Raw genomic sequence first — 257,958 nt, forward strand, 5'->3', positions numbered from 1 at the left:
AAACCTTTAATCCGTCTCTGATCCACATTGCTATGCTGCTACACCCTGGGATGTAACACCATTTGATCTCGCACACTGATTGGCTGATGTTGTCGTCTTCTGCTTAAAGTTCAAGTTCCCATTCATTATCTTGTAAAATTCCATTATGCTGTCCTTATATAGTGCACTGTTAGTTACTTTGGTCTATGACACAATTTGCAAATTTCGTACGCCACTGTTCCACATTTGTATAAATTTGTTTTTCAGTAACAAACCAAATATATGTCCCTCACACGGCTTCACCATGTGTGATGACTTGGTGCCCCCTATTTTCATTCCACACACAATTTTGTTTCACTTGTGCTACCCAGTATGTTCTTTGCCTGTTTATTAACACTGCCACTGGTCACGTTTGATCTTAAGTTTATATTATCCACCTGTGCCCTTATGGAACAAGTCTTCAAACTGGGGCACCACGTGCGACATTCTGCTTACCTATTATTTTGTTGCACTAAAGAAGAAGTAATCTCATGTTATCACACTGATGACAGTTATGAGAGATTCAAATCATGTAAACTGGACACGAAGTGAGTTTTACACATGGTTAATCCCAATATATTTGCATTGTGTTGCAGATGGTGGCCAATTCCGGTTGCAAACATCACAGTATATACCGAGGCGACAAAAAGTCGAGAGATAGTGATATGCACATATACAGATCCCCCCCCCTGCTGGTCCAGGGTAAGAATAGGCCCGAGGTATTCCTGCCTGTCGTAAGAGGCGACTAAAAGGAGTTTCAACCGTTTCGGCCTTGCATGTGATGGTCCACCTTGTGGTTTGACCTCCATTTTTCAAAATTCTACAGAAGTACGTGCCTTACGTGGTGTATCACTGGTCCTCAGTGCACTAAGACCTTGGCACTCAGCATTGTAACGGCGTTATAACCTCACCCACTATTCCTCAAAATGGGCCTAAACGCCTGATGGGTTGCACAAGTTACGCCCATAGTGCGTCCCCATCTGCACCTACGATCAGGATGGACTTTCCATGGCACCCGAAATCCAGCACAGTAGCCAGCCCGTTGTGGTGGGGTCGTTATGTACCCTCTAAGTTGTAGCCCCCTGAGAACACAGGGACCGTACTGCCGATACCTGAGCTGCACCCTCCCCACATCGGTCAAGAAGTAGATGTCCGTCTCCTTAGGGCATCAGGACTCCCGGCAACAGTCATCCTGCCAGGTGGCCACTTGCTGAGGCTGGGTGGCGCCCGTGGGGAGAGCCCCTGGTCGAAGTGGGTGGTATCGTGGCGGACGTTTCGCAGATGAAACGTCAACATGTATCAGGTCGATCTGTGGCCGAGTCCTTTAAAAAGAAAGGTACTGTCTCTGGTTCTGGTTCTCCTGCCCTTTCCCCCTTGGCCACTCCCTGGGGGAAGGACAGGCCCGCCAGCTTGGGGCGAAGTACTTCCCCCGCTATTTAGTCTGTTCTCGGACCGATGGGGGGGGGGGGGGGGGGGGGCGTCCGCCACCTCCAAGCCCATGTTCTTTGTCGAGGACATCGGGGAAATTGAGGCTCTCAGTAAAATGCGTTCGGGATCCGTTCTTATAAACACCACCTCCGCCACACAGTCAGCGGTGCTCCAGGCGTGCGACCGACTAGGGGACATCCCAGTGTCCATTGTCCCACATCTGGCACTGAATAGGACGCAGGGGGTTATTTTTCATTGGGACCTCCTGCTGCAATCTGATGAGGAGCTCAGGGCCAACCTGGAGTGCCGAGGCGTGCATTTCGTCCGGCAAGTCCAGCGCGGCCCCAAAGACCGTCGCATCGACACCGGGGCCTTTATCCTCACCTTCGAGGGGGACGTTCTCCCGGAGAAGGTAAAGGTGATGTGCTACCGGTGCGACCTTACGTCCCGCCTCCTATGCGCTGCTTTCGGTGTTTGCGCTTCGGGCACGTCATCACTGTGTGAGGCTGAGCCCCTTTGTGGCGATTGTGGACGTCCTCTTCGTGAGGAACATACATGCACCCCACCACCTCGGTGCGTCAATTGTCCTGGCCTCCACTCGCCTAGATCTTTAGACTGCCCCGCGTATCAGAAGGAGAATAAGATTCAAGAATTAAAAACTTTGGACCGTCTCTCTTATTCTGAGGCCAGGAAGAAGTATGACCGTCGCCATCCCCTGACGTTGACAACTTCGTTTGCCTCAGTCGTATCCTCCTCCTCCTCCTCAGGCGTCCATCGGGGAAACGTTCCAGACCCCGGCGTTCCAAAACGGACCCCGCGCGTGAGGACCTTCTTCGGGTCCATCCCACCATACCCGTGCCTCATCGGACTTCCAAGAAGAAGTCTTTATCCCCCTCTCCACCCCGGCGCGTTTCGTCTGACGCTCCATCCATGAGTCGCTGCTCCCGGATGTCTTCGGTTTCGCCGGGACGCTCTGCTGTCAGGCGCTCAGCTGGCCTGTTGTCGGCGAATGATGCTGCCCCTCCTATGCAACCCAAGAATGCGGCCGCAGCTGGCGATGACTCGATGGAACAGGATCCGCCTCCCGCCGGTTGTAGCATTGTTCCCCCGAAACCTGGCCCTCCGCGGCCGTCGAGGTGACCAGCTCTTCACCCGTTTCGTTCCCCCTTTTTTCTGACTAGCGATGGCTTTGTTACATTGGAACATAAGAGGTATTCGATCTAATCGGGAGGAATTACAACAGCTCCTCCACTTGCACTGTCCGCTTGTCCTTGGTCTCCAGGAAACCAAGTTGCGCCCAACTGACCATATTGCTTTTACCCACTATACCTCGGAGCGGTCTGACCTCACCCCTGTGGACGGTATTCCAGCACATGGTGGGGTCATGTTGCTCGTTCGGGACGATGTCTATTACCATACCATCCCATTGACAACCCCCTCCAAGCAATAGCTGTCCGTATTACTCTCTCTGCCTTTACTTTTTCTGTTTGTACTGTCTACACTCCATCGTCATCCACAGTTAGTCGGGCTGACATGATACACCTTATTGTTCAGCTTCCTCCGCCGTTTTTATTGTCTGGCGACTTCAATGCCCATCATCCCCTTTGGAGCTCTCCTGTATCCTGTCAGAGAGGCTCCCTCTTGGCGGATGTCTTGAACCATCTCAATCTTGTCTGCCTCAATACCCCGACTTTCCTCTCGGACTCTACTCATACCTACTCCCACTTGGACCTCTCGATCTGTTCTACCACTCTTGCCCGTCGGTTCGAGTGGTATGTCCTTTCTGACACCTATTCGAGCGACCATTTCGCCTGTGTCGTTCGTCTCCTGCACCACACCCCATCCCCTTCGAGCTGGAACATACCGAAAGCTGACTGTGGACTTTACTCTTCCCTGGCGACCTTTCCCGACCACGATTTTCTCAGTTGTGAGAGTCAGGTCGAATACCTCACGGCTGTTATCATCAATGCTGCCGAACGTTCCATTCCTCGTACTACCTCTTCTTCACGTCGCATTTCTGTCCCCTGGTGGAATGATGCTTGTAGAGACGCTATCCGTGCTCGACGACATGCTTTACGCACCTTTTGCCGCCATCCTATGTTGGGGAATTGTATTGGATACAAACAAGTCCGAGCACAATGCTGTAGAGTCATCAAAGACAGCAAAAAAGCTTGTTGGGCCTCTTTCACCAGCCCCTTCAACAGTTTTACTCCCTCTTCTGTCATCTGGGGTGGCCTGCACCGGCTGTCGGGCATTAAGGCCCACTCCTCGGTACCTGGCCTGACTTCAGGTAATGAGGTACTTGTCGATCCTGTGGATGTCTCCAACGCCTTCGGCCGCTTTTTCGCGGAGGTTTCAAGCTCGCCCATTACCACCCTGCCTTCGTTCCCAGGAAAGAGGCTCGGCGACCTTCCTTCCACTCGCTGAATCTGGAAAATTATAATGCCCCCTTTACTATGCGGGAATTCGAATGTGCACTTGCACTGTCCCGGTCCTCTGCTCCAGGGCCAGATGCCATTCACGTTCACATGCTGACACACTTTTCTCTGGCAGGCAAAAGGTTTCTTCTTCGTACCTACAATCGCGTCTGGACCGAAGATCAAGTCCCCATGCGTTGGCATGACGCCGTCGTTGTTCCTATACCAAAATCTGGAAAGGATAGACACATTCCTTCTAGTTACCGCCCCATTTGTCTTACAAGCTGTGTCTGTAAGGTGATGGAGTGCATGGTTAACGCTCATTTAGTTTGGATTCTTGAATCTTGCCGGCTACTTACCAATGTTCAATGCGGCTTTCGTCGCCGCCGCTCCGCTATTGACCACCTTGTGACCTTGTCGACGTTCATCATGAACAACTTTTTGCGAAAGCGCCAAACGGTAGCCGTGTTCTTCAATTTGGAGAAGGCTTATGATACCTGTTGGAGAGGAGGTATCCTCCGCACTATGCACAGGTGGGGTCTACGCGGTTGCCTGCCCCTTTTTATTGATTCTTTTTTAACAGATCGAAAGTTTAGGGTACGTGTGGGTTCCTTATTGTCCGACGTCTTCCTCCAGGAGAACGGAGTGCCTCAGGGCTCCGTCTTGAGCGTAGCCCTTTTTGCCATAGCGATCAATCCAATTATGGATTGCATTCCACCTAATGTCTCAGGCTCTCTTTTTGTCGATGACTTCGCAATCTACTGCAGTGCCCAGAGAACATGTCTCCTGAAGCGCTGCCTTCAGCGTTGTCTTGACAGCCTATACTCATGGAGTGTGGCTAATGGCTTCCGGTTCTCTGAAGAGAAGACGGTTTGCATCAACTTTTGGCGATATAAAGCGTTCCTTCCGCCATCGTTACATCTCGGTCCCGTTGTTCTCCCATTCGTGGAAAGAATTAAGTTTCTAGGGCTCACACTGGACAGGAAACTTTGTTGGTCTCCGCACGTCTCTTATTTGGCTGCCCGTTGTACACGTTCCCTTAATGTCCTCCGAGTTCTTAGTGGTTCATCTTGGGGAGTGGATCATACTGTCCTGCTTTGCTTGTATCGGTCCATAGTCTGATCAAAGCTGGATTATGGGAGCCTCGTCTGCACGGCCATCCCTCTTACGCCGTCTCAACTCCATCCACCATCGGGGGTTACGTCGTGCGACCGGAGCATTCTACACTAGTCCCGTCGAGAGTCTTTATGCTGAAGCTGCTGAATTACCATTGACCTACCGGCGCAGCGTACTGCTTTGTCGGTATGCCTGCCAGCTGTTGTCAATGCCCGACCACCCATCTTATCAGTCCTTCTTCGCCGATTCTCTCGACCGTCAGTATGGGTTGTACGTGTCTGCCCTGCTGCCCCCTGGAGTCCGCTTTCGTCACCTGCTTCGACAATTGGATTTTGCCCTCCCTACCACCTTCAGAGAGGGTGAGAGCCCGACACCACCTTGGCTTCAGGCTCCGGTTCATATTCATCTCGACCTCAGCTCGCTCCCGAAGGAGGGTACTAGGGCTGCAGTGTATTGCTCATGGTTTGTCGAACTTCGTGCACAACTTGGCAGTCACACCTTTATTTACACTGATGGCTCCAAAACTGACGATGGTGTCGGCTGTGCCTTTGTCGTCGGGGGCCGTCGCCTTTAAATACCGGCTCCTCGACCAGTGTTCCAGCTTTACAGCCGAGCTTTTTGCTCTCCAACAGGCCGTTCAGTATGCCCGCTACCACTGCCATTCATTGTATGTACTCTGCCCTGATTCACTCAGTGCTCTTCAGAGCCTTGGAGCTCCATATCCGGTCCATCCCTTGGTGCAACGGATCCAGCAGTCCCTCCATTCTTTTGCTGATGATGGCTCTCCTGTCAGCTTTCTGTGGGTTCCTGGCCATGTAGGAGTGCCTGGGAATGAGGCTGCTGATGCTGCAGCCAAGGCTGCAGTCCTCCTGCCTCGGCCAGCCACCCATTGTGTCCCGTCATCTGGCATTAGTGGGGTTGTTTGTAAGAGGCTAGTGTCATTGTGGTGGGATACTTGGTCATCACTTCAGGGAAACAAGCTCCGGGCCGTAAAACTGTTCCCAACTGCTTGGACAACCTCCTCCCGACCATCTCGGTGAGAAGAGGTCCTTCTGACCAGGTTGCGGATTAGGCATTGCCGGTTTAGCCACCGCTACCTGCTCTCTGGTGACCCAGCCCAGCAGTGCCCTTGTGGTCATGTATTGACAGTGCACCATGTTTTATTGTCGTGTCCCCGTTTTAGTCAATCTCGTGTTGCCCTGTCTCTGCTATCTACTTTACAGGATATTTTAGCTGATGACGCTCTAGCAGCTGCTCGTGTTCTTCGTTTTATTACTTTGACTGACTTGTCCAAAGACATCTAACTCTTTCACTTATTTTATCTGCATCTTTGTAAGAACTTTCTGATGTTTCCCCCTCCCCACCCCTCCTTGAGTTTTACTAGATTCTATGTGCTCTACAATTGTGACTGGGCGTTAATGACCTCAGTAGTTGAGCGCCCTTAAATTCCCCCCCCCCCCCCCAAAAAAAAAAAGAAATAAAGAAGAAACAGATGGGGGTAGTATCATCACACACAAGCTATAAAAGGACATTGCAATGGTCAAACTGTCATTTGTACTTAGGTGATTCACTTGAAAAGGCATCCAATGTGATTAGGGCTGCACAACAGAAATTAACAGACTTTGAACACAGAATGGTTGTTGGAGCTATAGAAATGGAACATTCATGATGCCACTGTCTGCATGAAATATTATTCATGTGAAGCTGAGCAAAAGTTTTCTAAATGCCTGTGAATCATGGAACTGAAGTGGGACCTGGGTACCAGGCAGGTATTCACCTAGCGGGATAAAGGAAACCACCTAAAAATCACATCCAGGCTGGCTGGCACACCGACCCTCATCATTATCCTTTGGACAGATTTGATCCAGTGCTTATCCTCATCCAGGAAGCAGCGCATGCTATCCTGGATGTGGAAAGGGGGGAGGAGGTCCATCCAGGAATTTCCATCAATGAACCTGCAATTTGATGGAAATTCCCGGATGTAAGTATATCCCTAATGTTATTTAATTTGCACATTTGGAAATGGATTTGAAGTTCAGCAGGGGGGGGGGGGGGAGGGGGGGGGGAGACACTTTGAGGTTTGCTGATGACATAATTATGTCAGCCTTGGCAAAGGACTTGGAAGATCAATTGAATGGAATGATGGTGTCTTGAGAAGATGTTAGAAAATGAACATTATAAAAAAAAAAATGGAGGATTAAATCAGACAATGCAGATGGAATTAGACTAGAAAATGAAACAATACAAACAGTAGAGTAGAGTAGACTTGCTATATGAGGAGCACAATAAGTGATGGCCAAAGTAGAGAGAATGTAAAATGCAGACTGACAACAACAAGTAAAATGAAAAGATAAATTTGCTAACATCAAACAGAAATTTAAGTGTTATGAAGTCTTTCTGAAGATACTTGTGTGGTGTATAGCCTTGTACAAAAGGTAAAAATATAACAGAGGCTTTTTAGTTGTGATGCTACAGAAGAAAGCAAAAGATTAGATGGATAGACTAGATCACTAATCAGGAGAAGACACAGTATATCGAAGGAAAAAAAATCTGAAGTCAACAGTCAACATTTATCTCTAGATTCAGAATTATCTTCTACCTGTACACTATTTAGTTGACATCATTAAACTGGTATGGCAAATTGGGGAGCTAACAAAGAAACAGCAGACCTGTAAGGAATATACAAACTAAATCTGAACAGATATAATAAAAACCGTGTCTCGCCTTGTGGGGTGTGTAAGGTTGGCAGCACATTCATGTCGCTAGACCAGGGTCCAGGATTCACTGCTAGTGGCTGCAGTTATGTTGTAAGATGGGATTCTACATTAATACAATTAAAACATCAAAATTAGTTAATTATATTGATTACAATTAAACAAACGGTACTCACCAATATTACAATATGTGCTGGAAATGTTTTCCCCTTTCTTGAGGGCATGGTTCAACATGTTTACATTTATTTGCAAACACCTTTACCAATTTTTCGCATGTAATTAAATGCGGAAAATCAATTATCACTGTCTCCAGTTCATCTATTGTCTTTGGGTTATTATGATACACAAATGTTTTAGTTGCACCCCAATGGAAATAGTCCGGTGGACACAGATCTGGTGAGCATGGGGGCAGAGACCTTTCATCATTACTCACTGTCCAAAGATTTCATCTAAAAGTCGTAGGGACTGATGTTTCATATGAGCAGTAGCATTAACTTGTTGGAAAAATGAATGATTAATCTTGTTTTCATTCAGCAGGACAATACAATGATAAATTATATGGGAACGATAGGTATCAGAAGTGACAATAGTATCAAAAAAGATCAGCCCTATAATTCACACTTGCACTACGGTACCCCACACACTGATTTTCTCTGTATCCAGCAGCATTTCTCTTAAGGCATGTGGATTTTACAATGACCAAATTCGTGAATTTTGGGAATTAATGTAGCCAGATAGGTGAAACCGAGCCTCATTAATGAAAATGGTTTGAGCTAAAACACCAGCTCAGTGGCAGTTAATAAATCGCTGAAACCATTCACAATTTGCTACTTGTTTTACATGGTCCATACAATACAATTCTTGCACAGCAGCAATTTTACATAGATACATCCCCAGTTCTCGGTTATGGTCTTACGTATTGTCGTACAAGAGACTTTAGCTTCTTGTGATAATTTCCTCACTAATTTTGTTGGACTCTGCAATATGATGTCCAAAATGTCTTCAAGCTTATACGCTGTTAAAAAAAATAAAGTAACATAAAATAAAAAAATTTAAAAATCGAAAAACAAGAAAGAAGAATTCAGGGCCAAAATATGAAAATGTCATTTGGATAAAGGAGAAATCAATAAAACCTACCAATTTACAGGAAAAATACAACAGATTGAATAAAGAAACTGCAATCACAGTTTTTTGGCCACTTATGTTGAATGAATAGCAACAGACTCTCCAACAAAATCCTGATGTTAACTTTATTAATGAAGAATTGAACCAGTTAGCTAAGAGGAAGACCTACAGGAAAATGGGACAGATTGAGAAATCATTTAAGATAGCAGAGTTGAGCCATTATTATTAACAGTCACAGAGTTGCTGAAAAGCCCTACAATGGCCTATAGAAGGATGAAAGAACCAAGGAGGGGGGGGGGGGGGGCACCAATGAAGAGATAATAGGGAGGAAAAGAAGTTCAATGCCCACTACACAGTTTCTGTGTGTGTGTGTGTGTGTGTGTGTGTGTGTGTGTGTGTGTGTGAGAGAGAGAGAGAGAGAGAGAGAGAGAGAGAGAGAGAGAGAGAGATTTTTTGGGGGAAGGGGACTGGAAGGAGTGTTGAATGCTAAGGCAGTTTTTTTGAGAAGGACAAGGCTGTTTCCTTCCTTATCCTTGCCTAGTCTGAGAAAAGCTTCACCTCTGAAAGTCTTGCTGTCAGTGGAAGGGGTTAAACTTACTTCTTTCTGAGTCATATTCCTTTTTTCAAAAGAAAATTGGAAAATAAATATTAACTAGAAATAAACTTCATACTATATTTTTGGAATGGGGTCATGCTCTATTACAGGATAGGTAACTGACGGATAACTGGTGGAAACTATTTACCTGGAAAAGTGCTTTATGAACATATAACAGATCTATTATTATTTGTATGAGAAAATGTTAGTGTTTACATATGTGCTGAAAATATCTCGTCACATTTGGGCAATGAAGAAACTCTATTTCATGTTTAGGCAATAAGGAAAAGTGCTTATTTATCATGCATCTCTTTTATGCAAAAATTTGCATAGAGTATCGTGTTTGGTGGATCCATAGCTTCTGTGTCAGAGTACTTGATATATTATTTCATATTAGATAAATATAGTTCCACTTATGGTCCACTGTAATTGGCTGAATGCATCAGTTGTTACACTTTTACCTAAAAACTGCAAAACCACTTCAGATGGGTTCTACTGTTGTAATCCTTATAAACCACTGACTCTGAAAACACATTAAGTAACAATCAGTTCTTAATTTCAGTACATACAGCATCACATGCTGACACACAAATTTTATTTATTAATAATAATTTATAGTTAATTTTTTTTGGAAAGAAAGGAAGATTGAGTTTAGTAATCTGTCGGCATCGAGGTCATTAGAGATGGAGCATAAACTTGGATTGTGTCAAGGATGGGGAAGGAAATCTGCCATGCCCTTTCAAAGGAACCACCCCAGAATGATTTTGGGAAATCACAGAAAGCCTAAATCTGGATGGTTGGATGCGTGATTTTCACAGTTGTCCTCCCAAATGCGAGTCAGTGTACTAAACATAGCACCACCTCAATCAGTAATTTTTTATTTTATTTATTTATTTTTAAGACTGTACAGTTAATAAAATATGTATGTTTTGTGTTTAGAAATGTGAGAATCTATTAACAAATAAATTTTTCAACGTATTCTAACAATAACTGGTCTTATTAGTATACAGCTATTGGCAAAAATGACATTGTTATCGCATTGGTCAATATTTTCTGCATGAAATACATTAGTCTTCAAAACTATGGCACTTTGTTTTCTGAGGTAGCACATAATCAAGGAAGTACAACTAAATGGAGAGGAGGATACTTTGGAGTTTATGTTTCATACATCATTGCTTGAGATTCTTTTGCTCTTAACTAATTGTACAGTCCATATCTCCTTCACGTGGCAGACAATCCAGTAGGCTTGCAATAGCTCTTGTCACATATGTCATGGTTCCATAACTGCCACTAGGGGCACTGTCATAAAAATGTTGACAGATATATGCTGCTCCACCACACAGCAACCCACCCGTAGACATCATTTCACGTTGCTCTCGAGGCTTCGCACAACACAACGTAGCATCACCATCCACTCTCATCTATAAAAAAAAGAGATTTTTTTTATCATACAGTAAACAATTTAAAAGTTTCTCCAACTGCACTGTCATTGTTCTTCAAATCAAGTAAAAATCACATACGTTTTTATAAAATGAAAACTATTATTCTTACAGTCAAACTTCAAACAACCATTTTATAATGGATGAAAGAAAACTTGAGAGAATGGGAAGGATACAACAGGATCTTTCTTATGTATATGAAAGGAGGATATACATTTAATTTGAATGGTTTTTTTTACTTCTACACTTCTCTCATGGCTCATTCTAAATGTAATCTTTTGCTGTCACTCCTGTCTAATTTATCATTGCATCTTCCACTTATCTCTAGATTTCAACCTCAACCACACTGTATTATTCATCCGAATACCGAAATCCCTTCCTTAAGCTATAACTACCTTTAGTTATATCCATATTTTGCACACCACTGCCAGATATGTATTATGGTTTCTTCTCATTCCATTTGTGTACTAAGTTCAGGTGTAATGACTGCTTAAATGCCTTTGTGTGAAGTGAAATTAGCTTACTCTTGTCTTTGCTGTCTATGCAGGAGTAATATGTAGGGGGAGAGTATACTCCTAGATTCTTCACTTAAAAATAGTTTTAAAAGTTGAAACCAAATGGTAACAGGTTTGTTCAACTCATGGGACGGACACACACACACACACACACACACACACACACACACACACACACACACACACACAGAGAGAGAGAGAGAGAGAGAGAGAGAGGTGAGTAAAGAACTGTGTGGTAGTACCACCCTATCTTGTGAAACTGTGGAGCAGGAGGAACTAGTGCCATCTACCAAACCACCAATCTCACCACATGTTTGTAACTGCCAAGTATTGTTTTTGTTCCTGCTCAGTCTCTACAGCTCTCCCACATATCCAATATTCATACCAACTGTGTAACCCTGATCTCTGGTGAAATTATTCTGTCCTAATTAAATAAATGTTTATCACAGGGGTCAGAAGCAAAGATTTGTGTGAAGTTATTCTAGGAGTGCTCTCAATATACTACTTCGAGCAATTAGTTCGAAATCCAACTCGATATGGGAGCATATTAGATATCTTGGTGACAAACTGACCTGATCTTTTTGAGGAAGTTAATCCAGAAGAAGGTATTAGCGACCATAATGTCGTTGTGGCTTCTATGTCAGTGGAAGTTTTTTTTTTTTTTTTGGGGGGGGGGGGGGGGGGGAGAAGAAACTGCGTAGTTTTCTTGTTTGGGAAAGCAAATAAAAGTGTCATTAATGAGCATTTTTGGTCAGAATTTAAAGGTATTGTCCACCATGTGCTAGAGAAGTATGTGCCTAGCAAAAGTACCGGGGCAGGGTATGGATCCACATTGGCACAACAAACATGTTAGGAAGTTACTGAGAAAGCAGAGAATTTTGCACAGTCCTTTTAAATGTAGTCACTGCCCCGCTGACAAACAGAGATTCTTTTAATGAATTTGAAAGCAATATTTTATCTGCAGATTCTAAAAATAACCCCAAAAAATTTTGGTTGTACGTAAAATCTATGAACGCTACAAATAATTCAATACCTTCTCTTGCTGAAAGTATGTGTAATGTAACATATGATGGTAAACAGAAGGCCGAAATTCTAAATCTAGCTTTCAAAACCTCGTTTATGGCAGAGGACTGCAGCACCATTCCCCCTTTCAATTATCGAATAAACGATGCAAGGATGGCTGACATAGTGTTTAGTGTATCTGGGATTGTAAAACAGTTAAGATCCTTAGATGCCTGGAAAGCACCTGGCCCAGACGGTATCCTGTAAGATTTTATGTTGACTACGATACAGATATAGCACTATTCTTATTCATCATCTACCAGAGATCACTGGAACAACAGACAGTTCCACAGGACTGGAAGAGGGCCCAGGTCTTAGCAATCTACAAAAAGGGTTGAAAATTGGATGCACTTAATTACCGGCCAATTTCACTGAGATTGATTTGTTGTAAAATCATAGAACATATTTTGTGTTCAGACATAATGAACTTTCTAGACTCTGAGAAGCTCATCTGCAGAAACCAGCACGGTTTTAGGAAACAGCAGTCATTGAGACACAGCTGGCCCTCTTTGTGCACAATATACAACAGGCTCTAGATACTGGCTCCAAGGTTGATGCTATATTTCTCGACTATCAGAAGGTTTTCGACTCTGTTCCGCACTGTTGCTTGCTACAAAAAGTGCACGCTTATGGTCTATCCGATGACATATGTGGTTGGATAGAAAGTTTTCTAACAGACAGTGAGCAGTGTGTCGTCCTGAATGGGGTGACTTCAACAGAAACAAGTGTAACTTCAGGTGTGCCCCAGGGCAGCGTAATAGGTCCTCTGCTTTTTACAATTTACATAAACGATCTGGTTGATGGTATTGACAGCGGCCTTAGACTGTTTGACAATGATGCTGTAGTCTACAGGAAAGTAGTGTCACACAAAAGTTGTGAACAAATCAATGAGGATTTGCAGAAAATAAATCTGTGGTGTAAAATCCCCATTAATGTACGAGTACAAAATAAATGCCCAGTCTATGGGAGCTGTAAAGTCCATCAAGTATCTGGATGTGACTATTAGAAATGATCTCAAATGCAATGATCAGATTACACAAGTAACGGGTAAGGTGAACTCTAGATTGTGGTTTATTGGTAGAATCCTGAAGCGATGCAGTCCTTCAACAAAGGAAATAGCTTACAATACATTAGTTTGTCCAGTCTTGGAGTATTGTTTGTCCGTATGGGACCCTTACCAGTTGGGTCTGATTCAAGAGATTGAGAAGGTCCGAAGAAGAGCAGCAAGATTCGTGACTGGTACATTTAGCCATTGAGAGAGCTTTACAAGTCTCATAGAAAGTTTGAAGTGGGACACACTTGCAGATAGACGGCGCGCTAAACAGAAGGGGCTGCTCACTATATTCCGAAATCCGATCTTCACCAAGGATGTAGAGTATATATTATTACCACCAACTTTCAAATCATGCAATGATCACGATTCAAAGGTAAGGGAAATAAGACCTCGTACTAAGGCATTCAGACTGACGTTTTTCCATCGCGCGATCCGCAAGTGGAACAGAGAGGGGGGGGATATGACTTTGGTGCAAATTGTACCCTCTGCCACACTCAGCTTGGTGGCTAGCAGAGTATATATGTAGATGTAGATATAAGTGCTATCACTTTTAAAATCAAACTGCAATAAGTAAGTTTTTGCAAGCTTCTAGACTTTTTGTTTCAGTAGATTTTTATAAAGTATGTGTGTCTCTCCAAACAGCACAGTGTGAATGGCATGTCTTACATAAATACCACCACATTTGCAGGAAATACTATACAAACCTGGCATTTCTCGATGTAGATGTTGTCATACTTATGTTTTAAATACTTGTGTTAAAACTGGTGATGACTGTCAATGGACATTGTTTTAGTTCTACATATTGAGGTGTTTAAGACAACTTTGTTGTGGACAAGATAATGAACTTTTTATATTCAACTTCGGAGTGTAACCCTACTGCAAGATGATTTCATTCACTCATGCAGCTGTGAAAGACTCTGAGGATACACTAGTCTTCTTTGGTAGAAAAGAACAAAAACTGTGACATGTTGTTATACAATTTATAACATTTAACCTGTAAAAGTGTCAACAAATAGAGTTATCTTACCTGGTCTTCCAGAAATATTTGATTCGCTTTGTGTACAAGACTCTCCACTGTTATTATGTTTCCTAAAGAGGCAGCCACATTATATTCAGCAACCAAGGTCAGTACCATCAAAGCTTCAACAATCAGCTGGCGATATTCAGGTTGTGGAATAGTATTAAGAACAGTTTCCACTGCCAATGCAAACTTAAGTTCTCCTGAAGTCATCTGTGAAAAGCCATCATTTTAGTGATGAATTTTATTTATGAACTAGAATGTGCAGAAATTTGCAAAAACACTTACCTCCTGAGTCAGATGCTGAGGTAAGACTTGTCCTTCAATAGCTAATCCCTGGCACTAAAATTAAGAAATTAATACCATTTTAGTGTCACAACTATGCCTTACTTTGTAAAGGCACTATGATCTACACAATAATAATGAAGAGCATATTCAGGATCTGAGCAAAGATGATGATTGGGGTAAAGGGAGGGTGCAACTTGTATTTGTGAATGGCGAAATAGTCTTGATTCCATGACAACTTCTTTTTAGGTACAGTTGTGACTAATCAGTATTCATTACATGTTGCACTTTCCTCCAATAGAAAATGAATTGGTACGTCTACCTATGAGGTTAGCGGGAGAGGGAGGGGTGAGAGAGTTAGTTTTATGATGATCTTTTTTGGGGGGAGGCAGCAGACATACCCATGTTAATTATCATTAAATCACAGCAAAGAAGCCTCCTACCAGGGGAAGGTATAAAGGATGTTACAAAGATTATTTTACTGATACAAATTAAATCCCATTTGTTAGCTGGTTGGTTAGTTAATATGTTAGTTTCAACTTGCAGAGATCATTTGCACAATTAATTGTAATTATATGGGACTAGTGATTTTATATTCACATCACAAATTATTTTGTGAATATGGCTACATGCTGATCATTTGCAAGTGCTTTTAAAAAAACATACAGATGTGCATTAGCAATTCTCACCAAGCACTTTTTTTTTTACACGTTACAATAATACAAATTCTACTACAAAATAAAATAAGTTGTCAAAGAGAAACTTTTACTGTTTGTTTTCATATTTTACTTTGCTATCTGTCAGACATTTTGTATCACTGGGATTCAGCACTACAATTAACTTTTTTGTGCCTAGACATTTTCCTACTCTCATTTTACATTTGCATCTCAAAGATATTGTTAATATTGTTGTGAAGAGGTAATTATCATTCTTAGAGTTCTGAGAAATCAATGAAAATCCAGCTTTTCTAAAACTTTGCCTTTCCATCACAACAAATTATATCTCCTAAGTTGCTTGATTCCAGGGAGCTTTCACTTTTGGAGTGAGAGGAATGATAGAATTTGCTGGGTCTGGTCTCTAAGATGGGTTCACAATTCCTCACGAATTGGTTTTGGTTTGTTCTGTCTGTGGGCATAGAAGTTGTTATTGGTGAAAGAAGGTCTCTCAATGGCATGCTTTTGGTCATTTCTCCTGGTTTCATCAAAGAGACTTAGCAAGGCATATCCCATCATGATACTCTGTGGTTATTCTACTGCTATTTTCAAGTCAGACTGTGATGGATCAGTCACATCAAAGAAAGTGCACAACATTCTTATCTCCACATTCTTTGCTGGCTTCAGTTTCACTGGATATGTATAACTGTGTAACATCCATGCAAATAACTTCCATTTCAGCTCACACATAAATTGCTCTAGTCACAGTTCATCACCAGTTACAATGTTTAACACTGATTTGCATGTACCAACATTAAACCTAGTATACACCTACTAACAGAGCTCTGATTTCTTAGTCTTGTATCCATAAGTAGGATAGTGCATTATCCAAAACAGCAAACATTTTTTAACGTTATAACTGTCACATAATATCTGAGAGACAGCTGCTGAAGCAATCCTAAGAACTCACTAAATAAGTCACATCATGAAAGGCACCTGCATCTATGTGCAAATAGTTCAACTGAGTGATTAGTCCACATCTGACGTATACAAGGAAACTGACTGACAAATACTATTTTATATAAAAATAATCTACACAGAGAATACACCATCAATGAATCTTTAACATTTATCAAGTAACTACTTTACTATTTAATCTATCGAAGTCACACACTTTTCTGCCTCATCACTAAATAAACACAAAATTTAATACCTCTGCCAAAATAAGCTGATGTTAACACGAGCTAACATGAGATAGCCAACCAATAGTTTCGTTATGGATGCTATTTATCATCAAAAGTGGATGCAGAAATGTATTTCAGTATGATCACATAAATAATACAAAATATATTTGCAATCTATAGAGTAGAAAGATATCTGGAGTGAGCACTGCATTCTGTGGGTGTTGTCAGAATTAGACTGGGTTTGTCTCCTGACAGCTTGAAAGATATCAATTTTTTAAACAGATGTCAACCAAAGAGAGGCTATCTAGGAGTTAATTTTTTTTCTTTTTGATACAATTCTGATAGGTCACACCTGTGTTATTTCTAGTCAGGTTTGTCTTTTTAAGGGAGGGAAGGGGTTGAGAGGGGGGTGGAAGCAATTAGCAGCAATTTACAGTACAGAAAATTAAAAGTAAATCATAAGTTAATATATTCCTATAATAACATGAAATGAAGAAATGTGAAGTAAATGGAAGCTGGAAATTATTAAATGATGTACTGGGTGAAATTACAGAATGCATCACAAATACATTATCTACACAATCCTGGTACAGAGCTGTTGCACTGTATAAAGGTTTTCTGAATGAATATAAAAATTTTCAAGTCTCTCTCTGGCTAGTGACAAGCCAAGGCAGGCTCTTGTGCAGTGTCTGTATTGGAATGTCAAATAGCCAAGAGATCTGATATTGCAATAGGATGGCATACATCTCGGGCCACTGCTACATGTCATTTGAGCAAGGTGTCTGAATCACACATTCAGCAGTAATATCTCCCTGAAAAGGGAGCATAACATCATTCTGCCAACCACTGCAGAAAGTAATGAACTGAAAGCCTGAAAAGAAAAGCTGGGACAACATGATGCGATGAAGATGCCGAGATGCCCAGAAAACCAGGCCACATTTGGTCATATTCGTCAATGCAAAATGTCATTGCCTCCAGCAGACAGCTACGTATATCCGGGCACATTGTCATTGTTTCAGGGAGGTGCAGTAACTGCTTCTGTGAGTGGACAACAGCGGCCATGGCTTCCTCTGGTGGAAAGGCCATGAAAACTATTTACAAGCACCACCATACTGTGCAGAGCTGCAGTGAACTTACTGCAGTGCTATCTTTGATGTCCATGAGTGCACCCTAGTAAACCACATCACTGAACTGTTGGGCATCACTACTGAATGGGCAACACCTGCCACCAGCTGTGTTTAACATATGCACGAAGAAAGAATTATCTGAATGGGATGGAAGTTGGTAGATGTAATGTACATGTACAGACAAACAAATGATTACAATTTCTGAAAAGTTGGATGATTTATTCAAGAGAAAGAGCTTCAGAAACTTAGCAAGTCAGTAATTTGTTGGTCTACCCCCGGCCCATATGCAAGCGGTGGTTTGGCTTCACATAGACTGATAGAGTTGTCATGTTTCCTCCTGAGGGATATCGTGCCAAATTCTGTCCAACTGGCATGTTAAATTGTCAAAATCCTGAGATGGTTGGATGGCTCTGCCTATAATGCTCCAAACATTCTTAATTAGGGAGAGATTAGAGAATTTGCTGGCAGAGGTAGGGTTTAGCAAGCATGAAGACAGGCAGTAGGAACTCATGCTGTGTGCAGTCAGTCATTACCTTACTGAAATGTAAGCCCAGGATGGCTTGCCATGAATGGCAACAAAAAGGGGCACATAATTGTTCATCCTTCATTGTAGATGATTCACTCAGATTTATCATTATCTGTGTTCAATTTTCCTTGTAAAATGGCTAGTAATAAGAGGAAACTGAGTGATGTAGAACTTGACCAGCCAGCCAACATAAACAAATCAGAATGGGACAAGTTCATGCACAAATTCTCGGATGGTGAAAGTTCCTACGACCATCTTCATGCGAGCATTCAAGTGAGGACTCGAATGAAGATAACAGTGAATGCAATGAAGAAGAAGATGAGGTTTGATGGCCAAATAGCACGCGCTACAAATAACAGTGACAAGAGGAGTGCAGTGGCAACTTCTGACATTGAATATAATAGAAACACCAAATGTAGCAGGAAGAGGTGGAAGGCATCGTATTAAGACTCATCTGAGCTTTCCAAGGGATTTAATGTTTCCAACTACAGTGCCCCTGTTCCTCTCGGTCTGCATCACTGGGTCCTGCAATGCTGGGGACACCACGTCACTGTCTGCGAAATGGCTCCATCAGCGACCCGTGCACGCACTGCTGTGTTCGGACTTTTACAGCAGTGGAGTTGCGGCATCGTTAGGATGCGCTGGCAGCCGACTCAGAGGCCATCGCCTCTGCCACCTCAGCGCCGCCCGCTGCAAGGCAACCCGTGGCGCGCTCCCTCGCCAGCGTGGCTAAGAATGTGGTGACAACGAGCGCCTGTGATCCGGCATCTGAATCTGCGACCCTCACCTTGGATGTCTCCGGTGTGTGTTGGGAGCCAAGACGACTGCCCGCAGTAGTGAGGCATGGAGTGGCCAGTTACTGGCTGGCTACGGACCCCGCATCGGTCTCAGAGGGTCGAACAAGTGACCTGCTGGTATGTGTGTGTGTGTGTGTGTGTGTGTGTGTGTGTGTGTGTGTGTGTGCGCGCGCGCGCGCGCGCGCGCGAGTGTACACCTGTCCTTTTTTCCCCCTAAGGGAAGTCTTTCTGCTCCCAGGATTGGAATGACTACTTACCCTCTCCCTTAAAATCCTTATCCTTTCGTCTTTCCCTCTCCTTCCCTCTTTCCTGAAGAAGCAACTGCCGGTTGCGAAAGCTAGAAATTCTGTGTGTGTATATACACTCCTGGAAATGGAAAAAAGAACACATTGACAGCGGTGTGTCAGACCCACCATACTTGCTCCGGACACTGCGAGAGGGCTGTACAAGCAATGATCACACGCACGACACAGCGGACACACCAGGAACCGAGGTGTTGGCCGTCGAATGGCGCTAGCTGCGCAGCATTTGTGCACCGCCGTCGTCAGTGTCAGCCAGTTTGTCGGGGCATACGGAGCTCCATCGCAGTCTTTAACACTGGTAGCATGCCGCGACAGCGTGGACGTGAACTGTATGTGCAGTTGACGGACTTTGAGCGAGGGCGTATAGTGGGCATGCGGGAAGCCGGGTGGACGTACCGCCGAATTGCTCAACACGTGGGGCGTGAGGTCTCCACAGTACATCGATGTTGTTGCCAGTGGTCGGCGGAAGGTGCACGTGGCCATCGACCTGGGACCGGACCGCAGCGACGCACGGATGCATGCCAAGACCGTAGGATCCTACGCAGTGCCGTAGGGAACCGCACCGCCACTTCCCAGCAAATTAGGGACACTGTTGCTCCTGGGGTATCGGCGAGGACCATTCGCAACCGTCTCCATGAAGCTGGGCTACGGTCCCGCACACCGTTAGGCCGTCTTCCGCTCAGGCCCCAACATCGTGCAGCCCGCCTCCAGTGGTGTCGCGACAGGCGTGAATGGAGGGACGAATGGAGACGTGTCGTCTTCAGCGATGAGAGTCGCTTCTGCCTTGGTGCCAATGATGGTCGTATGCGTGTTTGGCGCCGTGCAGGTGAGCACCACAATCAGGACTGCATACGACCGAGGCACACAGGGCCAACACCCGGCATCATGGTGTGGGGAGCGATCTCCTACACTGGCCGTACACCTCTGGTGATCGTCGAGGGGACACTGAATAGTGCACGGTAAATCCAAACCGTCATCGAACCCATCGTTCTACCATTCCTAGACCGGCAAGGGAACTTGCTGTTCCAACAGGACAATGCACGTCCGCATGTATCCCGTGCCACCCAACGTGCTCTAGAAGGTGTAAGTCAACTACCCTGGCCAGCAAGATCTCCGGATCTGTCCCCCATTGAGCATGTTTGGGACTGGATGAAGCGTCGTCTCACGCGGTCTGCACGTCCAGCACGAACGCTGGTCCAACTGAGGTGCCAGGTGGAAATGGCATGACAAGCCGTTCCAAAGGACTACATCCAGCATCTCTACGATCGTCTCTATGGGAGAATAGCAGCCTGCATTGCTGCGAAAGGTGGATATACACTGTACTAGTGCCGACATTGTGCATGCTCTGTTGCCTGTGTCTATGTGCCTGTGGTTCTGTCAGTGTGTCATGTGATGTATCTCACCCCAGGAATGTGTCAATAAAGTTTCCCCTTCCTGGGACAATGAATTCACGGTGTTCTTATTTCAATTTCCAGGAGGCCTCAACCTCCGCTAATATCAAGTTGCCGCCGCTCATACCTCACCTGTCTTTCAACAACTTCTTTGCCTCTGTACTTCCGCCTCGACTGACATCTCTGCCCTTACTCTTTGCCTTTAAATATGTCTGCTTGTGTCTGTGTATGTGCGGATGGATATGTGTGTGTGTGCGCGAGTGTACACCTGTCCTTTTTTTCCCCTAAGGGAAGTCTTTCCGCTCCCGGGATTGGAATGACTCCTTACCCTCTCCCTTAAAACCCACATCCTTTCGGCTTTCCCTCTCCTTCCTGAAGAAGCAACCATCGGTTGCGAAAGCTAGTAATTCTATGTGTGTGTTTGTGTGTTTTGTTCATGTGCCTGTCTGCCGGCGCTTTCCCGCTTGGTAAGTCTTGGAATCTTGCGCAAAACATCCAAAATGGCCTGTCAGGAGCCATACTCAAAACACAAACAAAAAAGAAAGAAAATGTGTCCAACACTCAAAAGGAAAAATTGGTCAACACTCACTCACTCGTACTGTACAGATGATGTCCACTATTCTGACACCAAATGTAGTGGCAACTTCTGACACTGAACTTAACAGGAACACCAAATGTAGTGGGCAGATGTGGAAGGCACCATATTAAGACTTGTCCAAGCTTTCCAAGTGATTTATTGTTTCCAACTACAGTGCCCCCATTCCTCTTGGTCTGCGGCACCAGGTCCTGTAATGCTGAGGACACCACTTCGCTGTCTGCAAAATGGCTTGGCACGGAATAGCTGCCTGAGCGCACCGTGCTTGTACTGCAGTGTGTCAGCCTTGTATGGCAGCGGAGTTGTGGCATCGGCAGGATGCGCCGGCAGCGGACTCAGCGGCCTTTGCCTCTGCCGCTCAGTGCTGCCCGCTGCAGGGTGACCCATGGCGCGCTCCCTCCACTGGCATGGCTAAGAACCCAGTGATCAGCGACCGTGATCTGGCGTTCGAATCTGCGGCCCTCACCCTGGATGTCTCCGGTGCGTGTTGGGAGCCAAGACGACGGACCGCAGTAGTGAGCAGTGGAGTGGCCTGTCGCTGGCTGGCTACGGACCCAACATCGGCCTCAGAGGGTCGACACAGTGGCCCGCCAGGGATTGGAATGCTGGTGCCCCATCTGCTGCTGTGTGTAGCTGGTGGTGTGACACGCCACGCCGTCCAGGAGAGTTGCCACACTTGAATGCCTATTTATATGTGGCTATGCATCTCTGTTTTGCTAATGCACTGCTCCGAGTCACATACTCGTAACACCTCGGTAGGCCAGTGGGCCCCTTCTGCCTGTAACTTGAGCCATGCAAACTACTGCATTTTCTCTTTTCAGCGGGTCTACAGCCTTGTGGCCTCCATTCTACTTCGCAACCACTGGTAGTGTGACTTACTGTCAACAGGCCCACACCTGGCTGTAACTTGTGTGCTCTGAAATTTTGCACCAAAACTGACTTTTCCTATCCCAAATGGTAGTGCCACTACAGGAGTAACATTCCTCAAGATCCACCAGTATTTGCATTCAACAAGGATGTGGGACTGAAATTAGACATAAAATTTGGTGTTAACACACTTGTTGATTTGTTAGTTTTTTTTCCTTTTTTCCTTGAAGAATTCTTAATGTCATTATGTGAACAAACAAATCTATATGTGAGCCAGGACGGAAAAGAACGTGGGAAGACATTAACGAGGCTCCTGAGATGGACGCATACAGACGTTGTGGAAATGAAAGTATTACTGAGGCTGTTGTTGCACTGGAGGACAAGTCCTTCTTACAATGTCATGTTCTGGAGATCTGTTATGAGTAGAAACTGATTTCGGCTTTTACTGAGATATCCACATTTCTCAGACCACTCATGGCAATCCAGTGAACAACTACACAAAATTAGACCAATTTTGTACCATTTCAATAGCATCATATTCCAAACAGGAATCTCTGCATTGATGAATCAATGGTTTTGTGGCACAACTGTCTGTTTTTCAGGCAGTATATCAAAAACAAGAAACAAGTATGGTGTAAAACTTCACGAACCATGTGAATCTAATGGTGAGGTTCTCAAAATAAAAATTTGCTGTGGCAAATCATAGGAGAAGGCCACGATGGGTCATGCATCTGAAGTTGTTTTACAGCTGATGGAAGCTTTCTTGAAAAAAGGAATTTTGCTTCATATGGACAATTTTTATAATTCTATATCACCTACAATTCTGTTTTCGACTTACAAAACCTATCTGTGTGGAACATTATGTAACACCAGAAAAGAAAATCCAAATTTGTTAATTACTATGAAACTGAAGAAAGGTCAGATGGTGTGGAAAAGAAATGACAGTGTTGTTGTTTGCAAATGGAAGGACAAAAGGGAAGTCCTGACCATTTTTAATATGCACCATGCTGAAATGATGGAAATTCATAATCGAAACAGCGAAGCTGCCTTGAAACCAACATAGTCCCAAACTACAACAATGGCATAGCAGGTGCTGATCAGTCAGACCAAATGCTGTCATATTATTCAGCATTGTGAAAAACTATTGGATGCACTGCTTAGTAAGCAGATCCCGGGTTCTTAGTTTAGTCTGGTACTCATTTTTGGTTGTCACCACTGATTCCGCTTAATGTCCTGCTCCAGCTGATAGCAGTCATCCCCCTTCAATTTACATCCAGTATTAAGTCTCTAGCTTTCACAGAAAAAATTAATCAGCCACTGACTGAAGATAACATGCCAGACACTTAAAAGACAATCAGGACAAATGGCAGCTTTCATTATTTAGAGGCAACACTCACCATTAAGAAAAAGGTGCACCCAACAAAGACATGCAAAGTGTGCACAAACAAAAGAAACACCTTGAATCACAGTACTTTTGTACCATTTGTGAAGAAAAGCTGGCTCTTGGCGTGGAAGAATACTTCACGACATATCATCAATAAAAGAACTTTTATTTTCATTACCATTAGTGACACAAAGTGTACATTTTATGTCTAAAGCTAACATATTTGTATGAACTTTTGTACGCACTTTTCTATTAGTTTATTCCAAATGTGAAAATAAAAATTTTGTTAAACCATGCCCAAACAATTTACTATACCTGTCCCTGACGACTTGTAAATCGCATATCTTTACTACGAATGTTTACATACCTGACCTCATTCAGAAACTCGTTTCCTACAAGTTAACTTAGTTGGCACCAGTGGTCAGGTCATCAGGTATGACATAATTCATAGCTGGCAGTCGATGTGTTAAGAACCACATCCTGCCTCTTGTAGTATCCAAGGGAATATCATAAATCATGGTGACTTCAGTGTAATTATCTTTGAATAAAAGTGTCATTTCTGTTCATCTCATTGTGTATTTCTTTCAGTTACCTTCTGTACTATACTGTAGCAGTTCTTTCTATGTACAGTCCATGCTACGCTACTTAGTAGTGACACATCACGCAAAACTTGCTTCCATTCTTAAGTTTTGCTCAGTAGCGTGTAACTGCATAAATAGCAGAGAATTTACTAAACAGCAATTGTTATATAGCTTGCTGTGCCATGAATTTTTCTATTGTGTGTGTGTGTGTGTGTGTGTGTGTGTGTGTGTGTGTGTGTGTGTGTGTGTGTGTGTGCGCGCGCGTGACATCCCCCCTTAAACCACTACTGGAACGATTTCAGCCCCTTAACGTCAGGGTAATAACCACCTACCTACCATAATTTAGGAGACGAGATGTCATAAACAATGAGATGTGTAAAAAAACTGCCACATTATGCAAGACATTTAAATGTATTACTTCTTTGCTACTAATGCTCTTCACAATATATTTCATTGAAAGTATCCACTTATGACTCTGGACATACCTACACAAATATAGCATTGTATAACACACAGTTCAAGACATATGATGTAAGAAACACTGATATACGTAAAAAAAAAAGTTACAACATGCATGTTACTACTAAAACACTCCTACAGTCGAGTGAACTTAAGGGAATCCCTGATGTCTGGCTCTGCTTCTGACAGCTTTCAACTACTAAGCACAAACGGATTTAGGCAAAAATGATAAGAGCTATGAAGAGGCATTGCCATAGAGATAAAACAAACTGCAGACATGTGAAGCAATTGTGCCCAGCATACAGAAACTGTCAAGGATCATTTTTCTTAATTTGGATGCTGTAGTCATACAGTTGTACATTTTGCATACTTCTTTGTCCAACTGTTTCAGAATTTCAAAGGTGTTTTCACAAATACATGCAAATAATTTTTTTCGATACTTCACTACAAACACAGTTCATATTTTGTTTTCCTTTCGAGTTGAAAATTGCCAATATGAATAGCTGGGCAAAGAAAGGTTCTGTCTGCTCGCATGTAATATTTGTTGTATATCTGGCTCTGTGGTACTTTTTCCAACTGTGTGATTACTAAATAAATACATGAAAGCATTACCAGCAAATAAAATTATGAGCTAGCCTCCAAAAAAAGAGAAATATAAATACACAAAAATTGAGAACATAATGAAGTGACAGGAGATACAGCTGCTAATGTGCAGCAAATTCTGTGTTTTTCAGGACACTTTCAAAAGAACTGTCTTATTATGAAGTGGTTTTGTCTACATCATCACATTAAAAGTTACTATAATCGACTCAGATATATGATAAAATGCAACATAAAACTGATAAACAGCAGTGGCTGAAAAAAAGAGGCACATCTGAGTTGTGACACTTGCTGTAAAGAAACAAAATGCCCTTTCATTTTGATCTTCAAAGCTAGGAGCCCAGTTTATGGGCATCAGTTGCAAATTGTAACCAAGACAACAAAATGCTTGTATTAAACCCATGTCACCTATACAGGGAATCTATCTGTACAAGTGATGAAATGATGTTCAAAATCTACAGGACACCATTCTGAGGTCACATGAGCAAGTTGGCAGTGTATGTGGATAAGACAAAAATCTGTTCTGCGCATCTAAATGTTCGCTCTAGACATATTTATACTCTATGTGAGAAACTGAAGTTTCTGTAGTACTGCACTACTGATGATAAAATTCTCTGTATAATGATCCTAACAGTAGTGTATGCAATAAGATTAATATGCCTATTTCAGTCACAACTACATTTGACGGGTAAAAACTAAAAATAATGATCATGAGAAATGTACGTACGCGTTCTAGGACTCCCCATACTCGAGGATAAAAGTCTCGTGGAACTCTGTTCAATGCCCCATCTAGTCTTCGCCGGCGAAGCCACTGGCCTTGCCGATCTGGCTCCACATCATCTTTCCCTTCTAGGTCTGAGCCCAGCAAGATACCAATCTGACTCTTCTGCAATCATTAGCACGTAATAAATTCAGACAAACTGCATAAAATATTACAATTTATGTAGTCCTGTACACTGCTTAATCTGAAAGGCAGGCAAGTGCAGTATTATCAAATACGAATAAAATATATGTGACAGGAATGCTCTGTGGAAATGAGAAATGCACAATGTTTCTAAGGTGTACACAGCAATTAACAAAGGCCATCATAGACAAAGACAAAACTAAATTTCAGAGTACTAGATAATACAACTAATACCACCGTGAGCAAGGCAGAGAATACTGATGCTTATATTATTTGCCCCCTGCCCCCTCACTCCATATGTGTTTCATGTTTGCTGTTTGGACAACAGCAAAAAAATTCAAGTAAAAATTTAATACGGCATTTGCCTTCCTTTTCAGCTCAGATTCAAACCATTATTCAAGATTATTTCTCTATGAATGGCACATGAAAATATCTGGCCAGGTCACTGACTATAGCGGCTTAGCAACTTATGGTGATACTATACTCAAAGGATGTGAGCGACTTTCACCTATTTGTGCTCATAACAGTGGTTTTCCTTAAGTTTAGAGTTGCTTGCCGATTGTAGCATAATACATCCTCCTTTTCCCTCCAAACCTTCCTCAATTTCATCATAATTGTCATGATAAGCTACATCCCTGATAACTGATACCACTGCCTGCAAAGAAATAGGAAGAGGGGGACAGAATTCATGGACCTAAACTTGTGTATAAATAATTCAACATGTAGTTATAAATACTTGTGTATGAATTTATTTTATGTAAATGAGAGCCAAATGCATGTTTACATGCAAGTCATTGAAATAAGAACAACTGGCCCAAAGCCAGTGGATGGAAGTATAACATGCCCTAAATTTTTTTTTGGGAGACACATAAGGAGTACGGAAAAGAGTTGTTTTTAGTAGCAGAGAACTAGTTGATGAAATTAAAACCTCAGAATGATTATGGAGTGCAGCACTCCTGCTCTAATGGATTTGACATTATAAGCTTTCTTCTTCTGTAAAACGATGTATTTTCATTAAATTAATTGGTCCTGTTAATCAGGAATACAAATGATCAACACAGGGTGAGTATTCCAGTGTCTTTATGACCCCATAGACTGGATCTAACAAACAATAGTCATTAGAATATCACGCAAACCAAAGGGCTTGCTTGGTCTTTGATAAGAAAAGTACCTGCAGTAGACAAGAATATACCGAAGGAAATGTATGATTCAGTCATATTTTCACATTACTGACAGAAGCAAACTGAACAAACTTTTGTGGGATGTGGTTTGTCTAATGCAACTAAATGAGCAGCTGTTTTTATTGTGCCATAGATGTTTCACTTCTTTTTACTGCTGAACCATTTTTAGTGGCATGTAATACAGTCTAGTTTTGTATGTAATAAGTACAGACTTGTTATTATATTACAGATTTTTGCATCATATATTCCTATACAACAAATTTCCTTTGTCTCTCTCTTATTATTTATTATGCTTCTTTATTGCCCCTAATCCCTGATATTATTCTAACATAAATTCTTCTGATTTAAGCAATGTACTCTGCTATGCCAAATTTGCATTTTCTACAATACTTTTCTTTTTGTTTCCTCCTATTCTTCCATATCCAATTTCATTCATATTTTTCAAAATACTAGGAGGAAGCTACTTGCAAGCAATCAGAGTTAATGCACATAATTTCCTGCTTTTGTTCAACCCACCTGCATCATTGTCTTTCAAGTGCAAACCCCAAAATAAAACGAACTTAATGGCATTAATTCTGAGTAAGGATCTAGTCACTGTCTTCACAACTATATGTCTTTGTTTCCTCTTCATAAGAAACTATATCATATTAGACCCACTTACTTCTATCTGTGTAGATGTTTTAGCCTGATGAACCCCCTCCCCTCCCCCCTGTCATGTCATAGACCTTAGTTGTCGGTGCCATCACAATGCTAACAATGACAAAAACAATCATTTACCGTTTATTTAAGAGATTTTAGAATGTGTGATAAAAATAATGATCTCATCAAGTGTGAGATTCATAGTGTAATACAGTTGCTGAATGAAAAAAAGGCACTCTGTCAAAATATACTGACTGATAAACAAAATATATTGAAATATGATGAACGAAGCTTTAGTTCGAAAATGACGCATCATTTTTCATGGCATGCAAACAAATATTCAGTACCAACAACAATCACCTCAACCTCCCGTTGTGACTGATGAATTGAAATCAAGGATTAAGGGGAAAAAAAAAGGGTAGACAGACATTTCACTACTGATGGACTGAGCTTTTGCTTTCCTAAAAATGTGCAGTCAGTTACTTATCAAATCATTGGACGTGATTTGGGCCATAGAAAAGTGTATTCCAGAAGAGAGAGAGAGAGAGAGAGAGAGAGAGAGAGAGAGAAAGAGAGAGAGAGAGAGAGAGAGAGAGAGAGAGAGATAATTAAGAACAATTTCTCCCCCCTCCATCAATAAGACAAAGATGGGTGAAGAAATTCTGAACTACTATGTTACTACTGGTGATGAGATCTGGGTCTCGCATTACGGTCCAGAAACAAAATGACAGTAAATGGAATGAAATACTAACAAAGAGATAGCGGAGCTGGTCAGTACTTACCTAAGCTCAGTACAGCCGATAGATACACAAAAAAAAACAACCGAAAACGGAATGGTATCATTAATACCCCCCTCCCCCCAATCACAAAAAATAAGTTCTGAGCATCAAAAAGATTATGGCCACAGAGTTTTAGGATCAAAAGGGTAGCCTACACATCGACTTCACGCCTTGAGGAGAGAACGGAACAGCCTATTGTCAGATCATAGACCAATTACACTGTGCTGCTCAAAATAAATGGTATGGACTCTTGTCCAACAACATTGTGCTTCCTTATGATATGCTTAGTCACATTTTGCTATGTTGATGAAGGATTTGCTTCAACAGTTTAGCTGAGAAGTTTTTTAGCATCCTCCTCGTAGCCCAGACTTGATTACCAAATTTTCCCAGCCTGTGTGGAAAGCATTATGGAAATGACAACTACCTAACTGACAGAGCATGTTTGTGATTGGAGCAACAGAGTATACAGAAAGCATAGAAAAAATAGTTTTACATATTTTCCACTCCCCATGAACCATGGACCTTGCCGTTTGTCGGGAGGCTTGCGTGCATCAGCGATACAGATAGCCGTACCGTAGGTGCAACCACAACGGAGGAGTATATGTAGAGAGGCCTGACAAATATGTGATTCCTGAAGAGGGGCTGCAGCCTTTTCAGTAGTTTCGGGGGCAACAGTCTGGATGATTGACTGATCTGGCCTTGTAACATTAACCAAAATGGCCTTGCTGTGCTGGTACTGCGAACGGTTAAAAGCAAGGGGAAACTACTGCAGTAATTTTTCCTGAGGGCATGCAGCTCTACTGTATGGTTAATGAGGATGGCGTTCTCTTGGGTAAAATGTTCCGGAGGTAAAATAGTCCCCCATTCGGATCTCTGGGCGGGGACTACTCAAGAGGATGTCGTTATCAGGAGAAAGAAAACTGGCGTTCCTCATATTGGAGTGTGGAATGTCAGATCCCTCAATCGGGCAGGCAGGTTAGAAAATTTAAAAAGAGAAATAGATAGGTTAAAGTTAGATATAGTGGGAATTAGTGAAGTTCGGTGGCAGGAAGAACAAAACTTTTGGTCAGGCGAAGACAGGGTTGTTGTTGTTGTTGTTGTTGTTGTTGTTGTTGTTGTGGTCTTCAGTCCTGAGACTCGTTTGATGCAGCTCTCTGTGCTACTCTATCCTGTGCAAGATTTTTCATCTCCCAGTACTTGCTGCAACCTACATCCTTCTGAATCTGCTTAGTGTATTCATCTCTTGGTCTCCCTCTACAATTTTTACCCTCCACACTGCTCTCCAATGCTAAATTTGTGATCCCTTGATGCCTCAAAACATGTCCTACCAACTGATCCCTTCTTCTAATCAAGTTGTGCCACAAACTTCTCTTCTCCCCAATCCTATTCAATACCTCTTCATTAATTACGTGATCTATCCACCTTATCTTCAGCATTCTTCTGTAGCACCACATTTCGAAAGCTTCTATTCTCTTCTTGTCCAAACTATTTATCGTCCATGTTTCACTTTCATACATGGCTACACTCCATACAAATACTTTCAGGAATGACTTCCTGACACTTAAATCTATACTCGATGTTAACAAATTTCTCTTCTTCAGAAACGCTTTCCTTGCCATTGCCAGTCTACATTTTATATCCTCTCTACTTAGACCATCATCAGTTATTTTACTTCCTAAATAGCAAAACTCCTTTACTACTTTAAGTGTCTCATTTCCTAATCTAATTCCCTCAGCATCACTCGATTTAATTTGACTGCATTCCATTATCCTCGTTTTGCTTTTGTTTCTGTTCATCTTATATCCTCCTTTCAAGACACTGTCCATTCCATTCAACTGCTCTTCCAAGTCCTTTGCCGTCTCTGACAGAATTACAATGTCATCGGCGAACCTCAAAGTTTTTACTTCTTCTCCATGAATTTTAATACCTACTCCAAATTTTTCTTTTGTTTCCTTTACTGCTTGCTCAATATACAGATTGAACATCGGGGAGAGGCTACAACCCTGTCTCACTCCTTTCCCAACCACTACTTCCCTTTCATACCCCTCGACTCTTATGACTGCAATCTGGTTTCTGTACTAATTGTAAATAGCCTTTCGCTCCGTGTATTTTACCCTTGCCACCTTCAGAATTTGAAAGAGAGTATTCCAGTCAACATTGTCGAAAGCTTTCACTACGTCTACAAATGCTAGAAACATAGGTTTGCCTTTTCTTAACCTTTCTTCTAAGATAAGTCGTAAGGTTAGTATTGCCTCACGTGTTCCAACATTTCTGCGGAATCCAAACTGATCTTCCGCAAGGTCCGCTTCTACCAGTTTTTCCATTCGTCTGTAAAGAATTTGTGTTAGTATTTTGCAGCTGTGACTTATTAAACTGATAGTTCGGTAATTTTCACATCTGTTAACACCTGCTTTCTTTGGGATTGGAATTATTATATTCTTCTTGAAGTCTGAGGGTATTTCGCCTGTCTCATATATCTTGCTCACCAGATGGTAGAGTTTTGTCATGACTGGCTCTCCCAAGGCCGTCAGTAGTTCTAATGGAATGTTGTCTACTCCCGGGGCCTTGTTTCGACTCAGGTCTTTCAGTGCTCTGTCAAACTCTTCCCGCAGTATTGTATCTCCCATTTCATCTTCATCTACATCCTCTTCCATTTCCAGTACATCGCCCTTGTATAAACCTTCTATATACTCCTTCCACCTTTCCGCCTTCCCTTCTTTGCTTAGAACTGGGTTTCCATCTGAGCTCTTGATATTCATACAAGTGGCTGTCTTTTCTCCAAAGGTCTCTTTAATTTTCCTGTAGGCAGTATCTATCTTACCCCTAGTGAGATAAGCCTCTACATCCTTACATTTGTCCTCTAGCCATCCCAGCTTAGCCATTTTGCACTTTCTGTCAATCTCATTTTTGAGACGTTTGTATTCCTTTTTGTCTGCTTCATTTACTGCATTTTTATATTTTCTCCTTTCATCAATTAAATTCAATATTTCTTCTGTTACCCACGGATTTCTATTATCCCTCGTCTTTTTACCTACTTTATCTTCTGTTGCCTTCACTACTTCATCCCTCAGAGCTACCCATTCTTCTTCTACTGTATTTCTTTCCTCCATTCCTGTCAATTGTTTCCTTATGCTCTCCCTGAAACTCTCTACAACCTCTGGTTCTTTCAGTTTATCCAGGTCCCATCTCCTTAAATTAGCACCTTTTTGTAGTTTCTTCAGTTTTCATCTACAGTTCATAACCAAGAGATTGTGGTCAGTGTCCACATCTGCCCCTGGAAACGTCCTACAATTTAAAACCTGATTCCTAAATCTCTGTCTTACCATTATATAATCTATCTGATACCTTTTAGTATCTCCAGGATTCTTCCATGTATACAACCTTCTTTTATGATTCTTGAACCAAGTATTAGCTATGATTAAGTTATGCTCTGTGCAAAATTTTACCAGACGGCTTCCTCTTCCATTTCTTCCCCCCAATCCATATTCACCTGCTATGTTTCCTTCTCTCCCTTTTCCTACTGACGGATTCCAGTCACCCATGACTATTAAATTTTCGTCTCCCAGCCAGGCGCGCTGCCAAGATTACGTAAGTTGGTCGACGGGTTGCGTCAGCTGCCTTCACTACCTGAATAATTTCTTTCATCTCATCATAGATTTCCTCAATTTCTTCATCATCTGCAGAGCTAGTTGGCATATAAACTTGTTCTACTGTAGTAGGCGTGGGCTTTGTGTCTATCTTGGCCACAATAATGCGTTCACTATGCTGTTTGTAGTAGCTTACCCACACTCCTATTTTTTTATTCATTATTAAACCTACTCCTACATTACCCCTATTTGATTTTGTATTTATAACCCTGTATTCACCTGACCAAAAGTCTTGTTCCTCCTGCTACCGAACTTCACTAATTCCCACTATATCTAACTTTAACCTGTCCATTTTCCTTTTTAAATTTTCTAACCTACATGCCCGGTTAAGAGATCTGACATTCCATCCTCCGATCTGTAGAACGCCAGTTTTCTTTCTCCTGATAACGACGTCCTCTTGGGTAGTCCCCGCCCGGAGTTCCAAATGGAGGACTATTTTACCGTTCGCAGTACCAGCACAGCAAGGCCGTTTTGGTTAATGTTACAAGGCCAGATCAGTCAATCATCCAGACTGTTGCCCCTGCAACTACTGAAAAGGCGGCTGCCCCTCTTCAGGAACCACACGTTTGTCTGGCCTCTCAACAGATACCCCTCCATTGTGGTTGCACCTACGGTACGGCCATCTGTATCGCTGAGGCACGCAAGCCTCCCCACCAGCGGCAAGGTCCATGGTTCATGAGGGGAGGAATACAGGGTTATAAGTACAAAATCAAATAGGGGTAATGCAGGAGTAGGTTTAATAATGAATACAAAAATAGAAGTGTAAGTAAGCTACTACAAACAGCATAGTGAACACATTATTTTTGGCCAAGATAGACAATGCCCACGCCTACTACAGTAGTACAAGTATATATGCCAACTAGCTCTGCAGATGACAAAGAAATTGAAGAAATGTATGATGAAATAAAAGAAATTATTCAGATCGTGAAGGGAGACGAAAATTTAATAGTCATGAGTGACTGGGATTTGGCAGTAGGAAAAGGGAGAGAAGGAAACATAGTAGGTGAATATGGATTGGGGGTAAGAAATGAAAGAGGAAGCTGCCTGATAGAATTTTGCACAGAGCATAACTTAATCATAGCTAACACTTCATTCAAGACTCATGAAAGAAGGTTGTATATACGGAAGAGCCCTGGAGATACTGACAGGTTTCAGACAGATTATATAATGGTAAGACAGAGATTTAGGAACCAGGTTTTAAATTGTAAGACATTTCCAGGGGCAGATGTGGATTCTGACCACAATCTATTGGTTATGAACTGTAGATTAAAATGGAAGAAACTGCAAAAAGGTGGGAATTTAAGGAGATGGGACCTGGATAAACTGAAAGAACCAGAAGTTGTACAGAGTTTCAAGGAGAGCATAAGGGAACAATTGACAGGAATGGGGGAAAGAAATACAGTAGAAGAATGGGTAGCTTTGAGGTATGAAATAGTGAAGGCAGCAGAGGATCAAGTAGGTAAAAAGACGAGGGCTAGTAGAAATCCTTTGGTGACAGATGAAATATTGAATGTAATTGATGAAAGGAAAAAAATATAAAAATGCAGTAAATGAAGCAGGCAAAAAGGAATACAAACGTCTCAAAAATGAGATTGACAGGAAGTGCAAAATAGCTAAGCAGGGATGGCTAGAGGACAAATGTAAGGATGTAGAGGCTTATCTCACTAGGGCTAAGAAATATACTGCCTACAGGAAAATTAAAGAGACCTTTGGAGAAAAGAGAACCACTTGTATGAATATCAAGAGCTCAGATGGAAACCCAGTTCTAAGCAAAGAAGGGAAAGCAGAAAGGTGGAAGGAGTATATAGAGTGTCTATACAAGGGCGATGCACTTGAGGACAATATTACGGATATGGAAGAGGATGTAGATGAAGACGAAATGGGAGATACGATACTGCATGAAGAGTTTGACAGAGCAATAAAAGACCTGAGTCAAAACAAGGCCCCGGGAGTAGACAACATTCCATTAGAAGGAATGGTAGGACATGTTTTGAGGCATCAAGGGATCACAAATTTAGCATTGGAGAGCAGCGTGGAGGGTAAAAATCGTAGAGGGAGACCAATAGATGAATACACTAAGCAGATTCAGAAGGATGTAGGTTGCAGTAGGTACTGGGAGATGAAAAATCTTGCACAGGATAGAGTAGCATGGAGAGCTGCACCAAACCAGTCTCAGGACAAGACCACAACAAAAACAACAACACCACCAACAACAACAACATCAGAAAATACCAAACAATTAGGCAAAATCAAACATCACCACCCATCTCCTAAAGTCTCATAGTCCAGCCAAAGAGCAGCATTCCTCTAGTGACCCATTATTACCCAGGGCTGGAGCAACTGAATCACATTCTCCACCAGGATTCCGACTGCCTCTCATTATACCCTGAAATGAGGAATGTCCTACCCATTATCTTTCTTATCCCCCCCCCCCCCCCACACTGATATTCCACTACCCATGGAAGCCATACAATATCCTTGTCCAACCCTATGCAACCCCTGCTCCCAACTCCTTACCACATGGCTCATATCCCTGTAATACACTACTGGCCATTGAAATTGCTACAGCACAACCATGACATGCTACGGATGAGAAATTTAACCAACAGGAAGAAGATGCTGTGATACACAAATGATCAGCTTTTCAGAGCATTTACACAAGGTTGGCATTGGTGACGACACCTACAACATGCTAACATGAGGAAAGCTTCCAACCGATTTCTCATACACAAAAAGCAGTTGACCGGCCTATCGCAATTGCGGTTTATCGTATTGGGACGTTATTGCTCGCGTTGGTTGAGATCTGATGACTGTTAGCAGAATATGGAGTCGGTGGGTTCAGGAAAGTAATACGGAATGCCGTGCTGGATCCCAACAGTGTCGTATCACTAGCAGGCATCTTGCATGGCTGTAACGGATCGTGCAGCCTTGTCTCGATCCCCGAGTCAACAGATGGGGACGTTTGCAAGACGACAACCATCTGCCCGAAAAGTTCGGCGACGTTTGCAGCAGCATGGACTATCAGCTCAGAGACCATGGCTGTGGTTACCGTTGACACAGCATCACAGGCAGGAGCACCTGCGATGGTGTACTCAACGACGTACCTCGGTGCACGAATGGCAAAACATCATTTTTTCGGATGAATCCAGGTTCTGTTTACAGCATCATGGTGGTCGCATCCGTGTTCGGTGACATTGTGGCGAACGCACATTGGAAGCGTGTATTCATCATCGCCATACTGGCATATCACCCGGCGTAATGGTATGGGGTGCCATTGGTAACACGTCTTGGTCACCTCTTGTTCGCATTGACAGCACTTTGAACAGTGGACGTTACATTTCATTTCAGATGTGTTACGACCCGTGGCTCTACCCTTCATTTGATCCCTGTGAAACCATATATTTCAGCAGGATAATGCATGACCGCATGTTGCAGGTCCTGTATGGGCCTTTCTGGACAGAGAAGATGTTCGACTGCTGCCCTGGTCAGCACATTCTCCAGATCTCTCACCAATTGAAAACATCTGGTCAATGGTGGCCAAGCAACTGGCTCGTCACAATACGCCAGTCACTACTCTTGACGAACTGTGGTATCGTGTTGAGGCTGCATAGGCAGCTGTACCCGTACACGCCATCCAAGCTCTTTGTGACTCAATGCCCAGTCATATCAAGGCTGTTATTATGGCCAGAGGTGGTTGTTCTGGGTACTGATTTCTCAGGATCTATGCACCCAAATTTCGTGAAAATGTAATCACGCGTCAGTTTTAGCATAATATATTTGTCCGATGAATATCCATTTATCATCTGCATTTCTTCTTGGTGCAGCAATTTTAATGGCCAGTAGTGTAGACCTAGGTGCAAGATATGTTCCATACATCCTCTCACTACTACCTACTCCAGTCCAGTCACAAGTATCACCTACCTCACAAAAGACACAGCTACTTGTGAAAGCAGTCACGTGATCAACAAGCTAAGCTGCAACCCCACCGTGCTGCATTCTACGTGGGCATGACAACCAGAATGGCCACTGGCAAACTGTGGCAGCCAGACCATGCAATTGCTGAGCACACTGGTGACTAAGATGTTGTTCACTTCAATGACTGCTTCACGGCATGTGCCATCTGGATTCTTCCTAAACACACCGGCTCTTCTGAAATGTTCAGGTGGGTTCTCTCCCTGAAATATATCCTAGGTTCCTTTAACCCTCCTGGCCTCAACCTTCGTTAGTCACTGTCCTTCACCCACCTATCCTCTTCCTTGTTCCCACTCCCGCACTACACAGCCTTCTATTCCACCAACACACCCACAGTCTTTTTACTTCTCTGTCTCCCCCTTCAAAGTTATCAGCAGATTAAGAAAGAGGCATTCGACAAAGGAAACACGAGAGTATGTAAATTATGCAACAGTTTCAATGGATTGGTAAAAATATTTCATTTAATACAAGCTCTGTGGAAAAAAGGAGGCCTAAAACATGTATTATTTCATATCTAGTAGACTGAAATATTATATGGTAATTGAAAGTTCTTGGTGTAATATAAATAAAGCAAGGAGTAAAGGTTACAATTCATCATATAGTTCAGGAATTGAGTCACTGATAGGCACATACACAAGACTGAGAAATTGCTTAGGTTTCAGAGGAGTATCAAATGCATAATCAACAGCACCTTTATTTTGACAGCTGTAAGTAGTTCCATGTAAAAAAAATCTCTCTCATACAGCCATGGCACCTACAGTGTACAGGGAAACATGAGCTATCCAAATACGCTATTAATGTTGTCAGAGGTGTTATAAACAGACAATATCCTGCTCAGTTTGTATAAAAACAGATTTGTTCAATCATTTCTTTACAAGAGACCAATGGTCACCCAAAGCAAAATCTCATCACCCATCCAACCTACTAAATATGCTAGCCCATTTTTATTCCACACCTGGACCCTAAGTTTCACTACTTTCTTCATTCCCCTATGGATGGTCCAGATGCAAGATCTGCTCCATTACACCCAATCATTAACACCTACTGCAGTCCTATCACAGCCATATGTAAAAGCAGTCCTGTCATATACTGCTACTGCAGTAACTGTATATTGTTCTATTTGGGTACAGCTGTCTGCCAACATGATTGATCACCCTCAATCTCCTGCAAACTGAAAACAGTAGCTGCAGTTGCTAAGTATGCTGCACACTACAACTTCAACAACTACTTCATTGTCAATGCCACTTGAATGAAAGTCATGAAACAAATGAAAAACCTCATAGGGACAAAAATGCTATAAATTTCGAAAATTATATCGTAATCTTGAAATTTAATACCAGAGCTACCTAAACAGGTAAAGTGCGATATTATTAAAAGGCATGGGAGGCCAAAACCTCTGTACTCATGCAGATCTCTCTCACCTAACTGCATACTTACCCCACTACCACGCTACACTGAATAAAATAAATTATCAGTAGTATTTAATTATTTTTGGCTCATTGGACACTTAATAAAATTTATAATTGGATGAAATTGTAAGCAAATGGACAAGAGCAGACAGTTTCACTGGTTTTCACCTCTCAGGCTGATATGTAATCGTGACATATATAGTTTCATAATTGAGAACAGCCTTTCACACCCATATGTTGATCAAAACATTGATATCACATTTGTAACCTCATTGTAGAGGTGTGGAAACTCTCCTTGAAAACATCTTTGTTGATATCCAGGACAGATTTAATTTAATTTGTCTTTCAAATGGAAATTACATTGCAGCACAATCAGTTCCACATGCACCTGTACAGGGGTGCTTTTGAATAAAATGGCAAACGATCTCAAAAGCATCTCAAAACAGATGAAAAATTGGTGGTGTCCTGAAAACAATCCGAAAACTCTTCCTGTAATTCTTTTAAAGCCACAGAGAATTCTTCAAAATACCTGTTTTCCTTGACTTAGTGAGCTTAGGGAAATGCTTGTGTTCTTTGTCAGAAGCTGTCCCTTCCACAATGTGATTTCCTTTCTAAATGCATCCACTTTACCTGTCAAATCAGAAAAAAAAAATTCGCCTTGTGACACCTTACTGAGAGCAGTGTCCAGGCATGTTCACTTAAAATATAAGGTCTGCAGTCCATTCTGGATCTTCTAATTTTTGTTCCTGCTTTTCTTTTTCAATCAAATATGCAACAATAGTGTTTCTTAAATTGAAATATTGTTATGGGCATGCCCCTTGACTTAACCAATGCCCTTCACAGTAATATACAGGGTGTCTCAAAAAGTATGTTACAACTTCAGTGTGTTATAACACCCAAATTAAGATATTCACACCACTTTTGGCTTATGTGACACACAAACTCACACAGTTTTGTTGGTGTGTGTTCCAGATTGTTGTAAGGGAGCATAATTAAAACAGTTCAAGAAAAGGCTTAGTGTATGTAATGGTTTATTCAGACCAAATCAAACATGCAGGATCAAAGGAACTTCCAAACATAGCATATGAAGTGAAGCATCCATCCTCACCAATGCTGAGATGCTGTTGGTACGAAATTTTATGCAGACAGCATTGATGTTAAGTTTCATACTGGATGACCCAGAAAAAGTGAAGCCAAGAAAAAACAAATACCATTGGCTTTTCAATATTCACCACAGAAGTCTGTTTCGAGGGTGTCACAGGTGTTGCAAATCCCTAGAGCAACCATGTACCGGGTTTTTCAGGAATGCCTACAGACGCATCCGTACAGACTGCAACTGTTACAGGCACTAAAACCAGACAAGAAGCCATAAGATATGAAATTCACTGTGATCACTCTTCGCCATTCAGAGGACAATGGAAATTTTCTAAACGATCTACCATACTAAACCCACGGCCTCCTTTCCATGGGCGTAAGTCAAGGACAGAGTCTACCAAATGCCTGTCAACACATCAGTAATTAAAGTACCAAATTACTGTTACCATTGCCACAGTTGATGTTGATATGTTGCACTGGGTGTGGATACAGCTTGAATACAGCCTGGATGTTGTGCCTGCCGTGAAAGATGCACATATCAAAATCAGCTCAATGGTGTGAAAAGTTTGTGAGATATGTGTCATGTAAGCAAAACATGGTGTGAATTTCTTAATTAGTTTGGATGCTATAATACATTACAATTACACCGTATGCTCTGAGACAGCCCATCAGTCTCTCAGTCTTTGTTCAATTCAATCAAAAATTGTTGACTCTGACTGTGTACTGAAGCATGTGACTACAGAAAATTTACTATCTGTACCACCAATTCCATCACATGTACCTGCCTCCAAACTTACCAAAAGCATTTCTTGATGTACAAAACAACAAATCTCATAAAAATCATCCTAAGTCCTTAAATTCTTTGTGCACAGTGTTTCAATGCCATTGTACATAAAATTTGTGTTACCTGTTGATTATGTGGTGGCATAATAAGCACTGCGAATTCTCGTGCTTCCCTAAAAAAAATAACTGTGACTCCCATTCATTTTTGAAGGTTTGTTGTGATGGATCACCAAACTTCTGATTTTTGTGTAAATAGCTGCTTGAATGGTAAATGTCCTTTATATCACGAGCAAATAGTGAAGAATAAACAGCACTGACACTAGAATTCTGTGAATAGAAAAACATCCTGCTGACCAAGAAATGCTACACCAAATGCCAGAAGAAACAGTGTTGAATAAAATGTCACACTGCACCCAGCAGTGCTGAGATGGACCTAGCAAAGCCAAGAAATCCCAAGTAGTGCCAACACAGACTGAGCCCTGAACTAGACACATGCAGCACATTGTGCATGTGTAAAGTTTTGCATGCCATGGCCTACCCCGTTATAAGTAAAACAAACATTGAGTGAGACACTGAATGAAGGACAACACAAATAAACACAATTATCAAAGCTACATATTATGAATTACAGATGATAAAGTGTTGACTATCCTTACAACTATTATGCTGCCTCTTGAAGCTGTACTGATGCATGAACCAGCTCACTTACATTGATAGTGTGTAACTAGTTTCCCAGCTTACTACACATTCTTGCTCAAATATAAAGACTTGTTCTTTTACATCAAATAGTTGTTTTCCTATGTGTGTAAATATAGTTTTACCATGCATTTCTTAATCACTTTCCCAATTATTTCTCCTCATTTACATAAAAGCAATGTTCACATTATTAAGATAAGATACCAACCTTACTAACACGGCTCGATTTGCTGCTGATTACAGAGAAGTTGCCATGTCCAACTATATAAAAATTGAAAAAAGAAAGCTGCATTATATATTCTGGGAATACATTTCTTTCAAGGATTATCATGTGCACTGCTATCAGCATATAGAACACTACTTACCACTGCTTAGAGCAAACTCTTTTCCACTTAAGATGTGATGAAGCAGATTTTTCATTTCAAATGGTGACAAATTAAGCAGATGTTCTGAGGCTTCCTCTCCAGTGCAAATGAGTGTGCGGGAGAGTTCTGTAGCCATTACCTGGAGAGAAGGAGAAGAAAACTTAGGTGAAACAAGACACTGTTGAAACAATTATACACTCATAACTGATGCATCACTTCAGCAATTAACAGTACAAATAAGGAACTATATGATCTGTGAAGTTTTCACAAGAAACACTATGCCAACTAAGCAATTAAGAGTGTGCCTAATGACACAATTCAGCAGATTAAATAAAACAGTCTACTAGTGAGTACGGATTTCCACCTAGAAAGTAACCACAGACTTGGTATAAACGTATCAACCACATATCCTTAAACAAACCATAACTTCAATTTCTTACTTTTTCTTTACACACCAATATATCAATTCTATGGTAGCTAGTTCTAAATGGGATCCCTAAATATCAATGGGTGGTCTTCTGCATGGGAGATGACATGATTTTTGAACACACAGACCCATGTTTCACTTTCTACTACATAATATATCGTGTGGTGTGACTTACTACAATATTACTTGCCCCAATCACCACCACATTCAGTACTATGAAATTAAAAGAAATAATTTCTATTCATCACCATTCATGCCTTCTCTCTCTATCTACATGTCACTCATAAGAAATGGTTTTCAAGACCCCGACATTTTGGTTGCCCTGACTAGCAGGCATGTTGGGTTGGAGTAGTATTGGCTCACTGTATTGATCTGCTTCCGATGGCAGCCTGTATGTCAGGGGCAAATAAATTAATTTAAAGTCCCTACTGTGTAGACTGCCATGCATGACAGACATGTTGTGAGAGCTTTATTGAACGGTATTACAGGGGTTAAACTGTTGTGGGAGCTTTACTGAACTGTATTACAGGGGTTAAACATGCCGATGGCATGGCTGGGGGCAGGTGGGAGGGATAGTAGAGGGAATGGACAGAGTCATAGCGAAAAGGAAAAGGACAGAGAGGGGGGAGATGTATGAGGCAGGTGCAAGGTGTGGAGGCATGATGTGCAGATCGAAAGGAAGAGGGGGTGGGGGTGGAGATGGAAATAGAGAGGGGGAGGAACATATTGTAAGAAGGAGGGGAGAGGAAGATGTGGTCAGAGGGATGGGGGGGAAGATATGGTCAGAGAGAGGGAGTGGGGCAATGGACAAAGAGGGAGGGGGGAGGAGATGAAGAGACAAAGATAGTGGGGAGAAGGAGATAGACAGATAGAGTTGGGAGGATGAGGTGGATAGCGAGAGGGAGAGGTGTACACACAGGGGTGTGTTCAATATACACTTAGAATGTGTACGTGGGTGAAGCTGTGGGAGAAAAGGCTAGTATCTCAAAATATACCACTATATACTCTGTGTGTGATTTTAGAATCTCCGTTATGCCGAAAATACATCTGGTGTGGCTTCACATTAAATGAACATGCTGAATAATTTTCGGCAAAATGTTAGTTCAGTAAAATGCTATATTTAACACAAAGCAGAAAAGGATGGCTGATGAAACTGAAATATATGCTCGGCTGACAAGCATTTTGTAGCCATTATTCTGAACTGATTAACATTCATTTAAAACTACTAGTACACTGAGCCCATATTAATACGATAGAAGAATTAGGATGATGAACTGTAATATGCACAAGTAGTTTTCTGATATTATGGATGAATGGATGGACAAAAGGTGCTCATCTAATCAAATGCAAAGTTAGAGAGAACTTAGGGGGTGGGAAAAAAAAAGAAAGCCCTCCGATTGACAGTATATGATTAAGCAAGTCTCGCGATACTAACAGAAGAAGGGTCAGTCTCAAATATGCAAGTAGACAAGTATTATTTGCAAGTTAGCAACAGCAACTTAATTAAATATGCATTTATTATGCACTGGATGAAGGAATGAACAGACTGTGAAATTGTGATGTTAAAAGCAAGCAAAACTGAGTGCCATATGGGGAGCAATATTCGAAGAGTGTGAAACCCAACAGAGGTCACTTATGTAATGGCTTTGCGTATACATCTCTGCGCCAAATTTTTATATAAAGTTAGTTATGTGAACTAGCATCTCCAGTGCTAAACACACACCTAAAGATGCTGAATGGTTGTCAGCCAAAAATATCGTGGCAAGAAGTCGCAGAGTCATCTGGCTGCAAACCTGAACTACACAGGATACAAATGCAGAGTGTTTGAAAAAGAATATACATATTACAAAGTATTATGTTGTCAAAATTAACAATCACTGTAGCATGGTTAAGTTATTGTAGGAATCAGTACATTGTCTATTTCATATTAGTTATGTGAACTAGCATCTCCAGTGCTAAACACACACCTAAAGATGCTGAATGGTTGTCAGCCAAAAATATCGTGGCAAGAAGTCGCAGAGTCATCTGGCTGCAAACCTGAACTACACGGGATACAAATGCAGAGTGTTTGAAAAAGAATATACATATTACAAAGTATTATGTTGTCAAAATTAACAATCACTGCAGCATGGTTAAGTTATTGTAGGAATCAGTACATTGTCTATTTGATATTCAGTGCCGCTACAGGTTGGTTTTCTTCTGTTTGCTTGTTTACCATCATATCTTGCAAAATGGCCACTCTGTAGCAGAATTTGCTTTGTGTTCTCGAGTTTGTGAAGTGTAATTCCAGCATTATAGCGCAAAGATGATTCAGGTTGAAGTATCAAACTGATTCTCAGTGTGGATGGAACATTCACTGATGGTATCGACATTTTTTAGCAAGAGGATGTGCATGTAAAGGAAGGAGTCCTGGCTGCCCTCATGTTTCTGATGTAAATGTAGCACAAATCAAACAACTTTACGATGTAGTCCAACAAAATCAACCTGTCACACCAGATGCGAGGTACAACCACCTACAACAACAATTTGGTGTTTTTTGAGCATTAGTTGGTTATGCAGCTGTACAAGGTACAGCTGTTATAGGCTCTACATCATGACGACAAATGCAAATGTGTGGCATTTTTTGATGAGCTTCAGAATGATATTGACAATGATAATACTTCTGCACTATGCATTGTGTTTGGTGATAAAGTGACATTCCACCTTAGTGACAAAGTAAACAAACACAATGTCCAAATTTGGAGCCTACAGAACTCACATGCACACGTAGATCACGTACAAGATTAACCCAGAGTCAATGTGTTTTGCACGATTATGGCTAGCCCATTCTTCTTTGATGGAAATATGGTTGACAGTCAGCAGTATCTTACTATGTTACAAAACTGGTTATTTCCTAGGCTGAATAAGGACAACTTCATTTTTCAACAAGATGGGGCATCTCTTCACTGGAGTCACCATGTGCGTGAATATCTGAATGAAACTCTATTGGGCCATTGGATTGGCTGTCAAACAACCATGTGACCAATAATCACATCTCAGCTGGCATCCACTGCCACTGGATTAGATGCACTATGACTACTTCCTCTGTGGTTGCTTAAGGACAACATTTATGCACACACACTACCACAGAACTTCGAAGAGTTGAAGAACCAGATCTGTACTGCTATCAGTGATGATGGACATGCTTACCCAAACTAGTGAGGAACCTGAATATCAATGTGATATTGCTCATGTTGCTGGCGGAGGACATATTGAACAACTGTAATATAAATTTCAGAGATTTATAAATATGAGTCCCAAGTGTCATAGTTATCTGTTTTACAATTTAATAAATATATGAGTTTGAAGTATGTATATTCTTTTTGAAGCACCCTGTATTATGCTACAAGCTTATGTTGAATTTAAAGTTGGTGGTATGATAATGAAGGGTGGGTTCTTCGAGTAATAGTGGGCATCATATTTATGGGCATAGACTGTCTCACGTAGAAAAAGGAAATAAGACGGCACAATTACTAAACATCTGTGTTAACGCTTGGATTTAATGCCAACAAGGTGCCTGAAAATGTTTCTTAAGACTCTTTCCTTAATTTTTTTTAATGTAACTTTAGAGGTTTTGTATATTCTAGCACCATTTGTCTTGCTTCCAAAAGAAAAGGTCACTAGTAAATTAAATTCTGGTTGTAGGTGCTATCTTTCTTAAAAAAAAATTCTCAAATGTTATTTTAGAGGTCAGGTAAATTCTGCCACCAGTTGCCTTGCATCAAAAAAAGAAAATTCACTAGTAAATTAAACTCTGCTGGTAGTTGCTGAGCCTTTCACTCAAAATCAGCTCCCTACTGCATTTCACTTTCTTTGGCAAACTATGTCTTATAAGCTTTGGTGATGAGGATGAATGGACAGGTGGGATCCTGAAACTTTTAAAAAATGAAAAGGAAGACAGAGGTCTGAGTTCTGTTACCAGCTTGTGGCATTAATAGCATAGGTTCATTGGTAGCAGTAAAATTTCATAAATACCCTTCAGCATGTGACTCTTCTGAACCGAGAATAAGTTGATAACGAATATGATGATACATAGTTATGCACAGCAGAGCATATTCCATATCCCCAGTATCATCTGAGGACAAACCCACCTTCATAATGAAGAATTATCAAGTTTTATTTCATGCATTGTAGAAAATGCGTATGTTTGAGTTAGTAGACTAATTGTTATAAGGGGGTTAATTGGTTGTACAGTGGAGACATGATTAACTGGACTATTGTGGTTGTAAGTCATTGAGATAATTGAAAACCTAGATAACTGAATGTATGAAAAAAAGGAATTTTTGTATTGTTTACTGTAGAAAGACGGCATGCATCCACCGCATATGGTATATGGTCATCTTTCTAGATACTTAATTTCGCTCATCATATTAAATGATTCAGGAAAGCCTGCAACTGTGTCATTCATAATGTAAATAATGAAAACTGCACCAGTCACTCTTTTTTATGCTTAGCACAATGCATTTTGAGAATTTATTCTCATTTCCAAGTGCATTTGAATCGCTGATTGCAGAAACAACACTTGTCCACTTTTTGGTAAAATTGTGCTAAGAGCTGATTTCCATGTTATGGCAGTCCCTCTATTGAATGAATGCAGAAACAACATTTGCCCATCATTCTTAATGGGACAAACAAGATCCCGACGTTATGAGTGAGAGGAGAAAGAACACTTGCCCAGGACTAGTGCTATTTCTGCAGCCAACATTGGCTAGCCTGTTGTGTAATACCATCTCTGTGTTCACACGGTTTTTCTTTGTGAAGCACAGCAATGTTGAACAGGGAAGATATGGATGTACATGACGGTGGTGAAAGTAGGAGGAGGAAAAAAGGTGTAAAGAATGTTGAGTATCAGCGTGAAATCATAAAAAGGTAACAAATTAAAGGTTTAGAGTACAAAAACTACAGTGGAAAGTTAGTTTCAAAGAAAAGCATTGGTGTGGACTGCAAATAAGTCATGTTCTAATATGGGAGGTTACACGTCAGTAAAATAGTAAACTAATAATTTATTGCGTGACTGAAATATCTATGTAATTTTGTAGCTGTTGTAGAAGCTGCTTTGGAAGAATTCCTGAAGAGGTAAGAAATTAAGTATTTTCAGTTTTCTACAGCATGACATTAAAGGACGCACAAGATTCTTATCTCTAAGGGCTGATTACTGTAGGTAATATTTCCAGAAGACAAAGAAGAGTACCAGAAGGAGGCAACTGCAAACCAAGATGCAACAATTTGCAGTATTTTATTAATTCTAGCACTGGACGATCAGAGGTATGCAAGAAAGCTTTCTTAAGTATCCATGGTGTCACAAACCAAAAGGCACAGAGGATAAGCAATCTGCTTGCTTGTGGAAAGTCGCCTAGTGACCAGAGGGGTAAAAATGCACCGGGAAATCAAATCGGTGGTGCAGAAATAAGTTTGATAACTGATCACATAAATTACTATCCCCAAAAAATTACTCACTATGGCACAAGAGAACAGCGATATTTAAATAGCCAACTTAATGTCAAAATCATGCATGAGCAGCTCAGATTATGACATCCGCAAGCAAGTAATATTAAGTATAAATTTTATTTAAAAATATTCAAGGAACATTTTTCACTCACCACAAGGTGACACATGTGTTACTTATGAAGCACTTAAAAATAAATTATGAAACAAAACACTGAATGAAAAAGCTAAGAGGGTTGCCACTGCAGAAATGATGGTTCATAAACGCAGGGCTGCAAAGTTCTCTGCTCGTATTCATGAAGTACAATTACTGTGTCAAAAAGATGAGGATGTTTCAGGTATTGCCATAGATTTGATGCAAAATCTGTCCCTTCCTATCATTCCAGTTCAGGAAGTTTTCTACCTTCGGCAACTCAATGTTAATGTATTCAATATTTACAAAATTCTACATTTATCACGAAGGTGTAACAAAGAAGGGTCCTGATGAAGTCTGCACGTTTCTGCTGGATTACATTTGAAACGAGTTGCTACCAAACATAAAATACCTGCAAATATTTTCAGATGGCTGCCCAGGGCAGAATAAGAATAATACTACGGTCAGGTTCCCCATAGCAGTTGCAGCATCTCAGCATTTACTCAGAATTTATCATTATTTCCCGGTCAGAGGCCACTCACTCTTACCCTGTGACAGGCACTTTTCAGTGATTAAGAGGAAAATTCGAGCTGTCGATAGGATTTATAGCATAATGCAGTTTGTAGAACTTATTGTTGCTGCAAGTGCCTTTAACCAATACCAGGTTAAAGTTGTTTCAAGAGAGTTTGTACTGGTTTTCAAAAAACAATGAACAGCAAAGTGCTCACAAGGAATGAGATACAATCCTTCACCGTTTCAGAATCTTATGGAATTTGAATACAACAGTGAGTGCAATGGGAACGTCATTGCAAAACCATACATTGGAAGCCTGGTGACGCACACTTTTTGTTCACTTCTTGATTTAAAAACAACAGTAACTCCACCAACAGCTGTAGCATACGAAAAATGTGTACCACTAAATGAGAAGAAAATAGCTGACCTCAAGAAATTGGAGCCGTATATCCCTGAAGAGCACCTAATCTTTTACAGAGCTCTCTACAACTGGCCTTCAGTAGACAGCAGAGGGCCTGACAGTGAATAATAGGCATGGGTACAAGCAATATTTCACTGAGCTTGCCATTTACCTGATTGTAATTTGTAGTTAAAAGTAGTTGTTCAGAATCTGTTATGTACACATAAAATAAGAATTTTGGTAATGAGAAATAATATAGCTGATCTTCAGAAACTGTTATATAGTCTAATAATAACATTTTTTGTATTGAACATAATAAATTTACAAATAAACTGCTGAATGACACAGACTTACATTTCAGCCAGCCAAATGACTTCAGAAATAGAACATGTCCATGAACTATGCGTATTTAAATCATTATATAATCTAATCATTACATTATTGAAAATAGTGTCTGGACATCACCAGAAACCGTGCTGTTCAAAGTAAAATAGAGCTGTCAAATAGCTGTCAATAGAATACTCAGGCCCTCAAACTTATCTTTCCGTTTTTTCTCAAAATCAACAAGCATGGACTAATGCTGTTTCTGCAATCATCGATTCATTTGTAAATTTGTTTACGCGAATATGGTGATGTTCGCATGTGTGATTTTCTGCCTCTCTTGTGTCTTTTTGAAGTATTGTGCCTCCTCCACTACACAGAATGTCACACTCATTAAATCTTCACTTACAGTGTCTGTTTACAAATATATTTATGTGCACAAATGCACATGAAAATGAGAATAAAATCTCAAAATGCATTGCGCTAAGCATAAAAAATAATTAACTAGTGCAGTTTTCATTATTTGTATCTTTCTAGGGTTAATACACAATCAGTATGTTTACTCAAAACAACACAAGTGAATTAAATTTATAAATTCAACAAAAAACAATGTTTGTTGAGAGATTACAGACACATTTTCATACATACATACACATTTTGTTAAAATTACTAAAATACTGCAGCCTTAATAATGAAATATCTTACAAAAGTCACATAAGTCAGTCACTGTAGTTTAATTATTTTTAAATACTTGGTAATTTCCTTTTGATGTAAACAATTTTTTCTCTTTATTACTGCTACAACATGAATCTGTTTTAACTGTAGGAAACTCATGGTATCACACACCGTTTGTTTTTTGAACCATTTGAAAGCCATTTCCACAACTTGAAATGCTTAGCTTACACATGAGATGGTACTGCATCATTTTCTGTATCTATGTTTCCTTCAATTTCATCTTTTTGAATTTCCTGCTGTTTGCTTACCTGCAATACGTTTTCAATGGTCTGAAGATCTTGAGCATTACTGTTACAAGTGAGCCACTCTTTCATATCATCAGCATCAAATTCCTGGCATATTTGTGTTTGTCATTAGCTCATTTATATCCTCGAGAACATAATCATCTGTACTGGTTATTGAATTTCCATGCTCCTGTTCTATCATTCTGTTCCAAACTTCGTTCAAAGTATTCTTTTCGATCACATCCCACACCTCTACAACAATGTAACAACATTATCTGAATTCATTTGCTTGAAAAATGACAAAATGGCTGCTATGTTACCTTCATCTACAGATAAAAATCTGTGTAAAAGTTGTTTGCTATAAAATCATTTTAATGTTTCAAAAATGATTTGATCCATTGCTTGAAGAAAGGATGTTATATTAGGAGGTAAAAATTTTAATGTCAATACTCCACTTTTACTTAACAGTTCTGCTCGTGGAGAGATTGGCACATTATGCAGTAAAAGTAGGACTTTTCCTTGTCTACCAATTTCATTCTCAATTTCTTTTATGTCAGGGATAAAAAAAGTGTTGGCGTACCAATCAACAAATATTTTAGTGTTAATCCAGGCACTTTTTTGGTTTTTACAAATTAGGAAATCCTGATACTTTCATAGCATCTACAAAGATAGTGTTTGCACAAAGTAATACTTTTACTCAATCTTCACAAAGTATTATATCCTGGAGTTGAACTCTCTCACCAAAAGCTAAAGATTTTGACAGTAATGATTTCCAATTTCATCTGACTTCTTCTACCACAGCCATTTTCATCCAATTCTGTTTCAAAACCATCTATAAAAGAATTTGATGCATCTATAGTAGCTCAAATTTTTTTTTGTCTTGTGCTTCCAATTCGCAAATTACATAATGAGATTTAAATCTGTACAACAATCCTTTACTTGCCATAAACAATTCATTATCATCTTTTTTTATTTATTTAACTGTAACACCTTTTCACAGAGCAAAGGACCAGATGGCAGTTGCCCATTTGGTCATTTTTATAAAAACCAACAATATAAAACTTCTTCCAAGAGTTAATTTTTCAGTTTCTGCATTGCTTGGAAATTACCACTTGCTCCTATTTTTCCCATAGGTCAATAATATATATACATAACTGCCGCAACCAACAGGTGGCTCCATGCACAGGAATTTGGGTGCCCATTGCCTCTGCCTTGCAAATTTACTGCATCCACTTTCGCTCTCATAAGATGTACAAAAGAAACAGAAAAATTCCTGCACAGTATGCACCCCAAAAACAAATACTTATTAAAATAACAATATATAAAATCCCAGATTTTTCATGGATTTCCTGGTTAAAAATACACTTTTTTTTCCGGATGAAAATACACTTTTTCCTCAATGAACATACACATCCTTCTGGGTGAAATTATACTTTTCCGCATTAAGAAACACTATATTTTCCCTTGGAGCTATAAAACGTATCAATCCTTTGGATGGTAAAGATTTTATACACCAGCATAGAACTTATGGGCCCAACAGGAAACAAAACACAGTGAAAAAAGATATTTCGGAAAGAGCTTTGATGCGCAGCAACATGTACACAGTGTAATTTTCTTATTACAAAAGCATAAATACGAATTCCGCCAAATACAGCACGTTAGTCTATGAAACACCGAAATCAAGATCGTGATGAGCTTTTGTCAACCAATCACACCTCATGTTACGAGATCTCACCAGTCAATGAGAGCAGATGTGATGTACTCAGCCAACATCAGCATCACCGTTATGTAGCGTGAACACACAAATAGGAAAAGTTAATGGTTTAAATTGTTGTCTATACAGATAGGTATAAGCAAAGCCGAGCTTTCGCATGTAATATTGGTCATTTATTGCGTGTGTTCCCTTTAAGATTTATCGAACACAAATGTGCCAGTAAAATTTTAAATAATCATATACATGACTGGTCTTCTGGGACTGAAATTTTTCCACATAGTTGGTTCTCAAACTGATAAGTTTTGAATGAGAGTCATCCACTCCATGATTTAAGATATTCACTGCACATTCTCACATGCAACGTAATTCAACGAGCATAAAAGGAAATTTACTTTGAAAGTAACATTTCTCAAACCCCCATTCACAATATTTTCCCAAGAAAATGTAAATAACTGTTACAAAGTATGGCATAGTTTGCAGTCTAAAGCCGTTGACATGTTTTGCTGTTGGCAGGTGCTTGTTTGTGAGCTATGTTTTGTTATAAATGGCACATTTTCTCTCCAAGTTTCATTTCAGTGTTTTTTCTCTTGTTTATATTTTATTCCTGCAGTATTATTCTGCAGTAGCGGACTAAAACAAATTCTTTGTTACAGTATCAGTTCTTATTAGTCAGAATTTAAAAGAAAAATAACTGAAAACTAAAACAATGAAAAATTCCCAGAATTATAAAAAATTCTTGTGTTTTTCCTGACTTTCTCCCATGTGACAAAATTCCTGAGTTTTTCCTGGATTTCCAAATTGTTTCTGACTATATACAACCTGCATGAAAATGCAGTTCCACATCAGAGATTAGCTGTGGACCATGGAACATCGCTGGACATGAGAATGATCATTACATTACTGGTCAAGAGAAACCCAGAAAGGACGTACAAAGCAGAAATGACAAAGACAAATCTGTATTGTGAACATTGTTAAAGTCATATGCTGTAGCAAAATATGAAATGGAAAGTATATGACAGAGGCGAAATACATGTCCCATAAAAGACATAAATCTATTTTGTTGTAATTGATGTTTGAGCTATCCAGCATATTTTTGACAGGCGTCTGCAGTCTCAAGATACAGCAACATGTTCAGGCAGGTAATACAGGTAAGTAATGGTGACCACAGAATCTTTAGTACAGCTCCTTGTCATGCCTGAACAAAGGCAGGTGCAACACATCAGTCTGCAGGTACGACACTATGTTTATATTTACCATAAGTATTAGAACACACACGTGCGCACGCGTCTGCGCGCATGCGTCACGCCCCCCTCCACCCTCCCCACACATGCACACACAATAATTACTATTAGTGCTGGTCATATCACCGCTGCAAGTTACATAGCGTAACTTCACGATAAATACCAGATTGGCCCAAATATAAGTCATGACTTTAATTCTAAAGGGAAAAAAACGAGAGAAACTCAGCAGACAAAAATTTACTCATTTGCAAAAAACTGTTAACAATATGGAAACACTTAATTTTTTTAATGTATTTCAATCACAGAAATAGCCACATTATATTCACAATCTTCACTAATGTCACTGCTATCTTCACTACCATTATTTGGTTCATTAAGGTCTGTGTTTTCATTGTTTTTTCCCTAAAGTATGTCATCCTCACTACTATCCAACGAATTTGACATACAGCACTTCCTGAATATACTGATGACAGAATCTAGTGATACTGTTTGCTGTGAAAAGAAAATCCATTCACATGTAATCCTAACTGATGGTTTTTTAATCTTGTCAAATGGAGTGAGTGCATAATCCCCTTCTATAAGCCAATTGGAATAGTGTTTTCAGAGGCAGTGTCAAAATAATTTGTTTATGATTACATCAAGCACCTGGTGTTTTGGATGCAGATCTAATGTATAACATCTAAGCAACTGGTGCAGAGGGCACAAGGAGTGACATGCCTCTGGAGTCAATAAGTTTCTTGGCAAAATCTTTTGGCAATCTATTTGCTTGTGACATACTGCACTGGACAGAGAAACATTTCCACACAGGAACTAGCGATACTAAATAATACACCCACAGAATGGTGTCTGTGGCACATTTAAGGTATTTGTAATTCCCAAGGCCTTTCACTAGATACCTTATCAAGAGAGCCATCTTTCCTTTAATCTTGTACCACAGAAAGAATCCTAGCTTCAAATTCTGAATATTTCCCAGCTTTTGGCCCTCTGTAAGATTTCGTTATGAAATGGCAACTTGCAGGTTATTTTCCAAAGAAATCCAATTCCAGATTTTTGTCAGTTTATATAGTAAATGCATTTTTGACATAAAGAATAACTGTAGTTTGAAATTTGTATAAGAACTATGCTGAATCCCAAAGTTTGTTAAGATTTTTTTAGGCATTATCATTCATTGGTTAAGACTAAATTTTACTCTTTATTCAGAGAAAAGATATGCTTGTTTTATCGGGTAAAATTACAGTACTATGAACATTTCAATAACCACTATCTAAGTGAAAAATTAACAAATGACGGTGGCTACATTGTTACCTCGTATACAATGATTAATTTCCAAACACTACCAATATAGCTGCTCCATTTTGCACTAAGAAAATATACTGATGTCTTTATGGTCACACAGGTAAGATGCATTCATCTTTTTCGTGGTTGAATTTTGGGAAAAAATGTGGCTTATATTTTGGCCAATACAATAACATATTTATCTTTCTTTCATAGTGTATTCCACTCATTGGCTTTGACCAGTATTTGTGATTTATCAGATTCCAATTTCTCACACAATTGCTTTACATTATGAATGAGTCAGTTGGCTGCGCAGTGAAAATTTTCCTTGGCAGAATGACTGACCATAAACCTATTACAAGATTTTTCCAACCATTGGGCTTTATTGCAGAATTATGCAAGTGCAGCATTTGTGGTAATTATATAGTGTGGGTCAACAGAGGAACGAGATACAACCTGTCAGCTTTGACCAACAACGTCACAGTTTATTCATAGATATTAATGTCTTTATTTTCAAGCCATTGATAAGTCAGTCAGTTATGTTCTATGGCGAGGCATCATCATTGGAAATCGAAATAAATGAACATGATTTTAAAAGACAGCGCTAGACATTCTGTAAAATTTTTGTCACTTGTATTAATTTAAATCATTTGTTCATTCCAGTTCATTCGGTATTTATTTTCATTCTTAATGAGCCTGAGATACTTTGGAAGTAGTGTTTTTCATTCTGGACAATTTTTATTTTTTGATCTCATTTGTAGGGGTGGATTTATCTATTCCTATGAATATGGAAGACTTGAAGTAGGATTCACCAACAGTACAGAATACAAATTTTACAGTTGTCGCTTTTTTTGCCTTCACTAGCACCAGTATTACTACAACATTTTTCACTCTATATTACCATCATCGGAGGCGAAATGACCGACATATGAAAAATTTGTATCCCGTACTTCAGTTCACTTATATAAGATGAAAAAAGCAACAGACTGTATGTAACATTGGCACCCTGTACTTCAGTTGAAATACGGAGGTAGTATCCTGTTCTTCAGTTGACTTATACGAGTCAACTGAAGCACAGGATACAACTCTTATGAATGCATCTATTTTTCGCCTGTGCTTATACTAGTATCCTATACTTCAGTTGACCTATACAGTTCAACTTAAGTAGGGGATACAAATTTTATGCATGTTGACTTTTTTGCCTTTGTTAACACTAGTATCTTTTCTTCAGCTGACCTACACGGGTCAACTGAAGTATGGTATACAATTTTTCCTGTTGTAGGTTGCTTCGCTGTTGCTAGTACCACTGCAATAACATTCAGTCAATAATACTATTAGTATCAAAGGAGAAAAAAAATGCATCCCATCTTCACTAGCATTAGCATACTATTCTTCTGTTACCCTGTATAGGTCATCTATAGTATGGAACACAAATTTTACATACGCTGTTCTTTTCACCTTTGTTAGTACATTAACAATTGAAGAATAGGATACTAGCAGTAGAGGAAGCAAAAATTTTTTATCCCATACTTTAGTTGACCAACATAGGTCAACTGAAAAAGAGGATAATAGTTTTAGTGAAGGCAAAAAGGTTGACATACGCTAAATTTGCATCCCTTACCCAAATAACCTACACAGATCAACTGAAGTTTGAGATACAGTTCATACATGTCAACTGTGGTATTCCATGCTATTTTCTGCCCCCCCCCCCCTTTTTTTGCACTAGTATCCCATTCTTCAGTTGAGCTATACAGCATAACTGAAGCATACAACACTAGGACTCAAAGAAGCGTTACACTTAACATTATGTTCGAAATATGAATTTCTCTGTCCTGAATTCTTTTGTTTCTCAACATTCATCTTTGCTGTCTCTGGTAACTACTGATGTCTTTGGTCAAAGCTGATGGATTGTATTCCATTCCTCAATAATCCCTATGGTGTTGACAAAGGTTCCACTTTGAGAAGGTCCGATAAATACATATGGAGGTGCAGAAAAAATAATATATGGAAGTCTATACACAGAGGGACCTGGTTCGAAAGATAGTGGCTGAATTTATAATAATAGTCATGTTAACTTACTATTTTTGCTATGAATATTCTTCTAAATCTGTCATGCACGAGACAGGAGTTGTGTGTGGCACCGCAGTTGACTGGTTTTCATTTTGTACAGAAGTTTGCAGGGAATTTATACAGTACAGAGGATCATTGGTGAGGAGTGGGGGGTTAGAGTTGAAGTAGATGAGTCACATCATGGAAAGAGAAAGTATGAAAGGGGGCATGAGATGTTTGGGCTTTGGGTTATTGGAGTAGTAGTTTCTGGAAGGGATTGTGCTGATGTTGTATTTAAGGTCGTTCCAAATTGTACAAAAGAAGTGTTAACATCTTTAATAGAAGAATATGTAGAATAAGGTTCAATAGTAATGTTGGATGGGTGTGCTTCATACAAGGGGTTGGGTGACAGAGCTTATCATTATTTGGTTGTAAATCACAATATTCAGCTTAAAGATTACAAGACGCGGGCATGTACCAATACTATCGAGGGGTATTGGGAGACTGTAAAATCTGTTGCTGGAAGGCAAAACAGAAGGATTTCAGTTTTGAAAGGACATTTGGATGAATACTGTTGGAGGAAGAGTATTCCTTAGAGGTTATTGCGTATTTCCAGCATTTATGAAAATAGTCAGCAAAATGTACAAGCCTTGTTTTGTTTCTTGCTTTATGTTGAGTTTTTTTTCTGTTTCTTTGATCTGTACATTTGGTACTTTTTTGGATTCTCTGGGAGAGGTTTTCCTGTCTTTTTAATTTTTTTGTGTAGAATGGTAGGGTGAGGCATTGGTTGTTATGTCTTGTGCCGCTGGGTTTATTTGATTGACTTGTTATATTATTTTTATTATTTTAAAATGGTTGGTGGCAGGTGGTAGGGAAGAACTGATATGGGTGGTGCCTCTTTCATGCCTAGCAGTTTTAGTTTCTTACTCATTTTTTAAGTTAGTCCGGTTTTTGCATATTTCGTTATAATTTTATCTTCTAACATTATCATTTCTTGATATATCTTTATTTTATTCCTCTTGTCGGCCTCGCTCTTTCACTCCTTTGAAACTTCATATGTTGTAGGTTTCTTTTTATGTAGCCAATATTATGTTTTCCTTTTTGATGTTTTTGCTATACTTCTGTTACTTTTACTTTAATTCCTGAGGTATAAATTCTACCATTTGCTATTTTTGAGCTATTGTATAGCTCGTGTGACTTACGTGTAGTATAGTCATTGGTTCCAAGGTTTGTCATTTTTGCGTTTTGTTTTTCTGAGTGTGCAGTGATGTTTGTAAAGATTTTCATGTTTGGAAATGTTTTCTTTACCACTTTGGACAATAATGTTCTTTAACATGGGTTAATAAATTTGTCCTATATAGGTGAATTCTTTTGTCAGTTCCAAGGTATGCAAGTTCTGCATTTTTACAATGCGTGTTTGCAGTGGTTTCTTTCAGTATTTCCACTACTGCTTCCCTCTTCATCCTTCCGTGACAAATAAACAATTTATTAATTGCAGTAGTACAGAAAGTAACAGCAAAATAGAAATCCTACAACATACTATGGCACATAATTACTGCAAAGATGTTGAAAAATAATGATTTATGGAATTGATAACTACAACTGACCTCTACTGATATATTATTTATAATGGAAAGCATGGAACTGACAACTGGAATTTAGGTATACAGGTCAATTACAGCCATTTGATGGTTCTGCCTCAAATGTAATAAGATTTTTCCATTTGTGATTGCTCTCTGAATTACTGTGAAACAGCTACAAACATTGGAATCGGTAAATCGGTAACTAGAATTCACCTTCTATGTAGGAGATCAATTCCAGTTACCAATTCCACCTATTCGATAGTTCATTAATTAGATTGTTTTCGCAGGTCACAATTACCATTTCTGCACCACTCGTAGCTGCTTTCTGAACATCTGCAAAAAAGTTAGCAATATTTGAATTGGTAACTAGAATTGAACTCATTTATAGATCAGTTTTAGTTGTCAATTGCAATATTTGTTCCTTTATATGCATTTTCCTTACTTGTGTACCTGTTTTTTTAACCCCCGCTCCATATTTTATGTTAGCAATTCGTACTTGTTATCATTCACTTTATTTTTCCATTGTTCTGTTGTAATTTAGTTTCTCCCCACTCAAAACCCCTTCTATCCTGTGCCTCTCCTTTTTAGATGAATAATTAATATTAAAATTAATGCAATTTTATATTAGTACAACTTCATCTTGTGCTATATGGTAATGCTGTTTAATGGTCCTCTGTGCCACCCTACTCTCATAAATTATGATAATTATTCGAAACAGACATAAATTTTTCCCCTCTTGTTCTCATTTATTTTGTTTATCTTCAAGTCACTTAGATGTAGATCATAAGTAAATAATAAGCGCATTAAATCTGAGTGTAATTTTATCGCAGGCTACATTCGTTTGGTTATGAGATGATCCGTTCCTACTATCATAGAGGCGCAGTGACGGGAGGGGGGAGGATGGGGGGCTATTGCTCTCCCCCCCCCCCCCCCCCCCTCCCCAATGGAGACATATAACACTGCATAAAATGACTTCAGAAATTAGTGAACAGATTCAACCATGTTTTTTATAATTATGTAGCAACATGGGTTGCAATGTATTTCAAACACATTTTAACAAAAGAATAAGAGCGGCAAATAGCTTACCAGCTAAACCAATAAATATCATTTAACTTAAAATGGGTGTCTTATTATTTATTAATATACAATGAATGTTTATTAATGTACGAGTGAACTTACAATAATCAAGAAAGCTAAATACGCTGGATATGCCTACTAACATTCAAATTGCTGACCCCAGACAAAAACTTGGAAATCACTGGACATCTGGGTCAAATTGTGCTATTTTCCCAGGCACACACATTCTGTAGACCTGTATTTACTCTGAACTCCAAAACAGTTAACAAAAACTACTTCAAGCAACACAAAATTTTAACAAATTTGTCAGTGGAGGACCCCATCTCTCCTTTTGTTATGCAATATTCCATCCCCCCCCCCCCTCCCCTTCTGTTAGACCCCCCCCCCCCCCCCCCGCCCCACTTCTAGATTTGCACCTGCTTTCACAGACGTCCTCTATGTAGCATCTTTGCCTTAAGTATGATGTCATAAGTCAAAGCTGACAAGTGAAATCAGACACTAGATTTTATCCAAGTTTTTCTTAAGTAGTTTAATTACATATGTAGCTCAAGAATTGCAGCTAGCTTGACATCAAAAATTGCATATAATTTCAGGATTTTGCAATAATTTTTACATAAAAAAGATTAAAAAGGTTTCATCTTACCTGTATTATAAGCCCAACACGTAATCTCAACATTTCTAAAAACAGCTGAGGCTCTGTCCTTATGAACATGGCTAAGTAGACCAAAAGCTCCTAGGGTGAAGAGAAATGCTGTAATTAGTATTAAGTTATCAAAGAAACACAAACAAGGAAAGACATACTTGTTTAACTACATTACTCTGACGATTTCTTTTTTATAGGGTTCATGATATACACGAGGGTCACTCCAAAAGAAATGCGCACTCTTTTTGTAAAAATACGGTTTTCATTCTGCATGCATGAAAGTTTTACAACATGTAGATACATCCTTCCTGCTTATTTTCAAACTTAGTTCAGTCTGTTCAGATGAGTGGCACCGTCACAGCATGTCTTCAAGATGGCTGCTACATTTGATGTTCGTCAGAAGCAACGTGCTGTCATAGAATTCCTGCACTGTGAAAACGAGACAGTGGGAAACATCCACAAGAGGTTGAAAAAGGTGTATGGAGATGCTGCTGTCGATTGCAGTACAGTTAGTCAGTGGGCAAGCAGGTTACGTGTTGAAAGCGGGCACGGCAATATTGAGGATAGTCCTCGCAGCGACAGGCCTCTTACTGCACACACTCGACACAATGTGCAGAGAGTTAATGAATTGATGACTGCTGACAGACGCATCACAGTGAATGAATTGTCATGCTAAGCTGGTGTAGGGGAAGGAAGTGTTTGCAGAATACTCGAAGTGTTGGCATTAAAAAAGATTTGTGCCAGATGGATTCCCAGGATGCTGACAGTGGCTCACAAAGAAACAAGAAAAATGGTATGCAGCGAACTTTTGGAACAGTATGAGAATGGTGCAGACGAATTTCTTGCAAGGTGATGAAACATGGCTCCGTCATTTTTCACCAGAGATGAAGAGGCAATCAATGGAATGGCATCATGCAAATTCACCCAAGAAAAAAATTTCAAAACGACACCTTCTGCTGGAAAAGTTATGGCTATGGTGTTTTCAATTCCGAAAGACTCTTGCTTGTGGACATCATGCCTAGTGGAATTACCATAAATTCTGATGCATATGTGACGACACTGAATAAACTTCAAGCTCGACTGAGTTGTGTTCGACAACATCGGCAAAAGCAGGATGTTCTGCTGTTGCATGACAAAGCACGGTCACATGTCAGTCAAAAAACCATGGAAGTGATCACAAAACTTGGATGGACAACACTGAAACACCCGCCTTACACTCCTGACCTGACTCCATGTGACTATCATCTCTTTGAGAAACTGAAAAACTCTCTTCGTGGAACAAGGTTTGAAGATGGTGACTCCCCTGTGTACGCTGCCAAACAGTGGCTCCAACAGGTTGGACCAGAATTTTACAGTGCGGGTATACAGGTGCTGGTTCCAAGATGGCATAAGGCAGTTGAGAGGGATGGAAATATTGTTCCTAAAGGATGTATCTACACACTGCAAAACTTTCAAACATGTAGAATAAAAGATGGATTAAAAAAAATAGTGTGCATTTCTTTTGGAGTGACCCCTTGTACAAGACATCATAGTTATATTATTACAAACAGAAGTTTTAGATATTACAATTATTTTGTAACAGCAAATGAAATTACTTTACAAAGTAATACAAATAAAAAAGTGGTACTATATATGAGAGTGCAGGTTTGCTCAGTGGATCTCAATTATATATCTTCTTTGATTATTTGCCAAGTAACAACGTTATTCATCAGTTACAGAAGATTTCATATGTACTAATGCAGGTCATTGATTCGTGCAATAGTTTGAAGAAACTGGAGTGGTTGACCTCAACAATTGGAATACATAGGTCACACATTGAAATTTGTGTAATCAAGAAGAGAAGAGTTAACATTGTCATAAGATGATATCAACTAACACGTGTATTATTTAACAGCTCCAATAATTAGCCTAGAAATTTCTTTAACATGTACAGAAAAATGGCACTTACACATTGCTTTCACTGAATCAGAAAACACAAGTGTTCACAGGACATATTAAGAAGTTCAAAATGGATACACACACATCTATATCTCTAATTTCCTTTCCAGATCACTGTCTTCAGCAACAAAAAGTTGTACAACTTCCTACTGAAAAGTTACTTTATCTGATATCTTTTTAAAGTATTGTTTGCAGGGCAGTGAAGTCAATGAAGTATGGAGAACATATGATTCAAACAGAGGAATGTTTGAAAACATTACTTCACACAGGCATTTCAATACCGTGACACTATTTCTGAAACTATAGTAATACACAATTTGCAAGTGTTCTCTTACTAATGTATACTTAAAAGCAGCTTTTCCTCAGTGCAACTGGACTTCACAAATCATGTGCCAAGAGGGGACTCCATTAATAACTTTCTAAAGTAACAATGTAGGAAAGAAATGTATCAAATATTTCCGTTTTCTCATTTAGAATTGGCAACACAATTGATGAGGATTATGTTTTTGTTAGTGTCTATTGTACATAAACTAAGAGATAAGAATGTGTTCAGAGATGACTCAACTGACAAGAGCAACATGCTTTACTAAATGAAGAAGTTCGCACATGGGAAAGCCAGCATTAAATGCAAACAGCACAGATGAGGTCTTAATCAACCAGAGGGGATCTTAACACTGACCACTGATGAAAGACATCAGCTAAAGGATCAGATGATTCACATGAATAGATGATTAATGTGATCTAGCTGCCCAGTTTTACTGCAGCCACAATGTCACATACAATGAGAAAAAGCTTAGTGCACCCAGTGGATAGTACACACGAAGAACAGTCGTCAGTAACATCTGTATGATGGCAAACTCCCTTTGCTTTATAATTCTGGTTATTATGCAATATGTATATTGACAGAAGCAATAGTGTTTCTAGATTCAGGCTAGAACTTGGGCTCTTGCAATTTCCATGAATAAAGCCCTCCAAAGTACACAACATCTTTCTTGTAGTTGAGGAATAGTCAAATACACTGCCCATATAGAATCAGACAACTAGCTATAAATGTGATGAGTCATGGCTTCAATGTGACAGATGCCTTCTGCCTGCTTCTCTTGCCGAGCAATGTCACTGCCTTACAAGCGACAAAATATTAAATAGTTATACCTTAAATTCCACCTCTGCAATACAACAAATGGAACAGAACTTTGTAGAACAATTTGATATGTCAGAATCCAGCAACTGTGTTAATTTCAGCTTTGTATGTATTGAATTTTTAGAGATACACAAAATCATACAAACCTGAAATACAGAAGTTCCATGAATTGGTTATTTCACAATAACTTCCTATTCAGTAACAAGGGAAAACAGTTTCCTCTTAAACACTTCATTTTTTTATATTTTCATTGACATTATGTTTTATGTAATATTATACCAATTTTATTTGCTTCTTACTTGGGGGAATGAAGGAATAAGTAGTGTACAACATAATATTTGTAGCTGTAAGTAACAGTGTGTAAAAGCTTGGGAACATAGATTTATACCGCGTGAATGTGCCACATATGTTGGGGAAATCTGTGTATTGTAAGTTGGCACTTTATGCTGTTGGGAAAACAAGATATATATTTCAATAATTATGTATTTCCATAATTTACACATGTAAAGAGGGCATTAATACGACTTTGTTTACCTGAAACTCGACATCAGTTAATTGGTCTAAAGTGACTGGGTCAGAACATAAAATATGAGACTATATAAAATATGGGATATACAGATCAAATCTGAAACCTGGTTGGCTACATTTGAATGCACACAATCAGAAGATAGCAATTTGATGCAAGCACTAAAGCAACTGGCAGTCTGATGGACTCAGTCAGATGTGACTGCTCAGAGCTATGTAAAAACATTTTAATAATGAACAAACCTGAGAGTTAAAAGACTGTGGCATAATGGAAAGTGTTACATAATGAGCATAAATGATGAATGTGCAAACTGCAGATTTTCTGTGTGAACTGTGATTTCCATTTGAATAATTTTGCAATTTTAACCAAGAACTATCAAGTTGCAGACAGGCACAATGAAAAGATTGTTTCATATTGAGCTTTTGTCATCTTTATGGCGAGTAGCAATCTATCCTTTCATAATATTGTTGATATTCCAAACTGGGCTTTCCATTGTTTGATTCTAACCAAGAGTTCAAAACGAAAATCTGAAGAGTGCTAAGTGAGAATTCAATATGCAGACAATCCATGTATATTTTCGGTATCATTTCAGGGTGAAAAACCATGAACTGGTTGCTATGAGTAACTGTGGTGTACACTAAAAGTCGCTCTCCAAATTATGTTTAACACAGACTTGGTGACATAGTTTGTATTTGAAAGTGACAATATATTTGACTTTTCATTCAACTTCTTTCACTCATTTAGTAGTTAGCAAGACCTGGAATTTGAACTATTTTGTCTGTCAACATGTGCAGAGCCATGCGAAGGAACATTGCTTGTAGCTTCAGGGGAGGCATAGCTGCAGAAGAGGACTTCATCGAAAAGTGCATGAAAACTCTTGTGTAGGCAGTACACTATAGCACTGCATACTGTCTCCCATTACAGTTTGTCAAGAATTTCTGTGATACTATCACACTGACCAAACAAGCCTTTTCTTTTTAAGAATTATGCATTACTTCTTTAATTTGTCTGTAATTTTTTTATTAGTCTGAGTTTGTAATGGAACCTATTTACAAATAATACTAAATAATTATTTCAACGAGGGCTCCATAGGAGACCTTTGCAAATTTAACACTAAAAGAATTTTGTACCCAAACAAATGTAATGCATAATTACCCACTATGAAGAAAAGCTAATACAATGGCAATAGAGAGTTTTTCAAACTTTATTAAGGAACAAAAGTGGCTGGATGTTTATAGTGCCGATAACACAGATGACAAATATAATACTTTCCTTAATTCATTTCTCATGCTCTTTGAAAGTTTCTTTCCATTAGAATGCTCTAAATTGGGCACTAGCAGTAAAAGGCAGCCTCAGTGGCTGACTAGTTGTAGAACAAATTGGGAATTATATTAAAAATGTAAGAAGCAGTCACAATCAAACTACAGTAGCCCATTACAAACAGTTCTGTAAAGGTGCTTAAAAAGTTATTAGGAAGGCCAAGAGTCTGTGGTACGTAAATAGAACAGCTAGTACTGTGTTGTACATACTGTCTCTGAAGTCAGCCATATTTGTAATTTTTCCTTTATGAATGGTCAGTTTCCTGAATGACTGAAGTACCCAGTAGTAAAGCCGCTTTATAAAAGGGGATAAAGGAATATTGTATTTTAGATAATTTTACATCTATTTCTATGCCATCAGTGTTTGCTAAGGTTATTGAAAAGGCTGGTTTTGTAAGGATAATTGATCATTTTATTTCACATAATATGCTATAAAATGAAGTTTGGTTTTAGAAGTGGTTTAACAACTGAAAATGTTATATTCTCTTCATTCAGCAACCTTCAGCAATTGGTTAGAAAACTAACTCAAGATGGCAACATATTAATCTTGGTGACAAACAGACCTGATCTTTTTGAAGAAGTTAATCTAGAAGAAGGTATTAGCGACCATAATGTTGTTGTGTCTTAATGTCAGTGGAAGTTGCAAAATGAATATCTTCATTCCAAGGATTCACCGTGGGACACAAAGATATTGAGCATCTTTGGTTGGAATTTAAAGGTATTGTCCACCATGTGCTAGAAAAATATGTGCCTAGCAAAAAGATAGGGGAGGAATAGGATTTACTTTGGTTCAACAAACATATTAGGACGCTGCTGAGAAAGCAGAGAATTTTGCACAATTGTTTTAAACGTAGTCACTGCCCTGCTGACAAACAGAAATTATGCGAAATGAAAGCAGCTGTCAAAAGGTCAATGAGAGATTCTTTTTATGAATTTGAAAGCAAGATTTTATCTGCAGATTCTAAAAATAACCCCAAAAAATTTTGGTTGTACGTAAAATCTATGAATGCTACAAATAATTCAAAACCTTCTCTTGCTGGCAGTACAGGTAATGTAACGGATGATGATGATAAACAGAAGCCCGAAATTCTAAACCTAGCTTTCAAAACCTCGTTTATGGTCGAGGATTGCAGCACCATTCCCCCTTTCAATTATCGAATAAACGATGCAAGAATGGCTGACATAGTGTTTAGTGTATCTGGGATTGTAAAACAGTTAAGATCCTTAGATGCCAGGAAAGCACCTGGCCCAGACAGTATCCCATAAGATTTTATGTTGACTACGCTACAAATATAGCAACATTGTTATCCATCATCTACCATAGATCACTGAAACAGCAGAAAGTTCCACAGGACTGGAAGAATGCCCAGGTCTTAGCAATCTATAAAAAGGGTAGAAAATTGGATGCACTTAATTACCGGTCAATTTCACTGACATCAATTTGTTGTAGAATCATGGAACATATTTTGTGTTCAGACATCTGAGAAGCTCATCTACAAAAACCAGCACGGTTTTAGGAAACAGTGGTCATGTGAGACACAGCTGGCCCTCTTTGTGCATGATATACAACAGGCTCTAGATACTGGCTCCCAGCTTGATGCCATATTCCTCAACTTTTGAAAGGTATTCGACTCAGTTCCGCACTGTTGCTTGCTCCAATAAGTGTGCGCTTTCAGTCTATCCGATGATATACGCATTTGGATAGAAAGTTTTCCAACAGACAGAGAGCAGTATGTCATCCTGAATGGGGAGACTTCAACAAAAACAAGTGTAACATCAGGTGAGCCCCAGGGCAGTGTAAAAGGTCCGCTGCTTTTTACGATTTACATAAATGATCTGGTTGATGGTATTGACAGAAGCATTAGACTGTTTGCCAATGCTGCTGGAGTCTACAGGAAAGTAGTATCACACAAAAGTTGTGAACAAATCAATGAGGATTTGCAGAAAATAAATGTGTGGTGTAATGACTGGCAGTTATCTCCCAATATCAACAAGTGTAACCTACTGTGTATACCAAAGCAAAAATCCCCATTAATGTACAAAATAAATGCCCAGTCTTTGGAAGTGGTAACATCTGTCAACTATCTGGGTGTGACTAGTCCAAATGATCTCAAATGGAACGAGCAGATTACACACGTAACAGGTAAGGCAAACTCTAGATTGTGGTTTATTGGTAGAATCCTGAAGCGATGCAGTCCTTCAACAAAGGAAATTTCTTCCAATACTTTAGTTCGTCCAGTCTGAGTATTGTTCGTCTGTATGGGACTCTTACCAGCTGGGTCTGATTCAAGAGATTAAGAAGGTCCAAAGATGGGCGGCAAGGTTCGTGAGTGGTACTTTTAACTATTACGAGAATGTTATGAACCTCATAGAACTTTTGAAGTGGGACACACTTGCAGATAGGCAACGCACTAAACGGAAGGGGCTGCTCACTAAATTCCAAAATCTGATCATTGCCGAGGATGTAAAGCATATATTATTACCACCAACTTTCAAACCATGCAATGATCACCACTCAAAGATAAGGGAAATTAGAGCTCATACCAAGGCGTTGAGACAGCGGTTTTTTCCGTCACGCGATCCAAGAGTGGAACAGAGGAGGGGAAATATGACTTTGGCGTGAATAGTGCCCTCCGCCACACACTGCTTGGTGGCTAGTGGAGTATATATGTAGATGTAGATTGAGGATCTTGTTCAAAGACTTAATGCTGCCGTTTTTAATAATAAAACAGTAAATGAAGTAAGTGACGGTTTGACACAAAAAGTAGTCTACTTTGCTTACTTTCACTCACTTCGGATGTATGGTATTATATTTTGGGGTAACTCCTCTCATTCTCAAAGCATATTTTTGGCTCAGGACCGGGCGGTTCTGGCAATAAGTGGTGTAAGTTTGCAAACATCTTGTTGACCCCTGTTCATTAGCCTGGGTATTCTGACATTGGCCTCTCAATATATATATTCTTTACTGTTATTTATTGTTAACAATATCAGCTTATCCCCAAAAATTAGCAGATTTCACTCAGTTAATATCAGACAGAAATCCAGTCTGCATTCGGATCACAGTTCCTTGACTCTTGTAGACAAAAGTGTACAGTATTCTGCTGCATCCAGATTCAATAACCTACCACAAGAATCTAAAAATGTTAGCTGTAATCCACACACTTTCAAATCTAAACTGAAGAGTTTTCTCATGGGTCACTCCCCCTATTCTTTTGACCAGTTCCTTGAAAAATTATGCTGGTTTCTGTGTTAAATTATTTACTGTGTTTACATCCACTAATAGGTTGAAGTCTTTTTTTTTTAATTCAAACATTTTATCGGTTGGTAGGACACATTTTGAGGCATCAAGGGATCACCAATTTAGTGCTGGAGGAAAGTGTGGAGGGTAAAAATCATAGAGGGAGACCAAGAAATGAACACACTAAGCGGATTCAGAAGGATGTAGGGGTCACCTATGCAACATTTATGATTACCTGTGTAAGCATTGCTGTACTTTCATCATCACCATAAGCTTGATGAATAACTTGTCTCAGTTCCATCTCAGGAAGTGGTGCCGTTATAGTGTGTTCATTATTTGGTGGCATACCAACTGTGACCTAAAGTGCAAAAAATATTCTTCCATAAGGAATCTAAAAGTCATCATTATCAAAATAAACATGTTACAGCTAATGTCGAGTAGCATTTACCATGATCTGAAATACGTAGCACACAAAACAATAATGGAAATACATGAAAGTGATATTCACCCGAGAAATGAACAACAGCAAGAAGCCCATGTTTGTTACCTTTATCATTTTGTTGACCTTTGAGAACCATATACTGGAAAGAGATTTCTCAATATAATGTGACTGTTGTCAAACACATAAAAAACTATTTTAAATTGAAACAGCTGTTTAAGATTTTCACAAGCACTGTAGGAAACAATGTACATTGTCCATACCAGTATGCTTTCATTCATGTAACACATGATTGTCATGTTTTTCATAACAGGTTAACAGGAAATTAGTTATACATTTGGAAGAGCAGTGGCATCTCTCATTATTTGAAAGAGATTATTTCGCAATCTTTTTTTCAATGTAATGGAGTGCAAAGGTACACTTGATAAATAAGCTGCCCACCTTTACTGACAGTTCGTTCTTTATATTAGAATAATTCAAAGTTATGGGGCAGAAACAATGTACAAAAATGAAGATAGTCAACTACTCTCATTCATATATGTTGTTGCCACACAGGTGTATAACAGATAAGGTAATCACTACCATGGCAACAAATAGTTGATGAGTAGTAGTTGATGTGGATGGATGAAGAAGAAAGGAAACATGTATGTTAATAAGGATGAGACAGAAGGGCTAGGGATGATACAATGAGGGTGGCAGTAGGGAGGGGTGTGGGAGATGGTAGGGGGAAACGTATGGGACAAGAAGGGAGTAAGATAATGGTGGTAGTAGTAAAATGGTAAATGATTAGTGGTAACCAAACTGAGTGGGCCAAGATTGTGAGAGGCTTTCGGACAGGGGTGGAAACAAATGAGAGAATAGAATTTGAGGATAAAGATTGGAAACTAGCAGATATTTAGAGAAAGGTGATTGCAGGAACAGAGAGGAACTGGAGGGTAAGTTTCCACATGTGCAGTTCAGAAGTGTTGATGCTTTCTTTCTGTCTCCCAAATACTTTCCTACCAACTCTTTGTGCAACTATACTCTTCCCCCTCCCCCCAATTTTTACTGGACTACACTTTCTCTCTCCCATACTACTCATTGAACTGACAACCCACTCATCAACAGTTAGTTTGATACAACACACTGACGTTTAGGTGTACCTACATTTCAATTTTAGGGGTGCAGTTGCCCGTTTTCAATTAACTGTTAGTAAAATGTTTTACTGCAACAGGATTTCTGCAGTAATATGAATTTTAATTGATCCCTGAACCCTATGGGTTGTCTCTCATACGAAGATGTAAGTGCTTCAATGAATAAATGAATTAATATTACATTAATTGACTGTTCAGTTGGTTCCTGGAAGAATATTTTGAAAATATAAATGAAAAATCAAACAACACTGGTGTAATATTCTACAATATTTTGTGGGAGCAAAACTTTTAAAATAGTGTAACTGTAGAGTATCTGGGTTGGTTTCAAAAGATGATATCTGTTATTGCTTGACTGAAATGAGAGGGATTATTTCAGTAAAAATGCCATGTAAAATATTTAAGTTGGATAAAATGTGTTACAAATTAAGTACTGAACTACGTGACACGTTACAGCAATTGTTCTGGGAGGAAAAGTGAGTGAACAAAATATAGGAAAATTTGGTGACATCTTCAAAGGGGTGACTAACAAGATAATCTTATTCTTAAAAGGTCCAATATTACCAACTTGCATGATAAAAAAAGTGAGACTAAACAAGTAAATGACACACTTGTAATTATTCAAAGTAAAACTTATAACAGGACAAGTGGAACTACAGTACATGAAATAAAAGGAAGAAGTGGGACATGTGACTGGGAGGGGTAATTTACAATATGGTCTGGATGAGATTATTAGCAGTGTCTGCTATTAGAAGTGGTGAGTAAGGGGAGTATTAAACTTGGATGAGTGGACAAATGTTTATATTATGTTGTGTTATTTTATATTATACTGCACTTTATTATATTATACTGCATACTTCTTTATGTCAACCTGTTGCTGCCTTTTAAGTAAATGTATATACAAAATGTTGACAAATATGAGGCTGAGGTTATTTGAGACTGATTAGGGGCATTTATATGCCAGTTTTCAAAACACAACCAACAGGAGCAGCACTGAAAGTGCACACAGTATATTTTCTTACAATTTTTTTCACTTGAGCTTGAATACACATGAAATAAAGAAACAATTGACATACCTGCTTCTGGTGAACCAGCAAATCAGTGACAGCCTTGGCAAGATCTTCAACCCGTTTTCCAAGCATTCCAGCTGTATGGCGAACTAATCCCCACAACTTTTGCTGGCAAGCCTTTTCATACAACACCTTCAATAAATCCTTCACTGTAACAGGCTTCTTGTCTTCCTCCATTCCTGAGAGATCAAGGAAAAAACCTGAGAATATAATGCTCTGATGATTAAACTAAAATCTCCCTCCTTGAAGTTTAAAGAGGTACAAAGAAACCACAAAATATTTATGTGCCGAAGTTGTATCAGGAGTCAACTGCCTGCGTATATAGCGTATCATTGGCATGACTTCTTTGTAAAAAAAACCTTCAACTACACGGGCAATACATGCCATCACAGATATTTTATGATAAAAAACTGAAAATGGATTATGGTTGAAAGTGTATAACACCTAATAGTTGCTGCATCAAGGAGTCATTCAATAATTCATAGTTACTATGAAACCAAGGAAAAAAATGACATATATTATCAAATAGCAGGTTTCCATAATATTTGCTAGTGAGAGACAATGACAGATGAACTCGGGCCCAAAACAGCCAATGGAAACATCCGTCACATGGAAAAACCTTCACCTCCCACCCAACAGAGTCTTGCTGGTAAGCAGAATGCATGGCTTAGGAGTGATTTTCAGTACACTTGTACTCTATCATCAGCATGTACCAATGTGTACTGGTCCAAACAAATTCCTCGCATGCTTTGAGCACTGAAGGTCGTTGTTCCTGCATTTGTGCTAATCTGTGTGCCTCAAGATGTGCTACAAGCAGAGAAAATTTGTGCTGGACCAGGACTCCAGATATATTTCATACAACTACTCATTGTCAAATCACACATAAGTTTTCTGAATTGGAAGGTGGGAACTCTTCCTGCAATACATCCTCCATGTCTTCCCCACCTGCTTATCCCCTTACCTGCTCCCACTCCGGTACTACACACACCATCTATCCCCCTCCCCTCCCCCAAATGCACATTCATAGTCCTTTCCCACTCCCTATTTTCTGCTCTGCACCCCCCCCCCCCCCAACCCCCCACCAAAACCCACAGTAGCATCTAGCATCCCTATCCTGTTCTTCCCCCACCCCTACCCTGCTATCCCTCCGTCTGGCCACTGCATGCCTCTTCTTTACCCCCACTACTCACCCCAGCAAAGACATCTGTCTACCTTAGATGTTGTCATAGTCTGACCTTAGGGCCAAGTGTGTATGTTGGGCTTGAGTGAATATGTGTGTGTGTTTTCTAGGGCTGATGGAGGACTCAGTCTAATAACTGGATGTATCTAGCATTCTTTTTCATTGTGCCTGCCTGTAATGTAATGTCTCCTCTATGTGGTGAGTAGCAATCTGTCAGTTCCGACTGTTGTTATTCCATTCTGATGTTACAGTTTATTATCTCCTTGGTGAGATCAACTTAAATGGCATACAATTCCACTTCAGGAACAAAGATACGGCATATTTTCTTGGGGAGTTGAAAAAGGAAGCCTCCTCAGAGTGTTCAAGCTACAGAAAAAAATTATCAGAGTTATGCCTGGAACCAACTATACACAATCATGGAAACCTTTATTTGCAAGCCTTGATTTACTGGCAATTCCTTCCATGTTTGTATATGAAACACTTCTCTTTGAATTAAAAAACCCCCATCTTTTTGAGGGAAATTCATTCACACATGCTTATGAAACAAGGCACAAACAAGATTACATGTTACCTTGCCACAGACTAATTATTTGAAAATACTCTATATTACATGGCTTTGAAGCATATCAATAAAATGTGTTGAAAGTTGAAGGATTGCAAGCTAGAACCTACAGGTGCAAACAATGAAAAATATTTAAAAAGCAAATGCTACTAGAGTGTGGATACTTTTGTAAATGAGGAAGGCAAGTAGGAGACATAACTTTATAATTATTATTATTTATTATTTTTTAAGCGTATACATATGTTCCGTTTTAATGGACGTATATGGAAGAACCCTGGAGATACTAGAACGTTTCAGATAGATTATATAATAGTAAGACAGAGATTTAGGAACCAGATTTTAAATTGTTAGACATTACCAGGGACAGATGTGGACTCTGACCACAATCTATTGGTTATGAACTGTAGATTAAAACTGAAGAAATTGCACAAAGGTGGGAATTTAAGGAGATGGGACCTGGATAAACTTAAAGAACCAGAGGTTGTACAGAGTTTCAGGGAGAGCATAAGGGAACAATTGACAGGAATGGGGGAAAGAAATACAGTAGAAGACGAATGGGTAGCTTTGAGGAATTAAATAGGGAAGGGAGCAGAGGATAAAGTAGGTAAAAAGACGAGAGCTAGTAGGAATCCTTGGGTAACAGAAGAGATAGTGAATTTAATTGATGAAAGGAGAAAATATAAAAATGCAGTAAATGAGGCAGGCAAAAAGGAATACAGACGCCTCAAAAATGAGATCGACAGGAAGAGCAGAATGGCTAAGCAGGGATGGCTAGAGGATAAATGTAAGGATGTAGACACTTATTTCACCAGGGGTAAGATAGATACTGCCTACAGGAAAATTAGAGAGACCTTTGGAGAAAAGAGAACCACTTGGCAGATGGAAACCCAGTTCTAAGCAAAGAAGGGAAAGCAGAAAGGTGGAAAGAGTATATAAAGGGTCTATACAGGGGTGATGTTCTTGAGGACAATATTACAGAAATGGAAGAGGATGTAGATGAAGATGAAATGGGAGATATACTGCGTGAACAGTTTGACAGAGCACTGAAAGACCTAAGTAAAAACAAGGCCCCGGGAATACACAACATTCCATTAGAACTACTGACAGCCTGGGGTGAGCCACTCCTGACAAAACTCTACCATCTGGTGAGGAAGATGTAGGAAACAGGCGAAATTCCCTCAGACTTCAAGAAGAATATAATCATTCCAATCCCACCGAAAGCAGGTGTTGGCAGATGTGAAAATTACCGAACTATCAGTTTAATAAGTCACAGCTGCAAAATACTAACGCGATTTCTTTACAGACGAATGGAAAAACTGGTAGAAGCCGACCTCGGGGAAGACCAGTTTGGATTCCATAGAAATGTTGGAACATGTGAGGCAATACTGACCCTACGACTTACCTTAGAAGAATGATTAAGGAAAGGCAAACCTACATTTCTAGCATTTGTAGACTTAGAGAAAGCTTTTGACAATGTTGACTGGAATACTCTCTTTCAAATTCTGAAGGTGGCAGGGGTAAAATACAGGGACCAAAAGGCTATTTACAATTTGTACAGAAACCAGAGTCGAGGGATATGAAAGGGAAGCAGTGGTTGAGAAGGGAGTGAGACCGGGTTGTAGCCTCTCCCTGATGTTATTCAATCTGTATATTGAACAAGCAGTGACAGAAACTAAAGAAAAATTCAGAGTAGGTATTAAAATCCAGGGAGAAGAAATAAAAACTTTGAGGTTCGCCGATGATATTGTAATTCTGTCAGAGACAGCAAAGGACTTGGAAGAGCAGCTGAATGGAATGGACAGTGTCTTGAAAGGAGTATATAAGATGAACATCAACAAAAGCAAAATGAGGATAATGGAATGTAGTCGAATTAAGTCAGGTGATACTGAGGGAATTAGATTAGGAAATGAGACAGTTAAAGTAGTAAAGGAGTTTTTCTATTTGGGGAGGAAAATAACTGATGATGGTCGAAGTAGAGAGGATATAAAATGTAGACTGGCAATGGCAAGGAAAGTGTTTCTGAAGAAGAGAAATTTGTTAACATCGAGTATTGATTTAAGTGTCAGGAAGTCGTTTCTGAGAGTATTTGTATAGAGTGTAGCCATGTATGGAAGTGAAACATGGACGATAAATAGTTTGGACAAGAAGAGAATAGAATCTTTCAAAATCTGCTGCTACAGAAGAATGCTGAAGATTAGATGGGTATATCACGTAACTAATGAGGAGGTATTGAATAGAATTGGAGAGAAGAGAAGTTTTTGGCACAACTTGACTAGAAGAAGGGATCGGTTGGTGGGACATATTCTGAGGCATCAAGGGATCACCAATTTAGTACTGGAGGGCGGCGTGGAGGGTAAAAATCATCGAGGTAGACCAAGAGATGAATACACTAAGCAGATTCAGAAGGATGTAGGCTGAAGTAGGTACTGGGAAATGAAGGAGCTTGCACAGGATAGAGTAGCATGGAGAGCTGCATCAAACCAGTCTCAGCACTGAACACCACAACAACAACAACATATGTTCTTTCTTTCTGTGTCCATGCTTATAAACTATGTACCGTGTCAACTATGTATCTAAATATCTACATGTATACTACTTTTATGAAAGTATGTGCTCCTTGAAGTAAGTCCGTATTTATAAACTAGGAAACAAACATGAAAAATACTTTAAAATAATTATTTTTAGCCACTGCATCCTGTGTTTCCTGTAGCAATTACTAATCAGTGCATGGCAAATGGTCACCATACAAGGGCAGACTCCATAAAGTTAAATAAATAAATAACATTTTTACTAAGATAATTACAACAAACATAAGAGTGCTGAACAGCACAGGATTTCGTGTGGAAGAACATCAACAGAAAAACATGAATACATATAAGTTTCTTTCATTTCACTGGATTCAAGAATGGATTCATGTGATGATCTTTAGTTTTTGTACCATAACATTGATTATTGAGTACAGAATAAAAACAGTCAGAACATATCTAATGTCAATAATCTTAAGAATATTAGTGAAGAGACTAGGGTTTAATTGTGACATGAGAGAGCTGGCAAAAGTTACCACGATCCAGTCACTTTATTTCCAAAGTGGGCTGTGCATGGTCATTTCAATACACTTTGCAGTCACAACTTTATTATCTTAGATGTTAATGAGATTCATATTGTTATCCACATTAAGCTCCATCACATCTTTAATTTAGTCATGCACAGAAAATACTAAACTAAAAACTAAACCTCTCCTGAACGGGTTATTAAGGCCCATTGGTACCCATCAGCCACCATGTCATCCTCAGCTCACAGGCGTCACTGTAAGGAGGGGCATGTGGTCAGCACACCACTCTACAGGTCATATGTCAGTTACCGAGACTGGAGCCATGACCTCTCAATCAAGTAGCTCCTCAGTTTGCCTCACAAGGGCTGAGTGCATGCCACTTGCCAGCAGCGCTCAGCAGACCGGATGGTCACCCATCAAGTGCTAGCCCAGCCCTACAGCACTTAACTTCGGTGATCTGACGGGAACCAGTGTTACCACTGCGACAAGGCCATAGGCACAGAAAATACATGTATTAAAAATTCAGAAGAACCTAAGCAGACTCATCACTTTCTAATGAATCCAAAAGTGGTCATGATAGAAGCAAACATAAGCCATGCATACAGACAGACTGAAAGGCCTTATATTACTTGACTACAAAAACAATAGTAAGCCATGGAGAGCACTATCATATACCAAACAGCTGAGAAACATTTTTTAAATATCCGTCTATGATGAATGAACGTGGAAAGCAAATAATGAAACAGGTAAATGACAAATTACAATTCACCCACAGAATTATGAAAAAAGATTGTCCATGTGAGAATCTGGTTAATAAATTATCAGGAAGCTCATCCACCAGTACTTCTTCCCATTCCCTTACACCACAGCATGACAGCAAAAAACAGAAATGTTCAAAGGAGAGCTTTCAAATTTATGGAGAGGATTCAGGTAGCAATACTTATAGTGAACAATGCAAGCAGCAAATGCAGGTAATGTATTCTCTATCTGCCAATACTGTGGTGCACGGAAGACTGTGCACGCACACAGCTGTTGTTTAGAACTGCGAGTCAAAGATAGTGCTGATGTGGAGCTCTGGTCCACTGACTAAAGGATTTGCTAAGGCAAATGGTGGCTGAATGTACCTATAAATGGCTTCAAGTAACATATTCGTGCAGGCGTGGGTGACCATCTGTGGTGTGACAGGTTGTTTGCACAGCACACAGTTCGACCATTTCTTGGCCTGGTGGCGAAGGAAGCACAGCATAACTGTATGTGTCATATTAATGCAGTTATTACTGGAAATGGTGGGGGACAGCCATTAGTGTGATAGCTGATCTGCTTTGGAGATGGGCTGTGAGGGTGATGAGATCATAGTTGGAGTTGTATTGCAATACGAAGCAAAAATTGTTTTCTTGCAGCTATTACAGTAAGTTTTCTGTCATCAGATAACTGTGATATAATCGTTTCTGGGTCGATGTCATGTCGGGGTCACCCATGTGGAGAATGTCCAGGTAGGGATAGTCAGAGTGAATGTGCAGCAACTGCAGACAATGTATACCTTATGTGTTGATGCTGTGATACACGAGAAAGAGCATGTGCACTCAGCTGCTTCTAAGAGCAAACTGCCAGTCGAAGATAGTGCCATAGTGGAGCTCTGCCCCATTGGCCAAAGAGTTTTCTATGGCAATCGATGGTCGAGTTACCACAAATACATGCCAAATCTCACTTCAGAGCAAAAAATTTTATTTGTGGGATGATCCATGGTATTACAAGAAATATACAAACATATGGAACTACTCTATCCTCTTCACTGATTAACCAAAGGGTGCTCCAGCTTCTTCCACATTTAGATCTGCAGCAAATGCATTGATAAAACTACAGGGAACCAATGGAGCAAGGCTTCTACAAATCAGAACTGCTTAGTATAATGCATGTATATGCCATGGAGAAGCAAGAATGTGTGATACTACTTCTAATATATAACACACAACGGCCCACCTTGTAAAGAATAATACACAAATTTTCTGTCTTCTCATACCGTTTCGCTAAACTGTAGACTTTGTAACGTACCTGTATTGAAATTCAACCCTTGAGAATCCACCAAATACTGCAGTATATCACCTTGTTCCTCAAGGTTTTCAGTCTCTCTAAGCATTGTAAGCAGCTCCTCCACTTCTGTGTCTGCATACTGAGTTTCCGATGCACCTCTGAAACAATGGAATAGAAATTTAACACAAACAACATTGTTACAAAATGTCAATTCATTAGCAAATAACAATGAAAATTTGAATTTAGGTGCAAGAACTATAATGCTATTAATAGCTGCACAAAATCAAATGTGACAAGCACAATTTTAATTAGTTAATTACTGGCATGTTCCATAGATCATAATTGCAACTATGATTTGGAGTGAGCCAGTTTTACAAGTTTAGTTCATTGTGTTAAATATGCCAACATGCTGACCATTTACACAATGACACACACACACACACACACACACACACACACACACACACACACACAACCACAAACACACCAAAATCATACTACAACACACTGAGAAAGTCTTCTATGGAGTGGAAGGTGTTGGCCAGCAGTTGTGACTTCATGCTGTTTGAAGTCGATTTTATTATCCATTAAATTATTTATGGCACTCAATAGGTGGTCACAAATTTTTTATAGTTGAATACCTCACTCCTTTCTGTACCACTCTAAGGCAGAGTGATGTATAGTGTGCACCATTCCTCCTTCTACTACTGTATTTATGAATGTTGTTATTGCTTTTAAACTGTGACTGAACCAGCAAAACTGCTATTTTGTCCTGTATACATCATGACACTATCTATTATGCTACAGTTGCATCATAATAACATCCCATTTTTTATATGGTACAAAATTTTTTACAAACGTCTCAAGGCTGTAACCACAGATGTTATAATTTGATATTTAGCCATAACAAATTGTAACAAAGGAATGTGCTTCTGAGAAATCATCTAGGTAGCACAGAGTTGAAATGGGACACTTTTATAATGTGCATGATACAATATGAAATGCACCAACTACGAGAAGCTTTAACTATTGATATGTAGTTCCCTGTCATTTTATTATAACAAATTGCACCAAAAATGGTGCATTTTCAAGAGATCCTCAACGTGTTACTGCTTTGAAACAGCTTATTTTAATGGCACATTTGTTACAATAAAAAACAACCAAAAATGGAGTTCAGTTCTATAACAATGACTTCAACTCCGTATGACTCAATGCAATATGGCATCTCTTTAAGTTCTACATGTGACGTAAAACTAACACATTGGCCATGTTTGTTTTCAGGAGCCAAAAAATCTGACTTGGCTGTTCCTTCTTTTCGCACTTTGAAATGTAGTGGAATGTGAAATTCCTCACTGTGATGTCATTAATTTCAAACAGTTTCTTGTCCATGTCCCATGATAGGACACCTTTACTGCAATCAAGCCTTCATTCCATCTACAAATTTTATCTCCCACACTTCCTTCAATTCCCAAAATGACTATTCCCTGATGCTTTAAGGTGTGTCTTATCAATTGATACATTCTTTTAGTCAACTTGTGGTGTAATTGTCTCTTCTTCCCAATTCGGTTCAGAAGTCCTTGAGTAGTTATCTAACCCACCAATCTAAACTTTAGCATTCTTCTGTAACCTTACATTTATAGAGCTACTATTGTCATCTAGTCCGTATTGCTCACCATCCATGTTTAATTTCCATACAAGACTACACTTCAGACAAATATTTTAAGAAAGACTTCTTACCACTTAAATTTATATTAGATATTAAATTTTTTCTCTTTTTTAAATGTTTTTCTTGCTACTGTCAACCTGCAGTTCATATCCTCTCTACTTTGGCCATTCTCATTCATTTTTCTCCCCAAATAGCAAAACTAATCTACTACTTTCAGTGCCTCATTTCCTAATCCAATGCCATCTGAGTCACCTGGTGTAATCTGACTACACTGTACTGCCATTTTATTACTTTTGTTGATGTTTAACTTATATTCTCTTTTCAAGAAACTGCACGACTAAGTCTTTCCTTGTCTCTGATCAAATTACAATGTCATTGGCAAACCTTAATGTTTTCATTTCTTCTGACTGAACTTTAAATTCCTTTCTACATTTGTCTTTCATTTCATTTAGTGCTAGCTCAATGTTGAGACTGATTAACATTGGAGATGGGCGTTTTCTATACATTTTGGTACAGTGCATACACACATCTACCTCTGAGCAGTCCTTACTTTCACATTTTAATGTAAATTTCCTTGAACAAATCAAGCTGTTAAGCTGGACACATGATTCTACGTGTTAACCTAAGCATACCTAGAGGTTTTTATTAGAATGTGGTTTTACACTGACTTGAGAATACCACTTCCTATTAAAACCAGTTGTTAGTAACACATAATACACTAATAGCAGCTGACGGTAATATTATGAGTTCCTTTAAATATATTAGAGATGTGGAGCATGTTTTAGACAAAAATTTAAGTGAAGAAAGTGTAATTTAATGTCTGCCACAAATAGTTCAGAAAGAAAGGAACAAGAGAGTAGCAGCTTGAATATCCATTATAGTATAACAATTAAATATGAAGTTGGTAATATGAATTAAGACAATTTTGAAAAAGATTGCAATGAGACCAATTACTAGTTGAGAAATCACCTCAATTAAAGAATTCTAACAGCAAAATATTACAGTTTTATTGTTTTTTTATATAGGCACATGCATTATTTCCAGGCTCTAAGGAATTACATAAATAATTTTATGCGACACGGAAAGTGAAGGGTATGATCGTTGGTTTAACTTCTGAAGCAAAGGAGTAGCGGTCAGTAATACTGTTGCCAGACAGTTCAATATTCTCACAGCATTTGAGCAGTTAATATCCAGTTTGCAATTAATTTATACTACATTAACCACAAAGAATACCAATAAAACTACAAAGCAAAAATAAATATTAACCAGCTCTAAGATCACGTTAGTTTTTCCTTAGTAACTGTGAAGCCAATATTAGTGTGGTAGCAGAGTTCTGTATTAAGATTATATCCTTTCCAGTTCAGCTGACAGGTGTAATGTGTTGTAGGTTGAACTCAACAATATGCATAGGGATATTTCTTGAAATTGACTGTGCACAGGAAATATCAAAGTTAAAATAAACTCCTCTAGTTTTTAATGTGCAAAGTGTGACTTCCTACTCACTCTTCATTTTTTTCCACTGTTTTTACTCACACCCATCATGTTATCGGCTGCCAGTAAAGAAATATCCACATTTATAAACTTGATATTAATTACCTGCATATATTCTACATCGCTCTGAGTGCAAATGTAGTTGCTCCAGTTTTGGAAAAACATTATTTTCTTGTATTTATCCAAACATATATTACATTCTCCATTCCATTTCAAGTTAAAAGGGTGGAAAGTTTTATGAACCTAAGGAATTTTTGTTTTCTCTCTCCCTTAATAAAGGAGGAGGAACAGCCCCAAAGCTGGCATTTTTAAATCTTCCTCCATGTTTCCAACTATTGCTGCTTTTGCTGATCAGTGAGTAGATTTTTCTATATAGCTATAAATATTTTCTAGCCATTGCCTACTTGCATTGGCAAAGAAAGAGTTGCAATTTACGTATTATTGAATCTCGGGCTGTAGGATACCTAAGGATCCTTTTTCACTTAATACTGCAGAAAAAAATGGAAACAAAATATTACAGTGAATTGTTAGCAGCTGAAGTAGACACACCAAAGAAGTAGTTAAGAAGACAAAGACAGTGACTTTTAGTTATGCCTTTCTGAGTAATGGTCTCTTAAAACTTGTTCTGAAAAGCATGTATTACTCCCTTAAGTCTGTCCAGATATTTTTATCCCTCTGTTGTTATGTTTTGGTCCCTGTCAACAGAATGTGCTTCAGCATGATATATTTGATGTACTCTTATTCATAGCTTTCTTCTATGGGGCTGCTGTTTATCATTTATCTCAGAAAATAATGACACGAGTATTTTGTAAAGCTGTGTAAATCCAAAACACATATGAAAAGTCTATACGAAAATTATAAATTCACTGCTAATACCCACTTACACTCACAGCAGAATTAATTCGTTCACAACTGAAACTTCTTGGATTTACAGTGGTTCGTTTGATACAGAACAAAACATACGATCCATTAATAGTGAACAAATACCAATGAGCAAATACCAATGAACGAATAAAAGTATAGACACTAACCTATGCCTGTGGAATGAAGTGGTCTGTTGTTTCCATAAAGGCTCTTCTGGTGAAGGTGAACGAGCTTCTTTCTTTATTATTTCCAAGTCTGCTTGTGGTATGTGCATAACAGACTGGCGTCTCTCATCTGGCTGCAGGCTAAGAGATTCGGCTGCAAAGCAATTCTCAAATTGTTCACTAAATCATTGGAATACCTTTAACACCTTTAAGATGTTACCAGCAACAACTATGAGGTCCATTAAAATGTATTTTGTAAATATATGTTGTAATAAAAACTTACGTTCAACTGCTATGGATCTTGTTTTCTTGATAGCTCCTTTCACTGACATGCGTCTTCTGTAATTGCGGCCCTTTTTTGAGGGTGTACGGCTTAGAAGTGTTGAACGTGGTGTAATTGATTTAAGTAAGTGCTCTTCCAGATATTTATAAACTTGAGGGTTCAAACCTAAAACATTTTGAAGCATATGATAAAGATAACAGTTTTTTTTATTTCAATTGTTCATTTACGTTAATTTTATTTAGAGACTCTATTAATATCAAAACAATATTTAATTCAGTCACCAAATATTTTCAAGAAATAAAATCATCTATCAATGCAACAGAATGAAAACAAAAAATTATAGATTTATGTAAATGCACAAGACTGCTTATCAAACAGATCTGCAAAATACTTTGAATCAAAATATCTTATCCACTCAGTACATAAACTATAATCTCAGTAAATTAGGCAGATGTAAATTGGTGCAAAACAATATCTTTGCAGACACTTTCTATGAGGTCATTTTTTATGCCAGGGTTCAAAAGGTTCTCAACATTCCAAAGGAAAGAGCGAAGAGTAATGCAATTTTTACACTTAAATGAAAGGACTGTGACACTATTTTTTTGATTACAAACCCACATCAGCAGAAAGTATTAAACACAGGAGAGCAGTATTCATTTTTATAACAAAAATATTGGATATTTTCTACTGAAATAATGACCATAGTGTTCCAGATTTTAATTATATAAACTAATATTATACTAACAATTATCACTTCAGTGATATGGTCTTAAACTGTTAAGTTACTCTTGAATGAGATAATAATGGATATAAGATCATGTACTAAGTAAATCAGTGTCTCCATATTTCACCTTCCCATGGTATAATGAAGGAAAAGTTCTTGGGTGAATGGCCGCATAGTCATGTCAGGTATAAAAATAATTTCAAATACAGAATGAATTTTCATCATCAGGCACACTTAGGAACTGATGCCAGGAAGCTGCAGTGCCTTCTACTTATACCTGCAGACATTGTCATGACTCAGTCATTCCATACTTTGGCTGCAACTACATCTGCATGAGAGTGCTATACTTGGCTCACTGTCATTATTTCCACCCTTTCAAGCAAAGAGATTGGGCATGCTGGACATAATTTAAGTGAATCAAGCAAGGCAGTTTGGTGCATATAAAATATGGAATGCCTGAACCACAGATAATTCCTGCAGGTACAATACAGTTCCTGGAGCAGAAATAGCAATAACTGCTCACAACTCATCAAACCACAAAAATGTCACAGTCTTCACCATTTCAGGAGGCTATGACAACAGGACACTTAAAAAATAACTGTTTTTGATTTATAATGTAATATTTTCCGTCTTCCGTATTCAACGCTATGGGCTGCATGGTAAACTTAGTCCTGTGATAGATCATAGTAGAATAACCTAAAAAGCAATTTGTAGCTGCTGTTCAAATATTTTTGTACTCAGATGCATGTTGTGGCCACTTAGATCACACTTCTACAATGTTGTAAGGTTGTCTCACTGTCTTATGTTATTTGGGTAGCACATTCAATGGAACTTATCTCACACTGCAAGTTTAAATGTTAAAACCATGCATATGCAGATTCTTTTATCCATGGTGCAGGCACCAATATTCCTGATGCTTAGATTAGGGCTTGGACTCTGAAGCTACCTAACTCTACTACATTCATTAAACTCCCCCCACTCCCACAATAGTTAATATGCAAGCACCTCGCCTACACTTAGAAACTATTAATGGGGAATAAAAAATTGCAAAATTACTTATGCAACTACACGCCACATAAAGGATACACCAAGATCTGTTGATAGACCATGGACACAGGCATCATCAACATCTACCTCTTCACATTATAGTCACAGCACTCAGCACTGTGATCAACACACGTCCTTGGTAAAAGCACTGCCATAACACCTCCATGCCATGCCGTCATGTCCCATCATATCACATCACCCCAGGTGCAACTAGCTGCAGCATCAGTACTTTGCACTATCATCAGCATCACTGATCCTACTCAGCACTGATTGGTTAGCTGCTACTAGCCAGCACATGAGCTTCTGGGTGTGGGGTTACAAGTGACAGCCAGTTCCCTCTGCCAATTATCTACAATCGTCCAGGACTAAACTTCCTGGCTCTTAAAAGAGGAGAGGGGTTTAGATCCCTTTCTGAACACTGACATGAACAAAGACAAGGAAAGATCCAAGACTGTTGGGAGAGCACCACGTGTGAATAATGCAAATCCAAGCAGCACCACTGCTAGTGCTGTACTTGTGACAGTAAGCTATGGATAAAGGGCTTTCTAGGTTCTCCTCGACTCCAGTGATGTATTTATGTTCACAATTTGGATATACCTACTCACTTATATCAGTATCACAGTGGCTGTTAACTTGGTTACTGATCGGCTACATTCTTGGACAGTTTGGTGTTTGCTTTTCAACATACCTTTGAAATGGTCATGGATTTGACAATCTTGTGATTGATACAGACATTGATCTAGCTGTTGAAACACTATTTATTTGGAAATTTTTGCAGTGCCATTGTCCAACTGTCCACTGCAAGCATCAGTAGATTGACAAACTAAAGCTAGTGTGTGTTATAACACAAAGTTAGTGACAACTTTTCCTGTCTAAGTGGCATTGTCTCATGAAAACAAATTGATCTAAGGCCTACCTTTGAAGTTATTTTCAGACAAATTACCAACTGGATCTAGACTAAAGGAAACTCCTACAAATTAGTCACTGACAAACTACCAAGGAGAATATACTCTTAAAAAATTCACTGCAATCCATCAAATTGTTAGGCAACTACTTCTATTTATGAAAAATTACACCTAAGTTCCTGAAATTTCATCTACAAAATGAAGTTTCAGGGACTGGGGATGTACACTGAGGCACAAAAGAAACTGGTATGCATGCATATTCAAATGCAGAGATACGTAAACAAGCAGAATACAGAGCTGTGTTATAAGACAAGAAGAGGGTGGCACAGTTGTTAGATCAGTTACTGCTGCTACAATGACAGATTATCAAGATTTAAGTGGGTTTGAACATGGTATTATAGTTGGCACACGAGCAAGGAGACACTGCATATCTGAGGTAGTGATGAAGTGGGGATTTTCCTGTATGATCTTTTCACAAGTGTACCGTGAGAATCAGGAATCTGGTTAAAACATAAAATCTCTGACATCACTGCGGATGGAAAAAGATCCTGCAAGAACGGGAGCAATGACGACTGGAGAGAATCATTCAATGTGACAGAAGTGCAACCCTTCCGCAAATTGCTGCAGATTTCAATGCTGGGCCATCAACAAGTGTCAGTGTGCAAACAATTCAAAGAAACATCATCGATATGGGCTTACGGAGCCATAGGCCCACTGAAGTACCTTTGATGACTGCACGACACAAAACTTTACACGCTGTCTGGGCCCATGAGCAATGACATTGGACTGTTGATGACTGGAAACACATATTGCCTGGTCAGACACATCTCATTTCAAACTGTATTGAGTGGCCGGATGTGTACAGGTATAGAGACAACCTCATGAACCCATGGACCCTGCATGTCAGCAGGGGACTGTTCAAGATGGTGGAGGCTCTGTAATGGTGTGAGGCATGTGCAGTTGGAGTGATATGGAACCCCTGAATGTATATATATGACTGGCAGGTGAAATGTACATAAGCATCCGGTCTGATCGCCTGCATCCTTCCATGTCCATTGTGCGTTCCGATGGACTTCGGCAATTCCAGCAGGACAATGCAACACCCCACACGTCCAGAATTGCCTCAGAGTGGCTGCAGGAACACTCTTCTGAGTTTTAACACTTCCAATGGCCACCAAACTCCCCAGACTTGAACATTACTGAGCATATCTGGGATGCGTTGCAACGTGCTGTTCAGAAGAGATCACCAACACCTCATACTCTTCGGGATTTATGAACAGCCCTGCATGGTGTCAGCTCACTCCAGCACTACTTCAGGCATTAGTAGAGTCCATACTACTTTGTGTTGCGGCACTTCTGTGTGCTCGTGGGGAGCCTGCACGATATTAGGCAGGTATACCATTATCTTTCGCTCTTCAGTGTAGAACAAATCAATGTCGCTTGCGGTCTTTACCACTGGGGCAGTGCTGGAGTGTGGATGTGACCACTTAACTGGAATAAAGTGACATGTTTTAAACAGTGATTTTCTATTTAGCCCAACCAGCTGCATTAAGTGGTGGTGGTGGTGGTGGTGGTGGTGGTGGTGGTTAGTGTTTAACGTCCCGTCGACAACGAGGTCATTAGAGACGGAGCGCAAGCTCGGGTTAGGGAAGGATTGGGAAGGAAATCGGCCGTGCCCTTTCAAAGGAACCATCCCGGCATTTGCCTGAAACGATTTAGGGAAATCACGGAAAACCTAAATCGGGATGGCCGGAGACGGGATTGAACCATCGTCCTCCCGAATGCGAGTCCAGTGTGCTAACCACTGCGCCACCTAGCACGATAGCTGCATTAAGTGAACAAATATCATGTAACACTAGTAGTGGCAAACTATAATGTGCAATAGTCTTTTCATTATGTCTGTCTGCAACTCAACATGTCATTCTCAGGGTGAGCAGCAATCTATCCTCTTCCTAATATTGTTGGAAGTTAAAATAAATTAACTTACATACTGGTGATAAAAGAGAAAGCATAGGTTAACAAGAATACAGGAATATGACAGCATCAATACATTTGAACACACTGGTTCTTGGTGTAGCTTCTGTAATCACTCTCTGAATGTAATGTAAGCTTCTACCCAAGAAGGGATTTTGGTCTATTCGGAAGGTCTGAATGTTATTATGATTAAGTTCATATAAATTTTCGGGTGATTTTTTTAACTGTAGCATTATTAACTACACTGAAGTTTGTTTTGTCACGTTTGAGGAATTTAAAAGAACACTGATTAGGTGTGTGGTTAAGCAGTAAATCCAGCGATTATAAATTCAGAGTCGAATTAAAGCTATTAAGAGCACTGTCTCACTGTTCATAGGCATTCCAGAACCTATTTTCATCAGTTTGTCAGATTAATAACAATGTTCACATAGCTTACAACAGTATTGCGCTCATGTGAACTACATCTTAGAGCTTACACTCACTCACTAATCATTAGCCATGCATAACTAGTTAATTGCGATTATCCAAGTCAGAGAATACATCATTAACCAATGGGAGGGGAGGGGGGGGGGGGGCGGGGGGAGAAGTAAACCACATATATTTTTGCCAGTGTCATGATACGAGTTGATACTGCATGCCATTGTCAAAGCCAATTTTTTCATTTCTTGTGGCTTATCTCAAATATAATTAAGCTTAGTAATTCACCTTTAAGGGATAAGAAGCTTGTTTATATGGAGTGTAATATAGATATACAATTAATCATGACTTGTAAATGAACTAATGTTAAAAGTCTTTCTCTGTAGAAGGACTATATATATTTATATACATAAAAAATGTTGTAAATAAAATAGAAAGAATCTTCCACATGGGAAAAATATATTAAAAACAAAGATTCCAAGACTTACCAAGCGGGAAAGCGCCGGCAGACAGGCACATGAACAAAACACACAAACACACACACAGAATTACTAGCTTTCGCAACCAACAGTTGCTTCTTCAGGAAGGAGAGGGAAAGACGAAAGGATGTGGGTTTTAAGGGAGAGGGTAAGGAGTCAATCCAATCCCGGGAGCGGAAAGACTTCCCTTAGGGGAAAAAAAGAAGGACAGGTGTACACTCGCACACTCGCACACACACACACACACACACACACACACACACACACACACACACACACACACACATATCCATCTGCACATACACAGACACAAGCAGACATATTTAAAGGCGTTTTTTGCCTTTAAATATGTCTGCTTGTGTCTGTGTATGTGCGGATGGATGTGTGTGTGTGTGTGTGTGTGTGTGTGTGTGTGTGTGTGTGTGTGTGTGTGTGTGTGTGCGCGCGAGTGTACACCTGTCCTTCTTTTTTTCCCCTAAGGGAAGTCTTTCCGCTCCCGGGATTGGAATGACTCCTTACCCTCTCCCTTAAAACCCACATCCTTTCGTCTTTCCCTCTCCTTCCTGAAGAAGCAACTGTTGGTTGCGAAAGCTAGTAATTCTGTGTGTGTGTTTGTGTGTTTTGTTCATAAAAAATGTTGTATACGCAAGAATACACTGAACCAATATCAAAAAGGCTGAATTATAAAATGTTAGTTATTAGCTTTCTGTTCACTGTTACAAGAGCAAAATTTTTCATCTCACCATGTATTTCATCTCACCATGTATTTCATTTTATCCACAAAATTTGTTAATGTAAGTCAATTTCTTTTCATGCTGCAAGAGCAGCCGAGTTAGTTTATCCACATGTGTCAGTCTAAGTTAACAGTATAGTCATTACATTTGAGAAATTAATTGCAAATCATTAATTTGCCAACAGTATTTAAGCTGTGAAACAGTTCATAACGCACCACCTATTAGCCATTAGTTTATTTACTGTGAAGAAGAGAAAGACTATGGGATTGTATTAAGAATCACTGAAGTTACAACAAAAGAGTAGTTCTTAATACAAAGAAATATAGAAAAATAATATATGTTCATGATTTATGATAACCAAATTCAATTAATGTTAGATGTTCATAGCCTCAATGACATTTTTAAAACCATATATCATGAGGCTACAGAGGGGGTACTTAGTCAGGTACCGTCTGGCACTGAACCACTATGTAGTATGGCCACCTCCGTGATGCAGACTGAAATATGTTATATAATATATTTTTATGCATATTAATGAATTTTGTATTGTTCATTATTATTTAGAAGAAAATACAAAATATTTGTTGGTGCTTGGATTTGTGCATGCTAAATGTGGAGGCCTGGTGTAAGCAGGTGGATATTCTGTATGAACTTTTTTGGATCGCTGGACCGCATTGTGTGTACACAAACAGCTGTTCCCCAGGAAAACATCTTGAAGCTTTTTCAACATTCATGTTTTGATTTAGTCATGATCGCTATCACACATATGCTGATTAGTGTAAATCTTTATTACTGTGTGTGTGTGTGTGTGTGTGTGTGTGTGTGTGTGTGTGTGTGTGTGCACTACTTTTAATATATATTTTAAATTATTTCTATTCATTTTTAACTAACTATGAGATTATCAATACAATCCAAATACTTCCATCATGCTGTATCGTCTGACTCTGTACCTCTACGTAGTTCTGCCACCTCCATGATACATCGTGAAGTACATCACATGATTTACTTTTATGCATGTTAATGAATTAGAGAGCGGGTGGGGATAATTTATTATGTAAGTACCTGAAAAAGTCATTTTAAAAATTGTCTACTAGAAGGATACTTCAAATAATTGCTATACTGAATTACAACTAAAAAGAAAGTAGGACACACCTGAAATAATACATTTTATCTCTGGTCCTTAATCCTTTCCAATCCAATTTTTCTACTCACTGCATTCTTCCCAACCCTTATTTATTTCCCACCAATGAAAATGTGTTGGACATAGTCTGCCAATGAAGCCCCAGTGGAAAATAGTAACTTCAGATGTAGAGTTAAATATTATGGTGAAGTGAATTTTTGACAGATTATTTTAGATTTGCTGAAAGAAGGAAGCTTTAAGTTGCTTGTCAGTGAAAAGTACAATAGTAATTAATCATCCACAAAGTCATAGTGGTGAGAACAAATCCTAGATAACAATTTGAATTTATTTGGTGCTCACCCGTAATCATCTTGTAGACATCTGTTTATGGAGTTGGGCATTCGTATTACTGCTTCACAGTATATTTATTCCCTCATGAAGTTTCAACATTATAAGGGAAAAGATAAGATTTCTACACACCCTAAATATGACACAATGAGTTGCGAACACGGACAACAAACAAACTGTTACACTTTACGCTTTTGAGCAAAGCCTTCTTCAGAAAAGAAAACACACACACACACACACACACACACACACACAAACAATGCCTCAAACACACATGACAGCCATCTCCTGCAGCTCGGACCAGAATGAAACTGCCACATTAAGCAGCAATTTGTGATGGGACAGTGAAGGTGGAGGAATATCAGGGCGTGAGTTAATGGAGAGAAGAGCACTGACTGATGGAACGTGCAGGGCCTGGACTAGATGGAGGCATGAGACGACTGGGAGGCTGTGGGGCAGTGAGATGATGGAGAGGTGAGAGAGGAGAGGGAAGAGGAGGGAGGGCAGGGATGCACATGGCAGGAGGGGGATGGATGTAGGTAGGGGGAGTGGAAAAGGAATCGGGCAGGTAAGGGAAAGACGAAAGATGGGTGGGTGGATTAGCAGAGAACAGCACACAATGAGGGTGAGGGAATGTGAATAGAAAGGTGGCAATAGAACAGAGAGATTCAGAATGTGATGGGTGGACAGTGTGGGGATCTAACCTACTGTTATGAATCGTTCCATATCATTACAATTTACTGTGCAAAATGATCCATGGAACACGAAACTAGCTAAATAACTTTGAGAAACATTAAGCTTTGTCCAGAGGTTAATGCAAGTCGTAACAGAGCAACATTGTTTTATCTCTAGTTCCTATAGTAACAGATAATCTACTGTGCAGACATTATGATAAATTTTAACTTGAGTTTTTTTACTAACTGAAGATACAATCATTTGTTCCACTTTTCCATCTAATAAGCATCTTAGCTTAACCTGCAATAAAAATAATTCAGAAACAAAGTGCTAATATGATACCCGAATAGGTAGGCTAGTTAATTTTGAATGTCGAATGCTAAATCGATACAACAGACAACTATGATTGTGCTACTTACGTGGGTCATAGCAATATATTACCCAGAAATAGGCTAATACACAGAACAATAGTAAAGGTGTATGGCTATTCTATCAGAGTTATGGTACAGTGGATTGCACAGACAGATAGCTGCCTGTATCGAAATTAAAATTTTCAGTTTGCTTTGATTCAGTGAGCAGTTACCAAGTACTTACGATCAGGCATTCCATCTTCCTGACTACCAAGAAAACTCAAGTTTGTTATACAAGACGTGTTTAGAAAATCTCTCAAGAAGCCCAAAGTCACTCTGAAAGAGAAAGAAAACCGAAATTTGAGCTCAAATAATTAATAATTATTGTTTCTCTGCATAAATACTACACTCCAAAGCTTAATTAAAACAGTAATACAGGGTGTCTGTAATTAAAGTTCCATTTCAAAATGCTGTGGACAAAAACCGCAGCTCCGAATGACATCAAATTTGAACAGCATATTATTGATGCAAAGGGAAACATCAGGGGAAAAAATTGTAAGCTTCAGAAATGTATAACACCAGATGCACGGCATACGGCTGTTCCTCAGTTTGCATTTAATATACCCTACATGGCTGTCTCCTTGAAGGCTCACAGATAGCTGACCAGATGCATGGCATACGGCTGTTCCTCAGTTTGCATTTAATATACCCTACATGGCTGTCTCCTTGAAGGCTCACAGATAGCTGGTAAATCTATTTTACAAGAACAGTGACTGTGAGGCAATAGCCCTTCTCAAGTTCCAGACACTCAAGGGTATGAAAATGGCACAGGTCTGATGTCTGCTAAGAATTTAGTGATTCATAAAGACAGGTTCTCTTGGAGTGCAATGTAGCAGAGGGAGGAAAACAGTTGATCCAACATCTGTCAAAGATGTGACCACTGCACTGCAGGAGGGCTCGAGTGGTCGTGGGCAACCACGCAGTGCACGGGGAATTGTCCAAACGTTAGACATGTCTGCAAGCATGGTGTATAAAAACCTATGAAACATCCTGCATTGCTATCCATACAAAATCACCCATGTTCAAGAGTTGCTTCTTGCTGACCTGCCAGCAAAAATGTTCACTTCGGAATTGCTTGCTCACATGGAAGTGGACAAGGAATGGCCATGGAACATTCTTTGGACAGATGAAGGCCATGTCCATCCCCAAGTACATGTCAATATGCGGGACTGCAGAATACGAGCAATGGAAAATCCTCATGCCCATCAAATGGAACCACTTCAATCTGCAAAGGGGGCTGTGTGGTGTAGGTTTACAGTAGTAATGGGACAACCAATTATTTTTAACGACTGACTGGGCATTCAATTGTTTTTTTCTTCAGTATGTTTATCCAGCTGTATGAAACAACCAAATAAAACCAGGCTCCGCGGCCACATCATATACATGAATGTTTTCACTCACTCACCGATTTTGACTATTTCGCTGTTAAGAATGACTATTGCTAACTTCTATGTGAGCTTGATTCTCTCTAATTTTTACATTCATGGTCTTTTGTGAGATATACATAAGAGGAAGCAACATATTCCTTGACTCAGCTGAAGAGAAACTAAAATAAACCTGAAGCTTATAACCTGTGTCTGCTATAACATGTTTAAAAGCAATTGAAAACTTTGACACACACAAGACTAAGAAGCAAGAAATAACTGTTTAGATATAAAACTTTTTTAATATATCATGTTTTTAAAACAAACTAAAAAGTATTAAATAATCTCTCCTAGACCCATACAGATTCCTAATGCTGTACAGATAGTCCTGAAAATTTGTGCTTGTTAATTTTTAATAGCTATGACAATACTTGTAAAACTGATAGCAGAAAACATGGTGTGTATGCAATAGACAATAGTGAGAAATTTAGATTTAGTAACTGTCATTGAGAAAAATCACAGAGCAGTTCATATCATCTGAAGCGTAATAAAATTGTTAACGATGTAGGTGAACTATTCATGCATCAATTATCTATTGCATGCATCCCACATTTTTTGTTTTAATATCTACAAGGTTTGACATTAAAAATTGACAAGCTCAAATTTTCAGAATTATCTGTATGGCGTCAGGATTCTGTTTGGGGCTAGGGGAAATTATTTAATACTTTTTAGTCCATTTTAAAACATGTTATATAAAAAGTTTTTTACTTAAATAATTAATTCTAATTTAAATTTATTAAAGCGCTCTCTCTCTCTCTCTCTCTCTCTCTCTCTCTCTCTCTCTCTCTCTCTCTCTCTCTCTCTCCCCCTCCCCCCATCATTAGCACCCAACACTGATAATTCTTTTTTCGTAAATTCTGAAGTATTTGTTTGTGGAAAATTTTTGTCATTATTTGTCAATTTCCTCTGAATTTCTTTTCTTAATATAGCTTCATAATGTGAATCATCCTTGCAGATGTTTTTTATTGCACTGAATTTATCTTGAGGATTATATCTAACTCAGTCATATGAATAAGGCTTTGGCACATCAATCACTTGCAGTATTGTTTGTCTCAATTTAAACAGTACAGACAAAATACATTCCTGTATTTCAAACTTTGCAACTTCTTTCAACAATCAAAACACAATAACCTTGACGATGCAACACAAGGTTACCTCTAACCATAAACGAGTATTGAAATGTCTCTGTGTAATTGTGTTAATATGTACATATGTTTTTCATGTTGTACACGTCTGTGTATTGTGTAAGTGAGGCAGAAATCGTTAACTAGCTCAAAATTCGCTTAGACAACTGTGGAAAAACTGTGGAAAAAACTACACTCAGGCTTGCTGCCAAAAGTGATTTAAAATGACAGGGAATCAAGTTGAGATGGCTCATGTCTTCTCTAGTCAGACACACAGTGATCAGACACACTAAATATTATCTTAAAATTGCTCAGTTGAATTACATTATAACATCTTATACAAATGTTAAAGTAAGTTGTGAACGTACTTGCTCAGTGTTACTAGGTGCATAAATATATTTCCGTTAATTAGCTTTGGAGAAAGTTATAATTTTGCAACATTGGGTTTCCTCAGACTGGCCGTGATTTTGAGGGTGTCCACAGATGTACTGGAGGGATTTTTATACAATTGTCCATAGTAAACTCAAACCTTTCTTTGTGTCTGGGGAAATTCGAATGAATGGAAAAAAGTAGATTGTCATAAACATTAGTTACAATTTATTAAATGAAGACTGACCTGTAGAGAGTTTCTTTATTTTGGTCTATAAAAAAACTGAATGGCTAGCATGCATAAACATTCTCCTATACAAATACAGGAAGTTCCACAATGATCTTTACAAGCTTATTTCAGAAATGGAAATAAAATAGAAAGAAACATTCCACATGGGAAAAATATATTAAAAACAAAGATTCCATGACTTACCAAGCAGGAAAGCGTCGGTAGAGAGGCACAATAAAAAAACACACACACAAAATTTCGAGCTTTCGCAACCGGCGGTTACATTGTCAGGAAAGAGGAGAGGAGAGGGAAAGATGAAAGGATGTGGGTTTTAAGGGAGAGGGTAAGGAGTCATTCCAATCTCGGGAGAACAAACTGTCCATTCGCATGAATGGACACAGGCAGACAGTGTTTGTTGGTAATGAGGATCACCCTGTGGCTAAACATGCCTTGGTGCACGGCCAGCACATCTTGGCACAGTGTTACACCGTCTGGGTTATCTGGATACTTCCCACTAACACCAATCTATCCGAACTCCGGAGATGGGAACTTGCCCTTCAATATATCCTCTCTTCCTTTTATCCACCAGGCCTAAATCTCCGCTAATTTCAAGTTGCTGCCACTCATACCTCACCTGTCATTCAACATCATCTTTGCCTCTGCACTTCCGCCTTGGGATGTGTGTGTGTGTGTGTGTGTGCGTGTGTGTGTGTGTGTGTGTGCGCGCGCGCGCGCGCGCGCGCACGCGAGTGTATACCTATCCTTTTTTCCCCCTAAGGTAAGTCTTTCCGCTCCCGGGATTGGATTGACTCCTTACCCTCTCCCTTAAAACCCACATCCTTTCATCGTTCCCTCTCCTTCCCTCTTTCCTAAATCTGTTTCTTTCTTCTTATTTTCTCCGTGTTGGTTATTGACTGGCCACACGCAGCGGTTGGCACTGTGTGTGGAGCAGTTGGTACAGACCAGATCTGACATCCTGGTCCTACAGAAAAGCAACAGCACACCTTAACAATGACACAATAGGCCGGACATGATACTGAAATATTACTTAGATATCCTGTGTGCTAGAAATGGCACACACACTTTTGATGGCCATTTGCTCCCCTTTTTTTTTCATGACAGTCACAATTTTTCTAACTCTGTCCCAAACTTTTTAAAAAGTTATGTGGGGCACATATTTATTCCAGATTAACAACTTTGAAATGATTTATCCCAAATTAGGTGTTCATTTCACCTGTATCAGTATGCTGGTATTGAGGGGGCAATTTCCTAAATAAGTAATGTAGCAAATTGTGACAACAATTTGAGTTGAATGTTTACATATGCTGTTGAAGAATACAGACACGCTGCAGAAAATTTATGACACTGATAAAAAATATATGTCTGCTCACATATCTTCATCTTAGAAGGTACTAATAAAATATAAACCTGTGTACTTTTTGTAACAAATTAAAGTGACAGTTTACATTTATTACATTTAGTTATGACTTTTTCTGCAATATCAAAAAATTTTAATGTGTCCTGAATTTTGGTCAAGAAAATATGGCCACCTTAACACAATGAAGTCTGTTAAGCAGCTACTAGCACCTTGGGTTTATATGAACATCACACCACAAACTGCACATTTCTACTTCTCCCCATTTTTGAAATATATATGATCACAGCTATAAAGATAATTTTGGAATGCACTGTACTTTGCATACTTCTTTACTGAGAAAATGAGAGGTCACACTCTCCTGTACACCAGACAACTGAATATTTTAAACATCAACTGACTTCTACTCACTGAGCTGTATTAAAATAGACATAATTTACATTTATATTTCTTACTTCAAGTGAGTACAATGTGCAAACAAGGATGTCTCTAAAGTGGGCTTTCACAAATCCTTGCTTCTCTCATGTGTCATTTATATCTGCTGATTGGTGGGAGGAGCGCACCTACTGGCATTGTCAGCACCAAAATGCAGGCGAGAAAACATTCCCTCTCTCATGACACCACTCCCAGCGGTACATGAAGGCCATCGGCCAACTTACCGTCTAAAGACTGTTTGTGTAGGAAAATAATTCAGTTTGACCCAGATGTTCAGAGTTTTCATAGTTTTTGTCTGAAGTTGGCAATTTAAGTGAGGCAGGTCTATCCCAGTGATATGTGAGCTTAATTAGTTATGAGTTAATGGCACCTGAAACAACTTAATCCACAACAATAAAAGAATCAGTTTTAAATGGCAAAAAGAAAATCACTCCATTCAGTATATAATGAAATGAACATGTGTAATGCTCATTACACTTTGTCACCCCCCCCCCCCCCCTGACATATGTCTTTGCTTAACTCTCGGGGTAGGTCTACCCTCTGGTGGTGTAATGCACTGCTTTAGTTCTGGTTGGTTTCATTCTGAAGACTTAACGGACAGTCAACTAAAAAACTTACGTGTGGTTTCAGCTGAAAGAATGAATAAATGGTTGAAGTGACAGGAAAATTACTGACTGTTTCCACTTGAAAAGAAAGAATGAATAATTCAGTCAATACAAAATGCAAACTGAGGCGAATGCTTTCATTTTGTTGCTCCCACAGACTGATATTACTCAGGGAAAAACTATGCAACTGACGTGTAAAATGACAACTGACTGATTTGACTGTTGTAATTCAGTTGCCCACAAAGGCTGGTGTGATTCAAAAGAATGAATGAGTAGCCCGACCAGCTGAACAACTGTTTTCATTTGGTTGCTTCCAAAGGCTAGTTTCACTCGAGTATGAATGACTAATTCAAACAACAGGTAAACCTATAAGAAAATGAGTGAATTGTTTTCCAACAACCAACTGAATCAATTGTTTTCATTTGACTGTTCACATCACTAGTTTGTGGTATTGTTTACTGTAGGGTCATATTTTTTCGAGCAGATGAGTCCTGCAGGTCCTATTACCTGTACTGTCACTGATAAACACTTTGAGAATATCTTCTGCTCACCAACATTATTCCAACTCTTTAACAACATGGATGTGTGGATAGGATCATTCTTATGCACTCCTCCACACAGTACACAACCAGTGAATTGGCAGCTGCAGAGGCATTTCAGAAATGCTAGAACTATGCCATCATTTTCCTACAACCTGGCTGACCACATCACCTGATCTTAATTTGTGTGACTTCTGGCTGTGGGGTTATCCAAAAGATGATGTGGTTGGTGCTCCAATTAAAGATATAGCTGAAATGAAGGCACACATTGCACATCAATTTCAAAAAGTGACACCCGTGACCTCCCTACCTATTGTGGAACATTCTGCTTCTTGATTTCAACTTGGGGCAGGAAACTGTTGACAGTATATTGAACATGTCTTGTGCGAGTCTCATGACAATTGGAAACCAATGTCATTTTGGTTTTTATGTGGTTATTGGCCCCAGAACTATTAAAAACTGATGTTTATGTAGTTTTTTGGTCTCAGGAAAGATGAAAACCAATATCAGTTTACTTTTTATGTGGTTTTTGATCTCAGCACAATTAAAAACCATCCTCACCATGTAGGAAGGGAAAAATTGGTTTTTAATGGTCCTGAGATCAAAAACCAATTTTTCCCTTCCTATGTGGTAAGAATGGACTTACCTAACTAACAGTGCCACAACTATTGACTGACAAACTTGTGTAGTCATGCACATTGAACAGTACGGATGAAGTGATGTGCAAATCAAGCATAGCCATAGTACCACAGTTCAGCTAACATCTGTAGCTAATCATATTTACATTAAGATGCTTACTGTGCCATTTACTGATAAATGTTTTGTTAATTTTTATCTGTTTCACGACATGTCCGACTGCTGTTCAAATTTTATGTCATTCTCTTTCTATGGCATTTTGAAACTGGAATTTTAATTATGGACACCCTGCATGAGAAACAGAAGGAGTAGGTGCTGAACACCAGAGTGCTACACGGGAAAAAAAAGAAAAAAAAAACCAACTTGCACAATTAAAATAAGGTAGTATTGGTATGAAGGATCTAACGACATTAATTGTACAGTAATCACAGTTGATAAAACTGTGCTAAACAGCAATAGCTATGTGCAACAAGTTAAAATTTCATAGAACAGCTAGCACAAGTTACAGCACTACTTGCCGTAACCAAAGTTAACTTGGCCACTGTTTCCACAGTGATCAGAACATTAAGAGGAGCCTAAAGCATTGAAATCAAGCTCTTTGATTCCCACTTCTGATTAGGTCTAGAGACACTAACACACCCCAATAATTTCTATTTTTTAAGCAGTTACATTATTATTATAATAATCTTCTGGTGACATTTTAGTCTTTTGGTGCCTAGTTCACCTATTTATGCTGATCACAGTTATACTCTTCAATGTAAAATAATAATAATAATAATAATAATTATAATAGCAATTCATAATACGATAGAGTACAAGCTACTGAAGAAATATGTAAAGCAACTTAGGAAAAAAGGTAAAGTTAGAAATCTGAGTAGCTCATTTGAAAATTGTTGTTGTTGTTGTTGTTGTGGTCTTCAGTCCTGAGACTGATTTGATGCAGCTCTCCATGTTACTCTGTCCTGTGCAAGCTTCTTCATCTCCCAGTACCTACTGCAACCTACGTTCTTCTGAATCTGCTTAGTGTATTCATCTCTTGGTCTCCCTCTACGATTTTTACCCTCCACGCTGCCCTCCAATGCTAAATTTGTGATCCCTTGATGCCTCAAAACATGTCCTACCAACCGATGCCTTCATCTAGTCAAGTTGTGCCATAAGCTTCTCTTCTCCCCAATCCTATTCAATACCTCCTCATTAGTTACGTGATCTATCCACCTTTTCTTCAGCATTCTTCTGTAACGCCACATTTCGAAAGCTTCTATTCTCTTCTTGTCCAAACTATTTATCGTCCATGTTTCACTTCCATACATGGCTACACTCCATACAAATACTTTCAGGAATGACTTCCTGACACTTAAATCTATACTCGATGTTAACAAATTTCTCTTCTTCAGAAACGCTTTCCTTGCCATTGCCAGTCTACATTTTATATCCTCTCTACTTCGACCATCATCAGTTATTTTACTTCCTAAATAGCAAAACTCCTTTACTACTTTAAGTGTCTCATTTCATAGTCTAATTCCCTCAGCATCACCCGATTTAATTTGACTACATGCCATTATCCTCATTTTGCTTTTGTTGATGTTCATCTTATATCCTCCTTTCAAGACACTGTCCATGCCGTTCAACTGCTCATCAAGGTCCTTTGCTGTCTCTGACAGAATTACAATGTCATCGGTGAACCTCAAAGTTTTTACTTCTTCTCCATGAATTTTAATACCTACTCTGAATTTTTCTTTTGTTTCCTTTACTGCCTGCTCAATATACAGATTGAATAACATCGGGGAGAGCCTACAACCCTGTCTCACTCCTTTCCCAACCAGTGCTTCCCTTTCATGCCCCTCGACTCTTATGACTGCCATCTGGTTTCTGTACAAATTGTAAATAGCCTTTCTCTCCCTGTACTTTACCCCTGCCACCTTCAGAATTTGAAAGAGAGTATTCCAGTCAACATTGTCAAAAGCTTTCTCCAAGTCTACAAATGCTAGAAATGTAGGTTTCCCTTTTCATAAAGTTTCTTCTAAGATAAGTAGTAAGGTCATTATTGCCTCACGTGTTCCAACATTTCTACGGAATCCAAACAGATCCTCCCCGAGGTCTACATCTACCAGTTTTTCCATTCGTCTGTAAAGAATTCACGTTAGTATTTTGCAGCTGACTTATTAAACTGATAGTTCAGTAATTTTCACATCTGTCAGCACTTGCTTTCTTTGGAAATGGAATTATTATATTCTTCTTGAAGTCTGAGGGTATTTTGCCTGTTTCATTCATCTTGCTCACCAGCTGGTAGAGTTTTGTCATGACTGGCTCTCCCAAGGCCATCAGTAATTCAAACGGAATGTTGTCTACTCCCGGGGCCTTGTTTCGACTCAGGTCTTTCAGTGTTCTGTCAAACTCTTCACGCAGTATTGTATCTCTCATTTCATCTTCACCTACATCCTCTTCCATTTCCATAATATTGTCCTCCAATACATCGCCCTTGTATCGACCCTCTATATACTCCTTCCACCTTTCTGCTTTCCACTCTTTGCTTAGAACTGGGTTGCCATCTGAGTTCTTGATATTCATACAAGTGGTTCTCTTCTCTCTAAAGGTCTCTTTAATTTTCCTGTAGGCAGTATCTATCTTACCCCTAGCGAGATAAGCTTCTATATCATTACATCTGTCCTCTAGCCATCCCTGCTTAGCCATTTTGCATTTCCTGACAATCTCATTTTTGAGACGTTTACTGCATTTTTATATTTTCTCCTCTCATCAATTAAATTCAATATTTCTTCTGTTACCCAAGGATTTCTAGCAGCCTTCGTCTTTTTACCTACTTGTTCCTCTGCTGCCTTCACTACTTCATCCCTCAGAGCTACCCATTCTTCTTCTACTGTGTTTCTTTCCCCCATTACTGTCAATTGTTCTCTTATGCTCTCCTTGAAACTCTGTACAACCTCTGGTTCTTTCAGCTTGTCCAGATCCCATGTCCTTAAATTCCCACATTTTTGCAGTTTCTTCAGTTTTAATCTACAGGTCATAACCAATAGATTGTGGTCAGAGTCCACATCTGCCCCTGGAAATGTCCTACAATTTAAAACCTGATTCCTAAATCTCTGTCTTACCATTATATAATCTATCTGATACCTTTTAGTATCTCCAGGATTCTTCCATGTCTACAACCTTCTTTTACGATTCTTGAACCAAGTGTTAGCTATGATTAAGTTATGCTCTGTGCAAAATTCTACCAGGTGGCTTCCTCTTTCATTTCTTTCCCCAATCCATATTCACCCACTATGTTTCCTTCTCTCCCTTTTCCTACTGACGAATTCCAGTCACCAATGACTATTAAATTTTCGTCTCCCTTCACTACCTGAATAATTTCTTTTATCTCATCATAGATTTCCTCAATTTCTTCATCATCTGCAGAGCTAATTGGCATATAAACTTGTACTGCTGTAGTAGTCATGGGCTTTGTGTCTATCTTGGCCACAATAATGCGTTCACTATGCTGTTTGTAGTAGCTTACCCGCACTCCTATTTTTTTATTCATTATTAAATCTACTCCTGCATTACCCCTATTTGATTTTGTATTTATAGCCCTGTATTTACCTGACCAAAAGTCATGTTCCTCCTGCCACCGAACTTCACTAATTCCCACTATATCTAACTTTAACCTATCCATTTCCCTTTTTAAATTTTCTAACCTACCTGCCCGATTAAGGGATCTGACATTCCACGCTCCGATCCGTAGAATGCCAGTTTTCTTTCTCCTGATAACGACGTCCTCCTGAGTAGCCCCCGCGCGGAGATCCGAATGGGGGACTATTTTACCTCCGGAATATTTTACCCAAGAGGACGCCATCATCATTTAATCATACAGTAAAGCTGCATGTCCTCGGGAAAAATTATGGCTGTAGTTTCCCCTTGCTTTCAGCCGTTCACAGTACCAGCACAGCAAAGCCGTTTTGGTTAATGTTGCAAGGCCAGATCAATCAATCATCCAGACTGTTGCCCCTGCAACTACTGAAAAGGCTGCTGCCCCTCTTCATGAACCACATGTTTGTCTGGTCTCTCAACAGATACCCCTTCGTTGTGGTTGCACCTATGGTACAGCCATCTGTATCGCTAAGGCACCCAAGCCTCCCCACCAACAGCAAGGTCCATGGTTCATGGGGGGAGGATTTGAACATTAAGACTATGTATTTCAGATTCTGATATTTTAAATGGTGAAAAAATACATAAAAGTTTTGTTGAAGCAGCTTTTGGAACTTCAGGCCAATGGTAAAATATCATAGTATTCTCAGCAAATAAGGAAGTTGACTCTGACCCTACATTTTTAATCTGTTAAGACATATAGCTACTTAAGTTTGTCAAATTATATCACCAAAGAACACTCATTACAATTACGGAGAAGGTCTTTGTTTATTAACAGTGGCCACTTTTCTACAGCAACTGCGAGGCAATTAACATTAAGAGCTGTGACAGGCTGCAAAAGATACTCCAGTCACATGCACTAATGTACACACTTGGAAATATATTAGAACTATAAGCCATATAAATGTTTATCACACATAACAACAACTCTTATGTCTGACCAATACAACAAAAAACTAACTATAGTCAGTTCTGTTAAAACCTCAATACCCGTCAGGTGTTACTTTGAACAATATGGTGAAGATTGAAGATGAGGCAGAAATACAATTACAAACTAGAAATTAGTTTGTGCATAAGATAACAATGATTTTTGTAATTACACCACTCAAAATTAAGATGGTCTCACCTTGTTCCATTAATGTAACCACTTTTCAGTTTCTTCATAGTAGTCACCAATGCAAGTGGTATTTTTCCTTGATCTGGAAAGAACCAAAAAAATGTAATGTGTTGGCTGTCAGATAAGAAACATTTAACACTTTATACTGGTGATCATGGAATCAAAAGACTTCTTATTCACATAATTGGATGATATCATAAGCAAAGCATACTTATTCTTCAACAGTTATATTGTTAGTTACACATTTTTTTCAAAGCACAATTTGTTTAAAAAATACAACAATTTTATTGTTATGTTGAAGTTCACATAATGTCAAAACAACAATATTTGTAAATGAATGATTCTCCAAGTACTGTGTTGTTCAGGCTAGGATATGGACTGTGTTCTCAAATAAATTTAGTTGTAAATAACACAGAAAGTATGTACTGATACAGGAACCAACATATTTTAGCACAAAGAATAATACATCTGAATACCTAAGCTGTTCAACCCTACCAATGTAGTTGCAGAGAGACAGACAGTAGACAGGCAGGCACCAGGAGCATCCTTTTCTCTAATGTTAAATGCTTATCTTCAGCAGCTAAAGAACACTATCAGGAACGATCAAAAAGCTTCTACTCAATGGTGGTATAGTCCAGAATCGGTAAGCCAATCTGGCAAAGTCAACATAAGCACTATGGCAATCCATCCCACCGACACACAATGTTGAAGATACCTGTTTGGTAAAACATCATGTCCAACTGCTTGAAGAATTTCCTACTTGTCTGCCGAACATTTTTGTCGGATAGGAATCATTGGTCCTTCAAAGTCTTTTTAAAGGGAATGAAGGCGTGATAATTAAATGGGGAGAGATCAGGACTACATGGCAGATGCTCGAGTGCCTCCCTTTTCAGTGAGGCTGGCCTGCCAGAATCTGTAAAAATGTAACCATCACGGAACTTGGCACACTATTCCACAACGATGTTGATAGACATGCTACCCCATACAAATTCTTCATTCTGTGATGGATGTCTACTGGTGTTTGTCCTTTGGTGGCCAAGAAAAGAATGTCATGCTACACTACACATGTGCTGCAGCAGTGACCTAAAAGGAAACTTTTTGATTGCACCTCATATGTTCCTTGATATGAAGCGATTTTACTGAAGTATAAACAGGAAATATGTCCAGCTGAAAGGAACATATATTGCAAAGAATAACTTATCAAGGACACAAGACAACGCTTTGAATTTGTCCTTTTATCAGAATGTAGTTGTAATGTCATTCTTGAATGGGAATTCCTGCAGGTAGCAGAAAGAGACACTGACTGTAGTAGATCAAAACTCCATACCGCTATAGCTAATCAAAAAAGTACACACAAAAAAGATTGTCTGGATGATTGTTTGCTATCATTCCGTCATCATCAATGAGGTCCTCACGCTAGTTGCTCAATTAAACTATGAAGCTTTCATCAACTGCAAAAAAAAAATACTCAGGCTCATAAAACAAATCTATGTGCCAAGGAAATTCATAAGTATTGTACATGGTGAAGATGAGCTTCGGATCACTACCTGCCTTGAGCAGCAACAGCTTGTCCCTAAAGATACAGGTGTAGGGACAATTGATCCAGTCCAAATGAACAGCTTAATACCATAAATAAAGAACCGTGCTCCTCTATCCCTACAGATAAAGTACGGGAGGAAGCTACTATAGAACTGCCAAAGGGATTTGGCCTGACTAAGGAGCAACGTTGGCGAGTGTTAGCAGCCCTGCACCAATTTACTGACGCTCTGGTGGAGTGGAGAAAAGACAGACCAAATGGTCAATGGTAAAACAACATAGCAACATTGGGGATCATCCATGAATTATCCAGTGCTTGTGTAGGGTGCCACCAGCTGATAATCCACGAGGAAGTGGGGAAGATGCTGCACGATAACATCACTGAACTTTCAGAGCCCTTGGTCTTCTACCACAGTCCTTGTGAAGGAGGAGGATGGCACATGGCATTTCTACAGTGAATAGCGACAAATGAACAAAATAACGAAAATCAGTGTCTATCAACCACCATGCATTAATGACACCCTATATTACCAGAGAGGAACAAAGTATTTCTCAGCAATGGACTTGCAATTGGTAACTGGCAAATCGTGACTGATGAGACTGAGCAAGGAAAGACTGCCTTTTTAATTCCTGACAGTCTCTGACTGCAGGCCTCTGCCTGAGTCCAGGAAAGCGCCTCTTTACCACACAAGAAGTAAAAATTATGGGGCATCTAGTGAATGGCAACTAAGTCCATCCAAGAACTAAGAAACAATATGGTTGGCTTGCATATGGATCCTGGACACCCAGTTGCTATAACACCAAGTACTGGTCAGAGAGGTACAGTGCAGATGACTTCATATGGATTTTTACACCTGTGCGGAATGTGTAACTAAAGGAAAAGTTATTAAAACACCACTTTGGGCGTTACTGAAACGTTTGTCAGGCATCATATATGAAGTCGAGCATTATGACCCTTCATCAACAAGGCAAAAACACAGAGATACCATTCACATCCTCCATATGAAACTCCACAACAGTCCTGAGGTGCAGTTCAATGATGAGGGCTTCTCTTTCAAGAAAACTGAATATCCACATGAACCCATATGATGATTGCAAAGCTTTGATGGGAGTGTCACCTTTGATGCTCATCATAGTGAAGAGGATGTGACAGTTCTGATCTTCTAAGCTCCTAAGAGGTAGGGCAAGCAATGGAAATACAAAAATATTTAGGACATTGACTATGATGCAGTACAAAAACTACTGAATGAGATATCAGCTTGCTACATAGCTGAGTCAATAGAAATACGAAAAAATAATAATTCTGCGTACTTTTGATTTCAGTCTTGCTCTTGAAAAGTGAGCACTTAGTAGCAGGTGAAAAGTTGTTAACATTTGTCATGTCAGATCTCTTGAGCAAGGCTGCACTAAGTGCAAAAAGTAGTGTTGAATGTAATAATGTTCTGTCATTAACAGTTGCATACCAGTGGGAGGGGTCAGTAACTGACCCCAACAAAGTTTTTAGGCTAAAACTCCTGTCGTGTTCAGTAGTTTATTTAATAAATACATGGCATTTATCATAGTTATAATTGCTGCAATCGACAATAAGAATGGTTTACACTCATTGTTGAGTTATAGCGATTGTTATTATTGAAGTTTTAGCAGGTCAACAGTCACCACTCGCAGTCAACCGGTAAACAGGCCTACACTCAAAATACACTACAGCGTTATCAACTTTTCGGTATGAGTGTAATCAAAATCAAGGTGCTGTGAGCAGAGGAAACAACGTTACAGATCCGCGACGGAAAGTAACACGTGCAGCTGTGCATAATCTGCCAAAGAATGGACGCTGTTACTTATGCGCCAGAAGCAAAGACCGTAAGTACATGAAGGCTTGCACTTCTTGCAGGAAGTATATCTCCCCTGCACACACCAAGAAAGAAGAAATAGTTCGTATTGTAAAGTGTTCTGAATGTGAATCTGAGTACTCCTTGTAATTGGGAAACTAATACAAATAAATGTAAAAAAAAACCTATTTATTTTTTTACTAAAAATGTTCCAGAAGCCCTTTCCCAGTAATAATAATCAACATTTTAATCTTGTAATCTGCCAAAATTATGGAAATACATAAGTAATGTGATTTATCCTAGATAGAGGATGTGTGATGGCTGTGGGGTCAGTCGCTGACCCCTCCCATTGGCGCTGGCCACTGCAGTATACAGCATTGGAATGCAACTGTTAATGTAGATATCAACTACTGAGGCATACACAAAAGTTTCAGGTTTCTGATTCTGGTGCCCATTATAAAAAGAAAAGAAGAACCAATTAAGAGTCGTGGGTGCCATCTACAATCTATAATCTGATGATTCTTGCAAGGTACCTAATATCTCTGAATTATTTGACACTTTACACTAAGGCTGACATGTGTAATCAGCATTCTCCACCTTTCCACAGTGACTGAGGATATAATAGACTGCAAAAATTCAGCATTTAATAACAGTAAATACCCCTTGCTTGATATCTGCTTGTCTTGTAAAAGGACAAAATGGAACTCTGCCATATTTATTTCATAAATCTCAACATTTGTACAAACAAGTAAGCAAGCAGAAAGACAGTAGAAATCTTGTCCATCGGCAGATTTTTAATTTTTAGCATTTTTTTAAAGTGCCTATCTTTTTTCTTTTTCCCCCCATAATGATAAATGAAGTGTGACCATCCAATAACATCAATACAAAAATTTAGACACTGGTGTTCCAATTCTTAAACTGACATGAGACAGGGATTAGCTCACATTAAGAACTTCTTTTCTTCTTCTTAATTGTTGCTTTAGTCTTGGAGACCTCCACCAATTGTTTCTGTTCCTGGCTTTCATGGTACATTCTCCTATTCTTGGGTTCATTACGTCCGTACCCTTGGTGATACCGTCCTTTGTGTCCGTGGTCTTCCTGTGTCCCTTCTACCCTCCACAGATCCTCAGAATGCTAGTCTCGGCAATCTTTCCTCTTCCATCCTAATTAGGTGTCCTGCACACATCAATCTACTTTTCTACATCCTTCGAGCAATTTCAGCTTGTAAATAAAGCTCTGCATTTTCCTGTTCTTCTTCTTCTTCTTCTTTTTACCATTCATTTCTGAGATGTAGGATCCCTCTTGGTGCCAAACATTTGGCTTAATATCTTTCTCTTGAAGACCTGCAACTTCTGCTCATCTGCTTTCCTTAATGCACAGAGTGATTATAATTAAAGTTAAACTTTCAAAACGCTGTAGAAATAACACCACTGGTCAAAATGATGTTAAATTGCAACAGAATATTATCGGTGCGGGGGTAGGGGGGGGGGGGGGGGGAAGGGGTAAGAAAAGGTGTGTGAAAATTGATCGATAGATGGCGCTGTATTTGTCAGAATACGTAAATCAAAACACGTGTCATGCAAATGACCCATTGAAGTTGGTATAAACATACTGGGTACATGGTTTTTCTCCCTTTCACATCTGTGATGTTCGCCATGACTGTCTCAATGCAGAATTGTGCTCTGCTTGTAAAGAATGATGACTGTACACATCACTCTGCAGAAGTTCCAGACATTGAAGGGTTTGGAAAAAGGCGTGGTTCCGATGACTGCCATGGGTCTGGAAAAAATGATTCGGAAATTCGAAAAGAAGGGTTCTTTTGGTGTGCAACGTGGTGGAGCGAGGAAACAAAGTGATTTGAGGTCAGTGGAAAGTAGAGGCCACAGCAATGCAGGAGGAGACAAGTGGTGGTGTGCACACGTGTAGTGCACAGAGAATTGCTTGAACATCGGACATAGCCATGAGCACGCTGTGTAAAATCCTACGAAACATACTTCTTTGCTACCCATTCAAAATTACCCATGTGCACGAGCTGCTTCCTGTTGATCTCCCAGCAAGAGAGACCTTCACTTCAGAATTTCTTAAGTGAAGTTGAACAATGACTGGCCGTGGAAGATTTTGTGGACAGACGAAGCCCACTTCTATCTGACAGAATATGTCAGTACACAGAATTGTCGAATGTGGGCAATGGAAAATCTACACACAAATCAACCAGCACTTCATCCTGAAAAGGTCACTGTGTGTGCCCATTGTTGTTCTACTTCAGTCTCATTCATAAGGATCTTACCCTGTGTGTCTCCAATACAAGTTTTCTTTTCTTTATATTTCTGCTACCTTTTATACAGACCTCTTCAGCGTCTTCTATTAGCTCTCTGTAATATTTCCATCTCTACTGCAATAATATAGTTACTGTTTTCTTCCATATTCTGAAATATTTATATTGTAGCTCCTGATCCTTCATATTTTCTACCCGCATATTCATAGCCACCATCATCTCTTCTGTTTTTTGTTGGCACATTTGACTGATCCACCAGACCTCTTCTGTTCGTCTAGAACTTCAAAAACTACACTGTTTACCAGTTCCTTAATTTGAGACCAGTCACTATTGATACCACTGTCTCCAATCTTTTTGCCAAATTTAATTATGTCTTTTGCTAGTTTTAACTCGTATGTTCTATTAAACTGTTCTCTTTTAATCTACTTACAAGGTGCTACCCACAATATCTAAGAATTTCATTGTACCAGACAAACCAGTAGCAATATGACATTCTGCTGCTATGTGTCTCGAGGTATATGTCTTAGCTACTGCAGCACAAAGTTGCCTCATGTTTGGCACATTCAGTTGTGAGTTGTAGAGGTGCATGTCAGGATGTGTTTCAGTGCTTCTGCAGATTATGACATGGATAATGTGAAGGAGCATTGGATTTGCATCAAATTCTGTTTCAAGTCGAAAACAACTCCAGGTAAAACCCACTGCATGCTGACAGAAGCATTTAGTGGCAATGCCCTGAATCAAACAACAACATTTGAGTGGTTCAAGGCCGAGAATATGTGGAAGGTGATAAACATTCTGGGTGACCATCAACATACACAACACCAGAAATGATCATGCAAGTGCGTGATGTGATTCAGAATGATCAAAGGCGGACAGTCCACGATGTTTGTAATAGTTTTAGCTGTTGTATGGTACATGTCAATGATTTCTAGCCAATGAACTGAACATGAGACAAATTGTAACAAAGTTTGTCCCTTGCCTTCTAAGCAGTGACCAATGAAACCTCAAGATTCAGATATGCACTAAACTGCAACAAAGAGTTCGAGAGTTTCCAAAATTCTTATCTAGAGTTGTAACAGGTGATGAACTTTTGGTCTACAGTTATGAGCCTGAAACGAAGCAACAATCTCAATGGAAAACACCATCTTCTCCAAGGACAAAAAAGCTCGATAAGTTCACAGCAACATGAAGTCAATGCTAATGATATTTTTTCCATGTTTGGGGAGTTTGTTCCACCTGGCCAAACTGTCAACAGACAGGTTTACTGTGAGGATTTGAGGTAATTGAGGGAAAATGTTTGGTATGAATGGCCAGAATTATGGAAAAATAAAGACTGGTTGGTGCATCATGACAATGCACCCGTGCATACTTTGCTCATTGTGAAGGAATTCCTGGCCAAAACCAACTGGCAATGGTCCCCCACCATCCCTACTTGGCATTTCTAGCTCCACGCAACTTCCATCTGTTCTCAAAGATGAAAATCACATCCAAAGGGCAATGTTTTGACTTGACTGAAGACATCCACGTGGTATTGCAAAGGGTCCTGAGCACCATTCACCCTGCAGACTTCCAGGAGTACTTCCAAAAATGGGAGCAACGGTGGGATTGTTGCATACATGCCCAAGGTGACTACTTTGGAAACGACAGAGGACATCAGGATGTAAGTATAGTTTTCTGTTTTTCACAATGAAATTCTTGGATATTTTAGGTAGCACCTCGTATATCACAAGATGTAGTCTGCTTTTCTGTTCTACACACCTCCTTAAATTTAATGCTCATGTTACTTATCACCTGGAAATTATAAGTGTTACAGTCTGCTCCTCTATAGGTTTGCGTATCTTTGATGCTGTTTGTTTGTGGATGCATACATGGCCTACCTGGTTAACAGTTTGCTTCTCAGGTACCATCCACGTCCCTTTATGCATGGTTTTATGTTGAAACCATGCCAATTGTGAAACTGATCAAACGGGTGCCAATGTCACTTCACTTGGTTTACAGAAATTTGTTTACGTTCCAGTAAGGAGCTTTGAACAATACGGACATAAGCTAACAATGCTTTTAGCATTCATATTTGTTGGTAAGTTTCCAATATTGCAGAATGTTGTTTTTTAACCAACACATTTGAGTACTGTTCATTTGTTACTTATACTTTTGCTTCTATCAAACAAAGAATTGTTATCTAACAGTTATAATCTATTCTGATCAAAACTGACAATTGTAACATATTGAGTACAGTGCATAAGTGTTATTTATGGTGGAACACAACAGTGCAGCATATAGGCTTGGTTAGCATCTGCATTTATGTTTAAGCATGCATCTTTTTGTTCAAACTTTGCATAAAAAGTTAATCCACACATAGTTTTTTAACAACTATGAAAAGTATAGATAGCTGCTCACCACAAAGATGTCATGTGGACAGGCACAACAAAAAGACTGCTAATGCTGAGCCTTTGGCCAAAGGTTTCTTCTAGAGAGAAAGGAAAACATACATACATTCATGCAAGCAGGCAGATCTTACATAAACGTGACCACTGTCTCTAGCCACTCTGCAATTATTGTGTTTATGAAAGCAGCAATCTATAGTGAGGGAGGGAAGCAGGAGGGATAGAGGGTACAGGTGGGAGGAGAGAGGAGTACTTCCTGGCAAAGCATGCAGGGACAAGACGGCAGCAGAACAAGGCTGTCCAATGCTGTGAGAGATGGGAGGAGCGGGTGGGGAGGAAGGGGGGGGGGGGGGAGAGAAGGGGGGGGGATGGAAGAAAGGGGAAAATTGGTGGGTGCATTGACAGAGAGCAGCACACAACGAGGGTGTCAGGAAATAAATTTGGAAGAGGTAGTGTGATAGAAGGGGCACAGATTTTGTGGGGACAGTAGGCTATTGCAGGCTGGGACTGGGATACTTTTTGGGAACAGAGAATGTGTTGTAAGGATAACTCCCTGCGCAGTTCAGAAAAATTGATGGTGGAGGAGAGGATCCATATATCCTGGACTGTGAAACACGCACTGAAATCAAGCATGCTATTTTCAGCAGCAATATTTTGCTACAGGGTGGTCCACTTTGGCAATTCATACTGGTTGACAGATGGTCGGTAGTACAAAGATTGCAGCAGAGCTAGTATACAACATGGCTTCTTTCACAGGTTGTCTGCCCTCTGGTGGATTGGGATTATCCTGTCACAAGACTGAACTAGGAAGTGCTGGCTGGATGGATTAGCAGGTATTGCACCTGGGTCTTCCTCAGAAATATGATCCATGTGGCAAGGGGCTGGGACTGGGAGTGGCCTAAGGAAGGACAAGGATGTTGTGGAGTGTGGGTGGGTAATGGAACACCACTTTAGGAAGGGTGGGAACAATCTTGGGTGGAATGCGGTCTACCCGACGGGAGGCCCTAGTCACACGAAATTTACATTTCAGAGCATGATGATAGATAATCAAAGGCCTCTCAAAGAATGTGGTTCAGTTGCTCCACTCCAGGGTGGTACTTGGGGACAAACAGGGCACTCCTTTGTAGCTAGTTCTTGGAGGAGGTGGGAGGACTGTGGGCATGTGGGGAAATGGCAAGGGAAATCTGTTTCTGTACTACATTTGTGAGATACTGCCTCTCTGTGAATGCCTTTGTGAGACCTTCAGTATACTGGGCAAGGGAGTTGTTCTCACTGCAGATACACCATCTCCAGGTGGTTAAGATATATTGTTGTTGTTGTTGTTGTGGTCTTCATACCTGAGACTGGTTTGATGCAGCTATCCATGCTACTCTATCCTGTGCAAGCTTCTTCATCTCAAAGTACCCACCACAACCTACATCCTTCTGAATCTGCATAGTGTAGTCATCTCTTGGTCTCCCTCTACGATTTTTACCCTCCACACTGCCCTCCAAAAGTAAATTGGTGATCCCTTGATGCCTCAGAACATGTCCTACCAACCGATTCCTTCTTCTGGTCAAGTTGTGCCACAAACTTCTCCCCAATCCTATTCAATACCTCCTCATTAGTTACGTGATCTATTCACCTTATCTTCAGCATTCTTCTGTAACACCACATTTCGAAAGCTTCTATTCTCTTCTTGTCCAAACTATTTATCGTCCATGTTTCACTTCCATACATGGCTACACTCCATACAAATACTTTCAGGAATGACTTCCTGAGACATAAATCTATACTCGATGTTAACAAATTTCTCTTCTTCAGAAACGCTTTCCTTGCCATTGCCAGTCTACATTTTATATCCTCTCTACTTCGACCATCATCAGTTATTTTGCTCCCCAAATAGCAAACCTCCATTACTACTTTAAGTGTCTCATTTCCTAATCTAATTCCCTCAGCATCACCCGAATTAATTCGACTACACTCCATTATCCTCATTTTGCTTTTGTTGATGTTCATCTTATATCCTCCTTTCAAGACACTGTCCATTCCATCCAACTGCTCTTCCAAGTCCTTTGCAGTCTCTGACAGAATTACAATGTCATCGGCAAACCTCAAAAGTTTTTATTTCTTCTCCATGGATTTTAATACCTATTCCGAAATTTTGTTTTGTTTCCTTTACTGCTTGCTCAATATACAGATTGAATAACAACGGGGATAGGCTACAACCCTGTCTCACTCCCTTCCCAACCGCTGCCTCCATTTCGTGCCCCTCGACTCTTCTAACTGCCATTTGGTTTCTGTACAAATTGTAAATAGCCTTTCACTCCCTGTATATTACCCCTGCTACCTTTAGAATTTGAAAGAGAGTATTCCAGTCAACATTGTCAAAAGCTTTCTCTAAGTCTACAAATGCTAGAAATGTAGGTTTGCCTTTCCTTCATCTTTCTTCCAAGATAAGGCGTAAGGTCAGTATTGCCTCACGTGTTCCAGTATTTCTACGGAATCCAAACTGATCTTCGCCGAGGTCGGCTTCTACTAGTTCTTCCATTCGTCTGTAAAGAATTCGTGTTAGTATTTTGCAGCTGTGGCTTATTAAACTGATGGTTTGGTAATTTTCACATCTGTCAACACCTGCTTTCTTTGAGATTGGAATTATTATATTCTTCTTGAAGTCTGAGGGTATTTCGCCTGTTTCATACATCTTGATCACCAGATGGTAGAGTTTTGTCACGACTGGCTCTCCCAAGGCCGTCAGTAGTTCCAATGGAATGTTGTCTACTCCGGGGGCCTTGTTTCGACTCAGGTCTTTCAGTGCTCTGTCAAATTCTTCATGCAGTATAGTATCTCCCATTTCATCTTCACCTACATCCTCTTCCATTTCCATAATATTGTCCTCAAGTACATCGCCCTTGTATAGACCATCTATATACTCCTTCCACCTTTCTGCTTTCTCTTCTTTGCTTAGAACTGAGTTTCCATCTGAGTTCTTGATATTCATACAAGTGGTTCTCTTTTCTCCAAAGGTCTCTTTAATTTTCCTGTAGGCTGTATCTATCTTACCCCTTGTGAGATAAGCCTCTACATCCTTACATTTGTCCTTTAGCCATCCCTGCTTAGCCATTTTGCGTTTCCTGTCGATCTCATTTTTGAGACGTTTGTATTCCTTTTTGCCTGCTTCATTTACTGCATTTTTATATTTTCTCCTTTCATCAATTAAATTCAATATTTCTTCTGTTACCCAAGGATTTCTACTAGCCCTCATATTTTTACCTACTTGTTCCTCTGCTGCCTTCACTACTTCATCCCTCAAAGCTACCCATTCTTCTTCTACTGTATTTCTTTCCCCCATTCCTGTCAATTGTTCCCTTATGCTCTCCCTGAAACACTGTACAACCTCTGGTTTAGTCAGTTTATCCAGGTCCCATTTCCTTAAATTTCCACCTTTTTGCAGTTTCTTCAGTTTTATTCTACAGGTCATAACCAATATATTGTGGTCAGAGGCTACATCAGCCCCTGGAAATGTCTTACAATTTAAAACCTGGTTCCTAAATCTCTGTCTTACTATTATATAATCTATCTGATACCTTTTAGTATCTCCAGGGTTCTTCCATATATACAGCTTTCTTTCATGATTCTTAAACCAAGTGTTAGCTATGATTAAGTTGTGCTCTGTGCAAAATTCTACCAGGTGGCTTCCTCTTTCATTTCTTTCCCCAGTCCATATTCACCTACTATGTTTCCTTCTCTCCCTTTTCCTACTACCGAATTCCAGTCACCCATGACTATTAAATTTTCGTCTTCCTTCAATATCTGAATAATTTCTTCTATTTTATCATACATTGCATCAATTTCTTCGTCATCTGCAGAGCTAGTTGGCATATAAACTTATACTACTGTAGTAGGTGTGGGCTTCGTATCTATCTTGGCCACAATAATTCATTCACTATGCTGTTTGTAGTAGCTTACCCGCATTCCTATTTTCCTATTTATTATTAAACCTACTCCTGCATTACCCCTATTTGATTTTGTGTTTATAACCCTGTAGTCACCTGACCAGAAGTCTTGTTCCTTCTGCCACCGAACTTCACTAATTCCCACTATATCTAACTTTAACCTATCCATTTCCCTTTTTAAATTTTCTAACCTACCTGCCCGATTAAGGGATCTGACAGTCCACGCTCCGATCCATAGAACGCCAGTTTTCTTTCTCCTGATAACAACATCCTCTTGAGTAGTCCCTGCCCGGAGATCCGAATGGGGGACTATTTTACCTCCGGAATATTTTACCCAAGAGGACGCCATCATCATTTAATCATACAGTAGAGCTGCATGCCCTCGGGAAAAATTAAAGCTGCAGTTTCCCCGTGCTTTCAGTGGTTCGCAGTGCCATAACAGCAAGGCTATTTTGGTTAGTGTTACAAGGCCAGATCAGTCAATCACCCAGACTGTTGCCCCTGCAACTACTGAAAAGGCTTCTGCTCCTCTTCAGGAACCACACGTTTGTCTGGCCTCTCAACAGATACTGCACTAAGAGTGACAATTAGTCACAGTAAAGTAGTGGCATTCTACGTCTGCAGATTGTTTTTAGTAAAGAAAGTTCCCTGTGGTATGAGTACTCACAAACAGAAGTCAAAAATCTACCTGCTCACAAAAATCTTAATAAGAAAATAATGTGAGGACTGACTGAATAAATATAACGACAAATAAAAAAAGTGCAAATTTCGGCAAGTCAGCAAAATAAAAAAATAAAAGAAAATAATTAAAATACCAGAATGATGGAAATGTTGCCTAGGGAGCTATTAGATACAGAGAAAGTAATTAAAGAGAACAGAGTTGAAAATCTTAGACGGCTGTAAAACAAGAGAACAGAAAGTAATGATGAATACATGACCCTGAAGACAGAAGCAAGTCAACTCTGGAGGTCAATTAAACAGTAGATCTAGGCCAAATTAATTTCAGTAGTAGAATACGATATTTATGGAAGACAAGAATTTGCATATAAAATAATTAAGTATTCAAATAATGATACAGAAGGTAATATGAACATTAAAGTGATAAGTAAGTTACAATGATTAGATTACTACTGGAAGTTTATGACAAATGAGAAGTGAACAAGTAGAATCTGAGGAGAACAAACAGTAACACCTGAAAGAGGTGAGATTGGACAGAATAAAAAATAAAAATAAAGGAGATATGTTAGGAAAAATTAACAACAGGAAGACACAAGGAATAAACAACATAAACACTGAACTGATCAAGTATGCATCTCTTTGTATGAAATTTACATTCTCTCTCTTTATCAACAAATGCTGACCAAGAAAAGAATTTCTTTTTGCTTTGGCATAGTACACAGCAGTTTCTTCTACATTTATTTCACTCAAGTTGCATTATAGAAATCAACGAATATCTCTAGATTATACCTCAATACCAGTTTAAAGCTGAAAGCAGTTCCAACATTAGATGCATTTATTCATATTTCCTCAATGATACAATGAAATACATGTAACATGGCCTATAGCAAATGTAAAAAGCCACTGACAGAATGGTAGAACTGATATAGTGCCTGGTAGATTACAGAGAGCGGAAAAGTTGAACCTGTGAGCCTGTCTAACCATTAAAGTCTTCTACCTAGAAAGTTTGAGATCAGAAATACCATTAACTGCTAAAACATGTACCACATTAGCTGCATCACCAGGAATGACTCTTGGTTCGGATTCCACATTACACTGTATATTTTATTTTTATTATTGTTGTTGTTGTTGTTGTTGTTGTTGTTGTTGTCGTCACACACTGTGCCACATTACCTCCCACACAGTTATTCTTTACTATTTCATTTCCCTGAATTCTATACGCCATGTTACTCAGCAGAATAACACATCCCTACCCACCTCTGTAGAAAGAGTAGGATATGATGACCTGTCTGGACTCCTTTACCTCCTTGGTGTACAACATGGAAACCTAAAAGGTACCAAGGGAGTCAGAGTAGATGAGGAATTTAGTGCCACAATTACACCCCATCTGCTTCAGTGCCCTCACACTCAGATATATACTCCAACATAAAAAAACAGTGAATTCAGCAGGTACACATATCTTGAGCACACACTCAGAGAATACCACAGTATCCATGGATAGACATATCTTGAGCACACACTCAGAGAATACCAGAGTATGCATCTGAGTCCAGCTCACTGCTGTTAACTACAATGCAGTTGTGGTGCTGTGCTAAAATTTCATTAAATACGCACTTAACTATGTCCACAGTACAAATCTTTCTCAAATAATTCTGGAGCAGGATTGTAATATAATATAGACTGCACCATTAGATCCTCTTTATTGTCAATCTCGAATGGTCTTGTTTATTACCGTCAGTTCATAGTTATTCACTCAACTTGAGGGCGAGTAATAGTACGGAATGCTGGTGAGCCCAGGATTGATAGTAAGTATTATGTATTATGCATCATCATGAGAAGCAGCCACTGGATAACAGGTAATTGTTCACCAGTCTCAACAAATAGTGCCAGAATTGGGGTGGTCTAAATGTCTCTCTGCCAGTATAGAATTTTATGATCAGGTACTTTCAGCCTACTCTCCATGACTTTAGTAAATGCAGTGCCTTTAGATCTTTGGCCTTTGCGGCCATTGGATGTGGTACTCATGTAAGCATATTCACTTAAATGAAACCCAGAAACGTCAACAAGTTCTTAAGATTTAAAACAGTGTTTCTCATTTAGAGTATGAGTAAGTTAAAAAGGTGATGTAACAACTAAAACTGATTTATACACGTGGTATGTGATAAAAGTTTGTAACCTACCCTGTGTGTCCACTCCTCCAATCACCCATTATTAGCTGCAAATGGCCAATGGTTATTACAAATCCAGAAAGAGAACAGAATATAGCAAAGTCATCCACAAACAACTGGCTGAAAGTCTTAACTCTGGATGTAATGGTATTTATGGCTATAACAATTACATACGTCATTAAAATACATTCCCAACAGACACCATTCTCTTATTTGTCTCTCGCTCTCTCTGGTGAAGTGTATCTGATTTAATGTCTAAAAAAGTGGCTGGACACAAATGATTACATGACACTGGGCAGGTGTCTCCAGAAGCCCAATCTGTGAAGTTGTCCAAGGATATTATGCTTCCAAATATTGTCATAGACTCTCTCAGTAATGGATAATATACCAACAAGAGATTAATTGTGCTGGAAATATTGTACTGGCACCTCCACATGGTGAGGTTGTCACAGATTGAACATTTTCATCTGAACCCACAATGGGAGTTACTAATTAAAAGAGTAATTTCCTCCTGTCAACAAGATTATAAACAGCAATGAGAATTTATCTGCCTGGTTTTCAAGGTTCTATAAAACTGCTGTACTGGGTTCAGTGATTGGCCAGGGCAGTCTCCTGGGCTTCAAATAAGGCACAAGGAAAAATTCCGCATGAAAACAGAGACTCCTATACTCCTGTGTTGTTGGGACAGAAGTTCCAACTAGCACCATACATGCTCTACAGCAAGAAAAATCTGAATTCTGGTTTATAGTGACAGTGTTTGAAACAAAATATTTTGCCATAATTGAAACAGTCACTTGGTGTAGTTTAATGATACCCCTGCTTCAGTATAGTAATTACTGCTGGCCTGACAGTTTTGCCAGGTATCTCTCTTGTAGCTTCCCTGTGGTGGTAGTAGTATGATACTTCAAATCTAAGAACACATGCCATGGTTTTTTCTCTTCCTATCATTGCTCTTCAAGACTTTGCCTTTGCAATTCAAAAAGTTGCAAGATTCTCAACAGATGGTTGGCGTCTGAGCCATTGCATAGTTGCACACTAATCCACAAGTGCAGAACAACACTGGTCATACCATAATAGGATATGTGGGATATGACGTCTCTTGAAGACTTAGGAATAAATGTTTGTGGCAAGATCTTTCTAGTTCTGGTCACTGTTTTGGTGTTTGGAAAGAATCAGTTGGCTGTAAAATTTCCAGTCTGCTCTGCTGAACATGCTACATGCTTCTTTTTGAGTCCTGTTCCATCTGTTTAGTAGCTTTAGACAGTGATGTAGGCAACTGAGTCAAATTCATTGTTCACTTTCTACTGAGCAGCATATGCAAGGACAGAATGTGAGATATGTGAACTTGATGGTTTACTAACACAGGAAGAGGAGAACTAAGTGGATCCATTTGAGTTGAGTTCATTGTGTGTCACAGAGAACTCATTATCTGATGTAAACAACTTATGATCTTGTAGTTGTCATTTTTTTCCTGGATTTCATCAGTTCTCCCTTTTTTATGATGGTGCAAATTTAGAATCAGGCATGCAACACCAAGTGCTGGAGTTGTGGTGATCTGTGGAACTGTTTTGGTTCAACAGCAGATTTGTTGGTAATTTTTATTTTTGCAAGGGCACTTTTATGAGCATTTATATTAGCCATGGCCTGAGTCGGCTTTGCTAAAAAAAAAATTCTCAGTATTTTTATTGACAGTGGCTGTGACAGATGTAGGAAGCTGAAGGGACTTGTATTCCTTCTTTACCTTAGTATATGATATGTTTTTTGCACCTTCAGCTCCTGGATCCTTCTCTTTACGGAAGATGAGGCATTACATATTCCCACCTAATGTTCACCTAGGCAGTTCAAATGGAAGTATGGGCCAGTGCATTAGATTTATTCAGAAAGATGGAGAATTTCACATTTTCCACATGTTTCTGGACCATTACAGCTCTTAGTGATTTGCTCAAATTTCTGTCAGTTAAAGCATCATAAGATTTGAGATATTTGGTCTTACTTTTAGCCAAATAAATCCAGCTATTATATATTCTAGGACAACTTGTGAGTCAATCATCATCAGAGAGAATGCTACTCCCCCCTCCCCCCTTTTTTCTTTTTAAATACTATTAATCGACAAATTACGTTATGAACTTCAATGACTTCTTTGTTTAACCACTTCTCCTGATCCTCTATAATGTCTAGCTGAAATGCTGTGTGTAGCTCTTAATTTGGACTATGCCTGATCAGGAGGTCTACACTTTTTTTTACCTCAATAACTATCCACACCATTGACACATACTGCTCCTTGAAGTTGGCAATTTTATTGTTCAGTGTCAACTCAAGATATGGTGACACGCAACATTTCAATGTCGTAGTGTGCAGTAATTGTATGGCTAGAGCTTAGAGCTGATAGTTCTGGCAGTGATCACGAGTCCCCAATTCAGAAACTCCAAGTTTGAGACCCATGGACGGCAATGTCTGGCTGAATTCCCTGGTGTTTACACCATTTGGCTTGATGCAGTAGGCATCTATGGTGTTCAAAATACTAATACCTGGTAAGCAAAGAAAAGTGTAGCATATGGAACAATAGGCCCATTTAGAATGTTCAATAAATGCTTATCTTAAGTACAAAATAGCAGTACCAAAAAATAATTAACTTTAGGGAGTTTTTGCCATGTTCTGTGGAATGCTTACAGTGATTATGCGGAAATATACAAAGTAAGCGGCAATTCAAAATGAATCTAGTTGTAACAAATGACTGTAACTATTTAATGCATCGGATAACAATTAGAATATAAAAGGTAAATTACAACACTCACCAAATAGCAGATGCAATGAGTTGTCAATAACAGGCACAAGAAAAATAATAACTTTTGGGCAAATCCTTTGAGAAGGCGCCCACACACACACACACACGTGCACACTCATCAAAGCCTATGCATTAACTATCTATACACACAATTAAGTTTGTACAGAACGTCTAGAGTGGGAGTCCTATTCACACTTGCCCAGTTTTTATACCATTAATGGCAATTGTTAATGTTAAAGTTATATTTCACATTATTTTGACAGACTTACCAAAATTTTATGTCTATAGTAATTTCTTATCTGCTAAATGCTGCAAGAGGCACTTTACTCTCAGCACGTTTTCACTCCTTCGTGTAAAGACTGTGCACAATCCATGCTATACTAAATAAAATAACATCCCTCATTTCCACAACTGAATATGTAGCCCAAAAAGGCTTATATTCAAAGATCAGGCAATACTCCATTATACATGGTGTCTTTGACATAAAGACAAATATGGGTGTCAGTCATACAGCGGACAGAGATCTAATGATAAGGGAATGTGATAAGCATAAATTTTATGTACAACACTTCAAAGCTTTTAATTAAAAGGATGAAGGTTAATTGTTTTCTTCATACAATTATTTCCTGTACATAATCAGTAAAAGTACAAACATTCGACTCCATAATTGTTCTCAGGCGTTTTCCCGTAAATTCAGTAATATTTGTAAAGGAATTATTTTGTAAAAATCAAATTATACGTTTACCTAGCAAGCCATTGTGGCCAATTATTGTGACTGTCGGCCTCCCCAGCATGTGTCGCCAATTCATGGTAAGAAAAGCTAGGTCATTCTTGAAATTGTTGATGAGCAGGTCAACATCATTTACCGTGTAATATTGTTCCGTGTCAAACTTCTAAACTTCATCAAGTAGAAAAAAAAAAAAAAAAAAAGACATGGACGGATTATTTAAGGAGCACAAAATACACCTACAATATCTAAAAGGTGAAACTTATGAAGGAAGCACAAACATGGGAATGTGACAATACCAGTCATACAGTGATATATTCAAATGCATGCACTATTGCACATATGCACGAGTGAATGTTTTCCCTCAGGCACTTGCACATACAGACTTGCACACGGACACATATATGCACATGCACACGCTCCCGCAAATACACATAGGTACAGAGCATGAATTAATGCGAGGGCTGTCCACAAAGTAAGTTCCATTTCTATTTCTATCCGCGGCAGCCCTATGATCGCAGTTCCGAGCACATGCGGCAGTTACTCTGACTCAAGGAGAAGACATGTACGCCATTTTCAGATCACTGCTGCCGACATTTGCTTTGTAGTGCTTCTTTATAGTGTCAGCTGTAATTGAAAATGCCACTATGTGTGAAATCAGATCTGCGATTTGTTTTCTAAATGTAAAGAAAGTTAAATCAATGGAAATTCATCGGTAAATTTGTGAGGTTTATGGACAAAATGCTATGAGTGAATAAATGGTTAGAAGATGGGTCAGACTGTTCCATGAAGGACGCAATCAAGTGCACACTGAAGAATGAAGTGGACGTCCGTATGTGGTTACTGATGAACTGATTCAAACAATTGAAGAGAAGATTAAGCACAACCACAAGTTTACACTTAATGCCCTTGCTATGGAAGTTCCGCAAATCTCACGATCACTAACTCATGAAATTGTTACTGAAAACTGAAATTTCGAAAACTTTGCTCAAGTCGGGTACCTAAAATTCTTACTGAACAACACAAAAAACAACGGATTGGCAGTGCACTTCAGTTTTCGACATGCTACAATGAAGAAGGCAATGGTTTTGTTACTCAGATAGTCACGGGGGATGAAACTTGAGTATCGCACAACACCCCTGAAACAAAACGGCAATCAATGGAATGGAGGCACACTTCATCCCCATTGAAGGTTAAGCCTAAGCAAATCTTGACATCTTGAAAAGTCTTGTGCACCATTTTTTGAGACAGAAAAGGCACTTTGCTGATTTATTTCTTAGCATGAGGCCAAACAATCAATGCACATGTTTACTGCGAGACCATTAAGAAATTGCGCTGCACAATACCTCATGGTTGAAACACAGAAAGGAACCCTCTATGAAGAAGGTATACAAAAACTTGTGCCACGCTATGACAAGTGCCTACAAAATTTTGGAAGTTATGTAGGAAAGTAGTTTAACAGTTGTAGATTTTTGTACGATAAATATTTTTTCTGCATCTGTACATGTTTGTTTTATGTAACCGAACGAAACTTATTTTGTGGACGTACCTCATTTAAAAAAAGAGAAACACAGATTGAATTAATGTGATAAAAATTTAAATGCATATAAAGTTGCAGCCTTTCAGTTGACAGAAGTAGTAAGCATGCGGCACTCAGTAACAGTTAACTTACTAGAGGAACTTTAAGTATCAGCATTGACACAAAATTTGTTCATGGATTTCTTTCGTTTTGTTCCCAACAATTAAGTTTTTCATTTTCTTAATGTATTGTATATGTTGTGCAAACAGAAAATTAAGATAACAAATGTGAATGAAGATATTGCAACAGTTATCAAAACAATTTAGCACATAATTTACATGGAGTTGCCCCTTTTGAAGAAACTATTCAAAAAATTTATATGTATGCAATACAACATTAAAAATGAACAACTTTTTTACTCTGTGCGAAGAAAAATTAATGTTTTCACTACATAAATAGAAAAACGATAACAGCAAAAGCCAAAGAAAATTCATTTTACTAGAATTCTCCCTCTTCGATTCTTCTGACAAAATTTTTCTTGAATGGATAATTATGACATTTTGAAAAAGTTTACTATCTGCTTTGAGACAGTGGAACATATTCATATTAATTACGATTTGTTTTATGCGAAAGTTTGAACATAAGATAGCATGTCAATTATCAGTTAGAGATATAAAATGGTTAGAAACAACTACTTATATTCCATACAACTTGTTTCACTATGTCACTTGAGCAAGTTTTTTCTGAAATTTAGTGCATAATACAGATGCATCATATGTACACACATACTAGTATTTTAGTACATGCTTTTTATTACTGAGCTGAAGAAAAGTGCTACTAGTTTTTCAAATTTTAAATGCAATCAAAAGTATTAAAAAGTCATGCCAACTGACCTAACGACTGTATTAAAGGGAAGGCCCAAAATAATATACCAAACAAACTCAGGTAAAAAGATATATACACACTCAATGTAAAAATAAAAATGAAATATAAGAAACATTTGTGACTAAAGAAGTGTCTTCTAGTCAGGTGTTGAAAGAAACAACTATAATGATGCTAAAGCCATGTGCAACATTGTGTATTTGTCAGTCTGCGAAAGTTGCTCCCATTTTGCTTACTGACAAGTAATCACACCTCTTTGGCCAAATATATTACTAAAAAAATAATAAAAAATGATGTTTTTACAATGACAAGATTCCATAATCATTGATTTCTTTTCTTCCCATGGAAAAGTGTTGTCTCTAATACCCCCACGTTGTGTTAACTTACTCTAGTATAGTTCTGTGCTAATTTTCTCTAGTATATTACTGTTGATTTCACTCTCTCTGTTTCTAAAATTCTAGCTACAAGATGATATTTTAATAATAAAATCAAACTATTTAACATTTTATAATGGTACACATGAAACCCTTCTTCAAACACAATTAACAGACCATGAGTCACAGATTTACATTCTTCTAAACTTCCATTCAAACAGAACTGCAACTCTGTAAAACACTATTATTTTTATGACTGTCATCAGGTCTACTGGGATCCAAATCATATTAATACTTCATCATAAAGCAGGTGCAGTGAATTACTTTGGCATAGAAAAAAATTGCTAAGAATTAAATTCACTTTGGCTAAAACAGAATCATCAGTTTTCTCCTGCATGTGTATTTAGTGTATCTTCATATATATATGCTGTATCAGATCAGTTGTACTGTCACTCAGAAGGGACAGCAACTAGTGATTAATTGTCCTATTACTTGCTGAGTGGGGAGGTTTACATGCTCTACCACCAACATTAATTTGTTTAGTTGACATACATACACATCCAGAGCACAAAACTTGCTGCACATTCCAGACAGGTAATTTAGATTGGTTTCTATTTATTAGTAGATAAATCTCAGCTTATTATTTTTCCACTCTGTCAAAATACCACATCAGAATGGATTATTCACTGTATGGTGCATCAGTATATTTAAGAGGAAACTGTTGAACACCAAACTATAAATGCAACAAATACCTAAGTGAACACTTCTTATTATCATCACAACAAGTGGACGGCCAAGCATATTCTGCCACGCTGACTTCAGAAAGTTAAATTCATTCTTGAAAATATCGATCATCAATTCATAATCAGAAGCTATGTAGAACTGTGTCAGATCAGTTAGCTAAAAGCAAAAAGAATAGCAAATGCTGCACTAAAGATAAAGTGACAAAAATTAACAAAATGAAATAACTTATTAATATGAATATCAATAAAATAAATGAGGTTCTTACATTAAAGTGAGCAAAACTGTATAATCAAGACACCATTGGAAAAGATTATTGTGGACACAAAAACATCAACAACAAAAAGGTACAAATGGCTATAGTCTGCATTCATTATAACAGAGGAAAAAGAAGCACAACAGGATGTACTATGAAGGTGTCATTCTTTTATTGTACAATTAGTCTGGGTATGAGCTTTCAGCCATTATAAACGTACCTACATCAACAGTTTCTAATGTCAAACGAATACATGACAAACTGTCAATAGCTCATATATGGCAGAGTTTCAATTTGGACTGACAACAGAGGATTGAAAAAGTAATTTGGTCAAATCAATAGTTTTTAGTACCACCCGCATCAAAGGACTCCTCAGTGTGACAGTATCTATTTTTGGCACTATTGCCCTCCAAAGCAAGGGAATAAATCAATATTTTCTTCTAGGTGAACACCACAGTCTTGATAAATTTGAAGAAAGACATTATTCCACTGGGCTGTATTTCAAAATACTTTACACCACCCAACGACTTTTAGGCATGGTCCAAATTTAAGTGCATATATAGCTACAGAAGTGGATATATCATCCTCAAATCAAATAAAATTTGGATAACATGCATATTTGTGCATAGCACTATCAATGTTCATCTTGTAATGCATAGTTACAAATCACACTTATGTTATAGGCTGCGTTTATTTCAGTATGGTCACTGAAATGAGAGACAGTGGGACATGGATACAGTACAGAGTCATAGGGCTTTATGAAGCCATCTTGTCACAATTCACCTGTAGTGATTTAAGAAAACCATGGAACAAGTAAATCAGGATGGTTACGCATATATTTATCAGAAGAGAATGGGTGAAAAAAACTCTTAAGCTTACAGAGAAACTAGATCCTGCAAAGAAATGCATTGTATCACAAAAGGTGTTCCTCTGATATTTTCATATAATTTCACTGTGGATGACTTGAAATATCTGTTTTCAAAGGCAGATATCATAATTGTATAAAATTATCAACACACAATCGACTATGGGTAATGCAGAAACAGGTTTAATAATGGCTAAGAACATAGGAATGTGCGTGCGATAGTGTGAACAGCATAATGAATGCATTATTAGAGCCAAGATAGACACAAAAAAGTAAAAACATTGTGCACCTTCTGCCAAGGCTGCGTGCAGACAGGAGATGGTTGCTATGACTGGTTTGCCACAGGCAAAGGAGTGTAACTGGGCAATGCATTGTCACAGCTTCAACTCATCATTATATGGATGAAATAACGATGTCTCTGAAACAAAAACTGACGATGACTTTGAATGCATTTACCGTTACATAAGATGTGATGATGAGGACGAGCACAGAAGAAGAAATACACCAAAAAATAAAATGCAGGACTACCAATTTTAGCCCAAAACTTAACCACACAAAAATGGTTGTGATGGCACTCAACAAACAAGAATTTGAGAACACTGATCAAGAAATGAAGCTAGAAAATGTGGACCACTTTCAGTATGTTGGTAGTGTCATAACTCAAGAAGGCAATTCTTTCACAGAAATCACTAACAGAATTAAAACTCAAGAAAAACTTTTACCTTACTTATTTTTTACCCCTAACTACATACAGCCTTGAAACCTAAGATGCCTACAGGTCAGTTCAGGAAACTGGTCACTTAATTGTAACAGTATATGGAAAAAAGAGGAGTAGAGTGGCATCAAGTCAAGAGGAAGTAGTGTACCTGGACAGACAAAGATAGAAAGCGATCTTGTACCACAAATACACAACTGAGGATGACGATGATACATAGATAGATAGATAGATAGATGCACAACCAACATCCATCACATTACTACAAGTTTCTATACACATTAGCTTCACATATTATGAAAAGTTCAAAACTGTTTGATGAGGCAAAACAGATTATTCAGATTGTTAAAAGAGATGACAGTTTAACTGTGATGGGGCACTGAGTATCATCTAACATGTGGCACAGGATGAGTAGCAAATCACAGACACTGCAGACTGAGGGGAAGGAGTGGCTGTCTCCTCTCACCAGACCAGGAAGCCAAACATTATGTTAATGGACACAATCCTATTGGGAGTCAGGTCAGAGTGATTTCATTCCATCAGAGTGACTCGTATGAAGTAAGCCACAGCCAAATACTTGGCTACACTGACCGCATCTTATTGCCCCTTATGCCTTGCCTCTCTTCTTCTCGCAGATGCTTTGCTTTTTGACTCAACAGTGAGACGCCTGCCTGAAGCAAAATGGAATACAGAGTTGTACTTATACCGAGTTCCCTCCAGGTTTCCATGATAGTTCATTTCACTTAATTTCTACATGTTCTAGTACCTAGCAGAATGACATCTATTTCCCCTGTTGTTGACAAAGAAGTAGTTTGTCTTGTATTAACTGGGACATTTTCTCTGTTGCATACATTTGCTACAAAGTTTGTAAAGCACTAAGAGACTCAGAGTAGATGAAAAACTTTTTGGTTGAGGGGTCTTGTTGGGGGACTGGATGGTTGCCTCAGATGGACATCATAGTCCACTCTCTTTCAAGCTAAATCATTAGAAACATCAGGCTGAATCAGCTGTACTATAGTACAGGTATAGCTATACTATAGTATAGGTGTAGCACCATGTTTAGTTAGTATTCAAATCATATTCACTTTGAAGAAATTTCATCTCTTTCTTTATGGTCCCAAGTTGCACCTGGTAATGAACTATAAGTCATTGATCACATTTTTCAACCCAACATCTCATGTCCGAGACCGTATTATCCCAGTGCCGGGCATTGTTCCTCAATAAAAATCTATGTAATCAATTTCAGAGGCACATCCCAGGATGCAAATGTGGATTCTCTTTCCTGCCTCCCCTTGGTGCCAGTTTACAAGCTCCATCAAGAAGAAATTCTTTGTTTCTGCCAAGACAACAAGGCTCAACAAGCTGTGGACAATTTTCCCATTATGGGATCAGTCTGCATCACCACCGCTACAGAGGCAAATGCCACTCTCAAACAAGTTTGCACCTTCATCGTGAGTGGGTGGCCAGAGTAGTTGGCCAGCAACAGTCTCTCCTCTTTGACATTACTATGGGTTGCAACACCATTTGCATTAGTTAATGATGTCATCCTTTTTAATCAAAAACCACACTGCAACACATGCAGTGATTCCACAAGCCTTATGACAATAGATCCTACAGTCGCTGTATGAGGGGCATTGGGGCACTTCCAGGACCAAGCTGTTTACTCAATGCCATGCTTATCGGATGGGCATCCACCAAGAAATAGAGAAATTTGCCCATCAAAGTAACAGATGTGAAGAAGAGCAGGTGGCCCCCCAACAAGTTTTTTTTTGCCTTGGCCAGCATCAACCAAACCTTGCAAATGAATGAATCTTGATTTTGCAGGCCTGTTCCTGAATACCATGTGGATCATCATAATTGATACCTTTTCCAGGTTCCCACATATTGTTAACTGCCATACAACAACAGCAGAATATATAGTGATTGTGTTGCTGAAGATTTTCGCCATCGACGGTGTGCTGCAAACATTAGTGGAGGTCTTTGAGAAATTTTGCATTAAAAATGAAATGAAGCACATCTGTTCACCTCCTTTTCATCCCCACTTAAATGGAGAGGCTGAGAGGTTTATTCGGACATACTCTCAAAAGTTCCGTTGGTCCGGCACATCAGTGTGGGACAAAGTGTTTGGCCAACGAGATCATCAGTTGATGCCAGGAGCAGCTGTGGTTACACAATGCCCCTTGACACCCCCCTCCCCCCCCCCCCCCCCCATCTTTTTCTCCCCAATCCCACTACCACATCCTGTTTTTATATCATTTTGTGGAAGAAGAGCTCATCCTCAACACCACTCCACCAAATCCTCCTCCCTCCTCTAATTCCACCATCAAATGTTCCAGATCAGCACAGCCACTGGGGGCGAGTCCAGCCTCTATGCCAGCTTCCTCACCCTGGGGCAGACCAACAATTTGCTTCAGATTGAGTTACCAGTCGGGGACATCCCCAGACGGTGCCTCAGTGGAGTGGCTGCCACTCCAGAGCCCAGATGTGGTCATGACGTTGTCTCCAGTGTCCACCACAGAGGCTGCAGAGGAGATGGAGGTTGCACACCTTGCTCTCAGCCCGGCTCGAGGTCGGATCAAGTGTTGCTATTGATCCCCCTCCATCCTCACCCCACAGAAAACCAACAGTTACCACTACCTTTTGTAGTATGCCTCACTCCAGATCCACATACTGCACCAGCCGTATGAGAAACTGGCCACACCGGCACACCACAGATGTTACTCGAGCCACTGAGATATGGATGCAGGGATCGACAACGGAGGGTCCACCTTGCCCAGTCAAGATGCTGCTACAGGCTAGAGATTGCTCCGCCTCAACAGCTGTCCATCTCATTGGTACAACAGGAAACTCTAAGAGTGAAGTTTTTTTTTAGGTTTGTACCATCCTTGTAATGTGGATGGTTACGTCAAGATCATCTCTTCTTGTGACACTCAACATTCTCTGCTGAGCCTTATCGCCACCACTGAAGCAGGCCTAGATCTGTGCTCACAATTTCATAAAGCCAAAGAGGCATGTATGGCTTATCAAATTCTATGGATGCAGTGAGCATTACTGTCTCCCCTTTTACTTTATAATTAGCTGTGGTATACTCTTCCCTCCTGCTAAACCATACATTTACAGCTACATAAATGCTCTGTAAGTCAGTTTACAGTGTTTGGCAAAGTGTACTTTCTACCAGTATGAGCTTCTCCCTATTATGTTCCATTCAACAAAAATGTACTCGCAGGGGAAAAAAAGAGGACGGCCTGCATGCCTCAATACAAAGCCTACTCTATCATCTTAGTCTCATGGTACTTAGGTGAGATACAGGATTGATGAAGAAGAATAGTTTCACATTCTGTGTCACATACCGGTTCTGTAAGTTCACCCAACAGTGTATTGGGAGAACTAAGTTGTTCTTAGTTAGGTGTCCTGAGTACCTCCGTTACACTTCTGTGCACGCTATAAGAACCTGTAATGATCCTAGCAGTGTGTGTGGATTCTGTTACTGTCTGCTGTAATGCCTACTCTATAGGGATTACAAACACTTGGGCAGTACTCTAGAGTAAGCTGCATTAGCATCTTGTATGTGGTTTCATTTACACATGCAGCACACTTTCCCAGTATTATTCCAACAAATATGTCTTCCATTGCACAACTACTGCTGATTTCATGTGTTTGTACCAGTTCATAGCACTGTATATTAAACTCCTGTGTTCAAATGCTGTGATAGAATCCATAAGTTCCACATTTGCCCACATTTAGCAGGCACCTTTATTTTCACGTTTAATATGTTAGCTCTATATTGGCACATGAATTCACATGGTTTGCTATCCTTACTGCTATAACTGCTACATTTCAACACATTTGTCTTCCCTTAGCTTTGCTGCTGGACAATTTTAAATTATGTTACAACACAGACAGACAATTTCAGTATGTATCAGGTATTGTCAAAGAAAACAAGCGGATATATTTGTGCTCAAGACTTTTGTAGGCATTTACATTTCAACATAATATATTAAGCAAAACAAACAGCAGTGCACCATAAACTATTTGTGATCTCCACCATGTAATTAATATTAGTATTACAGATGGGATTAAAGCAACAAGAAAAAATATTTTTGTGTAAATATAGCAATGTTACCTGTGGTGTGAATGCAAAGATACGATCATGAAGTGAGTACAACTTGCTTGTACTCAAAATACCAACATCATGAGATTTACGGCCTGTAAGGCCCAATTTCTTGTTTCGACCTGGAAAGATTACGCTGTATCATACATGGAGAATTACCCCTTGCACAAAATATGTTGTAATAATGCAGCATCTCTTTTTAGAGGACTCCTGCATACACATACTAAAGTAACAGATTATTTTATTGCACTGTGCAAAGATCAGAGCAGATTTTAAAAAATAAATTGAAATTCTTTAATAGACATAAGCAATTAATTATCCAGTATGTTTAGATAGTTTAGTGACGCCACTTGAAAAGTGTCAGCATAATACAGCAGTAGATTCCTTACAAATACTAAGAAGAAAATGACACTGGTGACAAATAGAACAGTAACAAGTAACTATGTGTATTGTTTCTATTTCATCTCTCCCATCATAAACTAAGAGTGTATAAATACAAACTATGCCGTCTGCTTTGACATCAATTGTTGAAAAGTGTAGTCCATTTCACTTTGTACGCTCTCCAATCTTAACTGGCAAGTTGTAATAATGGAAAATTGTACTGAAATGCAGGAGGATCTACAATGAATTGACACATGGTGCAGGGAATGGCAATTGAATCTCAATGTAGACAAGTGTAATGTGCTGCGAATACATAGAAAGAAAGATCTTTTATCATTTAGCTACAATATAGCAGGTCAGCAACTAGAAGCAGTTAATTCCATAAATTATCTGGGAGTAGGCATTAGGAGTGATTTAAAATGGTATGACCATATAAAATTAATTGTCGGTAAAGCAGATGCCAGACTGAGATTCATTGGAAGAATCCTAAGGAAATGCAGTCTGAAAACAAAGGAAGTAGGTTACAGTACACTTGTACGCCCACTGCTTGAATACTGTTCACCAGCGTGGGATCTGTACCAGATAGGGTTGATAGAAGCAATGGAGAAGATCCAACGGAGAGCAGCACGCTTCATTACAGGATCATTTAGTAATCGCAAAAGCATTACGGAGATGATAGATAAACTCCAGTGGAGGTCTCTGCAAGAGAGAGACTCAGTAGCTTGGTACGGGCTTTTGTTGAAGCTTCAAGAACATACCTTCACCGGGGAGTCAAGCAGTATATTACTCCCTCCTATGTATATCTCGCGAAGAGACCATGAGGATAAAATCAGAGAGATTAGAGCCCACATAGAGGCATACCGACAATCTTTCTTTCCATGAACAATATGAGACTTGAATAGAAGGGAGGACCGATAGAGGTACTCAAGGTACCCTCTGCCACACACCGTCAGGTGGCTTGTGGAGTATGAATGTAAATGTAGTAAACTTGTACACATATTATTTGTCATTGTCATGGGATTTACATTACTTTTGCTTATTAACAAAACAATAAGTAACTTTGAAAAAGGTTATCACTTTCAATACAAGCACTTACATGACAAAAATTCATAGAACAAGTCAAAATTGTCACATTCTCTGCTACAACTTAGGGTAGTTTACTGATATAATCCAAAACAGGTATCTTCAGTTTAAAGTGAAACAAATTCACAGTCATGTGCAATTGAGTAGCTGTAGTATTGGAGAGAAAGTGAAATTTATTGAGGTGTTATGTGAGTGCAATGACAGCAGACTTTGAACTGGCTGGTGAGATGACAACGAAGGACAGTATGGGTTAGATATACAGTACATTAGATTGAAGCCAGATGAAAGGTGTCCTAGATATGAGAACATCTAATTTCTGAGGTAATGCATGGAATGAACACGGCAAATTTTAACAATAGATACAGAGGCAACAGTGCAAAAAATCATTTCCAATAAATGATATGAGAAATGCCTGCAAACAGCAACATCATCCAGAATGAACATCTTGCTTCATGGTAAAGGAGCCAATGCCCCAACCAAGGACCTCTTTATGGTACATGTCATTGCCCATGAAGGTTAGTATTAAAGTAAAAACAAAACCATCTGACCCAACTATGAAGAAAGGTTATCTGAACGGTGGGCGCAGGTACATGTTGGTACATACCAGCACAATGTGCAAAAATTACTAATCAAACATCTGCTACTATAAAATACTTTAGCCAAACAGAATCACAAAAATGCAGGAATTTGAGCATCCCCAAAAGAACTTTTATAACATCTTGGAAATATACAGGACTGTTATGCGAAAAATGGAACAAATGGATGCCCTAATCCAGCTCCAATCAAACACCAGAAATTCTGGACAGAAGTTGAGCAATCCTGGATCACTAGGACTTCCCATCACCTTCATTACCTTACGCCACGGTGTGTTCCCACATCAAGGCAGAAGAGGATGCAATATACTACAAGGTAGGTATATCTAATTCAACATGTCATGAGTGTAATGTAGTCTGCATCTACTACATTCACTGCTGTCCCAGCTTTGGTACACTGATCTGTAAACTTTTGAGGATTGTATATATCTGCAAATTCATCTGCTGATTCTAGATTGCTGAACAGTTTCCTGTGGTGAAGCCATCACACAACTGTTTCATGAAGCATTACTTATGCACCAGTTGTGAAATATTTATCACAACATATTTTGAGGCGAAGTTATCCCATTATCAAGTACTATAAAACAAGGAAACAAATTAAAACATTGTAATCTACACATACTGATGACCATGTAAATATTTATATTGCTTCTATGCTATTAGGCACCATCAAAAATCAAAAGGTGTCAGCAAATGTGCATTGTCAAACACAAGAAACTTTTCCTAGAACACCTCATGTTGGTGTATCATACTCTCACAAGGTTTAGTGTTAACTAAAGGTAGCTGCTGCATCCCCCAAACAATCATAAAATTGTTTAATGCTATATAATCTTTGCCTTTAAATATGTCTGCTTGTGTCTGTGTATGTGCGGATGGATATGTGTGTGTGTGTGTGTGCGAGTGTACACCTGTCCTTTTTTTCCCCTAAGGGAAGTCTTTCCGCTCCCGGGATTGGAATGACTCCTTACCCTCTCCCTTAAAACCCACACCCTTTCATTTTTCCCTCTCCTTCCTTCCTTCCTGACGAAGCAACTGCCAGTTGCGAAAGTTCGTATTCTGTGTGTGTGTTTGTGTGTTTTGTTCATGTGCCTGTCTGCCGGCGCTTTCCCGCTTGGTAAGTCTTGGAATCTTTGTTTTTAATATATTTTTCCCATGTGGAAGTTTCTTTCTGTTTATATATATATATATATATATATATATATATATATATATATATATATATATATATATATATATATATATATATAAAAAACAGAAAGAAACCTTCCAGGAATTTCTCACTTCCAGCCTTGCCTCTCAATCTTTCTTGAAAAACCTTAATCCTACTCCCAACATCACCACAGCCGAATCCCAGGCTATCCGTGATCTGAAAGCTGACCGATCCATCATCATTCTTCCGGCTGACAAGGGTTCCACGACTGTGGTACTTGATCGTCGGGAGTATGTGGCTGAGGGACTGCGTCAGCTTTCAGACAACTCTACATACAAAGTTTGCCGAAGTAATCCCATTCCTGATGTCCAGGCGGAGCTTCAAGGAATCCTCAGAACCTTAGGCCCCCTACAAAACCTTTCACCTGACTCCATCAAACTCCTCACCCCACCGTCACCTCGCACTCCTACCTTCTACCTACTTCCTAAAATTCACAAACCCAAACATCCTGGCCGCCCCATTGTAGCTGGTTACCAAGCCCCCACAGAACGCATCTCTGCCTACGTAGATCAACACCTTCAACCCATTACATGCAGTCTCCCATCCTTCATCAAAGACACCAACCACTTTCTCGAACGCCTGGAATCCGTACCCAGTCTGTTACCCCCAGAAACCATCCTGGTAACCATTGATGCCACTTCCCTATACACAAATATCCCGCACGTCCAGGGCCTCGCTGCAATGGAGCACTTCCTTTCACGCCGATCACCTGCCACCCTACCTAAAACCTCTTTCCTCGTCACCTTAGCCAGCTTCATCCTGACCCACAACTTCTTCACTTTTGAAGGCCAGACATACCAACAATTAAAGGGAACAGCCATGGGTACCAGGATGGCCCCCTCGTATGCCAACCTATTTATGGGTCGCTTAGAGGAAGCCTTCTTGGTTACCCAAGCCTGCCAACCCAAAGTTTGGTACAGATTTATTGATGACATCTTCATGATCTGGACTCACAGTGAAGAACAACTCCAGAATTTCCTCTCCAACCTCAACTCCTTTGGTTCCATCAGATTCACCTGGTCCTACTCCAAATCCCATGCCACTTTCCTAGATGTTGACCTCCATCTGTCCAATGGCCAGCTGCACACATCCGTCCACATCAAACCCACCAACAAGCAACAGTACCTCCATTATGACAGCTGCCACCCATTCCATATCAAACGGTCCCTTCCCTACAGCCTAGGCCTTCGTGGCAAACGAATCTGCTCCAGTCCTGAATCCCTCGACCATTACACCAACAACCTGAAAACAGCTTTCGCATCCCGCAACTACCCTCCCAACCTGGTACAGAAGCAGATAACCAGAGCCACTTCCTCATCCCCTCAAACCCAGAACCTCTCACAGAAGAACCCCAAAAGTGCCCCACTTGTAACACAATACTTCCCAGGACTGGATCAGACCTTGAATGTGGCTCTCCAGCAGGGATACGACTTCCTAAAATCCTGCCCCGAAATGAGATCCATCCTTCATGAAATCCTCCCCACTCCACCAAGAGTGTCTTTCCGCCGTCCACCTAACCTTCGTAACCTCTTGGTTCATCCCTATGAAATCCCCAAACCACCTCCCCTACCCTCTGGCTCCTACCCTTGCAACCGCCCCCGGTGTAAAACCTGTCCTATGCACCCTCCCACCACCACCTACTCCAGTCCTGTAACCCGGAAGGTGTACACAATCAAAGGGAGAGCCACATGTGAAAGCACCCACGTGATTTACCAACTGACCTGCCTGCACTGTGATGCTTTCTATGTGGGAATGACCAGCAACAAACTGTCCATTCGCATGAATGGACACAGGCAGACAGTGTTTGTTGGTAATGAGGATCACCCTGTGGCTAAACATGCCTTGATGCACGGCCAGCACATCTTGGCACAGTGTTACACCGTCCGAGTTATCTGGATACTTCCCACCAACACCAACCTATCCGAACTCCGGAGATGGGAACTCGCCCTTCAGTATATCCTCTCTTCTCGATATCCGCCAGGCCTCAACCTCCGCTAATTTCAAGTTGCCGCCGCTCATACCTCACCTGTCTTTCAACAACTTCTTTGCCTCTGTACTTCCGCCTCGACTGACATCTCTGCCCTTAACTCTTTGCCTTTAAATATGTCTGCTTGTGTCTGTGTATGTGCGGATGGATATGTGTGTGTGTGTGTGTGTGCGAGTGTACACCTGTCCTTTTTTTCCCCTAAGGGAAGTCTTTCCGCTCCCGGGATTGGAATGACTCCTTACCCTCTCCCTTAAAACCCACACCCTTTCATTTTTCCCTCTCCTTCCTTCCTTCCTTCCTTCCTGACGAAGCAACTGCCAGTTGCGAAAGCTTGTAATTCTGTGTGTGTGTCTGTGTGTTTTGTTCATGTGCCTGTCTGCCGGCGCTTTCCCGCTTGGTAAGTCTTGGAATCTTTATTTTTAATATATTTTTCCCATGTGGAAGTTTCTTTCTGTTTTATTTATAGATATATATATATATATATATATATATATATATATATATATATATATATATAAACAGAAAGAAACTTCCACATGGGAAAAATATATTAAAAACAAAGATTCCAAGACTTACCAAGCGGGAAAGCGCCGGCAGACAGGCACATGAACAAAACACACAAACACACACACAGAATTACGAGCTTTCGCAACTGGCAGTTGCTTCGTCAGTACACTCGCACACACACACACACACACACACACACATATCCATCCGCACATACACAGACACAAGCAGACATATTTAAAGGCCTTTAAATATGTCTGCTTGTGTCTGTGTATGTGTGGCTGGATATGTGTGTGTGTGTGTGTGTGTGTGTGTGTGTGTGTGTGTGTGTGTGTGTGCGAGTGTACACCTGTCCTTTTTTTCCCCTAAGGGAAGTCTTTCCGCTCCCGGGATTGGTCCCAACCTGGTACAGAAGCAGATAACCAGAGCCACTTCCTCATCCCCTCAAACCCAGAACCTCTCACAGAAGAACCCCAAAAGTGCCCCACTTGTGACAGAATACTTCCCGGGACTGGATCAGACCTTGAATGTGGCTCTCCAGCAGGGATACGACTTCCTAAAATCCTGCCCCGAAACTTCATGAAATCCTCCCCACTCCACCAAGAGTGTCTTTCCGCCGTCCACCTAACCTTCGTAACCTCTTGGTTCATCCCTATGAAATCCCCGAACCACCTTCCCTACCCTCTGGCTCCTACCCTTGCAACCGCCCCCGGTGTAAAACCTGTCCTATGCACCCTCCCACCACTACCTACTCCAGTCCTGTAACCCGGAAGGTGTACACGATCAAAGGGAGAACCACATGTGAAAGCACCCACGTGATTTACCAACTGACCTGCCTGCACTGTGACGCTTTCTATGTGGGAATGACCAGCAACAAACTGTCCATTCGCATGAATGGACACAGGCAGACAGTGTTTGTTGGTAATGAGGATCACCCTGGGGCTAAACATGCCTTGATGCACGGCCAGCACATCTTGGCACAGTGTTACACCGTCCGAGTTATCTGGATACTTCCCACCAACACCAACCTATCCGAACTCCGGAGATGGGAACTCGCCCTTCAGTATATCCTCTCTTCTCGATATCCGCCAGGCCTCAACCTCCGCTAATTTCAAGTTGCCACCGCTCATACCTCACCTGTCTTTCAACAACATCTTTGCCTCTGTACTTTCGCCTCGACTGACATCTCTGCCCTTACTCTTTGCCTTTAAATATGTCTGCTTGTGTCTGTGTATGTGCGGATGGATATGTGTGTGTGTGTGTGTGTGTGTGTGTGCGCGAGTGTACACCTGTCCTTTTTTCCCCCTAAGGGAAGTCTTTCCGCTCCCGGGATTGGAATGACTCCTTACCCTCTCCCTTAAAACCCACATCCTTTCGTCTTTCCCTCTCCTTCCTGAAGAAGCAACCATCGGTTGCGAAAGCTAGTAATTCTGTGTGTGTGTTTGTGTGTTTTGTTCATGTGCCTGTCTGCCGGCGGTTTCCAGCTTGGTAAGTCTTGGAATCTTTGTTTTTATTATATTTTTCCCATGTGGAAGTTTCTTTTTATTTTATATATTAAAAACAAAGATTCCAAGACTTACCAAGCAGGAAAGCGCCGGCAGACAGGCACATGAGCAAAACACACAAACACACACACAGAATTACTAGCTTTCGCAACCGATGGTTGCTTCTTCAGGAAGGAGAGGGAAAGACGAAAGGATGTGGGTTTTAAGGGAGAGGGTAAGGAGTCATTCCAATCCCGGGAGCGGAAAGACTTCCCTTAGGGGAAAAAAAGAAGGACAGGTGTACACTCGCACACACACACACACACACACACACACACACACACACACACACACACACACATCCATCCGCACATACACAGACACAAGCAGACATATTTAAAGGCAAAGAGTAAGGGCAGAGATGTCAGTCGAGGCGGAAGTACAGAGGCAAAGAAGTTGTTGAAAGACAGGTGAGGTATGAGCGGCGGCAACTTGAAATTAGCGGAGGTTGAGGCCTGGCGGATATCGAGAAGAGAGGATATACTGAAGGGCGAGTTCCCATCTCCGGAGTTCGGATAGGTTGGTGTTGGTGGGAAGTATCCAGATAACTCGGACGGTGTAACACTGTGCCAAGATGTGCTGGCCGTGCATCAAGGCATGTTTAGCCACAGGGTGATCCTCATTACCAACAAACACTGTCTGCCTGTGTCCATTCATGTCTGCTTGTGTCTGTGTATGTGCGGATGGATATGTGTGTGTGTGTGTGTGTGTGTGTGTGTGTGTGTGTGTGTGATGTGTTCATCCATACTGAATACCAAAATAAAATATTAGACCTAATGCTGCTAATTAGAATAAGTTTGTGCCTGCTTCTCAAAGAACACATTGCTAAACTGGATACAGAAAAATTCACAGAAACAATCACGCCATGTTGGGGAATTATCTCATATGAACTACGGAGATTATTTAACAACAAAGGGATTAAAATTGCAGTCAGATCGATGACAAACTGGAGCAGAGGCTGCAGCATCAGATTGGTACAGGGGACAGCTGGATGTGGAAGGTGTGAGCCTGTGTATTTGGAGAATGACTCGTGCGTGCACAGAGACAGATGGTCTGAAGTGGGTTCAGTTGAGTACGTAGTTCTAATTTTCATCTACTAGAGGACAGTAGCGGACTGGACTAAACAGAAAGAACTACAATGTAGTTAAGAATTTTGACCACCAGAGTCCAGTAGCGCACAGACATATTCAAGAAAAAGATCAACAGAAAGTTTTGTGAACTGTTATCTTTACTTCTTGAAGTTTTTTTGTTTATTTATGTTTGTACAGTTTTTTATGTGCTTTTAGTAGTGTGAATGATGATTGAATGTGGTCTAAAGTAAATATGTAGAGCCTTGTTCTACTAAAGAATGCTGTATGAACTAGTGTGATAAAGTTTTAAAACAGTGTGAATGCAGATGACAGGAAATTTTGTATCATAACATGTTAAGTAAGTTGATGGTAAAAGGAAAGCTAATTCCAGTGCAAATGAAAATAGTTAATAACGTAAAGTAAAACAAAATATCAGAATGTTAAATATTTATTTCAGGAAGAAGTTCAGTTTGAAAGTGTGTTATCTGTTGATTGGTTAGTCAGGAAAAGTGCAGGCTAACGCGGGAGATTATTGTTTTTCTATTGGCCTTAAAGAAAACTGACCAATTAGAGTGAAGTATTCTTCACACATCTTTTCTCTTGGAGGTATAGAATGCTTACAGCAGTCTAAGGGAGTCAGCTCAGCCTTTCAATGGTATGGTCGTGTGTAGGATGAGTTCCATAGGAAGTTATAATTTGCAGGTTTTAATTGTGCTATATGTTTCAAAAGTGTTTTAAAGTGAAGGCATATTTACTCCAGTGACTTTTTTAGAAAGTATGGATTTTTTAAGTAATTTTGTGTATGAGAAAAGCTTGGAATACTGCGTAGACCGTTGACTAAAAACCTGAGTGCATTAGACATCATTAAACTTAATCATATGGCGATCATTTTCATTTAAGAACAATCAGTGCTTCAAAGCTGTTTAGATTTCGGGAAATACACTATCATAAACTTGCTAACATGAATGAAAGGGTTTGTACATGACTATGTTAAGATTAGCACGGGCTTGGCAGTGAATGTGTATATCTCAAGGTTCAGAATATACTGAAGTTTTGGCAGTATTTCCACCTTTCATTCAAAATCAAGATCTTTTCCTGATTCTTAGAATAGTTAAGTTGTATGCAGCATGGTGCGAGTTGCAGTACAGTAGGTTTCTGCTTGGCTTTCCTACCAGCGATCTGATGCAATGCGTTCACAGGTAGGTGCAGGTAATTGACAGACGTAACTGTGCTGCTGCAGCATGAGTATTTATGAAAGAAACTGTTGGGATTGCGAAAAGGGCAGAAATTTTAAATTAAAGTTTAAAGTGCATGCTAATAAACAGAATAGCTCACCAGAGGTGGCAAAGCACTCAACAATGAGCAGCATTAACTGGATAACATCATAGACAACATGAGAGTACTGAACTTTGAGGACAAAAGGTGGTTGCTATTAAATATAGAGGAAGTTGAGATTTTTTGTACTTTAACACAGGAGTGCACCAGTGTGTTAAATGTGAAGACTTAAGTGTTCAAGGGGCATTTATGGACCCACTTCAGTGATGTTTCCCTTGAGGAGCAGCCAGAAACTTATTCTCATTAGAGGCATTAGATATAAAATTTTCTGTTGGTATTCGAAGTGGATGCACACAATGAAACAATGGTGTTTTATAGGTTTTTTTTAATTTTCTAGGCCTTGAAATACAAAATTTACAGATTTTATGATAGTATTATCATTTGGGGCTGTGCTACATTACAGTATAGTGCTTATCTTTGGTAGGTAAAGATGGCTGCCTTTAGTTTACAAATATGCCTTGTGAGAGTATGATGCACCAACGTGAGATGTTCTAGGAAAAGTTTTATGTTTGACAATGCATGCTTGCTGCTGACTTTTTGCTTCAGTTTTGAAGTAGTAACTAATTTATCTACACTCACCAAGGTATGTATATAAGTGACTCAGAACACGTGCAGGTTGAACTTCTATGGGAGCAACTTCAGCTATTGTTTGGACAGTAATATCATGCTGTGCTAATTTTTCCCTGATGTCATCACTTTCAGCTAAAATAACAACCTGCACAACAACATCAGGTTTCTTTTCAGAGCACAATCTGCGATTTAATGGATCAAGCTCTCCAACTGCCAGGAAACCCTGTACAATGCAAATGAGACAAGAAATCAATAAAAAAGATTCACCATTAACATCAGCAACATAATAAAATACTCTTCAGAAGTTAAAAAATTTCTTTGTAAATTTGTTACTATCTTCCAAAAAAAATTCCAGACACTGCATTAGCTGCTGATGATCCATTAGTCCAAGATTATACATGACCAGTTTGTGATACTGTTATCGCATCTTCAAATGAAGAAATACAGTAATTAAAAACCTCAGAGTGATAATTATGGTTTGCAATGTATCTCATCATCTAAACTCTAAAACATGAGTCATGAGAACATTGTCAAAGCTGTGGACTAAATACAGAATCCTGAAACAGACATAATTAACTATTACTTGAATTAATATTTCTTACTTAATGTATCTCATGCACTTGCTAAATGACCATTAATTGTGAAGATTATTGTTAAAATTTGTCCTTTTATAATAAGCCTCAAAATGGCTACCTGGCTGACAGAAATAATATAATGGCAAGAAGTGGACATCATTTAACTCAAATCCTGAAATCTCATGGAATAGTCATTTCATGAGGGGAAACTTCAAAAGACAATGAGATTATCTTTGACATTTCCCGCTTCATCTTTGTCCCATACATTCTCACAGAATCTGGATACATCTCCTACTGGCATCTGAGTAACCTGCCCTCCCCAACCTACACCTCAGTCCTCACTGAGGAAGGGACTGGTAGTTCCAAAAGCTAGGATGGTTTGTTTCTATTTCGGTATGTGTCTATTAACAGTGCTAAGAATTTTGGCTGTTGAAGATAAGTATTGGCCAGCCAGTCTGTCTGTACGTCTGTCGCACAAAATTATTAACAGATGAACTCTTGCAGACATACAGATTTATCAATTGTTCCTTAAATTTTCATTTAAAGTACCTCTTCTATTTTTGCTTTAACAAGAACCATTTGTACGAAGTCATATTGTTGCAAGCTGTGCTACATAAAATGTGGTGTAAAGGTTAGCATTGTAGGCTGACATGTTGTGGGTTGTCAGTTCATACCTGATCACCAGAAATTATTTGCTATTTAGTACCTATTAATTCTGTAAGATTCTCAAAATTTCTTATGTTTATAATATTTCCAAAATCTGGAATGTTTTAAGTTTGCATAAATAGTGGCACACTCTATCCAGAAGGTCATTTCTGTTCTGTCTGTATGGTGGTGTTTGTAATAAATGTGCTTTCAATACTAAGTGTTGTACTTCATTGAAAACCTCGCCTTTGGATTAGAATTCAATTGTCGTTACAGCCTGACAATATTGATCTCATAAACTAGGTTAAAAAGTGATACAAAATCATGGAAAAAAATCAATTACATCATATTTAATTTGCAGCCTGCTTCTTTCCCCATTTAATATATTCATAACAATAATTTACAGCACAAGATAATCTATTAGGCAGATTTTTGAAGTGCAGTTTTAATCAAATGGTCAAAGTAACAAAAGAAGAAACTTTAGTAATGGTACCTCTTGCAGAAGCTTGCCCAGAATGTATAAAGACTGTGCCCACATAAAAGGACAACGACCAACAGCGATGCGTTTCTGACTTCCTGGTTCTTGATACTCTCCAGACACTTTGTCACCAGGCACTGCATAGAGTTCTGGCACCAGTCGTAGACCATCCTCTGTACGAATCAATATCTGCACAGAGAAAATATCTGGATAGAAATTTTGTTGCTAAAAAATAATATGTACCAGGATATACTAAACTTTCCTATATAAATATCAGTGTCAATCAACTTACACAGCTCCATATAGATACAAGGATATACAAGAGAACATATATCAAGAAATGCACAGACTGAGAAGATATATGGTAAAAAGCATGAATTTGTTTGCCCTACTCACTCTAGATCGACATATTTAGAAGCGAAACATGCAGCTAAACTTTGAACATTGGAAGTTACTGTCTTTTACAACAATATCATGTGTTCATAAAGACGGTTTTGTGACCAGTACTGCTGCAGTATGTTCGAAGACTGTCCAAACTCTCTCAAGTTTGATGCAGTCTGCATATTAGTGACGTATGTTGAACAGTTACTTGTTAATTGAAAACTGATACATGAGTCATTCTACAAAATCATGCACACTTTGTAAAAGGTTTTATTTTTTAAAATATTTGAAAATAATTAAGTTTTATATATTTTTATGTTAGCTCAATCAAGTAAATCAGTACTCAATGACTGGTTCCAAAAAAATTATATTAAAAAAACCTAGGAAATTTATTCAGCATAGTAAAGAAGCTTGGCAGTAATGGAGGTGATAACTGCCTAAAATATCTGAATATTGGATAAGTTAGAGGTTAATAATCGTCACTGAATTATAAAATGAATCATCGAATGGAAAGATTTAGGTGTTCCTTTTTCCCATGCGCCATTCAAGAGTGGAATGGTAGAGAAGTAGTATGAAAATGGTTCGATGAACCCTCTGCCAGGCACTTAAGTGTGAATTGCAGAGTAACCATGTAGATGTAGCTTTATTGTCTGTACTATTACAATATGAATATATCAAGATACAAATGGTACATCAGGCCACAATATAACCATTTTTCAACTCATCAAAGTAGTACTGTACTTTGTTATTGATGTTTGGCAGATTTAAAACTGACGCGATTTCACATTGTTCTCCATGACACACACTCTTTTTAAGGGAGTACACACAAATTGCCTTAAAAATCTCAGGCCGTAGCCCAAAGGAAGACTGTGCGTGCAGTGAATAGCTTTAAAAACTATCACACATTAGGCTATTATATGAAACATTAATATAAATTCATTCAGCAAGCATATATGAGCTACATAATTCCATCACTACTTTCTAAAAAGTAAATAAAATGGGATCTTTTTGTTGCATGAGGCTAACCTTTTAACATTTTGAAAACCATCTTTAAAAATGTCAAGGTCTAGCTAAAAGATAAATTTCTCACTTATATAGGGACATGGCTTTTCTAATTTGATAAATACGAGAGCTTATTTTATCATTTAATCCCTAATCAACACTACATTACTAAATTCTCACCTCTGGGAAAGTCAGTTTCCACGAAGGTGAGAAATATTCACAAAATTAGATGTTGAGCTGCTTCTTTTGAGGTTACACTTTACTATCTCCTTAATGTTAATTTACTATTAATGTACAGCCAATTGATAAAAATAACAGTTACAAATGATTAAAACTAACCCAAAACAGCTCAATAACAGAGGTGATGCTCATTAATGTCAATATTTCTTCTTGGCAATGTAATAACTTAACTCAAACTTTAAAATTACACAAGCCACACTATAAACATGCCATTTTTTAGAATGACCCGTGTTAACAGCACAATGAACAGGAAAGTGACAGAAACATATTACATCAACAATCCTTAAATGATAAACACAGATACAGAGAATCTGAATTTAACATTTTTGGCTGTCAAATGAACCTTGTGTGAGTCTTAAATGACTAACACAGCGGAATCTTGCAGAAGAAATCCTGGCCAACTGTAAAGGCAGTCACTGGTACCAAAGGTAGTGGTCAGACACTCAAGGATGACACAGGAGCCAAAAATGAGGGTAATAAGAAAAATCAGAAATGTTGAACTCCATCTTCAAATACTCCATTACAAACGAAGAATCGGGAGTACTGCCCCAGTTTAATTTTTGAACTATTGTAAAGATGAGTAATATAAATGTTAGTTAGTACCAGTGGCATTTAGAAACAGCAGGAATTGCTAAAACCAACAAGGGCCCAGAGCACAGTGGTATAACCTGTCAGTTGATATATGGGTCATTCCATGTCAGTTCAACCAGGGGCTCCAGCTCATTGTCTCAAATTTGACTGAAATTCAGTACACTAATTCTACCATGTGTAGAACACTCATGTACAATTATTTAAGTTCCCCTGCCAATTAGTTCCAGAATTATGACTTCTGAAAGAAAGTGGTGTGATCCGTAAATTGCAACCCACATTTGGCAAACTATCTTCAGACCCAACTTCAGGTCTTAATAACTTTGGAACTATTCCACAAAGTCCAGTGAAATTTTTACAACCCAGTAACATCCATTTAGAGAACACTCTCCATGAATCAAAACACCAACAACATATTTCTGACAGAAAATAAAAGATTTCAAAATGTGATTAAAAAAATGTAATATGTTAAAAGATACATAGTGTAGATGCCCTCTATGCCAAATATAATTCACTCGAAAAGGGTATAAATTTTTTTGTGGTAAGCTTAATGGGGCCTTAACACACATAGAACTCATCGTGCCCATATCAATCACAAAAACTGAGTTACATGCACACTTAAAAAGAAAAATTGCCTGAATAAGATGGATTTTCGAAGTGTGGTAGCACAAAAGGGACAAGTGGTATCCAAGCCAAATTTCACACGGTGCATAAGTAGACCATAATGATATATATCTCAAAATTTCAGCATGTTATTGCAAGACACTTGTGTACAATGGAAGTTGACACATGTATTTGGTGATGTGGCCACTGTTCCACAACACGATTTTGTAAAAACATATCGTAAACTGTTCTGCCTCTTCTTAGCCTCTCCCACAACTGTTTAATCACTAAGCAACAACAGACAGACAGATTAACACAACCTATCATTAATGATTACTGCACCTTAACTGCTAAAAACCAGTCTATTCGAACCCATCAAATTGTACTATCTTCCTGACACTGTGGTAGGAACTGGAACTGTCTTAAGAATATGTTCAAAAGGAATCCAGCACCTGTCTGCCAAATGTAGCCAATGAAATGATCTTGCTGGTCCTGCTGGTGCCATGAAGTTCACAAATACATCACCTTCTGCTTCACATCACTCTGCAACACATCCTAAGTACCATTTTTCAGCATAAACAGCAATAACATAGCAACCTGGTTCTATGTTGCTGCTTTTACTTCTGAATCCTGAGTCAGACACACTGTGAAGACAAATGTTGTGCATTAACCTATAGTTATAACCGGACAGTCTGCTCATCTGCACATTGTCAGAGTCTGCTGGAGAGAAGTGATGATGGCTCCTTGTACCTGCAACAGTTTTAACATGTTCTAGTCTGCTTTTTAGCAACTCTTCAACTGATTTCACCTCATTTTTTGAAACATAGGATGATTGTGTGCCAGAGATATTTTTCTGTACCCAGGAAAATAATTGAGGAGGTGTGAGAATGTGACCTTCTGTAGGGTGCTGCAGAGTAGCTTGTGATGCCATGCGCTTAATGGTAGCACCAATACCGTCACATACATTTTTACCATGACTTGTTCCGAAAAAATTCCATTCTGCATGAATCTGAAAATCATGGTAATGCATGCATAAATTTTTGAGATTTTTACAGTTTTTGTACTGACTAGCTGCCCTATCACTTAAGTATTTCGGAAAATGTATGCGAGGCAGCTTGTTTTTCACATATGCCATGACAGTGTGAATGTGGGCATGAACTGCAATGGCATCATGAATTAAACAGTCACTAAAAACATACAGGTTCATGACAGACACATCACCTGATTCACCTCTATAGTAAATCGCAAATGGTTGGAGAGTTGCTTGACTGTTGTCCTGATGACATCCTTGGGTGGCATCTTGAACTATAAATACATAATTTTCAGGAAACTCTAGTATTACTATAATTTTATCTTGTTTTAAATTATCCTTACAAAACTGGAGATAAGCCGATTGTGCTGTTGCTGTGAAGCTGTGTGGGGTCAGTTTGTACATTTTTTGACATTTCAACAAAATCTTCCACTGTACGTTGCTTTGTTTCAAGACTTGGGCGATCCATGTGTGTCCGTTGTTTATAAGAAACAAGGAGTTCACCATACAGTTTGTTATTCATGTATTGTGCAAGATTTGCCTTACCAGGACACTTTTCACACCTGTGTATCATGCACTGGTAGGAACTGATGTCACACACTAGCAGCTTCATTGCACCTTTGTAATCCAGACCAGAATCCTTTATAGCAGCGAACATCAGCTTAGCATTTTGATGGGTCTCACATACACAAACATTGTGTGTGCCCCTTGCACTTACAGGCACAACCCATTTTGGCCAAAGATTGAAAAAAGATGATAAACCTACTTTGGTATTGGGATACTTTTCCTTGAATTCTACATATAGGTCTGATATGTTGCATAGCAACAGTCTTTTTTGCATCTGTACATGTACATTTCCCATTATCACCGTTACATAGTCTTTTTTTCCAGGCATTATTCGGCTGTAGTCATTATTTTCATAAAACTCCGACACTAGCACCTTTTTTTCGGAACTCAATTGCTTACCCTGAGCCTGCTGAAGTTGTGGAAGCACTCCTTGGGTTGCTTTTATTTTCCTAGCTTGCTTTACCATATATGTAGAAACATTGACTTCCTTTGCATTGTAATCAATAGACCAGCTGGAAGGTGCAAGGGTAAGAATAGCTACTTTTTCTGGCATGTGGATATGCCACATTTTTCTTTCAAATCATGCACAATTTTGCCCAAATCAGAGCATTTCTGGCATGATTTCTGTTCCTTTGGAGCAGATAGTTCTTCCTCTTCCACCACTAGTGAGTCAGCTATTTTGTGTTTTAATTCCATTTGAGCTTCTTGTAGTTTTCTTCTACCACAGCTGGGCCTGTCTCTTTTCCCAACTTTGTGTGTCTTCATGGGAGACAAACAAAGAGCAGTCACTGAAGTATTTAATTACTCATCTGCTGTGGTTATTGGTGGCTGATACTCTTTGTTACTGTCATGTAAATTATCAGAATATTCTTCATTTTTTAGCAGTGTAACACACCTGAAACATAACTTTTGTCCTGTTTTCATGTTAAGTCCCATGCACTGATTCACTTTCAATACTGATTTTATATCAATTTCTCTGAGGCTACACTTCACTGTCTTCTTATGAATCCGAAATGGATCAAAACAACTTCTTTGTAGGAAATAACACTTATCCAGAAACACTTTCATATGATGGTAACAAACACTAAAGTTTCCTGGAACTGTACTTCTTGTGCCCACAGGGTGAACCACAGATCTCCATAGCAACAAATCTTAGTCCGATTCATCCAGATCATACAGTACAAAGCGAATGCCACATTTTGTTCCATATGTTGTTTTACGGCATTCAGATGCTTGCGCTCTACCAAATTTCTTTGAACAAAAGCACCACTAGTACACTCTTCTGCCTCCATACTGACTTTCCACAACAGTACTGACCAGTCTGAACTAGAAACTTAAAAACATGAGTAACCTGTAATTGTTGCTTGTTTCCTTTGTTGTTCCTGCCTAACAATGACTCATTCTGTCCCTGAAAACTACCATTGTTCAACTTTCTGTTGCCTAATGGTTCCCAACAATTGCTGCAGCTTTATCTGAAACAAGCTGTCTGCATCATCACTATTACTTGCTAAAGCATTTTAAACAAACATATCCAAATACATCTATGTCAACTTTTATTGTACACAAATCACTTGCAATAACAAGTTGAAATTTTGCCACATATTATATTATAGTCAACTTATGCAGTATTTGAAATTTGGCTTGGATATCATTTGTACCTTTTGTGCTACCACACTTCAAAAATCCATCTTTTTCAGGCAATTTTTCAAATTTTTGTGTTTAAGTGTGCATGTAACTCAGTTTTTGTGACTGATATGGGCACGATGAGTTCTGTGTGTGTTTAGGCCCCATTAAGGTTACCACAAAAAAATGTATACCCTTTTCGAGTGAATTATATTTGGCATAGAGGGCACCTACACTATATATCTTTCAACGTATTACATTTTTTAAATCACATTTTGAAATCTTTTATTTTCTGTCAGAAATATGTTGTTGGTGTTTTGATTCATGGAGTGCGTTCTCTAAATGGATGTTACTGGGTTGTAAAAATTTCACTGGACTGCATGGAATAGTTCCAAAGTTATTAAGATCTGAAGATAGATTGCCAGATGTGGATTGCAATTTCTGGGTCACGCCACCTTCTTTCACAAGCCATAATTCTGGAACTAATTGGCAGGGGAACTTAAAATTTTGTACATGAGTGTTCCACACTTGGTAGCATTGGTGTGCTAAATTTCTGCCAAATCTGAGACTATCAGCTGGAACATTTTCTCAAATTGGTTGAATTGACATATGTAATTTGCAGCTCAGTTAGCCTCTCTCTTAATCGTAATATAGCACAGTTCCTCAGACAATAAACTATACCCAGTTCGTAGAAGAAGGCACAGGTTACACCCACTTACAAAAAAAGTAACCAAAAAGTCCAGACAACTACCATCCAATATCACTGACATCCATCCATTGTAGACTCTTATATATACAACCTTACCTCAAAAGTAATGAGATATCTCGAAAGGAATGACAGCCCCCACACCGACTACTGTGGATTCTGAAAACAGCGATCACACAAAACCTGTGCTTTTCACACATGATGTTCTGAAAGCTTTGGATCATGCTAACCAGGTGCATGTAGCATTTATTGATATTAAAAACAAAACAAAAAAGAAACATTAACTCAGTACCAAACCAACGATTATTAATAAATGTATGATCAAACAAGGCATTGAACAAATTTTGTAATTGGACTGAACGTTTCTCAGCAGAGCAGGCACAGCACATAATCTTGTCACTGACAATAATTGTAGAAGTAGCTTCAGGTGTGCCCCAGATATGTGTGTTGGGAACCTTGCTGTTTATGCTGTACATTAATGACTTGGCAGACAACATTAATAACAACGTCTGCAGCTACATACACAATCGACAAGTCACCATACAGGGCATGGTGGTGGGCACCTTGTAGCACTGCTAATCATTCCCTGTCCTGAAATCACAGGAGCGAGAGAAAACTCAGCCTCTGCAGTTAGGACTGGCTAACGAGGTTAGGTTCTAAATCCATAAAACTGCTTGGAATACACATTGATTCCAAACTTAACTGCCAACCCCCAATCAACCAGGTCTGCAAAAAGTTATCAAGAGTGTCCTATCTCATCTGGAAACTGTTTGATCTAGTGAGTAACAAATATCTCAGAACAGCTTACTTTGGAATTTTTCAGTCTCATATATCTTATAACTGGTAACTCCAGTCACCATCTAGATGCTGTCATAAGGTGTCATTGTAGAAGATGGCAACAAACAGGCACGTCTTAGCAGCGGCAGCAAGTTTTATACTTGCTCCTGAGAACTGCAATGTCATTGGGTTTACACGGGTTAGAGTACTACTACAGCACTCCCCATTCACAGAAGGACGGAGGGCAGGGCCAAATGACATAAAACACTGTTGTTGCTGACCATAATATGAGTGTCACTGACATTTAACTTTCAGCTGAATATTACCGATACCAATCTTGGAGTTTGTTAATGTAAAATTCAGAAGCGTCCCTACTTACCAAACAGGAGTAGGGGAGGAATCTAAATGCGGTTGGCCGGGGGTGCCCTGGAGGTGCAGAATGACTCACCAGATTGGCTGAAGCTTGTTAAGTGCCGGCGAATTGGTGGGTCAACTATAGGAAGGGAGAAATCATGTGCCACAATGATTCTTTATATAAAATTTTAAAAAAAAACATGTTTTTGTATTCAGAGGGGATTCTCAGTCTAATACTGATTCAAACATTCCAGATCTCACATTTTTCGCAGATGGTGCAGTGTACTATAATGAAGTGCATCTGAATATCAATGAATCGCAATTTGAGTCTGTCAACTCGTAGAAATATCTGCATATGACAATTTGTGGGGGATATAAAATGAAATCATCATAAAAGCTCAATCAGAGGTAAAGCAGGTGGCTGACTTTGATTCATTGGAAGAGTCCAGGGAAAACCCACTCATTGAGCAAAGGAGATTGCATACAAACCACTCACGTGCTTTGCCTCAGAATGTTGCTCAGATGCATGCACTAATACCAAATGGGACTAACAGGGTGCACTGAATGTATAATGAAGAGGGAGCACGAATTGTCACAGATTTGTTTTATTCAAGAGACAGAATTACACAAATTCTAAAAAACTTGACCTGGCAGACACTTGAAGATAGACATTTGAAATCCCGCGAAAACTTACAAGGTTACAAGGACCAATACTGAATAAGGAATCTAGGAACCCAGTAAAGCCCTCTGTGTATCATTGCCATATCAATCACAGAGGCAAGTTTAGATGAATTACAGCATTCACAGGAACATTTAACCAGCCATTCTCCGTCTGCTTTATATGTAAATGGAATGGGAAGAAACCCTAACGAAGGACACATGTGGAAGCACCCTCTGCCAAGTACTTTACAGTTGTTTATATAATATGGATGTAGATGCACATTAATATTCACCAATGACAGAGAGAAATGAACAGCAAATGAACAACATTCTTCAGTAACCAACTGTGATAATGGATGGTATAAATCTTCCAGAATGAAGTGATAAACAGAAAGGCTGATGAGGATATCAAGAAAGTCTACAATGTAGCTGCAAAGTGCCAAAGTGGAAACATGTCATGAGAAAGTCGCTATTTCACATTTTTAGTAAATCATTTAGACTTTTCACTTACCTCTTCCAATGCTTCTGCATATTCTGTGACAGCTTCTTTATTTCCTTGAAAGCAGTAGTCAAGTATCAAATAACAGAAGAACAATGGCCATTCACATTCTATTTTTTCAAACATTCTCAGTTCCCAAGGCTCATAGTACAAGCGGTTTGGATCCTTTAATACAAGAGTAACAATTTATAAACAAATTATCGTATTGAAAATGAAAAAGCAAAGCTGGGAGTGGTTAATCTTTACATTACAGTTCTACAAAGAGGTCTATGAAAGTGATAAATTAGTTTTCAAGAGGACTGCTGCGATAATAAATTGACACCAAATGCCCTAGATTTTGAATTTAAAAAAAATAACTCACACTCCCCAAAATACAAAGCCTGTATTATTTGCGAAAGGAGAATCACAAGGTGAGTCTACTACAACACATAGGCACCATGAAATTAACACGTTAACTGAAAAGAAAAATCTTCCAATACCACAATAATACAAATAAACTGTTATCCCTATTACTTACAAAGGCATTAAAAGTTACAAAAACAATTATTTCATTGCAAAAACTGAAATACTAGAGGATTGCAGGATATATCTTATTTCTTGTAGATGCCTAATAATACCTGACACAGGAGGAGGAATATTCTCTAAGCATTAAATCTGTCCATAGAGGTGAACACAAAATAAATCATGAAAGTTATACATTAATTGCCACCTCTTTTCTGTTATTAGACATAAATAATGGAAGGAGTAAAGGTAACAAGGTAACAGTCAAATAAGGTGGGTAGAAATATCTTTTGGCATCATCCATCTTCAAGGTTGAAATTTTAGGTGTTTCAGCTATATTTCATTAATATACTGTTATGGGATAATCCATTCGAATATTTTATTGATGGTGTTTAATTTACATGACTGATTTCAAAATTATACAATTTCATCTTCTGATATGCCTGTGGCAATCCAACTCAACCAAAACACTGATGTACAATAAGTGATCCAAAACGTAACCACACTCAAAATGAGTAGTGCTATTGTAAATGCAAAATATGCCAGTTCTTGCATGCATCCAATATGGAGGCCAAACATACAGTAACTGAATTTTATTCAGGGAAAAGTATACTATACAGAAATCATAGCTAAGTCTTCAAACAATGTAACCAACTAAATCAATGTAGCAGTTGTATCGCTATGTCTGTGTTTCTTGTTTATTAGTCATTTGGAAGGATATGAACACAAAGTTTACCAGTGATTCTACCTTACATCTGCACCCATGGACTGGTCAACTTCACAGTTATACAGTAAATGGTTATCTCCATTCATAGTTTGTATTTCACTCAGTACTTTTCAATACCATATTAGTATTATGAGATTTTGATATTATTAAATTTTCCCTTTTTTCTGGTTGTGAGTACTACAAATATTTTCTAGGTGTATAGTACTGATCTGACACTAAAGTGAAATCACCTTTTGATGTAAATTCCTGTAATGTTCAGATACCCAAGTAAAATACTACAAAACAGAGTGATTTGCTAGTAAACTGCAGTTAATCAGTCCATATCTCTCAAAAACAGATGTATCAAACAATAGAGAGTCCCGGACAGAATAATGACAAAATTATCAAAAGGATAGACTGCTACTCACCATATAGCCGAGATGTTGTCACAGACAGGCACAACAAAAATACTATTAAACACATAAGCTTTTGGCCAGAAGACCAGACTACGAGCAACTGGCCTCAGCTGCTGGTGACAGTGTGTATGTTGTCTGTTGTCTGTTTCAGAAGAAGGCCTGTTACTAGTCTTTTTGTTATGCCTCTCTGCAACTCAACATCTCCATTATATGGGGAGAAGCAATCTACCCTTATCATAATTTTCTCAAAAACAGATATATACTATTATAAAATATTTTCAGCTCTTGTTTATGGATGTAAAATGTACGAAATTTAGGAAAATCAGTTTAGGACTACATTAAAATTGTTTCCAACCTGTAAATTGTTTCTCTTTTGCAAACTGTTTAACTGGATGCAAATAGCCTATACACATCCTAAGTGATAACATAATTACATGGGAGAAGGTGACAGATGTTACTGGTTGAGTATCACAGATTTTTTACAATTATAAATTTATAGTTTGATTCAAACTGATAATTTTTTTAACATTTACAACGCATAATCACTAATATACCTCTTTTGGTGTTTTATACCCATCTCTTAAGAAACGTTTGCAACCATATCGCCCCTGTAGCTTTGACACAATGGCTGAACGTGTCAGATGGATCAGTTGCGGATCATCCACTGCGAATGCAGGGAAACTAATAATTGATAACAATCCACTGTCCAACTCCTTTGAGTTTGATTCTCGAGGTAACATAGACTGCAAAAAATTAATAAGGAAGATGCATATCACACATTTGAACTCAGCATAAAGATGTGTGTTAAGCACGACAAAAAAACACAAACTCTCTGTTACACTGGTTAGTACAAATGACAACAACAAACATCTGAAAATAATGCTACATCTTGGCAACTTTTCTCCGTGGGATCTCAAGTTTTTAATTACATATACATCTCAAACAAATTGTACTTTATATACCACAAATGATAGCAAAATTACTGCAAGATGGTAACTCTTCCAAGTTATTTGTTGGATGTCACCGATAATACTCTAACTTTAGCAAAAATTTTATTTTGCTTGTCAGAGATACAGCTGAAGGCACTAGTATAGCCTGGGAGGATGGCACTTGTCTCATAGGTAGCTGGTCTGAAACTTTGTGGTGACTGAAATTTTCGATGATAGTATTTTGTCACTGAAGCGAACAGAAAAGAGATCGTGCTAAACAGTCCCTGATCACACTAATTAATGGAAAATCTCATATAAAGATGTGAAACAATTACTAACAAAGAGATAGAGGGGCTGGCCAGTACTTACCTCAGCTCAGTACAGCCGATAGAAACACAAAAAACAACCGAAAATTTAAGCTCCTAGCTTTCGGAATAAATGTTCCTTCATCAGGAAGGAGAGAGGGGAAAGAAAGGGAAGAAGGGAAAGTGGATTTAGTTACTCACAACCCAGGTTATGAAGCAACAGGGAAAGGAAAACAGGGAAGGTAGCAAGGATGGAGGCATGGTTGTCAGAGGGAAGCCAAAGATATTCTACTGCAGGTACTGTGCCAGCTTCAAACCAAAGAGGATGCATACAGAAGTAAAGAGGTGTATAGTATAAAGATGTAGGATGGAAAGATGCATGAATGGCTAAAGAGGAAAGGGAAAGAGGAGAAGACTGAAAAGTAAATGGGAGTGAGGTTGTTTAACGTAGGTTTAGTCCAGGGGGATGGCGGGATGAAAGGATGTGCTGGAGTGCAAGTTCCCATCTCCGCAGTTCAGAGGGACTGGTGTTGGGTGGGAGAAGCCAAATGGCACATACAGTGTAGCAGGTTCCTAGGTCCCTAGAATTATGCTGGAGGGCATGCTCCGCTACTGGGTATTGGACATCTCCTAGGCGGACAGTTCGTCTGTGTCCGTTCATGCGCTCAGCCAGTTTAGTTGTTGTCATACCGATGTAAAAGGCTGTGCAGTGCAGGCATCTCAGCTGATAAATGACATGTGTAGTCTCACACGTGGCCCTGCCTTGAATTGTGTATGTTTTCCTAGTGGCGGGGCTGGAGTAGGTGGTTGTGGGGGGATGCATGGGGCAGGTTTTGCAGCGGGGTCGGTTGCAGGGGTAGGAACCGCTGGGTAGAGAAGGTAGTCTGGGAATATTGCAGGGTTTAACAAGGATGTTACGGAGGTTAGGGGGACGACGAAAGGCAACTCTGGGTGGTGTGGGGAGAATTTTGTCAAGGGATGATCTCATTTCAGGGGTTGACTTGAGAAAGTCATATCCCTGGCGGAGTAATTTATTGATGTATTCGAGGCCAGGATAATATTGGGTGACAAGGGGGATGCTTCTGTGTGGTCTGAGGGTAGGAATATTGTTGTTGGACGGGGAGGAATGTATTGCTCGGGAGATCTGTTTGTGGACAAGGTCTGCAGGATAGTTGCTGGAGAGGAAAGCACTGGTCAGGTTATTGGTTTAATTGTTGAGGGATTCGTCACTGGAGCAGATACGTTTGCCACGAATACCTAGGCTGTAGGGAAGGGAGCGTTTGATGTGGAATGGATGGCAGCTATCAAAGTGAAGGTACTGTTGTTTGATGGTGGGTTTGATATGGACAGAGGTGTGGATGTGAGCTTCAACAAGATGAAGGTCAACATCCAGGAAGGTGGCTTTGGTTTTGGAGAAGGACCAGGTGAAATTCAGATTCGAAAAGGAGTTGAGGTTATGGAGAAAATTAAGGAGTGTTTCTTCACCATGAGTCCAGACCACAAAGATGTCATCTATAAACCTATACCAGGCCATGGGAAGCAGCTGTTGGGTCTTCAGGAAAGCCTCCTCCATGCGGCCCATGAAGAGGTTGGCATAGGATGGAGCCATCCTGGTTCCCATGGCAGTTCCCCTGATTTGTTTGTAGGTCTGGCCTTCAAAAGTGAAGTAATTATGGGTGAGGATGAAGTTGGTAAGTGTGATAAGGAACGAGGTTTTTGGAAGATCTTCGGGTGGGCGTTGGGAGAGGTAGTGCTCAAGGGCAAACCCTTGCTTGGAGAACACACTCAGGAACATCATCCTAGAAGCCAGAAACTTGAGTCCCATGCCACACACCACCTGAAAAAACTATCCACAGTGCTAGTGCAACACCTACGAAGTGGGGTCCCTCTCCCTATCCCTCACAAACACCAACCACAACAGAACCGTCAACAAACCCCCCTCATAGCCAACAAACCTAGCCTAGCAACCCTACTCAATCTCCCCATCCCAGCACATACCCCACACAGACCAAATCTCAACTATAACCACAGTCAAATGCCACATATCACCAACTCCAATTCAGTTCTAAACCTCTCATCCAGATCCCTCTCTCCTCAAGAGACATCTGTTCTATCAAAACGCTTAACCTTTAGCCCCACACCTAAATTCAACCACACTGCCCTGGTTAAAGATCTCCTCTCTTTCACCCGGAACCTCAACTGGAAATATCACTTCACCACCCAAACACAGCCCCCAAATACTAAACCCAGTGTTGAAACTTGTTTAGAACAGTTCCGACCGCCTTCTCAAAGGGATCCTCCTCCCCTCCCCCAAAACCATCCGTTGCAGACGTTTCAGGAATTCCTCACATCCAGTGTTGCCTCCCAGTCCTTCTTGAAGAACATTCCGTCAACCCCCAACATCACCCCAGCTGAATTCCGTGCCATTAAGCAGCTGAAAACAGACCGCTCTATTGTAATCCTTCCGGCGGATAAAGGCTCCACAACTGTGGTACTTGACCGTGTGGAGTATGTGGCAGAAGGACTGCGTCAACTCTCCGACACCTCAACCTACAAAGCTGTTACCCAGGATCCCATTCCCTCCATTCAGACTGAGCTGCAGAAAATCCTAAAAATCCAAGGTCCCTCACAAGGCCTCACAATGGCTTCCATAGACTTACTCACTTCACCTGAGCCACGTACCCCTACCTTCTACCTATTACCCAAAATCCACAAAGAGAACCATCCTGGCCGTCCCATTGTAGCAGGCTTCAAAGCCCCAACAGAACGTATCTCAGCTCTGGTAGACCAACACCTCCAACCTATCACCTGCAGACTCCCATCCTACATCAAGGACACAAACCACTTCCTAGAACGCCTCAAATCCATTCCCACTCCTCTCCCACCTGAAACCTTTCTTGTCACCATAGATGTTACATCCCTTTACACAAACATCCCACACACCCATGGTCTCTCTGCCCTTGAGCACTACCTCTCCCAACGCCCACCCGAAGATCTTCCAAAAACCTCGTTCCTTATCACACTTACCAACTTCATCCTCACCCATAATTACTTCACTTTTGAAGGCCAGACCTACAAACAAATCAGGGGAACTGCCATGGGAACCAGGATGGCTCCATCCTATGCCAACCTCTTCATGGGCCGCATGGAGGAGGCTTTCCTGAAGACCCAACAGCTGCTTCCCATGGCCTGGTATAGGTTTATAGATGACATCTTTGTGGTCTGGACTCATGGTGAAGAAACACTCCTTAATTTTCTCCATAACCTCAACTCCTTTTCGAATCTGAATTTCACCTGGTCCTTCTCCAAAACCAAAGCCACCTTCCTGGATGTTGACCTTCATCTTGTTGAAGCTCACATCCACACCTCTGTCCATATCAAACCCACCATCAAACAACAGTACCTTCACTTTGATAGCTGCCATCCATTCCACATCAAACGCTCCCTTCCCTACAGCCTAGGTATTCGTGGCAAACGTATCTGCTCCAGTGACGAATCCCTCAACAATTAAACCAATAACCTGACCAGTGCTTTCCTCTCCAGCAACTATCCTGCAGACCTTGTCCACAAACAGATCTCCCGAGCAATACATTCCTCCCCGTCCAACAACAATATTCCTACCCTCAGACCACACAGAAGCATCCCCCTTGTCACCCAATATTATCCTGGCCTCGAATACATCAATAAATTACTCCGCCAGGGATATGACTTTCTCAAGTCAACCCCTGAAATGAGATCATCCCTTGACAAAATTCTCCCCACACCACCCAGAGTTGCCTTTCGTCGTCCCCCTAACCTCCGTAACATCCTTGTTAAACCCTGCAATATTCCCAGACTACCTTCTCTACCCAGCGGTTCCTACCCCTGCAACCGACCCCGCTGCAAAACCTGCCCCATGCATCCCCCCACAACCACCTACTCCAGCCCCGCCACTAGGAAAACATACACAATTCAAGGCAGGGCCACGTGTGAGACTACACATGTCATTTATCAGCTGAGATGCCTGCACTGCACAGCCTTTTACATCGGTATGACAACAACTAAACTGGCTGAGCGCATGAACGGACACAGACGAACTGTCCGCCTAGGAGATGTCCAATACCCAGTAGCGGAGCATGCCCTCCAGCATAATTCTAGGGACCTAGGAACCTGCTACACTGTATGTGCCATTTGGCTTCTCCCACCCAACACCAGTCCCTCTGAACTGCGGAGATGGGAACTTGCACTCCAGCACATCCTTTCATCCCGCCATCCCCCTGGACTAAACCTACGTTAAACAACCTCACTCCCATTTACTTTTCAGTCTTCTCCTCTTTCCCTTTCCTCTTTAGCCATTCATGCATCTTTCCATCCTACATCTTTATACTATACACCTCTTTACTTCTGTATGCATCCTCTTTGGTTCGAAGCTGGCACAGTACCTGCAGTAGAATATCTTTGGCTTCCCTCTGACAACCATGCCTCCATCCTTGCTACCTTCCCTGTTTTCCTTTCCCTGTTGCTTCATAACCTGGGTTGTGAGTAACTAAATCCACTTTCCCTTCTTCCCTTTCTTTCCCCTCTCTCCTTCCTGATGAAGGAACATTTATTCCGAAAGCTAGGAGCTTAAATTTTCGGTTGTTTTTTGTGTTTCTATCGGCTGTACTGAGCTGAGGTAAGTACTGGCCAGCCCCTCTATCTCTTTGTTAGTAATAGTCCCTGATCACAGTTAGATTAAATTCCGAATCTCTTCATGGTGGCTCATAAAACAAACAAACACTGTCTAAACAAGCCTTGAAGGCCCAATGGTACCGACCGGCCTTTGAGCCATCCTCAGCCCTTTGGTGCCACTGGATGCCGATACAGGGGGTATGCAGTCAGCACACTGCTCTCCTGGCCGTTGACAGTTTTCGTGACCAGAGTCAGGTAGCTCCTCAATTGGTTTCACACGGGCTGAGTGCACCCCACTTGCCACCAGCACTCGGCAGATCTGGACAGTAACCCAACCAAGTGCAAGTCCAGCCCAACAGCACTTAACTTTGGTGATTGACAGGAACTAGTGTCACCACTGAGGCACAGCCAATGGTTCACTAGGTACGGTAATCCCCAACATTTCATTGAAACTTCCTGGCCAAGAGACTGCAGCTGATATAGAAAGAAATTATTCCTTAACGCTTTGTCTCTGAGTGCAGGATTTAATGAAATAAGGTCAGTGGATACTTACAGTGTTCGGTAAAGAAAATGATAAACTCATCAAGATTAAATAAAATTTCTCATAAAATATATTTTTTACATATTTACATTTATAATCCTGATGGGGTTCATCATCTATTCTGGTATAAGGGATAAGGGTCTCTGGTAGTTCATTAGAGAGTTATTGCATTTCATTTGGTTACTGGCCCTACTTAGCCTCGTATCTGTATTGCACTCAAAACGGTGCACAACAGTGCTGTGTCCTGTTTGCTCAGGGTATCTAGTGTTTGCAACACAAGTACCCATTTTACTTTTTGTCTTCTATCTCACATTCAATACTGCTCGGTTCTGTACTGAGTTCATTTTTGTCGCACTGTTAGTTTACAAGAATGGTAATACACAACGGTATATGAAGAGTTGGCCAACATGCACCTCTGATTATGTTTTTATTTCTTGGTGGAAGTGGAATAAATGAAATTAAGTTGATCTCTAGTCCTATTCAAACCCCAAATCAGAAATTTGATGAAATGGACAGGATCATTCCATCATTAATTCTGATAGGAAGAGACGTTTTGTAAAGTTGTTGGTCATTAAAAAGAAGAGGATTGATACCTCTATAAATGGGGTATGAACCCATTAGCTTGATTAGCTTACTTTTTTACATTAAGGTGTGTGATGCACATTAGTTTTTGATACTAAAGTAAAGTAAATAAGTACATAAAATTACCTTCATTAAACAAATTACATAAGACAGAATTAAATAACTTCCTTTAGTATCAAAAACTAATGTGCATCATACACCTTAATGTAAAATGGTAAGCTAATCAAGCCGCCATTCGATAAGCAGCTGCCAGCAGAAAGTCGTATACCCCTAGCGCATATTTGTTACATAGTTTAATTCTTAATTTCTTTGCGTATTTTTGGTACTTACATTGTTTAATTCATAAATTTTGGGCGTATTATAGGATTTGAGAGTTGTAGCATCGCGTAATTGTAGGCTACACCCTAAGATATATATAGTATTTATTGCCTACACAAAAAGAATATACTTCATGGACATCTAATTTAAACTATTTGAACAGCATTACCAGAAATCACCTTAATTTCTATCGCACTCCCCTCAGTACGATTATTATATTCACTTGATTCAGTAGACACCATAATTACAATCAAAACAATTGGATGACAGTGATACTGAAGATATGAATATTCAGACTTTATAGACATATAATTTGATATCTATATAACACCAGAGCACGATTTAGAAAATGACAGATTTCGACTTGGATAATCGGACAATTCTTCCCATAAATACAAAAGTACGAGTATTAACAAGAGCCTCAGATGTCCTTCACTCATGAGCAGTACCTGCTCCAGGGGTTAAAATTGATGCCACACCAGGCCGACTAAATCAAGGAACATTCACAATAAACCAAACCTGGACTATTCTTCGGCCAATGCTCAGAAATTTGTGGAGCAAACTGCAGATTCATGCCAATTGTAATTGAAAGAACGTCAGTAAATTTATTCATCAAGTGAAATGAAATGTCGTGTGGCTAGAGCCTCCTGTTGGGGAGACCTGTCACTTAGTGCAAGTCTTTTGAGTTGACGCCACTTTGGCGACTTGCGTGTCGATGGGGATGACATGATGATGAAAACAACACAACACCCAGTCTCTGAGCAGAGAAAATCTCCGACCCAGCCGGAAATCGAACCCGGGCCCCTTTGCATGGCATTCCATCGCACTGACCACTCAGCTATCGAGGTGGACATTCATCACATGATTACCTAAGATAATTTAAGGAGTTAGTTAAAATATATAACATTAGAGTTTCAGTCTAAAACAACTAAATAATTAGTACACCTTGAAACATCAGATGACAAAGTAAATGATGGTCTCTTAAACCAAATAATAGTAAATTAACAACTACTACTGATGGGGAAGTTTTAATCCAAATCCCTCAAATATCTCCTCTCATACAATTCTCTCTATTTCTTATATTCTCAGCCACTTTAATTCTATTTAATCAAATAAACTTTTTCTCATTTAACCCTAATCTTAATTAAAAGAGCACTAAAAAGAACAACTGAAATAAAAAATCTAACCTGAAAATGATAAACTTATTCTCAACATTTGATCCATCAATTAATATCTTCAACTTATCATTAAATTGAACTAGAACATTTCTAGGATTATTATTAATCCCATCAGTATTTTAACTTACACCATCACGAATTAATATCGTCTGAAATAAACTAAACTTAACCCTACATAATGAATATAAAACATTATTAGGACTAAATCATTTAGTGGAACAACATTCATCTTTAGCTCAATTTTCATTATAATATTATTCAATAATTTCATAGGATTATTCCCTAACATTTTTACTAAAACAAGCCACTTTGTATTAACATTTGCAATTGCTTTACCTATATGATTAAGATTTATACTATTTGGATGAATCAATCACACTAATCACATATTCACACACCTTGTACCTCAAGGCACACCACCTGCATTAATACCATTTATAGTATTAATTGAAACAATTAGAAATGTTGTCCGACCAGGTACACTAGCAATACGACTAGCAGCAAATACAATTGCTAGACACCTATTATTAACCTTATTAGGAAATACAGGACCATCTATAGCAATAAATTTCATTTCACTACTAATTATCAGACAAATACTCCTTTTCTCAATTTTAAGAACTTTATATTCTAGAGATATATTAAAAACAAAGATTCCAAGACTTACCAAGCGGGAAAGTGCTGGTAGACAGGCACAATAAAATAACACACAAACACACACACAAAATTTCTAGCTTTCGCAACCAACGGTTGCTTCTTCAGGAAAGAGGGAAGGAGAGGGAAAGACGAAAGGATGTGGGTTTTAAGGGAGACGGTAAGGAGTCATTCCAATCCCGGGATTGGAAAGACTTACCTTAGGGGGGAAAAAGGATAGGTATATACACACGCGCGCGCACACACGCACGCGCACACACGCACGCGCACACACGCACGCACGCGCGCACACACACACACACACACACACACACACACACACACACACACACACACACACCCATACATATACAGACACAAGCAGACATATTTAAAGGCAAAGAGTTTCACGCCATTCCAGAAGGCTTATGGTTGCTGCCGACATTAGGTACGTAACAGTGCTATATACCATAACAATAAGTAGCTGTTTTGAATACTGTGATCACCCTTATGTGATGTTGTGTGCAATGGCTGTTAATATTTATTTACAAAAGTCAGCGAGGAGGCTGTACCTGCTTCTTGTAGCAATTTACCATCAACTTTAGAGTACTTCTGTGATGCATTAAGGATTAACCTACTACACTTTCATTCCTTTTATAAGCTGTAAGCTGGCTGCTCTAGGAGGAGGAGGCAGGGCTTGTCTCAGTAGCCAATATGCTATGAGCCGATTGCAAGCTTCTGCTCAAAGCACCCTCCACTCAGAGGTCAATTAGAAGTGTGCAATCAGTATGAGCAGCTTTTGTTTCATTGATCCTTATGATGATTTGGATGTTTTTGGTCCCTGGGGGAGGGGGGGGGGGGGGGGAGATTGTGTTCAACAAGCTTTTGTAGTAGTGCTATATTCACTAGGATGATGTGTTTCAGAACATATGAGAAGACTGCTAATAAACTGTGGAACAATGCCACAAATGGTCTGAAACATTTCATTTAATTACTCATATTAAAAAACTGATACCCTGAAGTCTGTTATGGAAGCAGGCTCATATCACTGGAAGTACTGTGCCAACAACAATGAAATTTAACTATGAAGAGGGCAATAAACAGATAATAAGTAAAAGGACAAGCACTTCTCACTAATTCGAAAATATTAATGTACAATTCTAATTTCAACTCTTAATATTTACTTTTCAAGGAAGTGAGGAGTAATTTCCCAAACCATATCACGATGGGTTTTGCTATCATTACTTACAATATTCTGGAGGTAAAATAGTCCCCCATTTGGATCTCCGGGTGGGGACTACTCAAGAGAATGTTGTTATCAGGAGAAAGAAAACTGGAATTCTACGGATCGGAGCGTGGAATGTCAGATCACTTAATCGGGCAGGTAGGTTAGAAAATTTAAAAAGGGAAATGGATAAGTTAAAGTTAGATATTGTGGGAATCAGTGAAGTTCGGTGGCAGGAAGAACAAGACTTCTGGTCAGGTGACTACAGGATTATAAACATAAAATCAAATAGGGGTAATGCACGAGTAGGTTTAATAATGAATAGAAAAATAGGAATGCGGGAAAGCTACTACAAACAGCATAGTGAACTCATTATTGTGTCCAAGATAGATACGAAGCCCACACCTACTACAGTAGTACAAGTTTATATGCCAACTAGCTCTACAGATGACGAAGAAATTGAAGAAATGTATGATGAAATAAAAGAAATTATTCAGATAGTGAAGGGTGACGAAAATTTAATAGTCATGGGTGACTGGAATTCGGTAGTAGGAAAAGGCAGAGAAGGAAACGTAGTAGGTGAATATGGATTGGGGAAATGAAATGAAAGAGGAAGCCGCCTGGTAGAATTTTGCACAGAGCACAACTTAATCATAGCTAACACTTGGTTCAAGAATCATAAAAGAAGGCTGTATACATGGAAGAAGCCTGGAGATACTGACAGATTTCAGCCAAATTATATAATGGTAAGACAGAGATTTAGGAACCAGGTTTTAAATTGTAAGACATTTCCAGGGGCAGATGTGGACTCTGACCACAATCTATTGGTTATGACCTGTAGATTAAAACTGAAGAAACTGCAAATAGGTGGGAATTTAAGGAGATGGGACCTGGATAAACTGAAAGAACCAGAGGCTGTACGGAGTTTCAGGGAGAGCATAAGGGAACAATTGACAGGAATGGGGGAGAGAAACACAGTAGAAGAAGAATGGGTAACTTTGAGGGATGAAGTAGTGAAGGCAGCAGAGGAACAAGTAGGTAAAAAGACGAAGGCTGCTAGAAATCCTTGGGTAACAGAAGAAATATTGAATTTAATTGATGAAAGGAGAAAATATAAAAATGCAATAAACGTCTCAAAAATGAGATCGACAGGAAGTACAAAATGGCTAAGCAGGGATGGCTAGAGGACAAATGTAAGGATGTAGAGGCTTATCTCACGAGGGGTAAGATAGATACTGCCTACAGGAAAATTAAAAAGACCTTTGGAGAAAAGAGAACCACTTGTATGAATATCAAGAACTCAGATGGAAACTCAGTTCTAAGCAAAGAAGAGAAAGCAGAAAGGTGGAAGGAGTATATAGAGGGTCGATACAAGGGCGATATATTGGAGGACAATATTATGGAAATGGAAGAGGATGTAGGTGAAGATGAAATGAGAGATACAATACTGCGTGAAGAGTTTGACAGAACACTGAAAGACCTGAGTCGAAACAAGGCCCCGGGAGTAGACAACATTCCATTGGAACTACTGACAGCCTTAGGAGAGCCAGTCATGACAAAACTCTACCATCTGGTGAGCAGGTGTTGACAGATGTGAAAATTACCAAACTATCAGTTTAATAAGTCACAGCTGCAAAATACTAACGCGAATTCTTTACAGACGAATGGAAAAACTAGTAGAATCCGACCTCGGGGAAGATCAGCTTGGATTCCGTAGAAATGTTGGAACAAGTGAGGCAATACTGACCCTATGACTTATCTTAGAAGCTAGATTAAGGAAAGGCAAACCTACGTTTCTAGCATTTGTAGACTTAGAGAAAGCTTTAGACAATGTTGACTGGAATACTCTCTTTCAAATTCTAAAAGTGGCAGGGGTAAAATACATGGAGCGAAAGGCTATTTACAATTTGTACAGAAACCAGATGGCAGTTATAAGAGTCGATGGACATGACAGGGAAGCAGTGGTTGGGAAGGGAGTGAGACAGGGTTGTAGTCTCTCCCCAATATTATTCAATCTGTATATTGAGCAAGCAGTGAAGGAAACAAAAGAAAAATTCGGAATAGGTATTAAAATCCATGGAGAAGAAATAAAAACTTTGAGGTTTTCCGATGGCATCGTAATTCTGTCAGAGACAGCGAAGGACTTGGAAGAGCAGTTGAACGGAATGGACAGTGTCTTGAAAGGAGGGTATAAGATGAACATCAACAAAAGCAAAACGAGGATAATGGAATGTAGTCGAATTAAGTCGAGTGATGATGAAGGAATTAGATTAGGAAATGAGACACTCAGGAAAGTTCCTCTGATAAACTACCCATTTCTATATGGGTGGCTGGCAGGACAGTCAGCTTTCAAGTCGTTACTGGTGCCACCAGATGTCTCATAAATTTCCAATTGTATTTACAATTAGGGGCACCTGCACAAATTCCATCAGTTTGATGCATGATCAATTAAAACAAACAATGTATTCCATTAAAAGGTCAATTTACTGTGGCAGCCAGTTACAAACAAAGCTTTCTATTGAAAGGTCAATTCAAAGCAGAAGCCATTTACAAAATTGTGAACAGAAATGTAACTTTTCTAGTTGTCAACAGTGCTGATACTGAGAATATCTTTGGTCTGGATGTATTTACGTCTTTTGGTTTTTTTGTCACTGACAGTCACCTTGGTCTCTGAGAATATTCCTTATTACCGACTGGATGCGCTCTGCAACAAATTCCCCGACATTTTTCCTTATGGTCTGGGAAAAACAAGGAATTTTGAAGCTCACATTTCACTGGAATGTACGGCATGGCCTCGATCTTTTTGCTCTTGGACAGTTCCATTGTCACTCCGTCAAGACCAAGGATGAATTAGACAGGCTGTAAGAATCATATGTGATAGAACCTATATCATCATGTCAGTGATCTACTCCCCTTGTTACCAACAGGAAACCATCTGGCAAACTCAGACTTTCCCACAGTGAATGCTCAAGCCAAAGTAGATACATACCCTATTCCAAAGCCTGTGGAACTATACGTAAAACAGACGGATGAAAAATTGTTCTCCTAAAATTGAGCTTGCCAAAGTGTACTTACAGCTCCTGTTAGATGAATGTTCACAGAAGATAACAGTGATTAACACACAGCACAGTTTATATAAATATAAGTGGCTGGATTTTGAGATCTCCAGTGCCCCAACAATATGCCAGTGGTTCCTGGAATAGTTGCTTCACAATATGCCAGGTTGCATTAACTTTTTGTATGACAGTGTCATCACAGGAATTTCCACTGAGCAGAATTTTGTGAACCTGAAGTCACTTTTTTTTCGTTTTGCAAGAGTTATGATTAAAGTGCAATCTCAGCAACTGTGATTTGTTTCCGAGCCTGCAGTGGAGTATTTAGGCCACGTCCTTTCTCATGAAGGTATACTACCAATGCAGAAATATGCTGAACTGATTGCATCAATGTCTCAGCTGGCAAACCTCCAGCAACTTTGTTCCTGGAATAGTTGCTTCACAATATGCCAGGTTGCATTGACTATTTGTATGACAGTGTCATCACAGGAATTTCCACTGAGCAGAATTTTGTGAACCTGAAGTCACTTAGCCTGCAGTGGAGTATTTAGGCCACGTCCTTTCTCATGAAGGTATATTACCAATGCAGAAATATGCTGAACTGATTGCATCAATGTCTCAGCTGGCAAACCTCCAGCAACTTGATGCCTTTCTCGGAAAAAATAACATATTGTGGAAAATTCAATCCAGGAGCATCTCAGATAGTTCATCCATTACATGATTTGTTTAAGAAAGGAGCGGTTTTCATGCAGTCGAAAATTTGTGAAAAGATGTTCATAGAGCTCCAACAGTGTCTACTCTCAGCACCTTGATTATTGACTTTCCAATTCAGGAAGCAGATAGTGGCTGCGACAGATGCATCAGACCACATGATGGGGTTATCCTCATTCACCAAGAGGGTGATGGTTCAGAGCACACATTTACACTTCAAAAACACCCACCTCTACACAAATGAAACACTGCCAAATCAAGAAAGAAGAACTGGAAATTATATTCGCTTCAAGAAATTTCATGTCCTTCTTATGACACGAACTTTCACCTATGTATCATAGCATAAGCTATTGATATTGTTGCTCAACCCAACAGTTAATGTCCCACATTGAACTGCTCATTAGCTCCAGCACTGGACATTGTTCCTCTCACGATATACCTACGAAATCAGTTTCAGAAGCACGTTCCAGCACACAAATGTGAACGCTCTTTCCTACCTACCCCTGGAGATTGACTGCAAGTGCAATCAAGAGTAAATTTTTTGTTCCTGCCTGGATGATGAGGCTCAACAAGTCACATTCAACTTTCCCATTCACCACTGCCACACAAATGAACACTGCTCTCAAACAAGTTCACACCTTCATCTTGAGTGGATGTCCAGACTAACTGGCCAGGCAACAGTCTATTCCTCTTCACCATTACTATAGGTCGTGACACCATTTGTTTCTAGTTAATGGTGTGATCCTTTTTAACTACATGCCATACTGCACTGCATGAAGTGATTCCACATGCCTTATGGCAACAAATCTTACAGCTGCTGTATCATGGGCATTGGGGGGCTTCCAGTACCAAGCTGCTTGCTAGATGCCACACTTATTGGGTGAGCATTGACTAGGAAGCAGAAAGTCTAGTCAGTCAATTCAACAGATGTCCAGAACAGCAGGTGGACCACAATAGGTTTTTTTGCCTTGGCCAGCACCCACCAAGCCGTGGGAAGAAATTCACCTTTATCTTGCAGACCCGTTCCTGAATGCCATGTGGCTCATTGTCTTTGATGCTTTTCCAGGTTCCCATACATTGTTAACTGCCATACAACCATGGCATGGCAGAATAAACAGTGGAAGCAGTGTCAAAGATTTTGGTCACCAAGGATCTGCTGCAGACATTAATGACCGACAATTTTCACAATTATGGGCGAAGGTCTTTGAGAATTTTTTTACTAAGAATGGAGTGAAGCATGTCTGTTCACCTCTTTCTCATGCCCTATCAACTGAAGAGCCACAGAGTTTTGTCTGGACATTCAAACAGCAGATAAAGAAGTGCATCCAAGATGCTTCCATGGAAGAAGACCCGACTTTTTTTTTAAGTTCGTATCAGGCAGCACAAGAGCCTGACAGAACTCTTACATGGACATCAACCACATTCTCTTCTGCAATCACTGCTGCCCACATAAAGCATTCCTGCCACCTCTCCAGTTCATCTTCCTTCACCAACGTTTCAGCCTGTCATGTGGGTATGGGCCCAAGGGGTTCGGCCAATGAGATCAGTGGCCCCAGCCACAATTCGCCAGCAACAAGGATGTCAAGTTTTTATGCTTGATACTGAAGACTGGACCATCACCCGATGCCAGAACCAGCTCCGGTTACACAACTGCGTCCCCAAGTCTTTTCCACCCCAATCCTTCCAGTTTCCCCTTTTCCCCTTCAGTGGAAGAGGAGCTTATCCTCTAGCCCCTTCATCACACCCTCCTTCACCCACTCCCATCTAATTCCACTGTTAGTTGCTCCAAGCCAGCACAGCCACAGGCGACAAATTTGGCCTTGGCATTGGCTTCCCCACAATGGAGCAGACCAACACTTCATACTGAGCTACCAAAGTCTGGAACATTCCTGGAGGGTGACCAGAGCAGCAGCCACCACTCTGGAGCTCGGACATCATCACACATATTCCCACCGCTGCTCACCCAAGGCAGCCACTGTCCACCAGCTCACTTTCAGCCTCCTTATATTTGAGTGCATGCAGACTGGGAACTCCTCCATCCTGAGCTGTTGGGAGGGGTGAGGGGCTGCAGAGGAGGTGGAAGCCATACACCCTGCCCTCTGCATAGCATGGCCTGGATCCAGTGGGGAGTGCAAATTTCCCCCCTACCACCTGGGGGGGGGGGGGGGGAGGGGTGTGGTAAACCCACATTTACCACTACCTTTTGCCATCTGCCTCACTTCACATCAGTACACTGCACTGGCCTCACAAGCAGTTTGTTACACCCGCACACCATGGATGTTAACCCATGTGCTGAGCTTAAGTTCACAAGCCACAGATGTGGGGATCAACATCAGATGCTCCAGTATCAGCCAGGCTCCACCATCAGCCTCCAGCATGAGTCAACAACTCAAAACTACCACTGCCAACACCAGGGACATCTACACTTGTGTATAACTGCCCAATATGAACCTCCCACTCTGTTTACACCAAGTGATGAACTGTTAATTATTGTGCACTCCTCAAGATTTGGCTGCTGCTATCTACTACTGACTTTGTATTATCTCCAGGCAGTTTCATGATATTGTACATTGTGCTGTCATGTGTGAGCGAGCTTCAGCCTGCCCGCAGAGAGGCACTGTTACTGCAGTACTAGCCAGGTAATCCTATTGCATCACATTCATGCCATGTACTGTCTGGGCCACAAGCCATTGGCCATCTCTGCCTACACAGATGCTCACAGTGTAGTATGATTGCATAAACTAATGCCAGCTCCCTGATTGCCTGTATTTCAGCTGTTTGCCCATTGCTGTCCACCTCTGCCTGCACACACCCCACTATCTGTGAGCAGGCACTCGAGCTCTAACAACCTGCCATATATGATGGAGAGAATCTCCTTTTCAGCCGATGAGTAATTTTGTTGAACAGGTGACATAGTTCCAGATGCCCATGTGACTGGACATTTTGTGTGAAGTGACAACATTCCTCCAGTTATACAGTGGGAGGCATCTGTTGCCAGGATGAGTGAGCACTTGAGGAAAAATGGGTGAGTCATGGAGCTTGTGTTAGATCGCACCTGAGAGCAGGGAAGACTTGCTTTCATTCTGAAATCCACTCAAAAAGCTTGGCACCTTTCCAGTGTCTGCTCAACAGTGTGGCTATGGTGGCAGCATTCGAACGAACTGTCTATTTATTTTACCAAGTACGGTTTGAAGATCTTTCAAACTGCTCAGGCCAGGTAATTTTTGTATGGCTTGTTGGTATGATTCTGTTGGGATAACACTGTATTTTCTCATAATATGCCCTGTGTACGCTGCTCGTGGTCGAAAAAATGAGCACTTTCATAGGTCTTACCAGATGACTGTTTGTGTCAAATCTTTTCAGAGATTGCGTAAATAACCTTCTTGTTACTATGATATTGTCCAAATAACTTCAACAACAAGAAGCCTTTGGAATGTTTCTGGGGGCTTGAAAAACCAAATGGTTAATCAAAATGGTGTATTGTTGACCATAAATATCTGAGGCTCTGCATCAAGTCAAGGCTGGAGGTATGGTTCAGAGAGGCCGATCTTTGAGTAGAAATGCCCACCTGCAAGATGAGAAAATAATTCTTCGGGTTCTGGTAGTGGAAAAGCAACTGTTATAGCTTGGGCAATGACTGTGGCTGTGAAGTTATCACAGATGCCAAGAGATCCATCTGGTGTGTGGACCACTATGATGGGAGATGACCAGAGACTTGATGGAATTTGGTGCAGAATGCCCCAGACCATGAGATGAAAGAATTTATTTTGTACAGTCTCCCTGAAGACATGAGGTGTAGGATGAGCAAGTATGAATCATAGAATGGCAATGGCACAAAGAGTGATGTGTGTTGAAAAACCTTCTGCACATTCCAAACATTGTTGAAAGAGGAAGGGGAAATTGTTACAGATGTTGCTGATTTCTTGAAGGAAGAAACTTCTTACATCATATGAACAGAGCTGATAATTGAGAAACTGAATGCAGTAAAACAGTGCTCGTCAATTATATCTGGGACATCCTTATAATTTTCTATTACAAAACACTGACAACATTGTTGTAGTGCTTGTATCTACTGGAAACGGTACCCGCTGGCCAGCAATATGGACACAGACAGTACCTATAGGTGCCCGACAACTATCCTGCTTCATGTGGACGATTTCAACATACATACTGAGCGAGGTGGTGCAGTAGTTAATACACTGCATTTGGGAGGATGATAGTTCAAACCCACGTCCACCCATCCAGATTTAGGTTTTCCATGACTTCCCTAAGTCACAAATGCCGGGATGGTTCCTACGAAAGGGCATGGCCAGCCTCCTTCCCCATCCTTGACAGAATCCGTGCTTGTGCTGTGTCTCTAATGACCTCATTGTCGACGGGACATTAAACCCAATATTTCTTCCTTCCCTATTCCTTTCAACAGCTACTGATCAAGACAGCAGTGCAGTCAGTCACCTGGTACTGTGACAGACAGCAGCAATGTGAGGCTTTTGAGCTCTGCTGTGGGAATATTGATCACACCTGTGGCAATGGGAGCATCCTGAGCAGGAGGGAACCTCCCTTTGATGCTGGTGAGGCAGGCAGGCCCAGGGTGGAGAGAGTGGGAAGGGGGGGGGGGGGAGCTGTGAGATGAATTCCGACAAATGTCATGTCAGAAACAGGGCTGGCTGTTCTTGTGATTGCTATGTTTTCTTCCAATACAGGATGTGGTAACTTGATTTGATGCAGAGTGCATCTTGAACCAATATGTTTCGTACAAGGCTGTCTGCATAAGATTTAGCACAACCATTTGTTCTGGAAATTATTTAAAGCATTGACTAAGCCCTTGGAGTTTGGTGGCCCACCTCTATCTTGGTTATTCAAAACACTGGGAAAAAAGGAGTAGTGGCTACTTTATCCATGAGCTCCTGCTCAGGGGAGAGCTTCTCTTTCATCTGAAACACTTCCGGTCCACATCAGACAAGGAAGTAATCCCAGTGACAATAGTGTTAGTAATGTGTCCCACTACATGGGGCAGGTGTGCTGAATAAGGGCAGGTGTGCTGAATAAGAATACCATGCCTCATTGTTGCTGCTGAAAGCAGGGAATTTGGCCAGTGTGGGCTACATTGAGGAAGATGGGGTGACCTCAGACTGAGACAGTTGCTACTCCATAAGTTGCATCTGCTGCTGCAGTTGGAGCTCCTGCTGTACATGGATCACATGCTGATGCTGCTCATGTAATATTTCCTGTATCCCCAGTTGTTTCTGTTCTTGTTTGAAGATTTTAAGAAATGGTGCTTCTGTTTTTGACACAGTATCTTATCATTATCAACTGGCTAGAGCTACATACTGCTCTAAACACATGGCATTTATGGTCACTGATATCGTAGCTGTCTTGCACATGAGACTAATACCTCATCACCATTTGCTGTAATCTACATAAAATACACAAACACTTTTAAAATTATGATATTTACTGGGCATCTAATATTATTACAACTGAAATTATCATATTTTTGGATCCAGGAAAATTTAATGGCCACAGGAAAATAAGGACAGAAGAGGGATCTGACATCCGAAATTCCAGAAGTTCAGAGGAATCTATCACAAGACACAAGAACAACAATGCGAGAATTTTCTGAGTTTTCCCGCACAACACAGGCCACAATAGCACAGATATCATGAGGAAATGTTTCAAAAGTGTTTCATCTGTAGTTGATCACCACTGACAAACTCCCATGGTAGTACAAGATGAGATGAATTAGGTAGAGTCCAGCCAATAGGAGCAAAGTCATATTCAGAGTCCAGCAGCAGTGGTGGAGAAGACAGGCACACAGTAGCTAGCAATGGTCCGTTGGAGGTGGCTGCCTAAAGAGAAACTGACTTCTGCCTGCTCTGTGGCTTGTTATTTTGCATCTTTGTTTCCAGGCAGCCTATGTGTGAGGCCAGCTGTCACATGGCTTAGTTGCCACCACTTGTGGTGGAACTACTGTAACTACAATGTTAATGGTTTCCACGACTATATGTCTTTGTCCATTGACTGTGAAGAGATTTCTACACAGGCATGAAATACAATATCTTGCATATGGTGAGAAACCACTCGTTATACTATTTATGAAATGTATCACAATTTGCTTAAATCTACAGAAAATATTTACAACAGTAACTTCAATAAAAAAAATAAAAAGAAATTTAAGTGGGATTACACTCACTTATGAAAAATGTAGCATTTTAATCTGTTTTTTAGCTTTTACAATGGCCTGATGTAAACCAAAATCCCAGAGCACAGCACATTATTGCTATGTACATCTCAAAAGTCAAGTAAATCTGCCATGGGTGAACAGTGTATACAGAGGTAATTTACTGGACTGTGATGGCACTATGATATTCAACAACCTGATCAGAACCAGCTATGAAACAAGTTGCCAAAATTCATTCAGGAAGTGGATGATCAAATCTTTTCATAAATTTACAAAGGAATGCGCTAAGAAACTGACTCTTCAAATAGTCTAAGACTCATATGCTTCAGCTGCAATGCTTCTTCTCTAAGCTACAGGAGTGGTGCACTTGATCAATAAAGCATCTGCAAGTACGAGGTTAACCTTGTTAGGTTCAAGAGAACTGAAGTATCCAAGCTGTAAGTGTTAGCATGTTGGCAGTTTCACCACCTACGAGAATCAACAGCTTGATATTCCATTGTTAATTCCCTGAATAAGTCACTGTTTGCCACTGTAAAACCTATTACAGGAAAGGGACAGGCTTTTAGAGTTAAACCAAAGTATCCAGCATATGTGAACTTAATCAGAACACTCAGAAAGTCATCAAAGTTTGCTAAACGACCTGTCTGAAGAGGTGACTCAAACAAGTGTAACTACATGTAAGCAAAATCTCAAGTAAGGAGTGGGTTACTCTTCCTGCCCTTCACGATAACAATGTGAAATGTGTAATGTCTTTTATTCATCTCATAACGTACACAATTTCAGAACAAGTGTCTGATGTACAGGAGACATGTCAAGGCTACAATATGCTTATTTAAAATTTTGTCACACTTACAATAATACTTTGTGGAGCGTTTACTTACTTGCAATTTGTCAACTTACAGTATTTACATTTACTATAACTATCATACATTTTTATTCCATTTTAGGGATCCAACTCAAAGTATCACTTCCACAGAGTAGTAACATCGTTCAAATAGAAAATCATGTAACTTGCTTTTTAAAATATTTATCTTCATATTCGTTATATCACACCCTTTTATTGTGTTGCGAATTTTCATGGCTATATACTGAGGAGTCTGAGCACTCAGTTTCAAGCGATGAGAGGTGAGCATAAAGTTCTCTTTATGTCTTGTGTCATATGAGTGTTCAAAATGATTTTTTTAATAGATCAATTCTGCTACATAGGAAAAGAACCACCTCAAAGATGTATAAAGAGGGGACAGTTAGTATTTTTAGGTCTTTAAATAATGGTCAACATAATGCCTTCGGCTGTGCAGAGCACATGTTGTGAATGATTCTTTTTTGCAACTTTAAAATTCGTGTAACATTTCCCAAGTTTCCTCAAAAATTATTCCATATCGAACAACCAATTCAAAGTAGTTATAATGTGCTATTTTCCTAGTGGCCATATCAGTGGCACAGTCTAAAATTTCCACTGCAAATGCAAGGCTTTTTAATTTATTTGCTAGATATTCTATATGAGAATTCCAACTCAAAGTTTATTCCCAGGAACCTGACTGAATCAAGTTCTTCCATTTTTTGATTGCTGTGAGTGACACAGATTTCTTCAGTTTTTGAATGTTTGGTTTTAAAACTCATCATGTGGGTTTTTGAAATGTTTAACCTTGGAACAGCAATCTTTTCTGCCCACAAGACCAACATTACTTTGCTATTGTCATGTGTTCTTTTGTCAAGTTATGGATTTTATAATGAAACTGGCTTTGGTCAAGCATTATCACACTTTTCACTTAATACACACAGACTGCAGATTACGTAAATTAACTTAGGTGCAAATGTCACTATGACAGCAACCACACAATGTTCAAAGAATGAATGGAAGACTTTTCCTGCATACATAATGCACAGCACACAATAATGATCCATGTATTTATGATGTAATGATTTGCCTTAAGCCAAATTAAGTTTGTAATTACCCTAAAAGATACATTTTTCACTAGAAAGAAAGAAAATTAACAGTTCATCAATGAATATGTACTTAGACTTCGAGCATAAGCTTACACTGAAATACAACCGTGTCCTCTACAAAAAAAATCATTCTGACACTAATCTTAAATGATGTAGGAAAACCAAAAACAACCTCAATCCACACACGTCCAAGGCATAAAGACTGTGCTTTCCCTTTCACACTGCAAAATGTTCCAGAATCTTAACAACACAGAAAGAAATTTTGAGACTCAAAAGTGGAAAAGACTGACAAATATGACAAAAAATTATTACAGGGGCGAACTTGAGATGCAGGAATGCAATGACAACACAAAGGGAAACACTCAAGAGTAACACATTAAAATAGTTTTCTTTCTGAGAATTAACACAGGGTGTATACGTGGACGTGGAAAAAAAAATTCCCAGATTTTTCCCGGATCTTCCGGTTAAAAATACACTTTCTCCCGGGTGAAAATACACTTTTTCCGTTAAGTGACCCTATACTTTTCCTTGGAATTGTAAAACGTATGAATCTTTAGAATGGTTATGGTTTTATACAATGACTTAGGATTTCCCAGTACTTTAGAAAACGAAACTCATAGGAAAATAACACATTTTGGAAAGTTCTTTGATGTGCAGCGACATGTAGGCTGCAAATTTTCGTATTATGAAAGTATAAATTCGCATTCCACCAAACACCGCATGTTACTCTCCGCAGCACTGAAATAGGGGTTGCAATGCAGTTTTGTAAGCCACTCACAGCTCATGTCACGCGATCTCGCCAGCCAATGACGGGATATTCAGAGCATAGGACATGTGATGTAGTCAGCCAATAGCAGCATCATTGTTAAGTAGAGCGAACACACAATTTCCAAGAATGATTGCCTCTCGAAGTCATGGGGTCCAAACGATACATATCGAATGTGTGATCCTAAATCAATCACGCGACTCTGGTGGCGAGCGTTATGATCAATTATTTGTGACCATCACTTTTATCTGTTTTCCGTCATTCTCTTAGTTGCTCTAAGTTACACATCTCCGTGAATTAATGGCAAAAAGGGAATTGTTCCCGTAGCATACACATGACATGGACTTTCACATGACGACAACACCGACAACGAGAGAGATAAGTTGTCTCCTTTGTAATTACAAGTATTTTTGTGACGCTCTTCTTTTGTCATTGCTGTAGTGACCACTGTAAACATACTCATAACATTCGCCACCAGAGTCACCTGCTCGATTTAGGATCACACATTCGATATGTATCGTTTGGACCCGCAACTTCCAGAGGCAATCATTCTTGGAAATTACCAAAGTTAATATACACAGTGCTGCTACAAGAAAAGAAAAGCTTTCAGATATAGTATTGGTCTCTATGATTTGTAAGCTGCAAGAGAAGTTAAGCTTTCACATCTAATGTCGATCTTTTTTGTGCGCTTTACACTTTAATATACGTCACACAAATGTGCCAGTAAAATGTTTAATACCGTCATTAATCTCTGATCTTCTGGGCTGGATATTCTTCCAAATGGATTGTCATCAAAGAGTTGATTTTTAAATGAGAGTCAAATGCTCTGTGATTTAAGAAATTCATCGTACATTCTCGCACATGGTTCATCTTGCGTAAAAGGACATTTACTCTGAAAATAACGGGTTTTCAAACCACAATTCGCAATATTTTCCTGTGATGTGTTAGAAATAGATTTGTTCCAGCAGTTTCTTAGAGAGTGGCAGATAAGAGGCGTCACCGCGCATGCGCAGCTGCGACAACGTAGGAAGCTCGTATGTGTAAAACATCAAAAGATCTTACATTATGTTATAAAAGAAACAATACATCAGAGGATACTCCAAGAGCATCAGACATTCGTGAACCATACTGCAATGGATAATTCGCCTTAAAATGCTTATTCGTATGTCCAGATTGCCAACGAAGTACGCCTCAACCTCTTATTAAGCTCTTCAGTGTGGTGTTCGGCATGTCATTTTTCTTGGAGTACCAGTACTGTATTATCTCATATTGAGTTCTTTATTATGGCATAATGCCATACATGCTAGAAGATGAAAACGTGCATTTTAAATGCAGCGAACAGTTGAAACTATCCAATAGTGTGGTAAACACTTCGTTTCAAATAAATTGGCTGTCTCAGCGGAAAAGATAGATAAAAACTAGATTTTGGTAGCAAAGCGACAAAAGTAACTTCATCATTGTGCAATGCTTGACTGTCATAAAGGTGGAAATAAAATCTGAAACTAATAACACATTTTAGCCTTCCCTAATTATGTGAATGTATTTTAATTCACTTGATAACTCCAAGCCACAGAAATCATTTTGTTTTCATTTGATGTGAGAGCAGTAAACAAAGAGCAAACAGCAAAATCACTAAATGCAAACAAGGATCACGTGGAGAACTACTGGCAGCAACATATCAACAACTCAACCAATTACTAAAGATAACACAAGTATTCAGCAATGATATAAATATGGCTTTTGGAACAGACAAATGTAAGAAAAGTAGCATAGTCAAGTGAAAACACACTAAACAAGAAGATTACATATTGGATAACCACAGCGACTGCATAGAAGCAATGGAAAAAACAGGTGCCTATAAATATCTAGGATACAGACAAAAAATAGGAACAGATAATACAAATATTAAAGAAGAACTAAAAGAAAAATATAGACAAAGACTATCAAAAATACTGAAAACAGAATTGACAGCAAGAAACAAGACAAAAGCTATAAATACTTATGCTATACCAATATTGACCTACTCGTTTGGAGTAGTGAAATGGAGTAACACCGACCTAGAAGCACTCAATACACTTACACGATCACAATGCAACAAATACAGAATACGTCACATACATTCAGCAACAGAAAGATTCACATTAAGCAGAAAGGAAGGAGGAAGGGGATTCATTGACATAAAAAACCTACATTATGGACAGGTAGACAATTTAAGAAAATTCTTTATAGAATTAGCAGAAACTAGAAAAATACACAAAGCAATCACTCATATAAATACATCGGCTACACTTCTGCAATTTCATAACCACTTCTACAACCCTTTAGATCACATAACATCAACAGATACAAAGAAAGTAAATTGGAAAAAGAAAACACTACATGGCAACCACCAGTATCATCTAACACAGCCACATATCGATGAAGACGCATCCAACACATGGCTAAGAAATGGCAATATATACAGTGAGATGGAAGGATTCATGATTGCAATACAGGATCAAACAATAAAAACCAGATATTACAGCAAGCATATTATTAAATATCCCAATACCACAACAGATAAATTCAGACTTTGCAAACAACAAATAGAAACAGTAGATCACATCACAAGCGGATGTACAATACTAGCAAATACAGAATACACTAGAAGACATGACAATGTAGCAAAAATAATACATCAACAACTTCCCATACAACATAAACTAATAAAACAACACGTTCCCACATACAAGTATGCACCACAAAATGTACTGGAGAATGATGAATACAAATTATACTGGAACAGAACCATTATAATAGATAAAACAACACCACATAACAAACATGACATCATACTCACCAATAAAAAGAAGAAATTAACACAACTAATCGAAATATCCATACCCAATAGAACAAATATACAGAAGAAAACAGGAGAAAAAATTGAAAAATACATCCAACTGGCTGAGGAAGTCAAGGACATGTGGCATTAGGATAAAGTTGACATTATACCTATTATACTATCAACTACAGGAGTCATACCACACAATATCCACCAGCACATCAACGCAATACAGCTACATCCAAAAGTATACAAACAACTACAGAAATCTGTAATTATTGATACATGTTCAATCACCCGAAAGTTCCTAAATGCAATGTAACATATACCATACAGTTAAAAGGAAGTCATGCTTGATCAAGGTCCGTGTCACCAGACATAACATCTGAGAAAGGAAAGAAACAATAATAATAATAATAATAATAATAATAATAATGAAATCCTTTTACCTGAAGTACAGCTTGGCACTTTTGAGCCTCATCAGCAAGAACATGTATAACTGAGGAAGGACCTCCACGTGCACCAAATAAATCCAACTCATTCATTGCTTCAAGGGCAGCTTTTGCCATGCCAATTGAACTAGCATTTAATTCAGGAAGACCATGATTAGTTTTGTCACCTCTTTCCCATATGCCATAATCCTGAAAGCACAATGAAATTCATATATTTAAAAAAATTATAATGTGGTTCTAATACATATATTCACTGGAATTAATAGTAACACAATTTACCTACCGGTGTACAATATGCCGATTCAATGTAAAATACCAGGTTCTGAATAAATGCCACTTCATCCAAATTGAAAATAATCTGCAGACCTTTAACAGAGGAATAAGAAATTATATTTTTAAAATAATAAACAAATCACAAATTTTAACTGTAATGATATTTCCCCGAAATTTATTTCATTAATCTCATTTTGCTTTGTATATTGCACAAACAAATAAAAAAAATATTTTCATAAAAGTTTTGTATTTCTTTTCCAAGTCCAAACTGGAAATTGGTCACAGAGTACCAAACTTTTCAGCAAATATCTCTGGTGATACAGACAAATGATGCATTATTTATTTTTTATTTATGCTGCTCTGTCATTCTTTCTTTCCCCCTCATTTATTTTAGGGAGGAGACATCTCATTGATTTCTACCTGGAAAATGTCTTGTTATGTACCCAGAAAACATTACATGTAAAGCAGGATGTACCAAAACGTTACTTATGGAAGACGTGAGTCTTTTTTAAGTATCATCAGAGCATTCACCTACAGTTATTTAGAAAACCCTGTATAACACAGATCAGGACAGCTGAAGGAAGTAAAAGAGCTTAAATCTCTTTAAATAAACTGTTTTACCAGTGTTGAATTCTTTTAGAGCTACAAGACCTAACCTACTTACATATTACATCAAGTGTAATACAACAAAACTTCACATTCTAGTTATAACACTGATTATACTTCCTGTGCATCATCTTAAACAACTTTTAGACTAGGGAAATGTGGTTCTATTGACAGATTCCTTTCCAAATCATAAACACAGCAATGTGGCATGGATTTAATGCAATGGACCCTGGACTCAGATTCATAAGGAGCAGGGTTCAAACTACCATCCAGCCATCTTGAAGAGGGTTTCCAAAGTTGCCAAGCTGAATACTGAAATGGTTCCATTCAAAAGGGCATAAAAGGCTGTGGCTAACCTGCTGTGCCATCCTTACCCAATACTGTTCCACTGAAAAGGGCATTGCCAACTTGCCCTAGAATAACCTGATCTGACCTGAGTTTTACTGTTTCTGTTTAATATCTAACATGTCCTATATTATTGTGTTGAGCAGTCAAAGGACAAATAAATAAATAAATAAAATAAAATACTGTTTACTGTTCAATCCATTTCAGTAAATTACAGTCCCATAACATACTTAACTGGACCTATTACTACAATGCCAAAAAATCTGGGATGGAAACAATGCACGAAAATGAGGAAAGGCAACTGAATCCAGCTTGAAATTGGTTTCAATCTGGCCTACAGAAGAAATTCTTGGGAGAAAGCATGGATGTATTAGAACATTGCAACTATTGAAACTGAAAGTAATTTACAATGAATTAGCTCTTGCTTTATAGGTGTTTATTTTTCCATGACAACGTTTCAAGATGCCTAAAATCCCATCCTCAGATGTTTACATTTAGTTGCGTGTTGTGAACATTATTTCTTCACTAAAAGCATTGCATAATTTTGCAATGGAAGCTTTTATGACTGCTATTATAAAACATAGTAACTAAGAAACAATGTCCATGACACAGGAGAGGGAAAGGGAGGGGGAGAGTGAGTGATTGATTGGTTTGGTTGGTTGGTTGGTTGGATTAAAAGAAGAGAAAAGGAACCAAACTGTGAGGTCATCAGTCCCTTGTTCAAAATAAAACAATGCCACAAGTGTGAAAATAAAACAAACGATGCTGACAACTCAAAACGGAATGAAAGCAAAAATTATAACAATGATGAAGGGCAACAAACATGTAAATGGACAAAAGGGGAGAAGAAAACCACAGAAATGAAAGAAACGGGATGAAGAGATTAAACAACAAAGCAGATTACCATGGCTGGCTACAATGAGAATAAAGAAAGAGAAGCCAGACACTCTGCAACACATTAAAACCTCCACCCTAGAAGCACTAGGGTGGAGGACACAGAGGGACAAGAGGCATGTACTAAAACTTAGATCAAATGATAAAACCCACCCTCACGAATAAAACGTAAAACTAAATAGCAGATGAGGTGTTGCCAGATAAAATTAGCAGCAATGAGTCTGGTAACCCAAGATTTCGTTGCTCGGCAGTCAAAGTGAGACAGTGCATCAGAATATGGGCCTGTGTCATACGGGCGCCACACTGACACTCAGGCAAGTGTTCATGGTGCAAGAGGTAACCGTGGGTGACCCACGCACAGAAAATGCAAAGCTGGCAGAAGACAACTGATTTCATGCGAGAGGCTCACATGGAAGCCTTCCACACATTTGTAGTCCCCTTAATGACACGCAGTTTGTTGTGTGTACTGTTATGCCATTCCATCTCCCACAGCCGAAAAACACTATGGCGTAAGTCAGAATGCAGGTCAGGTGCAGAGATGCCCATCTTCAGAAGCCTGTCAGCAAGTTTGTTGCCCGGGATTCCAATATGCCCTGGAGTCCACAGAAACACCACTGAACGACGATACCGGTCCAGGGCATAGATGGACACCTGGATGGACGCTACCAAAGGATGGCAAGGGTAACCCTGGTTGATAGCTTGTAGGCTGCTCAACGAGTCAGTAAACAGAAGAAACGATTCCCCAGGGCATGAATGAATATACTGAAGTGCACATGAGATGGCCACCAGCTCTAGTAAAGGGAAGGACTCCAGTTCAGACAGAAGGGATCGCATGTCAACCGCAATCGTCAGTCGTGACTTGGGCCGCCGTGGGCGGAAAAAGGAGACTGTAATTCGGATCCTCGGGAGAACTACGAATGTGTGTAACGTAACTGGCGAGCAGTTGTGTACGATGGATCTGCAATGGAGGGACTCCTGCCTCCACCAGGACACTGGTCACCAGACTCGTTCTAAAAGCTCCCGTCGCTAGGCGAACACCACAGGATCAAGTAGACGCAACGCTGAGGGTGTTGCTGAACCATAAATCAGACTCCCATGTCAAGGCAGGATTGAATAAGGGATTTGTAGAGACTCAGCAGAGTTGAGCGATTTGCATCTAGTTGGTGTTGCTTAGGCAGTGGAGGGTATTGAGGTGTTGCCAGCACTTCCGCTTAGGCTGACAAAGAAGGTGAGGTAGCCATGTCAATCGGTCGTCAAAAACCAGTCCTAAGAATCGACATGTTTCCACTATAGTGAGTGGATCATCATGAAGGTAAAATTCTGGTTCCGGATGAATGGTACAACGCCGACAGAAGTGCATGACACACGACTTAGCGGTCGTAAACTGGAAGCCGTGGGCGAGAGCCCATGACTGCGCCTTGTGGATGGCTCCCTGTAGGTGTCGCTCAGCAACACCAGTACTGGTGGAGCAGTACGAAATGCAGCCGTCGTCTGCATACATACATAGAGGATGAGACGTATGGCCCTACAGCTGCTGCTAGACCGTTAATGGCCACTAAACATAGTGATACACTCAATACAGAGCCCCACGGGACCCCATTCTCCTGGGTATGGGGGGAACTATTGGAGGCACCAACTTGGACATGGAAAGTACGGAGTGACAGGAAATTTTGGATAAAAATCGGGGGGGGCCTTGGAGACCCCAAGGGAAAGAGGGAGGGAAGGAATGAGAGGAAGTAAGGGTGTAGGACAGTGAGGGGGAGGAGGGGAACTATTTTACCTCTGGAATATTTTACCCAAGAGGACACCATCATTATTTAACCACACAGTAAAGTTGCATGTCCTTGGGAAAAATTACGGCTGTACTTTCCCTCTGATTTCAGTTGTTCGCGGTACCAGCACAGCAAGGCCATTTTAATTAATGTTACATGGCCAGATCAGTCAATCATCCAGACTGTTGCCCCTGTAACTACTGAAAAGACTGCTGCTCCTCCTCTTCAGGAACCACACGTTTGTCTGGCCTCTCAACAGATATCCCTCTGTTGTGGTTGCAACTATGGTACGGCTATCTGTATCGCAGAGGCATGCAAGCCTCCCCACCAATGGCAAGGTCCACCGTTCATGGTTCCTTGCACTTACAAAGTGTAAATTTGATGTTTATGTAAATTTGACCTCAAAATTTTGTGAATTTTGACAGATTAACCCCTCTGAGCACAGCTGTTTTGCAGTAAGAACAGAGGAACAAAATATTTAATTCTTAATTTTGTGCTTTTAAAATGCACAAAATTTTGAGGTAAAATTTATGCAAATGTCAATTACACCATTGCAAATGCAAGACCAAGAAGTGATTAATATTCACGGATGAGTTTAATGACAAAAAGACATTAGCATCAAATAGTTAAGACCAACTAAGGCTGGTGGTGAAAGAAGGGGACAGGACACTAAAAATCTCACACAGGGTGCACATGTAGTATCTTAGGTGGCTTTTGTAGGCCAAAATGAGGTGGAGTCCCAGGTTGATAGATCACAAATTCCCTATATCAAATTATTCATCTTGTCTTCCCCTGCAACACTGTGGTACATAGAAAATAGTTATCATTTTCACGCAGTAGGACAAGACATTAGGTCCAAAGAGTATCAGCAGAGAAGTGGAGGAGCCTGCAGACAGAGCATGAAAGAATATTGATTAAAAGCAACATGGTACAGAGATGCTCAAAATGAAAAAAAAGGAGGAACAATAATAAGAACATCAGTGTTGATCATCTCATTGTAGAGTATGTAGTTTAAGTAATACTTGAATCCATTAGGTAAAGTTGTCTTAACATGAATGCTGATTTGTTCAGCGTCATTCTTTAGCCAGTATGGTCCCACAGATTTGTGAACTAAGTTATCAAACCATTTGTTGGAAGACTTACAAATAGGAAAATTATTAACATTCTACAAACTAGTTTGTTTATACTATCACTGTTTCCAATTAAATTATTTAGTCAAAAATTGATTGTTTTCATTGTTACATCACTTTCGAATGTTAGACTTGGTTGACAGGGTCACAACCTCACATCTGTGTGCACCACTTCATCACTATTAAAGCGAAATCCTCGAAGCTGTGTCATCAATGACGGCCCTGCACACCTCGAGGTGCTGGGAGAGGACGCTATTTTGGAGCGGTGGTCAAACTGAATTGGTAATGTATTTAAAAATATGTCACTGTATTCTATTTAGGGAGGGATACACATTGCGGAAAAGCAATTAAAAGTGTACCAGGATGCAGTTTGTGCCTTTGTTTTTTATGTTATCAAGAATGGTACAGTGTGTGGTTCAAATGGCTCTGAGCACTATGCGACTTAACTTCTGAGGTCATCAGTTTCCTAGAACTTTCAACTACTTAAACCTAACTAACCTAAGGACATCACACACATCCATGCCCGAGGCAGGATTCGAACCTGCGACATTAGCAGTCGCTCGGTTCCAGCCTGAAGCGCCTAGAACTGCTCGGCCACACCGGCCGGCTACAGTGTGTGACGGTGAGCACTATGTGTTGAGTACAGGTTAAACCACTCCCTTTTTTCTACACAAGCATTGGCCGAAAAACTAGCCAGTGCCCTAAAATGCAATAACTTCTTTGTTATGTATTTCCTTCAACTGCTGTTGACAACAACAGGCACTCCTATTAACAATCTTTAAGTTTTTTGTACTTTTGTGACAGACACAGTGTTACAGTGCAAGTAAACAGCTAATGGAAAGCGACTTGAACATTAAAATTGTAAACATCAGTTACATGTGTAATGCAGATTAATTCCTCTCCATCTAAGCTGTGCTTGCTTTAATGTAAAAGGTATTGATGGTTTTTCTTATATGGACTGCTGTTAAGGGTTTGCATTAATATAAAACCATAACTTGTAGAAATAGGTAAAAGAGGAAATTATAAGTCTGTCTTGTTATATTCTTCATTGCAGCAATGACGATAGATACAGTTTTCCAACGATCAGCAACATGTCCAGAATAGGGATATACCAAAATTACTAATGAAAGCAAAATTGGAGAAAAGTCTGGACAATTTAAAAGTGGAAACTGAAAGTCAGTTGAGTTGCAAAAATGAAACGGGAAGATTCTGGTAGTTTGCAAGTTCATAGAGGACATGGTATCGGCCGTGAAAATAAATCAGGTGTAAATGTTGGTGATACACAATTTGAAAATAGACCACCTGCAATAGACACTGATTCATAACCAGCAGATTATTGTTCTCGGCTTTACAATAACCAGCAACACATTTTAGCACTGACAGAGGGTTATTCCAAGATAAAGTGAATCAAAAGATTTCACAAAACTTTAAAATAGCAGGCCACACCAGCCACAGGCTCCTTCCCATACAAATACTAAGATCAAAAATCTTTTATCAGTGATTATTACCATAATTTTTCTAAAACAGATCAGAAAAATGATTGATTTTAGTTACAGCATGGCCCTGCTCTAAATGCACTATTCTGTGTAGCGTGCTGGTTATCTGGAGATGGAGAAAAAGTATGGCATGATGAGCAAATTAATGATTGGCAACTCTAAGCAAGAAAATAAAAGTACATTAAACTTGCACTGCACACTTAAATGCATATGTTACTTACAGCACGTTGAAACATGGCAAAACGATTAATACACTTTTCAATGAGGGGCATTAGGAAATGAAAGTTATACTTTCTAGGATACTGGATGTAACAAGAACATTAGCTTTCTGTGGCCATCGTGAATAAGAAATATCGTGAATGTGAAACAGGGGAACAGGGTGGCAGTCTTTAAGTATGATAGACTTTCTCTTCGAATATCATGCTCTACTGAGAGCATATGCCTTTCAACTAAAATTAAATATTTGAGTCTACAAATTCAAAATTAGAAGACACAGCTGCTAAACGACTGTGTTTTAGAAGTGATCATCAGTACTATTGTTGTAAGATATGCTCTTGCTCAACATTCCTCTTCTCCGGTTCTGAATTGCCCGTTTGAGTTTTTTCAGAGTCTCACACTACCTGTCAGCATTAATTGTGGTGGATTTGCATCTAGAGGGAACGTGGAACATGATTTTGGAACCCAAACATTGTGGAAAGAGACTGATATCAAGAACAATCCCTAATGGTGTGGGCAAGGATTATGTTTACCACTCTAACCCTTCTTCATGAAATTGTATGGGTGAATCAGCAAGGTTTAACTGCTGTCAGGTATTGTGACAAAATCTTGGGACTGCATTTGCGGTTGTTGCAAGGTGCTGTGGGCCCAGACTTCATACTGATGGACAATAACGCTCGACTTCATAGAGCGCAGGTGGTTGATGTTTTCTTGGAAACAGAAGATATTGCAAGCATGGTGTGGTCTGTCACTCCCCCAATTTGAATCCAATAGAGGATGTCTGGGATGCACTAGGGAGATGGCTTGCAACACATCAGCATCCACCAACCACTGTCAAGACTGCAAGCAGCTCTGCAGGAAGAATGGGAAATATTGCCTCAACATGAGACCGATGATATCATTTACAGCATGCCCCTTCGTTGTCAGGTCACGCCACATACTGAGCACATCAACCAGTTCTCGGAATGTGTGTGCAAATCTGTTAAGTTAGAAAAAATGAAGGATATTTTTGTCTACCATTATGCATGTTGCAGTTTTTTATGCTTTACTTTGTTTCTATTTTACTATCACCTGTTTATAGTGTTTGTGGCAAAATAAACACAACCTTGTAAAATTTCTGTTTGTTGCTTTAACTTTGGACATCAGTGTATAAGTGGCAAATATGCAGATCGGCAGTCAAGAATTAAAGCTCAGGTTATAAATGCCGAGTTTACACATTATTCAACATATAATTTAAACTTCGATGCATGTTTGAAAGAACAGACACTGTTGACGATCCACAGCTGTACGAAACACCTCAAAATTAATATCCCAATTGTAAATTTCTTGTCATTAGCTGGATTAAGTACAGATCTACTACTCAACATTGACATATGAAAATTTGTGCTGCACCAGGCCTTGAATCCGGTATTCCTGCTTACCACAAGTTGTTGCCTTAACCACTTCGGCTATATGTGCATACTCCATGAACCAACCAATACTTACATAATTCACACTGCATACATCCTTATATCACAGTCTTCCAGGTTCATCACATAATGCTCACAACAGTACTTGGATTTCCACATAATTTAAATTTGATACTAAATGATTTCATTATGAATATAGTGAAAATGGAACAACTTCATGAGAAAATGTAACGCATTTATCTTTTACTTAGTAATTACGTGGTTCAATGGAGTAGATAAATGGAACTGTTGCAACTGACAGAGGTGTTTCAATGACTCTGAAGAAACTGTGTCCAACTAGACAATCTTCCACATTTGATTCACTGTTACCAATTTAATTGAATTTCATACTAATTTTGCAGCATCTATCCAGTATCATTTTAAAGAGCAAGGAGGAGGCAGGGGAGGAAGAAGCTTTTTGTTGTTGTTGTTGTTGTTGTTGTTGTTGTTGTTGTCTTCAGTCCTGAGACTGGTTTGATGCAGCTCTCCATGCTACTCTATCCTGTGCAAGCTTCTTCATCTCCCAGTACCTAATGGAACCTACATCCTTCTGAATCTGCTTAGTGTATTCATCTCTTGGTCTCCCTCCATGATTTTTACCCTCTACACTGCCCTCCAATACTAAATTGGTGATCCCTTGATGCCTCAGAATACGTCCTACCAAGCGATCCCTTCATCTAGTCAAGTAGTGCCACAAATTTCTCTTCTTCCCAATTCTGTTCAATACCTCATCATTAGTTATGTGATCTACCCATCTAATCTTCAGCATTCTTCTGTAGTACAACATTCTGAAAGCTTCTATTCTCTTCTTGTCCAAACTATTTATCGTCCATGTTTCACTTCCATACGTGGCTACACTCCATACAAATACTTTCAGGAACGACTTCCTGAGACATAAATCTATACTCGATGTTAACAAATTTCTCTTCTTCAGAAACGCTTTCCTTGTCATTGCCAGTCTACATTTTATATCCTCTCTACTTCGACCATCATCAGTTATTTTGCTCCCCAAATAGCAAAACTCCTTTACTACTTTAAGTGTCTCATTTCCTAATCTAATTCCCTCAGCATCACCTGACTTACATTGCATTATCCTCGTTTTGCTTTTGTTGATGTTCACCTTACATCCTCTTTTCAAGACACTATCCATTCCGTTTAACTACTCTACCAAGTCCTTTGCTGTCTCTGACAGAATTACAATGCCATCGGAGAACCTCAAAGTTTTTATTTCTTCTCCATGGATTTTAATTCCTACTCCAAATTTTTCTTCTGTTTCCTTCACTGCTTGCTCAATATATAGATTAAATAACATCAGGGAGAGACTACAACCTTGTCTCACTCCCTTCCCAACCAATGCTTCCCTTTCGTGTCCCTCGACTCTTATAACTGCCATCTGGTTCCTGTACAAATTGTAAATAGCCTTTCGCTCCCTGTATTTTACCCCTGCCACCTTTAGAATTTGAAAGAGAGTATTCCAGTCAACATTGTCTAAAGCTTTCTGTAAGCCTACAAATGCTAGAAGCGTAGGTTTGTCTTTCCTTAATCTAGCTTCTAAGATAAGTCGTAGGGTCAGTATTGCCTCACATGTTCCAATATTTCTACGGAATCCATACTGATCTTCCCCGAGGTCAGTTTCTACTAGTTTTTCCATTCGTCTGTAAAGAATTCGCATTAGTATTTTGCAGCCGTGACTTATTAAACTGATAGTCAGTGATTTTCCCATCTGTCAACACCTGCTTTCTTTGGGATTGGAATTATTACATTCTTCTTGAAGTCTGAGGGTATTTCGCCTGTCTCATGTATCTTGCTCACCTGAAGGTAGAGTTTTGTCATGACTGGCTCTCCCAAGGCCGTCAGTAGTTCAAACGGAATGTTGTCTACTCCCGGGACCTTGTTTCGACTCAGGTCTTTCAGTGCCCTGTCAAACTCCTCATGCAGTATCATATCTCCCATTTCATCTTCGTCTACATTGTCTTCGATTTCCATAATATTGTCCTCAAGTACATCGCCCTTATATAGACCCTCTATATATTCCTTTCACCTTACTGCTTTCCCTTCTTTGCTTGGAACTGGATTTCCATCTGAGCTCTTGATATTCACACAAGTGGTTCTCTTTTCTCCTAAGGTCTCTTTAATTTTCCTGTAGGCAGTATCTAACTTACCCCTAGTGAGATAAGCCAATATTTCTTCTGTTACCCAAGGATTTCTAGCAGCCCTCTGCTGCCTTCACTATTTCATCCCTCAAAGCTACCCATTCTTCTTCTACTATATTTCTTTCCTCCATTCCTGTCAATTGTTCCCTTATGCTCTACCTGAAACTCTGCACAACCTCTGGTTAAGTCAGTTTATCCAGGTCCCATCTCCTTAAATTCCCACCTTTTTGCAATTTCTTCAGTTTTAATCTACAGTTCATAACAAATAGGTTGTGGTCAAAGTCCACTTCTGCCCCTGGAAATGTCTTACAATTTAAAACCTGGTTCCTAAATCTGTCTTACCATTATATAATTTGGCTAAAACCTGTCAGTATTTCCAGGATTCTTCCATGTATACAACCTTCTTTTATGATTCTTGAACCAAGTGTTAGCTATGATTAAGTTATGCTCTGTGCAAAATTCTAACAGGTAGCTTCCTTTTTCATTTCTTCCCCCCAATCCATATTCACCACCTACATTCCCTTCTTTCTCTCTTCCTACTACTGAATTCCAGTCACCCATGACTATTAGATTTTCATCTCCATTCACTGTCTGAATAATTTCTTTTATTTCATCATTCATATCTTCAATTTCTTTGTCATTTGTAGAGCTAGTTGGCATATAAACTTGTACTACTGTAGTAGGCGTGGGCTTTGTGTCTATCTTGGCCACAATAATGCGTTCACTATGCTGTTTGTAGTAGCTTACACGTACTCTTATTTTTTTATTCATTATTAAACCTACTGCTGCATTACCCCAATTTGATTTTGTATTTATAACCCTGTATTCGCCTGAACTAAAGTCTTGTTCCTCCTGCCACCGAACTTCACTAATTCCCACTGTATATAACTTTAACCTGTCCATTTTCCTTTTAAAATTTTCTAACCTACATGCCCGGTTAAGGGATCTGACATTCCATCCTCCGATCTGTAGAACGCCAGTTTTCTTTCTCCTGATAATGACGTCCTCTTGAGTAGTCCCCGCCTGGAGATCCGAATGGTGGACTATTTTACCTCCAGAATATTTTACCCAAGAGGACGCCATCATCATTTAACCATGCAGTAATGCTGCATGCCCTCGGGAAAAATTACGGCAGTAGTTTCCCCTTGCTTTCAGGCGTTCGCAGTATCAGCACAGCAAGGCTGTTTTGGTTAGTGTTACAAGGTCAGATCAGTCAATCATCCAGACTCTTGCCCCTGCAAATACTGCTGCCCCTTTTCAGGAACCACACGTTTGTCTGGCCTCTCAACAGATAGCCCTCTGTTGCGGCTGCACCTACGGTGCGGCTATTTGTATCACTGAGACATGCAAAGCTCCCCACCAACGGCAAGGTCCATGGTTCTTATCTAATAAAAAAATTTGGAAATGTTTGATTTTGTCCTGCCTCTTGGATTATAAAGTAAGATTTTAGAAAATATTAATATAGTTTCCAAACTACTGCAGACCCCTAATGCTTACAAAGAGAATAGCTCTCACCTTCTTCAAACCACAAAGAAACAATCTAGTCATCTTAAGAAACAGTTATGAAATAGTAGTAGAAGAATCTAAAGTTTGTAGCACTGATTCAATGTGGGCCACAAAAGGTATTCATAAAGTGAAGAACTTTTTTGATGAGCTTTCAGCAGATCATAGGACTGTGGATGCATTTAAGTCTATTTAAGTCACAGTTTTCCAAGCTTCTGTTGATATTTTAATTCAACTATTACAACCTTTACCAACCTACAGAATGTTAACGATAATTTTTTTTCTACATACTGTTTACATTTTTCAATCATAAAATAAAGATATTCAGAAAAAAACAGAAAAGATTTGATCTTTTTACCCTAAAAACACTTATGCCAAAACAAATAGGAAAGAAAGGAAACACCCCCCCCCCTTTTTTTTTTTTTTTTTTTTTTGTGAGTAGTCTCCCTTGCATATGCACAGCTCAGCTGTACTTGACTCTGCCAGTTACTCCTTCTGTGGCAAAAAGATCGTTTTCTAAAAATAAACAAATCAAAATTTGCCTTAGAAACTCAATGTCCAAGTCTATATTAACTGCTTTAGCAGTTGTAAACAACAAAAATGAAACATATCATTCTCTTAACTTGGATGACATTGTCGACAAGCTTTTGAGTCCAAAGTGTAGGAAAACTGTCAATATGTTTCTGCTCCAGCATGTAGCCTCACTTCAGAAAACTGAAGACTTTGTTTAATAAGTGCATCAATAAGTGAGTTTATTTTACTTTCATCCTGAATTCTGGTATGCGAATGTCTAATATTTTTATATCTGTTCTTTGAAGGCTTATTATTAAACAAGGTCCCCAAACATTATTTGAATGGGGCCCCCAAAATTAAGTTATGCCACTGCCTTGAAGTTGTTCTTTACGTTTAGGAAATAGATAACTTTGGATGGAGGCACATGGGAACTATATGGAGGACGATCAATGACAATGAACCTGAAGGGTCTCTCTGTTTCAGATGTCATAGCATTCGTGTGTGGTCATTGTCATACTGAAGGAGAGGGTACTACATGTGAGGATAACTTGTTCGAATTTGAATCTCGATTATAGCATGCTGTTTCTCATGAACCAACATAGTTACATTACACATCGACACATTACACACTACTATTCGGGGTCCTGTTATCGGAAGAAGGCTACATATACGTAGGCATGAAGACTGAAGATGTAGAACATTAACATCTATGTTATTTAAAAAGCTTTAAGTATTCATATTAAAAAAAATTTTGGGCGTTACTTTTCAGCATGCCCTTGCACTAATGGGCTGAATGCATTTTGTGCATGCATAATGATCTTAATTATAGGACTGGCCACACTGCCAGCAGGCAGTGCCCTCACAATGGAAATACATAACTTATTCATCTGCTGGGCTGCCCCTCAACACATTTTGTTCTTTGTTGAAAGAAACTCTGGAAATAATGAGATTTCACATTTTACCCAACTAGTAGCTGCTGTACTGGCTAATAAGGTTTTGCAACATGTGTATCTCCATGCATTCTCCACTAATGGAATCCCAAAAAGAATTAGCAATAGCCAAAATTGTTGTTTTACCAGATTCTGTTGTGTGCCCACAGCATATCCAATGTTTAGCAAAGACATACTGTTGCTTGCACAAGGCAAGTGCGGCACTTATGTTCTATACAACATTCTCCCATACTGTGTTTGGTCTGATCTGTATAAACCATACCACAGATTAAAAGGTTTTTATATGCTCAGCCTTCCCCAATAATAAATCATCCTTCACCAATCCACGAAGGTCTGTAATCTTAACTGTACACAAGACCATTTAAATGTGAAACTTCTGGAGGATCCTGCCTAGCTGGAATGTGGTTAAGATGGTGCAAAAACTCCACTAATTTGTCCCCTCCATGGGGCCAAATGTGAATGCTTCACCAACACACATCCAGGATATGGTTGGTTTAAGGGCTACTTATTGCAGGGCTCTCTCCTCAAAATCCTCTATTCAAACGAATTCTTGCTGAAGTAAGTTTACATAAGAGAATGCCAGAAAAAGACTGTGATGTTCACCTGAAATTTATTATAATTATTACCAGACACACTGCAAGTGGGACCCTTGTAATAAGTGAACTCACATCAAAGCTAACTAAGCAGTTTGAATTGCGTACATGAAGTAAGCCAAGTTGCATATGTGGTGCACACACTGCGAGCAAGATGTCTAGCTAAATACATAGGAGCAACAAAACTAATTACTATTGGGTATAATGGTAGACCCTTTTCACGAACTTTAGGAAGACCTTACAATCTGTTTGAAACACAATGATGCTTGATGATAGCTTTAAGTAATAAAGAATAATTCAGGAGTGCTAGAGTTTGTCATTGCAATCAATCTGTGTGGTCACAGTCAATCTTCTGCAACACAGAGCACTTAATAAATAATGTTTCCTATTAACACAGAGGCTAGGCTATAACATACCAAAACTGTCACATTACCTTCACCAACCTTGAGTATCACTACACCTAGGGTACTCAAAGACTCCATAGTGCAGATCTTTCCACGGAAGTTATGTTGCTTCATATTGGAAGAAATTTCGTAAGTGCATGTGAAGTTTCCCCGTCTAATTTCTTTTGCAGCATCGAAAGAATGGGATTACACAGCTTCTCCAACACCAGTGACAAAACTTATTAAAAGTGGTACTTCCAGTGTATTGGTTCAGAGTTCAGGCCTCTATCTAATACAGACAGTGTTGCATTGTCCATACTTTTGTCACATCCATAGTCAGCTTCACAGACATTATGACCTGTTGGTGCTGGCTGTTTAGGCAATGGGTGACAAAATTTTGACATCTGCTGAGTCACAGAACACTAATTGTTCCATTCAAACCTGGCCCAGGTTACACCATCAATCCAGCCTCTTCATACAGAAGAAAGATATGTTACCATCTGTATATGTAGATGGTGTAATTCTTCCAAAACAGTTTCATCTTATATAATGAATTTTGCTATAGCAAAACTAGCTTACTCTGTGATTTTCCTTACAGCAGCAATCTTGATTAAGTGTGTTACCCTTGAAAATTTTGGTATTGTGCAATGGTCGTAACATGTTACTAAAAACTTAAGGAATTAGTAATGTCATTCTCTTGCTGTGTATTTTCTCAAATCTTGTAACGCATGAACCAATACCCTTCCCACAGAACTGTCACATGAGAATCATGTGATGTTCCTAGAGCGCAGCTGGTCGTGATTTGTTATTATGCACAGAATTTCATACGAGCACCACCGGGACATCTTCAGGTGAGTGTCAAATACTGACATCAGTTACACACATCACACAACTCATTGGCACACTTTATGCCCTTTGTGTACATGTCATTATCATAACTGCAAGTCCGACCACACGGCTAGCATGTTTCTATGAAGTATATATTTTTTGGTGCCAAATTGTATTCTCATTGTATTAAGCGAGGTAGCTTAACTGATGGAAATTTGTCTGTGAACCAAGATGGTGGTATAATTACATAACATTACATAACCAGGCAACCAGACCAGTGAGGCAACATTTTTTCTGAGACCAGACTTATCCACTATTTTCCTCTCATGAGCTAGAGAAGTGTCTCATTGCCCTTCTGAAATCAACAGATTGCTGGAAAGACCAAATAAATCTGTAGCACCTGCCACAATGTTGCCTGCAGTCATCATGGACAGCAGTTTTGTGGCACTATCATACAATGTTATAATTCAGTGTTGAGTGTTGTAACAGTTCCACATCAAATGACCATGGGTGCTGTGTTTATTTCTCCGTACAACCTTTGTTACTCTCTGTTTAAAACATTTCTTACTTTAATATGTACACTCCATATAATTACTTTTCCTAGATATTCTTTTAACCTGGTTACTGTCTAAGTCTGTTCACATTTTTGCTGTTCTGAATTATTTGCTGTAGTGAGAAAACAGAGCTGTATCATAAAACAATTCCAAGGTGGTGATAACTCTGAGCCTAATAAATTTGTTATCTCCAGTGTGATGTCTGGTTACTAAACATAAGAACATGCAAATGCAACAGTCAATCAGCCGAAAGTTGTGCTGTAAACAACAAGTGGTGATCCTGACATGATTTGGAGAGAGAAGAGCAGATCTGCAGCAAGCCTTTTCTTACAAAACAGCAAGATATCTGAGAGCCATTTCTTGTCTAGCAGTCTGCCTACCTCCATTCTGGCCCCGTCACCTGGTGCTATGGTTTGCACAGGCGGAAGCAGGTTTCTGTTACGCTGGAACTACAGATGATGTGACAAAGTTTGTTCTTGTGGTGAGCCAGCTGGATCATTGTCTCACAGCAGAAATACAAGATGTTAACATCGCACCTCTGCAGGCAGAATCCTACGACTAACTGAAGTTCAAACTTATACATCGAGTTGCAGTCTCGCAAGAAGACAGGATGCAACAAGCACGTATCCAGGAAGACATAGGAGCTTGAAAATCCTCAAAAGACTTGAGACATCCTCATGGCAAAGTGAGCCTATTACCATTCTGGGGAATCTGTCACATACACTGATACGCTGTGCCGCAGCAGGTTACCACCACAGGTGATAGCGATAACAACATCACAAAAGGACAGGCCATTAGATGCAGTGGTGGCACTCATCGACCGAATACAGGAGGCCATCACCCCAACACAGGTAAGTGCAGTCACAGCCTAGTGCAACAGAACATCTGCACGGGTGTCCGTAGCACATGCAGCTTATAATGTACTACCAACAATAGCGGAGCAATTGTGTACACAGGTCACACGTTGTTGTCTCAAGGTGGTACTGGAAATTGTCAGATATGCTATCATATATGTTCCTGAAGCATGTCAGCCAGCAACACCAAGCTGTCTTGTGGTGAGCAGTCTTAATGTTGGTACTAATGACGATTTGGTGATCACGCAAAGAAATATACAATACCACGTAGCTACCCAGATGCCAGCGGCAGTCGGTCCCAGGTGCTGCCGACAGACTATTGTCGTCAAAGCACCTATTCATCAGTGACTGTTATCCATTGATACTGGCTCCGATTTAAGCACTGGTCCACGAGTTTCAAAGTGCCACTGCAGGCCACCTACTGCTTTCTGTTTAACAGCTGCCAATAATTCATTCATAACTACACACGGAACAGAGGACATGGATTTGAACCTAGGATTATGTCATTCATTCAGCTGGAGTTTCACCATCGCAATGTCATCGGTGCGGTTATTTTGGCCTACTATAAATTTTCCCCCAGACGTGGCCAATGCTAGACTGGTTGACAGTGTCACTGGGCTAGCTGCTGCTGGGTTCCCCTGCAGTACCACCTGTCACAGTGTGGAGCTGATAAAGGCACATGAAGGTGAGTATACTGCTGCGCTGAAAAACTTCACAAACCTGATCAGGCCATCTTGTACTATGAAACAAATTCTGCATAATAATGGGTCTCATATTAAGATACCCTATGGACTGCCTGTCCCGTGTACACTGAGGTGTCTGGCACCTGATCTCCCAACGACAGCCAAGGCATACTGTGACACTATGCTCTGCAAAGGCATCATCAGACTGTCAAGCAGCCCACGGTCCTTTGCCTTGCAGCTTGTGTCCAGAAAGAACAGAACCTGGCACCCTTGCAGGTATTACAACACCTGCAATGCAAAAACAATGGCAGTTCAGTAGCCACTGCGGTTGCTTAGAGACTGTAACAAATTCTGCGACCATTTTCAGTGTCTTGGATTACACGAAGGCTTGGACATAAATACCAATGGCCAAGGATGATACTCAAAAGACAGTAATCATAATGCCTTTCAGACCTTTTGAGGGTATGTTTATGACATTCAGGCTGAGGGACGTGATGCAGACATGGCAGAGGTTTGTAGATTCTATCCTTCAAGGTCTTTCGTTCTGCTGCACATATTTGGATGGCATGCTTGTGTTCTCAGCTGACACGGAACAGCATTACCAAGACCTGCTAGAGACATTTACCTACACAAAACATTACGACGTCATTCTGAATTCAGCTAAATACATTTTTGGACAGTCTGAAGGTAGCTTCTTGCTACACAAAATCTGCTCAGATGGTTCATTGGCCCTAACAGAGTATTGTGAAGATTCTTAGGTACATCCAACTTTAATCACTGACATTTGCCACTCATTGCTGAAATACAGGAACCATTGACTGCAGCACCTGCAGGACCAAAAGTGAAAGGCAGTTCCTCAGTACAGTGGACAAAGCAATTTGTACCATGTTCGACAATCTTAAGCAAGGAATGGCTAACACAATGCTTCTTGCTCAGACAGCCTTTGGCATAACACAACAACAATTGGCAGCTACTATCCCCTGCAACATACATAAACTACCACAGTCATGGCAGAAGTGTAGTGCTTATGATTGTGAGCTACTGGCTGTATATGAGGCAGTTAGATGTTTTCATCCACAGATGGAGGCCTGTGTATCAACAATATTTTCCAACCATAAGCCTTTGATTTATGCATTAAGCAGGACAACACTAACTACTCTCCACACAAGTTCAGTCAATTCGACTTCATGCCACAATTCAGTATAGACATTCAGCATACCTCTGGTATTGATATCATCATAGATAACTGTCTTTTGCACATCAGCAGCATGGAAAACCCTATCGATTTTGCTGCACTATCACAAGCACTTCCAGAGGATAACAAACTCTGTGCCTTCATCGACAATGCTATTTCATCACTGCAGCTGCAACCTGTTGACATTCCTGGAGCAAATTCAAAACTATATTGCAATGTCTTCAGAAGAAAATCCCACTGTCTTTTACCACTGGCATTCCACAAGCAAGCATTTCACAGCATTCACAAAACTGTCACCCAGGGACACACTCTGCCTTTCATCTCTTGGCAAAATGTTACAAATGGCTCAGGATAGAAAGAGACTGCCAGCAATGGACACAAGCCCGTCTACAATATCAAAGAAGCAAGGTATCCTGTCATGATCATGCTCCAATAAGATAATTTTCCAGACATGATGGCGTGTTTTGTCCACATGTACCTGAATGTCATACGACTGCTGCCGATTTCAAAAGGTAACTGCTACTTGTTTTCCATGACTAACTGATTCGCGCACTGGCCACAGGCAGTACCATTGGATAACATTACAGGCAACAGATTAGCCTCTGCGTTTGCATCAATTTGGTTAGCAAGGTTTGTTTGTCTCCAGCATATCACCACTGATCATGGGCAACAATCTGAATCAGAATTGTTCAGTCAGCAGGCCAAGTGCTGTGGCTGTAAACACCATAAGATGAGTTATGTCCCGGCCAGTAATGACATGCTGGAACACTGGCACCATTCACTGAAAGTGGCACTCATGTGTCATAAGGTCACTTGGTCAACTGGAAATAACAGTTCTGGACCGAAGGACTATGTACAAATCAGATATCGACTTCTCAGCCACAGAACTAGTTCACATTAAGACATTACATCTTCCAGGTGAGTTCGTCAATGCAAAAATGTTGTTTAAAGCCATGCAAGACCAACTGGAATTCTTACATCAGCTACAACAACACATTGCTTGAATCAACCCATCAAACGTTTTTTGTTATGGTACACCCCAATGTTATGTGCACCATGATTTAGAGATGTTCCCACACGTCATGCTCCATGCCAAGGGAGTGAAGCCACCTTTATAGACACCATACACCTGCCCGTATTGCATCTCAAGACGAGGTGCACAGAGTATGAACATTCTATGGGACGGCAAGAACTTGACTGTCTCCATTAATAGAGTCAAGCCTGTGTACGTGTTCCAGGAAGCACCACCATCCATAACCAAAGACAACCATTGCCTCCAGAACCTGCAACCTGCCCTTTGTTGCACATGCGGCTATGGCTGAACACCTCACAACCACTGGCAGTAACAACCAGTTCTGGATACAGGGTACATTTCCCTGCTCGTTTCCTCGACACTGATGTTCTGCTTCCACCAAGGGGGCTAATGTAGCATCTGCCACAATGTCTTCTACAGTCATCGCGGATAGGTTTCACGGCATGACCATACAACATTATGTTTCAGTTTTAAGTGTTGTATCAGGTGTCAAACAGTTCCATGTCCAATTGACAGGGGCCTGTGTTTATTTCTCCATGCAATCTGTTTTACTCTCTATTTAAAACAGTCCTTCCTTTGATATGTACACCACATGTAATTACTTTTCCTAAATATTCTTTTAAGCTGGTTATTGTCTAAGGTTGTTCACATTTTTGCTGTTCTGAATTATTTGCTGGAGTGTGAAAACAGAGCTTTACATAAAACTATTTCAAGGTGGCGACAACTCCAAGCCTACTATATTTGGTGTCTCCAGTGTGATGTCTGATTACTAAACATAAGAACATGCCTACGCAAAAGTCAGCCAACTGAAAGCTATGCTGTACCTGACATTTCTTTGTTAAAGGGCATCTTCTAAACACCAAGAGTCATAAGCTTACATCATCAGTGACACCTGACACAGATGACAACAAACAATTTTATGTACATTGATATGTACAATATGACAATTGTATACATAGCAGCAGAAACATAGGACTACTTACATTATTTATCTCTACGCGAATGACATGCATGTCAGATGTTCACCTAAAAAGCAAACAACCAAGTGGATATATAGAACCCAATTCCTGGTACTGAAACAGAGGATGACAGACTAAAGGCCAAAATACTAAATATATTTTTCCAAAGCTGTTTCACAGAGGAAGACTACACTGTAGTTCCTCCTCTAGATTGTCACACAGATGACAAAATGGTAGATATCAAAATAGACTACAGAGGGATAGAGAAACAATTAAAATCGCTCAAAAGAGGAAAGGTCGCTGGACCTGATGGGATACCAGTTCAATTTTACACAGAGTACGCGAAGGTACTTGTCCCCCCCCCCCCCTCCCCCCTTCTTGCAGCGGTGTACCGTAGGTCTCTAGAAGAGCGTAGCGTTCCAAAGGATTGGAAAAGGGCACAGGTCATCCCCATTTTCAAGAAGGGACATCGAACAGATGTGCAGAACTATAGACCTATATCTCTAATGTCAATCAGTTGTAGAATTTTGGAACACATTTTATGTTACAGTATAATGACTTTTCTGGAGACTAGAAATCTACCCTGTAGGAATGCCGTGTTTCTTGACTTCCGCAAGACGTTCGATACAGTTCCCCACAGTCTTTTAATGAACAAAGTAAGAGCATATGGACTATCAGACCAATTATGTGATTGGATTGAAGAGTTCCTAGATAGCAGAATGCAGCATGTCATTCTCAATGGAGAGAAGTCTTCTGAAGTAAGAGTGATTTCAGGTGTGCCACAGGGGAGTGTCGTAAGACCGCTGCTATTCACAATATACATTAATGACCTTGTGGATGACACCGGAAGTTCACTGAAGCTTTTTGCAGATGATGCTGTGGTATATCGAGAGGCTGTAACAATGGAAAATTGTACTGAAATGCAGGAGGATCTGCAGCGAATTGACGCATGGTGCAGGGAATGGCAATTGAATCTCAACGTAAACACATGTAATGTGCTGAAAAATACATAGAATGAAAGATCCCTTATCATTTCGTTACAATATAGCAGGTCAGCAACTGGAAGCAGTTAATTCCATAAATTATCTGGGAGTACTCATTAGGAGTGATTTAAAATGGAATGATCATACAAAGTTGATCGTCAGTAAAGCAGATGCCAGACTGAGATTCATTGGAAGAATCCTAAGGAAATGCAATCCGAAAACAAAGGAAGTAGGTTACAGTATGCTTGTTTGCCCACTGCTTGAATACTGCTCAGCACTGTGGGATCCGTATCAGATAGGGTTGATAGAAGAGATAGAGAAGATCCAACGGAGAGCAGCATGCTTCGTTACAGGATCATTTAGTAATCGCGAAAGCATTACAGAGATGACAGATAAACTCCAGTGGAAGACTCTGCAGGAAAGACGCTCAGTAGCTCGGTACGGGCTTTTGTTGAAGTTTCGAGAACATACCTTCACCGAGGAGTCAAGCAGTATATTGCTCCCTCCTATGTATATTTCGCAAAGAGACCATGAGGATAAAATCAGAGAGATTAGAGCCCACACAGAGGCATACGAACAATCCTTCTTTCCATGAACAATACGCAACTGGAATAGAAGGGAGAACCGATAGAGTTACTCAAGGTACCCTCTGCCACACACCGTCAGGTGGCTTGAGGAGTATGGATGTGGATGTAGAGGTAGATGTAGATGTAGAATTACAACCATGTCTATGTTAATACATTAGGATATAAAATACATCCTACCTCAAAGTATACATGTTGTCGTTTATGTTACTGCTGTGAATTCTTAGGCAGTGACATTTCTCGGTTATTTGACATAACTGTCATATAACGTTAACACAGAACAGAGAAATAGGCCAAAGAGTCCATATTACATGTCTTTCTTTTATTTCTGACATCATATTTATATGAATGTGTGACATGGAGGTATTATAAGAGGAGATTTCATGATGTCACAAACTTGAAGCTGATGTCCACCATGTCAGTTGCCCTGAACATTAGCTTCTGATGGAAGTGTTTTGGTAAAGAAAATATGCCAGCATGGGTCATTTACAAGTCTACTATACAATCTAATTAGAGACTAAAGCATAAAGGAATCACAATTCATTTGTAATTGGACTGTTTTAAGTGATATTTTCTTTTATACACACGGATTTTAGCTGTGCTGAGTACTTTTAAAGAAGTGTTTTTTTCTGTTATTAAACTTTAGATTTCCTATCAGTCCAACTCTAAAAGCTCTCTAGGTGAATGCTGTGAGAAGGAAAAACTGGAAAGAGAGCAAACATATCAACACATATTCTCAGTATTTTTGGGGAGAGGACTCAGGCCGAATATCAGTTTCATTGACTCATATTAAGAAAAATGCTGTAGTAAAGAAAATACTGGATTATGAAAGCGGCCTTGTCACTTATTGTCTCCAATTGTTTTCTTAAAATGTATAACAAAAGTTACATTAACAAGGCTAAATGCATCATTCTACTGGATCAAATATGCAATCATGACTAGAGAAACTTCTGAAAATGATATTGCACTGTTCACAAAAGCATTGCAACATTTACTATTTAAAACAATGGTTATGTGCACATGACAGAAACTAAGAACAAGAAGCACCTGTAAATAGTAGTTTGCTAATGTTTTGGGTCATCAGATACAATGGCACTAGATTTACAACACAATATAGCATAAGTCTGTAGCACCATTTCCCCTTATTATATCTTCATGATCTTTGACATGCATTCACACGCGTAAAATATTACATTTTGACAATTGAGCTGCAGACAGGCACACACTGAGCTTTTGAACAAAGTCTTCTTCAGAGAAAAAATCACACACATGCATTCACTCAAGCAGACATACCTCACACAAACAAGGCTGCTATCTAAAGCTGCTAAGACTGGATTGGTCACAGTGCAACTCTTGCACTGAATGAAATCAGCAATCTGAAGTGGGGAAGAAGGGGGAGGAATAGCAGGGTACGTGTTGGGGGGAAAGAAGAGCACTGTCAGGCGAAGCGTGCATATGTTATATGGCAAAACACTGATAGGCTGAGGGACAGGAGGAGGAGGGTGAGCAGGGGATTGGGAGTGGGAGTGGGAAAGCAGAGTATGGGAAGATGTGTTGGCAGAGAACAGTGTACAATGAGGGTGGAGGACGTGAATCAGGAGGAGGTAATAGGACAGAAGGGGCAGTAACTTTTGGGTGGAGAGTTAGGGGGTTGGTTGGTTGGTTTGTGGGGGTTAAAGGGACCAGACTACTTAGGTCATCGGTCCCTTGTTCCACGACCATAATAATACACGAAGAAAAGTCCAACAAGCAATAAACACATAACGGAGACGACAAGGGACGACACAGTACAAGAAGGACATAGACGAAGACCAGAGAAAAGAGGTTAAAAGACACACAGAGTGCGACGGTCATTGGCCGACCATGAAAATAAAACTGGAAAGGCCAACAACCAAGGGACACATTAAAACACCACAAACTAAAACCCCAGGCCAAAAGCCACAGTCGACACTAAAAAAAATAAAAAGGGACTCTCATATTGAATGATAAAAACCCCCTGCTCGAATAAAACGGAGAACTAAGTCAGCCATAGTAGAGTCATCGGTTAAAAGAGCAGGGAGTGTATCAGGCAGCGCGAACGTCTGCCTGAGGGCAGTTAAAAGTGGGCAGTCTAGTAAGACGTGTACCACGGTCAGGGCCAATCCGCAGCGACAGAGAGGCGGGTCGTCACGGCACAAGAGATACGCGTGCGTGAGCCGGGTATGTCCTATGCGGAGCCGGCAGAGGACGACAGCGTCCTTGCGAGACCCCCGCATGGAGGAGCGCCACACACTGGTTGTCTCCTTGACTGCCCGAAGTTTGTTGGGAGAGGGCAGGGTGCGCCACTCATCACGCCAAGCAGCAAGGACCTTCTGCCGCAATACAGATCGGACGTCACCCTCCAAAAGACCGATCTCCATGGCCGGGGAACTGACCGCCTGTTTCGCCAGTTCGTCAACCCGCTTGTTACCCGGGATGCCGACGTGACCCGGGGACCAAACAAAGGTGACAGAGCGGCCGCAACGGACGAGAGTATGGAGGGACTCCTGGATGGCCATCACCAGACGGGAACGAGGGAAACACTGGTCAAGAGCTCGTAAACCGCTCAGGGAGTCACTACAGATGACAAAGGACTCACCTGAGCGGGAGCGGAGAAACTCTAGGGCACGATAGATGGCAACCAACTCGGCAGTGTATACACTGGAGCCAGCTGCCAATGACCGTTGCTCACAATAATCCCGTAGAGTGAGAGCGTAACCAGTGTGACCAGAGACCACCGAACCGTCGGTGTAGGCCACCGCCGCGTTCGGAAACTCGGCCAGGATGGAAAGAAAGCGGCGGCGGAGGGCCTCCGGAGGCACTGAGACCTTCGGACCCTGTGCCAAGTCGAGCCGAAGGCACGGTCGGGGCACACTCCACAGGGGCAGACGGAGATTGGCCCAGAAAACAGGCGGCAGAGGAAAAAAGTCAAGGCCACGGAGGTCCCGGAGGCGAACCGCAATGGGACACCCTGACCGGGGCCGCCTGTCTGGAACATGGACGATCGAGCGCGGGAACAGGAGACGGTAGTTTGGATGCCCTGGCATGCTATAAACGTGCACGGCATAGGCGGCCAGAAGGCGGTCACGCCGGAACCGCAATGGAGGGACACCAGCCTCCACAAGTATGCTGTCGACGGGGCTTGTCCGGAACGCTCCCGTGGCGAGGCGGATCCCGCAGTGGTGTATGGGATCCAGCAATCGCAATGCTGAAGGCGAGGCAGAACCGTACGCCACACACCCATAATCAAGGCGGGACTGGATCAGCGCTTGATATAGATGGAGGAGGGTGGACCGGTCGGCACCCCACCTGGTGTGGCTTAAGCAACGGAGAGCGTTTAAGTGCCGCCAGCATGTTTGCTTCAGCTGCCTAATATGGGGCAGCCAAGTCAACCGGGTATCGAACACCAGTCCCAAGAACCGATGCGTCGCGACCACAGCAAGAGGTTCACCGTCAAGGTAAAGGCGCGGCTCAGGGTGAACCGTGCGACGCCGGCAGAAATGCATAACGCAGGTCTTCGCGGCCGAAAACTGGAAGCCGTGCGCTACAGCCCATGACTGCGCCTTGCGGATGGCACCTTGCAGCTGCCGTTCAGCAGCGGCGATGCCACTGGAGCTGTAATATAGGCAGAAGTCGTCCGCATATAAAGAAGCCACGACGGACGACCCCACCGCCTCAACGAGCCCATTGATGGCAATTAAAAACAGGGACACACTGAGGACAGACCCCTGTGGGACCCCGTTCTCCTGGACCCGGGAGGAACTATGCGACGCAGCTACTTGCACGCGGAAGGAACGATACGAAAGAAAATTCTGAATAAAAATCGGGAGCGGGCCCCTAAGGCCCCACCCATGAAGTGTGGCCAGGATGTGATGGCGCCAAGTCGTATCGTATGCCTTCCGCATGTCGAAGAAGACGGCAACCAGATGTTGGCGGCACGCAAAGGCTGTACGGATGGCAGACTCCAGGGAGACCAGATTATCGACGGCAGAGCGGCCTTTACGGAACCCACCCTGAGACGGAGCCAGAAGGCCCCGAGACTCGAGGAGCCAACTCAACCTCCGGCTCACCATACGTTCCAGCAACTTGCAGGGAACGTTGGTGAGGCTTATGGGGCGATAGCTGTCCACCTCCAGCTGGTTCTTGCCAGGTTTCAATACGGGGAGGACTATGCTTTCCCGCCATTGAGACGGGAAAACACCCTCGACCCAGACGCGATTGAAAAGATCTAGGAGGCGTCGCTTGCAAGGCACTGAGAGGTGTTTCAGCATCTGGCTGTGAATGCGGTCTGGTCCAGGAGCCGTATCAGGGCAAGCAGAAAGTGCGCTCTGGAATTCCCATTCGCTGAAAGGAGCATTGTACGACTCCGCGTGGCGCGTGTGAAAGGAAAGCCTCCGACTTTCCAACCGCTCTTTCCGGGAGCGGAAGGCCAACGGGTAGGTCGTTGACGCGGAACACTGAGCAAAATGCTCTGCTAACCGGTCCGCAATCGTGTCGGAGTCGGTGCACACTGCTCCATTCAGCGAAAGCCCAGGGACAGAGACAGGTGGCCGATAGCCTTGGAGTCGCCGAATCTTGGCCCAAACCTGCGATGCGGAGGTACGGACGCCAATGGTGGAAACATAACGTTCCCAGCACTCCTGCTTCCGTTGGCGAATAAGGCGTCGGGCTCGGGCGCGGAACTGTTTAAAAGCAATGAGGGTCTCCAACGACGGGTGCCGCTTATGGCGCTGAAGAGCCCGCCGGCGATCTCGAATCGCCTCTGCGATCTCGGGCGACCACCACGGCACAGTCCTCCGCCGAGGTGACCCGGATGTACAGGGAATCGCAGATGCCGCCGCAGAAACGATGCTGGTGGTGACCGACTGAACCACCGCATCAATCGGATCAGTGGAAGGAGGTGCGATCACTGCGACAGATGTAAATAAGTCCCAATCAGCCTTATTCAGAGCCCATCTGGAGGGGCGTTCAGAAGAGTGACGCTGTGGCAGTGACAGAAAGATGGGGAAATGGTCACTACCATATAAGTCGTCATGGACCCTCCAGTGGATGGATGGTGAAAGTCCGGGGCTGCAAATAGAAAGGTCAATGGCCGAAAACGAGCCATGGACCGCACTAAAGTGGGTCGCCTCTCCCGTGTTTAAAAGGCAGAGGTCAAGCTGTGACAGAAGAGTCTCGACATCTCTGCCCCGGCCAGTAATCGCGGCGCTACCCCACAAGGGGTTATGGGCGTTAAAGTCGCCCAGCAACACAAAGGGAGGCGGCAGTTGTCCTATCAATGCAGCCAACACATGACGAGAGACATCACCATCCGGCGGAAGGTACAAACTGCAGACAGTAATAGGCTGAGGCGTCCACATCCTTACAGCGACAGCCTCTAAGGGTGTATGAAGAGGCACACACTCGCTGTAGATAGAGTTAAGGATGTAGACGCAGACTCCACCAGACACCCTCTCATAAGCTGCCCGGTTCTTATAATAACCCCGATACCCTCGTAGGGCAGGGGTCCGCATTGCCGGAAACCACGTTTCCTGGAGGGCAATGCAGAAGAAAGGGTGACTGCTGACGAGTTGGCGGAGCTCAGCAAGGTGGTGGAAAAAACCGCTGCAGTTCCACTGGAGAATCACTTTGTCCATGGGCGAAATAGGCGTGAAGGGACCGAGGAGGCAGATCACGTCACTGGGTCACCTGCTGTCACCGATCGAGGACCAGTACAATCGGCGTCCTTGGTGTCTGAGGGTATGGCGAGATCCAGGTCCTCAGCGGACGCCAGGATCTCCACCTCATCCTCAGACGCAGAGCCTGTATGGAGCGGTGGGGTGGATGCCACCGCGCGTTCCTTGGCCTTAGAGCCCTTCTTCTTCTTCGTCTTCTCTCTCTGCTCCTTGGGCTTTACTGGCTGGGAGGGCTCCACCGAGTCAGTCTCCGGGACGGAGGAGGAGCGGGAAGCCCTGCGACCAGCCGCTGGCCTGCTTTTCAGCCATTGGCTGACGTCACCCTTCCCAGAGGTGGAAACCTGGGAAGGGAGGGACCCGAGGGATCCCTTGCGAGAGAGAGTCGCCGAAGAAGTCGGACGCTTCTCCGGCTTAGAGTTGGGGACTTGTGTCCCCGATGGTTGGGGGGTCGTTGCTCCTGAGGGAGGTGGTGCAGGAGCAACAGATGGGGAAGTGCCCCCCACCATCAAGGGGGCAGGTGTAGTATTCCGGCTCAGAGTGTTCAGTGGAATCGGTGCAGCAGATGACAAAACTACTGTTTTGGCAGCGGTGGCATAGGAGCTGGTCAGAGCCACACGATGTAGCCTCTCATATTTCCGCTTAGCCTCAGTATAGGTCATGCGGTCCAGGGCCTTATATTCCATGATCCTTCGTTCTTTCAGTAGAACCTTGCAGTCTCGCGAGCAAGGGGAATGGTGTTCGCCGCAGTTCACACAGATGGGAGGCGGCGCACATGCAGTATTAGGATGTGAAGGGTGTCCACAATCTCTGCATGTCATGCTGGAAGTACACCGAGATGACATGTGGCCGAACTTCCAGCATTTGAAACACCTCATCGGGGGAGGGATATAGGGCTTCACATCACATCGGTAGACCATCACCTTGACCTTTTCGGGTAGGACGTCACCCTCGAAGGCCAAGATGAAGGCACCGGTGGCTACCTGATTATCCCTCGGACCCCGATGGACGCGCCGGACGAAGTGAACACCCCGCCGTTCTAAATTGGCGCGTAGCTCGTCGTCTGACTGCAAGAGTAGGTCCCTATGGAATATAATGCCCTGGACCATGTTGAGACTCTTATGGGGTGTGATCGTGACGGAAACATCCCCCAACTTGTCACAAGCGAGTAACCGCCGTGACTGTGCAGAGGATGCCGTTTTGATCAATACTGCCCCAGAGCGCATTTTGGACAAGCCCTCCACCTCCCCAAACTTGTCCTCCAAGTGCTCGACAAAAAACTGAGGCTTGGTCGCCATAAACGATTCCCCATCGACTCGTGTACAGACTAAATAGCGAGGTGAATAAGGTTCGCTGCCAACCGTAGCCTTTCGTTCCTCCCATGGTGTGGCCAGGGAGGGGAACGATTGTGGATCATATGCCTGAGCGTTGTATTGAGGTCGAGAACGCTTAGAGACTGCTGGCGGCTGGCCGCCAGCAAGAGATGATGTACCACGCTTCATCGCGGGTCATCCGCCCTGATGCCACCTACTCCGACCAAGGGCCCTCCCCACGGGCGCCACCCAGCCTCAGCAACGACCACCTGGCGAGATGGCCATTGCCGGGAGTCCCGATGCCCCAAGGAGACAGGCATCTACTCCTTGGCATACGCGGGGAGTTAACGGCGCAGGCATCAGTAGAGCGATCCCTGTGTTGTCAGGGGGCTACAACCGACAGGGTACATGGCGGCCCCACCACAACGGACTGGCTACCGTGCTGGATTTCAGGTGAAATGTAGCCCATGATCGTCATTGGCGCATAAAGCGACACAGCAGAGCAGACTGCAAAAACCGCACCCAAGAACAAAGCCACGCCCTAGAGATGGTGAGTGGGCGGGACAGCTATGCGACGACGACCAACCAAGCTAGAGACGGTAATGAGCGATGGACACATTGCACCTTGTAAGGCGCCCTTCCCCAATCAGCTCGCTCTTCGGAAGAATTTAGAAGATGGAGGTCAAACCCGGTAGGGGACCATCACATAAGGCCGAAACGTTTGAGACTCCTTTTAGTCGCCTCTTACGACAGGCAGGAATACCGTGGGCCTATTCTTACCCCCGAACCCACAGGGGGGGGGGGGGGGTTAGGGGGTGGTAGGTTACTGTAGGTTGAGACCAGGATAATTTCGGGAGCAGAGAAAGTGTTTTAACAATAGCTCCTATCTGTGCAGTTCAGAAAAGCTAATGATAGAGGTGAGGATCCAGATGGTGTGGGTTGTGGTGCAGTCGTTAAAATCAAGAATGTTATGTTCAGCTACATGTTGTGCAACAGGATGTGTCATTTTGCTCTTGGTCAGTTTGGTAGAGCCATTCATTGTGGTGGACAGCTGGTTGGTAGTCAAACCAGTGTAAAGAGCTGTACAATGATTGCAGCAGAGCTGGTATATGACATGGTTGCTTTCACAAATGGCCCAGCACCTGATGGGGTACGATAAGCCTGTGGAATGTCTGTAGTAGGATCACTGTGGCAAGAGGTTGGGAATTGGAGAGCTATAAGGCTGGAAAAGGTGGGAACTTAAGGAGATGGGACCTGGATAAATTGAAAGAACCAGAGGTTGTACAGAGTTTCAGGGAGAGCATAAGGGAACAATAGACAGGAATGGGGGAAAGAAGTACAGTAGAAGAAGAATGGGTAGCTCTGAGGAATGAAGTAGTGAAGGCAGCAGAAGATCAAGTAGGTAAAAAGACGAGGGCTAGTAGAACTCCTTGGGTAACAGAAGAAATATTGAACTTAATTGAAAGGAGGAAATATAAAAATGCTGTAAATGAAGCAGGCAAAAAGGAATACAGACATCTCAAAAATGAGATCGACAGGAAGTACAAAATGGCTAAGCAGGGATGGCTAGAGGACAAATGTCAAGATGTAGAGGCTTATCTCACTAGGGATAAGATAGATACTGCATACAGGAAAATTAAAGAGACCTTTGGAGAAAAGAGAACCACTTCTATGAATATCAAGAGCTCAGATGGAAACCCAGTTCTAAGCAAAGAAGGGAAAGCGGAAAGGTGGAAGGAATATATAGAGGGTCTATATAAGGGTGATGTACTTGAGGACAATATTATGGAAATTGAAGAGGATGTAGATGAAGATGAAATGGGAGATATGATACTGCGTGAAGAGTATTATAGAGTACTGAAAGACCTGAGTCGAAACAAGGCCCCGGGCATTACACAAGCAGTAGGAATCAGTGAAACATATGGCCAGTAGACCACAGTATAAAGTAGAGCAGTACTTATACACTGAAAGGGAAGATGAAGTTCGTCACAGGGTATCGAGGACCCTGAAGCTCAATTGACAGCAAGAATTACAGTAGTACACATTGGACACACGCACCCTTTTTGAGGTAGCGCGGAATCGAGTTCAGGAATTTCAACGGTGGAGCCAGAGAGAATGCAAGGAGAAGAAATCAAAGAAAGAGACAAGAAGACGTGGTTGGGCCTGTGCAGATTTGAAAAGATGAGGTATTTGTCAAGGATTACTTTTTTGTATGTTTGCACATGTACAGGATTGTAGTGAATATGTTATGTTAGTGTAAAAACTTTTTTTTGTTATTTTTGTTGTTTGCTAGTGGCAGTAGCCTGCCCCTGTCCTCAGGTTGTGATGCATAAAGGTCAAGAATGGAATGAATGCGAGTCACAACAACAGTAAAGTGAAAAATGGCCAAGCATGATTGTGTAATCTAATTTGACTCACGGTAATAGAAAGACATGCAACATTTAAGTGATATGCCATTCACACATATCCAATAAAGTGAGGAGTTCTTGGAAAATTTGTGCAGGTGAGGATCCGCATGATATTACTAATTTTGGAAGATGGTAGCAAGCCTGCAATAATGATTGAAGATGAGTTACAATGTTGTCAAAGGGAGACAGTCACATTGTGTCTGACCATTGTAACACATACCAGCCATAGCACATGTTTCAGAGCCAGTGACTTGGCAGAAAGGTTGAAGGGGAAGGAAGAGAGGCGAAGGGAAAGGAATTGGAGATGTTTGGGAAAAGGGGTAGAGTCTGGAGTCACCCATAACCCCAGGTCAGGGGACAGGATGAGAAGGAGAGACTGATTGTTGGGGACTGCACTGGACGAGATTTGAAAACCTGAGAGCTTAAGGTGGAAGACAGCATAATATGCAAGACAGAGATTACTCTTAAAACACCATTCATGAGTTAATAAGAGTGAAAAGCTAAGTGCATTGTACATAACAAAGATGGGAGGTGGACAGCGAAAAATAGACAGGTCAAAAGATTAAAGATGTAAAAAAAACAAAACAGAGTCAATAAAGGAGTAGTTACTGTGAAGAAATGCTGAGATGGAAGAAATTGATGTAAGTTAAGGCCATGCAGTTGGTGAGAACCATAGACATGTTGTAGCACTAGTTCCCATCTGCTGAATCCTGAAGACTTGGTGTATAAGGGAAGAATCCAGATGGTGTGTGTGGTGAAACAGGCATTGAAGTCACAACTGTCAAGTTATGGAGCATGTTCTGCAACAGGATATTGTGTGTTGCCATTATATACCCTCTGTGTACACTCATTCATCTTTACTGATAACTTGGCGGTAGTCATGTTGATGTAAAAGGCTGAACATTGTTTACATAACAGCTAGTATATGAGATGTGTTGTGTTTTACGTGTGGCTCTCCCTTTGATAGTATATGTTTCACAAGTTACAGGGCTGATATAGGTCAAAATAGGTGGGTGCATGAGCAAGTCTTGTAGTGGTAACAGTTACAGGGCTAGGGGGCATAGGGAAGGGAGATGGGTACAGAAGGAGCACAGTGTCTGACAAGGATGTTGCAGAGATAGGGAGGGCAACGAAAAGCTATTCTGGGTGTGGTGGGCAAAAATCTTAGACAGAAAGGATCTTATGTCAGAACGTGACCAGGGAGGACCCATTTCAGCTGAACAGTTAGTAGGAGGACAACCATGTGTGACAGTGATTCTAAGTGCCACAATACCAAGTGTCACAGTGGCTCTAACTTGCTGTGCATAGCTTTTAACCTTTTGAGACAGAGCGCCGACCATCAGGATAAACCACCAATAGTCCAGGTTCCAGTAGACTGGATCCCCAGGGCATGAGAGAGTGATTGTGTAACCATATAATTTATTTGGGCGGACGGAGCCCCTCCCCCCCCCCTTCCCCCCAATAATTTAAGACAATTATTAATATAATACAGGGAAACATTCCATGTGGGAAAAATATATCTAAAAACAAAGATGATGTAACTTACCAAATGAAAGCGTTGGTATGTTGACAGAGACACTAACAAACATAAACACATACATAAAATTCAAGCTTTCGCAACCCACAGTTGCTTCATCAGGAAAGAGGAAAGGAGAGGGAAAGACGAAAGGATGTGTGTTTTAAGGGAGGGGGTAAGGAGTCATTCCAATCCTGGGAGTGGACTTACCTTGGGGGAAAAAAAGGACAGGTATACACACACACACAAACATATACAGACACAAGCAGACATATCTGCTTGTGGCTGTATATGACTATATGCCATATCATCACTAGTGCCACCTTTTTCCTACCTTCTTCCTACTGCAAGAACGAGGTTTATGGTCTGCGCCACCTGAAGGCATGATGAGGTAGCACAGTGCTAGTGCATGCTAGAGGATGTGGCTATGGTTGGAGCAGGGAGTAACAGCCAGGATGGTGGAGGACAGTGAACAATGTGACCATGAACTTGGGCAGACTGTGGATTGTGCTGTCCACCGTACAGCTGGTCTCTGGAATCATATGCCCATGCTGTCCATCAGTCCAGGAGGTTTGGCAGAACAGCTCTGAGAACAGTGTGTGAGAATTGACATCATTTATCCAGTGGGACACACTATTGCCCTTCAGACTTGTGAGTGGTGGCTACACGTCATAGTGGAAAAGTAAGACATGTCAGAAGTTGTGTAACTTCCATGAGACTTGAGTGGTGCAGTCAAGTGATTGTAAGAGGAACTTGGTCTCTTACCAGCACACAAAAACTTAGGGAAGATACGCTTTGTCTTTTAAATTTAGGGTACTGTTTTAGTGTATGCTTGTTCTGCAAAGTGTAATTCATGAACTACTCGTGGTGAGGATATATTTGACAGAATCATTTTAAAGTCCCATGTTTTTTGCATGTTGTGGATTCTTGAAGGCAGTGCATTTCAAAGTGTTCATAGTAACGTACAGCTATTCGGCTAAGACTGACTTGCTGAGTGCTTCACTTCATGATTTTCCTAAGAGATTCTTCCTAATTCACTGATGTTAATTATTAGTTTTCCACTTTAAGAATTGCTACATTTCAAAGGTTTCATTAAATCCATTTCTCATGCTTATGAGATTAATGCCAATATGAGCAGTTAACAATTTTGGGGGCTGTTTGCTAGTTTCTTGTTAATGTCAGTTAATGATTAACTTTCTGCTGTGTGTGTGTTATTTTTTTCCAATCATTTGTGCATTACTGGCAAAGTTTATGACTGATACAATGACAGATCGTTTGGATTAGCTGTATCAATGGTTATTAGTTTACGTATTTTTATATTGGCTCAGGTATTCATTCTGATTCATGAATCTGTTCTAGTCCACTCTATATTTACAAAGTGTGGTACTTTATAGTTGTTTTCTTAAGATGGGGTCAACTTGGTATATCTTAATAAATGTAGCTCAAAAATGCATTCCAACTCATGCTCAATCAGCTGCTCAATGCCTTCACATCCACCTTCCTGTTACAACATGCATGTCATTGATTTACAGATTCATAATGTAAATAGACTTATGTTCCCACTGTTATGTATGCAATTGTCACATTGTACATTTTGATGCACATACAACTGATGAGGAGTTATAAAGCTGAATTCCTGCCTGACTATTAAACATTTTAAGTGCAGTTCATGTTGTTAGAAGATGTCTTTTAATAAATAGTTACTAGGAAAGGAGCACCAAGCATTCAAGATTTTTTACTGAATAAACCTCTCTAATGTGTTTCTCATTTCTTTTCCATACAATTAACATCCTTGCTAAATCCAGACATTCTCTTATCTACGACTATTCCAGCATCATCAATGGTAAAACATGCTTCATCTAGAAGAAAGCCACTTTAGAGATGAGCAGTGACAGATTTTAGTTGACATGCAAATGCAGTTCAGCTTACTGTGACAATCAGATAATAATTGGCAAGTATCAAGGATGGACAACACATTCAACCAAATCCATTAAAAATAAACACATAAAACCCTATAAGATAAAGCTGTTATTCATGTGCCTGCTTGATGCACGGTGTGGCATAGACATCTCCCGCCTCCATCAAAGCCTCAGAATTTAATAGATGTCGTCTGACTCTAGGGTATGAGTGTGATTCCTGACATTCACAGATGTGATCCAAATCTACAATATATGTATGGTATCTGCAACCCATCTGATCTGAATGTACACCAATTCTTTTCATTTCTATATCCTTCCTTAAAATCCCACCACCCACACACAATCTCCTTTCCGTCATTTGTAGGTTCTTGTCATTTCTTTCCTTTAGCTTCTCTGTCCTTACTCTTATTGCTTCTTTCCTATTTAACAATAACTGTGAATGTTTTCAACTGGGCAACAATGTTTAGTATGATATGAATGAAACTTAATGGAGCAAGATGAATGAAATCAATTAGGAAAAGTTGCAATGAAAATGTGGTCTTATGTCTTAAGAGAAAGTGATTTTGTTCACACAAAATACATACGATTTCCTACACCATAATAAAAATACTGAAATTTATCATTTAAAATTTTTCTCTTGTATTTTTAATTAATAGAAGAGGATGTAGATGAAGACGAAATGGGAGATACGATACTGCGTGAAGAGTTTGACAGAGCACTGAAAGACCTGAGTCGAAACAAGGCCCCCGGAGTAGACAACATTCCATTAGAACTACTGACGGCCTTGGGAGAGCCAGTCATGACAAAACTCTACCAGCTGGTGAGCAAGATGTATGAGACAGGCGAAATACCCTCAGACTTCAAGAAGAATATAATAATTCCAATCCCAAAGAAAGCAGGTGCTGACAGATGTGAAAATTACCGAACTATCAGTTTAATAAGCCACGGCTGCAAAATACTAACGCGAATTCTTTACAGACGAATGGAAAAACTGGTGGATGCAGACCTCGGGGAGGATCAGTTTGGATTCCGTCGAAATGTTGGAACACGCGAGGCAATACTGACCTTACGACTTATCTTAGAAGAAAGATTAAGAAAAGGCAAACCTACGTTTCTAGCATTTGTAGACTTAGAGAAAGCTTTTGACAATGTTGACTGGAATACTCTTTTTCAAATTCTAAAGGTGGCAGGGGTAAAATACAGGGAGCGAAAGGCTATTTATAATTTGTACAGAAACCAGATGGCAGTAATAAGAGTCGAGGGGCATGAAAGGGAAGCAGTGGTTGGGAAAGGAGTGAGACAGGGTTGTAGCCTCTCCCCGATGTTATTCAATCTGTATATTGAGCAAGCAGCAAAGGAAACAAAAGAAAAATTTGGAGTAGGTATTAAAATTCATGGAGAAGAAGTAAAAACTTTGAGGTTCGCCGATGACATTGTAATTCTGTCAGAGACGGCAAAGGACCTGGAAGAGCAGTTGAACAGAATGGACAGTGTCTTGAAAAGAGGATATAAGATGAACATTAACAAAAGCAAAACGAGGATAATGGAATGTAGTCAAATTAAATCGGGTGATGCTGAGGGAATTAGATTAGGAAATGAGACACTTAAAGTAGTAAAGGAGTTTTGCTATTTAGGAAGTAAAATAACTGATGATGGTCGAAGTAGAGAGGATATAAAATGTAGACTGGCAATGGCAAGGAAAGCGTTTCTGAAGAAGAGAAATTTGTTAACATCGAATATAGATTTATGTATCAGGAAGTCGTTTCTGAAAGTATTTGTTTGGAGTGTAGCCATGTATGGAAGTGAAACATGGACGATAACTGGTTTGGACAAGAAGAGAATAGAAGCTTTCGAAATGTGGTGCTACAGAAGAATGCTGAAGATAAGGTGGATAGATCACGTAACTAATGAGGAGGTATTGAATAGGATTGGGGAGAAGAGAAGTTTGTGGCACAACTTGACTAGAAGAAGGGATCGGTTGGTAGGACATGTTTTGAGGCATCAAGGGATCACAAATTTAGCATTGGAGGGCAGCGTGGAGGGTAAAAATCGTAGAGGGAGACCGAGAGATGAGTACACTAAGCAGATTCAGAAGGATGTAGGTTGCAGTAGGTACTGGGAGATGAAGCAGCTTGCACAGGATAGAGTAGCATGGAGAGCTGCATCAAACCAGTCTCAGGACTGAAGACAACAACAACAAACAATTTTTAAATTGCTGTTTCATTACTTATAGTTAACTTATGTTTAAGTAGGCCCCTCTAGGGTTCAAGATGTTATATCAACATTTCAATGTCATACCTGAAGCAGTCATCTGAGCAAGTATCAGTAGGTACAAGGAAACAGCATCCAACTGTAAATGGCCCCATTCAGTGTCAGCCACGACTGTTTGTCCTGTACTTGAACTGTACTTTGCATGTAGTGAATCAAGTGGGTTTTGGCTCGATTTAAATTTCTCCACTTTATCTTTCTGTTGCATCATGGCCATCAACAGACCACGCATAAGTTTCACACAACTCTGTGTGAGAAATATAGAGCAGATTTCTGATAGTGATACATATTTCTTTGTGAAGTATTTAAGAATCATACAAATCTTATTAATTTTTTCACAATTTTTAAATACTTACTGAGTGACAAAATTAGATACATAAAAAATGTTGGTTCAATGTTGTTATGTTTTTAAAAAATTAGCTGTAATTTACAAAATCTTCACCGCAACTATAGAAGCATCAGTGCCAATTACAACAAGATAAAGAAATGAACATGTTTCTTACCTGCTCCAACTCATAGGTCTTTGCTCTGTCTTCATCCATGTCTGCATTTTTCTTGTAGGCCATTGATAAACCCCATACAGCCAAAATACAGTACACATTGTCACGTATCCATGCATGATTATTTTCAGGGCTTGCTGGGAACAATCCAGTCACAGGATGCTGCAAATTATAAAACAGAAGGCATTTATAATGATTCACATAAAAAAACCTACATGGATGTGTTCGCATCAGTTAAACCAATTACGATATTTCTCCTAAAATACTAAGAACTAATTCCCTTTCTTTCTCTGCCTTGCTCCATACCCTTCTCACATCAGATATAACACCCTCAGAATTCAACGCATTTCTGTATGAAAAAGTGTGAATTCAATTGGATGATGCATTTTAAGATGTGTTTCAGGGAATGCAACAAAGTAACTGAGGGAATTTCCTTCTTTAGATCCATCAGTGTCATATTGCTCAGTTAAAATATGAACAAACATAGAGAACTGTAGAAGATAATGAGAAATTACACCAACTCTAGGTAAGAATGGTCACTGGTCTCACATCATGTCCTAATAAATCTGGCACTCGATTGTTTGAAAATTGTCCCTTGTTTACAAACAATCTGTGAAGTTTAATTCCATTTGTTGGTGAATAGTATTACTGTACTCTTGTTACCGCAATAAAAATAGAAAAAAAAAAAAAGAACACTGCATATGGTGTCTGAAAGACTTGACTTCATACGATTATGAAAATAAATGCTAGTTTTATTGTCTTCCTTACTTTAAATCGGATAAAAAAGATTTGAAATGAAAGGATTTAGATCAATGTATGTGAATAAATTATCTGAAATGACGTGGAGCAGTCAGTTGCAGGCTTCTATACTTTGTTGGTGTGATTTCCAAATACTGTGTCTCGATTACAGTGTTTTCTGTTTTCTGGTGAATAGGCAAAATATCACAGTTCAAATAAGAGGAGCATGATTTTGTGGTCTAAGGAAAATCCCCTTTACATGCAAGAGTTAGAAAGGCACCCATTTCATGTTATGATATTGGCAAGAATGTCATCACGTGCCTGTACACACTATACTCTTTTGAGTTATATGATTGAAAATTCCTATTTGAAAATGTGCAAACATGATAAGTACCCCAGTTCTAACACAAGGGAGTCATGGATCATATGTAGTTATAGTAGGATGGAGCTCCAGCAAACTTTACTGTTCAGGTGTACAAGTTCGTTGATGAACAGTTTTGAGGTCACTGGATTGGTTGTGGTCCATCTCCAGCTCCACTGGAATGGCCACTGTGAAGGCAAGACCTCATCACTCCGGAAAACTAATTACGGGGAATAACAAGCCCAAGTGACTCAGCACAGGTACAAGTCTAATGAAGAAACCTTTCAAAGGATAACTCCTGAGGTGCTCTGGAGGACACTGAGACACATAAATCTTTTTCTTGCGATAAATTGAACTTCTTACCCAAGATCAGTTGTAAACAACCGTTACTGTTGATTATCTGTTTTGGTAAGCATGTTTACCATCTTCAGATCTTGATAGGGGACATGTAATAACTTTTTGTCTCGAAACCTGTAATTGACAATAAAGGTTAGTTGAAGCAAATGAAAGTTTGTATGTCTATTTATTTTTATAAGTCGACAGAGTTAAGAGATTCCTGTACCCAGCAGCATACTTCAGAGAAGAAAGTGAAAGAGAGTTTGCAGCAGCAAGGAAAGTCGGCCAAGTAAGTCATATCGTAAAAGAAGTGGAAGTTGGTATATTTACTTCGCACTTAAATTGTTGTCAAAGCCGTTATAACGTGGCGACCAGTGAGAAAGGACTGGGGAAAAAAAAAAAAAAAAAAAAAAAAAAAAAAAAAAAAAAAAAAAAAACAACAAGAATTCTAAGACCAAAAAATGAGGAAAGAAGCTGTTTATGTCGCCATAGCAACTAAACCAAATATGGCAAAGAATTTACTCCGAAACAATGGAACATGCTCAAGTACTTAAAGGAAAAAAATTTTGAATTGAGAAATAGAGAAGAAGATTCCAGTGTGTTTCTCTAAGAAGAAATATGCCAAGAACACTTCGATTAAGAAGATCCAGTGCGGAGAGTGTAGAGGTCTCATATACACATCGCGGGGACGCAGGTGCGGAAACCGACATCTGACGCCGCCGGCAGCAGCTACTGTTCACCGGTGCTGATCTGCCTCCACATCCGCTCACCGATGCAGTGAAAATTCCCCGCCACGTGAGCATAAAACAGAACTTTATTCTTTTAGTACAAAGTGGTACAAACTGTTCAGTGAATTTTATTAGTTTGGTTACCATACTTAAAGTTAGTTAAATGCTTACAAGATCAAAAGCTTGCAAGAATATGGGTAACATACAACAAGTCAAGGAAACTCGAGAACCAGCTATGGCTATGAAAGTTAGTAAGGAAGTACCTGACTGGTCTGAGATAGTAAATTTAATCAAAACTCAAAATGTGACTAAGTGGAAAACTAGACTCAGTACATTCTCAATTAAATAACCAGAGTGAAACATTAAGTAGCCAAGGGGCAAATATAGGTTTGTTAAATATCAAAGTTGACTCACAAAGCAAAGAATTTAGTAATCTGTGCAAAGGCATGGATGCTTTAAAGACTGAATTTGATGCCTAAACAGTAAGATAGAGAATTTAAAACTAGATTTAAAGAATGAATTGACTAGTTCCTTGACCATTCACGTAAATCAAATGTTCACTGGCTATAGCCAGAAACAGAATGATAATTTTCAGAAGTTGACAAAAAGGTTAGAACTGAATATTGCCGACAAATGTAATATTGTGAATCAGAGCTTAATGAAAAGTTAGGATCCTTTGAAAATGTGCACAATGTTAAATTTAATGCTGTAAAGCAAGGGTTGAGTACTTTGAAAGAGAGTGTCGATAAGCAGGATAATTTAATGCCAATAATTCAATCGCAAATTACAGGTGTTAATACATGAGTCGATAATGTGGAAAGGAACTTCAAAGAGAAATTGGCGAACTCTGATATCATAAATATTAGTAGTTTGGACAAACAGGTGGAAGAAATTATAGTTCAAAAAGTTATCGAGAGAGTAACATCCGGAAATGTGTCTCCTATTCTATCTTCTGAACTTAATGATACCAAGAAAGGTATAGATAACCTAAGGAAAGAATTCAACCTTATCCAGGATAAATTAGACAAAAGGGTAAATTCACCTAATATAGTCTTAACTAGTGAAGTGATGACTGATCTGCAATGGGGGACTAATTCAGGATTATCCAGGGAATTCCCTAAATTTAAGCCAGACAGGGATGTACATCTGACCCACTTTTTGAAAAGATTCAACCAAGCTTTGCCAAAGAATTGGGAAGATTCTATAATGATAAAGAGTTTGCTGTGGGGTACCTTCTTGGGGAGGCCTCAGAATGAGGAACCTTGAATACTTAGAATTTTTCTTCTTGGGGAGACTTCCAAAAGAAATTTAAAGAAAAATACTAGTCTGCTAGTGCACAAGAAAAGTTAATCTCAGATCCATGGGACCCGGGCGGAGTCATCTGTCCCCCAGGGATGTTAACATTGTGAGTTAATTTTTTTTTTAATTAGTGTTTCTTCCAAAATAGTTTCCCTGCACCGAATTCTTTTAAAATCTTAAACTATTCTGTCATCTATTACTAATAGCTTAAACTATCTTACAGTCATAGTGCTTAGAAAACTGGATACAACTACAAGATAAAGTAAACTTAGGAGGATCACAGAATGAGAAAGAAAGTGTATCGACATAAAATAAAATGAGTAGAGTATTATATTTATGGATAATCTAATATGAGGTGAATAATTAAACAACTGTGATACCATAGTCAATAGTGTATAAATTTTCTGTTTTGTATGGAGTACTTTATACCTTTTATCAGATGTGATGTAAATGGGAGGGTTTGTATAGGTTTTGAAAGGGGTTGGTATTGTAAATAAAAGCATGGTTTAAGGGAGCAAATAAAATATGGCTAACATAAAACACACATCACACCTTCCAGACAACCCTCGCAAACAAGTGTGCCTGATCCTTCACCATTTGCCATTTCCATAGGGTTGCTAAATTTCCTTTGGGGACCTCAAGGGTGAAGGTGGGAATGTCCATTCTGTAGGAGATGATTTAACACCAAACCTCCTCCGGCGTCTCACTCAAGTACCTGAGGAGTAGGGATCCTGGGGAAGGGGTGTGGGAAGGGTTTCCTGTCTTTGGGGCTATCTTCTTTCTCTTCGTAGACCTTAGCAACCATATCTTTTTTTTTTCCTTCCTTTCTTACTTCTCATTTGAGGACCTACCTATTTTTTCCCTCTTTCCATATTCACAAACTTCTATCGTTTAAGTACTTCCTTGTTTCCATTGTTTCTAATAACCTTTCCTAAGAAAAGGGGACAGTATCGTGACAAAAGTCATAAATTTTATAGGGATTATTCTCGAAAGTTTGAATTCTATGCACAACTAGCATTTGTTACGGTTCATGTAAGTTTACGAGGGTCAAAAAGAACACTTTCATTTTGCCCAGAGTTCTTCCAAACTACAAAAAAATAGTATATACCAAAGAAAAGTATAAAAAATAAAGAAAAGAAAAGCAAAGAAGAACAGAAAGTAGATTACTCATGTGTCATGAACACCTGAACTTTACGATTGCAAATAAGAAAAGGGTCTTTACAATTCCCAAATACTACGGAAGCTCACTGAACCACGAATAAATGCTGATGTCTGGATATCAAAGTAAAGTAAGAACAGAATAAAGAAACGCTCAGCTATAGATTGTTCTAGAGAAAAACAAAAGAAAAAAAATATTGTTGTGGAGGTGAAAGATGAATGTATAAACAGGTATAAGAAAAGTATATTGTTATGATATGAAATGTTGTTATGAGTGATATTATTTACATAATGATTGTGTATAAAATATCGCGTATCTTATCTGGGGGGGGGGGGGGGGGGGGAGGGGATATGTAGTGTTTCGAGAATTTCAGTGTAAATTCTAGAACCACTCTGCCTTCTAGCGTCTCGAACACATGATATTTTAGAAGTGAGTGTGGGATGATAGAATCCTACTTACTGTGCATCACCTTTGTGTGTGCAGTTTTGAAATTCAGTCATGAGAAGAATGTAGGCATGGCAATCAAACAACACCAAGTACCTGTCGGGCGGTCCATGAAAGTTTTAGTGCAAGGGCATACAAGAGGACCATGGTGAATTTATGTTGCTCTGTGATAATAGTGTCAGTGACTATTGGTAGTGACAATAGAACAGTTGAGAAGGTACTCTTGAAGAAAAACTCTTGTCTTAGCCTTGTTGAAGGGAAGACGTGTATTACAGATCATGTTGAGACTGGACATGGTGTTTATGCCAACTTTCTCTTACATGTAAATTAGTTTTTTCTAATATTTGGAGACACGAGAGGCTTACGAAGCAGTATATATTTACATGAAGAGTGGGATTTGTAAAATGTCTGAAGCTGAAATATATGTCGTTAGTTGAAGTAAATGAAACTTTGTATGTCTACTTATTTTTATAAGTAGAAAGAGTTAAGAGATTCCTGTACCTAGCAGCATACTTCGGAGAAGAAAGTGAAAGAAAGTTTGCAGCAGCAAGTAAAGTTGGCCGAGCACGTCAAGCAAGTCATCTCGTAAAAGAAGTGGATGTTAGTATATTTACGTAGAACTTAAATTGTCGTCCAAAAACATTAGACATTGCAAAGACTTATCACACTATTACGACAAAAAACCTGTATGTGTGCAATGATTTCAAGGTAATGAAAATATATTATTGAAGACTTGAACCTATTTTGCTTGGTCTTCCAAACAGCCACAGGATTAGAGGGCTTTGCCGTCATCAAGATATTAGAAAACAGTATGCCTAAAGGAATAAATGAACGTATAATGTGAAGTATTGATCTTCAATTCGAGAACTGTATGTTCTGTGTGCCTAATATAAGCTCTACACTGATGTTTAGTAATAAAATATAAGAGATCTTTCATATATTAATATGTTACTACTAAGCCAATTGCAGTAGGTATCACAATGTAGAGTGACTAAAAATATGTACACTGACACGCTAAAGATGATATTTGTTTCACAGGTCTACCACAGATTAAAATAATGATACTTTACTGTTTTCCATTAGCTGCAGTTGATTAGATTACTCGTGGTGATGATTTTTTCAAATTATTTATATTATTCTTACCACACAGAGAAAATAAATAACTTCACGAGAATAGGAGTAGTTCATCTTCCCTATCCAAATCAGAGAAGTACACAATTCAGTCACTCCAGATGGAGCAATTACATGAAAGATAGTTTTGGTTTCCAAGTGGTTTTGTTTGTATTTTGCGAATAATATCAAACTGCCACATGTGTAGTAGGTCATGATGGTTATATGTTTTATACTCTGAAATACGATCCTTCTGTGGAATAGCTTACTTGGTTTCACCTGTCTGTTTTGTGTGTGGTCTCATTTGATTCATGATGATGAGCTAGATTCATAATGATATGTTAATGTGAAGTTATTCCTATGCTTTCGGAAGTTTGATAACAATTAAGTCTATGATAAACCAATATAAATGACAGACACTAGACAAGAAACTTCTACTGAAGATAATCTTATATTGTGATCTGTAATATGTGGAACAATTAACAGTCATATCAGTGCTGTTTCATGATGTGGGTAAATATTTTGGTTTGCAATGAATGAGATTCCTATCTGTTTATACCAGAAGGCAGTTCAACAATCGGACAACACAGTCTTGATTGTTGTTGTCGTACTGTGAACAGGGTGTCAGTAAATCCTGTTTCCTATAATGAAATGGCGAATGAACCAGACACTCATTACCAGTATGATATGGTTATCAATCAGTTTGCAATGGACCATATTCTACAGAGAATTTAGTTATGAAATTGCATAACATATACTTGATTCAAACTCGCAATGAATTTTTCAGTCTCAATGAACTGGATTTTTTACTTACCACTTCCGAATCAATAAATTTCAATGCAAACCAGACATTATTTAACAAATTGTATGTACTAATCTTCCTTTTTACAGACTGTGATGTGTCCTTGAAAATTATTTATGTATTTCAAAAGCATTTCAGGTTCTCGGACCACGTCACTTTCAGAATCTGATTCACACATGTGTTCATCTCAAGGATCAACCCTGTTCCTGATCATCCCACACCCTTGCTGATATCCCGAAGGACTGCTATGGCCATCGCCTCAAGTTCATCTCCACCTACCCTTTGGCTTCAGGGAGGCATCATGACAATGTTGTGGTCAATTGTCTCCGAGCTGGAAGCTCCGTCTCCACTAATGGACAAACCATACTATGAAGCGAATTAAAATTTGATACTGGTATGTTATGATGATCATTTGAATTAATTGAATCTCTGAGATGTGAACCAAGACTGACAAAGCTTTGTTCCAGGTTTTCAACAGTTTCCCTCAGGACCCCACCCCCGAATGGGAAAGCTCACAGAAACATAGCATTGTAACATACTGTTAGGCATTCTGAATACAGTGTTGATTTTATTGTACTGTTTGCAATTCAATGAGGTGAGGCTTGTTCCTCCTGCACATCCCTCCACCCACCATCCTAACTCTGCAGCACTCAATGTGCTAGGTGGTGATTGTATGCTTATTACTGGAGCATCCCCTGTGAAATGTGTCAAGTTATGTTATGTGTATACTACACATTATCACAGTCTTGATTTTCTTTTAGAAGATTTTTTCTGTTGAATTTGTTCTGTAGAGTGGTTGTTTTCATTGTCAAAAGTTTATAATCACCACAGGAAAACAGTTCTACACCATAAACAGAATTTCTCAGTTAAAGATCGGGAAACTTTCTCTAGGCCTGCCAAGAGAGTTTTGATGATACTGAGTATTCTAGTGCAACTCATTTCTATTTAGCTCTAATTGAGATGTGGGCCTATATATTCATTACTGTTTTAATAATGATGTAAATAAAATAGAAAGAAACTTCCACATGGGAAAAATATATTAAAAACAAAGATTCCAAGACTTACCAAGCGGGAAAGCGCCGGCAGACAGGCACATGAACAAAACACACACACAGAATTACTAGCTTTCGCAACCGATGGTTGCTTCTTCAGGAAGGAGAGGGAAAGACGAAAGGATGTGGGTTTTAAGGGAGAGGGTAAGGAGTCATTCCAATCCCGGGAGCGGAAAGACTTCCCTTAGGGGAAAAAAAGGACAGGTGTACACTCGCGCACGCACGCGCGCACACACACACACACACACACACACACACACACACACACACACACACACACATCCATCCGCACATACACAGACACAAGCAGACATATTTAAAGGCCGTGTGTGTGTGTGTGTGTGTGTGTGTGTGTGTGTGTGTGTGTGCGCGCGAGTGTACACCTGTCCTTTTTTTCCCCTAAGGGAAGTCTTTCCGCTCCCGGGATTGGAATGACTCCTTACCCTCTCCCTTAAAACCCACATCCTTTCGTCTTTCCCTCTCCTTCCTGAAGAAGCAACCATCGGTTGCGAAAGCTAGTAATTCTGTGTGTGTGTTTGTGTGTTTTGTTCATGTGCCTGTCTGCCGGCGCTTTCCCGCTTGGTAAGTCTTGGAATCTTTGTTTTTAATATATTTACTGTTTTAATATATGTTTTTGTTGAATTGAAAAACTTTCTTGAAATCTATGATATTAAAATTGCAATAGAAAAATTAAGTTACTCAGAATTAGATGACATTTACGCTCCCTCCAATTTTGTCTTAAAAAATTGTGACTATAATATCATATCCAGTAGAGCTTATGTTCTGTTTAAACTGGATATTTGTTAGTTACTGCTTCCTTTCATTCTTAAAAAATGACAATTTTTATTTCTCTGCACAAAAAGGTGACAAGTCTTGTCTTTCATAATTACAGTCCAGTCTGGACTACTGCATACAGCTCCAAATAAGTCAATAAGTGTCCATCTGATGCATTTTTTGTAATTAGGAAATTTGAAGAGAACGAATCAATTGGAAAGCAAGTAAACGGAAGAGCAAAAATGACCTAGATTGTTTCTATAAATTTAATAGGAGATTTCATAACCAAGCTCTGTTTAAAACAAAGTGTTATTCTCCAAGCAATGGAGTGATCCACGTCAGTAATTACTCGTACAGTCAGGAAAACCAAAAAATGTATCAGGAAGAACAATGGAACAGAAGTTGAAATTACAGCCATGATGAAAATGAAACTGAAGTTATGGGATTTACAGCATGGCAAAAGGATGACAGGAAGGTTACTTGCTGAATTTCAACAGATAAGTAAAGTCCAACATGATGTTTTAATGAAAGGTGGTTCTATGGCATTGGAAAACATACTTGCACAAACTAAAGACTAATGCATGGAAAAAATTAGAGATCACATCCAGTACTGGATGTTGAATGTATGATGATATGTTGAAGTGTAAAAACATTGTAAAAGACACACAAGTATGCTACTTATTACAGCATTAAGTAACCCCTCCGTTAAAACTACAGCAATGTAGAAACTACATTTTTGACGTCTGTAATTATCTAATAATTAGGGTTAATATCGTATTTGAAATCACCTGCGTCTCACATTCTAGACTGCACGCAACAATATAAAGGATTCCACACGGTTATTTTAAGGGTGATTTCATATAAAACCGCCAAATTTTACATGCCACGAACAGTTTTGGAAAAGGGGGAAGGGGACGTGTTATCTTAGAGGGAGCGTTATCTGATGCTTACGAAATACCAACAAAATAACTGGAGTGACTTATGTTATTCAGTTACTGTTATTACAGTTTCATAACTTCTATATTGTCTGTCCCATTTCATATTTGCCCATGAGAAAAAAGATGTCATACGCCAAACGGCAAGATTCATAAACAAAGAACGCAAAAAACTGACACTTATACCAATACTTTTATGTACAAGATATTATTGGGTTTTGTACTCACTTGATGGCTCATAATAATTTTTTGAACAATCCGTTGGTAATAATCTAACCTAACACCTGAATTACTCCTGCTCCTCATATTTACAGAGTTTATTGCTGAACTGCTCTTTGTAAGTGTTAGATAATTTCTGCCCTTTATAGGCTCTTTAAAGAAACTGCACAGTCGTTGTGTCAAACAATAGCACGGCCCCAATGTTTACATTATTTTGACCTGTCCTACACCCTTCACCGCCTATGTTATAAATAATAACAGCTGAGACAAATTTAAATACAGACTAGCCAACGTTCCTGGGGATCAGAAAACTTCACATCCGCCATTCGAACGCAAACGTGTACAAATTGTCCAGGATCCGACTTCAATTGTACACTTTTTTTCATCACTATGTATAACGTATTGATCCTTTCATTTCTGACATACTTAGTGCACTCATTTCAACTACAGCCCAGATGAGGTACCGGTCAATTCGATTCATTTAAAAATCTCTAATTACTTCATGCTAAAATCGTTATCCTTATCTATATGCATTTTGCATTTTTAAAGGTTCAGAAAGCGTCGAAGATTAATACTTTTATGATTGTCATGCCAGTTGGTAGCCAGTAGGGTACATCACTTCCAATTCATTGGCCAGTTCCCTGGCACGTCCTGTAGCGGGGGTATACATGTGCATTGTGCATGTTTTCATTGAGTGTGGAAATCCAGCTACGCTGCAGATATTTTTTCGAAAAGTTTGCTATCCTGCTGTCAGCTGGAAGGGAACAGTTGTGAAGTGGATAACGTCGGAGTTTGTGTGTTGTGGGTTTCTGCAGTCTAAAATATTATGACAGTTGATTAGGGCCTGTGAAAATGTTACTGTTTCGTATTATTGAAATTTTGTGCTTCGCTGCAGTGCTCTTGGCCGATAATACTCCACTAACAACAGAGAAGCCCAACAGTTTGCAACAGGACGCATCTAAAACAGATGTGCACGATATAACTGGGCTTTTTGAGCCCAATGCAATATCTGTAAATGGCTCTAAACAAAACTATGAACATCGTCCGATTGCTTTAGAAGGAGGTTCTTCTGTGATTGCCAACGATACAATAGTTTCAGAATCGAAGAGACCGAAGGAATTGGTTCAAAAACCCATTTCAGAACAAACTTTGTTTGACAATGGTACTGGTGTAACTACAAATCATTCTAATAATTTCCATGAAGCTATTCAAACCGAAGGTGGATTACTGGAGATACCTGTAAGTACAGCAGCAGCTGGCGAAACCACCAAACTGGTACCGAGTGAAGCAACTGATTTTATCAAAGATTCTTTCCCGTTAAATGTGGGAGAAGTAAGTGATCATCCATCTGTGGTACCAAGAAAGGGCGTCTCGCCAAAAATTGTGCCGAGAAAAGGAGCAGAGCCGTATGAACCATTTATTGACCTCGATGACAACACAGAAATGAAATCCGCATGCAACTGTTGTGAAACGCACAGTTCTGAACAAAACATTGGAAATTATACAGCAGACCCCAGATGTGTTTCATGTTGTAACACAACAGGCAGTAAAAAGTCAAGTACTTCAACCACAGGATTAAAAAATGACACTATAGAGATCAAAAGTACAGGTAACAGCAGTAACCATGATGATTTCAAAATTGCCAATAATAGCGTTAACTCTACAGATTTCAAAAGCGAAGCAACGCCAAACGAGTCCAATTCACGTGATGTGTATAGAGCTTACCCTCCTCTGAAGAAAAAGTCCAAGCCTCTTGTTACTTCAGATACTGACATTGAAATGAAACAACAAAAAAGTCCACAGTCTTCAAGTTCAGAGAAAAGTGACTTTGTAATACCTGTGGTTTTGTTAATTTTAGCAGTACCTGTAGTAGTCGTCCTAGCAATGCTTTTTTACAGAAAAGGAACAGAATTTTGGGAACGAAGGCATTATAGTAAAATGGACTTTCTTATTGATGGAATGTACAATGAGTAATTCATAACCACTGCTGTTTTGGAAAAAATAAGGTGAATACGATAACTGGAATGTATTTTATTTCCCGACATTTTACATATTGTATTAATATATATATATATATCTCCTGTGCCGTCCTTAATGACCTTACTGTCACTGTGACTTTAAATCCTACAAAACAAATTGTATGTTGAAACATGTTGTGTACCTGTCAGTTGCAGAATGTTGTAGATAAAGTCCTCACGATTGAACATTTTAAAAATTCAAACTTTGCAACTAGACTTCTTGTGATGTTAAAGGAAACTGAACTGGTGATGGAACGTTGTAAAAGGCAGGCAAATTATAGCAGTGCTTTGGTAACAAAAAAGCTATTTTCGGCCTTTTATCTGGGAAAATACTGTGGGTTACCTAGCTACATATTATATATGTACTCCTTTTTAAAATCCAGTAAAACACGAATTTATCTGCTGTAATATAAATTTGTAAAATGTGTTATTTTAGTGTTTCATTTTCAGAATTATCATTTATGGATGCCATTACATACACTAAAAGAATATGTGTTTGTTTCCTAGATTACAATAATTAAAAGAAAGAAAAGTCATCTGCATTATCCTACCACAGCTGAAAATTCATTGTTCTTAAGAATAAAATGCAAAAAAATAATTTATAAATAAAGCCTTTGACAATTATACAACTAAGACCTCTATTATTTGCTGGAAATTAAGCTGATAGTCAAAAGTGTAGCCCAGTGAGTGCAAGATATTGTTTGAAATAGTTGAAGTTTGTATTGTAGGATTTTACACATTTTTTATGACAATAATATATACATATTGTGCGTAATCAATGTTGCAAGAAAGGCAGAGAAGATGCAGCAAGAACATTGCTTTGTATCAACATTGCCTATTCTATATTTAACATGTCGACTGCCACGAAGCTGCTGGCAGCCTCAGCACAGTCTTCTGCTGTAGTTGGTGGCAGCCATATGGTATTCAACATGTTAGAGAAGTATTGCAAGAACAAAAACTTAAGAACATGTGAGAAATCACCCTGTACTGTTTTGTTGTAGGGCTCTTCTTTCTTGATTACTTTCTATTTCAGTGATATAGTGCTCAAGGTCTTATCTGTATTGTACAGTTATATTGTTTTACATTTAGAGCACATTGTTTTACTGTTGGATCCTTTACAACCTCAGCCAATAAAGACTAGTGTATCCATTAGTTTTATTACATCTGTTCTATCAAGACAAAAACACTCAGTCTAGAACTGTTTTATTGAATTTTGCAGTTCACAAATTGTTATACAGAGACCAACTTTTTGAGTTTTATGTGTGTGTGTATGTATGTATGTATGTATGTATTTATGCATGCATGCATGCGTGCACTAAAGTTGAAGTAATTTTTTTAAGAAATATGCTGTGCTTTGTGGTGGTTACAGAGAAAATTTAAAATAAATTACAGATACCAACTTCTCAGAATGAGACTAAACATGCAGCCAAATACATGTTCCATGTTTATTGCCATAGTCTCAAACATAGTAAAACCAACAGAACTACTGTCTTTAGGAATCTTACGTGCTTTTGAGCTAATGAAACCACTTGTTCATGAAAGCATGTGTTTTTCAGTTGTATATGAGAATGAATATGCTTTTATGATCAGAAAGAAGTTGTTATATTTATTAAACATATTGACTGCCGCAGTCATACTGATGAATGTTTCACCGCCAGGCCTCGGCGGCAGGCTTTAGTTCTGCTGTGGCCTTGTGACAGTCATCATGTTAAAGTAGACTCTGAAACAAGATCTTTTATTTATTTTGAATCCTCGCCAATCAGTAAGAAGGTTGTTAACACCCTAACTTACTGCTTCCTCTTTAAAATGTTAAAAATGTTGCCAAACTTGTGCTTGTGAATTGTAAGTCATGAAATTGATGTCATATGTAGCAATGTAAATGGGCATGAACTGTTTGTTATATCAGTTGGGCATATTTCATTTAATATTCAAAATCCTCATGATTATTAAATTTAAGCTATTGTTTAGTTTAAAAAGGGATGGGGAGGGGTGTGGTTTAATGTGCCCTCAGTTTTTAAGATTTCCTGACAGAAAATGTGAATGGATGTAAGAAAACTCAGAAAAGTTTGTTATGTGAAATGTTTGAATGAGGTGTATAATCTGCTTTAGAAATCACATGTATCATCAGATGGTACTCACAGTAACATAAAAACACAGGGTAAATCTACCATAGTGCAAACTATTTGTACCCATATTCTTAAAAAGTATGTTATAAGGTTAGCAGGCAATGCTGTACACTCTGAGATCAAGTGAGTTCTTCTGACAGCTTTAACTACAGAACATCTATGTATTTTGTTAATAAATGGAAAACATAATACGCCTTGTACTGGACCAGAGTTGTGTTTGGGTTAATTGGTTGTATAGTGTTTTCTCGAGTATTTAGAGCTTTTAATGTGTTGCTGCATTAATAAGCTGGAGCCAGTCATATACCTATGAGCACAGTCGAAAACATGTTTTTGTTTCAAAAACTTTTGAACTGTTATTGGGTAATCTGCATATAGCAAAACTTTTAAGCAGTTAACCAGGGGTGTCTGTATCTACAGGTATTTCCTGTTCTAAGAAATTGGACTATTCAGAAACTGAAATAACTCACTAATGTCTTAATCCTGCTATTCATTACTCAAAAGTCCAACAACAAGGAAAGTGACAGTCTGTTTGCTTATATACTAATAAAATTCAAGTCTGTGATTAATTTGCCTGATTTGTTTCCAGTTATTTTCCTTTCCTTATTATGGTCTTTGCATTTAACATTTCCATACATACCTTGTAAAGAAGTACTTTAATTTTAAGTGTCTGCAATTATGATTGTCAGCCTTTTTGTACAGTTTTTTTTTTTTTTAAAGTACTGGGACCAACAATTAAAATTGTCTTTACTGTAAACCTTAATCATCATTGGGTGCAAGGTTTAATATTATACACGACTTTTTTATGGTGTGTTAGTTATGCAGTTCGTAATTTAAGTTAGCGCCAAGCTTGCTTGCTAGCTTGCTTGCTTCTGTCAATCATACAGTTTGTGTGAAACTGAGGCCACTGAAATTATGTATCAGTGTAACAACTCTACAAGATGTTGGATACTGAAAAAGTCTCTGCATGAGGGCAAAGATAATGAACATATCCTATTGTACAAATCTTGCTGTTCTCATAGCCCTTGTATGACTATAATGTAGCTCATTCAAGAGCTGTATAAACATGATCCTTAGGTTATATAAAATTTGAATAGATTGTGTGATGGGTATCTCAATGTTTGGAGGTTATATAAAATTTGAATAGATTGTTTGATGGGTATATCAGTGTTTTGTTGCTGCAAGGCAGTGGCACTATGTATTAATTCACATTTACAGCTTGCTGGTATTGCTATGATTGATCATTAGCTTTTGATATTTCTTAAAATTGGGAGGGCGAGATAATGACGAAACGAGTGTGGCATCACGTGATGTGCACTATAACACAGAATTCAGTTGGAGTGGCCTTCAAAAGGCTGGAAATAATGTACTGTCAGAAATTACATGTTAATGATAAAGACTGCCATATTCAAATGTAATCTGCAATACTTGTATCTAGTTTTGCACTTCAGTAACATCTTGTTTAATACTGAAATAAAGGTTGGCAGTTTTAGTATTAGATTTGTTAGCTCGCATAAATAATTTCAACATATTTTTGTATTGTATATATGTCAATAATTTTTTATTGTTTTCTAATGTAATGTGATTGTAAATAATGTGTTGAGTAAATCTTGCGAAGAAAATTATAAAACCGAGTTCCAGTTATTCTTCCACATTTAGCTTGGAAGTGAACTTTAAAGTGGTTTACTTTGTATTCAATAGTAATAACAAAATCCCTCCTCCCAGAAACCTACTTATACCACACCAGAACATCCATTAGATTATTGTGGCAGGCAGATAACTTATCCTACATCTCTTCCTTATGTTTCTGCGATAATGTTGCAAGAAAAAATAGTTGTCCACTACTTACTTATCAAAGATGGGCACCAAAATTATAAACTACAACTTTCACGATGTGAGACCACCAGACAAATTATTTCCCATGTAATAAACAACATTATAAAAAACCAAGATAGTTGCTGTTGAAACAAGGTGACCATTACCAAATAGAACCTCTGAACATAATGTGAGCACTATATATAGATATGCTAAGTGTTACAGGTTTTAGGTTAGTGTATCACTTCATAGAACAAAAATGGCAAAAGGAGGAATTGCTTTACATATCGTGAACTGCAATATATTTAGGAATATAGACACATGAAAGGTATTGTAATCTATCCATAAATCAATTTGAAGCTGTATTTAAAAGTAAAAACAAAAAGATTCCTGGTGATTTTAATATAATTTTTCTAAAACCAATATTGGAGATAGTGAAGGAGGAAACTGGTAGAACCAGTGGTGAGGAGGGGCTGATAGTTTAAGCAGTAAATGATACAACAGATGTGTGCAGTGTTGCAAAGTGTTAAATAAGCATAACAGTTACTGAAAATGTGGGCTGTCATTCTCAGTATATGCTATCATGAAATACATGAAACCAGCCATTACAAATAATTTTAGTAATACGAAAATGATCCTCACTCCAACAGAAGAAGTAATGTCCACTATACATTATGATAATAACATGCACTAGACTTATTAATCTCAATTTTTTCTCAACAAAATTTTTATTGTTGGTTTTATCAAACATGTTTCACCTCATAGTATTATACATCTATAGTGGAGTACAAGGAAATAAAAGAGATAATTGTTTAACTATAAACATTTTGTCGAGACATGCAGTGTTACTTGACAGCTCACATATATTACACTGAAATGTAATCTGTCCACCACAACATCTAAATTTCAAAGGTTTTCTAGTCATTATGATAATGTCCCAAGAACAAGATACTTGCTGGAGCCAGCTGTCAGAGGCTGTGGTCGTCAGTGTGAGTTGCATGAGTGTGTATGTTTATTTTTGACAAAGACCTCGTTGGCTGAAAGCTGACTTTCCGACAGTTTCTTTGTTGTGCATTTCTGCGACTCAGCATCTTCGCTACGTGGCAAGTCATATCTATGCTCTCATAATATTGAAAATCATGTACAGTTTTAGAAGGGAAACCACCACATGGATTAGGCATTAAGCCTGATCTAACAGGCTGACTGCTATCTACCAGTCAGTGTGAGGAGTGCTCTTTGACCATGGGACATGTGAACAGCATTTCGCCATTCCGTCCAGCCATAATCCCCCCCCCCACACACAAAACATTATATCATGGGCATTAATAAAAATTTTCCTGTCAATTCTTGTTACGAAATTAAGAAAAACACATTCTAAACAGATCACAACCTGTAAGAGGTTTCCTTACAGAATACGACTAAAATGTGGTGACAGGCAGACAGTATAAATTGACAATGTTGAAATTTTGAGATTAAAACTTGATAATAAACTTTGTTGGGATTATTCTAACTATCCTCTTAACATTGCTGTAAAAAATTGATAATGTTTGCTCTTAGATTGTTCTGAGCGAAATAACAGCAGGTCTTTTTGTTAGTTTTCAGAAAAAATGTTGCAGTATGTTCATGTACATAAACAGAAGTAATAGTCATGCAGAAAAAGATCAGTCCAGTAATTCATGTTGCAATAATTATACACCAAAATCTTTTTTTCACATCTGTCAGAGGCTCTGGTTGCAACTGATGAGGATTTTCAGGACTCCAACATTGATTGTTCTACAACTACACATATCACAATAAAGCCAGTCACAGATAATGAAGCAAAAAGTGCAATTCAGGATCAGCTTCTCCACATCATGGACAGACTGCAGTACCCTGTCACAGTGTTTCTGTCAAACAACAGTATCTGAATTAGTCAGTCAATACACTACCATAATTTTGAGTTTGCGCATAGCTCTGTGAGCAGATGGTACTGACATAACCAATCTCAAGTGTTAAATGGTGCAATAATTTTCTCAGAATCCTTTCCAAGGAAATTCTTAACTTCCCTGGAATGCATTTGAACTATGAAGGGAAAAGGTTTGTTTGTGATCGTGTTAGTGAAATAATTAAAAAAAGACTTGTGAGAGATAAAACAATCTATCAGCTTCCTGAACATCCTTCCAGCAACAGCGAGGAAAACAAAATAAACAAGAAAGAAGAATGAAAATACAACCCTGCTGAGATTCCTAATTTAAACTAGAGGTATGTGATACTGTAAATATGATTCCCAATTACCAAATTGTGAATACGCCTGAACTAAAAATTTATCACCGTAATGTGCAATCCCTCCGTGATAAGATCGATGAAATTAACATACTGTTAACACATGAACTTAATGACATCTCTGTGTTATGCATTTCTGAGCACTGGCTTAATCCAGACAACGAAAATAAACAAATTTATTTTGGCTGCAGGAAAAACACCAAGCAGGGTAGGGTAGCAATTTCACAAAGGATAATGTAGATTTTATTACGCTACCTGACTTAACTAGGGCAAATGTTGAAAAGGTTTATGAAACTGCAGCTATAAAAATTACTCATTTCATCCTGGTTATTGCTACATTTTACTGATCCCCATAAGGGAATTTTGAACTTTTCTTAAACAAAATGGAGTCATTGCTAAATAAAGTAAATAAAATGTATTGTGAATTGATAATCTATGGTGACTTCAATATTGATTTCCTCACGAATAGTGGAAATAGGGAGACCATTTTGAACCGTGCAACGTCCTACAATTTAAAGGCTGAAGTAAAAGCAGCTACCCGAGTAACAGTAACTTGCCAAACACACACAAAACAATCATATTTGCATCTGACACCACAATTCTACTAAAAGGAGACGACAATGACGAACAGTTACAGCAGACAGTACACACGGTCACGAAACAACTTAGCAGCTGGGCACAAAGTAATCAGCTTGTAATAAATAGTAAGAAAACCATTGCTCTAAAATTCCACAATGATCCTAACAAGGATATGTATATCCCATCAGTCTCTATCGATGACAAACCAGTGGGTAACAATACTGAAACCAAATTCTTAGGACTTTGGCTGCAGAGTAACATCAGATGAAATAAGCATATTGAATATCTCAATGCAGAACTGAGCAAAACATGTTATCTCCTTTGTTCATTAAAATCATGCTGTAGTGAGAAAACAGTATTGAATGCATATCATGCATACTTTCATTCTCATCTTAGATATGGGGTCACCTTCTGGGGAAACTCTAAAACAGCAAATAACACTTTTAAACTGCAAAAAAGGGCCATTAGAATCTTGTTTGAGTGCAAGCCTAGAGACTCTTGTAAACCCCTGTTCAAGAAATCTGGTATTCCTCCATTACCATGTGTATACATTATGGAAACCCTTTTGTTCTTTAAATTAAATGTTACAGGCAAGGACTGGAAAAAAAAAAAAAACAAAAAAAAAACTGATATACATGATCACTTTACCAGACAAAACAGAAACTTACATATGACTCAAATCAGTACAGCACTGTGCCAAAAAGGTACTTTGCACATGGGAATTAAGCTTTATAACAAACTTCCTGAAAACATAAAAGCTATCACTGAGGCCAATACATTTGGAAAATCTCAAAAGTCATATTTACAGCATCGCTGCTTTTACTCCACTGAAGAATATTTAAATTTATGAAATGTGTTAAATCAATACATGTAAAGTGTATTATTGTAACCTAAAATATGTATGCCTTGAAATGACTTTCAGCCTGTATATTTATAACTTGACTTGTCCAATGTCTTATGCATAAGCTGCTATGTAGACAACAGGACGAATAAACAATACAATACAATTCCTAAGGATACCCTTCTAGTTTGGCTAAAATTATATGCTTTGTTGCATAAACAACATACCTAAATACATCTTCAGTGTAGTAAGGTGTCATAAACCGTTACATGTTTTATTGTGGATGGTTACAATTGATTGAGGAGTTTTTGGTAGGCAGGATGCAGAATGTTATCTTGGATGGAGAGTCATTAAATGTAGAAGTAACTTCAGGTGGGACCCAGGGAAGTGGGTTGTGACCCTTGTGGTTCATGTTGTATATTAATGACCTTGCAGACAATATTAATTGTAGAATCAGGCTTTTTGCAGAAGATGCAGTTATCTGTAATGAAGTACTATCTGAAAAAAGCTACATAAATATTTAGTCAGATCTTAATAAGATTTCTAAGTGGTGCAGAGATTGGCAACTTGTTTTAATGTTCAGAAATGTAAAATTTTGCACTACACAAAATGAAAAAACTGTAGTACCGTATGATTAGAATATTAATGGGTCATAGGTAAACTGGGGCAACTCATACAAATACCTGGGTGTAATACTTTTTAGAGATATGAAATGCAATGATCGCATAGGCTCAGGCATGTGTAAAGCAGATGGTAGACTTCAGTTTATTGGTAGAATACTGGGGAAGTACCATCAGCCTATAAAGAGGATTGCTTATAAATCAATTGTGCGACTGGTTCTAGAATATTGCTCAAATGTGTGGGACCCATGCCAGATAGAACTAACAAGTGATATTGAACATATACAGAGAAGGGCAGCATGAGTGGTCATATGTTTGTGTAATCCACAGGAGCGTGTTACAGAGATATTGAAGGAACTGAACTGGAAGACTTGAAAATACACATAAACTATACCAAGAAAGTCTATTAACAAAGTTTCAAGAACTGGATTTAAATGATTACTCCAGGAATATACTACAACCCCCATACCTATTGTTTAGATAGGTATCCTGAGGATATTTATTTATTTATTTATCTCTTGTTCTGGTGATCCACGTTGTGACACTATCACAGGATATGGAACGTGTCAATTTTTCTAGCTTTTGGCCAGAATTTATGGTAATACATAAAACAAAACAAAAACAGTAACTTAGGTCCCACTACAAAAAAAAAAAAAAAATACATTTTAGAGATAGATGAAGATTACAAATTAATAAGTGTTACAGAGGAATAAATATTGCAAAATATATGTTTACAATAAAAATATTCAGTATTACAAACACAAATTTGGGCATACATTTACAATTTACAATACAAGAATGTTAAACACTGTAGTTCAGGAACTTTTCTAATGTATAAAATGATCTTTGCAATAGGAACTGCCTTAAGGTTTTTTTAAACAAGAGATCATCATCTACCAAACACTTAATTCTTGAAGGGAGGCATTTAAAAAAGATTATTGTAATTGCTGCACACACATGGGCATTCAAAGAATCATTCTTCCTGTGCTCCATATGTGAACAGACAGGAAGAAACCCTAAAAACTGGTACAATGGAATGTACCTCTGCCATACATGTCATGCTGGTTTGCAGAGTATAGATGTAGATGTAAATATCGCCAAAATTTTTTCATGCACTTCACTGTGTATAGAATAACAATAAAAGTTAATATAATTTGCTCCTCACCACATAGAGGAGACATTGAGCAGCAGATGGGGACATTTAGTGGGGAGTTTATTGAAAAAATGACTTCATCACTAGATAGGAAAGCTAAGGTCGCAGGAATATTCTGTGATTTTACAAAAGCATTCAACTCTGGAAATCATGCTCTGATACTTTTCAAACTCAACCGGTATGGAATAAGGGATATTGCTTTGAAATGGTTTGAATCATATCTCTTGGAGAGGAAACAAAGAGTAGTAATCACATCAAATGTGATCTAGCCTCAGTTTTAACCGAAATATACCACAGATCACTCAAACAGAAAATTGTCGGCAGCAGTTGGGAGAAATAACAGTTCGCACTAGTCAACAAGAAGTGTAGTAGGTGAAACCCATAACACTGTCATTCAATATCCTTGAAATCAATATGGTATAGAACCTTAGAATGTACTCAGAGCTCAGTCATAATGAGGTTATTGATGTACCTTGAACAGAATGAACTCCATGCTACCCACCATGGACTCTTTAAACATTGCTTCTACGAAAATCCAACTCGCACTTTTCTTGCGTGACATCAAGAAAGCCATGAATCAAGGCAGTCAGGTAAATGCAACATTACTTGACTTCCAAAAAGTATCTGACTCAGAACAAGACCTACACTTATTATCAAAAATATAACAGTATGTTGCATTAAGTGAAATTTGTGACTGGACTGAGAATTTTTTGTTAGGGAGGATGCAGCAAGTTATCTTGGATGGAGAAGTAACTTTAAGTATGGCCCAGGGAAGTGCATTGGGACCCTTGCTCTCTGTCTTGTATATTAATACAATATCAATAGCAAGCTCACATTTTTTCCAGTTATCTATAATGAACTACTGCCTGGAAACAGCTACCAGTTTAGTAGCTTGCTCCTGAAGCTACTTATGAGAGCCAACTGAGAAGAAAATGGAAGTTTATTAAATATTTTTAGACTATTGATTACATGGAAATTTCCTGTTCTTGTCAGCCTGTGCCTAGGTATGTCTAATTTTGTTTTGCCTCTGGTATTATGGTGGTGTATGTTTTCCCTCATTTGAAAATCTGCTATATTGTTTTTTGCATACAATGCTGAGGCGTATACATAAATATTAATAACTGTTGATTATATTAAAAACAAAGATTAATAACTGTTAATATTTTCAGCTGAATGAACAGTGGCCGGCAGTGCTCTGATCTACCAGAATTGCTCATTGCCCATATCACTTTCATCTGAATTTTTAGAACTTCAGTGATGTGAAGAGAGTGTCCCCATATCAGCAGTCCATACTCTATAAGTGACTGAAAGAGTCCAAAATAAATAACTCTTAAATATTCTTTTGTCACTGGGCTTCTCAGTTCCCACATTAAATACGTAATTTGAGGCAATTTTGTGCAGGTATGGTTGATGTGTGTTTCCCACGTTAACTTAAGAGTCTACATGAATTCCTAGAATTTTAACTGATTTCACCTCTACCTCTTTTGACAATCTTGGTATAATCTGCTGGTTTTAATCAGGATTGCAAAGCAGTGTATTTGATGAGAACCAATTTAGTGCTGCTTCCAGGCCATCTTGCATCATATCTTGCAGATCTGATATGTTCTCATGCTGAGCAAGCAAAGTTGTGTCATCAGCATAACAAATAACAGTATTGGGGATACAATGGGGTAAATCATTGACTGCAATTATAAAAAAAAGAATGGCCCAAGGACAGAACCTTGTGGGACTCCTGTCTTAATTTCTAGCAAATTTGAGTCTTTGTTTCTGACAGAGGCAAACTGCTTCCTATTGTTTAGATATGATTCAATTACTGCCAATGCAGAGTCTTGTAAACCACAGAATTTTAGTTTAGCAAGTAAGATATCATGAGAAATGCAGTCAATGCCTTACTTAAATCATATAAAAGAAGTGAGACTTTATTTTTATTCTTGAAAACTGTTATTACTTCATTCACAATTGAAAGAACAGCAGTGGAGGTATTTCTTCCCTTGCGGAAGCCAAATTGACTATTAGAGAGTAAGTTATGCAACTCAAAGTTGGTTATAAATAAGAGATTAAAATATTTTCGAGAAAATGGGAACTATTGAAACTGGTCGGTAATTTTTGAGATCATGTTTGTCCTTTTTTTTTATACACTGGGATAACTTTCAATATTTTTAGGGTTGTAGGATAGACTCCAAACTCTAGACACCTATTAAACAGAAAGACCAATGGTTCACTAATTATATGCACTGTTTTTATAATTATGTAATTGGACAACCAAGAGTAGTCCATGCTCTTGGAGTTCGAGAACTTTGCCACTACCTTTGTAATCTCAGGTATTGTTTGCAGGTTGTTGTTGCTTAAGTAGATCACTGGACTCATGGTGAAGAAACACTCCTTAATTTTCTCCATAACCTCAACTCCTTTTCGAATCTGAATTTCACCTGATCCTTCTCCAAAACCCAAGCCACCTTCCTGGATGTTGATCTTCATCTTGTTGAAGCTCACATCCACACCTCTGTCCACATCAAACCCACAAAAAAACAACAGTACCTTCACTTTGATAGCTGCCATCCATTCCACATCAAACGCTCCCTTCCCTACAGCCTAGGTATTCGTGGCAAACGTATCTGCTCCAGTGACGAATCCCTCAACAATTACACCAATAACCTGACCAGTGCTTTCCTCTCCCGCAACTATCCTGCAGACCTTGTCCACAAACAGATCTCCCGAGCAATACATTCCGCCCCGTCCAACAACAATGTTCCTACCCTCAGACCACACAGAAGCATCCCCCTTGTCACCCAGTATTATCCTGGCCTCGAATACATCAATAAATTACTCCGCCAGGGATATGACTTTCTCAAGTCAACCCCTGAAATGAGATCATCCCTTGACAAAATTCTCCCCACACCACCCAGAGTTGCCTTTCGTCGCCCCCCTAACCTCTGTAACATCCTTGTTAAACCCTACAATATTCCCAGACTACTTTATCTACCCAGCAGTTCCTACCCCTGTAACCGACCCCGCTGCAAAACCTGCCCCATGCATCCCCCCACAACTACCTACTCCAGCCCTACTACTGGTAAAACATACACAATTCAAGGCAGGGCCACGTGTGAAACCACACATGTCATTTATCAGCTGACATGCCTGCACTGCACAGCCTTTTACATTGGTATGACAACTACTAAACTGGCTGAGCGCATGAACGGACACAGACGAACTGTCCGCCTAGGAGACGACCAATACCCAGTAGCAGAGCATGCCCTCCAGCATAATTCTAGGGACCTAGGAACCTGCTATACCGTATGTGCCATTTGGCTTCTCCCACCCAGCACCAGTCCCTCTTGAACTGCGCAGATGGGAACTTGCACTCCAACACATCCTTTCATCCCGCCATCCCCCTGGACTGAACCTACGTTAAACAACCTCACTCCCATTTACTCTTCAGTCTTCTCCTCTTTCCCTTTCCTCTTTAGCCATTCATGCATCTTTTCATCGTACATCTTTATACTATATACCTCTTTACTTCTGTATGCATCCTCTTTTGTTTGAAGCTGGCACAGTACTTACAATAGAATATCTTTGGCTTCCCTCTGACAGCCATGCCTCCATCCTTGCTACCCTCCCTGTTTTCCTTTCCCTGTTGCTTCATAACCTGGGTTGTGAGTAACTAAATCCACTTTCCCTTCTTCTCTTTCTTTCCCCTCTCTCCTCACTGATGAAGGAACATTTATTCTGAAAGCTAGGAACATAAATTTTCGGTTGTTTTTTGTGTATCTATCAACTGTACTGAGCTGAGGTAAGTACTGGCCAGCCCCTCTAACTCTTTGTTGGTATTTGTTTCACATCTTTATATGAGATTTTCCATTAATTATTTAGATCACTTGCATTAGTATTTGTTGTTTCAATTTTGTTCTTAATATCACTTATAGAGTCCATGAAAACAAAGATTAACTTTATCCAGGTCAAGAGCTACGCTATGTTCATCATTCCTGCAATGCTCTTGAGCAACAACATTCCATGCAGCCCCTTCAATGTATCTTTCATATGCTGTTATTTTTGCCATTCTAAGCTTATTTCTGTAGGTTCTCTTACATTCAAGATACGCTTTGTACAATTCATCTTTCTGCTCCATTCCATATTTACGAGAATTTTTATACATGTGGTACAACGATAACATATTTTACCTCATATTGGTAAGTTCATCTGTGTACCATTTAATGTTTTTCTTTATAGGTTGGTGTTTATGATTGATTTTTATAAGAGGAGAACAAGAAGAACACAAATCTAAATAAATTTTAATTAAGTTCTCAGAAGCAGTTTCAGTTTCATTTATTCCCACTTGACAGTTATACATACAGCCCCACTTAATATCTCCAAGTTTCTGAATGAACTGGTTTACTACTTCTTCCTTCTGCCCTCTAACCCACTTTACCTTTTTCTTAGCACTGGCACATGTGTTTGAGGGGAGTCCTTCAGTTTTGATTTGGTTGAGTGTGAGGAGTATTGGATCATGGTCTGCAAATCCCCCACCTACAATACTGACAGTGTACAAATCCCTATCAAAGTTAACAATGATGTTATCTATACATGCTCCATCACGTGTGACATTTCTATTGCTACAATATAGATTGAACATTCTGAGGAGGTTGAAAAAATACTTTGTCTCTTGCTCACAATCATTTCTCATTTCCATATTGAAGTCCCTACAGATACCAATTTTTTATTTAGATTTTAACAACTTTTCCATTATTAATTCAAATTCCTCAAAGAAAACACACGTCACCACTTGGTGATCTGTAGAGACTTAAAATAATTAGGTTATGATCCACAAGATGTACACAGGTGAATTCCCAATCCATTTCAGAACAGTATGGGCTAATATAAATTTTTCTGGATATTGTCCCCTCTTTAACAAAAATGCCTGCCCTACATTTTTTTTTTCACTTCCCGACACATTACATCTGCAGCAACATATCCCTGAGGAATAAAGCAATCTACCTCATTACTCCTCAGCCAGTGCTCTGATACACAAACAACATCTACTTTCTTATCAATGCAGAAATGCTCCAGTTCCAACAATTTATTCCTAATGCTACACAAATTCACTTGCATCACAGTTAGTGTTTTGTTAATATGAGAAAGGTTTTTAGTCATATTCTGTGTCATGTCCTGTTCTGTGTCCTGTTGAGGCTCCAAAATTGCTTGAGAAGCTTCTACATTTTGATTACTTTCATGATTTTTTTTAGAGAAGATATTTTTGATTTGTCACCCCCTACAGACAGTATCAGTTTATTTTTAATTATTCTACAGATATCTATGAGCATTTTACTAAAAGTCACTGGACCAAGTCTATTTAAATGAACACCATCCCTACCCAGACATTTGTCACTCAGGAATTTGTTTGGGCTAATGAAAATTGTACCAAGTTCATCGCACTGTTCCCTAATGCCACTGTTTAAATTGTTTATGTGAGTATTACTCACTGATCTTATTTGTAAAATTCCACTGATTACCTGTCTTGAACCTGTATAAACAGGTTTGGCACAGCAAATTACGTTTCATGTTTCATTTATTATTTCTTCCTGGCTGTTGCCTTGTAATGAATTTGTCCTTGCACGTATTACAACAGCTTTGAAATTTGTCTTAGGACCACTATTATTTCTGGAGTTAGAATCATGCTTTTTGATATTTTTAAAATTTCCTAGCATTTTTTCTCTCTACTCTTGCTACAGCTTTACATGGCGTGATTTCCTTTCTGGGAAAGAATCTACTGCCTCATCAAAGTTCGTCAAACATTTTGCTACATGAGAAAACAAAATGTCATTGTCTAATGCTGAAAAAGATGTTAATACAAATAGTAACCAAGACTGGTGTGGTTTCTCAATCTGATTACATGTATTTGTCACTGTCTGCTAGATAAAATGAAATAGCCCTTCCTAATATTGCAGCAATTATAATACATGCCAAATAAACAAGACTGTTTTGGCATTTTTTTTATAACACCACAGAATATAATTCACAAAGTACCAATATCAAATGCCTATTAGGCCACCTACAAGCAAAAAGTTTTATGTTAGGAAATAGTTTCACATTTCATTCATACGCTCCAGCTTCTCTAGCATGAGATCAAAAAGTAGTAGTATGAAATTTTTATACAAATTTGGAATCATCATGATTTTCCATAATTTGTGTGATGTCCTCATTTCTTCTCCTTCCTCGTCCTAAAAAACAACCTTGTTATCACTAATTCTGTAACTATTCCTGCCAGTATCAAAACTTATTCTCCAGGTAACTTCACTAACCCTGCCACAATCACTGGTTTAGTTATCCCACATTTATTCTCCGGTTAGGTGTTATTAAGTGTTCATACAACGCACTTTTCGTGCTTCTCCCAGAATACAACCTTAGCAGCAGCTATCTGGGGACTGTACAACTGAGCCTTACTAGCGTAAAGGTCTGGCCAAAACTTTTCTGTCAAAATTTCCATTTCTTGGTTACATCGAGAAGATAATACGTAATATTTCTTACCTCTTATTGCTGTTACTCATTTTGCTACATGAAAAAACGAAATGCCATTGTCTAGAACTGAAAAAGCTGTGAATACAAATAGTAACCAAGAATGAAACGGAAAGTGATAATATAAAGCAAGTGCACGAAGAGATATAACGTCTGAAAGCTATGATTACCAGCGTCAGTAGTGACTTAGAAACTTCAGACGAAGACTTTTGTAATATGAACTATCACATCAGTAAACATAGGGTTCCGTAAAAATACAGACTAACAAGAAAAAACTGCAGGCTAACACCAGAGCAGAAATGAAAAATCCCATCACAAGAATGGCAGCTACAGACAGCTAAAACATCTATGTGGAAGAAACGACGAAATTTGATCGTCAAACATCACACTAAACAAGGACACAGGCAGTAACTCAAGCAAAGTGAAATTGCCAAAAAAAATATGAAAAGAACTTATGCCCAAAACGGAAAATTATGCTACTAAGTGACAGTCATGGTAGACAGTGCACAAATATTCTGAATAATATTCCAGAATATAATTACACCATAACTTCATTTATAAAGCCAGGTGCACATTGGTCCAAAGTTACAGAAAACATTAGTGAAAAGACCAAAGGTTACACAAAAACTGACAGTGTAATAGTGATTGCTAGAACAAACGACAGCTACAATGGAGAAAAACCATACCTATTTCGTAAAGCTGTAAATGAAGTAATACACAATACAGTATAGGCGAAATTAATATTGTGTACAATCCCATACAGATAAGACATTCCCAGCAAAAAAAATTCACTTTATAAATAAAACAGTCAAATAATGAGAGCTGCAGCTGAGCATGATCATGTTACAGTCATTGATGTTAACACTTTTCTGAGCAGACATGATTGTACACGGCATGGGCAGCATCTGGTATCGACAGGAAAAATTACTTTGTGTAGAAGATTAAAAGCAGAGGTGATAAGTGAGGCAAATAGGAATACATCAACAGCAATTAACATATATATTGAAACCAAAACAGTTATCCAAAATTAATCTGACAATAGTGAGCTGTACTGTGAGACCTCTGCAGGAGAAGTGATGAAACCAAATCAGAATTCAATATATGCTGCAGAAAAAGAAATAATGTCACTGGAAATTAACCCAAAAGACAAAACCAGTGGTGAAGAGCAATGACAAATAGTTAGACCTTACGATATTGGCCTGAATTGCAACATATCCATAGTAGAAATGAAGACAGTAATTGAAAACCAAAAAGAGGTGAATTCTGAGAGCTCCATAGTAGAAATGACAGTACCAACTCAAAATACAAAATATCCAGCACCAGAAAAAGCAATATCATTGCAAATTAATCTGAAACGCAAAACTATTGATCAAGAGCAACAAAAAATTGATAGGCCTAAAGAGACTGAGCTGAATGGTAACATATCCACAATAGAAACATGGGACACCTAATAAAAACCCAAAATCCACCGCAGAAGAAGAGCATATATTACTGGAACTAAGTCCTAAATGCAACAAAGATGAAGAACAGCAGCAAACGGCTGCACAAAGGAAAAAAGGAAAGCCTAGTGAATCAGTGCCAATGAGAACTTTAGTAAGAAGAAAGATGACATCTCAACATTTGGGAGATGGTTTTTTATGGTACAGCCAAGGGAAGCATAAAACTGGAAGTTAAATATTAATAGCAAGAAAAATGAACATGCTAATCAAATAGAGACAGAGAATTCTATTAGTAAGCAGAGAGAAATTAAGCTCAGAATTCTGCATGAAAATTTGCAATACATGAGTAATAAATAACTAGTAGTAGAACTACTGGCAAATGAAATATGGCCAGACATATTGTGTATAAGTGAATATGGCTTATAAGAAAATGAAATTTGCAGTCTACCAGAAAAATTATGTTCGTGTAAATTATTTCTGCAGATAAGAATATAGAGGTGGAGGAGTAGCAATATTTGTCCAATCAGCAGAGAATTATGATAGTAGTATGAATGATACATAGAAAACCTTACCAAAAAGAGAGAGAGAGAGAGAGAGAGAGAGAGAGAGAGAGAGAGGGTCCACTCTACTATAAAGATTGTGTAATATGTGGTGATTTTAAAAAGAGAGAGAGACAGAGAGAGAGGGTCCACTCTACTATAAAGATTGTGTAATATGTGGTGATTTTAACATTGATACGGGAGGAGAGACAGAGAAAGCAAAAATTTGAGGAGCTGCTACTACAATACAACATGAAGGCAACTGTTACGGAACCAACAAGAGTGACTTTGGAAACTGAGTCAATTATTGACAATATTGTCTCTAATATAGATAGCAATGCATATACAACAAAGGTTATACAAACAGGAATTTCTGATCATTTTGGACAGCTTTGTGGAGTATGTGGAAATATGAATTCACAAAAGGAAAATAAAAGTGTAGAAAGAGATGTTAGGCCTATCAGCCAACAAAATATTAACATCTTCAAAGTGATGTTAAGAAAAGAACAGTGGACGACAGACACACTTCAAGCCCAGGGAAAAGGTGAAAAATACAATGCTTTCCAAGACACCATAACACATTACTTCAATTTAGCATTTACAAAAACCAAGAGGAAAACAAAAAAATCTCAAAAATAAACTGTGGATCACGAAGGAAATAATAGAACACAGAGCTACCTTATGAGAAATGAAACAGAAAGAAAATATTGAAACCTACAGGCAGCACAAGAAGAAATACAGCCAGTTGATAAGAAAAAAGTGAAATTAATTAATGAGACTATTTCAAAATCAACAAATAAAATGAGAGCAACTTGGAACTCTGAGAGGGGCATGAAAAGATACTCACAGAAAACAAATGAATAGAAACTATGACAGTAAATAACAAAATCATCACAGATAAAACACAAATTGCCAACATCGTGAATAATAACTTACACAGATGCAATTGAAAAACTAAAGCATGGATATAATAGCCAAGGAACTTACCAAACTATTGTGAGAGATAAGCCAAGTCACTCAATGTTGCTGAAACCCGTGTCTGAAAAGGAACTGACAAATGTTATGAAAAAGCTGAAAGCAAAAAAGTCTGCAGGACATGATGAAGTGTCAAACTACCTAATCAAGCAGGTGGCAGCAGAAATAATTATGCCACCACTGGATATTGCCAACTGTTCTTTCCAGGAAGGAGTATTTCCAGGTAAACTCAAATTAGTTAAAGTAGTACCTGTATATAAAAGGGAAAGCATGACGACCCTAACAACTAAAGGCCAGTATCTTTAGTATCAGGCATCTCCAAAATATTAGAAATTCCCATGCTAAACAGACTAACTGCTTATTTGGAAAAAAAAAAACATAATGTAATAACTCCAGCACAGCACAGATATCAGAAAGGGAAATCAACAGAAACAGAAACTGTATCATTAACAGAATCAATCATACAAGCCTTGGACAACAAGATAGTAGTGTCTAGAGACTCTCTTGATCTATGCAAGGCGTTTGACACAGTTAATCATACAGTCCTAGTAAAGAAACTAGAGAATACTGGTATTTATGGACATAAAGCAACCTGGATAACATCATATCTAAGTAACAGGAGGCAATACGTAGCCATTAGCAACTTATACATAACAGAAGTTAGAAGCATTAAGCTTGGTGTGCCTCAAGGACCTGTAATGGGATCTGTTCTCTTCAATTTATTTGTGAATAATATACAAACTTGTGAAAACGAAATAAAAAATACTTTATGCACACAATATGACTGCGCCAAATGTTTCCAACAATTTGGAGGCACTTGAACAAAATACATTCATACCAGTCAGTAATACAGCACAATGGCTCTCTGACAATGAGTTAATTATTAATCTGAAAAAACTATTTACATGGTCTTCAAAAATAAACAAAAAAAGAACATATGGATGTTTTCTTAGATGAAAAAGGACTGGAAGTAGCAGCTTCAGTTAATTTTTTGGGCTTTACAATAGACAGTGAGCTAATTTGGAAACAGCAGATAAATACTGTTTCCAGTAAGCTAAGCTCAGTAATATTTATAATGAAACAACTGGCTCAGTATACTCACTCAGACATCTTGTGCACTGTCTATCATGGACTTTTTGAACCATACATGCGATATGGAATCACAGTATGGGGGAACTCAACTATCACAGGAATGAAGAGAATGTTCACACTACAGAAACAAGCCATTCAAATTATATTGAAAAAGAAGCAAAAAGAATCATCTAAAAGTTGTTTCAAAGAACTAAACATTCTAACGTTTCCATTATTGTACTTATTCAAGACCATTGTGAGTGCGTTACTTGATCACACAAAATTGGATACTAATGAGACTGCTCATACACACAACACAAGGAACAGAAAACAATTGCGGTGCATTCCACATAGACTTAAGATTTTTGTAAAAGGACCCAAATACTCTGGCATCTAGTTAATAAATGCCAGGGAAATTACAAGACCTCACAACTGAGAAAACGTTCCCCACAACTCTAAAAAAGTTTCTGATACAAGGAGAATTTTATAGTGTAGCTGACTACATTAGCAAACAGTGATTTATTTATTTATTTGGTCCTGTTGATTACATATTATACAGCCAGTGTACAAGTAATATAGGACAAGTCAATTGATGCAATTACAGTAGCACATTAACATTTATACATCACATTGCACAGACATTGGTTTATTTTACAAGAACAATTACTTGCATGCAGTATTAAAGCCTGCATTATGCCAAAAACAGTTTAAGTGATTGTTTAAAATAGTAGAATAAGTGACAGTGCATATTTTTATGCTACTGACATATATAAGGAAGTAAATTTTCTTCATGGTCATGGTTGGAATGAATACAAGTTTTAACTGCATTCCTTAAGAAGAGGTTTAAGTGAATGCTCAAGAGAGTGGGATACATGGGAGTTCACATTTTCTCGTAATGAAACAGATAAATTTACATTTTATCACCACAATTTCAGTTAAACTACAAGTAACAGCATCACACTTTATCTTTAAGGGAGTGCTTTTCTTAGGCAGTTTCCCCCACTCTTGTATATCATAACTCTAAGTATTCATTCATTTTATAGAAAGTTTGTTCAATGAGAAATAATTTTAGTTTCCTTTTGAAAACCTGTAAATTACTTATTTCCTTTTTATATTGATGCGGAGCTTACTAAAGACCTTTATACCTGACTCAGTAACTCCCCTATGTACTTTAGTGAGAGTTGCAAAGCATTAATAAAAATTTTTCACCTGTCTTGTGTCATGGTTGTGGATGTCACAATTTTTCTGAAACAGTTCCCTATTGTTGGCTAGAAATAAAATCAGTGAGTATATATACTGACCTGTGATGGTAAGCATCCCGAGAGACTTGAAGAGACCTCTGCAAGATGTCCCATTAGGAACCCTACATATTAGCCTCATTGCTCGTTTTTGTATTCTGAAGACTTTTTCAACACCTGCAGCATTTCTCCAGAAGATTATGCCATAGGAGAGAACAGAATGGAAATATGCAAAATATGACAACAACATTATTTCTCTGTCTACTAACTGATGGAGAGCTCTTAGTGCAAAGAACGATGAGATAAGTTTCTTGACCAGCTGATCAATTTGCTCTTTCCATCTTAGGTGACTGTCTATCTGGATACCTAGGAATTTTGTATGTGTGGTTTCATTAATTTTGTGATTGTTAGCATGTATTTCAGGAGCTTTATTTTTTTTATATCAGAAACTGTATCATATTGGTTTTTGAAATATTTAAGATTAGGCTATTCGCAGTGAACCATTTGTGTACTTGAGTAGAGACTGTCATGGCTGTATCCTGCATTGTGGAGTTGGGTCCTTTTACGAGGATACTTGTATCGTCGGCAAACATTACTATTTTTGCTCTGTTGTTAATTGTGATTGGTAGATCATTAATGTAGATCAGGAAAATTAATGGCCCAAGAATTGAGCTCTGTGGGACTCCATGCTATATATTTCCCCAGTCTGATGTTAATGCTGTTCTGTCTCCCATAAAGCAACCCTTTGCTTCCTGTTCTGTAAGCATAATGTGGAAGCTTTTTTAAGAATGTGTTGTGATCTACACAATTAAATGCCTTGGCAAGGTCACAAAATATCCCCAATGGATACCTTTTGTAATTTAGTTCACCTAAAATTTCATCTCTTAGGTTAAATATCACTCTGTCTGTGGAGGAGCCCTTATGAAAGCCGAAATGTGTAGGAGTCAGTAAGCCATTTTGAGTAGTGTGACTATAAATTCTATCATACACTATTCTCTCATATACCTTTGAGAATACTGGCAGCAGGGAGATGGGCCAATAGTTGGATATTTCATCCCTTGCTCCACTTTTGTGGATTGGCATCACTACTGCATGTTTTAATCTATCTGGGAACACACCAGTTTCCATAGATTAGTTTCACAAATAGCACAATATATAACTGATTAAGTCTGCACATGATTTTAAAATCCTACTTGATATGCCATCATATCCATAGGAATCTGAGTTTTTGTGTAATTTTATGGTTTTTTCAATTTCTTTAGCAGTTGTACTTCTGAATTGAAGTGCTACTTTAGATGTTATTTGCATGTGGTTAAGTAGTTCAATAGCTTCTGTGTGAGCTTGTTTATTATGGTTCACTGTTTTTTCAGCTACAGAGAGAAAAAAGTTGTTGAAATCTGAGGCTGCAACTTTGTGTTTATTATTGACAGGTTTTATGTTCCTATTTGTCTCACTTTTTATGATGTGCCAAATGGTTTTTATTTTATTGTTTGAATTGCTTCTTGATTACACTTGTTAGAATTTTTACAGTATTTCTTGTAATGTAACTTTACTGCTGGGTCTGTACTAGTCTTCTGTTGTACATACAGATCTCTCTTTTTGTTACATGATATTTTTATGCCAGTAGTTAGCCACTCTTTCCTTTTACTACAGGTTGGTTTGATATTAATCTGTCTTTGGGGGAAAGAAGCTCCAAAATGTTTAAGGAATAAGTTCAGGAATGAGTTGAACTTCTCATTCACTGTGTCAGCCTGGTATACTTCCTCCCATTATGCATGGCATAAACTATTTCCGAACAAGCAAGTAGATTCAGTATTTATTGATCTAACATGTTTAACTTGGTTACAATGGTCATGTGTTATTTTTATGCTGGCAAGTTTTAGGGTTGTCATTTGAGCGTCATGATCAGACAGATCATTTGTTACTGCCTGTGTCATCACTTCATTGTAATTTGTGCCCATATACTTTTGTTGGGAATGAGATCATGGGGAGCAGACTGAAGGTTAACAGTAGTGATTCTAATAGTTTTTGGTTGTTATTTTTGTGAGTAAGTTTATGTTAAAGTCACCACATACAATGACACTACTATTGTTTCTATAAAGTTTAGTAAGAACTGTTTCTAGCTGAGAGAGAAATTTTTGAATGTCTCCCATAGGTGATCTGTAAACTGTTAATATGATCAGGAACTGTGTTTCAAACTCTAATTTGACTGCACAACTTTCAAAGTACTGTTCAATACAGTATTTAGATATATCTATAACTTGTGACCTAATAGTATTGTGTGTGTAAATTGCCAGTCATTTTGTAGCATGTAATATTATGAATATACTGCATCATAAGTCACTGTGTACGATGTAAAATGTGTGTGTATATATATATATATATATATATATATATATATATATATATATATAATGTGTAGGCTATTTTATATACACTCCTGGAAATTGAAATAAGAACACCGTGAATTCATTGTCCCAGGAAGGGGAAACTTTATTGACACATTCCTGGGGTCAGATACATCACATGATCACACTGACAGAACCACAGGCACATAGACACAGGCAACAGAGCATGCACAATGTCGGCACTAGTACAGTCTATATCCACCTTTCGCAGCAATGCAGGCTGCTATTCTCCCATGGAGACGATCGTAGAGATGCTGGATGTAGTCCTGTGGAACGGCTTGCCATGCCAATTCCACCTGGCGCCTCAGTTGGACCAGCGTTCGTGCTGGACATGCAGACCGTGTGAGACGACGCTTCATCCAGTCCCAAACATGCTCAATGGGGGACAGATCCGGAGATCTTGCTGGCCAGGGTAGTTGACTTACACCTTCTAGAGCACGTTGGGTGGCACGGGATACATGCGGAAGTGCATTGTCCTGTTGGAACAGCAAGTTCCCTTGCCGGTCTAGGAATGGTAGAACAATGGGTTCGATGACGGTTTGGATGTACCGTGCACTATTCAGTGTCCCCTCGACGATCACCACAGGTGTACGGCCAGTGTAGGAGATCGCTCCCCACACCATGATGCCGGGTGTTGGCCCTGTGTGCCTTGGTCGTATGCAGTCCTGATTGTGGCGCTCACCTGCACGGCGCCAAACACGCATACAACCATCATTGGCACCAAGGCAGAAGCGACTCTCATCGCTGAAGACGACACGTCTCCATTCGTCCCTCCATTCACGCCTGTCGCGACACCACTGGAGGCGGGCTGCACGATGTTGGGGCGTGAGCGGAAGACGGCCTAACGGTGTGCGGGACCGTAGCCCAGCTTCATGGAGACGGTTGCGAATGGTCCTCGCTGATACCCCAGGAGCAACAGTGTCCCTAATTTGCTGGGAAGTGGCGGTTCGGTCCCCTACGGCACTGCGTAGGATCCTACGGTCTTGGCGTGCATCCGTGCGTCGCTGCGGTCGGGTCCCAGGTCGACCGGCACGTGCACCTTCCGCCGACCACTGGCGACAACATCGACGTACTGTGGAGACCTCACGCCCCACGTGTTGAGCAATTCGGCGGTACGTCCACCCGGCCTCCCACATGCCCACTATACGCCCTCGCTCAAAGTCCGTCAACTGCACATACGGTTCACGTCCATGCTGTCGCGCCATGCTACCAGTGTAAAAGGCTGCGATGGAGCTCCGTATGCCACGGCAAACTGGCTGACACTGACGGCGGCGGTGCACAAATGCTGCGCAGCTAGCGCCATTCGACGGCCAACACCGCGGTTCCTGGTGTGTCCGCTGTGCCGTGCGTGTGATCATTGCTTGTACAGCCCTCTCGCAGTGTCCGGAGCAAGTATGGTGGGTCTGACACACCGGTGTCAATGTGTTCTTTTTTCCATTTCCAGGAGTGTACTTTTATATTTCATATTATCTATATTGTAAGCCTAATGACCTGTCCTATGTTACAAGTACGTATCTGTACAAAAGGTAATTTACAGGACCAATAAAAATCAGAATCACAATTTCCGCTCTGGTAGTCTCATCCTATGGATTTCACTAGTAATTATAACAACGCTGATCATTCGCAATCCCAGTCAACCATATAAACAGTGATTGGCATTCCCCGCTCGGCTTTGTTCCGCTCAGCTCGTGCAGCCCTGTCCCCTTTTGTCTGCAGGGAAGTTTGTTTCTAGCTCCGACGGAGATTCCCCTGGCAGAGACATCACGTACACTATGCACGCATTCAAAAATCACCTTATGATTCATTCAGAAATCAACTTAGAATTTATTCAAAAATGTTCAAAATCCTACAGGGATGCAATTCAAAATCATATGAAAATTGATAGACCAACATGCGCTGGATGCTAAGCGCTTTGTGAAACAATGTCTTTTTCGTCAAGAATATGAATTTTATGTTAACTTAAAAAGTGTGTGCTTGCTGTTTTCTGTTGTGTTTTTCTGTGCTCTACACTACCAGCCATTAAATTTGCGACACCACGAAGATGACGTGCTACAGACGCGAAATTTTACCGACAGGAATAAGATGCTGTGATATGCAAATGATTAGCTTTACAGAGCTTTCACACAAGGGTGGTGACACCTACAATGTGCTGACATGAGGAAAGTTGCCAACCAATTTCTCATACACAAACAGCAGTTGACCCGCGTTGCCTGGTGAAACGTTGTTGTGATGCCTCGTATAAGGAGGAGAAATGCGTATCATCACGTTTGCAACTTTGATAAAGGTTGGATTGTAGCCTATCACAATTGCGGTTTTTCGTATTGTGACATTGCTGCTCGCGTTGGTCGAGATCCAACGACTGTTAGCAGAATGCGGAATTGGTGGGTTCAGGAGGGTAATACGGAATGCCATGCTGGATCCCAACGCCGTCGTGTCACCAACAGTCGAGATGACAGGCATCTTATCCACATGGCTGTAACGGATTGTGCAGCCATGTCTCAATCCCTGAGTCAACAGATGGGGACGTTTGCAAGACAACAACCATCTGCACGAACAGTTCAACGACGTTGGCATCAGCATGGACTATCAGCTGGGAGACCATGGCTGCGGTTACCCTTGATGCTGCATCTTAGACAGGAGCGCCTGCGATGGTGTACCCAATGACGAACCTGTGTGCACGAATGGCAAAACGTCATTTTTTCGGATGAATCCAGGTTCTGTTTACAGCACAATAATGGCCACATCCGTGTTTGGTGACATTGTGGTGAATGCACATTGGAAGCATGTATTCGTCATCGCCATACTGGCGTATCACCCGGCGTGATGGTATGGGGTGCCATTGGTTACACATCTCGGTCACCTCTTGTTCGTATTGACGGCACTGTGATCAGTGAACGTTACATATCAGATGTGTTACGACCCGTGGCTGTACCCTTCATTCGATCCTTGCAAAACCCTACATTTCAGCAGGATAATGCATGACCGAATGTTGCAGGTCCTGTACAGGCCTTTCTGGATACAGAAAATGTTTGACTGCTGCCATGGCCAGCACATTCTCCAGAGCTCTCACCAACTGAAAACGTCTGGTCAATGGTAGCAGAGCAACTGGTTCATCACAATACGCCAATACTCTTGATGAACTGTGATATCGTGTTGAAGCTGCATGGGCAGCTGTACCTGTACATGCCATCCAAGCTCTGTTTGACTCAAAGCCCATGCGTATCAAGACTGTTGTTACGGTCAGAGGTGGTTGTTCAGGGTACTGCATTCTCAGTATATATGCAACCAAATTGCATGAAAATGTAATCGCATGTCAGATCTAGTATAATATATCTGTCCAATGAATACCCTTTTATCATCTGCATTTCTTCTTGGTGTAGCAAATTTTAATGGCCAGTAGTGTAGTTATCAGTTCACTAAAGGTACATGGTTGTCTTTCCTTATTTTGTGTAGTGTGAATACTGTTCTCTGCTGTGTGTTTCTGTGCACCATGCATCAATCCACTATAGGTGATTGGCTGCCTTACCCTTATTATAGGTATTGTTCCATCCAGGAATTTCCATTACTGTTAACTGGGAAATTTCTATTTTTAATGCTGTTCCATGTCTCCCAGTCACTAAATGGTCTGGTGATTTTTAGGGTCCATACCACAATCAGAAAAATGGAACCCTTATAGAATCAATTTATTGTCTGTTTGTTTGATTGTTCAAAACACTTTTTCTCAGGAACAGATAGGCATATCAAGTTGAAATTTATGACGCAGATAAAGATCTATGGTTCCTTGAAAAAAAAAGGTGAAGCTTCTTAGTTAGTGCAATCAAAATATATGGCCACTTATGAGGGTGGTTTGAAAAGATCTCGGAAGGGAATAGAAAAAAGTACTTACATCACTGCATCTTTTTTATTTTTCAATGTACTCTCCTTGTAGATTAATGCACTTGCTCCAATGATGTTCCAGTGCCTTGAACCCATCTCAAAAATAAGTTTCCTCCAGGCCTGCAAAATAGTGTCAACTCCGGCTACCAATTCTTCATTTGAAGTGAATCTTCGTTCACCAAGAAAAATTTGCAGTTTTGGGAAGAGATGGAAGTCTGAGGGAGCCATATCAGGTGAATAAGGCAGGTTGGCAACAATTCATACTTTAGTCCGTGTAATTTTGCCATGGCGATGGCACATGTTTTTGATTCAGCACCAAGAGTCGCAGCACCCATCTTGCAGATACTTTTTCATTTCTAATTCTTCAGTTAAAATGTGATATACACTTTCACATGACATCTGGCAAGCGTGAGCAATTTCACACACTTTCAACCGGCAATCCTCCATGACCATTTTGTGCACTTTCACAATGATTTCTGGAGTAGTGACACATCATGGCCTACCACTGCAGGATCATCATGTAAGCTCTCCCAACAAAACTTAAATTCATTTGTCCACTTGGCAACAGTTGAATATGAAGGAACAGAGACCCCCAGTGTATTCTGGAAATTGGCATGAATGTCCTTTGCTTTCACATCTTTCTTTACGAAGTACTTAATCATTGCTCGAATCTTGATTTTTTTCATTCTTTACAAATTACTATGTGGGAACAACAGAGCCATGTCAGCGCCACAGCTCTCTTACAAGACCACTGAGGTGGTACATGTTTACACGCAACAGTCCAATGAATATCACATGAATAACTTTGCACTAGCGCTGACCTCTTGTGGTGATTCTGAGAACTTTTCAAACCACCCTTGTATAATACATATTTCGATATTTGCACACTCGCTAATTGAAAGCTATAGGGTACTTCCCATTGACCTAGAATAATGAAATTTGCCAAGATGCAAAATTTCACACTATTATGAAAGGAAAAAAAATCTGAAAATTGTAAATTTGTAATTATATCACACAAAAAAAAATCTGTCATTTTATATCAGATTGTTTGTCTGTCCGTCCATCTGTTAAGATCTCTTTCTCTCATGAACAGGTACATGAATCAAGCTGCACACTAAGGTCTATGTTCTCTAGGCAGTATAATAAAAGTCAGCTTCTTAAGCCAATGCAATGAAATGATAAGGCCATTTATATCACATATTTTGATAATTGCAAATTTGATCTTTAAAATGCGTAGGGTACTTCGCCTTGATCTAGAACCATGAAATTTGGCAAGCTGCAAGGTTCCACTATACAAGTAAAGGAAAAAAATCTGAAAATTGTGAATATGTAATTATATCACATGAAAAAACTGTCTTTCGCTATCTGATTGTCTGTCCATCCGTCTGTCAAAGCCCCTTTTCCCTCAAGAAGAAGAAGATAAATTGAAATTTATGTCACAGATTAAGGTCTATGGTCCATTGGCAGAATAACAAACATTTGCTTCTAGGTCAAAGGCTATGGCTATTTATGTCACATATTTTGATACTCGCTAACTCACTCATCAAAACCTACAGGGTGCCTTCTGTTTAGCTGAAATCATGAAATTTCCCAGGAAGAAATGATATATGCTGTAACGAAAGGAAAAAAAATCCAAAGACTGTTAATTTGTAATTAATATATTAAATGTTTCTTTTGTCATTTGTTGTGTGACTTCAAACTTGAAACTGAAATATTCTAGAGAGTTGTGGTGTGCTTGGGACCAATATTTTGTCGGCATCAATGTCCATAGCAGGCAAAAATATCGAGATCCTAGATTCCTGGAATGGATAAACTGTCTGTACACATAATTAAGTTTGTATGGAATCCTCAATGTGCAAGTCCTACTCGTACCAGGCCAGATTTTCAAAATGAATAACAAAATGCAATTAAACTAATGTCACACCTTCTCTTAATATTAAAGATATAATAATAAAATCTGAGTGCAATGTAACAAATACGGTTCACAATAGCCAAATCGTAATCATATCATCAAAAATCCTTTGTGACAAGAAATGAGTTGTGACATGATAGGTTTAAGCCCAAAAGGAACCAATTCTGAATGTATCAATGTGTTTGCCATGTACTTTCTAAAGCTTTGCGCTGACTGTAGTTAGTTTCACGAGTTTCTTTACGGATTTCATTTTAACTCATTCAAAACTAGGCATGATTTTTACATTCCCAATTACTATGAAAAGATACATCAAGTGATTTGTATTTTATATACACTATTTAAAATATGTAATCCAATGACTTTTCATGGGCAGAGAAGGCAGACTTGGTGTATATCAGTGATTGCAATGAAAATGAACAAAATGCTATCTTTGAATTTTTGTAAGTTATTCATTACTTGTTTTTAATCACTCACCCTTGCTTGTTCTTTGGAGACAGACAATCACTGTCCTGCCTTGGCCACTACCTATGTAAGGATTTGTAACTTTTGTTAACAATAAGTATATTAACATGAAATCGCATAAGTGTGTTTATTTCGAAGAATGATAATCACCATTTTCACAGCAGATGAATTTTTGTAAGTACATTTTGCAGAGTAACGGCTTGCTGACAAGTAACTGGCAACCATTTTTTATATCTCATGCAGACTGCTGCTAACGGCAGCAAATTTTTTCAGAGCCTGCAGTCATTAATTCTCTGCACAGTCTGATGTCTTAGTGCGATTAAATTGACATGTTTGTAATAATTATTATTCACGCAGTCGCAAATTAGAAATTGTGAGCCTGTTATTTCAGCAGCAGACAATGATTTAACATATCTCAATCTCAAAATCCCAATATCCATTCTTTTATCCATATAATTCTTCCTCTTGGTCTGAAAGGAAGAGCCATAATTAGCCACTATTTATTCTTATAAATGACACTTTTGCTTTGCTCTTGCTTCTGTACTTTACACATACTTATCATGAGTATCTATTCTGCTTCCCACATTTCAAAATGTATTTACCCCTTCTAGATTCTCTTTCCTGGATGTAACATTTAGTCTTCCAGCATGTAAACCTGTGACACTTTCTTCTTATTTAACAACAAAATCAATTATTGATAAAATTATTTATTACTGAATTATTTAATCAATCTATCCAATTAAATAATTTCTTCTTATTTATGTGCATATCCTAACCTACATTTAGCACAAAACCTAATTCCTGTTCACTTTCTGCTATCACAGCTGTCTCATCAATTACCCATACTGTGCTAACCTTGACAAACAACAGACTTTTAATCCACTCATTTCCTTTTCTATGACCAAATAAATATCAGTGGTGACAATTAACTGTCCTTA

The 257,958-nt window shown here is 39.5% G+C and overlaps 2 protein-coding genes across 4 annotated transcripts; one reads left to right on the plus strand and one right to left on the minus strand.

Moving 5' to 3' along the window:
- Window positions 1-10,275: 10,275 nt before the first annotated feature.
- LOC126355058 (probable phosphorylase b kinase regulatory subunit alpha) lies at window positions 10,276-225,441 on the minus strand. 3 transcript variants are annotated; one of them, XM_050005224.1, is made up of 25 exons: window positions 225,189-225,441; window positions 215,226-215,384; window positions 214,753-214,969; window positions 177,944-178,026; window positions 177,658-177,849; window positions 151,923-152,111; window positions 149,758-149,910; window positions 140,731-140,904; window positions 139,027-139,240; window positions 128,750-128,859; window positions 122,802-122,949; window positions 100,970-101,042; window positions 89,653-89,744; window positions 80,636-80,800; window positions 80,356-80,506; window positions 76,189-76,325; window positions 69,349-69,521; window positions 66,939-67,061; window positions 58,542-58,631; window positions 40,723-40,861; window positions 40,566-40,618; window positions 25,980-26,138; window positions 14,790-14,843; window positions 14,511-14,714; window positions 10,276-10,834 (listed from the first exon to the last, which is right to left on the minus strand). In XM_050005224.1, exons 1-25 carry the CDS (start codon window positions 225,264-225,266, stop codon window positions 10,607-10,609), a joined length of 3,558 nt encoding a protein of 1,185 aa, XP_049861181.1. In that variant the 5' UTR covers window positions 225,267-225,441; the 3' UTR covers window positions 10,276-10,606. The 3 variants fall into 3 exon arrangements, with proteins under 3 accessions (XP_049861181.1, XP_049861180.1, XP_049861182.1); XM_050005223.1 differs by lacking the exon at window positions 122,802-122,949 and adding an exon at window positions 119,293-119,440 and having other exon boundaries at window positions 225,189-225,272; XM_050005225.1 differs by lacking the exons at window positions 122,802-122,949; window positions 225,189-225,441 and adding exons at window positions 119,293-119,440; window positions 216,685-216,778.
- Window positions 225,442-225,895: 454 nt separating this feature from the next.
- LOC126355059 (uncharacterized) lies at window positions 225,896-230,949 on the plus strand. Its single transcript, XM_050005226.1, has one exon. It carries the CDS (start codon window positions 226,032-226,034, stop codon window positions 227,151-227,153), a length of 1,122 nt encoding a protein of 373 aa, XP_049861183.1. The 5' UTR covers window positions 225,896-226,031; the 3' UTR covers window positions 227,154-230,949.
- The last annotated feature ends 27,009 nt before the right edge of the window (window positions 230,950-257,958 follow it).

Source organism: Schistocerca gregaria, chromosome 3, assembly GCF_023897955.1.
Source record: "Schistocerca gregaria isolate iqSchGreg1 chromosome 3, iqSchGreg1.2, whole genome shotgun sequence".
NCBI classification, from domain to species: Eukaryota; Metazoa; Arthropoda; class Insecta; order Orthoptera; family Acrididae; genus Schistocerca; species Schistocerca gregaria.

Excerpts from the sequence above, each read along its gene's own strand:
- LOC126355058 (XM_050005224.1), bottom strand. The coding sequence starts at position 225,266 with ATGAGGAGCAGGAGTAATTCAGGTGTTAGGTTAGATTATTACCAACGG. Across the intron at positions 40,862-58,541 it reads GTGTTGGGCTTATAATACAG|GTAATGGCTACAGAACTCTC; the intron begins GTAAGATGAAAC and ends CCTTCTCTCCAG. Across the intron at positions 40,619-40,722 it reads AGAGTTTGCTCTAAGCAGTG|TTGGACATGGCAACTTCTCT; the intron begins GTAAGTAGTGTT and ends ATTTTTATATAG.
- LOC126355059 (XM_050005226.1), top strand. The coding sequence starts at position 226,032 with ATGTTACTGTTTCGTATTATTGAAATTTTGTGCTTCGCTGCAGTGCTC.